Source organism: Lathamus discolor, chromosome Z (assembly GCF_037157495.1).
Source record: "Lathamus discolor isolate bLatDis1 chromosome Z, bLatDis1.hap1, whole genome shotgun sequence".
In the NCBI taxonomy this organism is placed as follows: Eukaryota; Metazoa; Chordata; class Aves; order Psittaciformes; family Psittacidae; genus Lathamus; species Lathamus discolor.
In genome coordinates this window covers 86,285,492-86,496,859 of record NC_088909.1, presented here as the reverse complement: position 1 = coordinate 86,496,859, position 211,368 = coordinate 86,285,492, and the positions used below count along the sequence as shown (strand labels likewise).

General features: G+C 39.4%; 2 protein-coding genes and 1 pseudogene across 13 annotated transcripts; 2 read left to right on the top strand and 1 right to left on the bottom strand.

Annotated features, from left to right (window-relative positions):
• The first annotated feature begins 26,064 nt into the window (after nucleotides 1-26,064).
• LHFPL2 (LHFPL tetraspan subfamily member 2) lies at nucleotides 26,065-152,790 on the top strand. 12 transcript variants are annotated; one of them, XM_065662303.1, is made up of 7 exons: nucleotides 26,065-26,255; nucleotides 32,751-32,828; nucleotides 40,023-40,139; nucleotides 93,755-93,807; nucleotides 125,957-126,072; nucleotides 136,063-136,847; nucleotides 151,180-152,790. In XM_065662303.1, the coding sequence occupies exons 6-7, from the start codon at nucleotides 136,418-136,420 to the stop codon at nucleotides 151,434-151,436; spliced, it is 687 nt and encodes a 228-aa protein (XP_065518375.1). In that variant the 5' UTR covers nucleotides 26,065-26,255; nucleotides 32,751-32,828; nucleotides 40,023-40,139; nucleotides 93,755-93,807; nucleotides 125,957-126,072; nucleotides 136,063-136,417; the 3' UTR covers nucleotides 151,437-152,790. The 12 variants fall into 12 exon arrangements, 11 of the variants coding, with proteins under 11 accessions (XP_065518375.1, XP_065518377.1, XP_065518373.1 ...); XM_065662305.1 differs by lacking the exon at nucleotides 125,957-126,072 and having other exon boundaries at nucleotides 32,756-32,828; XM_065662301.1 differs by lacking the exon at nucleotides 125,957-126,072.
• On the top strand, nucleotides 151,492-154,051 carry LOC136005977 (uncharacterized; annotated as a pseudogene).
• A 3,828-nt stretch (nucleotides 154,052-157,879) lies between these two features.
• SCAMP1 (secretory carrier membrane protein 1) lies at nucleotides 157,880-200,615 on the bottom strand. The gene is made up of 9 exons (XM_065661925.1): nucleotides 200,443-200,615; nucleotides 185,405-185,482; nucleotides 178,198-178,296; nucleotides 177,851-177,962; nucleotides 173,408-173,536; nucleotides 167,419-167,578; nucleotides 165,681-165,782; nucleotides 162,760-162,877; nucleotides 157,880-160,909 (listed from the first exon to the last, which is right to left on the bottom strand). Exons 1-9 carry the CDS (start codon nucleotides 200,497-200,499, stop codon nucleotides 160,745-160,747), a joined length of 1,020 nt encoding a protein of 339 aa, XP_065517997.1. The 5' UTR covers nucleotides 200,500-200,615; the 3' UTR covers nucleotides 157,880-160,744.
• Between the last annotated feature and the right edge of the window lie 10,753 nt (nucleotides 200,616-211,368).

Genomic DNA, 211,368 nt, shown 5'->3' with positions numbered 1-211,368 from the left:
GGCAGAGTCCTGCACTTGGGGTGAAGTGCCCCCATGCAGGAGTACATACTGGTCTATGACATGATAAAAAGCTTTTTTTGCAGGGAAAAAAATCTAAGTGTCTTGCTGGACAATAAATACAACAAGATTTTCCATGCGCTCTCTGGGTGAGGAAGGCCAACCACATGCTGTTCTGTATAAGCAGGAAAGCAGCCAGCACATTAGTGTTTATTCCTCTCTAGCAGCATAGCATCACATTTTGGGCTTCCCTGTACAAGAGAAGTATTGACAAATTGGAGTGAGTCTAGTGGAGCACCATGAAGATGCTGAAGGGGAGAAGAGCAAATGAGGGGAGGATAAAAAGATTGGTTAGTTTATGCTGGAGAAGAAAGAGAAATGGGAAACTGCTATCCTCATCTATGTAATGGGAGAGCATAAAGATTAAGCCAAACTCTTCTCAGAGATGCACTAAGATGAAAAGCACACAGGGAACACGTGGAGTTCTGGTTCAATATAAGAAAAAAAGAAAAATCACATCATGAAGGGAATAAGGGAAATAACAGAACTGCAAGGTTGTGGCATCCCTATTCTTGTAGATGTCCACTCCTTGGCTGGAGAAGACCCTGAGCAATGTGATCTATCCCTGTAGTTGAATCGAATTTAAAGTTAGCCCTCCTTTGAAGGTAGTGATGAGGAACAACCAAGTGACCTCCAAAGGGCCCTTTCTGCATGAATTATTCAGTGGTTTTATGATGAACAAAGCCTTACTTTTATTGCCTGCCTAGTGAGTACCCTTTCTCCTCAGATTTTGTTTCTTTAATACCGTAACAGAGACTGTTTTCATCCTGAAGTGCATTCTGAGCCATGAAGAAACCAGGCCAAGCAACATTTCTCAATTGCTCACCAAACTGATGCAAGATCAACCCACCAGCTCTCTTAATGTCTCAAATCTTGAGTCTGGCAGGAGTTCTGATACTGCTTCTCAGTGTCCTTAGCCAAGTTTTCAGGCTGCAGAGCTCTAGCTGTCATCCTCTCCAGAAAGCAGGGATCTAATTCCCTATTTTCTGGCTCCAGGACCAATTCCTATAAACTGTGCTAAAATTTAGTACACCTTTTCCCAGTATTTCTTCAGAAGACCTGTGATAATTGATAACAAACAGATTCATGAAGAAACAGGCTTCGCAGAATTTTTTTTTTATTTTTTTAATACAAAGATAAAACATGGAAAATATGAAACTTAAGAAAATTGAAAATACATATAGAAAATGAACAGAAATTCTTGCTTTCTGGCACAGCTGATTATCCATTACACTGTCTTAAACCTAGCTTGCCTTTTCCACCTTTAATGTTTTCCTACAAGAAGTGAAGCCAAAGCTCTCCAGAAACTTGTTCAGCTGTTCATCTCTTTCCTGAAGAATCTCATGGTTTTTTCTCTCCTTTGTCACTTCCACTCATTTATTTCAGTATTTTTTCTATTCTGTTTCATTCACTTTCTTCAGCTTTGGAGGTGAGGATAGAAGAAAAACAGTTGGGAGGAAATAATTCTCCTATATAGTGGGTAAACATGTATTCTCCATGGTTTGGCTGGATATGTTTTGGAACCCTGTTTCAGACCAAGGGTCAATATCCTTCTCCATTCATTCATCAAAAAAACAGTTGGTTGCAGCAGAATATGACCAAGACAAGCATATCTAAGAAGCTGTTCAGATTGTCCCTCATCTTCTACAATGACCACTCAGAATCCCAGAGATTTCACCTTTACATATTAAGTCGCCTTCAGTTTTCTCTTCTATGAGGTTGCACAACTTCTCCATTGGGGTCTTTGGGCGTAGTGCATTACCTTACGATACCTTCTAAACTGTTGATAGTCACAAAATTGCACATTTCCACAGCTTAACTAGACATCGTGTGAAGAATCATCTGTTTGTTGTGTGTCAAATCACCTTGTACAAATTTTAGAGTTACTGGTTTTGTACATTATGTGTTAATGATACTGGTTGCCCTTCAAATCACAGAATCACAGAATCCCAAGGGTTGGAAGGGACCTCAAAAGATCATCTAGTCCAACCCCCCCACAAGAGCAGAGTAACCTACAGTACATCACACAGGAACTTGTCCAGGCGGGCCTTGAATATCTCCAGTGTAGGAGACTCCACAACCCCCCTGGGCAACCTGTTCCAGTGCTCTGTCACTCTTACAGTAAAGAAGTTCTTCCTGATGTTAACGTGGAACTTCCTATGCTCCAGTTTACACCCATTGCCCCTTGTCCTATCACTGGATATCACTGAAAAAAGCCTAGCTCCATCATCCTGACACCTACCCTTCACATATTTGTAAACATTGATGAGGTCACCCCTCAGCCTCCTCTTCTCCAAGCTAAAGAGACCCAGCTCCCTCAGCCTCTCCTCATAAGGGAGATGTTCCACTCCCTTAATCATCTTTGTGGCTCTGCGCTTGACTCCTTCAAGCAATTCCCGGTCCTTCTTGAACAGAGGGGCCCAGAACTGGACGCAATATTCCAGATGCGGCCTCACCAAGGCTGAGTAGAGGGGGAGGAGAACCTCTCTTGACCTACTAACCACTCCCTTTCTAATGCACCCTAAGATGCCATTTGCCTTCTTGGCCACAAGAGCACATTGCTGGCTCATGGTCATCCTCCTATCCACCAGGACCCCCAGGTCCCTTTCCCCTTCACTACTTTCCAGCAGGTCAACCCCCAACCTGTACTGGTACATGGGGTTGTTCTTCCCCAGATGCAAGACTCTACACTTGCCCTTGTTAAATTTCATCAAGTTTCTCCCCGCCCAACTCTCCAGCCTGTCCAGGTCTCGCTGAATGGCAGCACAGTCCTCTGGTGTGTCAGCCACTCCTCCCAGTTTTGTGTCATGAGCAAACTTGCTGAGGGTGCACTCAGTTCCCTCATCCAGGTCATTGATGAATGCCTTTTTGAAATGAATCATCCGAACATCAGAAGTTCCATCTCTTTAGTACCCCATTCCTCAGTTGTTCAGAATGTGTTGGTTAATTTACTCTTGCAATCAAAATGCAGATGGAGAAGTTAACAGCCATTTCCCAGTACATAAGGCAAGTAGATACAGTGAATTTACATTATTCTCACTCTAGAAAGAGTTGTCTGTTTTTTTTCGTAGTGCATATTTATTTAGTACTCTGTCTATGCAAGCAGGCATGTACGACTAGAAAGCTAAGGGTTTTCAGTCAATATCCACATGTAACATTTTAGTTTGTAGCAGCAATTACAGGATGTGGTTGCCATAATAACGAGGGACTGGACTTGGGGGTGGGGGGAAATTTCTGCACTACATTCTTGTGTGTCCTTCATCATTTGGCACTCATATTACATGAGGAAAAATGTTTGCTTACCTACAGAAGTGGAAACTTTCGTTAATGATATTTTTAATGCAGGTACTATTTTTTTTAATGTTAATATCTTATTTCAGGGAAAAAAAAAAAGAAACATCAGCTAACTTGCACAAGCTCAAGTAACTGATGTGTTTGATGCTCTCATCAATGTCAGCTTCTTGGCTAAAGTTAGACAAATTAAAGAATGTCTAATTTTAATTTCCGAGGTAAGCAGAGGTTTTGTATGTTCTCTTTTTTCTGTGTCCCACAGTCTGCATTTTAATATCTTGCTGATATTCTAGTTCATATAATTTATCTATGAGGAAGAGACTGTGGCATGTCATTGTCTTGTGAAGGTATCAAATTCACCCTCTATTTCGTCTTGTTTTACTTTTAAATCCAAGGATTCATTATTTTCTCAGCTACAGTAGTTGTTTATTTTCTTAGCTACACATAATTGTTTATTTCCTTTTTTTTTCCCCCATGGGTGGTCCTTCATAAAGTATTTTAATCGAACTGGGTTAGGGAAAAAAACCATCTGGCTGACACGTTTAGGTTGGCATCTGCAAAGAGTTGTATACTGTTCAGTTGTTTCAAATTGGGAAATAAAGAATTCTTATAAGTTTTGTGGTTACTTGAGTAACATAAAAAAGTGCAAGTGTTTTGAACTCTCTAAATAAAACTTCATTTCATCCCTTTCCAAGTTGAGATTTATACTTAATCTAGCAGACATCTGAGAATTTTGAATTCAAAAGTCTTTATTTTTATATTATGAAATTATTTAAGCTTTAGAAAAGTAAAGAAGTTTAGGAAGAATGATGACACTGGCTACTCATTTTGCACTGCTTATTTACAAAAAGATATACACAAACAAGGAAGGGGCAATTTTATAAGCAAACCAGAACATCTGGACCTGTTCTTGAGCCAAAGGCCCTATATTCAGTCTGGAAAGAATTTGTTCACCTTTCCTAAAGCTGATAAATGGTCTTGGATGAAACTCTGAGTTTTATTCCGTTCAGAATCTCTGAATAGGAGAACCCAGAGTTTAAACATTTGTGATCTGTGTGAATTTGAAGCTCTACTGGCAAGTCCCTCTTGCCATTCATCTCACTTTCTGACAAAGTGGTTTAATGGTAGTAAGGCTACTATGGATATTCCCAAGGCTCTTCCATGTTTTCTCTAAGAAGCAGCAAACGAGCTTAAGGTTAACACAGCGAATCCTATCAGACCTATGCCACCCTGTTGCAGACTTACCAAAGAGTCTTGATGGAAGGGGTGATAGTGACAGAGTCACTGATACAGCATTTGTGATGGAGTCTGGCACACAATGGCATGCAATCTCTATGTGTATCCACATTTGTAGCCCTAAGGGCAGGGAAACCCAAATGAGAAATAGGCAAGTGAATGACAAGACACAGAATTCTGAAAGTCTAACTGAAAGAAAATTTGTCAAAGAAAAAATACATACAGTCAACCAATATGTGGCGATCTAGAATGTAACCATAAGAGTAGGCTGTGCTTAGACTAGGAACACCAAACCATTTTCGAGGTGTGACAGTTGTCAAGGGAGAATTTGTTTTCCTGCCTACCTGCTCCTTTGGCGTCTTACTGCAGGCCCCCCTCTAACTGGACCCTGAGACTGTGTCTCTCTCATAGCTTTAACGTTAGCTCTGATGTGTGAAGGGGTCAGAGGATCCTTTCTACAGTCCAGGCCTTCTCTTGGCAGCCTGTTTGCAGCCCCACCCTAAGAGGACCCATAGGTTTCATGTCTCTCTAGTCTCTCTAGCTATAAATACGCTGAGGTTTGTAATAGGGAAGTAGTGCTTTTGCTAAAAGAAGGAAAAAAGCCTACCAATTCTAAGTCTGAGAAGGTTTTAAAGCACTTTTTTTTTTCTTTTCCAGCAGGTTTTCAATTGAGTATTTTAACTCTTTCAGCTTAAAGTCTTCGTCAGCTGCTGGCAGTTGTCTTGAATAGATTTCAGGTTTGGTTATTTGGGAAGGTCCTGGTAAAATATACAGTAAAGAGAATTCTCTGGGGTCCCAAGCTGTTTTTTCTGATTCCAGTGCTCTCACATGTCTTCTTCCAGTGCTGTACAGTTCATGTATGACCTCATCTACATCAAGCAGACCTGCTGCAAGGCACAGTAAAAACATTTGGGCAACAGAGCAGGCAAAATGAGTCAGCCGTCCAACCATGGATGGGTTCAGTGACGGCTCTTGTGATAATTGCATACTGTGGTTAGCAGAGGCAAAGAGGATGATGCATTAAGCTGTTGTTGCATTTGTGATCTCCCCTGAGAGAGTTATTTTTGCAGGGTGACATGGAGAGAGATTGGAAAGGTTGCTGATATATCTGCTGCCAAGTTTCAAAAGAGTGACTACCGGCTGCCATCATCAAAGCAGCTACCGGATGTTGATCCCCTAATTCCGGCCTAACTTAGTAGCTACAAAGGCAGCTATACTTTGTCTGCAGGACTATAGTTAGAAGAAAGTACAGTGAGTATCTCTAGATTTGGATCTAAGGAATGCAGTGCTTATTTGGATGAGTCTTCAAAAGCCACAACAAGGTACTACACCAAAAGCCACAGTTTCAGCCTGCCAGATTCTGGCATTCAGGACAATATAAAAATAAAAGAGCTCTGTCTTATTTTGTGGCATGGATCTTATGATTTCTTCAAGCAAACAAGGAGTTAGAATGCAGTGAATACACATACAAACAAAGTAAGCTGTGTTTGGTATTCAGCAATGTTTGTTGAGTAGTTTTGGGCATAGAGCCTATGGTAAAGAATGGGAGACTTTGATCAGGACATCTGTGGCCTGTCCAAATCATTTCATGGTATCTACAGTTCTGCCGGGAACATCACTTGATGGCCCTGTTAACTGAGGATGCTGGAGCTTTTCTTCATTCTGTATATTCTCCCAGCACAGTTGTGAAGTAGGAGTCATCAATTTTTATCAGATACAAAGCTACGAAATGGCTTATTCAAGGACATCTGAGCCTTAAGTTACACTTATATTTGTCCTGTTTCACTGGGAAAAAAATTTAACAGGTCTCTTTGAATGATGAGAAGATGAATCTTGAGAGCATTAAGTCAAGAGGTTTTACTTCATATCTAGCAGACATACTGTCAGTTCCAGCTTGACTCTACTTAACTTTCTATACTGTCAGTTCCAGCTATTTTTTTCCTGTTGCCCTGTGTATTAGTGATGAGGAGCGTTTTTAAAAGGCTGTGAAAATCATGATAACTGCCATCCCAAGAATACTGCTGCCCTATAGGTGGCCCTAAGAGATGTACCGAATTTTAATTTTAATTCTTGTCCCCTTTGCTTTGTTTTCATATTTTTTTTTAAGTCATACCTGATTGATACAGCATGCTCTGTAATAATCCCAAGATGGCTGTTAGTCTGATCTGGTCTCTACCACCATAACACCTCTCTTCCTCCCCCAGTCCAGCAATGACATGTTGTAGAAACAAAGTCATTCTCCTGCCTTTCCAGTTCTGTTTTTGCTTTACTCCATAATGAAGACAGCATGGTCATGGTATATTAAACAACTGGATAAGGGCAACATATACATTGCCATTATTCTGCTGCTAGCTGAAGCTCCAAGTCTAATTCAGTGGAGAAGTCTGGCTAAGAATTTACTAATACTTTTCTTTTGCCATAAATTCAGCCTAAAAAAATAAAAATCCAGAACTAAACAGCACAGTCATTGGCTGAATAAAAATAGGCACATTTATAATATCAAGGAAGACTTAAGAAAATATCCCAGATGGATTTTGAAAAATGTAGGAGGGAGTAGGGTAGAACAATTGCATTTCTGTTTACATTTGCCCCAGAAAGTAGCCCACTCTGAAGAAACATTTAGAGAAGTGAGTGACTGAGAAATTTTCTCTTAAAGGCAGCAGGTATAAGGTGTCTAAAATTCCTCTGATTTATAATCACTTCTTAACAACAGGATTTTTTGGTAGTTATTTCTGCCAACAATTATCCACCACAAGGATTTAATATACATTATTTTATGTGGAGAAGTTTTTAGGATTCACCCTTTTTCCATATTTATTTTATAAGAAAGAGCCACAGTATAGTAAAAAAATGGCTAAAAGTAAATTTTCTTTAATTAGTTTTCTACCACTAGAATATAGAGAACATTTTCTTACAAAAAGGAAGATTTTCTTTGCAAAAGTTTACTCTATTTATAGCATTAAATAAACTTGCAAAAACCCCATCTTTCTGGCTGTAAAGACTGAGTGTATTGTTTAGAAGCAAGCCTAATTAGTAAACCACAAATGTTTCTGAGGATTTTTGTACTATTCAATGAATTACTCATTTTATGTGTAAATTGTGACATAAAATATATATGAACCAAATCCAGACCCCAAATCCAAACAAAGCAAGCTTCTATTTTACCTAAGTTTGTGGTACTTCTAAATTTCACATTTTGGGACTCTGGTTCTAAATATGAAGGTAAGATTACTCAGTGCATTAGCACCTATTTTTCTCAAAAGCAGTGATGATGCTGAGACCTTGCTATAACAACATTCTTTAAGAGCCATTCTTCTTACGTCCTATAGAAGTGTATTTATAAGTACTACGAGCTGCTAGCTGAAGCTGATTTTTTACTAGCAGCCACAATCCATCCTTTTACTTAATGTGATTTAATAATATTTGTTTGATGGCTTGTTCAAATTAAGTAATGGCCTGTTTTTATAGGTTAGTACTGGTTTTATCCATAGCTTGTTTTCATTATGCTTTGCCTAAGTGTACTGCTCACTTGCACTAAAAAAAAAAAAAAAAATTAAAAAAAATTGAAGAATACTTGTTTTCATCATGAACAGTAGCCGGGCCATAAGTGACTATAATACATTGATAATCATTGAAACTCTAACTGCAGCACAGATCTGGCATTGTATAACCACATAACTCTCAGCTCAAAAACCTCTTTGATTCTTGTTTGCAGATAGAGTTGGATTTGTTGTGGAATTATGGGTTTATTTTGAGCAGTAATCCAAAAACATACCAACAACTGTTACCCTGTGACAGTGTTTGAAAATGAGAAACTTACTCTGTCAGTTAATAATGCTTCAAGTTTTTAAATCTATGCATATTGCAAACACTTTATTCTTGTTTCAATGTTATTGTAGTTTTTTTCATTTTTCAATATTCAATGTTAGCTAGATATGACTGCAGAGAAAGATATCAAACATACATTTATTCATAGAACTTCAGGTTTCAAAAAAGACTCTCTAAATTAGGAACCATCACTAATAAAGTTTACTGCCTTGAAAATGTTATAATCTCAATTTGCTCATCCTTCTGCTCAAAGATCTGGAAATTAAAGAAGTTATTTCATAATGATCAAATGATAGCTACAAACCCTAGAAAGAAATATATGCTTAAGAAAGAATTTTCTTTTTGGTAGACTCATAATAAAGCCTATCCAGACAAAGCCCAGTAAATCTGGTAGGTTTCTATAGTTCTATAATGGGCTTAATTTAGCTTTATGTTGCTGCTTAGAAATCACGTTCTAAAAAGCCGTAACAGTGGCTACTGTTATTTCCCTTAGGGTCCGAACAAGGAAACCCAATGTTTTCTGGTCAGCAGTAGGAATTCCACTTTGTAATCTGACACTCTTCATTCCTCTCCTCTCAAAGGCAGTAAACCAAAAAATTAAAGGCAGAACAGATTTTCAAATCGTGTAGCATTTGCAAATCCTCACGCACCTTTAATGATTTGTTGACATGTACAAACTGAAAACTTCATGACCTGGTCTTTCTCTTGCTAGTTCCTGCTCTTGTCACATCATCCAGTTATGCACGTTTCACTGAGGATTCATGCTTTCATGTTTCTCTGATTACAGCCCTAGTGTTCCAAACTCTTGACAAATAATAAGAATCATAGGACTATTTTTTTTCACTTCTGGTTTCCAGCAGGTGTCTGGTGCTAGCATGCGTCTGCATATTTATGTAGCAGAAACAGTTGGATTTTTTCATGCTTAAAGTGAGTAACACAATTGTAGTCAGTCTGTAATTTCTGTCTGAAAGACTTATTTCTCCGCCATTTACAGGATCATGGTTAAGGCCAGCTATACAGTTTAAAACCAGTAGTTTGTGAGCACGGTATGTCTATCCAAGCACACTTCTGTCCTAGCAGTGTATGAGCCTGCTCATCCAGTGATAACTGGATGTAGAACATGGTTGTAGCACACTGGATAGAGCAAGCACATTGCCACACAATTTTGCTTTGTAAAATCATAGAATCATAGAATGGTTTGGGTTGGAAGCGACCTTAAAGATCATCTAGTTCCAACTCCACTGCCATAGTTAGGGACACCTTCCACTAGACTAAGCTGCTCAGAGCCCCATACTGCTGTCATTTCTCTTTACTCACCTTTCTGTGAAGCTATAAATGATGGATATATATTTTTACAATGGTCATTGCAAAATCCATGGACTTTGGACTAAGTTGTCTACTTGCTTTGGCTGCTAGCTGTCATTTAGGATTTGTTCAAGTTCATTTTGATGTCCATACGCCCTCTGACTTCATTGGAAGACCTCAGTGCTATTTGAAATAGTCTGATTATTTATAGCGAAAAACTTATCAAGCATGACACAAGCTACAAACTCAGCTGGAACTGTATAAACTTCCATAAGACTTGTTTGTAGTAGGAACAAGTGTAGTAAGGAGAGATGTATTAGGAAATCTCTGGTTGCTGTTCTCTGTGCTTTCAATATAAGTGCTGGACTCTATCCATGAATTTATGCATCCTTAGTCCCTTCTGTGACAAACCTGTTAAAGATGCTTTTGAAGAGATACTGATTTTGAAACATTTCTTAAAACTGTATTATTTGCTGGACTTACATAAGAGGTTCTGGAAAGTCCAATCCTGCAGCTAGTAGAAATTTCTCAGAAAATTATAGTAAGGTTTTGGTGAATTCCTATACCTTGAGTTTGAGTACATCCCCATAGCTGACACCTTTGGTATATGACATTTAGCTTGGATCCATACCCCAACAGTCACAGAAACTGTTCATGTAAATTAGAGAAATAAAAGCCTACACATTTCTATATGTTTACTCTAAAGATGTTGCCACAGTAAATTCCAGCATAATTACTTTATGCTCATAGGAAATGATGTGGGTATTGTTTATTGTCACTTTTATCAGTGAATATTATATAGCTGAAATTTACGCATTGCCTACAAAGATGGAAGGGATTTAGAAGATAATACATTGGTAATTACTACACCCTGTTCTTAACGGGTCTGCCACCATAGACTTTCTGCACCACCTTCTAAAATCAGCTGCTGGGAGGAAGGAACATGCGCAAGAGCAGTTCCTCTATATCTTGCTAGCTTCTTCCTTGTGGGAAAAGATCACATAAAGCTGAAGTACTTTCAAGTAACTATTGATATTCACTAATAATTTTTTTTAATTATTTCTAAATTTGTCACAGACAAGAATAAAACTCTGGTCAGAGAGTGTCACTTAACTACATCAGATGAATATAACTGCACCTAATTGTTGCAACTGCTTCTTTTTCCCACACTGTTGTTTGATTTTTTTAAACTTCAAAGTCTCCAAACTCCTCCTGATTGATACACTGATATTTTAACAATGTCTTTGTTGTGTACTGCAATCAGACAAGCGCTAATCCCCTTGAGGAATCTGGCAGAGCTGTGGGAATCTTCCAGCCACAATTGTATCTGTATTGCAAATGTGATGATATTGGCAACTTCAGCTGAGTTGACAGATGTGCTGGTATTGTTGAAGGTGGATTATAGCAACTTTCTCAATTGACTCACAAGTCTAAGGGTCACTCATTTGTGCATTCTTCACTGTCTCAGGTAGGGGTTTCTCTGGTACAGTTCTGGAAGATGTTATGGATATAAATGGCTGCTGTATTTAAACAAAGAAAGACTAAACAGAAAAACAGAAAGGAAAAGCCAACAGGAAATCCTAATTATATAGTTAAAACAAAATTACTAGAGAAAAGAAAAAAGTGGATGGTGAATTGTAATCACTGAAACAATTTTAATGGTACACTAACGGCATAAAAAATTTTTCTTTTTTTTAGCTTGAACATTAAGAGAAAAGCAAAGCAATGTAAAGGTGCTGAATATAATTCCACTTACTGCACAACCATGATACCCCAAGCCTTCTATTTACTTTTTAAATTGTTTACAAGTTATTTCAGCTGAATACTTTAATATGTTTTGTTTCACAGAATCACAGAATCCCAAGGGTTGGAAGGGACCTCAAAAGATCATCTAGTCCAACCCCCCTGCAAGAGCAGGGTAACCTACAGTACATCACACAGGAACTTGTCCAGGCGGGCCTTGAATATCTCCAGTATAGGAGACTCCACAACCCCCCTGGGCAACCTGTTCCAGTGCTCTGTCACTCTTACAGTAAAGAAGTTCTTCCTGATGTTAACGTGGAACTTCCTATGCTCCAGTTTACACCCATTGCCCCTTGTCCTATCACTGGATATCACTGAAAAAAGCCTAGCTCCATCATCCTGACACCTACCCTTTACATATTTGTAAACATTGATGAGGTCACCCCTCAGTCTCCTCTTCTCCAAGCTAAAGAGACCCAGCTCCCTCAGCCTCTCCTCATAAGGGAGATGTTCCACTCCCTTAATCATCTTTGTGGCTCTGCGCTGGACTCCTTCAAGCAATTCCCTGTCCTTCTTGAACAGAGGGGCCCAGAACTGGACGCAATATTCCAGATGCGGCCTCACCAAGGCTGAGTAGAGGGGGAGGAGAACCTCTCTTGACCTACTAACCACTCCCTTTCTAATGCACCCTAAGATGCCATTTGCCTTCTTGGCCACAAGAGCACATTGCTGGCTCATGGTCATCCTCCTATCCACCAGGACCCCCAGGTCCCTTTCCCGTTCACTACTTTCCAGCAGGTCAACCCCCAACCTGTACTGGTACATGGGGTTGTTCTTCCCCAGATGCAAGACTCTACACTTGCCCTTGTTAAATTTCATCAAGTTTCTCCCCGCCCAACTCTCCAGCCTGTCCAGGTCTCGCTGAATGGCAGCACAGTCCTCTGGTGTGTCAGCCACTCCTCCCAGTTTTGTGTCATCAGCAAACTTGCTGAGGGTGCACTCAGTTCCCTCATCCAGGTCATTGATGAATATATTAAACAGCACCGGTCCCAGCACCGACCCCTGAGGAACTCCACTAGTCACAGACCTCCAGCTAGATTCTGCGCCATTGACCACAACTCTCTGCCTTCTTCCTTTCAACCAGTTCTCGATCCACCTCACTACTTGATCGTCAAGCCCACACTTCCTTAGCTTATCTATGAGGATGCTGTGGGAGACAGTATCAAATGCCTTACTGAAATCAAGAAAAACTACATCTACCGCTCTACCATCATCCCTCCACCTAGTCACTTCCTCATAGAAGGCTATAAGGTTGGTCATACATGACTTCCCCCTCATAAAACCATGTTGGCTGTTCTTAATGACCCCCTCATCCTTGATATGCCTAGTGATGGAGTCAAGAATAAGTTGTTCCATCACCTTTCCAGGGATGGAGGTAAGGCTGACCGGTCTATAATTACCCGGGTCCTCCTTCTTGCCCTTCTTATAGATTGGTGTGACCTTTGCCATCCGCCAATCCTCAGGCACCTCGCCCGTTTCCCACGACTTACCAAAGATGATGGAAAGTGGCCTAGCAATGACCTCCGCCAGCTCCCTCAGCACCCGTGGGTGCATTCCATCCGGACCCATCGATTTACAGATGTCCAGATTGCATAGCTGATCCCTAACCCAATCCTCATCTACCAAAGCAAACTCCTCCTTTGTCCTGACTCCTTCTGGGGCTATAGAAATCCGGGGCCCTCGGGGAGAGTCTGCAGGAGTAAAGACAGAGGCAAAGAAGGCATTCAGCACCTCTGCCTTCTTTATATCCTCTGTCTCCAGGGTACCCACTTCGTTCAGCAGTGGGCCTATATTGCCTCTTGTGTTAGTTTTATTTGCTATGTATTTGAAGAAGCCCTTTCTATTGTCTTTAACCCGACTAGCAAGATTGAGTTCCAAGGAGGCCTTAGCTGTCCTAATTGCCTCCCTACATCCTCTAACAACTGTCCTATATTCCTCCCAAGCGGCCAGCCCCTCCTTCCATAATCCATAGATTCTCCTTTTCCACTTGAGTTTGCCCAGCAGCTCCTTGTTTAACCACGCCGGTCTCCTAGATCCCTTACTTGACTTCCTACTTATTGGGACGCTCCGATCCTGAGCTTGGAAGAAGCGGTCCTTGAATGCTAACCAACTATCTTGAGCCCCTTTACCGCCTAGTACACTTTCCCATGAGACTTCCCTTAGCAGTTGACTGAAGAGGCCAAAGTTGGCCCTTCGGAAATCCAGAACTGTGGCTTTGCTTCCTTTCACAGTTTCTAAGCACAGAATAATTCTATTATAAATTAATTTGGGGGCCACAGGACATAGCAGATGATTCATTAAATGCCTAAACCTCCTTATATTTATTCAGTTTTTGGATATCTGCCCCAAGCCATGATTATAATTTGTTCGAATTCTGGCATGTACCTTCTATTTCTCAGGTAATAGTTTCCCCAAGTCCAGGCTAAAAAATTCTGATTTTTACAGTTCTTCTTCTTGCTCTGGATTTATGTAAGAAAAATTGAAGATACTGTCATTCAGTTGGCCTAGCAGACCTGTGATATGCAGAATATTTGCTGAATTTTACTTTATATGACTGGACTACAAATAAGTAAATCCTGTTTGGTGTTGTTTAGTTGGCTGGTTTGGTTTTTTTTAAAGGGAGTGGTTGACATATTCTGGTTACAATAGTACTAATGGAGGTTCAGGGCCATAAGAGTTCTTTTATTTATTTGAAAGACAAGAGAAAAGAAAGACCCTCATTTGTTTTACTGTTTATACTCTATCTGGACTCCCTGAAGTCCACTTAGTACAGTTTCGTAAAGACCGTGATTTGGCTGTGAATCAGATGTTTCAATAAAATCAGACAGCCAAAACCACAAGAATCTAACTTGTCAGAAATGGCGACCGCTCCAAAATATGAATCCACAAGGATGGCATACACACAGTGAGCAGAGGACATACATAAAAGCTTCTGCTGTACCCTTAGACTAGGGTTGTATTAATTTTGCTATTGTTACATCATTGGAAAATATGTGGTTTGCCATAGAAGATGGGGTTGCTTTGTTTGCTGTTCCAAAGCCAGAATATATACTTTGTATATTAATAGTGGCTTTAATTCTAACTTTCACTGTGTAGTACTCGGTCTTACACTGCTGCATGGAATCACGTATTAATGACCTTGCACCATCTTCTGTCTTCCCACAGCACTCAGAATGGCCATGCATACTGAGTGCGTCCCTGCCCTGCTGTGAATTCCCAGACAAAACATGATGTTTCCTTTTATTAAAGCAGAAAGGTCTAATTCTTCTTAGTTTACTAAATTATACCTCGAATTTTCTTGTTCAGCAATTTCTCCAAGGGCTGTCTCAGCAATTTGTAACCAAATGTGACTCCCAGGAAAGATTACCGACTGAATTAATTAGTTTACATGTTGAAATATGACTTTTGCTTACTCGTCATTCAGTAAGCAAATGTGCCTACAACTTTCTTGTGTAACCGTCCGCCAAATACAAAACAAGAAAAGGCTGGAAAAAGACTCTTAAAAGAAACAGTACTAAATAAAATTTTCCATTTTCTTAAAACTAACTCACCTAGCAAAAACATCTATTTTGAAAGTTTTAGTGGCATAGTTAGCCAAGTTCATTATTGTGCAGTGACAAGCACCATGTTATTTTGTGAACTATAGCTGATGTACTGTATAATTATTGAATTTAGCTATGATGCCAAGACCTATGGTGTATGTAATAGCTAAGTAAGAGAGTTATACAATGAAACTGCAGTTTCTATTATTTTGTCTTTGTATGTCATAATTATCTTCATTCACTACTGCTCTTTTCATATGTTTTGGTATTGCAGGAAAAATGTCACTAATGACTATGCAACCTACTCTTGGTCAATATGTGCTTAATTTTTCTCTAATTAGTTTCTTCCTTTCTCCTTTATTTTGAGTGTATTAGCCCTATAATTATAATAATTAACAAGATTTACTCAGTTGTATTTTAATTCTAATTTCTTATTCCTTTTTCCTTATTATTCTCAATAATTACAGTGTTCTTGCAATATCAGTACCATCTGCAGCTCAATGGAAATACTGGGTTTCCAAGCAATGATTCTGATTCTATCATCTTATCAGTTCAAATAAGGAAAACACAAATTTCTGGAACTAATCACTATAGTGGTTCATTAATATTATCTCCAGTTAAGCATTTTCCTGTTTCAATGTAGATCATTCATCACTTCTTGAAAAGCTAATATAATTTTTACAGAGGCGAAAAACATAAAAACGCAATTTAAGTTTTCTACTTATACACAAAATAGTTAAAAATCCAGCATGGCTTGCCAACACTCAGCACATGAGAGAATCTTTGAGAAATTAAAGTCTACTTTAGTGCTTGTAAGTGTGTGATCCAAGAGATCATGAATTAACTGTCTTTAACAAGGATAGCTATTTTGGAAACAAGTTTGATGCTGCAGTCAGAACTGACCATAAGACGGAAATAAGATGATTTGATTATTTTACAGACACAAGGCAACTGACTCATTAGAACACAGGGTTACCACTGAACATACACAAATTCAACCTAAAGGCCTAGAATAGAAATATGCATCCCTTGTAGTGAGGTAGCAATAATATTTACAGAGTAGATAATTTTAAGAGCTGTTTAAAAAAAGGCCTTTTTCTATGAGAGCTATCAACCTAATTTAAAATGAGGATTCAAATACTGAGGTTTTTATAATGCGGTAAAGAGAAGCCTAAGTTAAAACTCCCAACAGATCTCTCATTCTAACAATACACAGATATGCACCTGAAGGGTAAATAAGCAATAAGGTGAGAGGAAGTGTTACAAAATTGCTAGTCTTTATTTTAAAGGAAAGCCAAGGGTAGTAAGAAATATTTATATTAGCATAGGGCTGGATCTCTAAAAATTTTACCAGATGGTGGTCCAGAATCCTCAATCTCTAGACAAGCAAAAGCTCCAATTTAGTTGTCATCTATTTATATTGAGTCTGATTTTCACATTCTTTTAGAGCTGATATAGAGATAGTATATAAAAAAAAGTGATGGATTCAATTTTCAGTGAATAATTGGAGGAGGACAAAACTCTCTACAGGGAAATGTCATAAATGTAATTATCAGGCTCCTTCAGCATTTCTCAGTCATTAAATTTGTTTTTGAAGTTTGTTCTACCCAGCATTCTGGTCAACACAACACTTTATTGCTAAAAACCAATAAGCTCAACTACATGGAATTTAACCCCAAAATTCTCAATTAATATTTTAAACGTGGATAAATAATAAATGCAAGCTATTAGTGAGTTGAAATACAAAGTTAGAATTTTACAGAAATGCCATTTTTTTTAATGAAAAAAGCACAATATTTTCAAAGCAGCTTCATGCAGCATTATGCTCGATGTGAGGACAAACACTTTAATGTGTTATATAAAAAATAAGAGTTCATTGCATTTACTTGACTTTATATTATTATAAAAAAAAAGGAATTCCGTTGCTTTGTCATTAACAGCTTCAGGTACCAGAACAACTGTAAGTGGGCTGACACAAATTTTGTTGCTGCTTTTTTGTTTGTTTTTTTATTTGGTTTGGCTTTTTTTTCCTTAGGTTCCTGTTCAAGCTCTCTGAACAACTTCCGAGGTCATTTCACATTCTTCAATGTGAAATTAGCAACTTTGCTGTTTTTAAGCAAATGGTTTCTCACTCTTCCAAGTTTATTCAGTGTATGCTCCTTGATTGTACCTAGTGTTTAGGCCAACAGTCTTAAACGTAATGTTATGTGCTGCTCTGCACAATGAAATCTGATTTTAAAAGCTTTTGAAATTTTAAAGTATCAAGCGTTCTTTGTACATCTTACGTTATTTTTTTCTGTTAAAATTGAGAACGCATGGCCATGTCCCAAGGAAGCTAGTATAATAACTCTGTAGTTTGCCTAAATACAAGGAAATTGCCACACTGTAACTCTTAGTACTTAATTGCGATTAGCAATTGACAGAGAAAAGCTTCCTGGTGTGATTTGATGCTGGAGTCAGTAAACAGGCTATATCAGAAACATAGGACTCAAGATTAAAAGGCATTTTCCTGACTAGTTTAGAAATCTTTTCTTTTAGCAATACCAGGTTCGTCCTAGTCATAGAGGCAATATTTGTTCTCCACATTAAAAGGTCGTTTCTAAATTAATGTCTGTATGTACTGTGCGTATCATTTGTTTTTTGGAAGAGACATGCTGCTGCATGCCCCCAGGCTGCTTAGGACATCTGAATCTCTTTAATTTGACACATGTCAGATTAGGACTCTAGTGAGGCCATAAACATGAACATGGTGTAGCCCCACAGGATGTGAAGCGTGCAGTAATGCCGTTGCAGGCTTTTATTTTTTTAAAATAGTTGCTCTAACCTGTAATGTTATTAATCCATATTTGGGGGGTGTTGCAGGTATTTTACAGCTAAAACTGTCTCAAGATTACTTTTTAAATTACATACTACGTGCTAACTACCTTCTGGAAAAATTAAATACATTCTCTTGAAGATAGCTTGTACAGTATGTTCTCCAAAAGTTGGTTTGGTTTTTCTTTAAATCTTGAGTGTATTGGAATAGTTTATGGCAAGGTCCAACCAGATGGAAAAAGAGTTACTTGTCAGGAAGCTTGAATTCAACCACAGAACAACATAAATGCTTCTGAGGGAGCAACAAGGATCAAGCTGAAAGTGTGATTCAAGATAGTATAGCTAACCTTACACATGTAAATGAGATTTCCATCCTTCTTTTACAGTCCCCCCAAAAAAAGCCCTTTGAGTTTTTTAAGCAATTTCTTTCTGGAGATGGATGTGATCATTTTATATTATCCATATTAATGGGCAAAGAAGAGATTCAGAGCAGAGAAGGACTTGGCGGTGCTGGTCGATGAGAAAATGAACATGAGCCAGCTGCAGTGTGCCCAGAAAGCCAACCGTATCCCAGGCTGCATCAAAAGGAGAGTGACCAGCAGGTCGAAGGAGGTGATCCTGCCCCTCTACTCTGCTTTCGTGAGACCTCACCTGGAGTATTGTGTGCAGTTCTGGTGTCCTCAACATAAAAAGGACATGGAACTGTTGGAACAAGTCCAGAGGAGGGCCACGAGGATGATTGAGGGGCTGGAGCACCTCCCGTATGAAGATAGGCTGAGAAAGTTGTGTCTTTTCAGCCTGGAGAAGAGAAGGCTGCATGGAGACCTCATAGCAGCCTTCCAGTACCTGAAGGGGTCCTATAGGGATGCTGGGGAGGGACTCTTCATCAGGGACTGTAGTGACAGGACAAGGGGTTAAAACTTAAACAGGGGAAGTTTAGATTGGATATAAGGAGGAAATTCTTTCCTGTTAGGGTGGTGAGACACTGGAATGGGTTGCCCAGGGAGGTTGTGAGTGCTCCATCCCTGGCAGTGTTCAAGGCCAGGTTGGATGAAGCCTTGGGTGGGATGGTTTAGTGTGAGGTGTCCCTGCCCATGGCAGGGGGGTTGGAACTAGATGATCTTGAGGTCCTTTCCAACCCTAACTATTCTATGATTCTATATTCAGAAGTAGGTATTGTTCCAATGCATTTGTGATAAAAGCAGGAAAGGAAAACGAAAATGGAATAAAGCTAAAGCCATACGAGACAAGAAAGTGAAAGAATTTCAAAAACATCCTAAAGTACTGTATTACAGATGGTTAACAAGTAAAGAAGACAAGAATAAACTCCTAATTTGGACTTCTGGGCTACAAGACATCATTATATCTTCTGTGCAAGGTGTGGAAATGCAATAGTCTACAGGGCAAACAAAACAAAGAAGGGGAATCCAACAAAAAACAATCTGCATTATAATTTTTTCCTGTTTTTCCATCCTGGCAACACCATGGTCAGTGTGCACAATCCTGAGCATCCAGATTATCATAAAGTATGCTAGGAATCCACCTCCCATCTTTGAACGTGTGGCATGTGTGGAAATCAGCTCAAAAGCAGCACAAACTGACAGTGGGAGTAGTTGATGTCTGTAACCGTTATAATTCGTGCTGCTCTGGGTCTCAGACAATCCACGTGGAGTTTAGGAAGCCTAAGTGTAGTCATGGTTGAATTATTCCATAGGAAGGACAGTTCACTTGGGCTCCCATTTTAATTCTGAAAAGTATTTCAAGCAGTTATTCTAGATCTGGAGTTACAGAGTAAGAATCCTGTTTCACTGAATTTCTTTAATCAGCTTGGGTGAATCATCCCAATTCTTAAGCAATTTCTCCAAATTCTAAATTGCTTTAAAAAACTTAGCTGTGTTACAATCTTTGAGATTTTCCTATCTCTAATGTTAGCACTGATGAATGAAAAATATAAAGTAATTTTGAGATATATTATTCCTAGAAATAGTACTAGACTATTTCCTTTTGTAATTTGTAACACAGCCAGTAGAACCGTAGGATATTTTGGACAAAGTCCTAGAAAATGACTCATTTGTGATACATAAGGTAGTAGTTGAAGAACATATCAGAATTGCTTTTTTCAACTGGATATATGAGTTGATAGAGTAATTTCAAATACTATATGCATTATGTATCATATTATTATATTATATATCCGCTGAAGATCATTAAATCATTTGGCTGTATATGTTTTCTTTTAGCACTCCTTTGGACATGAAAAGATAATTCTAATGCATTAGAAAAGAAACAGATTAGCATAGCTGGGTATTAATGTGGGAATTTCAATAGATGAATGTCATATTTAAAACCTGAACTCTTTAATTATGTATTCCTAATGGATGCCTTAGTGTGTTCAGAAGAAATTGTATTGCTAATTTAAATTCCCATGAATTAATGCCTGAAAGTGCACTTAAAAATATTTGCTGTCCTAGAGACCCAAATTATGGGAAAGAAGATAAAACAGCTGTTACTGCTGTTGTGTCAGGCAACATTTATTTGGCTAGACAGCTTTTTTTCATAATACTTACAATAATATGAGTTTCAAAAATACAGATTAGACACAGCGATAAATCTGGATCCCTTCAGTGAACTTGAGTGTCTGCACTCAATTACAGCCTTCTTAAAATACAGTGAATTCCTGCTTGTACCAGACTGGCTGAGTCCCAAATTAGTTTAACAATTACTGTCCCCAAAACACTGAGTTTGGTTCAGAGCTGGAATGTGAGACCTCAGAATACTCAACCAGAGTGAACAGATATCTCTTGACACCCACCAAGAGCCATAGCCTCTTCGTGTGTTTCCTTCTCTTTGAAGGTCTCCCTTTTTATAAGATACTCTGTTTTAACTGAACTTACTTCTTCAATTTGTTTTTATTTACTGCTTTGCATTGATTTGCATGTCTAGAAAAGTGTTTTCTTCATCAGTTTCCCATGGAAGCTCTAAGAGCTCTGTCCTTGCTCCCTTTTACTTGTTCCTAATATCAAAATCACCTGCATGCTCCTAAATTAACTTTTCTGAGTCACCCTACACTTCTTTCTCCTGTAGAGATGAAAATATCAAGATATCTATCTGAATATTTTGGAAACAAGCCATTAAATAAAATTTAGTATGGTTAAAAACAGTTCCCAGCCTTTCCTTCCAAACCTTCCTCCCATTTCCTTTCAATACAGGCACCATTTCCATGCTTTCTGCCACTCAGCACTGATCTCTCCCTAAGTCATCACATGCAGATAGTCTAGATATTATACACTGATTCTGTACATGACAATTTTGAGGTGGTATGTTTTCTGTCCATCCATGGCTAAAACACTCACCTAAACTTTATTTTGGATCTGAACTATAAAATTCCTTTTCTCTGAACTTGGTAGAATGAATATGATACTGCTATTATCCACTTAGGATGCTGTTGCACTCTTCATTTTATGATTGTCTACAACATAAGGTGTTAATTTTGAATGTCCTTTACAGCTTAACCAGAGCCTCTTCTTGTCTGTCATTTGTTACTAGTGTCCATTATATTACAAACAATCCATTATGATAAATTTTTTTTTTTTTTTTTTAATTAAGAATACTTTTTCCAAAAATGCTGGTCAATAGTTCTTACTGTTACTCTAGTTCCCAGCATCCTTCCTCTTGTCTATGCCTAGGGATTGGGGATTTTATCTGATTTGCTTACAGTATAAGATGTTTCTGGTCATGATGCCCTCATTTTACTCTATGGTTATAGTAGAGTGTGAGTATGATTTGCAACCAGGGCTCCTACAGACTATGGTAAAAGTTGTAGCAGATGGGTTTTCCCAGTCTTAAGTGTCCCCACCATCACTGGCTACAGAGTAGAAAGATCATATTCCTTTTCCTTTCTGTAACATCATCTGCTAGTTGACACTAGAGGAATGAACTACTGAAAATTAAATGTCATAACTAACTGCTTACAGGAACTGAGATTTCTGAAGCTGAAAACAAAAACAAGCATTACATGAGAAAGATACATTTCCTTGGAGATTTATCTCAGCTGATGTTTTACATCTTACTTTTCTTTGGGGTAGAAGAACAAACCACAATAAAATAACTCTCATCTGTTCACTCAGTTCCCCCTGACTCTGAGCTGAGTACTCTTTTTTGTGTATTTCCCACCATCTTCTGTATTCTTAACTCCTCTCTTTCCATTTTCATTGGAGTTCATAGAACAAGTTCCAATTTTTGTATTGTTATTCCAACATTATTTTTCTCCAATAAAATTCTTCCCCATGTGTTTCTATACTCAGATCATTCATCTCATACTGAAATTTATTCCAGTATTTCACAGAGAGAAGGTTTTGGAACAGCAGCCACCTACAACAACAACAAAAAAAAAAACAAACAAACAAACAAAAAAAAAAAAACCAAAAAAAAAAAGCAAACCCCAAAACCACAAAAGGAAAGTAAATACAATCAGGGAACAAATCTAGTATGAATGTATCTGAAGCTTATAAAGCTGAGACTGATTTGCTGTTTAGTCTAACTAGTTCTTAATTGCATTATGCGTACATGATATTCCCTTTGTTCATTTATAGCTTTTTGTAAGCTCCATATAGACATTTTTGTATCTTCTCCAACATTTTTAATGGATTCCAGTGACTATTCACAGACTAAGTGAGAGCTTCATTTTGAGACAAACAGTATCTGTTTTGCTTTCCAACCTATATGTTATTTGCTAGTTACTTGGATGTGGTAGCCTCTTTGGTTGTACCTCCCGCTGTCCTGTTTTGTCTGCCCTGTCTATATTCTATTCTTCTAACCTTTAGAGAATGTTTTCTGGGCCACATCCAAGACTGTATTTGTTCAGGTGAACTTCAGGAAATTTCAGGGTAAAATAATCCTTCATTCTAACAGTCTGCAGTCTGTGGGCAATTTAAATTGATCAATCAAAGTGATGTCTGGTATCACTGTATGGGGTTACGAGTAAACCAATGTTTAGGGGGGAAAACTGTCTAAACAAATGAATGCCTATGAAGTTAATACTTGGGAAGATCTATGAGCAAGAGGAAAAACTATTATATCATCTTTTCCATCTCATGTATCACTAAATCCAAAGTGTGCTTGTTTGACGTCTCCGTTTCCTGTTTGTATAATGCATATGTGCTAAGTTCTGGTGATGAGTTATTTGTTTGTGCAGTGGGACTTCATATAATCAAAATGAAAATGTTTAGAGCTGCACATCAAAGCCAATATCATAATTAGCTAGAATTAAAACCTCACTACTTCAATAGAAGGAAATACCAAGTTCCTCACACCAATTCCAAATAAATAAGCATTTCAAATTAAGAAAACGATATGCTATGCTTAGATCTGTCTGGGTCCCAAGCCCTGGCCTTCAGGGCCAAATTAGGGGATTTCAGAGTGCCGCCTCCTACCTCCTAGTAAAACTGCCTGCTCATTACTGGTTTTCTAACCTGCAAACTCATTCAGCCCCACAACTTGATGCACAAAGCTTGCCACACAAGTTTCTGGATCCAGGATAGTATGATAAAAAGTACCTGTAACAAGCTGCGCTGAGGACCAGTTAGCACCTGATGGGGTTGGACTACCCTATGGCCCAAATTGCATGTTCAAAGCCATGGTTGTTGTGAGTCTATAACCAGCTTCTTAAAAACTTTATCATAGCATTCTGTAGGTTATCATTTTCTTATTACCTGGTGTCATTATTCTCATTAATAATTACTTTATCCAATGGCTAAGCTGCACAGAAGTGCTAATTGATAGCAGGACTATGTAACTCTTCTTGTGTAACTGTTTCTGCTGTGTATTTTTAAATAGCAAACATTTCCAAACAGTCAGTAGAAGAGGAGGAAGAGGCTGCTACTGCCACTGTATCCCCTACCTCAGCAACCATCACAAGATTACTCTTTAACCTATCTGTTAAGGGCAGCAAAACTTCCATGTAATTCAGACACACATGGGTGTCTACGTTTAGAAGCAAACTTCATAATTAATATAGCAGGAATGCATTAATAATAATTTCCTTTCATTCTAGGTAAGTTTTATTAAATCAATAGGCACTTTGCTCATCTTTTCAGGACTTAATAGATGATCAGTGAGAAAACTGATCTTTGCTACAACAGTATTTCCAATGCAGGTTTTATGCTTTTTGGTTTCATATTATTGATAGACTATCATGGTTCTAACACGTCCTTTTGAAACAGCATGAAACATTTAGCTGTTTCAGAAAACACTGATGCAAAAGCGGTAGAGTCATCTGTTATGAACACTAGCTCAAAAACTGGAATTCAAAAAGTCTCATAGCTTTTTGAAAATTAATATATCTGTTATGTTAATTTTGTATTATCAAGTAAAATTGTGACTACTCTATTCGTGCAAAGTCTCCAGGGTTAAAATATTCTTTAAAGAGATGTTTATTTTTGGACAGGCTCATTGAGTTGTCTCCTATTGTATGTTAAAGTCGCTGCTCTTGAAAGCCACAGAGAGTTCAGCTTTAGAAAGACACCCTTATTTTTTAGAAAATTAATTTTCAGAGTCTAATGGAAACAAACAAAAATGTCTCTAATAAAGCCCTTTTAGAATGTTTAATTTATTGACTTATCCAGAGAAAAGGGGGGAAAGTAACAAAAAGATAGAAGTTTGTACAATAATCAGCCATGAAAGTATATGCTTTATTTTCAGTAGCTGTAGATAGCTGTGCATGTTTCTAATGCTTTCCGCCACAGGAACATAATTCTTGCTTTTTGTGCTTGTTCCTTCCCCTTAAACCTACATACCTAGGAAAACATTAACTGATTTTAGGTCTTCTGAGTAGCAGACACTAATTATAAAGGCACAAATCCAGCAACTGGACCAGTTCAGATAGAGCATGCCCTTGCGCAGCTGAAGACCTCAGAGTCCCAAGCTGTCGGAAGGACCAGCCTGCATTGATCTGTCTGTATCATCAGAGCGTAATAATAATAGAGTCCGAAACCATAGATTCAAGGAAACACAGTGCTCATGAAAGACACCATTGTGATAGCTGTCAAAAGACAGCTCCTTATTTTTTCCCATGAGTAGGACAGCTTTAGCTGCAGCAAATCAAGTTTTGCATTGGTGTAACACTTCATTTATGTCCCTGAGATACCCTGAGTGATTTATTTTATTGACCCACTTAGTGTTTGGTTTTATCTACTGCAACAGCCAGTTCCCATCTAGCAAGTGAAGCTGACACTGAGAAGAGATGTATGAAGTTAGACACCTGTCATCCACTTGCAACAATCAGCGTATTACACAAGGGCTCAACTGCAGAGAATAGCGGAGGCATGTGGAGACATGTCTGAGCTTAAACCGTAATTTTCTCTGTGGATGCTTTAAATGGGTATTGATACTAGTAGGTACATATGTGCTTAGCATTAGATATCTTAAAACACTAAAAATTACAAAGTTCTTGAAAAGCCCAGCTCATCAGAGTGCTGCTTTTAAACTGGAAGAGTGTTAACTGGGATTTTAAAGGGAGATTGGTGGGAAATCATATAGTCTCAGATGAAAAGATTTGAAAACAGAAGCTTTACAGACAATTTTGGAGACATTTTCTTGCAAAGTAAATTGTGTTGGGTTTGGTTTTTTTTTTTGTTTGTTTGTTTGTTTGTTTTGGTTTTGTTTGGTTTTTTTTTTTCCCCCAGAAGGTCTAGACTGAGAGGAATGTTTGCAAATCGGGTGGGTTGATGTTTACCGCTCTTGCTTTCATTCAGTGCACCCTCCACAACAAGGTCACAGGTGCTGGAATGGGGGTGGTTAATACCGGGCCTGATAACGCCGGTTCTTAGCGGGTCCGTGGCGCGAGGCCGAGGAAGGACCGCTGGTTATTTAAACCTCCAGGATGGGGGGGCCCTGCAATTATCCGGGCTGTTTGCTGGAGCTCTCCCTTGGGCCAGCCGCTGCGACGGCTGTGGTGCTGACCGGGAGCACACCAGCCCGACCCTGCGAGGAGCCGGTGCCCGCTGCGGCTGCCGGCGGGGCCAAGAGCGGCGCGGACGGGGCCTCCCCAGTCCCGCCTGGCTCCTGCCGGGCCCCGGGCGCAGGCACCCCGCCGCGGCCGTCGGTGTGAGCGCGGGGGACGTCAGTATGAGGGGGCCGGACCTGGGCAGGGCAGGGCGGCCGCGTCCCATCCCTCCCCGCCCCTCGCCGCGTCTCCCTGCTTCGCTCACTCCCTTCCTCCGGCTGGGGGCGGCCGGGTCGGCGCTCGCCGGGATCCTGTTCCTCCTCCCTCGGTGCATGGTCGTGGCGGGAGCGCGGGAGGGTGAGCCCGGCGGGGCGCGGGCCGGAGGCTGCGACGGGAGCAAAGCCCCAGCGAGGAGGAGCCGCCACTGCCAGGCCGAGGTGAGGGGGCGGCGGCCCCACCGAAGTTGTGAGGGGGAGGGAGGGAGGGAGGACAAGGAGGGCTGGACGCGTTTCCATTCATTGCCCGTGCGGCGGCCGGGCTGTAGTTCTCCTCGGGTAGGGGCTTTTAGCCGCAGGACGGGCCGGGGGGCGAGGAGGGTACGGGGCACGCCGCGGAGGTAACGGCGCAGACGGGGCCGTGGCGCTTCGAGAGCCGCCCAGCGTCCGCCAGCGAAGCGGGGAGGCGGGAGGCACCCGCTGGCCCCTTCCCCGCGGGGCGCCCGGAGCCGCCGGGCTGCCTCCCCGCGCTTCCCCTCACTCCCTCCGGTGCGGAGATTCCGCCAGCCGCGGTGTGCTGTCCCCGGCGGGACGCGGCTCCTCCGCCCGCGGGGAGGGGTGCCCCAGGCACACGTACGCAGCACTGAGCGGCCGCGGCTGCCGTCGGGGCGTCCGCTGCTGGCCGCGGGGAGGCGGCGGGGGGCTGCCAACGCTTTCTCCCATTCCGTTTGTGCGGCGAGCGCCGCGAGGAGTGGGGCGGGGACCCGGGCCCGAGGCGGGCGGAACGGCGGGGGCGCCGCCCGCCGGGAGCGGTCCCGGGGCGGCTTCGTGCGGGAGGCGAGGCGTGGTGAGAGGAGGGAGCCGGGGGCGAGGTGGCCCCGGCCCGGCCTGCAGCCGCGGCCTCGGCACCTGCAGCCCAGTCCGTGGGGTCGGGGACGCTCGCGTCCTCGGCGAGCTGACCGGGGGAGCGAGGGTTCAGAGCTCACCTTGGCGCATTCTCTCTCCGACGTGTTCTTCCTTCCTCTCGCTTTTCTGCGCTAAGTTTTTGACTTGTGTGTGTGTGTGAGGGTATTTTGTTTCTTAGGGTCCTTACAGAAAGGGGCGAGAAGTAGACGGCACAAGTTACCTGTGAAGGTTTGTTGGTAGTTCAGGCGTCACTCCAAATGAACTCGGTAACACTCCGCTGAGATTGGATCCCACAATTCAGAAGTTGCGGGTGCGTTGGAGCAACATCAAGTAAAACAGCACTGCTGGCAGTGCTGTGTCCGGACAAGTGCGAGCGCTGCCAGTACCTGGTGGCAGGGCAGCTGGGTTGCTCCATCGTTTACACTGAGCCAGAAGCAGGCAGACGAGACAGTGTGTGTGCATCCTGAAAACAGATGTGTTATTAGGAATAACTAAAAACAATTAAAAAGCTTTAGCTGACCTCATCTAGAAAAAAACGTATGTGTTAATTGAAAGGTTTGGCTTTTGTAGAGAAGCATTCCTAGGCACCATTACAGATACCTTAATGAAAATGCCTGCCTGCTCAGTCCCAGTTCTGCAGCGGGTTCTGGCTGCACAAGCTTACATCTGCAGGGAGCCCCCTTGTTTTCAGGGGGTTTGCTTTGGTCACGGAAACCTTACAGAGCTGTAACTCGCTGAGGCCTAAATACATGCTGTGCCCAAAGTGGCTTATTACAAAGTGTCAGTGACACTAAAGTCAGTGTTCCACTTAATTTTTCTGAATAAAGCATTTTACAAATATACAATCCCAATTAATCTCTGTCACTTTCTTCTCCTTTCCACCCATTGTTAGTTGCAGGACACAGACAGACCAACAGTCTGCTCTGTTAGGGCAGTTGTTATTGAGAGGGTTTTATCTCAGACACAGTTTTCATGGAAGCATTCCTCAATTTTCACTGCATACGCTAGTTTCAGCCACTCCAGCTTTAATCACATCACAGCCTTCTTCACAGGTTTCCTCTGTCTGGGTCATGGCATGGGTTTAATCAGTATCTGAGAAATTGCCCACTTTATCTTTTTTTAGTTAATCTGCTGTTTTTATTAAGCATTCTGGGAAATGCTTGCGAGATGATGTACCCACATGTCAGGCAACTAATAGTAATGTCATTTGCTTTTAAGAGTATAAATCACTGGGACTGGGTACAGCATTTCTGTATAAGAGTGTCGTAGGTCTTTTTATTTTTTTTACCTTTTTAATCAAACCATATTCTTCCACATTTTCTCAGTCACTCTTGAGTGTGCTTTGCTGGTAAATTTGGAACGGGAACACTGCTGGCTAAGGCTGAAAGGAAGCCAGTAATTTTTCATGTTCTAGCTTGTAGCTGTGAAAATTGCTTGTGGTGTTCCGTAATACAGTAGGACAATGACATATTAAGTGCTATATGCTATTGCATCAGCAGAACCAAGTTGGACTGCAGGTGACTATATAGCTGGCACCAGGCAAGAAACCCAGTGTTTTGTTTTGTGTATGGTGTAGACATTACTGTTTAAATAATCATTACATGAAAAGAAAACCACATCACTATTTTCCTGAGTGATACGAAGTACACAGTTCTTTATCAGAATTTGTATTTCCAGAAGCTTCTCGTTTGTTACACAGTTGGAGTACCAGTTGAAGGGCTCCCCAGTAAAAGAGTAGTTCTGAAAATAAGGGGACATCTTGAACACCGAATGGCAGCTCCTAACTGGAGTGAGAGTCCTGGTTATTCACTGAAGGCAACAACCAGCTTCTAGGAATTTCACCCTCAGCCTCTTAAAAGATAACTTGTTACAAGATGAAAAGGAAGCAGTTTCTTCACATAGGAACACCCCGACTGAGGGGACATCCAGCAACCCAGAGCTGTTTGGTGAAGCTTGTAGGGCAGTGAGGATGGCTGCTCTGCTGTCCCTAACTGTCCTTGCTTCCTACACACACGTGTGTTTATGCACAGGCACAAGCACAAACGGTTCCTCTTGTTGGCTGACCCTTTGCACCATCCCATCTGCAGGGAGAAGAGCAAAGATCAACTTCTGAACTGCTGGTGGCTTTTGGCAATGAGAGAAGCCGTTTTGTGCCCTCGTTCCTTATTTTCCCATGAACAGCGGCCTTCTGTATCTCTCCATTTGCCTCTTCCCTCTGTTTTCAGGGCCTCCCTTCCCCCACGGTAGTTCCCATTTCTCTGCTTTCTGCCTAGGGGATGAATCATTTGTGGTGTCAACATTCTGAACTCACTTGGGAAAAAGGGCAGAGGTGGTGAGTGGCTGGAAGGTGTTACTGGCTCTCAGAGTCCTTTCTTTGATGCAGAGACAATTGCTGATGTGATTGTATCTGACAAGTCTGTTAAAATGATGCCAAAGACTTTTGCTTGCATTGTATTTCCCTCCTGGTTTTATAGCTTTCACAAAAATTGACAGGATTCTTCCAGGTCATGGTGCCTAAAATCTGCTCTGGAAAGGTGGAACTAACAGGGTGTGTTCTTCTAAAATCACCTTCCTACATACAGATAAACTGGAATTAAGCTGAATGTATTGCCTTTTTAAGGACCAGATAAAAAATAACGTTATCACTTGTCTTTCAAAATTCCTGAGGAGGTATGGTCAGATACTCTGAAAGGTGTGTAAAAGTTTTATTATTTTATTTTTGAACAGTCTTTTAAGTAAAGCAAATAGTTTGAGTCATTTTTCTGTTATATTATTGAAAGTAGTTAATGCATTTTGGAAAATATTTTAGTGCTGATTTGAGATATTAAATTTTTATAATTGCTTTTGTTTCTCCGTATGCTTAGATTTTAGGAGATCAGACATAAACCACAGATAAGCATTTCAACACCAGTTAATCAGAGAATTTTCCTAGAAATATTTTCCTAGAAGATAGTTTTGTGGAAAGTAATTCCAAAAAAAACAAAACCCACAATGAGAAAATAATTCAATTATAAATTTGCTGCAAAAGCAAGCAAATGACTGCATATGTGCCTGATCTACATGGTGGATCAGGAATATATCTGAAATTGTGAACTCAGGGAATGCATGTGACAACTAGGCAATTATATTTTCCATGGCTGAGCACATATATATCACAGCAGAAAATATTCAGACTGTTGTGTTCGCACATTCAATAGCATTCAGTTTCTGACTGAGTATATATAACTAAAAAAATACATCAGTCTGTTGGTGAAGGTTAATTTCTGCAGTTTTCCTTGTCTTTTGCTTCTCATAATCATACTGCCTCAGCTTGGAGCTGTATAGTAAAGTTGGATGTGAGCACTTCACAGGAGGATCCAGAATGTTTAAGACATAGCTGCGTGAGCAGAATGCTGCAGCAGTATTTATTCCTGAAAACATTTCTTATTTTGGCTTAAATGTTGCTGGCTGGTGTTTCCTGGGGCCCATAGTGAAAGCATGGAAGCTAAATGATAAACCATGAAAATGAAACACTGTAAAAAGAGAAAAAATATCTTTGTGAAAACATCATACTGTGTTCCACCCAGTGAGAAGACTATAATAAATGCACCCAGATGCAAAGAAAGTCTGACTTTCAGCTGATTTTCAGATCTTTTCATTTTTACCTTTATAGCGTTTCTAGTGCTCAGAAAGGATTAACGAAACAATATTGCTGAAGCAGCTGCACAGCCTCGTTTGTCACTGGTGTCTCCATTTCAAATTACTTTTAGTACTGTCTTAATATCTTGAAGACTGTGGAGGTATCGTTAGATTCATGTTTTATACGTGGTATCTAACGGCTTACCAGTGAAAATGACTTGAGTTTGAATTGGCTTTAGAGTTCACTAATTGATTTTCATGTTTGTTAACACCTGACATTGCATACATTGTATGTATTCTCATACATAGTTTATGACAATTTACCAGTTATTAATAATAAGCATTATTAATGCTGTCACTGTTTCAGATGAATAACAGTAAGTTTTGTAGAGAAAGTCATATAAAAAGCCTTAATAGTAAAACTGATACGTATTTTAGGGTTTGATTGTAGATTGTTGGCCTTTTCATCTTGCAGGATTCTTTTTCATCCTGAGTGGGTTCTTCTGTTATAGTGCTTTAGAAAAAATCTTGTAAGTTTACTTCTAATAGAAATGGCTAACAGGGTAGTTGTAGTAATTACACTTTGGGCCTGGTCTGAATTGAATGTTGCATTGTCTTATTAAAAGCTATGCAGTTTTTGAACCAGCTTAGTTCAAGCAGTGTGGCTTCTCAGGTTGCTGAGACTTTGGGTAGCTGTGGCAGAACTTTCTTGGTTCAGCTTCCAGGCATAATCCCTTAAACGTCTTTGGAAAGAATCACCTGTGATGTGGGAGGATAAATTCAGTCTCTATTTGATCTTATACTGAGATTGCAGATAGGGTGCCAGTTGGTGCCATCTGTGTTTATAGATTTTGCAATAGTATTCAGTAGGAGATTATCTGAAAGCCAAATCAGTTTACATAGGTCAGTGAATTGCAGCTTGCAAAGGCTTATGTCTGGGATCATTGTAAACAGGTTTTTTAGAGTTTTCATTGAACTTTCCTTTGTCAAAACCTGACCTCATCGCTAAAGTGCATGGTGGTGCTAATGCGCCAAGTTTTATATTCTGGTGAATGCATTTGAGAGAAGCTTTATTTTAATGGTTACATACTCTTGTTTTGTCTTTCAGTGTGTGTGTATTGCTTTGATATGTCCTGTGCAAAAAGGAATTTTGTGGAGGAAAAGGTGTAACAAAAAATATTTTCAGATTTAGGGTGGTGGACTGTTTTCATGAAATGTTAAGTAGGTGGTGTGTATGTGGTGCTGTAAATACAACTACTGTTCCTGCAATAAAGTACCTGTAAAAGAGAAGGTGCTGCAGTTAAGGGTACAGTTTGTCAGATATCTAGATTTTAATAATGTCCTTGTGTCAGCTGGGATAGAGTTAATTTTCATCCTAGTAGCTGGTACAGTGCTGTGTTTTGGATTTAGGATGAGACTAATGTTGATAACGCAGTGATGTTTCTGTTGTTGCTGAGCAGTGCTTACTCTAAGTCAAGGACTTTTCAGCTTTTACTTGTGCTGCCTTGCCAGTAAGGTTGGAGGTGCACAGGAAGTTGGAGGGAACACAGCCAGTACAGCTGACTCTAACTGGCCACAGGGGTATCCCATGCCATATGACATTATTCTGTGCATATAAAGCTAGGGGAAGAAGGAGGTCTGGGGGCATTTTGAGTGATGGTGTTTGTTTTCCCAAGTAACCATTATACCTGATGGAGCCCTGCTTTCTTGACGATGGCCCTAAACACCTTCCTGCCAATGGGAAGTAGTGAATGAATTCCTTGTTTTTCTTTGCTTGCATGTGTGGCTTTTGCTTTACCTATTAAACTGCCTATATCCTAACCCACGAGTTTTCTCACTTTTGCCCTTCTGTAAGATTCTCCTCCACATCCCACAAAGGGGGAGAGTAAGTAAGCAGCTGTGTGGTGCTGAGTTGCTAGCTGGGATTAAAACACAACAACTAAAGTCAGATTTGTACAGAATTTCTCAAAAGAGTTCTTTGTGTGCAAAGAATGGCAGCATCTTTCTACGTAACTATTTAGTACTGATGAATAGTATGTATTGAATTGTGCTTGTAATATGAATAGTGGAGGGTAACTCATACAAATACTACTGCTTTCTTAGCCTTGTATGGAACTCACTATATTTCACGAAATGGGGCAGGAAGTGTAAGTGGCCATAGTGACAATTTTAGCAATTGTAACTCTGTTTCAGAACAGACACCTGGTAGAACCTGAACATCATTCTGCACAGGCAAGTCTGAGTAATTCAGTTTATAAGAAAATTTCAAAGGTAAGTTGTAGTCAAATATGGTCACATATCCCTTTATAGCTTTTACATGTTGAGATTAGTTGCATGTATGTTAATTTTAAATTCATAACTTGTGGATTTGTTTCTGTGCTTTTAGAAAAATGTTCTAACTTACTAGATCAACATTAAGCGGTGGGCCAAGTTGGGAATAGAATGAAATTACAGTTTTATGCTTAACAGAAAGTTTCATGCAGTGTTATGTCTTCTCTCTGCGTTGATTTTTCTCAGGACAGTGTTGCTCTGGTGTGGTTTACCTTTCAGGAGTTAACAAAGGTCTAATTTTTCTCCCTGTTTAGGTTTTCTTTTAACTTACTAATAGACATAGAACAAGACAGCTGGCGTGCAAGACTTTCCACAGACTGCCCAGCTGATTGCTTTGCTGAGATAATTTAGCAGAGATATCCAGTTTGCAGAAATGTGCATGAAGTTTGTGTTGTGCATACATGTTTATTCAGTCATTAGTCATGATCATGACTGCATAAAATCAATGTAATTACCTTCAACCAACCTTTATATCTAAGTGACCCAGACCGCATTCCATGACAGCCCTGACAGTTTGAATTAGAGCTTGCCTTTCATCGCAGCCAAATTTGGAGTACAGAAATATCCATCTTTTCTTGAGTTTGCTTAGTGCAAGAATGGTACATGTTAATGTGAAAGACTGAAAGTCCATTCAAAAACAGAGCCTAAGGAGAGTTCTCATTCATTTGGTGCTTGAGCAGCCCATGTAAACAGTTTACCTAGCTTTTTTGTTGCACATTACATACATTGCACAGAAGATGTGCAATCTCTTGCTTTCAATGTGCATCAGGAGTGTTGTGCATGCATGCATGCACTGTGCTCTCCATAGTATGCATCTGCTTCCAAGCCACATTTAAGGAGAGTCTTAAAGGGAAGGTCAGAGAATAGAATTCCATGCTTTCAGCGCTATTTCTTCAGCTCTTGGCAGCTAGTCTTCCTCTCTTTCCGCAGGCTTCTTGGAGTTGGACAGGGAAAAGGTCTGAATGAATAGTTTATGTGTGAGCACGTTGTTTGTAGCCTTACTTTTTTTCCAAGCAGCCCTGTAACAGCCTCTTTCCCCCCACTTTTTTTATTAATCACTGAAAAGTTTCTGCCTCAGGTCCCCAGGAAAAGAACATAAAAAGCTGGGACTAGAAGAGGCTTTATGAAGTCACCCAGTCCATTCATTTGCCACAGAATAGGATCATTCATATTTGTCATCTGTGACTTGTTCTAAAGAACTCAATAGTCTCCCATACATCGTCATGTTACGCAATTCACACCTTCTTTGTTGCTGTTTAACACTGTAACTGCCCATGCTGCATCTGTCTTGGACAAAGCAAATAATTGTTTTTCTTCTTATGATGTGTTTTATTATGTTTCTTTTAAGCTATCATTGCTTCTGTTTCTTCAAGTTCAGTTCTTTTACCTCACAGGTACTGTCTTCTGTACACCAGTTATTTTTGTTGGTTTTCTTTGGGTTATCTTCCATTACTTCACATCTATTTTATTCTGTCCAAGTTAAGACTGTATTTAACATGAGTTTTTAATGATATTGAGTAAGATGGAATAGTATCTTCTTCATACTTACTGACACAACACGTCTTTTTTGCAGCACAGTGATTTTTTTTTTTTTTTTTTCATGGTCAGGCAGTGATCCACCAGATCCTCATGTAAGGATGTGTGTTCTAAGACATTTATCACACTGATCATTACAGAGCTGGTTATTTCTGCCTAACTGTATCATCTTGCACATGTTCTTACTGAAGATGACATTGTTTTTTCAGGTCATTCTTCTAAGTCTTCATTTTGAATTCCTATCTTTTCCTCCAATAAACATTCTACCTTTTCTAAATTAACATTGACTGGTAATAAAATAGCTTACTTTATTACGTAACACAAATCCTGAAAATACTGGAACAAATTTCTTTGGAAACCTTAGCTAAAAAAAGGCAAAAAAAAATTAACTAAGTCTCTTTTTTATGCTTGTAAAGACCCTTTTCAGTGAAGGAAAGGTAGAAGAGAGAAAAAATTTTAGGATAAAGTGTTTTCCTTGTAGTGCAAGTTATTTAAATCAGATCTGCGTATTGAAGAAACTGTGGAAAGAAAAATTCACCAGACTCCTGATAGTCCTGTGGACTGGGAAAAGCAATTCATGCCAATTGTAATGCTGAGAAACCTCCTTTCCCCACACATTTTTCCATTAATTTACAGGTGATGGAGGAAAATATTTTCACAAGAAACTGTTGGCCTGCATCCTTGTCTATTTTTGTAATATTAATTCTAGTTAATTGTGTAATCAAAGGCTGTTGAAAAAATGCACTTTCAGGGATAGTAGCTGTAGTTAAAGAAGTCAAGCATGTGGAAGAGGAAAATATAAAGGTTAAACTCAAGTCAGAATTAAATGTCTGTAAGAAGGCAGGTTAGCAAAGAATTTGAGGAACAAGTTGAGGAGCAGGAAGTCTGGTGCAGAGAGTCTGTAGGGCCCAGATTATTGGGGAATAAAAAGAACATTCAGGGAAAGTAGAGCCATAGAAGAAAGGCTAAGTGCATGTTTTGCTTTTTCAGTTCACTGCAGGGACAATCAGAGATGTTTAACACCTTCCATACAAAGCACAATTAGTGAGGAGAAGAGACAACTAGGATTGTGATGATAGTTTTATAAAAACATGAACAACATGGTGAGGGTGATAAGGATCATTTGTTCATTGACTGTCCCAGTACAAGAGCTAATGAGCGTGGAAATGAAACTAGCAGGTGTTGGGTTCAGAACAGCAAAAAAGAGTTTTGTTTCATGCACATATCATTAAGTTGTGTAACCACAGGATGTGGTAGATACTGAAAATTTATACCAATTCAAAGGGAGACTGGACAAAATGAATGGAAGAAAAGTCTGTAGGGAATTATGAAATACATAAGCTTGACCTCTGGCTTTGAAAGTTCCTGAGCTGCAAATTATTGGAGACTAGAGCGTATTTGAGGAAAGTATGACTAAACGCTTATACTATTCTTATCTTCTTCCCCAGACATCTGCTTTTGGCTGCTCTTGGAGACAGGGGTACCAAGTAGAAGATTCAACCTGGCAAAATTTTAGATTTGTCTTTTTAAATTGTAAAACTCAAGACACATCTTTCTGTGAGTTAGCAGCTGAGGGTAGCATCTGCAAATCTTATACTTTGTAGACCTAAAGCATTCTATTTGTTTTCCTTACAATTTAAGGCATAAGTACATTTTTAATAAAGCACAAAAATTACCATGAACGTTTGTTTGTCTTCTGCCAGTTGGCGTCAGCTGCAAATTACGTTTCATTTCAGTCATGCTAAACTGCCAGATGAGATAATACTCATTGTCTCATTTGGGCAATCTAAGCAGCTATGTCTGTAATCCTAACTTGATTTATTTTGTCCTCTGTGTGTGAAATTGTCTTGAATACAGAAGTTTTTAATTCTCTCTGCCCTTCTCCCTTCTACTATAGATAATTTAAACTGCTGACATGAACACAGAGTATGTGACATTCCCTGCAGTTAGATAAAAGACTGAACGCTCTTAGATCTCTGACAGGACAGAGCAGTATAGAGGGAGGAGGATGCTGTGTTTGTTCTACAGACACTGATTTAATGGATTGATTTAGAGTGCTGATTCAATGGTATGTCTTTAACACACTCGCCAGCAGATCAGAACCCCATAACCATACAATCTCATGTAAACATACCTTGTTATCCCCAATTTTAACGTTAACCTTGTACTAGTACGTTTTCTGCTCTGTCAGGTATTGTTCATCTCTCTGTGACTGTCATAATGCCAGATCAGGTATTGTTTGTCTCCTTCAGCTGGCATGAAGTCAGCAAGAATGCAGCATCCTGAACTCTGGCAGATTTGACAGAAATGTGATTGTGTCTGCACCTGCTCAGGGAGTAAATTTTTATTGCATGGTGATCATACCAGATGGTAATGTACCAGATGGTAATCTGGCATTATTGAAGACACAGCCGTGTGTTACACATGCATTCTTTACTTTTCTGTCATGTATTAATGTATTTAACACACTTTTACTGAGTTTTCCAAAGTGACTGTGGTGGCTAAATGAACAGTGCTTTTACCACTAGACTCTGTCTACAGGCTTCTTCATGTCTTACCACCTAAGTGTTTCCTCTGTTCTTGTAATGCCAAATAAACAATTTTATCCTTCTTTTCTCTGTGGTCTGAGGCATGAGGGAAAATAACTGGCTGGAGGTAGAAAGCCTGTGCAGTGATTATACTGCCACAGAGAGTTTTTAGTGCCAGGTGTTAGACTGTCACATGTTACTGATGGTAGAGTTCCCAGGTTATCCTGTGCTGCTGTAATGGAGGCTGGGTTAAAGAAGCAAGGATTTTGTAGGTTTTAGGAAGCTCCTTCCTGAGCCTTTGTAGTCAGTTCCTATGTCTGTTGCTGAAAACAGGTTGATCAGACTGAAACTGCTTACAGTTTACTTCACATACCAAAGTGGGCGTTACTGAGTTATGTCGCTTTGGAGCTGGTGAAGGAAAGGCAACATTTGAGTTTGTGTAGGTGAGACTATTGAAGTTTATTGTAAATAACTGTGTGTTGTTTTGTTCTTTTTGGCATGTTTGTGTATAGTAGCTACTTTGATCCCTACACATTGAGTGAAGGTTTATTGATGTGTTACTACAGTAGAGTTGTTTTGTGACTACCTTAAGAATAAACTGTAGGAAAATTCAAAAGTATTCTCATGTTCAAATATCATCATCTGCTACCTGAAAATATTTGCACTGATGATGCATTTGCATATAAAAAATAGAATTCTCTTCTCTGAAGGTTTATTAACCTATGCCAAATACAATTAATCACAGTCAACAGCATCACAGTTAGGAATTTTGGAATTGATAAAGGAAGGTAAGTTCTCTGTTTAGACAGGGAAGCTGTCCAGCTATTCTGTTGGACAAAATCACCTCTTCTGTATGGACAGGAGAAGGTTCAGCCATGCCATTAACTGATTATACAGAGAAGTATGTCAGGTAACATGAAGCTACTGTTTAGATACCTAACAGTCTGCCTTTAAGTTGAAGAACAATGAAAAGTTCTTTGCTAGACAACCAGGGAATACACTCAGGGGTTCATGCTTTAAATACAAACTGTGAAAACAGTTTAAAGAAAATATTTTCAAATTTTTTTCTCCATTTAGCCTTTTGCTATTGATTTATACTCCAAAAGAAAGAAAAGAAAAATGACCTTGTATCTAGCTATTAATCAGTTTACTGATTGATAATGACCTAAGATGTAGCACCTAAGAGAGTGATTATTCATCTGACTTTTAATGTAATCACAAAACTGGGAGGAGTGGCTGACATACCAGAGGACTGTGCTGCCATTCAGCGAGACCTGGACAGGCTGGAGAGTTGGGCGGGGAGAAACTTGATGAAATTTAACAAGGGCAAGTGTAGAGTCTTGCATCTGGGGAAGAACAACCCCATGTACCAGTACAGGTTGGGGGGTGACCTGCTGGAAAGTAGTGAAGGGGAAAGGGACCTGGGGGTCCTGGTGGATAGGAGGATGACCATGAGCCAGCAATGTGCTCTTGTGGCCAAGAAGGCAAATGGCATCTTAGGGTGCATTAGAAAGGGAGTGGTTAGTAGGTCAAGAGAGGTTCTCCTCCCCCTCTACTCAGCCTTGGTGAGGCCGCATCTGGAATATTGCGTCCAGTTCTGGGCCCCTCTGTTCAAGAAGGACAGGGAATTGCTTGAAGGAGTCCAGCGCAGAGCCACAAAGATGATTAAGGGAGTGGAACATCTCCCTTATGAGGAGAGGCTGAGGGAGCTGGGTCTCTTTAGCTTGGAGAAGAGGACACTGAGGGGTGACCTCATCAATGTTTACAAATATGTAAATGGTAGGTGTCAGGATGATGGAGCTAGGCTTTTTTCAGTGATATCCAGTGATAGGACAAGGGGCAATGGGTGTAAACTGGAGCATAGGAAGTTCCACGTTAACATCAGGAAGAACTTCTTTACTGTAAGAGTGACAGAGCACTGGAACAGGTTGCCCAGGGGGGTTGTGGAGTCTCCTACACTGGAGATATTCAAGGCCCGCCTGGACAAGTTCCTGTGTGATGTACTGTAGGTTACCCTGCTCTTGCAGGGGGGTTGGACTAGATGATCTTTTGAGGTCCCTTCCAACCCTTGGGATTCTGTGATTCTGTGATTCTGTAATCAGACCATACTGTTTAGGAGAAAACTGTTAAACACTCCTTTTGGAATTCAAAGAAGCCTTTACTAGCATCCTTGCCTCCTGCAATAATCATGATTAAGATTTTAATACTCATACTACTGCTATAAGTAATAACAACACATATATGTCAAGTTGCCAGACATTTTATGCTTCATTCTATATTATATGATTCCTAAAGATGTCAGAAAAATTCTCAAATGAAAAAGTTATAGCGTTGTCTTAAAGATTAATTTAATAACCAATTAACAAATCTTCCCTTTGAAGTTCTTCGTTCCAAATCCTCATCTGTGGTCATAGAGTTCTCTGCTAAGGGACAGTCTGTATTTGTAAGCACTGATGTTTATTGTTTCACTTTCTATTCATGCTTGCTTTTGTGACTAAGTAGAAATATTATTTTATTGACTACATTTTTTTTTCAGTGATAATGAAGGGTTCATATTTGCATCAAACAAGCCAGATAATTTGGAAAACAGATGTGTTATCTTTCCAGTGTGCTTTCCTTTATTGGAAAGACTGAACAAAGACAAATACTGATGAAAATCAATGCTGTCATTACTCAGTTGTGTTTTTCTGTGTCTGATAATGAGAAAGGTTATTTATAGACATTGGTTAATTAAAATCCAGTGCATCAGACCTGTTTCTGTCCGTCTGGGCCAAGGCATCATTCATCAGCTGAGGGGAGCCATGTATGTGTAGCCATCTTTGCAACCACATGTAATATACTCCATATTACCTCTAAAATCAGACATTATGGCTCATTTCAGGAAGATGTTGGTCTGATAAATGAAGAATGGGCAGTTACAGTCCCATTGTATGATGCAGTTTGCAGTCTAGGGGAAACAAAACTAACCGATACTTGGTTTTTGTGGGCTTAGACCATTATGTTCCTCACCTCAATCTCAAAAACATAAATTCTCAAAATTTATAAAGCTTATTTCCCATTTCTTTTTTAGAATCATGGAATCATAGAATGAACAGCAGTTTTGTTTTTAACCTTAGTTTCCCATGGTTTTCTGCAAAGCCTGAGAAGCTCAAAACATCATTGTGAATCTTATTCAGAGAGGAAGCAGGTATGGTCAAGTGTTTATTTTTCCTCAAGGACTGCATTTGGTAAAAATATCTAAAAACCTTACATGAAATAGTAACAAATAAGCATTAGCTTCATATTCACAGATGTCCAGAAGAGTCCTGTGTGCAGGCCGCTGTCCTCATAAAGAGAGGAGCAGGCAGAAAGTCTAAGTGACGATGCAGGAGTGGGTGCAAGGGTTCAACAGATTCCAAAATGTGGGCTCAGGGGAGGAGTGCTCTGTTGTCTTTGGATTGCCATGGACATCTTGATTTTGATTGTGAGAAGCAAAAAGCATACTTCTTAATCTGTGTTTATCTCATTACCAGATGATAGAAATAGTCTGTCTGCTGGTCTTGTTTAAAAAATAACAAATATGTTCACCTACCAGTTCTACCTGCTGTGTGCAACTGGCAACTTCCTAAAGTCTTTTTGCTGCACGCTGCTGTTCTGGCTTTGCATATCATTCTGAATTATTTGATCTTGGATGAGTTACATGTCCTAGTAGCTCTGGATTTAACTAGTTCAAATTAAATGTGGTGGTTTTTTTTTTCTTTAACATGAGCATGCTGTTACTCCATTAATGGTTGAATAATGATGTAATAGCTCTGTTTATGAACCAGAAGAGGAATGAAAATTGCTACTCAGCATTGTCCTTAGTGAGTAGACGCTGATGCACATTTTAAGCTTTAAATCTTAATTTTTCCATGCATACTTTTTGTGCATGTGTGTGTGTATGTGTGTCTTCATTTGACCAAGATAAAGATTTAAAGGGGAAAATTACTATATATGGCTGTAGTCAGCCTAAACCTGTCTATGCAGCAGAAGCTTCATCTCTTTTTTTCTTTTTTTTTTTTTTTTTACTTTTTTTTCTATGAAGTTTGCATGTTCTCACAGTGGAATAAATGATTCAGTAGTTGGTCCTTCCCCCCTAGATTATAGAGCTGCTGAGAGACAAGTTTTTTAATTGCTCTGATTTAATCTATCTTATTTTGAAGATAGGGTACATTTGGTTTGTAAAAAGGGCAGACATTCTTTACCTGGAAGAGAAGCAACTTTTGAATGAAAAAAATAATATTCCTTCTATTGTAATGTAATATGATCAAGAAGTAGTTGGTTTTCCTTTTCCTTTTGCATGCAGGTTTGAGTGGTTGTAACTTGAAGGCTGGCACAAGATGATTCATAACCAGATCTGTGATTGCTGACCATGGTTCAGAGAGCTCTGCAGTTCTGCAGGCTTTTGTATCTTGAAGTTTAAAAAAATAAATGAAGCAATCAACTGAAGACTTTTGTCTAAAATTAATGTGTTTCTTTGTTCATGTTGGAATTACTTGGGTGTGCAAGCCTGTGCAGGGGCCTGAATCCTCAAACGTTAAATGCCACTGGGATGCTTGGTGTTCAGTCTAGCAATGGTAGTAGTTCTTGAGGTGCTAGTAACTATTTGGTCAATGTCTCTCCCTACTTTTCTAGCCCTATGTAAGTGATCTGAGCATTGCTCTGAGTGGGTTAGTTGCTTCGTCATTACTATGTGTGACTTTTTGGAGGGAGTGTGTGGTCCAAGAGACCTCACAGATTTCCTGGACATGGCCCACACTGTAGCTGTGTCTGTTGTTTATTATGTCCTTTCAGAACAGAAGATAAATCCATTTCCCTAATGATTATGTTCTTTTTTTTTTTTTTTTTCATATGCTTAAATGAGTTTCTGCCTTATTTTGGCTGCCTTTCACTTGTCTGTATACTCATGTTTTTGCTCAGTTCAGCTGGAAGATTCACCACCTACACATTGGTTTGTTCCACCACAAGGTAGATAGTTCTTTAAATATGTGGACAGTTGAATTTTTAAACACTTAACACTGTTTAGAAAATCTTATAAAAGTAAGCAGCTGTGTGCTGCAGGTTTTATGATATTTAATGTTTATAATACTATGATTGCTTATTACATAGTTAATTTTGAGATGTATTTTGAGTCTTGTGTACACACAAAGTCTAAATTTTGTTTGATTTGACGTGTAAAAAAGACCTTATGTTTAACCATATTTGGCATGATTTAATAAATGATTTTTTAGAACTCAAAATTTATTCCTGTGAAGAACTAATATATAATTCCTAAGGACAGGAATCTGTTAAGAAAATACCAGGAGAGATAGACAGAATAATAGAATCATAGAAGAGTTAGCATTGGAAAGGACCTTAAGATCATCACGTTCCAATCTCCCTTCGATGGGCAGGGACACCTCACGCTAGACCATATCACTGAAGGCTCTGTCCAGCCTGGCCTTAAACACTGCCAGGGATGGAGCATTCACAACTTCCCTGGGCAGCCCATTTCAGTGCCTCACCACCCTAACAGGAAAGAACTTCTTCCTTATATCTAACCTGATCTTCCCCTGTTGAAGTTTGAGCCTGTTACCCCTTGTCCTGTCACTACAGTCCCTGATGAAGAGTCCCTCCCCAGCATCCCTATAGGACCCCTTCAGGTACTGGAAGGCTGCTATGAGGTCTCCACGCAGCCTTCTCTTCTCCAGTCCCAACTTTCTCAGCCTGTCTTCATACGGGAGGTGCTCCAGTCCCCTGATCATCCTCGTGGCCCTCCTCTGGACTTGTTCCAACAGTTCCATTTCCTTTTTATGTTGAGGATGCCAGAACTGCACACAATACTCCAGGTGAGGCCTCACGAGAGCAGAGTAGAGGGGCAGGATCACCTCCTTCGACCTGCTGGTCACACTCCTTTTGATGCAGCCCAGGATACAGTTGGTTTCTGGCCTGCAAGTGTACACTGAAGCTGGCTCATGTTAAGTTTCTCATCAACCGAGACCCCCAAGTCCTTCTCTGCAGGGCTGCTCTGAATCTCTTCTTTGCCCAACCTGTAGCTGTGCCTGGGATTACCCCAGCCCAGGTGTAGGACCTTGAACTTGGCTTTGTTGAACTTCATAAGGCTGGCATTGGCCACTTCTCAAACATGTCAAGGTCCCTCTGGATGTCATTCCTTCCTTCCAGGGTATCAACCAAACCACTTAGCTGGTATCATTGGCAAACTTGCTGAGGGTGCACTCAATCCCACTGTCCATGTTGCTGACAAAGATGTTGAACAGGATAGTATCTACCTTCATTCAGCATCAAGCCTCCCAAATTAAAAATCAGTAGGAAAAGCACTACGTTGAGTTTTGTCCTGAAAAATATTAGATACTGTGCAGCTATGCAGTTTAAACTAAAAAGCAAATTTGTCTAAGAAACCTAAAAGATGATAGTATTTAAAGAAATACGAAAATACATAAGATCTGAATTTGAGATAGTAATGAAAGAAGATCAGTTCCAGCTGTGTGTAGAAATATCCTATGGACCTTTCTTGGTGGGAAAAAGAAGTGCTTTTTCCCTGTTTTATAATATGCCTCTTTGTCCTGGAGTATATTTACATTTCTTTGAATTGCAGACAGTTTAAGATAACTATTATGAAAAGATGTTGACAAAATCAAAGGAATTAAGAAGAAGGTGTCAAAGCATCAGAGGGTTGATGGGATGGTTTATGAGGAAAACAAAACTACTCTTAATGGCTTTATTAAATTGGGGTGAAATGAGGTCAAAGAAGGTGATAATGCAGTGAACTGAAGAAAAACGGGCTGTCAGTGTTACTTAGAGTAATGAAATGTTTTTTTCTGGAACTGTGTCCTGTCAAATACCAAAAATTGGTATTAAATTGGCTGCTTTGTTCAGAAAGCAGTGATGTAACGAGCAGTCTTGCATTGACCTACACTGAGCAGACTGTTGCCTCTGTCTAGTTTCTAAGAAAAGTTAGTGGAGTTTTTGTGTTTAAATGAACTTCAGCTTAATTTGTGATCAAGTTCACCAGTTCTTGAACTTGTGTTAGAAGTTGTGATGAAAATACTCATTGGATATTGACTCTAATATACAGAAAGAACCTGGAGGGTCACTGCAATACTGTAGTTAACTCTTTCACTCTCCATTTCTGGACAATTTTTCAATTTCATGCATTTAAACTGGCGTATTTTGCACTATTTTAACTCTCCTATGATTTCCTTTTTTATTTCCTGTGATAATGTAGTTGTGCTTGTTGTTTCTGCCTCTTATTGTTCTTGAGGCCCATCAGTCATAAGCAGAGACTCAGGGTACTGAGCTGGATGAATTGCAACCTGTATCCTGCCCTTATCTGTCCTCATTGTGACCACCGCACATTCCCACCAGGCAGCAGGACTGTGTACTTGTCCACTGTGGGTACATGGCCATGTCACTGAGGGAACGTGCTGATCAGGAAGCCAGAGAACCTGTCACCCTAGCTGGGATTTATGCATTTTGGTTGTACAAATGTATATGCATATAATTAGTTACAGCTGAATATCTGAGAAGCTACGTCTTGCAGTAACCAAAAGGTTGGATGCTCCATTCAGTTGAACAGCTACCAGACATAGCCATGCAATTCCTTTTTCTTAGATTAAGCTCAGTTGAAGTTGTTATTATTATCTTAAAAGTATGGATGAATACTAGGGACTCATATAGTTTTGATAGAGATAGTATAACTGGTAGAAAAGACCTCAGTCTTTCGTGTGTGAGGATGTGAAGAGGTGGTTCATAAAAACCATTCATTGAAAGCTTTAAATGTAACCAAAAGACAATGAATGACACTGAACAAAATGATCAAATGGGACCTCCTCCTTAAAAAATGGTGAAATGTTAATGCAGATTTTTTTGAGCAGGAGGAACATCTGAGCTATTTCCATCCCCTTTTCAAAACCTCATAAGTAGATCTCCTATTATGAATTAACATGTATAGCTCACAATGTACGTTTCAGGTAACTCAGGGACCAACCACATCGTAGTCATACATTCTTCTGGTGTCTCCTGAAGAGGTGGGTTGTGGCACACTGCCAGCAAATGTGGTTATTAAATTAATTATTGATGGTCAATGCAGATTTTGAAGTTATGAGTCACTTGCATACTTCTCAATTTTAGACAGCTTTCTGTGATTCTGTCTTTTATTTTTAGCTTGTGCATTTACAGTTGATACTTTAAAAAAGATAAATGTTACCAAAACCCAAACAAAATTAGTTCCTAAAAGCAAAGTTAACATCCTTTTTACAGTTATGTTTTCATTGAATTGTTGACTTATTAGGATTTTTAAATGCATGAATGGTTTGAGTTGGTTAAGAGTAAGAAACTTAAGATTCTAAGTTTCTAAGAAAGTTGGGGCTGTTCAGCATGGAGAAGAGAAGGCTGCGTGGAGACCTCATAGCAGCCTTCCAGCATCTGAAGGGAGCCTACAAGGATGCTGAATGGGGGTTCTTCATCAGGAAGTGTAGTGACATGACAAGGGGTGATGGGCTTAAACAAGGGCAAGAAGTTATTTTCTGTTAGGGTGGTGAGGCACCTGAACAGGTTGCCCAAAGAAGTGGTAGATGGTGGTAAATGCTCCATCCCTGTCAGTGTTCAAGCCCAGGCTGGACAGAGCCTTATGCAATATGGTCTAGTGTGAGGTGTCCCTGCCCATGGAAGGGGGTGTTGAACTAAATGATCCTAATGTCCTTTCCAACCCTAACTATTCAATGATTCTATGACTTCTAAAGAAGCAGCCAGATTCTCAGCCATCAATATTCTGGCGTAGCTACTGTTGGAAAAAAGTGTTTTGAAGAAACCTTTGTGTTCTGAAACATAACCCAGGAATATTGTCATGTGATTACTGCAACATCTTTGGTATCAATTGGTCTTTCATTTATAGCTAAGGATTTATTTTTTTTAAGATCATTTAAAGCAATTTCTGTAAATTTGTAACACTTAAATTGATTTTATTTTAAACTAGCTCCAATAGTATTTTTGTTTTCCTTCTATAAACAGATAAAGATGCAAAATTAGATTAGAAATTGGAGTTTTCTTTGGTTTGATATGCAGCAGGAATTTGAACCATCGTGGTTGGTTTGTTGTACATTTTTAGATAAAATTTCCAGTATTGATTTTTTTATTGAAAACACATTTGTTAATGGAAGCCTGTTGGTCTTGTTTCAGCTGAAATGAAGATGCTTGCTTGAAAAGAAAACATGTTTACTTTAGCACCTTGAATTATTTGATCTCCTGCTTCTGGCAGTTCCTTAGGGCCAGTATTTATGATTTCTTAGGCAATTAATAAAGCTTATGTTGAGCACTTGAGAAAGAATTAAATGCAGATAATAGATGTTATTTATTTAATAAATCTATTGCTGTTATCAAGGAAGCGCACACTGACTTTTGTGCTGTGTACGCTAATGCGTTTTCCATGTGTTCTTTGTGTGTGGTGTACATTCATGTACTTTGGCTTTATGGTCCCATTTTATGGCACTTTTGGCATCCAGATCTCATCAGTCTCCCATACCTGATGGAGAACTTTTGAAATTTTATTCTTTCCACATCATTACAAATTTGCCTTTAGGAATGTGGTTGGCGAGCAAGAAATTGTCATGTTTACATTAGTACTTCTTGTGGATACATCACCATGTTGTTATCCTTTTTTTTGTGGTTGGTCCAACTTTGACAGGAGAAGGTTCTGAGACTGCCTGTCAGCAGCTTTGACGAGGGTGTCCCATACAGGGAGGTCATGTGGTAACTAAATGAAGAGGGCATGAAAGCCTCCAAATATTTAATGGCCCTTACCATATTGAACCTGGGAGTTGTGTTGCGTATGTTTTTAGTTGGTTTTTAATCTCAGAATGGCCAAGGGAAAAGCTAACGTTCATCTTTTGTCTGTTGCATTAAACCATTTTGCAGAGCTACTCTGCCTTTCAGCTTAAGAGGGCTGGAAGAAAACCACCCGGCACAGTTGGGAAATGTTTGATTTTGCTCAGAAAAGGCTAGAATAGATCATAGTGACCAGAAAGACTGACTGAGATCAGTTAGCACTTGGTGAATAGGAATTTTCCTCTGTAAAACTTTGTTGAAAAAGAAATTTTCAGTCACTTACATAAGCCTACTTATATTTATTTATTTATTATTCATTATTTATTTGTTATAGCATTTAAGACACAAATTCCAGTTCTTAAAATGTGGTAAGCCTAGATAACAATTGCACCATGAATTGTCAGTGATATTCTTTCAGGTGCTTTCAGCAGAGCTGCAGTTGTTACTGTGTCAGAACAATTTCCATTTAGGGTTTTGAAAACAAACAAACAAACAAAAAGAACCAGAGTATGTTAAATAATGGCATAAACATTGTATCTACTCTTTTTCTTCAAGAGTGATTACTGATTAATGTTGTCTGTAGCTTCTCTTTTTAAGGTAATTACACAGTTAAGAGTTTGCGATCTTTTTGAAGTTCTCAGAAGCTGACTGGGATTTAAGTGATGTAATCATTCCTTCATAAAACTGCTTATTAACTTTATAGGAGAATATCAGCATCAATTATAACAGGAACTGATGCTGGAAACTTTAATAACTAGGAATAGATATAAACAGCCCTTAGCTAAATGTTTGTATTTTAAATTTATATGAATCTGTTGATCTAAAATGAAAGAAAGTTCCTTTTCTTAAAAGTGTTGAAAGACAGAATACCCATTTGGCAGTGATAATGTTGCAGTGCCAGAAGAGATCTGACTTAAATTTATAGAGGTATTATGAAGGAAAAGAGGAAATGAATTTAAATACATGGTTTCCACCCATCAAGATTATACATGATATATATATACTTAGGATCACATAGATGAGAAGAAATTAGTTCTGCATGTGCAGAAATATAAAATGTAAGATGGAAATTTAATTAAAAACCCCAATCCAGCATCATTGACGTACATACTCTTAAAGCTCTTTTTCAGCAGCAGCAGCCCCATGCCCATTTTAAGTTGTCTTAACATTCTGAAGGAACATTCAGGCACTTTAATTGTGAATTATTTGAGAACGCAGAATTGCCAGGGGCCTTTGGGTCCCAGAGTCTGGTCTCTGTCTCTTTACAGTAGATTACTGGTTTTAAGAGATTCATAGAATATCTCTTTGCCCACAACAACACACAACTCAGAATACTTCCCAGTGCCACCTATTTCTAGGACACACAGCATACCTGTATTAGCTTCCAAATATACAAAAATAAGAGGTTTTTAATTTGGTTGGTTGGGGGTTTTTTTGTTTGTTGTTTTGGGATTTTTTTACACCTATCCTTTATGGTTTAATTTGTTAGGCTGAAATACTAATTCGTGTTCTCAGAACTTAAGTCTCCTCCTGTTTCACCTCACAAGTGACTTCAGTCTTTGAACACTGAAGATGAGCCAGCTACAAATCTTGTTTAAAAGAAGCCAAGACTCTGAACCATGGATGTGATTGTCCTGGTCACTGTGTTCGGTGCTGTTAATTCTATGAGGAGCAAAGTGAACTGTAGCATTACAGTTGGTGCATTACTCAATAGGAATGGTATAACTACAAATGAGAGTACGAAACTGGCAAGGATTTTATTAGATAGTGTTGTGCAGTATTTGGAAAAGACACTGTAGCTGTTTTCAAAGGTTTATAACAAAACAGATTTCAGTCCAGTAATGCCAGCCGTTAAACAGCATCCTTTAAAATCACCAGAACCAAAGAAAGTGCATCCAGAAAATCTGGAAAAGCTGAGTAGGGAGTTTTGTGCTCTGTTAATGCTATTTACACCCCCATCCTCACCACCTCTTGCCCCAGTTTATTACTTTTTTTTTTTTTTTACTTCTGGAGATGTTTCAGAGACTAAGAATATGACATAAGTGTTTTGTCTGTAGTTTATTAGATTACATGTGATGATTTAATGTTGTACAACACAGACTTGTGGGATGGATCTGGGTTTTATTATGGGCTGCTGAGGGGGGAAGAGATTAGGAAGACAGCTGGATGTACAGATGTGAGGGTGGACTGTGCTCTCAGCCCTCAACAGTTGGACTGCTGTTGCTGCCTGAGGAAATAAAATCAGATTGATGGTGGTGGTCAATGTTACATCAGAAATGGTTGCTGGCTCCCACAGTCAGCTGCTTTAGCCTGATCCTCTGTATCAGGTTGTGGTAGGCAGCAATATTTTGCTTTTCAAGCAGTGATGCTATATGAAATCCACGCTCTGCCTTCTCCAGGGAAAAGGTGCTGGGTGGCTATGCAGAAGCACTGGAAAAGCCTGGCTTTAGGGTAGGACATTGTGCTGTGTCCTATGATGGGACTGAATTAATAGGTACTGGAAGAAGTGTATAAAACTTTAACTATTATGGGTTTGTGGAAAATTTATTTGATAAAATTAACTTGACAAAATATTCATGACGTGACAATTTGATGGATAAAGATGTAATAGGCTGAGGTCAAGTATTTAACCTTTCAACACCCATTATTGCTCATGAAGTAGAACAAAGCAAAACGGAAGGATCAGCTTTGACCTGACTAAATGACAGATGTCTAATGTAACTGTAATATATGGAGTTGTCATTGTTTAGCTGGGTTTGCAGATAAGCTGCTGGCTCTTCACTGATAATTCATTAGTGACTGAAAATCCATGCCAACCTCTGAAAAGACACAAAACAAAAACTCGTAAGGCCTGAAAGGACTCCTGTGATGAGGCAGCCTGACTTCCTGGACAATTAAGGCATTAGGACACTTCTGAATTAATTGTTGCTTGAGCTGCAATGTAAAAAGAGCATTCTATATGAATTTAAAAGTCACTGGTGATGGAAAAATTGCTCCTTTCTCTGCCAGTGACATACAGCAATTTGTGGAATGAAAAATAACAGAAAGAGACAGTGATGTGGATAGGTTGATAAGCTGAATGTGGTTAGTGGCAATTCTGAAGTCAAAGTCATCCTGAGAGGAAATATGAATAACTCTCATGGGCATATACTGCATGAAATGGTTGGCAGGAATAGAGGGGAGCAGCAGATAATCTGTGGAACATGAGTTCTTCAGTATGCCCAGAAAGGATTAGTGCAATTGTTGGGTATTGAAAATGAGGTGCTCTGCCTAGGAGTAGAGGCATGTAGTATCGTGTAATTAGCACTGGTACAACTAACTGCTGCTGGAATTCCCTGCTAAAGTCCATGAATGAAAGTTTATGTTGCCTGTGATCAGGTAAGAGGCAGAGAAATATATAGTGGTCTGAGAATTATGCCCTATAGTGTATTTATATGGTTTATTTATATAGTGTATTTATATGGTCAGTTAGAAAGTTATGGGTAATTCTAGAATCAAGATTATGGTGACCTTGAATGTTTCCAGGTGTGGGACATTTACCACCTCTCTGGACAACCTGTTCCAGTGTTTCACCACCATCATCATGAAGAAACTCTTACCTCATATCTAGTGTGCATCTAACAACCTCTCTTAGTTTAAAAGCATTACCCTTTGTCCTCTTGCTACAAGCTCTATTAGATAGTCTGTCCCCATCTCTCTTATTAGCCCCCTTTTGATGTTGGAAGACCACAATAAGGTTCTCCCTTGAGCATTCTACAGGCTGAGCAACTTCAACTGTCATAGCCTGTTGTCACAGCTACCAGTCTATCCCTCTGATTCTTTTTGTGTCCTTCCTCTGGACCTCCGCTAACAGGTCTGTATCTTTCCTGTGCTGAGGAATCCAGAGCTGGGTGCAGTACTGACGGTAGGGCCTCACAAGGGCAGAGTAGAGGGGCAGGATCACCTCCTTCAAGCTGATGGTCATACTTCTCTTGATTCAGCCTGGGACAGGGTTGGCTTTCTGGCCTGTGAGTGTACACTGCTTGCTTGCGTCCAGTTTTTCATCTGCCGGTGCCCTCAAATCACAGGGCTGCTCTCAGTCCACTCATCCCCCAGCCTGTACTGATACCAGAGGTTGCCCAGACCCAGGTGCAGAACCCATTTTACTTACTGGTCAGAAGATTAGCTATATTTCTAGCTGTGTGTTTTGCACAGAGGCCATCTGATAAAACTGTGGCTTTTCTTGTATGTTAGATTCTGGGCTAATCCATGTACCATACAGTACTTGTGAACACTGAAGTCCCTTAAGGTGTTATACTTTGAGAACTCTAGAAAAAGTTCCAACCAAAACCAAAAAGAGGTTCGTGGTTGTAGAATGATGAAATTGGATGAAGTGCAGCGCTGCTGTCATGTCAGTTGGGATCATGGCACTGCTTTCTACTCTGGTTAGCTTGTTTTTGGATAGACCCTCATGCAGCACAGTAACCTACATGTCAGTGCAGTATTTTCACATTTAGCTGCCCAGATGGTGCCCACTAGTGCTTAACTTGGCAGCAGCCTGTGGCCTTAAGTTTTACCCCTTCATAATCTTGAATGCTTTTTTGGAGACTTCTCTTGTGTGATATGATACGTTCTTGAAGACCGGAATATAATTGAGAACATCTGTAAATCCAAATAATTTCTCTAGATATATTACTCTTCAATAATAAACTGTGGCAGCTGGGGGACTGCTTTATTTACAGCTGCCATGTCTTATTTCCAGGCTGAAATACCAACATGTGTATTTGATTTCTTTAAAAAAGAGGTGTCTTCCCTGTTGCAATACACAACTCCTTCAGGCCAAAAGGAAAGATACCCGTTTTGGAGCTTTTCTCATTGTCATTCCATTGTACGTCTATTATAGGTGCTGGTTTTGGCATGATTTCATTAGCTGAGCACTTGCCATGTCACCAAGGTTCTATTTGAACTTTAAGTCTTTTCTTTCAATCATGACTTCTGCTGTTTCACAAACCTCCAAAACTAAAAACCCAACCTCCCCAAAAAACCCATTTCAAATTCTTGTCCTTTTTGCCCTTCCCTGACAAATTAGCTTTGTTTGATATCCCTTATGGTATAGTAAAATAAAAGCAAACCTTGATCTGGTGTAGTGCTTTGAAGAAAATTTTGTACACTGAATTAGGCTGTGAAATAAAGCCTTCGTAACATATTGATTTCTGGATACTTAGCTTGAAAACTACACAGTGCTTTATTAGCTGATGCAACTGATTTCAGATGTCAAAAAAGCAAATGAAAACATGCCTAGGCAATGAAGACTTACCATTACTTTGCAAAAACAATAGTTTGAAAAAAAGTAGTTTGACAAAATGAAGTCAAACTGCTAGAAATGTCAAGCAAGGTCTGTTTTTAATTCATGTTGTGATTTTTAGTCTGAGTGCACAGTGACTTTTACCTAAGAAGAAAAGGAGTGAATAATCAATTGTTTTTAGCAATTAACTGAACTGCCTGCAGATAGTAATTAAAATGAGTTATGCATGTAGAAGGAAACTGAATATTTCTCTCTCTTAGCAGATTTTTCTTCCATAAGTTTGTTTGCAGAATGGCTTGCTTTAAAATCCTGACAGAAATTGTTATACCAGTATATGAAGTCATAAAAATGCTGGGTGCAACTTCAAAGCAACTCCACATACAAATCCCATGTAGAGCTGAAAAATTCAGCATCTGATTCACATAAGCCGAGCTTAGAGCCTGCAGTGTTTGTTGAGTCAGTAGAGAGAACCAGAGATCCCCAAGGGAATGGCAAGGCTTGCAGAATTAGGCCATGAAAAGTGTTGCTGCTCCTCTTCTGCCAATGTTTGGAGTTGAGGTACCTGGCTAGTGGGTGCTGGTCATCTCAGCCACGTGGGATCCTCTCCTGAGGACATGTAGTTGAAAGATCTGTGCCCTGCTCTGTAGTCCCACAGCATACTGGTTGAACAGCTAATGCTGTCACTTCTCCTTGCCTGCCAGTTGGGGTGCTTGTGCTGAAAATGGATGACTTGTATTCACATCATTGCAGGCTGGGGGACCCACGTGTGGTTACCACATCTGAGTGGTGTGTCCTCACCATCAGGATATAGAACTGTCTGAGGGAGAGGAGTTGGAGGTTTGCCCACTCTTACTGAAGCTGTCCCACTCATGTTGAGAGTAGAGTGGATGGAGGACAGAGAAGATGGTTGAGGGAACCTGATTCTGTGCATCTTTTTAGCTGGTGCCTGCAGTTGGGAGTGGGTAGTTATCGTTTCTGGTCCCCATGCTTAGGAGAATGATTGGTTTTAGGTGACTTCTTAAATATATGAAGAGTATAAAATGTCCGAAGAGTATGGGGAGTATAAAGCATCATGTCCATCTCATGATTTAATCAGAATTTTGGGTTGTTACCTGTGATTGGTGATGAAGGCAGGTATTGGTCTTCTGGTGCAGTTCTGTGTGTGAGGAGTAACCACGTTTTGGCAACAGTGAAGGAAATTCTCAAGCCCAACAAAGAGCTGTCTGTTGAGCTGTCAGTGGCGTGGGGTGGGTGGGTAGGCTGGCTGCTGCCCTGGTGTCTCATTAGGCTTGTATTTCAGAAGGTAACTTCCTCCCCATTCTCATTTTAGGTGCTAGCATAAGTAACTTGATGTTAACTTTACACACCTAGTTACTGTCTGTGTTTGAAAATTTCACTCACAATATCACCAGAAAAAGGGAATTACATGGTATTTGCTAGTATGTTTTGGAAGTATGTGATGTGATGTATCCTTTATTTATCACCATGACACAACCCTCACATTCAAGTCTTGATTATGTCCAAGGAGCTGAAAACCAATGGCTCCAAAATCAGTAGAAGATATACTGCTTGCTATCCTTGACTGCTTTTTATCATAGATCAAAGGGATGTAATCTTGGTTGTCTTAAACGTGCTAGGATTAAAGGTCAAATTCATCTATTCTCTAGCTCTTGCTTTTGGTGCTTGCTTAGGTATGTTTACTTGGAGCTGTGCTAATATATATTAGATTTTCCAAAGAGATTGTCAGAAAAGGATTTTTTTTTAAGGGTTTGTTTTCTAAAATTGGTAATCCTCTCTTGAAGAAATGCAAGAAAGGACTCTGCTGCTTGATATCTGGGAAAGATGAGATTCATCCATGCGTTGACTCCAAATGTTTCACCAAGTACATTTTTCAGAGGTGGGGTTTTTTGTTTGTGGGTTGTTTGTGGGTTTTTTTTTTTTTTGTTTGTTTGTGTGGGGTTTTTTTTTTGGGGGGGGGTGTTAGTGTGGGTTTTTTTTGTTTTGTTTTTTAAGATCATAAAGACTTTAATTAAGAAAATTGGTTTAAATTAGTTTCTCCAGTCATAAAGGATCAGAAATAGCATTCACACCACCAGGTTCCTAATTACAAATAAAGTAAACCTTAAAAAAAACTTATTTCATGTGTAAATGTTACCATTTGCTGGTGTCTATTGTATATATTTCCACATCAAAAGAAATGGTCTGCAAACAGTTTTTAAGACTAACTGGTTTATACTTTCTGCAGACTGAAAATGTTAATGTTCAAACACATGGATTCAATGGATTAACACCTTTTAAAGTGATTATCTGGATTAGTTCAATATTTTGCTAGTTAAGAAGCAATAGATTTTATCTGACCCCTCCCAGAGTAGGGTGGGGGAAAGGGGTTGTCATCCCCCCAACATTGAAAATACTTTAAGTTACTGATGCAGGTAACTAAAGGTCCATGGAGCTTTGCTTGCCAGCGATTCAGCTGACAGATGCACAGACACAGAAATATGTATGTATTGGAAGTGCAGTAGTTTGATTTAAAACCAACTCTTTTGTAGATTTTGGAAACAGGTTTGGATTTACCCTGCATTTATAGAGAACTGAGCTTCACTGTATTTAGTGTATGTATGTAGTATAAGTAGTATACTGGTCACATGAGGATTAATTAAAACTATGGCCCTGTCAGATGTTCCCTGCAACACCTGTAACAGGAGTCTGAAGTCGAGAGGAGAGCTAGAAAGAAAAGCATCAGGTTAATTTGGCATATGATCAGGAAAAGGAAAGGGGTTTTGTTTGTTAGTTGTGTTTTCTTTTCTTTTGTAAGGAGACTGGTTGTATCCTGGCAAAAATGAAAACAAAACAAACAAAAAAAAAAAAAAACCTACAAAAAAAAAAAAAACAACAAAACAAAACAAAAAAAAAACCCAAACTCACACATTTTCCTTGGAAACTATGCCTTGCTGTAGTTGGGTAGGAGCAAAGAAGTGGGGCTCTGCTAAGGCATACAGAATGGCCTTTTCATGATTTTTTTTTCCCTTTTATTTGGGATATTGATAATTTCGAAGGGATGCCTTCTGACCCAGTGAACTAAGCCATTCTGCTGTTTCCACTAGAATCCAGTGCAGGTAACTTTCAGGAAACTTGGTATAGTCAACATAGTGCCACCAACCTGCACCTTGGTGAGTTGTATTCAGTGATTTGCTTGTGCTGTCTGCATTTCTGGACTATTGCCATTGTCCTATTACATCCTATGCCATTATCCTATTTATACCATTTTTGTTAATATGCCTGTTTTTCTGTACAGCATGACTTCTTACATTTCTGTTACTCCAAGAATTACAGGAATCTTTGGGTCTTTATCTCATCTATTACAAGAATCATTGTATTTATATTACCAACTTGTGGTAAATTTATGATAACTAGGTGTTGATCTTCAAAGCTTAGAAATTCTTTATAAAAGGGTGGAGGTTTTTTTCTTTGGTTGGCTTGTTTTTCTGTAGGTTTTTTTTGTTTTTGTAAAGTCTCAGCCCTCTTGAGAGCTGAGCTTGCCAATTCTCTTGCTTGTGAAGAAGGATGCAAAGGAAATCTTATCTGAAAAAATATTTCTTTATCTAGATTAGGACAGGAGGTTCCTCCAGTGTCACAGTTTACTTTGCTATCACTTACAAGGATAAAGGTCTGTTTTCCATAATGGCCAGTTCTTGATGTTTCTTATCAGGAGACAATTTTGCTGTAAAGTGTATTCACCCTTGCAATAGGGAAGCTTGGGTATCAAGTTTACCCTGACATCATTTTGGCACTTACTTTTAAGTAGAATTATTCAGATAGTATGAGTCAAATAATTTGTTGTTTGCTTTTTTTGTCATTTGACTGTTGAAGAGCATCTGCTGATGTTCAAAACAGCAGTAAATGAGCAGATTTTTTAAAGACTTGTCTCTCTAGATCTAAAAATCACATGACAAAAGTTTTTTATCACTTGGAGAATATTTGAAGTGATCAGAGATGTGTTTAGATATGGATAAATAAATTAGTTTGTTAACTGATGGATAAGTTTAGGCCACTTAAATTCCTGTTCTTTAATTAAGATTGTAATTCTAAACCATTATTTAAAATACATGTGGTATTCTTCCAGGAGATCCAGGAGATTCTTCCAGGAAGTAAAAGATGCAGGTTTGTGTTTTGTTGTAACATTAAGTATCCTAAAAAAGGTAGGTCAGTAAATCATTAGTTATTATTGTATACTTTAAACTTAGTTTTTGCAAACAAATTAAGAGAAATTGCGGGCACTAGGTATAATATTCCATGGAAGCATTATATTTTGTAACTAAATTGTGAAATGCGCATTTGTCCCTGAAATGTGATAATTTCATGCACACATTTGTATACTACATCCATTTGTTGGTTACTGCACAAAATACTGTGAATATGTCTGTATTAAAATCCTTAGGACACATAATGCTAGGATGTCCTGATCACTTAATTTACGGATGTTTTAATGAAATAGCATGCTACAAACTTAACTGTGTTAATAAGAAAATGGTTTTGAGTAAGTTAAATTATTGTACCCTTCAGTCAGTTAAAACAAACAAGCAAGCTAATAACATTTTTAGGTAGGTCCCTCCTAAATATGGAAGAGTTTGTGTTTATCTTGTGCCATGTCTCCTTGCCCATGGCTGGGGGGTTGGAGCGAGATGATCTTAAGGTCCTTCGCAACCCTAACTAGTCTGTGATTCTATGACTGCAGAAAGCCTTAGATGAGCTATTACCAGTGCCAGGCATTTGTTCACTACTGCAGGCAGTCCTAATAGAAAGCAGAAATGTCTGAAGTCATCAGAAAAAAATAATATAGGGGCCTGACTCCTGTCAAATTATACAAGAAAGATATTACTCATGGGTCAAATTAGAGATGTTAAAAAACCATAGATAGAGTAACCTTTTCTAATGGTGCTTGAAGAGGGCAGTCTTGAGAACAGCCTGGTGTCTAGAGCCCCCAGAATTGAGTGAGGGCATACCCTGGCTCTGCTCCTGACCAGCCTTGCTCTCCCCCTCTCCCAGACTAACACAAGAATAAAAATATCCAGGCTTTTGAATGCAGTGTCTTGTTACGGGGTTCTGTCATGTGTTGGCATAACGGAGGGAAGGAGATGGGAGTGAGTGGGCAGGCGCAGAGCTATTGGAAGGAGGGGTGGGAAGGGGAAGGCCTCTGTCATATTCCTCTTCAGGTGGGAAGAAACCTTCAAACTAGTCTGACTGCTCCTGAAACCAAAGCCTTGGGGTTTCATGCAGGCCTATTTCTTCTACAAGATGCTTTCCTTTTGGGTGCAAATGGGTTACTCATCATTTTAATCAAAGGAGGTCAGTGGATACAGGAGACTGTAACATGTATGCGAGTTTTGCAAACAGATCTCAGCCTTTGCTGCCTGTAAAGGCCAGGACATGACTGATACTCTGAAACCAGCCTTGCTTCGCTTCAGATCAAAGCTTTACAATCTGTTCCCCATCTACTTCTCCTTCCAGATAACTGGGGACAATCACAGCAGGACACGGTCTGTCTGACACATCTAAACAAATTGTTAATGTGGAGATTCCTCTTCAAAGCATTCTCCCTTTACCCTCTTCAGCAGATACATTTCGCAGATGGAAGGAAGCCATTTTGTTTTCACAAGTTCTGTCATTACTGTTTGATTCTCCCCCAGGTACCTCTATTTTCAGGATCATAGTAGCAATATTGTTAGTTTTGGAAAGAGGAAAATAAGCTGGTCTGGTCCTGGAAATCAAAGTAGTGCTTTATGTATCAAGGAGAGCCATTGTGCTGTGACCCCTGTACATAATACTTTGGATTGAGGAGTGACTGGGGGATGTGGCACTGGGCATGCTAAGATAAGCATTTCCAGATACAAGGCTATGCCCTAGAAAAACATTAATGGAAGATGCAGTTGTCGGCTGCAAGGATTAAGTGATATTGCAGAAACAAAGCCTAGCTCCTACTGAGGCCTATCAAAATATTTGCTGTCTTGCAGAGACATACTCAGTGTTTGAGTTACTTATCTGGTGACTGTGAATGTCTCCCTCCTGCATCCTCATCTGCTGTGAGGATCATCCACTTCTGCATTGGTCGGTGTTAGAGAGCAACTTCTGTTTGAAGGGATATTCCTGATGTAGTTCAGGCATAGGGCTTTTGGGGGTCTGCTCCATTTATGTGCCACTTCCTGGGGTGTTACACTGCACAAACAGCAGGCATATGCTGGTGAGTATCAATACTTGTTATGAAGGCTGCAGTTACTCCTGACCTGCGGAGCGATTCATCTGTGCCAAGGGAATCAGTATCCTGTTACATTGTGAACAGTCCACACACTTCTTGTATATACCTGAAGGAAGATGGACTGGTGCTTGTGTGAAGGTGCCAACACGCAGAGTGGCTCTTGAAGCCGGGTGCACATCATGTAGCTGTAGCACATCGTGAGTCCTGCCAATGAGTCTGTGATCAGTCTCTTTGCATCTGGAAACTCCTAGTGATAATCTCTTTCAGCCAGCCAGTGTGTGAGGGCACAGTGAGAATTGGTGAGGATGTTTTGCCCTCTCTTTTGTTTGGTTTTTGTTTTGTTTTGTTTTGGGGTTTTTTTAAAGGCTGTATTTGAATAAGATTTTTAAAAATGTACTCTTCAGTAGTTATGTGTAATGGAACAAGAGATAGACTGAGAGAATGGCCTTGACACTTTTTATACATTTTTGGCTGGAAAACTTGTTGCTCTTTGGCTTGTTTAACAAAACACAGAGGCTTTGCAAATTCACTCTGCTAGAGGGAGTTTCCTGGTGAATAGCAGGCTTCCATTCAGGTTCGTGTGAATTTAAAAGGAGTGTTTGGATGGTGTGGTACATTGCTGTGCTAGGCTTCAGAAAGACACCAATAAATGTTGTACTGGTTTATGTAAAGTCCAGCAGTTAAATACCATGTTAAACATGTGAAACATAACTTTAATGAATTTTCATGAGAGTTTTGGGCAGAGGGATGATGGTACTATACTGATGATATTAACACATGCAAGAAAAGTATTCTTTGCAAGGATTCCAGCATTAAATGGTTCCTTAAGGCACAAATTATATCCCAGCTCTGCAGTTTATAGATTGTGACTTCATTTCTCACATACTATATTAAAATATCTTGCTGTATCTTGAGATCTACTGCATTTCCACTGGGAGATTTTATTTAAATTAGAGAACTTTCCTTGGAAAAATGAATGTTTCTAAATCATGAAACCATTCCTTGTAACTGTCATGGCCATTCACTCTCTTGCATTAATTTGAAAACTGTTCCTTCTTCATTTTAATATCAATACTGAGTCATATAGGAACTTTCTGCCCTTAACAGTTGTACAGTTTGGGTAAGGATCTAATTGTCTGTCAAGTGCTAGTTTAGTATTGTGCACTTTTCTTTTTCAGTCTTGGTCCTCATTTACTGCAGATGTTTTCCATATACCTAATTCCTGAGGGAGCAAGCACAGGGGAGGGAGAAAAGCAAAAGGGAAAAGAGCAGACAAAGGAGGGGGATTCTTAGTGTGTTGTATGTCTGGACTGGAAGATATTTCTCTGCTCTGCTTCCAGGAGGCACAGGTCCCATTCTAATGGATCTGTGGATTTTGATGTAAGGAAAAAAGGAAAACACTAATGTTTACCTGAAAGTTTATTTTCTTTCTTTATTACTTTCTGGTAAGTTTGCATCAACTAGGTCAGGTTACTTAATCTTTCTAAAAAGTGGAAATTGACCTTTTAGAGTTTGAATTTGTTACTGGGTAGAACATAGCCTGTTTTGCAGAATAGGAAATTAATTGAAATATGCTTAGAATAATCTGCTACTTAGAAAAGCACCTCTTACTGGAAAATAACAGGGGTTATGTAGTATGATATGACTTCATGAAAAGCAGTGATGTACAAGGGAAATGACCATATTAATAGATTTGGACACAAGTGAAAAGCCGGTATTCTGGATTTAATTTTTGTTTGTGGCAGGTTTAGCTCATGTTCCATTGCTCGCTGGTGAGAAATTTGATTCACTGTTACCTTTTGACTTTTCCAGCTGCAGTCGTACTCCTGCTCAATCTGTGCTATCTGTGGCTTCAGGGTATTCCGGGCTTCAACACAGATGATTAAGCAAACAACCCTTGCCATCCAAAACCAAACTAAAACAAAAACCCTCTGAAAGAGTTTTCCTTGCCTTTTTTCCCCCTGCTGTGACATACATACTCTGTCTTGGGATTTGCAATATTCTAATTCAGGTTTTATATACTATTCCTACACAGCAAACTTTAAAGGACTAAGAGGTAATACATAATTGATTGTTTTTGCTAGGTAGGTGGGACTGATCTGCATCTTTGTGAAATGTCAAAAAACCCCTAAGTTTGCTTTATAGTCTCAGAAAGGGGAGTGATTGTGGTAAGGAGAACTTTGTATCTAGTGCTGGGAAATTTTCCAGAAATATTTGAGAGACACAGATAAATTTTTGAAGTGAAACCTTGGAATTCTAATGTTGTATAAAGCATACTTTCTATGAGTAATATTCATATACTTCCATCTTTGTCTTTTGAGCATTTTATTCTTCCTGCATTCGTAAGCTTCTTTATGTTCTTTCCTTTCCTTGCCCATTGCCATTCTCTGTCTTCGTGGTCCTTGAAAAAAGGAAATACAGATGATAGGGTTCTTGAACACTATCTGGTTTTGAACAAAAAACGGTGAGGTTTTTACACAATAAAGTGTCAGCCTTCATCATGTAGAGTTATGTCATTTTTTAGATTCTTTCACTTAATTTGGGGTTTGCTTAGTTTTATATGCCAACACTGATTTCTGAAGGTACTCCAAGGAATACATTACTAGCAGTTTTAGAAGCTTACTCTCAATGAGGCAATCATTTTAGTAGAGTACAGGACACTGTTGTTTAAAAGGAGCTATTTGTTTACTTCTGGAAAACATGAGAATTGTAAGTGAAGGGAGCCAGTGTTGTAAATTTGCTATAATCAAAACCCAGTAAGACATTGTAATGAAAAAACCTCCAACATATACTACTGAACCAAAAGTTTTACAGATGGGCCTGGTGAGATTATTAGACATGTAAATTGGTTGAGTGTTATCAGTAAGACTTTCTTTTCATTGAACTGCAACCAATGTTTTGCCAATTTTTCTGCTTAGAGATTTAAAGATTAAATTAGAATGTTATAAAAATAATTCTCTGTCCATCTAGAATTTTTGTTTTCAAAATCTATAGATATGAAATAAATAATGAAAAATAATCAAATTTAATTTTTTCTACAGTAGAGAAACAATTCAGTGTGCTGTCTGTTAAACAGATTTATGGAGATCATTTAACACTGCTGAGCATAGCTCTAGAAAATCATTATATAAATACAAGCACAGCCTTTGTCAAGCTTTACGGATCACCTACTTTATAAATAGGCCCCAAGAGCAGAAAAATCGCACATTAAAGAATAGTGTCCTCTATGCTTCTATGTCTTGAGTTCTGTTGTTTCTGAAATCTGATTTTCCCAAAGTTCTGTAGAGATTACAGGCAGTAAACTGACTGTATTTTGGTTGCAGTGCGCAAATAAGGCATCTGAAAATGCAGAAACAAGAAAGCAGCAGTTGATCCTGGTGTTACACAGGAACATCTGTCCAGAGTTTCAAAGGCAGCTAGCTATCAGCTAAGTCAGATTTTCTGTCTGGCTGTGTGAGGACTGTGTGAGCTTGTTGTGTCTATATTGAAGCTGCTATTGTTCTCCTGCTGTGAAATGACAGATGGACATGTCCATCCTGAGAGATCTACGACTTTTGGCTAACTTGTACTTTCTGAATCCATGCATAATAGAGCTTCATCTAGTCCTTCAAGAGGGAAGAAAAAAATGTTAAAGAACCCAATATAAGTGAAACATATGGTGCCAGGTTGTATTGTGAAATCATCAAAACTATATTCTTTTCTTCTTTTTGAAGAAAGTGAAGCATGAAATCAGACTCTACAACTCAGAGAGAGTTATAAAGCAGGTATGTTTATTACGGCACAGGGTGCTCCTCCTAACTTGCACACTGAGGGGTAAAGCAAGCAGATTTTTATTACACACAAACGTGTGTATTCATTAGGTTCCCAAGAGTTCGGCAGGGATATTACAATTAGTTTAGGTACTCATTATCAGAAAGTCTCCTCACTTTTGGCGCTTGCACACTGCCCTCCTATGGTCGTGGGCAGGGGTCTTCAAGATGAAGTAAGTAGTCTTCCTCATGTGGGCAGGGGTCTTCAAGATGAAGTAAGCAGTCTTCCTCAGGGTGCACTTTTCACCTTTGGTACAGTTGGATGCCCCAGTAATCACAAATTAGCTGAAACCAGCCGTGTCTGCAAGTTTCTGATAGCTGGCAAAGATTTAAAACAGTGTGACTTTCGTCTACAAAATTTATTGCCTCCCAAGCTAGCAGATGTTTGGGAGTCACTATCTCCAAACTAACTGATAATTAGAAGGATGGTAAGAAATACTTCACTTATTAGAAGGATGAAAGAAGTAATTCACTCCTGTTAGTAAGACTACTAAATTCTGTTATCACACCACAGACTTACAACACAAACATTGTTCTCTATCTTAGACCTAAGTTAAGTTAAAAGTATCTTAACCCTATGTTTTCCAGACACTTGCTTTCCTTATATCGGAAAGATAGGTTATTTTTCTGAATGGAGCTTTTGGTTTATCTTTGTAAGAATATTAGGTATCCACTGTATATGTATGTATATAGTTTCCTTTGCCTTAGATAAAACAAGTTACAGTGCTATACTGCAGCACTCACATAGACAAGTAGTACTAAAACTTGGAAGTCTGAAAAAAATAATGATGAAGGAGACTGAATTTATTGGTCGGGAGGGGAAGGCGTATAATTCAGAAATGTGTGTTGTTTTCTAATAACATTGATTGACATATCATTAGAAACATGTTCAGTTTTCTAATAACATGAGTTCACTTTACTTCATATGTAGTATTAAAGTATGTTAGTTGGGGTAATAAATATATTTTATGCATCTGAAAACAAGGTTTGTCTGGCAAAGTCTTATTAAAAACACACATCTTTATTCAGCTCAGATAAATGAGTTTTTGTCGTAAGTGGTCCTAGCATTAAAAAAGGAGAAGAAATTAGAACTGGTTTTGGAACATCTATAGCAAAAGTACTACTGATTTCATTGGGATCACTCTTACGAAGTAGAGCTAGACGCTGCTGCCAAATCTTCAATTTGCTGTTGTTTAGTTCAAACACTGAGCATTTTTGCTTCTGTGATGTTTCTTCTGCAAGTTAATGAATTGTTAAGGTCTGCTAAGGCAATCCATTAGTCAAGTATGCACCACTGTAATCTTTTAAACTGGGAGCTATAAACGATCCTTCTAGACTGAAGGAGCTGTTTAAACAAAGTGTTTATTTAAGTCCTATGCAAACAAATACATAATGAGGAGCTATATATAGTAGAAGGGGAAAACATGGAATGGGTTGTGTGTCAAGGCACCATTTTTCTTTTCTGGGATGTTTTGTTGTTATGTGAATAGTAGGTGCATATGTTGAACTTACTAGAAAGCTATTAATCCAGTTAACTATTTGGTTTGCCTTTCCTCATGCTATGCTTTAGAAAGGTATGTTACAGCTCATCCCTGTGTTACCTTTAGTTCCGTACAGAATGACTGAAGGAACCTGGTGAAGCAATGTGGTGTGTATCTATTGCACGAACATGTGGTGACATATCAGTGGAAGCACACTGCTCCCAAACAAAGGATCAAAGTCAGCCAGGTGTCTTTCTTAAACTTGTAAGAAGCTGTCCAATCTAATTCCTTCAACTGCCATAATCTGTGAGAAGTGATTTCTTTCTGCTAATACAGAACTTCATAAATAAAAAATTTTTTCAATTTAATGTAATGTATTTGCAGTCTACTATAAGTATTATAACCTTGATCCTGTTCAGTAAAATTTTGGTCTAAATCTCAATGGAAGGATTCCTGCTTACCTAAATTGATGTTTCCCGATGTGGATCAGGAGTCCTTACCAGCTGTGTTTCTGAGTGACTCTTAAGACGTTATGGTAAAAGCATGGTTGATTTCAGCCAAATGTTTATTGAATGATCAGGTATAAATAGTTACTGATGGGAAAATACTTCATATTCTGAATTTAATTAATGAAATATGGCATCATATTTCAGGAGTAAGGTATGAGAAATGTGCTGATCCAGTTCTCCTTCATCCATGTATGTTATGGTGGTTCTTTCTAGTATGCTAGTGTTCAGTTCAGTTCTTCTAACTGGGTTTTGGGTGAGTCTTTTAACTGCTCTAGTGCTCTACTGTCTGATGAGATACATCACTGTATTGCCAGAATACAGGAGATGTGAGGCGTTGTACTTTCTGAGTCGATATAAGCGTGCAGCACAGCAAACTAAAATTGTTCAGTAACTGTGCAAGTAATGTAATAGGCCGCAAGCTGAAAGACTAAGTATGGATCGTTTACTGATGAATGGATACTGGTAAAGGGAGTGATTTTACTGTTATACTTTCTGGGCTACAGTAGGTTTGAAGCCACAATGGATGTGTTAAGCTAACTTAGCATCTGTAGTGATAGGTAGCGTTGATGGAGAATGGAACCAGAGTGCACAAATGCCAGAAATTATCTGTGTTGAGTAAACTGGGGACATAGTTTTTGATCACTGTCTCTTTAAAAACTTCTTTCTCTTTACCTTTTCTTCTATTAAAAAAAGAAAAAAAGAAAAAAGAGAGAGATGCACTTTTAATACGCTTTGAAGACTAAACAGTTAGTGTGACCAATATTTAAATTAATGCACAGATTAATGAACAGGTTGTTCCTGGCAGTACTGGCAAACAGCTTTAACTGATTAGTTCATAATTATATGTATTAGTGGAGCAGTATTTTCTTTATGTGGTGAATCCAGTGTTCAGCCTGTCTTCTAGGTAACCTGACATTTCCATTTCAAGGCATGTACAGAAAAAAGTTTGCCTCCTTGCTATTCCTGCTGTGTTCTCCGTGTCCTGACAGGCTGTCAGAATGGCTTGTATTTCTCCTGTCCCTGACAGGGTGAGCTGCCTGCAAGTCTCATGGAGAATTTCTTAACTATAGGCTTTTTTAGGCAGTCACATTTTGAGGAAACTTGGCAGGAAAGAGACAGTGCTGACTGCAATTGAGAAGTAACAGGGGATTTCCATTAGCACAATAGCCTCCTGCTATAGCAATAAGGAGTGCCTCAGGCCAGAACAATTGAGACACTGGCTTCCTGACTTTCCTAGCAGTGCAGCTGAAGGCAATACCTGGGCAGGCCCTTGCTCACCAAGTCTGGCTAAAGGGGTTTACTAAGTTGTTCAGAAGTGCATTGTTAAACATCTGTCTAACCAGTCTGTTTTATTGTCCCTTAACAGGCTTTTGAAGGTAAGCAACAAGGTTAATGGTTAGACAGGGGCAGTGAGGAAGGGCAAATGTAAAACCACACTCTCTCTCTTCCTTTCCCTTCATTTAAGAGGTGCTGTGGAAAACGAAGGGAATTTTAAGCTAGTCAATAAAACCTTAAAGAGGAAAGAAATTATAGGCTGGTCAACAAAACCTTAATCCCCACACATTTTTTTTTACAAGTTATTAAAGATGTTTTGTAAGCACCTCTGGGATAGTAAGACTGACAAGCAGCCTGTAGATATATCAAGATCAAACTATCAGACAATTTTAGTTTCTTTCCTTGGTAGTATAGCTAGCCTAGTAGAATAAAATGTGAGTGGTAGACGGATAAGGTATCTTGACTTTATTATTTTTTTCATGCAGTGACTGCATGTGATATTTTTATTCTGTCTCACACATCATTCAAGAAAAATGGCTAGTGAAGGGCGCATGAAGTTGTTGTAAAGTGAACATGCAAGTTACTGAGAAAAGGTCTCCAAGTGTCATGAATGGCTCACTGACAACTGGGAAGGCATTTCAGACAGGTCCAGTGTATCTTCTAATTTTGTTTTGCTCTGTATTTTTATTAGGCGCCTAGCTAGCAGAAAACAGAGCGTATTTGTGGACAGCAGGAAGATGGGATGTTGCATTAGCATGAGTTCAGAGTGATGATGATAAATGATTTTCAGGCTATGGTCTGCACACCCTGTGAATCAGCTAGTTGCTTACAAGGAGTCATGAAGGGTAACTGGCCTAATTCACTAGACAAGGTTCTGTGCCTCGACTGGAAAATTTAAAGGGGTTCCCATATGGGGAAAAGGTTGCTTGGAAAACAGTTGTTTGAAAATTTGGAGAGACAGTCCAAACACAGTGAGTTGAAATTCCAAAAGGTGAGCACAACTTGCTATGTTTTGCATATGTGTTGAAAGAGAAATAAAAACTTAAAGTAGTTTAGTCAAGGAAAACCTGGGGTCAAAACCTAGATGAAGGACAAATATAATCTGAGATATATGAACAAGGAATGTTACATGTAAGGGGACACAGCTGTTGCTCTCTTTTTAGTGCAGATGAAGTCTCAGATAGAGGACTGTATACAGCAGCTGCAATAAAGTGATAGTATGACCTGCAAGAAATTTTTTAAGGAATAGGCAGTTTCATCTTGTAAGAAAAAATCCAAGGGTTGTGGGAAAGACATCTCATGAGTAGTGAAAACCTTTACTGGAGAGACTGTCTTCCCTTAGGGGAGGGCAGGAAAATAGTAGTATTACTCGCAGTAACAGTAGATAGTACTATAGTGGGTAGGTTAGTAGAGAAATAAGAACTGTATTAGGGATGCTGGTTTCTGTGGCAGCTGCCTAATACCATGTGTCTGTTACCTGGTTTAACCCTCTACATATTCTGAGTAACTTATTTGTGAGCATAGTTAGGCACTGGAATAGGTGATTGTAGATGTTGTGGAGTAGCTTTTGAGATTAGAGTTTTCCAGAAAGTTTATACACAGAGTCTAAAGGAGGATCGAACTATCCTTCCTTGTATCTCACAGAGATAAGATGATACTTCAAAGTCGCTTCTAGCTCCTCCTATGGTTCTGCTAGTATACAAACAACTTGAATTAAGGGAAACTAACTGAGTCTTAAAGTGTAGCTCCACAAGAATGAGCATTCATGCAGAAAATCTAAGGCCAGCAAGCAGTAAGGTGTTACATTTTTGAGTGATTTGCTTATGATCAGAACCAACCAGAAGATACTTGAAATTATATAGAATTAACATTACATTAGTAATCAGATTACAGTTAACTGGCTAAAAATACAGAGCTGTTTGGGCCAATCTGTAAAGTTTGTTGCCCCTTAACTCTTCTGAATAACTTAAGTAGTTGTGCCAAAACTGCTGTCTTCTTGATTTCGTTTCGGTTTGCTAGAAGGAATAGTTTCTTACATGTCACCTAACTGGGAATTGGGGAATCTCGGTTGCTGCAGGCATCCGAGTTATGCTGTTTCCCAGGCTGAAATGTTATTGTCATTCCTGATGGCTAGTGAGCATAGCAGCAAATAGAATTTGGGCATGAAATTCTGTCCAAAAGAACTAAGTCCTATTTCACGACAAACAGGTGATGACAAAATTAATCTTGGTTGGTTTGGTTTTTTTCCCATAGTAAGGACATTAGATTTAATATTACCCTGCTTTTTAGAAAAAGTTGTGCAAAAAGTCTTCTTGTGTTATTACCTATGCCATCAGTACTGCACCACCAACCCCCCCCCCCCCCCCCCCCAAAATCCCACCACCCCCCCATTTCTGTGTCCTGGACTTGATTGGCCAGTTTACAGGCTTCCAGATCAGTCTGAAGGAACTATAGATACTGATGGAAATCTAGTGGTTAACAAAAAGAAAAGTAACATATAAGACACAAAAGGAACAGAAACTTGGTCTAAATGACTTCTCACTCCTTATACTGTGCCCAATCTATTGATTTCCACAGAATTAGAAAAGCTTTCTAAAAGTGAACCAACATTTAACCTCTCTGCAGAATACAGCCTTGGCTTTTAAATCTGGCTGTACCTCATTTGTTTGCCTGTTTGAGAGTTGGCTATGGATCATGGCTTGTTTCCCAGTAGTGAATGAAATCACACACATGAGAAAGACAAAATAATTTTTCTTATTTGTAATTTTTGTTTCTCACAATAATTATACATGACTGTCCAAATCTGTTGTGTTTTTTCATTATGTCATGCTGTGTGCAGAAATGGTGATTAATGCTGTTTGTGAACAGGGAGAAGAATAAGACACTAATGTCTGCATACATTCTGTGCCTGTGAGTTTGTCTCTTTTCACTGGTATTTGGCATGTCTTCCAGTATTTCATGAGAACAGAACAGCCAGGTTCTGTTCAGGCCAAGTGTCCATTTATTCCATACTCTCTCTAAAGGCAGCTAAAAAAGATGCTTGCAGAGAAAAATTTAAGAAATGCATGAAGTATATCTGGTAGTTCTTTCCTATGGTTAAGTCGCTTAATTAGTCGTTTAGGAACCTCCTTAGCTAAAGGTTGCACTGAAGCATTTGTGTTTTAGCTAATCAGCAGGGGGTCTGTCATTCAAGAATATAGTTCTTTTTTGAGTTCATGTATATTTTGTATGTGTCCAACACAGTGATTCCATAACTCAGGTATGTATTGTGAAGAAAAAGGTTTCCTAAATTGTTACAGATTTACCACTTAGTGATCTGCCCACTAGTTTTCATTGTGAGAAATGCTTCCTTGTTGACTTTTCCACCCATCAGTCATCCTGCCAGTCTCTGTGCTCTTCTCCTTAGTGATTTTTCTTCTTCGCTGAAGACTTCCAGTCATTTTGGTCTTGGAAGGTTTGACAGTGCTTTGATGGAAGAGTCAGTCTCACAGAACTGTGAAAGCTCTACCCATCCACTTCTCCAATGCACTGGTTTGTTGTTTTTTTTTTTACTTTGCTACTGGTAAAACTAAGTTAAGATTTCTTTAATTAGCCAAGGTTCTGTGAAGACTGGTTAACATCCGTGTTCATATATTGTGAGTTAGATGACATGTATAAATTAAGGAGGAATCGGACTGTAGTTGTGAAAATGGTAACTTCCACAAGTAGTGTATCACTGAAGTTCCTCCCTTTGTGTGCTGTACATAGCCATTAATGGTGGCCATTGCTATTTGATGAAAAATACTTCCACAGGCATTTTTGTTGCTAAAACACCTGTAATAAATCTATTTTTATGGTTTCCCTTTTATTTTTGTGTTAAAGATTGAGAATAATGAAGGCAATATTATTATGTCCTCTTACATTTTTTGAGAAACATGTTGATTAGGCTGAGTAACAAGATGTTATGTAAGATGTCAGTTAAATAGGAACAAAATTACTTTAGAATTTAAAATAACAAACCACTTGGTTTTGGTTCTAAAGAAAATCATCTGTTTACCTGTACCTGTCTATGGTTTACCAAACAGTCTGTTACTCACCTTCTGGCTCTGCTGTACCTTTATGGCCTGGCGCAAAGGAGCGAGGGTATATTTGGCATACACTAGTGGAAAGGACAGTATGGCTGTAGCATTGTGGAAGTTCTGGTAGGTATGGTAATGCTATGTGGTGCAAAGTATTAGGGAGCAGCGAGTAGTGGGAAGGGCTGGGGCATTGCGGTATTGCTAAATGGGAGTCTGTTGACCATGAAGTGATAGGTGGTGGTAGAAGCTCAGCAGAGGGGCTAGTGGCATGATATCTGTGTGGCCCGACAAAGAAAATTATGAAGTCCTCTTCAGCTGTTCACGCCAGTATTAGGACAAAACTGTGTCATTCTGTGGTGTGTGTTAGGAAGCATGCATAGCACGTAGCCATTCCTGTCAGCAGCTGTCTTTTCTTCAGCCTTGTAGCCAGGTGGTGTCCTCCCATAGCTGTTAGGTTTCTGGACTAGGATCTGTAGGTCCTTCTTTTTCTATGTAATTTTTTTGTTGTTCAGCTAATTGGTTTCAGACATCAAGAGAAAGACAGACTTCTCAAAGATGGCAGGGTACCTTAATTTTACAAAAACAGGTAACCAGCTGAAGGAGGGACTGTAAAACATCTTGTCAGAAGTCTTGATCAACTGTGAAGCATGATTCTGACAAAAATAAGATTGATTAATAGCACAGCTCATGGAACTACTTGCTTTAATTAGTGTTCCATAGCTGAGTTCTTTGCCATATAAGGGTTTATTTCAGATGCAAGTTTTCCATTAGCAGACAAACACTATAAGTTTTAATTAAAATAATTTAGACTTTGCTCCTCCAAAGGTTGATGAAGTATCTCCATTTGTTTTGTGTGATTTCTTCTCATACTGTATTAGGAGCCTTAGTGGTGAGAAGATTGGGATGGATGACTTGTCTGTCTTTCCTGTTTGCTGTGTTTCATGGAGGATACTATAGGTATGCAATTGGCAGCTCTGCACTAGAAGCTGCAAGTTTGTGCTAGACCATGTCATTGGCTACTAAGTGTTATTTAGAGCTGTGTTAGACTTGAACTGGGGAAAAAAAAGACTCTGGTGGAGAGCAAAACCCAGGCTGGCAGATGACAGGTGGGGCCAATATGTGGTGTGCTGTGAAATACCAACCTTAAAATTAAGAAAAAAATATGGATCTTTCCTCTGCACATTTGTCAATGTTGTTTGAGTTACAGTTGTCAAAAGCAAACCACAGGTTTTGGGGCAGGTCGGATAATGCTTTCTAGCCCAGTTTGGTTTGTGGGTTTTTGGTTATTTTTTTTAATTTTTTGGGGTTTTATTTTTTTTTGTATTTTTTTTTTTCTTGGGGGGGGTGTTTTTTTGTTGTTGTTGCGTTTGTTCGTTTTGGGGTTTTTTGCAGGTTTTTTTGTTTGCTTGTTTTAAATCACCTATTATCTAATAACTCGCACTGTGTTTAAGTTAGATTATTATAATCCTTTGGCTCTTCTCTATTTTAAATTGGAAAACGTCCCTTTTCTTTAGAAAGAGAGAATTCTGACTGGCGAGGTTTATAAGCCCAGTAAATCAAATCTAGTGTAGTATTAAAACTGTATGTAAGTATTTTTAGTGTTTCAAAATCAGATTGTTCTATAGTAGCCAGTAATAGCTTAGTTATTCCCACTGACACAAGTAGAGCGCTTGAATTAAACCAGTGTTTAGCAATTTTTTGAAGTTCACTTGGAATATATAAAGTTTTTGTTATTTCTTTAGTGATTTTTTTCCTTTTGTAGACAATTTAATTTTATAATTTTATACTTGCTTTGCTTATAAATACCAGTCAGAGAGCAGAGTTTTGGGTGGAGGGTTCTATGTAGCCTTATTTCTAGGCCTTGTTCCAAAGTACACAGCTAAAACACTTCATAGGTTTTGTTTAGAGCAGGGCTTTTAATGCAAAGATAACCACTGAGTCTTTTTGATGCAATTTTGCAAATACTTGATTCTAGTTCTTTCCTTAAAGCTCAACATGACATTTCATATTGGAGTATGGCTGTTAAAAATGCATGTCATTGTTGTGCATACTGTGCTTTAAAGGGGATCAGAGAACTTCTCTATTTTGTCTGAACATGTGACACTTTTGAAGAAGTCTGCTGATGAAAGAAAAGGAAAAGACACGAGAATTAGTGGTGTAGAAGGCTCAAGAGATCATCTTTCTGCAATCAGCGTGAAGCAGAGAGCTTCCTTTGGACTATTTGGGTAAGGCTGTACCCTGATCTGCTCCTCAGTGCCCATGACTGGAGTTTATGATGCGTGGTACATGCCTTTAGGCAGAAAATGAGCAGCCAGCTTTTCATTAATTTGTAACAGAGAGACTGGTGGGAATGTTGTTCCATGCGACAGAGAGCTTGTAGGGAATTCCTTCAATGTTAAGCAAGCTAAAAATAATACTCCAGAAAATGTATGTTTTAGTCAAACCCTTTGCTTTCTGTACATCTATTTGAACAGGGGTTAAAACTATGCTATGAAAATAAAGAGTGAAGTATCCTCCCTCTTGCTATTGTAAACTTGAAACTATTAAGCTCTTGAATACATTTAAGTAAGGATTTAAAATTGGTCAGTAATGCTTATATAGGAATGATTTAGAGAATTTGTCTATGTGCAATTTAAAGATTATGTTAGAAAACTCATATGTTTTTTAAAGCTCTGTGTATCTTTTTTACCATTTTTATGCGCTCTTCCCTCATGCTGATTCTGCAAGGCAACTGAAGTGGATGAGCTAGCCCGTCTGTGAATAGATGAGTTGCTGAATCTAGTGGCTCACATTAGGCAAAGCTTCTGGAGAATTGCACACTAGATGAAGCCAGTTTCCTTAGCTGCTCTTTGGAGACATAAAGTTTCAAGAAATTTTAAGTTCCACAGGAAATGGGAACAAAGACAATAGCTGCTGGTGCAGCCCTTTAAAAATCATGGTGGACTGGGTCAGGGAGAGAGAGTTGACAGCGTGGGGAGAGAGAACGGAAGGAGGGAGCAGAGCTGTTGTAGCTGAGGGGCCAAACACAGGAGGCTGGTTGCAAGGCAAAAGGAAAACTTCCAAAAAGTAAGCAGTGACTTGCAAGAGGGGCATCTTAGCATGGTTTTTTTAATCCAATCGCCAGGTACATTCAAACTATAAGAAGAGCCAGACCCAGCAAACTGTCTTTATAGGCTTTTATTTTTCTCCAAAGGAGAGGGGGGAAAATAAAAAGGAATTACTGGAGTATTAAAATACTATTTTAATCCCCATCTATGTGATAATCAAATCATTAGAGCACTTGGCTGCGAAGGTGCATTTCTCTCCTTGCTGCAATGTGGTTCAAATTGTCCATCTATCTTGGCCACAGGGGCTGGAGTTGGTGGGTCACCAGTGTGGGGCCACCCTGTCTGGTCCTACCAAAGCCGTACTACTGCACAGCTGGGAATGCAGGCCTCTTGCTGTGGGGAAGAGAGGTGGAGAAAGGGACTTTGGCCATGACCTCATTATTTAGCTCATAGCGCTTAAGGAGAAGAGTGTGGAGATCTCATCTTCATCTCTGTTCCAAACACTGTTCTTATGGCCTTAAACAGTAAGTTTCAAACCTCTCTGTAGTTCTCATCTCAATTTAAACATTTGGTTTTTGTATTTGTATGGGGAGGAGGATGGGGGACAGGAAATAGCTGCAAGCTGACCTAGTATCACTGATTTAACCTGGTATGTGTGTGTCCCTGAAAGGGTATATATTAGCTGGAAATATTCTCTTTTTAAACCAGTTTTACTTTGCAAACCTTTTTTTTCAGGGCAAAGCATGCTTTTGAAATCACTGTGGTGGCTCGTTGTGATTGGTTTTGGGGGCTACGATATAGTTTGTGTATCTCTGAATTAATGAAGTAAGAAAAAGAAAATACTGGGTGTGAGGTTAAACTGCATAACCCAGAAAAAGAACTATATGCACATCAGAACATATTAGCTAGATGAGTATTCGTGGTGTGGAGATACGTGACTAGAGCAGCTGTCACTCACATGGATAAGGGTCTAACAAACAGAACTCCTTAACTTTTTGGACGGTAATTCTCAAAAGTAACAAAGTTGCATTTATCGGAAAAACCCTTCCTTAAAATTCAAACAGGAAACAAATGGAAATCTCATTAACATTGTGTTGAACCAGGAAAATACTCTTAATTTACAGATATCCTTTTGACTGAATACAGGAATGTATTTGTTTTTTGAAAGGGGGTAGAATTAATAAACTTAAAAGCTGTTTGGGGTAATGTAAACATATTTCTTACCCAAAACACTTAAAGCAAAGGAAATGTGCTCTTCATGCTTTCCCTTAGGAATTAACGCTTTGCTTTAAGTGGCAGTAATTTAGACATCCTATAAATACAAAAAAGTAATGTAAATTATAAGGGACTAAAGGTATTTTATTTATTCCTTCCTCTTTTAAGGAGTGTCTTTCATCTCTTAACTGTTCAGAGCTTCATTAAGAAAGAGACCTGTATTCTACTACATTCCAGAAGTACTAGTAGGAATTTCATGTTTTCTTACACTTAGACAATAGTCTATCAGTTCCTACTGTTTATTATTTATGTTAATGTTGGCTTTAAATTTACACTTGATTGCTGCATAAATATGACATACAAGGTTGCCATGAACACTTTTTTTTTTTTCCTTTGGTTTTGTTTTGTAGGAATATTAAAAATGTATTTTGGACTCATGGTTGGCTTCTCGGCGTTCCTGTGCAAATCTCAAAGTTGTTCTGTTTTTCTGCTGAAAGCATTAAGCATAATTACCATCTTACGATGAGTCTTATAACAAGGACTTTTATTTTATAACCTAGACAAAAGCATTAGATTTTTTTATACAGACACTCACAAAATGAAGATGATTGTCTCTCCACTTTATAAGTAATTGAAGTGTCTTCTCCTACCTCCACTGTTTGTTTTTTATTTCCTTCTGATTTTCTAAATACTAACTTAGAGCATTTCCACTTTTGCTCATCTGTGCCACAAATGGAAAAGTATTAGTCCTAAGTTGATATTTAAAAGGAGTGGTAACAAGCTTGTCCTTCCATACAGGAAGAAAAGTGGGAGTTGCATCCCTAGGAGGCTAAGGCAAGATTCCCAAAGAAATGGACCTTTTTCATAAAGGTGAAAGCAAAAAAACCCAGAATTGCTGTCTGTGGGCACACTGTTGATGTGAAGAGTTGTTTGGGCACAGGCTCTTTAGTACTGAAACTTAGATTTTGCCTGGCTGAAAGGCATCTTTGCCTTCACATCCAGCCAGTTCATGGCTATCGAAAAGTTCTTCAGCTTGTGCATTTGGTAGTGTTGGATCACTGTTCAGGTGTGAAGATCCAGAGTAGCTTCCAGGTTAAATGTGTTCTGCAGTTACGGAAGCTACACTTTTCCCTCATCTTCAAATGGTGCCTACTGGGCTCTTAATTTTTTTCACTTTTCAGTGTTTTCTTCTCTTGGCATTCAGTTCTTTGAATGTGAAAAGGCATTAAACAAAACTGTAAAAAGTTCTTAATAACCAGGACTTTGCCTCTCAGCCAGTAAGACCCTGGTGCCGGAATAAAGTCACTGACCAAAAAAGGCAGACCCAGAGTAACAGAGTTCTTGAATGTTAATCATTTAATTGTTTAGTGGTAGGTAGTTGAAAAGAGTAAGTTAAAGCTTTAAATGAACTTAAAGAAATCCACTACGAAGAATTTTGACTGCAATGCTATGATAAACCTGAAAGTCATAAATGCATATTTTAACAAAGAACCTCCTTTCTGTTAAAAACTTTGTTTTTAAATATAGGTAAGTTTTCCAAGAGATCCACAGAGCTTCTGATTTTGAAGATGCAGAAAAGTTTCTGTTTTCTTTGATAGCAGCAGCTGCCTCTGTATTTCATTCTTTCTGGCTGAAAATTGTAGGCAACACATTTAGCAAACAAAATGTGATATGCATCCTAATATTACTCAGTGTGAAAAAAACCCACCTAGTATGACTAAAGGCTATGTATGTGTAACTAAGTCCCTGGCCTTACAGGTTCCTGATCACCAGTCCAGTTAACCCTTAGTATTGTCAAAAAGAATCATTCAGGCAACTAAGCTGACCAGGAAGAAGCTTCCCTGATTGGGCTTTTAGAACCACACATAAATATTTTGGGTTTTTTTCTGTACTGTGATCATGGAAATATTACATATTATTTAGGAAGAAAATTATGATTAGAGAAAATGAAGTAGCATCTAGTTAATTGATTCTAGTCATTAAAAAAAAATTGTTTCAGGAGCAAGATGCTTTTGATTGACTTTGTGGGAAGTTCTAATGTTAGACACAAAGGTTTGAGAGCCAAGCTTAATAGTGATGTATGCTGACAAACCTGGTTGTCCTTCATTAAAAACAAACTGGTTAGGCTGTAGGAATAAAAAACAAAGGAAACAAAACTCCCCTCCCCCCAAAAATACCACCACCAACAAAAAAACAAAACAAAAAACAGAACTCTTGTCATAAACATATAGGCTTTTAAAAGTGTTTTTAAACTTGAGAACATGCTTTACAAATGACTATGCATTTATGATCGCATTACCTGTTACCTGACATAAGATATATTTGCTCACATTAATATCTGACAGGAATGTTGCAAATGCCTGCAATATAGACTCAGAAATTAATAGCATTTTGTATTAGTTTCTGTCATTCTTTTTTAGTTCAATCAGATTTTGAGTTAATCATTGTAGTCTTTCATTGCTATACTTCGGAGGATACTCTGCCTAAAACCATTGTTAGCCTGTGAAGTATTTTTAACAAGAACATACATTATTCAGAAGACAAAGGACAGATACTGTTAACTGACTGAATTTTTAAAGGAGCATTTCTTCTAGATAACTTGTCATATGCTGAAATGGGAACACTACCGGGATGCGTAATCCTGAATAGCGTTTGGTGGGTGAACTTTGCTTCCAGAAAGCCAGAAAAAGTTGCAGAAACTTCAGTGTTTGTTCTAGTGTACTGGTATCCTTGCTGAGCATTTTTTCATTGAGAAATAATCTATCCCGCCTTTGACCTGTGAAGATACATACTTTCTGTTACTGATAGAGGAAGCTGTCTCCTGTTACGTACAGGTTACATTTCTGATGTCCATCCTCAATTCATGATTGTATGTAAGTCAAGGGTTTTTCATATGATGAATTTTTTAGTGCTGTGCTTTTGGGTTACTATCTATAACTTGTTTCTTGCTTATATCAAGTATTTTTGATGGATCAAAACCGAAATTTATAAATCCCAACTCTCTGAGAGATGTTTTTTTGACCTTGACTCAAAAGTTGGAGGATAAAAACAGATTTTAGGATCTTAACAGTGGGTGTCTTGGAAATTAAAATGATGTTTAAGATTATTTAAGACTTGAAGAATAGCAGTTCTGTCTGTTATCTGGCAGCTAAGAAAAGCCCTAAAGAAATAAGAGAAATGCCTTTATTTAATCTTGGGTTTTACTCATCTATTACTTCTTTTCATCTTTGATAGCTATCTTTTTCTCTCACTGTGAATTGTTACATAACTGGGAGAAAAATCACTACAAACTTCTGATCTGTTTCAGCAAGGCTGGGATGAGGATTTTAAATTTAAATAAATTGCATGTTTTGCACACTTGGATGCTTGGCTGATGCGTTTTAATGGAGGACATTTCAGGTTCCAAAGAAATCAGAGATGCCATTTTGCACAAGCCAGCCATTTTTAAAAGTCAGAGTAGTATCAAGCACAAAATAGCCTGTTCTCAAAAAGACAAACTTAGAATAACTAGCCTTACTAATGCTTATTTTACTGGATGGCCTACTAGAAGTGTTGTTGAAGGCTTGGCACATTCTTCAGTATGTGTGGTAGAATAGAATTTCCTTCCATGTTAAGTACCTGTCTTCTTACTTAGGTAGGAAAAGGGGGAATCAGTTCAGCTTTGCACATGAATACTCCCTTGATCCAAATATTCTCCTGATTTTTTTTTTTTTAGCTTGTTTTCCAGGGAATTGGTATAGAGTAAGATTAAGTTCCAAGCCGCTGTCCTCCCTCTTGTAAAGTGAAAACTGGTTATCTTCTTTTTCCTTGGTTCGCATTTATTTTCTTTGATTTGCTGTTCTGGTATCCGTGCCTCCTTATTTCATAGTAGACATTAAATAGCTGCTGTGATATTTTAAGAAGGTATGAAGGGACTAATAGGGATTTTTTTTTCTGTCTCAGTGGCTGCATGTTATGGTGCTCTTCCTCCTCCCCTGCTGCTGGAAACATGATTGGATTAATCTAGCCCCAAACTGCTGTACAGAAACCCTCTGCTCTTCAGTCAAAAAAGTCAGTACAATTCTGTGAATCGTTTTATGAAAATATTGGATTGAGTTTCAAGCTTTGAGTCCCTGCTGATACATGAAACTCTTTATGGTATTGGCAGGGAAGAGGCAGGGGACCTTTCTTTAGCTAGATAAGCAAGAGAAGTTTCAACTCCAGATGCCTTGAGAGAGAGACTTCAGACAAGCTTTTAGTTCAGTTGCAGAAGGACAAACTGGAAGAGAGCCGTGGGACTTCTGTGTGTATTGAATTGCATTTAGCCTTTTGGTCACCCAGAAAAAAACCTACAGAGGTCTCTGAAACGTATGTATTTGTAGTCTTTTGGTATAAATATGGGGGTGTTGCCCTTTTTTTAAGTATTTACATATGAGTATATGCATGTATATATGAGTATAAGCTATAGTATTTCAGGAAATGGTATTGGCATAGGGCACTCAAGATAAAAAAAAATGAGAAATACCTGTCTTCCAGGGTTGGATATGCAGGAGGCAATTTTGTTCGTTTACTTATCTTTCTCTGCAGACAGTTAATGACTTGTCTAATCGCTTTCTGGCAGGGAGCATTCAGTGATTCTTTGCATTAAATAATTTCAAAGGGAAGAATAAAACGCAAAGCCATTATTATTTACAGTTTGATGATAGGTATAGTACACGTGTCTGCCTAACCTGCCTGCTTTTTTGTGTAAAAAAGGTATTTATTATATCTTAATCCTTAGCCAAGCAATATTACTCATCTTTTTAATGTTTCAGTGGCTTTATGGTTTGATAGAAACATTTCTTCCAAAGCACAGCACTGTCTGATCACATGCGCTACATTATAAATCTTCCATTTGTGATATCCTTTAAGTTACATAATGAAATTGAAAATATATAATTGTTATACACAGCAGGTCATCTTTGTGCCTTCTGACTTACAGAACTAGTTATCGACGCATTTGAAGTGGTGCCCTCATTAGTAATGTCAGGTAGAAATTTTGCTGAGCAGAATATTTTTAGAACCCACCTTTGTCCATTGCTGTAAAAGGCAGATTTTTTTTTTATGCCCTTATCTGTATAGTCTCTTTTTACATGAATTGCAAGCATTCTGTTATTTGAGCTTGTTTCTTCTGCACCTTCCCCCCCCTGTTTCTCTCTCAGAAGTCTCTCTGGTTCTCATTCATGTTCTTCATCTCTTTCATGCAGGGTGATGCAGTGTTTCAGCACTGGCTACATATGGGACTACTCCAGTTTAACCTGGTTTGCACTGATTTCAGTACCAGTGCAGTGATGGGGAAACAGAACCGAAAATAATGATGCTTCGTATTTTACAAATAAAGTGGTTCGGTTAGGAAGGGATGAGTTATTTTTTTCGTTGGTTTGGGGTTTTTTTTCAGTGTTGAGCTTCTGGTTTTGTCCACATTTCTAGTCCTAATGACTGTGGAAAAAAGTTTAAAGACACCTATCATAATATCAGACATAATCTTGGCCATCCGCAGTTTTAAGAAAACACCAAGTATTGTGAAGGTCACAGTAACATGGTAGGAGTTGGCAGCAGTATCTGATTTCTTTGACTGAGTCATTGGTTTGGTGTGACTGAACTGAAATTTTCGCCTTTCCTTGACAGGTCCATATAGATGACTAATTGTTACTTAAAGCCCAGAATTAATGTATATATATTATAATTTATATATATATAATTTATATATATATATTATTTATTTTTTTAAAAGGGTCTTTCGTCTACCCTGAATTACTCCCTGTGTAGTAATTATACCTGTGTAATAAAATACCCTCACATCTCCCTGTGAATTTCCTTCCCAGTCACTGTATATAATGTCACTCTTGCACTGATTATATGTGTAGGTCAAAGAAAGGTCCATGGTAATGTCATAAAGCCATAAATAACGTAATTAACCGGAGGTTCTTTTAGAAGTGGCCTAATAGACAGTGGCCTAAACTACAGAGGAAACTTGCACTGATGGTTTCCTAGTCTCCACTGCTCTGCATCTTGAGGACTCACTGAGTCAAAGGAGACAGTTGCTGTGTTTAAGGCTATCAGTGGATCTTTCCGTCCTTAACTTGTCTCACTATTTCTTGAGCAAATTTGGAACTTAGCATCTACAGCAAACCGTGGCAGATTTGTTAAGCATAACTGAGTATTCTGTGGAAAAAGCACTTCCCTGAACCTTATGTTTCTCCATATGCTTTAATGCTGTCAGCATTTGCATTAGCAAATGCAGTGGAGAGTTTTTATCTGTTCTTCCTTTCTGTGCTTATCAGCATTTTACAGAGATCAAAAGAAAATACATCTTTCTGTGTGATCTGTCCAAAAGATGGTGACTGTCATACTGTCACTGCCTGGAACGTTCTGTCACAACTGTGGAGCCCTGTGATAAAACCATGTATTTTCTGTGCTGTAGTTCTGCAGAATTTTGCCAGTTTTGCAAAATTTACCTGACAGGACATAAAATAGATTTTGGCAGTCTTGGTAAAGTACAGGGACACAAAATAATGATCTTTAGGAAGAAAAGCTGGATTTTGCTTTGCCTTTTTAGTTATAGTGGATGACTTCTCAAGCATTTATTAATGATTTCCATCTGACAGCATCTTATTTTTTTATCTTACTTAGAAAAGAAACAAAAACATTCAGAAAAAAGCTTTTTAGATTCATGGTGTTTTCCCTTTGCACTTTGGGATACTATTACACATGCTTGTGATTATCCACTCTGCAAACAATTGTCAGAAAAATTCATCTGTTTTCCAAGTCCCACAGAAGAACAGATGTGGAATTAAGTTTCAAACAATGTACACTTAATCACTTACATGTGGACACAAAATGAACTGGAGCTCAGTGGGAACTGATTGGGTGCTTTGTTAGTTGAGCATAGAGTGGAGAATTTGCCTTTTTCTTAGGCTTCATTCTCTGAACAGTCCTTTGAAAACAGGACTAATAAATGAACAAGAAAAGGGTCTGTTTCAGATATTTAACTCTATCTAGAGAGCCAAAACCTCAGGGGACCACCTGAATTGAGCTGGGATATATTATGTGTATGAATATGAAAGAGAGATTGTGTATATATGTGTAATTTTCTTCCTTTATTTGAGAGCTCTTTTGATGCTGTAAAAGATATTGAGGAGTAAAGTAGCTGCATATAATCTGTGTGCTTTCAAAAGCAATGATTTAAACCAGCCAGCTCTGCCTGTAAGAAATTTCAAGTCAATGCTCAGTTGCTGGAATACCATAAGAAAGCAATTATGTTAGAAAACTTACTCATGTTTTGTTCTAAACCTCAGCCTTCATTGGAAAATCACTTAAAAAGATAGTCCATACAGCTACTTCAGAAATCTAGTCTTGAGGAAGAAAAGGTTAGTAGTTAGGTTCTCTAGAACTCTACAGCTTCAAACTTTACAGAACTATGATTTTGAACCAAGGCATTGGACAGTCACCAGGCAGTCACCAAAAGTTAAGGAATTGTCAGATTCTCATTCTTGGAATTAATTTCATTGTAATTGATAGGAAATCTCATGGAAATGGGGCTACTGATGATTGTTCCTGGTGTGATTGCTCTCTCTCTCTCATATATGTATGGGTCTTGGAAAAAGAGTGTCTACTAATAGGAATCTGCAACCGAACAAATTTATTGCTTCTTAAATTTTGACAAACTTGATTAAGCAAACAAGGTTATGTATTGTTTCTGTGTTTATAGTGGTTCCTTGGAAGCTTTTATATACCCTTGGAAGTTTTAAAATTGGTCTTACATATTATATTGGCAAGTAAAGAGGGCTGTGAACTCAGTTGCAGATAGTTTGTCTCTGGAAAATAGAGCTACCCCTCAAATTTGAACTGGGGAATGAGGAGATTAGTAGTGATGCATTTTCCAGCCTTCCGTGGAGGAGGAATGGGAGTCCTCCATCTCACTGCCTTGTTGGCTGTTCTTTAACTTCTCACCTTGCATGTTCATCAAATGGCCAATGCCAATTAAAATCTTCATTGCTAATATAATAGCAAAATATAATGTTTTGAGAGATGGAGAGAACAGAAGGAACTTTCAGAAATGTTTGTTATGTTCCAGAGAGGTGTTGTCTCTTAGCTGAACTGCTGGAGGGAAAGGTTATAGCAGAGGTTATGTATTCTTAAAAAAATAAAATCTTTCATATGGATTTCCTGAGGCTGTTTTGCTCGTGCTCTGTGATCAATTTCTTTCTTTTGTTTTTGGGGAGGTCTGCTTGACCTTAGTTTTTCATGTTTTGTTTAAAAATAATCTTCTTTCATGGATATTAATTTGTTTATACACTTTTTGAAAGAAAGAAAGAGATAATAACTTTCAAAATAAACATCTTTGTACTCCCATGTCTTCTTTTTCAGCCTTTGTCTAGAATGACATAAATGGCTAAGTACTTCATGTTCTTTAAACATGACTTCATGAATGTAGTTGATGTAGATATTTTGTGAGTGACCAAGACTTTTAATAAATGCAGTTGTCTGTTGCCTTTACTAATTAAAAGTATGGGATGCAGCCAGTAGTTGTGCTTGTGGCTGGTAAATCTCAAATGAGAAACTTAATTTTTAATGTGTAATATTTGAGAGTATTTTAAATGGACTTAGAATGCATGCTGTGGTTTTAACAGTGGGGTTTGGAGAGGTCTTAAGCTATTAAATACATACTTCTTAGAGGTGACTGGAAGATATCCTAGTGTATTCAAAAATATACAGACCTTTGGATGAGAAGACCCTTGTAAAGGAGTCTGTTCCCTTATTGCTATGGGCAATCAGTTGTACGTAAGTTGTTCCATGTCATCAGCCTCCAGTGTAAACCTAAAAAGGGTTCTTGCCTCTGCATTTGTTGTTGAAAGGCAGTTGCAGAATCTTGCTCTTTCAGATGGTTTAGAACCTGCATCTTAAGTGTATTCAGAGTCTATTTACAATTATTTTGTTCCTGCTGCAGTGTTGGCTTTTAATTTAAATATCTTCTTTATCCTTGCTTATTAGCTGCCTACAGTAACTGTAAGAAACAGTAATAATTTTGTGACCATTTTATTAGTCTAAAGAAGGCAGGACCTCATATTTTTTCTTCTCTCTTTTCCTTTGATCAGTACAGTATTCCTTCCATGTTCCTTATCCAGCTTGAATGACTTCCCCTGCCACTTGCTTATGGATAATAAGAATTCTATGTAGTGCTCAATGTAAGATCTCACTTCACTGGATTCTTCAGCAATTGGTAGCTCTCCTGTGAGCTAATAAATTTTTTGGTATATTTTAAGATTATACTGGCATTCATCACCCTCATTTCTAGTTAAAGGTATTTCCTGAAAGGCTGTAGATCAGTTATGACATGCTTCTAAAGGTCTTCCTCTTCTCAAAATTATAGGTACATACTAAAATAACCTTTCTTTAGGATTTCAAGCTATTAGTAAATTTTAAAACTGTGAATCTGGTGGAGATTGGCAGCAGAACTGTAAGTAAGAGTTTTTTTCTTTATTTTTTCAAAATTCATTGCTTTAATTTAGAAAATAATCATTTAATGAGAAAGTGCATTGGTTGGTTTGGGTTTTTTTAGTTATAAACCAAACTCAAATTAAGTGAACCAATTTGTATCAACATCTTGCTTTCTCAGTTGGAGACGTGAGGAAAGCAAGGAGTCTTCCTTCACTTCCATGGTTGAGAAAAGCTAAAGGAGAAGACATCAAATAATTTTAAAAGTTTTTGCATCAAACTTAAAAGTTTGGGTCAGGTAAATACCCTCTTGTGAGTTTCAGTAAAGCATTTTAGGGGGGCATTTTATCATGTTACCATAAACAAGCTTGCACATTGAGTAACTGCCTTTGGGAATGTAAAGGTTAGTGACAGAAGATAAGCAAGCAGGAAGCTAAAAATGCATATTCAAGGAAAACATGTCTGACTGAAATTTATATTCAGTTATTTGTAGCTGAAGTTTTACAGGTTAGAAAGGACTGACAAAGGTCAGTTTTAGCCTCAGCTGGGGAAGAGGGATAAAAAAAGTGGGATAGCCTTCTCCGTCTGCTCCCACCCCTCCCACACTCTTCCACCCTCCACCATTCCTATTTGAATTGAATCCTTCATGGATTATTGTGCAAACCCATTATTTGGGTCTGAAACTGGCATGTGGCACTCCAGTTCAGCTTTGCAAGTGCATTTGTATAAGAAATGGTAAAGGGAACAATTAGTGTGTCTTTTTAAAGAATTACCTTATAATAATCTTGAAATGAAAAAGAAAAGCAGAAACTGAGATCTGTTTTTGCCCTGTTTTTTTACATGTTTAGATATGTTTCTCCTCTTTCTTTTTACATCTGTACATGGATACAATCTTTCACAGTCTTGTATTACTAGGACATACTCTGAAAAGATTGTCTCTATAGCAGTGTTTGAGCAAAACGGCTCCAGAGAAAGCTTAAAATGACAAAAATTACAAAGGCAAAGGAAAGCTATTTGTGGTAAACAAAACCACAGTTAATACATTTCTTAGTTGCTGTTCAGTTCCCACCATCCCTGGGGCTAACTAATTCTTCCAACTGCAAACTGAATATAATTTTTAACTCTTACCAAGCAGCAGCTAGCTCATTTCCCCTTTGTTGGGTTAGCATCAGAGAAGACTGCCTCTTTGTAAGCTTGAAAGCTCTTGCTGGAAATGTGGGCTGGATAGAGGTGGCTCAGAACTCTCAGATATCTGTAGAAACTGCAGGATGTTCTCCAGAATGGGAAAACTGGGCAGATAAGACTTGAGTAAAGATTTTAATTTCTGTAACACGCTTTTACTGAAACACTCAAGAAAGTCACATGAAATGTTGCTGAAGGTCTCCTTTTCATATAATTTTTCTTTATCTTGGGTTTGGGGTTTGGTTTTTGGTTTTTTTACAAGACTGAAAATCAGTTCTGAGACACAAACTGGAGAAGAACTGAAAATAAACAAATTGATGTGCTCTAAGCAGTAATTTTAGCTTTGAATTAAGGTCCTGAATGCATGATAGACCTAATGGTTGGATAATATGCAGACAGACTATTTTCTGTAGAAGGAACTTCGCTTTGAGGTCAAATTGAATGGCCTATGCTCTAGATTTTGTCATTCAGCAAAATCATTACATGAATCACTGAAATGTTTCATTATTAAAAAGCACCTCTTCACTTGTGGAAGGTCATAGGTAGTACCTGTGGGTGCTTTAATTTGATAAGCTACTTTTTATCTATTTTTAAATTGCATTTATGAAAATGAAAGCTGTAAGGAAGTCAAGAAAACTAGGCTGATATAGAATATGTGCTCAAGGTAAACAATGTTGTTTTCCTGACACCACAGAGGAGTTTGAAATTGTGTTTTGAGGACTCTTTAATAGCTTGTTTGTGTTTTAGTAAGACAGCCCCTAGTTCTGTGTTTGGTTGCTTTGTTAGATATCTTGTTGTAAATGTAAAGCAAGTTGATGTTAAAACAAGTCTGCTTTTCTTGGGGTGGAGGGGAGGTCTGCGCTTCAGGCATTTTTTTATTTAGGTTGAAACCACAAAACAAACAGATTCACAATTCAGTCCTGATGCAGGAGTACTGGAAAACTCAGTAATTTTATATGGCAGTTGGGACATCTTAATGATTCTTTCACTGATTTGTAATAATCACATCTTGGGTCACCAGGATGATCTTCTGGCTATATCTTTGGCCTGAGCAGGAGGTGTTGGATTGAAAACAAAACAAACAATGCAGCTGCTCATTTAAAAAGCGTGTGTGAGTCTGTGAGATAACAGGTCTTTTTTTCCAGACTGTTACAATGAGATAGCTCTGCAACCTTTTGCAACAGGCTCAAGCTGTCTACTGATCAAATAAACACTGCATTAATTGGTTGTGTCTTAACAAAACTCCACATTTGCCATCTCAAGCCCTTTGGGAGAAGATAATGAGCTCTCCCTTGGAGTCTTTCTGTTCCACTTCTGCCAGCAGACAGCTTTATTTGTAAACTTAGCGTTTTGCAGGCCACAGTGTGTGGTAATCTGGGGGCAGATCACCCCCAGAGTAATGTAGCATTACTCCTAGTAATACTCATCAGAAGTTGTTATTTATTAAGCCAGCTGACATTTAGGAAGAATAGCCTGAGCTGGTCGAGTGATTCTCCTGCATTGCTGAGGAGGATGCTACCAGTTAGAGCATTTAATTAGCAAGCCAACCTCAGGGCCCCTGGGGCACGAAGGGGCCTCAGTCTCCCCTGAGAGTCCTGCCCACACTCTTGCCTGATGGCCCAGGAGCCTGTTTCAGCCCAGCCTGGGACCGTCAGTCTGTGTTGGAGCTGTGTTACCAGTGTGCGTGTTACAGTCCCTGCTTCTGTGGGGTTGACCTGGAGCCTGCCTTTGCCCAGTGACTGCTGGGCTGTCCATGGGACCTGTTTCTCTCACCACCCATATCCAGGCAGCAGGTAGCTGAGCAGTGCTGGCCCCAGGGTGAAGCTGCTTTCTAAGCCACCTTTTTTCTGGTCCCTCTCTGTGGTGGCCAAACTGCAGCCACCTAGAGCAGCTTTATGGATAAAAATGAGACACGAATTTTTATAGTGACTGTGGATGTTCTTGCTGGATATGCTGCAAAGCTGCTGGATTTGGCAGCTGCTTGGGCTGGCAGAGGTGATGGGTTGTAGGGAGCAACACTAAAGTGCTGGCTGTGGTGTGACTCATGGTGCTGCTGTGAGAGGGTGACTTGCCTTTTTGTGTTATTATCCCTGTGACACAGAGATTTGACTCAAGAAGCATGTTGTAAAGTGAACTTGCTAAGTGCTTTTACACCTTTAAAGTAAACAGTTCATGTCCTTTTATCCTCATGGGTAAAGTAAAGATAAGAGTTCCTATTGATTTCAGTGAACATTGCATTGGTCTCCTGGCTGATAGTCTGTATTACTAACTTCATATAAAATTTTATTCTTAGGTAGAACTAACTGTAGAAGACAAAACTAATTTTAGTGAATAACTTTACTAAAAATAAATCTGCATAGATTTTGCTTCAGTTAGTAATGCCTGACTTGTTAAGAAATGCAGTAATTTGATTCACTTATCACTCAGGTGCTTATTGTGTTAGGTAACAGGCTAAGAGGGATCTTTTATTCACAGTGCAGGTCTCTTAAATACTTTTGTATTTATTCTGTTTAGTTTTGTGGGAAATACTAGGATTATAAAAATGTAATATTTGATTTAAACATTTTAATGATGTGTAAAACTGTGCTGTACCACTTTCTTGGTTAAGGTGGTGCAGTGGGAAAACAGGCATTAAGAGCAGGGATCAGCAGTGTATTAGAAGTACATCTGGCTTTTATTAGGTGTAAACTTCAGGGCAGGTGCATGTGAGAGAAGTATTTCTTGTAGTTTAAAAAAGTGAGAATTTTTTTGTTCTTAGAATCATAGAATACTTAGGGTTGGAAAGAACTGGCTGGATGGCCGCACACAAAGAGTTGTGGTCAATGGCTCGATGTCCGGCTGGAGACTAGTAACGAGTGGTGTCCCTCAGGGATCGGTGTTGGGACCGGTCTTGTTTAACATCTTCATCACTGACATGGACAGTGGGATTGAGTGAACCCTCAGCAAGTCTGCCGATGACACCAGGCTGTGTGGTTCAGTTGATATGCTGGAGGGAAGGGATGCCATCCAGAGGGACCTCGACACGCTTGTGAGGTGGGCTGATGCCAACCTTGTGAAGTTCAACCACAACAAGTGCAAGGTCCTACACCTGGGTCGGAGCAATCCCAGGCACAGCTACAGACTGGGCAAAGAAGAGATTCAGAGCAGCCCTGCAGAGAAGGACTTGGGGGTGCTGGTCGATGAGAAAATGAACATGAGCCGGCTGCAGTGTGTGCTCGCAGCCCAGAAAGCCAACCGTATCCTGGGCTGCATCAAAAGGAGCGTGACCAGCAGGTCGAAGGAGGTGATCCTGCCCCTCTATTCTGCTCTTGTGAGATCTCACCTGGAGTATTGTGTGCAATTCTGGTGTCCTCAACATAAAAAGGACATGGAACTGTTGGAACAAGTCCAGAGGAGGGCCACGAGGATGATCAGGGGACTGGAGCACGTCCTGTATGAAGACAGGCTGAGGAAGTTGGGGCTGTTCAGCCTGGAGAAGAGAAGGCTGCATGGAGACCACATAGCAGCCTTCCAGTACCTGTACGGGGGCCTATAGGGATGCTGGGGAGGGACTCTTCATCAGGGTTAAAACTTAAACAGGGGAAGTTTAGATTGGATATAAGGAGGAAATTGTTTCCTGTTAGGGTGGTGAGGCACTGGAATTGGTTGCCCAGGGAGGTTGTGAGTGCTCCATCTGTGGCAGTGTTCAAGGCCAGGTTGGATGAAGCCTTGTGTGGGATGGTTTAGTGTGAGGTGTCCCTGCCCATGGCACGGGGGTTGGAACTAGATGATCTTGAGGTCCTTTCCAACCCTAACTATTCTATGATTCTACGATTCTGTGATCATCTAGTTGGTTGAACTTAATAAGGTTGGCATTAGCCCACCTCACAAGCGTGTCAAGGTCCCTCTGGATGGCATTCTTTCCCTCCGGTGTATCAACTGAACCACACAGCTTGATGTCATCGGCTAACTTGCTGAGGGCGCACTCAGTCCCACTGTCCATGTTAGCGATGAAGATGTTAAACAAGACTGGTCCCAACACCAATCCCTGAAGGCCACCACTCGTTAATAGTCTCCAGCCGGACATCGAGCCATTGACCACAACTCTTTGTGTGCGGCCATCCAGCCAGTTCTTTATCCACCGAGTGGTCCATCCATCAAATTGATGTCTCTCCAACTTAGAGACAAGGATGTTGTGTGGGACAGAGTTGAATGCTTTGCACATGTCCAGGTAGATGACATCAACTGCTCTACCCCTGTCCATCAGTTCCATAGCCGCATCATAGAAGGCCACCAAATTGGTCAGGCAGGACTTCCCCTTAGCGAAGCCATGCTGGCTGACACCAAGCACCTTGTTGTTTTTCATGTGCCTTAGCATGCCTTCCCGGAGAATGTGCTCCAAGATTTTGCCGGGCACAGATGTGAGACTGACTGGTCTGTAGTTCCTTGGATCATCCATTTTCCCCTTCTTAAAAATGGGGGTTATATTTCCCTTTTTCCAGTCATCGGGAACTTCACCTGACTGCCATGATGTTTCAAATACAATGGCCAGTGGCTTAGCAACTTCATTCGCCAGCTCCTTCAGGACCTGCGGATGGATTTCATCGGGTCCCATGGACTTGTGCACGTTCAGATTTTTAAGATGGTCTCGAACCAGATCCTCTCCTACAGTGGGCCCAAGGTCTTCATTCTCACAGTCCCTGTGTCTACCTTCCAAGACTTGGGTGGTGTGGTCAGAGCCTTTGCCAGTGAAGACCGAGGCAAAGAAGTCATTCAGAACCTCAGCCTTCTCCAAATCCAGGGTAGTCAGTTCTCCTGACAGCTTCCTGAGGGGGCCTACTTTGTCCCTAGTCTGTTTTTTATTTCCTATGTACCTGTAGAATCCCTTCCTGTTATCCTTAACATCCCTAGCCAAGTTTAATTCTAACTGGGCCTTAGCCTTCCTAACCTGGTCCCTAGCTTCCTGGACAACATCCCTGTACTCTACCGAGGCCGTCTGTCCTTGGTTCCATTTTTTATAAGCCTCTTTTTTCCTTTGAATTTTCCTCAGCAGCTCCTTATCCATCCAAGGAGGTCTCCTGGCCCTCCTGCCGCACTTCCTTCTAGCTGGGATACAACACTCCTGAGCTTGTAGCAGGTGATCCTTGAATATCAACCAAGATCAGCCGAGAGTCTTGGCCCCCCCTGCCCTCCAGGGCTATATCCCATGGAACCTTACTAAGCAGATTCCTGAAGAGGCCAAAGTCTGCTCTTTTGAAGTCCAGGGCAGTGAGCTTGCTGCGTGCTCTTCTCACTGTCCTGAGGATCTCAAACTCGACCATCTCGTGATCACTGCATCCAAGGCTGCCCTGGAGCACCACATTCTCAACGAGCCCTTCCCTGTTGGTGAGCACAAGGTCAATCATGGCACCTCTCCTTGTCGGCTCCTCTATTACTTGCAGAAGGAAGTTGTCTTCCACACAACTGAGGAGCCTCCTGGATTGCTTGTGCCGTGCAGTGCCATCGTTCCAACAGATGTCAGGGTGGTTGAAATCCCCCATGAGAACAAGGGCCTGCGAGCGTGAGGCTTTTCCTATCTGTCTGTAGAGTGCTTCATCCACAGGTTCTCCTTGATCAGGCGGCCTGTAACAGATCCCTACAGTAGTGTCTCCCAAAGCTGTTTTCCCTTTAACCCTGACCCACAAACTCTGTAAACTGCTCACCTGCCCCCAGACAGAGTTCCATACTCTCCAGCCTATCCCTAACATAAAGGGCAAATCCCCCTCCCCACCTGCCGGGCCTGTCCTTTCTAAACAGCCTGTAACCTTCCATTCCAACACTCCAGTCATAGGAGCCATCCCACCACGTTTCTGTGATGCCTATTATATCATACCCCCCGTAGACGAGCACACATCTCCAATTCCTCTTATTGAAATATCTTGCCAATTATGTTGGTCTCCATGGTATGCACTTTTGAATTTGCTTTAAATGACATACATACAGATATGTAGCATGATCTTCTGGATTGAAAAAATTAGGTAGATAATGCAAAAAGGAAAACTGGATTTTTTATTTTTTGTTAGGTTTGTGTGAAACAGCATAATCAGACTGATTAATGTTAAAAAATCTATTGTACATCTCAAGCTGTTAGTTTCCTATGATCTTTAGCATTGTAATTCCTGTAGTTTGGGGATTTTTATTTATCCTGCCAGCAGTGTATCCCTGAAGAAAATGCTTTCTCCTTCTTGTTTTGCTGTTATTTCTGAAGGTAGCCGTAATGATGCCTGTGAAATAGTTTTATTTTTTTTTTAATTTTACTTTATACTGTTTTGTTTTATACTGTTCTGCACTGATAGCAAAATACAAAGAACCCATTGAATGCATTATTTCTATTCATAGTAACATAATTGGTCATACAAACCTTCCTGAAGTGAGTATTTCTTTGATTTGGATAGTTGTGGCTCTATAATACACGGAAGTATCGCACAGTAGTGTATCTGAAGAAAAAGCGACTTGAAAGGGATATTTTAAGATACAGCGGATATATCTGTATTCTTTTTTTAATATTATTTTTGCTGGGGAGCCCAAGTATACCCAATTCCTGTTGTGTATAAAGCCAGGGTATGTGAACACGACTGTTACCAAAACAACTGTTTTCTAACAGTGTCCAGCCTATTTGCTTCTCTTGTTGACTGTAAAGAAAAAACCTTCAAATGAATGGCTTGGTATAGATACATTTTCTCACTGAATTGTACTAGAACACTTCTCTTTTGCAAGTGACAAAGGAGCTAAAAATGAAGAATGTAATGTTTTCTTCTTTGCAGGGCATGTGAAGCAGCCAAATTTGCATCTAGTTAAGTAGAAATGAAGAAATGTATTTTGATATATTTTCATCAACTGTTCTAGAAATCCATCTGAGTTACTGCAATATTTGTAAGAAAAAGCTCCAAAGAAAATGAGAGCATACATGTGTTTTTCTCATTCTTACTTGTTTGGGAGGATTTGGGTTTCATTTTGGCCAACTGCAGCATAAGGAAAGTGCATGCTGCCTGTGTGGTGATGGGGCAGTGGAAAGCATGTGGAGTTTCTTCTTGGTAGCTTTGTCACAAATGTGGTAAAAAAAAAGAGCCTTTCTTTTTACTATAATACTTGCTATCCTTTTTGGGTGTGTGGTATTTCTGTGTGGGTGAGGATGATTGTTGCTCTGCCTTTGGCAGGTGAATAGATCTATGAGAGAAGACTCTTCTACAACCTTCTCTATGTGGGCTGATCCTGTTTTACCCTTCCCAAACCTCTTTTCTTTCTTAGGGAGCCTAGACTCCAGGCAAGGAAATTTTTCTTAAAAGCACCAATTAATTCTAATTGTCGGAGCAGTCCATCATTTTCACATAATTAGAATTGATCATGCTTTTTTGGGTGCTTGAGTCTATAAAAACCAATTTGACCTTTCTTGTTCGGGAAAGGTAGTCTCTATCCCTGAGAATACTGCTGTATTTTCATTACTGTGTTAACTGCTTCTGAGACAGAAGAGGAGCATTGGAATAACCACAGCTACTTAGTCCAGTCGTTTGTTACTTGTTTTTTTTTGGTTTTTGGTTTGTTGTTTTGGTTTTTTTTTTTTCCTTTTTTTTTTTTTTCCCCTGAAGAAATACTCCATATGCTAGGAACTCGGAGGCCATTTTAAGCTGTGCTTGATTTTCCAGTGCTCTGAGTACATTTTCCTCTGTCCTCCACAGCACACTCTGTTATGATTTTTCTATTGTTAAACCATCTCACCAAAGCCAAATTGTGGCTCTTTGTTAGAGTCTACTGACCTTGTTCTTTTAGGTAGGGGAAGTTTCTTCATATATCCTGTCCTAATTACATATAAAAATGCACAATTTATTATTACTGTGTGGAATTCTGTAGTTCAACCTCACTGTATCAACCTTACCCTTATTGCCTTACTTGATTACTTTTGGTAGTGGGAATCCAAAGGTGAATATGCTATTCCAGATGTGTATTCCTGTAATGCTGACTGAAGGCAAATAATCATTTATTAGCAGAGCTTAATCTGAGATATACACCAGGATATTCTCAGCCTTCCTTGCTGCCAGGTCTAACTGCTGCCTGTTTAGCCCACAGTCTGTCCAGACCCCCAGCTTCAGCTCAGATAGCTGTGCCTTGGGTAGTCAGTGCCCAGCCTGTCCAGGGGACTAGCCCATCTCAGGTACAGGACTTCATGCCTGCCCTTGCTGAATTCCATAAAATCTGTGTTTGGGGCAGTGGAAGGGGTTTGGAGATGCAACATTCACCCCCCATAAACTTGTGGGGTGAATAGTCTATGTAGTTTAGGTTTTTATTCCAGCAGTTTATGAACTCTTGGTGTTTCTCCTAAGTTATATCTGGTTTTAAAATGTTGTTATAAATCAGAATAGAATATACAAATAATTTTAACTGTATTTTCAAGTCTTGGCATCCTTTATTAGTAAAATATAGCAAAAGATGCAATTTTGTGCATGCTTAGTGGTTTAGTTGTTACTCCTTCATAGAATTACAGAGTAATAGCATGGTTTGGTTTGGAAGGGATCTTACAGCTCATCTAGTTTCAACCCCCCTGCCATGGGCAGGTACATTTTCCACTAGACCAGGATGCTCAGAGCCTCATCCAGCCTGACCTTGAACACTGCCAGGGATGGGGCAACCACAGCTTCTCTTGGCAACCTGTGCTAGTGCCTCACCACCCTTGTTGTGAAGAGTTTTTTCTTAACATCTAATCTAAATCTCCCCTCTTTCAGTTTAAAGCTGTTCTCCCTTGTCCTGTAAAAAGTCGCTCTCCAGCTTCCTAGTAGGGCCCTTGTAGGTACTGGAAGGCTGCTCTAATGCCTTCCCAGAGCTTTCTCCAGGCTGAACAACCCCAACTCTCTCAGCCTGTCTTTGCAGGAGAGCTCCAGCCCTTTTATCATCTTCATATCCCTTCTCAGGATTTGCTCCAACAGGTCTACATCTTTCTTATGGGTGGGGCCCTGGAGCTGATGTAGTACTCCAGGTGGGGTCTCAGGAGAGCAGAGTGGAGTTTCTGCCTGACTTCCTTGTTGTCAGGATCTGTCACTCCTGAGCTTGGAGGAGGTGATCCTTAAATATTATCCCTCTTTCTTGGGCTCCTCTTCCCTCCAGGGCTTTATGCCATGATACTCTACCTAGCAGATCCCTGAAAAAGCCAAATTCTAATCTCCTGAAGTCCAGGGTATGTTCTTATTTTTGTTTGCTCCTTAGTGGTTGGAGTGATGCCTAGAATGCTGCATTTCTAGCAAAGCAGAAGTGCCCTGGTAGTGGAATATTACTCATGTGCACCAGCAGAGTTGTACCATTCCTCCCACCAATATTGATCATAAATATCGCTTTAATTATTTTATACTCTGTACTTCTTACATTTTATGTCAATTATTTCTCTAGGTATTGCCAAGCATCTGAATTAGTTGACCAACACCTAAGGACTTGGAACAGTGGTGAGTATATGAAATTCAGATGATAATATCTGGTATTTTCACATGCTGTCTGAAGTTTGACTGCTGCTTGAGTTGATGGAAGGTGTGGAGTAGATTGTAACTTTTCAATATTTTCATCTAGGTGCCAGTTTCCTCTTAGAGCATTTGTATGAGTTTTTTAAGCGAAGATTTTAAGGTGAAGAGGAGGTTGTCTTAGTGACTGCTTTTGATAAGGGAAACCTTCTCCCACCAGCTTGACTTAGAAAAATACAGAACTTTTAAGTATTTGAAGCAGAACAGTTGAATCTATACTTGTTGAAGCAATAGCATACAAAAATAAGAACTAAATGCAACACAGTGAGAAACTCCTGTCTTGTCTTTTTTGCTTTAATGACCTTTGAAAATTACGTTTGTATAGTTCTGAATTTCTAGAAATACTGTTCAGTTAAAACTGTGAAGGAATTTATCAGTTTAGAACATATACCTTCATGTAGTTCTATATTTACTATCTCCTTTCTATTTCTGTTTGTATGCTACAAAAAAAAAGTGAATAAGTGAATTTAAAGTGAGCTTGTCAGTTAATTTTGGATAGTTTCTTTTTGCCTACTGTTTATCTACCAGCATGCCCCCATGCTCCACCCTCTGACAATTCTCAAGATTAAACTGCTTATTCGTGTGTCATCAGAGCACAAGTGGAATGAATTGATAGTTCCTTTGCACTTACCATCCGCCTTATTCCTTCTCCTTGGTAAGAATGAAACTTGTTCTTTCCAACTTCTGTGTTTGCCAGGGCATTCAAGAGTCCTCAGAAATAAGAGGTACATTTTCTGGTATTTATGTTGATTCATCTAGTACTCTAGAATAAACATTACAGGTCCTTGCCCACTTTGAGTGTGTTCAGTTATTTAGGATATTTTTGGTCACAGTGGATACCAAAAAACCCAAACAACATTCAGGTTCCCATTGAAAAAATCTATGTTTTGCCCTTGCCCTTAACTGTGGACTTAATAGGAGCCAGGTTAAATGTCAGGATCATGAAGAACTGTGCAGGAAGGAATCCAAATTACATTGAGCCTCATTAACCAGTTTTGTCCTTGCTGAAATACCTACATGTATATGGATTTATGTTGTTTAATTTACCTACGTACCAACGTGACACATGTATTCGTGCTCTGTGTAAATTAAATTTTCCACAATGCACAAGTGTGTCACCTTGTTGAAACAGATGTGTTAACCCAACGGCTACCACTGTAGTGCATGCATTATGTGATCCCACAAAACCCAAAGCTATTTCTTGTAAAATTTCTTTGCAAGTGATAATGGACAAGTCTTCTCTGTACATCTTCATGTGTAGGGTCTGATAAAACCATATGCCTGGTGTCGTTTGTCCCAAATATTCTCAAAATAAAAGCTGTCCTTCTGTCAAGTTAAATATACCCATTTTTTTAAAGGAAATTTAATTTTTTTTTCTTATTCTAAAAAGTTTTTTTAAAAGTAGCTCTAAAACTTGCTATGGTTTCTGCTTGTTGGTGACTCATATGTGTTTAATAGTAGTCTTATAAACAACTTAGTAATTCATGAGAAGCAGCTTCTAGTTTTTTTTTACTGACATTTAACTGCATGACTTCAAAATGAAATAATTTCCTTCTTTACAGAGTGGTGACACTTGTTATTCTATGATTAGTATGGTGGCTAGTTGGGTGTTCTGATCCGAGGCTGTGATTCACCAGAGAATCATAAGATATGCATAACAGCTGTTGAAATGCAGTTAAAATGCTATTTGTTTAGAAACTAAGGAGGTGTCTAAGGGTTTTCTTGATCAGGGAAAAATCTGATGTACCAGCTTTTGCTAAACCGGAACCTTGCTCCTCATAGTATGGATTATAGTGAGATATCTTACCAAACTGACAGCAGTTGCTAGGGCTGATAACTGAACTGTGGGGTGCATGGTACTTTGTCTGGCACTGGTGCATCATAGAGAGTTTATAAACTTTATCTAACAATGAATATAGGAATTCATTCTTTCAAGTCTGATGCTCTTTAAGAAGCTGTGAGTTAAGAATTAAAGAGACTTCTTATTGATTAAAAATTGGTTTTCAGATAGAGACCTCTTTTATAGTGATGTGCCTTGGACCAGTTAAGAGGGGAGCCCTATAAAGATCAGCAACATAACAAAAACACTAGCAAATGCCTTAAGAATGTGAAGCTAATGTAAACAGTGACTTAAGCAACTGTCAGCAGCAGTAGGTGGGAAACCAACGTAGAGGACTGAGTGCAGTGGTAATGGTAAAATTGCACGGTTAATAAGGTTAGCTATGTGTAGATACAATATGTAGAAAGAAAATTGAAATTATAACTTTGCTGGCATAATAAAGTTTGAAAATAATATAGTTTGTCTCCAGATGTTCTAATGAGCACAGCAAAGGCCTAGTTGCCTGTTTTTCATTCATAGGCATTGCAAAAGTTGTCTTGGGGAAATATTTGAAAATAGTTAAGCACTTTATTCCATAAAAATATTCACTTCAGTTGCAATGAAATAATAAAATTTTAACTGAAAGCAAAAAATAAACAACTGAGGGAAAAACATAAAGGTAAAATTATCTCCTGATTTACTCCTAACGAATCTTTGGTATTTTGCTCACTCATTTTTTTTATTTTTTTTTTTCTTCCTAAGGTTTCAATTTAATTGTAAGGGCATTCACGTACTTCCTGACTTGCAGGTATGCTCCTTTTGTTGCAATATGAGTAGGATGCAGGCTTATAATGCCTTTCTAATAAACATGATAGATAGACTCCAAGATTATATTAGGCAACAAAGCACCAGTTATTATATGTAAAAATAAAATAATATTAATCAAGAATTAACTGTTTAGTGCAGGGGTGCTAAGCTCGTTCCTGAATCTGCACATCACAGCTGACGGTGATCCATGTACCAGTGAGATGCCCCAGTAAAGGTCAGATGCTGCACTAGGGGTTGATATTGGACATCTCTGGAAGTCAGCAGGTTTTAATGTGACTGGAGAATGTTAGCCTGGGGAAGCTGGTATTGATAATGAGGCTAGTCCGTGAAGATCTGGAGGTTTGATCCCCTTTTGCAAAATATTAGCCACTTGCTAGTTTTTTGCCAGAGTTCGGTATATAAGGTGCAGTCCTTGGACCATGGACTTTTGGTATCACAGCTTACTCTGGAACCTGCCAGCTGATGTGACAAATATTGTGTTACGTGAAAATAAATGTTTTGACCAGCCAGTCTGGTTCCACTTCAGGTAATAATACTTACCTAGCTTTCGTGTGTAGGGTCGTGGTTGGCACTGGAGGATGAGGGTTGTGCTTCTGCCCTTAGGAACTACTGGGACAAACCAAGGTGAGGAAAAACAAGCAGAGTGTCTTTCTGCAGGTCTTTTTTCATGGCGTGACAACCCATAGAGAAAGGAAGGCTGTTGTTTGCTCAGGGTGTTCTAGCTGTCATCTTATCTATGTGCTGAACTTTGTCTGCCTCGTGACAGTACTTTGTGACTTCAGGAACTATGTTTTATGTTCCTGAAAAAGCCCGGACATATCTTAACCCAAAATAGAAAAATTGGTAATAGTTTTAACTCCATGTAGTTAGTGTTAACTAGTGTAATAGTGTTAACTCTATGTAGTTCACAGCAGACTATAGATGGGGACGGGGAGCTGATTTTTGGAGTTTTATGTTTCTTTCGGGTGTATGGTTTTGTTTATATCAGCACATAACAACACATAGACAGGGAGGGTTTTTTACTTCTGGAAGCCAAAATAGAGCTGTAGCCAGTGTTGCTGGTTTTACTAGTTTTTGTTAACAGCCAGAGTAAATAGGAAGTTATATATTTGTAATGCTTTTCCTCTATGAGCAATCTCTTTTCTGTTTCTGGTTTGGTTTGTGCTTTTTTTTTTTTTTTTTTTATTTTCCATATAATTTATCTTTGTTTACTACTTCTATGGAGAACTGTAAGATGATTTTAAAGCATTAATCCAAAATTGCACTCCACTTACATTTAATAGAAACAAAAATAGCAGTGGACATTTTTTCACTTTCTTTCCTTTTGTCTGGTATCAGAGGGAAAACAGAATGAGTTACCAAGTCAGGAAAATACAAAGGGTTAGAGTTCTTTGCTTTGGAAGGCACTGGGAACTTTCAGATGCTGTAAACCACACTGAACTGTTAATTTGCTTATGGAGCAACAAATACAATGGCTAATTTTAATTTTGTTATTTCTGGAACCAAGTGCAGTTCTTGACATGGAGATGCCATGCCACAAACAGAAAGTAAATAGCATCTGCAGCCACAGGAAGGAGTGGTTTAATGGATAGAGCTGCCTGTACTGACTCTTGCATTTTATTTCTGCCTCTGTTATTAATATGCTAAGATATTAGGAAAGTTAATTAATTTCTCACTATTTTTGTCTGTTTAGATTGCAAGGCCTTTTGTCCAGATACTGCTTCTCAGTTCAGCTCACTGCGCTTTGGTGGTTGTGGAGTCCTTCTGTTGCTGTAGTATTACTATTTTTACTTGCAGAGTTTCTCTCATATTGTGACATTAACTCCCAGGGACTCACTGTTTGACTTGAAGGCACTTCAATATTCATTCTGCAAGAAGAAAACTAGTAATACTATTCAGAGCAGGGCTTAATACTGCATTTGGTCTGATGCAACTGAAGATGATGCTAAAAGGGACAGTCCTGCTTTGACTTACTCGCTTCTCTTACATTAGCCCCCAGCCCCAAGATGAGTTTAAGATAAGCAGCTGATTCAATAAAAAAGCTGACTGCCTGGGAAGGAAAACTACATCAGAAAAATACACTGGCCTGGCTTGTCCCATGGCTGAGGAATTACTAGTTGTAACATAAGGGACAAAGAAGGAATAAGCACCTGGAAACAGGTGGGGAGAGTGGTATTGTTTTCTTTCAGCAACAGATAATAAATACACCAGATGAGATATAGCATGAAAACCTAGGCTTAGTAAGAGCTGCATTTTACAACCAGATTTTGAACGTAGCAGAAGAATGTCTTGCAATGGATGTGCCAGCCCAACTTTAATTCTGCTAATGTTAGTTGCTGATGTTAAATATTCTTCACTGGGAGTATTTTTTTCTAATATAGCTTATAATTTGTTTTTCTCAAGTAGCAATCATTTTCGTGATCCACATTACAATTTCAAGACATATTTCTAATGCCTAAATATAACTTTGATTTTATTTAATTTTAATTTACATTGAAGTCCAGTTAATCTTGCAAATTGAGCTGACAGAAATAACTCTTGATGTGATATATTCTACAGACATTGTATTCATAATTTCCCCTTTAAACTCTCTCAGGAATTTTATTCCTCTTTGAAAATTATTTCTGTAATTGGAGTTGGCTCTTTGAAGGGTATTTTCACCCACTGCCCTTTATTTTATAAATGTATACACCAGATTAGATTGGTTTCTTTGATCTTACTTTCATTGTGAGCCTCATGTGATAAGATCTAGTGTTGAAGAACCTCTCTTCTTCCCCACTTGCCCTGAGTGTCCAAGAAATAGAGGGGTGAGCAGAATGGAGGAAGAAAGAAGTGAAATGTTAAAATGATATTGGAAAATGTAGTGACTAATTTTAATTGAGGAGTTTTTACACACAGCCTACATGCTTGTGGGGATGTGAATATTTCTGTTGATTACATTCATGGGTGAGGTTGCTGAGTGAGTTCAGCTAAGCAACGGGCAGCTCAAAATGCAAGCATTCCTCTGAGAGCACTGCAGCCTAATGGGGATCCCAGCCCTGAAACCGTCCATACAACTGACCTAGTCAGTGATGTTGCTGAAATTTAGCATCTGTTATTTCTTACTGCCCACTTTTCTGGCAACAGCCAATCTTTATTTTTTCCATTATAAGCAGCTGTTGGAACTAGAAAGAGATGGAGCTCATTTTCAGATGTGCTAAATAGACTATGTTTTACCTTTGTTTTTTCCCCCTTCTTTCTGCTACATACAGCACACTAACTTATTTCAGAATTGCAAGATCTGAGAGATGCAGGATCTGTCAATATTGTATTCTAGATATTTCTGAAGATAAGCAGATGTGTTAGCCTGTGCATATAAATAATTTCTTAAAAATGGCCATGATAAACTCTAGAAAATATATATTCTTAAAAATAAACTGGCAGTGAAAGAAGAAATCTATGTATAGATTGAGAGGGACTTATTGTCAGGAATCAGGAATATTATTGTTGAAGCCTGCCTTCTACCCTGCCTGTGATTAGGGTTACCTTATGCATAAAATAGGGAAGTGCGCAGAACTCAATAGTAGAGCCAAGTACTTTGTGTCCAAATAGAACAGAACTGCTTGAAAGAAATAGCTCCTCTTTCATTTCTTGAGACTGACTTACCCTTTTTCTGTCCCACAGAGGATTTCTTCTCTTACATTATTCTGGCCCTCTCTAGCTTAAGCTATTAAAGCTGTTAGGTTACTTTTCCAAAGAGGTATTAGGGCCTCTAAGCAAGCTTGCAAGTAGCCAGTTGATGGCTGCTCAAACACATGTGTCTGAATACATTGTGGAATTGAAGCATAAGAAAACCATATTGATTTTTATTTATTAATAGTTTATGCAGAAAGGGTAGTCAATGAGAGTTACGAACTGAGAACTGGGTAGCTTGGTGAGCAAATGTTAAGCTGAACTTCTTATGAATACCAGGGAATCACCAAAATTCCTACTTCACTGAATTTTTTAAACAGCATGAGGTCAATAGAGATGTAATTTAATAAAGGTCATCTTCTGATACATGAAGTCAGGAATGCTTGACACCTAAGTCCTTTAGTCTGCTCCTGTTGCTGCCATTCTCCATAGAAGCAGTGCTTCCCTCAGTCCAGTAATCACAGCTGCCTGCAAGGTAACGCAGGAGGGCTTAGGACAAAGAGTAAACAACAGTAAGAGAACATTACTGACTTTCAGTGCAGTAGAATAAATGGGAGGAATGGATGGGAGAAGGTAAGATAACATATCTGACACAAAGGTAAATGTCGCCTTGTGCTATACATAACTCCTAAAATACGTAAGGATGCCCATGGAAAATATATTGAAAATTAATATCTTATTGTTCTGAAGTATTAGAATGGTAATCTGGTGAAACAGTTAAATTTCCTGACAAAATGAAATAGTGCTGTAATTAAAAAAAAAATCACTATATCAAATGTAGGCTGATTATTTTCTTTTGTTCCGCACTTTATATATCACACTTTTCTGTCTAGTTGATAGAAAGTTGCAGTAGTCCTTTATTGGATCATTTTTAAATCTATCTCTTAAATAATAAAGATTAATATTTTCATTAAAATTCTTTGGGGAGTAAAATCTAATGCAGTAGAAAAATAAAAAAAAAAATTATAGTCTCTAAAGATTTGCAGATTTTATTAAATGAACACAAAATCCTTCCCCGCAGATAATTCTTTTTTGTGTGTGTATTGGAAAAATTGAGAAGAACAGAAAGAAATTCTGTATCAGGGAGGTTGAAAACATCCCTTGAAATTCAAGTAGTTTTCCAGATTGTATTGACCATATTTCTCTCTGGCGATGGGATACCATTCATATCTCTTCCTGAATCTGTCACATCCATTAGGAGTATGATAATAAAGTACTCTTGCATGCACGTATGTCAAGACAACTTATTTAATGCAATTGAAGATTTTCTAGTTCTGCCTCCCTGGCATTCGCACCAGTCTGTCCTCCGATAGCTGGTTATCAAGTTGTTTTTTTTGTTACAGATTTGGGGGTTTTGATGATTGTTTTTCAGGTACGTGGAGGGACACTACCTCAGAGATTCTGCTAGCATACTAATGCTTGTGTGTATAGACAGATGCTGCTTAGTCTACATGTGTAATATGTGAGTTAATAAAAAAGAGATCAACCAAATGCCATTACTCTGCTTGAAAAGTCCTTATCCCTTTTAGTTTTACTTCTTTTAATCATCAATCTGTGTGTATGTTCCTTCTTTTTAAAGGGAATCAGTGAACAGTAATAGCACACTTTAATTTTAGCTACCTTTCAGCAAATGATTAAAAAAAAAAAAAAATCACTGCTGTTCTAGGAGGGTATTCAACTAACAACAGTTAGATAGGAATTACGACTAGCAGCGCAAAATCATAATTTTTAACGTTTTGTGACAGTCTGAAAGATTGCTGTGTTGTTCTAGGTCTAAATGTAGCTTGTTTGCATTCATGTCTAGCCTATATTCCGACACTCTCACAGTGGTCTGCATTAACTGCTGTGCCTATAGGAGCTCACCTATCATTTTTATGAGCTACTGCAGATGTATATATTGTGCTAGTGGGGAAGAAGGTGTTCAGGGTGAATGAAGATCTTTGTTCCATCTTGGCTGCGTTATGGAGGAGTTCACTCTAGGATGAGCAGAATGAAAATGAACTACATAAAAGCTTAGAGGAAAGTAAATAAAAGCTTAGAGGAAACAGACTTCTTAAAACCTTGAAGGTACTAGAGATCATAGGCTTTATAAACCTGAAATGACGTGAAATGACATTTTATGAGATGATGGTCTAGCAAGGCTGTAACTTAAAGCTATTTCTGAGCCCAAAGATGGGAATAACTCCTTAGAGCTGTTTTCAGATGTGCCTGGAGATGCAGCTCAGAATTTCATACCTACAGAAAGCCTGCTGGGAGTCTTGTATGTTTCTAGGTGTTTGAGTAACCTTTAAAAAACCCTGGTTACACTGGCACACTTGCAATAATTTTACCTGTTTTATTTTAATAAATTTACATGTTTAGAGCATCAAATAGCTCTACATACCATGAGTAACCTTCTAATGCTGACTGAGTTTGATTCAGAATGTTTATAAAATGTAATTAACATGTTTGAATTGTTTTAGAGACATCAGAGAAATTACCTAACTGATGAATTTTTGGCAGACATTATGGAATGTAGCAATAGGTGTCTGTAATTGTGATGGTCTAAGGAAACATCCAGGAAGGGGAAGAATAGCAATTTCAGATACATAGGCCTTCTTCAATGATACTCTGGAAGAGTGAAAAGTTTCTGCATTCACTTAGGGGTACCAAAGTCTCAATCTATCTGCTTGTTAGAAACATTTCTGTTTCAAAAGCTGACTTTGTGGAATTTTACAAAGGTTGGTGAAAATTAGAGGAGCAGATTAAGAAAGATATGAATAGCAAAAAAAAAAAAAAAAAAGGAGTTTAAAAAAATAAAAAACAGTGGCTAGAGCATTCTTAAAAACCCTTAAGTATTGAAAGTTTATTCCCTGGCTCCCTTAAGGTAAATGAATCTTGTTCTTCCCACACCCTAAGATGGGAGCTAGTAAACTCTCAGGTGTCCAAGTGTGAGGCACATACTCTACTAGAGTATTGCGAGAGCTTCTTAGGAGCTTCCAAGGGTCACGGTGCTGACCAGTATAGTACTGACCTCAGTACAGCCTTGTGTCCAGCTGCTAAGGTAGCACAATGTTGGGGTAGAAAGCATAAAAGAGACCACAGAGGAAAAATACTTCCAAAAGTGTTTCATTAAATTGTTGTAAAACTAAGCTGTAGAAAGGACAAGAAATTAGCTGTATGAGAGATTGATGTGGTGCACTGGAACAAAACTGCAGGGTCCACTTGCTTTCTTAGGCTATGAGATGTTCAGGCTTAAGAGATCTATAAAACTTTTGACGAAGTGTTAGTTCCTTGTGCTAGATGCTGATGAGCTAGAGCTCCTCCTGCAAACACTTACACACATTGCTTAAATATATGAGAATTCCTCCTGAAGGTGAGAATCTCATTGGGTACACAGAAAGAGAGACGTCAGTGTCTGTGGAAATGGGACCAGGACCGATACTGGGCTGGGTATCACTTTGTTCCATTTTCAGTTTTCCTTTTTTGAGGGAAAAAGTACTACTTATAATTTAAATCCACTGAAGTATTTTGCATAAGTAAAGGCCTGAGTTTGCTCAGCTGTTGCAATACTTCCCCTTTTGTAAAAATATTTTGAATCTAAACAGCGACTTTGATTCCAGCTTTTTCCTTCTTAATACATGCCAACTAAAAATTGCCGACTTCGAAATGCATCATGCAGAAATTCCATTTTCACTTTGTATGAGTGAGTCACTCCACATTTGCCATGATAGTAGTCATACCTTCTCTCAGGATTGTTTAATTTACTGGCTAGAGAAATCATGAAGCCTTTGGCCCTCATTATGATCATGGTTGTGACGACGCAGCTGATGAGTGCTTTGAGCTCAGCCCAGTTGCTGAGACCACCAGCTTCATTTACGGCTTGTTCTCACAGCTTAATAAGTGGATTTTGGTGAAAGCCATTGAGCCAGATGCAGTCCATTTGTTCTGCTAACAGGCCAGCTGAGGAGATGTAAAATCCCCTTTCCTTGTTGCTCCTTGCAACAACAGGTTTAATTGTTACAGGCTCATAGGAACCAATTAGATTAACAGATGTTAAAAGGAGCCAGTTACAGATCTTGGTGGGAAGCAGTAATTTGAGAAAACTTGTGTAAGGGCTTGCTGACACCTAGGTGATGAGTGTCTGGCTTTGAGGGTGTGGGTGTCATTAAAATAGCATCACTTTTCTCCCATTTGCTGCGGCCAGATGGGGATGTTTGTAAGAACAGCAACCAGAGCACAATCTTATTTATTTTAGCAAATCACAGCATACTGTAGATGCTCATCCTTTGTTTTTCGTTTCCCTTACTGCATTCAATTCTGTTGAACCCTTAAATTCGTGCTTGCTTAAATCTGCCTTGTGGAAAGAATCTACTTTGGGGCCTTTTTGTTTGCCTTAATAAGTTACAAGCTACTTAACATGTGGAACATCATTAAAATTTGATGTGACAGAGACCTGTTAGTTCACCTACTTAATCCATTGCTGCAGTGGAATTTCTTCCTAGTGGGTGCTATCTGAGAGAAACTTGTAACACTTTCAGTGTTAGACAGGAGAAAGTTTTTTCTTTTCTTTTCTTGTTCCTTTACTGATACAAATTGTTTTAGTCATTGCCAGAATAGCACTATATACTTCAGACGATGGTTAGGATTTACATAAGTTTGTGTGAACATTGAAAGGCAATTTATTTGTTGGAGTTGCTTTTAAAAAATTAAGGAACGATTTTGAGGATATTCAAAAAAGGTGAATTGTAAAATGTGTGTGTTTGTATTGCCTTCCCTCTGTTTCTGATTTAAATAATGTTTGTACTTATATCTTGAATAGTATTTAAATGGTGTTGAAATAATCCAACAGAATAACGGTTATTAACAACAGCCTGGCCAATGCTGTTTTCTAACTGATACTACTTTTCCAATTTATTTGGAAGGGGGGTTAGGGTAGAAAGGCAAAAAATTTAGCTTCGTCTACAGTTCTGTAGTTTTTCACTTGTTCCAGTTCGTTGTGGGTGGAATGTCATACCAATGCAATTGTAATTTGTCCAAGAAATAAATAAATACCTATTTTTCTCTGAAAGGAAAAGAAATGGGAGTTTTCTCATTAGTGGAAATACACAACAAAGAAGACATGTTGGAATTCAAGTATGTGGATCTTAGTGCACTGGCACAAAGAAATAACATTAAGAGATGAAAAGCACTTTTGTAACAATCTCTTGCTTTTCATTCCACAAAATTTGATACACAGTAGTCTGGCATGCGACCAAGGGTGTCACCTGCCCATTTTATGTCTGGATGCATATATGTAAAAAGGCAGATTTCTTTCTCACTGCTGTAATGAAATCGTAAAATGTAATTATGGGCACCACTGCTGAGGTTTCTAAATGTATGACTCAAGGAAAACAGCAGATATGACTCATGATAAAATCACAAGAGCTGGAAATCATCTGAGCTCACTTAGTTTCGATTGGTATTGGCTATAGTTGTACATTTCTTTACAGGATCATGCTTGTAGATTCACCTAGCAACATATTTTTGTGGTGCTATCCATACTAATAAAAAGGAAATTAATAACACTAGGAACTGTGCAGTTCTATTTTGATAATGAAATTTTGTTTTCTGCACCAGGGGATGAAATTATAAGTATTGATTTAAGTAATTATATCCATCCTTCACCAAGGGACAATATAAGTTTGACTTCATATTGGTTAAACATAAGCTATTAAATAAAATGACACAGACCTATACAGTCAGATTGGTTGGAAGCTAGTGCATTGTAAAATAGCATGTATTTAATAAAAGGATCACTTTTCAAAATAGGTCCATAAAACCGGGCTTTTGATATTCATATGATTATTTCCATTCTTGTCCACAAGAAATGAGTCAGAATATCAGGCTCTTAGATGAAGGGAAAATTAGTCTATTTTCCACTTAAGTTCAGTCTATAGATCCATTCCATATTCTTACCTGTTTGTGTGTGTTAGCCCTGTTTCCTAACAGAATGCAATGATTCAGTGTCCAGTAAGGGTTCAGTAATTTGCAGCATGCCTAAATCAGTGAGAATTATATGAAATTATGTCTTTTGTCAGATTTTCCAACCAGGGTGGCCTAATCCACCCAGGGTTTTTAGGCATTTTTAAAATGTTGGCTGTGTTCAACCTTGGAATAATAAGCACAACTGTAAGAGTTGTTACATGACCCACCTGGATTTAATGCTTAAAGTGAGAAACAGCTGTGGCTTTTTCAAGAGCTGTTCCTATGACGTTTGTGTTCATGCAATTAAGTTTCAGTGAAAGGAGGGTATCTCTGTATCTGTGGTAACGCTGATATACCCTGTCCAGAGTCCACTGCAGGTAGGTGAAAAAATCCAGTTGGCTTCAGTGAGCATTCACTATAACTTGAACAATGGAGTATATGTTAAAACACACCTCATCCTAAAAGGATCTTCCAGAACTTCACAGAATTTGGCATGTTGTTTGAAAAAGCCTGCAAAAAGGTTGTTACTAGAACACTATTAAGTTGTTTTATTTCTTTCACCTCATTATATCTGAGGTGTTTTTTTCACCTCTAGAGTCTATAAATCACAGGGTTAAAAGAGGCCCAGAGAGAAATGTAACAAATATTAGCCTCATATGTTCCAGAAGTCTTGAATAAGAAGAGAGCAGATATAGAAAACAGTTGCTAAAACACTGGACCTTTTGTCGTTGCCCTAATTATTTTCAGAACAAAAGAAGTGTTCTTCTTGTGACATAAGTGTATTTAGATGGAAGAATCTGTTGAATTGTAAACTGCTCCAATTCTCCTGCTTTTTAATTTCGAAATATCTTTGGTAGCTTACAGCTTACAACTTTATTTGTTTAAATTCTGCAATTTAAGGAAGAAAACAAAGAGCTAGTCAGACTCAAATATATTTCTCAAAGCCTTAACAGTCTGGGTTTCTGTGGCATAGTCTAGAACAGAGTCTGAGTAAAATGTTTATCATCTGACTTAAACTTATGATAACAAAATAGATATTTTTGCCATGGAAAAGTTATTCAAACAGTGATGGAATGGAGTTGATGTGTGCTGAAGTGCATACTGTAGGGAAGAATACGTTATTTTAATTAAAAGGATGCACAAGACCTTATGATCTTATTATTCTCATCATCTTTTGATAAAGATCTACACTGAGCTTTCCAGTTGCTAAAGCATTTTGCTGACTTGTGCATGATGACTTACAGTTGCACAATAAGGGCTGATGGCAGCTATGCTGATTAACATGCTGCCTTTATACTTTTCAGAAAAAAAAAAAAAAAAAGAGGCATTGTCCAGGAACATTACCATCATCTTTAATTCTCTAATGTTAGCATTATTGTTATCTAGCACTACTGTTAGCTGTAGTCAGACTGACTTGCTTGCATACTCCTTTTAAAATATAAATTCAATTGTGCTGCTTTGTTCCATGGGGGAGCTCAGGTTTTGTTACAGAATAATTCATGGTAGGTAACTTGTTCTTTCTAAAGCGAAAAAGCTATAAGGAATTTCGGTTTTGCAGAAGGCAAAAAGAAGAGCTTGGGACTCTGAATTACACTGACATTTTAGACTTTGTGCACAGCATATTGAATACTAGTGAATCGAGCGGATTCCAGCTTTTTCTTTTCTGAGTGGGAAGCCTTCCTGCAGTGATATTAAAAGAAAAGCAGTGTTGCTTAGTTTCTGCTTCTTTTCAGCCTTAATAGGAATATCCTCTGGAGTTTGTAGTGTTGTAGAAACTATAAATTATGCAGCTTCTGTCAGTTCAGTATTCTAGCAAAGTGTTTTATTTACCCATAGCTGCCACCTTTGAAATGCAGACTTACCTCATGCAGTTCTTTGTTGTTCTGTTATAAGCTGACATTTATAGGTTACAAAAAATAATTAGTACCCATACCTTAGTTTTAGGTCTGAGGAACAATATGTGATTCTTTCTCTAAAAAGAGGGTACTATAGTGAATTTAGTGAGAGCAACTGCTTTTATTCTGTGGCGGAGTAGGACTGGAGAGGGGACAGTGAAGCTAGATCTGTACGTTAAAAGAGGTTCTTCCTGAAAGTGAGTGATGGGTTTGTTATTTTTCTTATCCCAAGATTAATAAGAAAACAATAGTTCTTGGAAGAGCTGTTGTCTCAAGTTTTAAGTCTTACTGCTATCCTCCTCACATTTTAGAGGTGACTTTTAGGTCAAAAGGGAAGGAAAATAGGTGTTGAGAAGATGGGAGGCTGATGGATAAGCTCCTATAGCAACAGTTTGAATTTTGGTCAATAGCAAGTACATGATTCTTGTTTGGAGGATATTGGGCCAAAACTGTTTTGAAATGTGCTTTCATCTAGTCTCTTTCTAACGTGCATGAAGTGTCCTGCAGAGTAAATTTTAAGTGTTTCAACTTGCTGTTTACCAGCGGACAGTGCCTGCTATCAAGCTGATGAAGAATTTTCCATAAACTTTCTTAAAACCTGAAGCTTTATAAAATCAATATTTTTCATAGGTATGTACTATAGACTTTGACAAGAATGGTATTGCTGGTGCAAGCAAGAGTCAGATTTGTTTGCTCTTAAGCAGCCAACAGGCAAGTAGCTGGTCCCTATTTCATCCAAAAGCTCTGAGTTGTGCCCTTGTTCTCAGGTATTAGGTCAAGATCTTGGAAGTCTTGTCTGTGTTTGAATTGGTTGTTCTTAACTCTTGTGATGCTGTCTCTTGAAGGAAAGCTTGAATGATTTCTGTTTCCTGTATAGACTATGGCTTTTAGTTGTAGTGTACAGGGGGGAGTTGTTTTGTTTAATCTTACGTATTTTTCGGTTGTGGGTTGGAGGTTTTTGTTGGGTTGTTTTGATGGGGCCTTTTTGTTTGTTTTACAAGGCAGAATTCAAGAGTTTGGGTTTTTTTTTTTTTTTTTTTTTAGAAAAGGAGAATTGCTGACTGACAGACAAAAATATACTGTATGCTAATGCTAAAAATTGCTAGAAATACTTCCAAAAAACTTTCCTGCTATGTTGGTTAGAAAACTGGGTCATCTGTGTGCTTCATTACTGTGGCTTGATTTATATTGCTTAATTGCAGCTAGATTTCCGGGGCTTTAGAAATGTTGATTCCATTAGGAAAGGCAGTAGTTCTTTGTTTAAAGAAGAAAAAATTCAGGCAGGAGACAAGGAAGGCTGTAAATACTGACTGCATGGGACCTGCTTTGTGTGCGTACATCTTCGTAAAATTCCCACTGAAAAATAAATTCCTGTATGCATACTAAGAGACCATTGTTGTGGGTTGCTGGCAGAAAGCAATTTCAGCCCTTGAATAAAATACAGCAATTACTGAAGCTGGGTTCCTCAGTACAATGTGTTTCGTTTGCTATCTTTTTCCCCTCCCCAGTAAGAGTAGAGTGGCTGTATTCATTCTTCAATAGAAACAGGAAAATATTTGATGAATTTGATAACGGGACTTGGCAGGTTTTCATTTTATAATAAAACATGATTTGAAAGTTTGGCTGTGTGAATTGCGTATCTTAGTTTCTCTTCTGTGTTCTAATGACTTCTTTGGAAAATAAAGTAAACGGCTTTGCTCCAAGTACAGTGTAGGATAGGATGGCCAGACAAACATTGGTGAAGTCTACACTGGGGAGAATTTTCATTTAAATTTTGGGGAGTTGAGTTCTGTATCTCATTTTGTGCTGTCAGACCTTGTGGATAATGTCTCCTGTGAGTGATGGGTATTAATGTCAGACCAAGCCTTGGCTCCCTGTTTTGTCATTTTGATAGCGTATGAACAGAATGCCTAAGCGGAAGCAGTGCAGTCAAGTGGGTTGACCACTGCTGGTGAGCATCAAGGGCTGTCTCTGGTATGTGAAAGTGGTGATTTATGATAGGGGGTCTTCTGTGACACTTTTACTGGGTATGCTGTTGTTGGGCATGTTTACATTAGGGCAGCAAATCTGTGTTGCTGTGTACAATTCTGCTGTGGATATCAGAGTCTGCAGGGAAAAAAGATGTGAGGAAAGAGAAATTTTTAATCATCTCACTTCTGTAAACTTCCCCGTGGTTTGTGTTAATTTTGGAGGAGACATCTGGAAACCCTGGCTCCAAGAATGTTAAAACTCAGCAGGCAGCTATTAGTAAATGTACAGAGAGGAACATCTGCAAGCAACCACAGAATGGCTTTTGGTGCCTTTCCTGGAGACCTAGCTTCTATGACAACTTCACTTACAAGCTATCTGTTAAGACTTTGATGTGGAAGAGAAGAGAAGCAGATGTAAGATATGATCCTTCTGAGTTATTAGTCAGTATTACAAAGCAACAGAGATACAAGTGGCTTAGCAGCTGTTTCCCATTAGCCATGACTTCTTGTATAACTTGGTGGTGATGCTTTAATCCATGGAGGGAAGAGTATGGGTTACTCTTCCCCTGATACAGTGTAAATATTTGTGCAGAAAAACGATTATGCAGAGCATTATTCTGTGAAATTGTAGTTCCCAAACATAAAATCACAACTATTACCTAGTTTAAAAAAATTAGAAAATTTGTAAGGTTAGGCGGTTGTGTGTCATGAATACATGAAGTTTCTGCATGATCTTTTGCAGGCCACTAATATCTTCATATTTTATTATTTCATCCACTTGCATGCTTTCTGTTTTCACCATGCTTTCTCCCATCTTCAGTTAAGCATAGCGTGTTTTCTCGATTTGTCTTTCTTTGTCCACTAATTTATCATAATTTTCCTTTGTTCTTACAATGCCAGATAAACTGGAGACGTTTGCTTATTTTATCCATAGCTAAATGTTATGGATCTCAACAATGAAATAGAGGCCAATAGGACAGGCAGGCAGAATGACAAGGTGAGCTTTGGCAGTTGCTACTGAGAGAATTCATATGATTCGTCAGCCAGCAGCAGCAGGGCTTTTCTTTGGCGGGAAAGGTACATGATTACAAAGAACTGACACCTTTGCTTAGAGACTGAAAAGTTTTATTGCTGGTCTTCCAAAAGTTAATGCAGCATCTTTTTGAGAGAAGAATTCTTGCAGTGGAATTTTATTTGTTCCTAAGGATATGTTACAAAGACATGTCGGTCAGCAGGTGAGTATCTGTGAGATAAAGTGTTAAGAGCATCCACTGGCAAAACATCAATTACTTGTCTTGTCTTGCTGACGTTGTGGTTCAGTGGTCCATGTTATGATTATACTGGCTGGCCAGGGTTAAATACATTCCTACAGAAGCATATAATGACTTGTGTAGTCTATTTTTTGAGTACCTGTGAAGGGGATCTGCTTTTTTCTCCTTTATTTATCTGTGAAAATGTTATCATATTAGCTATTGAAAGAGACGGTTTAAAGTTTTGATGAACAAAGTTTGTCCTGTTCTCAGAACGCAGTTCCTGGGTTTAAATGCAATTTTCATTAACTCATGCAACAGCATAAGGAAAATCTAACATTGCATCCTTCCTACTTAAAAGAGAAATATGACTTCAGGCATCAGATTTCTGTGTAAGAAAGTATCTTTGGCTTGCCAAAAGATTACCTTGAAAGATAGAGCTTTCCCTTGCTCTTAGGATAATGCCAACAGCATTCATAAATGAAGAGCCTGTAGCTTACACTTTCTGGGGAAGAGGTCAATGACAGGGTAGGTAGGTAGCTAGGAGTATCCCTATTTTTCTCCTCCCCAAATATTATAATTCTGTAGAAAGAAGCTGATTAGGCAGAAATTGAAAAGTATCAGTTAAAATGGCAATGAAACAGAATAGTAAAATCAATTCAACCCTTACATAATAAGCTATGGGGGGTTTTTTGATTGGTTTTTTTGTTGTTTGTTTGTTTGTTTATTTTTTGTTATTTGTTTGGTTTTTGTTTTTTAGAAAGACAGCTACCAACAAATAAGTGAATTAATGTTGAGCTGCAAAGGCCACTAACCTGCATCTTTTGGCATTAAATGGCAGCTTAAACACTCCAGAGCAATTCCCGTGTTGTCATATACTATATACGAAGATCACTTCTTGCCAGTTAGCACTATTCTGCACAGGCCCATTTACTGCTTTCAAGATTTTTTTTTGCAAATTTAATCCTTCAGCCTGTGCTAAATTGTGAAAGGCCCTGAAGGGCTTCTGTCTTTTGCCTGGGTGACTGAAGCAGGATTTGTTTTAGAGGACTTCTTAACACGGCGTGAGTAAGGGAATATTCCATCAATAATAAATTTTTTTTTTCCCTTTTTTTTTTTTTTTTTCTCCAATCTCTGTGACTAAGTCAGTGCTAAAAGCTTTACAAAATCTTCCTGGCAGTATAATTTATTATTAGACCTGAGGGGTAAAGTCTAGCTCAGCAGTGTATTTCACATAAACAAGCGCTCAGAGTTGTGAGTTGGAAAGGCAACTTCTCTGGCACAGAGGCAATTTATGACATTTTAAAAGCCTAGAGAAACTGAGACAGTAAAAAAAAAAAAAAAATCAAAGGCTGGAATATTTCATGCTCTGACTTGTAATTTTAATTGTTTTGGGGCTTTTGTTGTTCTTGCATGCCAAGTTAGCAGCAAACGCTGCAGCCCTTCTTTTAGCTACATTTCGAGTTAATTTGATGATCTTTTGTAATGCCTCTAAATCCAACTTCCTGAAAAGAAATTCTTGCTTTTGGACTGTCTGAACTCTTCTAGGAACAGAAGCAACTTTTTTATCTCGATGGCGTGGTGCAATAAGGCGGTCAAACCCAAGTTCACCTCAGATACTTGTCTTTCAGCTTTGAAATCTAAAAAATGGCTGAATGTGCTCCTCCCTATAAAGTATTCTGGGAAGTGGGTTGAACAGGTTAAATCCTGCCTCTGCTGGAATTGAGAGTAAACTCTTACACATCTTTTAAGTCTATATGCAGTATTGCTATATTAAGGTTGAAACCTGTTTTGTCAGTAATGGGTACATTCAGGTGCCCCATGAAGAACAGGAATACAGCTGGTTGTCTGATGGTCCTGTGGTGTCCTGAGTTAAAAGTGGACTACAAGGAATAATCTGATGAGTTTCTATGTTCTTCCCTTTCTGACCTCCAGTTTCTTTGTTGAAAGACATTATTGGGGGTGGTAATTTCTTAGGGTTTCAGTTTTTGAATTAATCTTCTGGGTGCCTGGTTTAGACTATGGCAGAGCTTCCAGACTATCCAGAAAACATTTTTGTGTTAGCAAAATCTTATCATGACAAAATGCATGTGCTAGTGAGTAACTGGTTCTCAAAATAAATGGCAGTTGAGTTGAATAGGGCATTACATGAGTTAGAACCATGTGACAATCACATCTGAACCGTGTCTTTTGGCCAGATAGGCAGTGAAATCTCTACTTCAGACTATTAGACTCAAATAATTTTGCATGTTCCCTTTCCTTCCCTCTCTGACGCTTTCAGCAGGCTTCATTTATTTCTCAGCTGGCATTAAAATAATGGGGTTTGGGTTGGAAATAATTGGAAACTGACTGCAGATATTTTACCAAAAGATTAAAGGGTATTAGCTACGTTTAGATAGATTTTTATTCTCTGTTTCACAGCTGAGTCCGTAAATAAACTTGCACAATCTGCAATTTAATCAAGCTTAATCTTTACCCCATCACCCACAGGAACTACTAGTGATGCAAACATTTGGGAATTCCAGTTGTATATACAGTGTTACCTAAATCCTTTCATCTCTTTCAGAGAAATTCTTTCCTGTCTGTTATCTGGAAAGCAAACTGCTTAACTCAGTACCAGCTCTTCCTGAAGGGAAAAAGGAAAAGGTTATTTTCTAAATTTTTATTTTATTTTTTTTATTTTAATTTTTTTAAACACAAAGTTACTAATGCTGTTATTATTTGCTGGAAACTGAGTCTTGTTGCTTTCTTTGCTATGTGTACTTACAGACATCTATAAAAGTACTTCATTTTTCTTGTTATTTATTAATATTTATTGCAGAATGGAACTTTCAGATGTAGGTATTCACACTGATGCTTTGAAACTCTGAGGGGACACATTTTGCATTTAGCATTAGTGTACACAACTCACATGACTGAGAGTAAAGGTATTTTCAGTTATGTATATAATAATAAAAGCACTCAGCACTTGACAGTCTAGAAAGAGATTCAGGTTCTCAACAATTATATTTTTTTACTTTCCAAGACCACAGAGAAGGCTCCAAAGAAGGCCTTCTCTCACTAATCCCATATCAGGATTTAGTTAGCATCTGATGTTCTGATTTCAAAATTGCTCTGTCCCCGGAAACCATCCTGCAATAAAATTAATGTCTTGAAGATAAGAACAGGATGAAGCAAAGTAGATTGCTGGAACTAGGTGACTAAACTAACTGGAAGCTCATTCTTTGAGAACTTGCTTGGACAGCCTGTGCATTTTTAGTTTTTTTAATGTGCATGAGTAGCTGCAGTTTCTAACTGTTGAGCTCCCCTGAGGAAATTAGCTTTGAGACAGGACTTGGAGGATAGTCATGGTAGATGAGGTCAGGAAGAGAGTTTGGGCCAATAAGGTCCTGAATGCAGCATATGAAGAATGTGATGCAAGAATCTTTCATTCTTGCTGCAGACCGCTCAGTGTGTGGTGTGTTTTTGTTGTTTTTCCTTTCCCCCCCAGCACACAAGTCTAATCTGTCAGATGGTGTGATGAATGATCCTAGTCTGTAGCTGGAGAGCCATGTGGCAATCTCTTCCTTTCTCCATCACTTCATGCTGAATTTCTATGCTGCAGACCCAGCTCTGTCTGGGAGGATCATGGAGAGGAAAGAGGCCACAGCTGTGTTGGTATGCCTGTGACCTAAGGACTGAACTACAGGGAGCCATATAGGAAGCTAAGTTGTGAATGTGTTTCTGTATGGTCCAAGGTGGTCAGTAACTTCACGTTTGCAATTAGCATCCTTGCACCGAGCCCATGGGAGGGGGGATTCGCCCTCCCCAGGTCTCTCTGAAACGTTGAGGGGTCTCACCCAGGACAAGAGGAGATCTTGCTGTCCTGCCTACCCAAGGTTTTGCAGTGCTTGTCTTCGTGCTGGTGAGACCAGGAGGCTTCTGGTGTGCCAGCATTAGGGTCACTGGCTCTGGTCACAGCAACCCTCCTGCTAAAAGTTGAAGCCAAATGAAGGCTTGGGCTGCTTCATCCAGAGCCAGAAGCACTGCTTCTCTGGCTGAGCACCTTGCTGCTGTTATTTTCAAATGCAAGTATTACAACTGGGCATTGAATCACTGATCACTTTTTAAGATGGATTTAAAGTAGTATTTTAGAATTGTCAGGGATTGGGATGGGGTCAGCAGGCTGTTTAGAAAAAAAATGGTAGAAAACTTTTCAAAACTTTAGAACTGTATAACAAGTTCAGTTGTAACATGGCTAAAGGAGGAAGAACTTTTTAATGAAAACAGGATTATTTTTCTAGTTTTAATCTTGAAGTGGGTGGGGTGCCACTGGGTACAATTGGACCAGTGTGACTGAGCTACAGAAAAATAAGAGAGTGAATAAAACTCTTGTTTTTAAACAGCATAGATATGAGGTAAAGAAAACTGAGTTTTTTGCAGGGAATATACTGCACACCAGCATGTGAGTCACTGAAACATTGCTGAAGTAATCTCAGCGCATGACTCCAGAGTTGTGACTGAATGAAGAAATATCAATAGTTTTGTCATGTTTTCTGGAAGAAGCTTCTGCTTCTAGGGGCCATGATCAGTCAGGAGGTTTGAAGAATGGTTGTCAAACATTGTTTGTCTATAAACAGAGATAATGGCTTAGCTTTAGGTAAGCCAACAATGTCCTTACTTCTAAAACTTTTGTATGTCACACTGTAATTTTTGTAATATCTTTCAACTTGTGATGCTGAAGGCCATTATCTGAAAGGAAGGAGGAGATCTTGCTCTCCTGCTCATTCACTCCCTGCTTTGCAGTCCTGTCCCCTTTCTACTGCCTGCAGGAGTGTTTCTCATCTTTGCTGGGAGCCAGCTCAGCTTTCTCACTGAGAAGACGCCTGTGTGGTTGCTTCCTGGGTTTCCTTTATTCCCCTTCTCTCCTGGTCTAAACTTTTGCTGGGTTAGGGGATTGGTGGTCCCACATGGGACTGTGGAGGGATCCAGTGGCCACCGGAATGGTAGAGGGAAGCAGAAGGAAAATGTATCTGTGAATGGGAAGGAAAAGGTCAGGTTTAGCCTCTAAGGAGTCCCTGCTAGGCTGGCTCAGCTATAGCACTTATGTTAACTCTTCACAATAGTGAGTATGGGCATTTTAAAGTAGAATTTCAGAAGCAGAATGGGGGAGGCTTAAGAATGCTGTCATGCAGTTTTAAAAGGTAAAGAAATGCCAGATTTGAGGTTGCTTGTCCAAAATAAATTCTGTACTCTTCTAGGTGCTTTTCACCTCTTAGCATTAACATCCGGTTGCTTTCCCTGCGTTAAGTTGTCTGGGGTGCCCCTGGACAGGCCTTTTCTGTTTCTTCATCAGTGATTCCTGTCTCCCTGATCCAGACTCTCCATGTGCTTCCAGCTCACTTAATTCCCTCCAGCCCACCCAGTCTCTAGCCATGGTGTGGTTGTTATTGTTTGTGTGGATTTGTTTGGTGGGTTGTTTTTCAGGATTTAGTTTTTAAAGCTCTTTCACTGTTTCCTTCCAAAGCAGCCTCCCAGCCTGGCCTTCTGCATATCCCGGTCACTGGCAAGAGAAAGAAAAGCACACCCTGTCTTCAGCTCTGATTCCAGCTCTAGTCTGTCATGGTACACAGCGGATTGAAATCACATGTTGTCCTCCAGGAATGGTGACTGCTCTGCTGTTCTGGTCAGGGCTTCAGCTTGAGGAAAGGTGTGCAAAGTGAGAGTTCAGTCTGTGGAGGTTTGAGTCTCTAGATAAACTTAGGAAAGGCTTACTACTGTCAAATCAGGGTAAAGGTGTACCCCTCAATGTCACATGTCATCTAATGGAATAGGAAATTTTATCCCCTATTGCAAAGATTTCCTTTTGAAGAAAAGGTCACAAGAAGCTTTTAATGCTGAAAAAAATTAACTTCAGTTTCTAAAACATCTGAACCATTTGGCTGAAACTTATGAAAAAAAAAATAAAAAAATCAGCCTCAGGCAGGCAGCTGGTGTGGAAAGTTTCAGCCCAAACTGCTATTTTGGCAAAGTTTTTAGCAATGAAAATGTGTTTAAGAGTGGAAAGTGTTGAACAATCTCTGCACTAAAGCAGAACTTACATTTTGGTGGATAAAGGGAACCTATGCTGGAGTTTTAAGCTGAACTGCAAAAACTTGCATTCCTCTTTCCTGAAAGGGGAAGCCTTTAACCAACTTGAAATTCTCAAAACAACTGTCAGCTGAACATTTTTCTAACACTTATTGTAGATACTTTCTGCACTACCAAATGAAATGTGGAGAAGTTCTGTGCTAGCATAACTAAAACTTCAGGAAGAAAATCTTTTGGGTTGTGATAGCATACAAAGCTTTTCTTGTGAGTTCCCAAAGCACACTGCTAATGCTGCCAGGAAGCCAAGCAGCGGATAGTGTTATGAGATTCTGTTTTATAATTAGTTCTGGACCATTCTGAGCATGTGCATCACCTGGGCTGGAAGTTAATGCAAAGCCCCTTGGGTGTCTTGCTTCTGTATCCCAGAGGAGGTGTTCTAGAAACACAGTGACTGCCCTGTACATCCTGTTTTGATTTTCTTGATTTATTGTCCTGCGGTTTATAGACTGGCCATATGAAGGGCATGAATCTCAAGTTTTACTAATTGCACAGCAAAATAAAGCTCTTTTCAGATCACCCTTAAATTCTTACTGCACTTCTGCCCAGCCATTTGAACTTACCCCAGCCACAGCTGCTTTTGTAACTCTTGATGAAACTTGAGACTAGGAGAAAGGTAGAGAAAGTAAGTGTGCAGCTTTCTGAATGTTAACGCCACACAAGATTTTTTTCAGTTCCATTCTGTTTTCTTATGACTGTTCAGCAGTGCAGTTGTTCTTGCAAGTACCCTAGTTTGCTTGTGTCTCATATTTAAGGACAAATTAGTTGGATAAAACATCCATCTGTTAACAGTTTATGTGCTGTTTGTGAGCTTTGTTTCTAGAGTCCTAGTTGTATGACTTACCTCAGTTAATAACATATTATAGAATCATTCTTTCATATGAATTAAAGCTCTTCAAATCTTCCCTCATTAAGATCTCTGCCCATTATTGTTGCTGTTCTCTGGTCTCTATTGTTTTGTCTGCATCTTTTGATGTGTAAAGCAAAAAGCTGGATGCATTGAAAATGCATGGAATCACTTCCTTCTGTGTCCTGGTCAGAGTACCAATACATCTGTGAATTAAAAGTTTTTAGTTTTGCTTCTGTCATTTTGTCATGCTTTTGACTCCTACTCATTTGTGACCCATTTTACAGTGTGATCCTTTTCTGTAGTACTACTAGCTGTTTTTCACTCTGTATTTATAGATTTGATTTCTCTTTCTTGCTACTTGCCCTCATTCAATGTTTTCTTTTTTATTTCATGCTATTTTATGTTGTACTTTCAAGAAATAACTGAGTAATGCTCTGTGTTACCACTATGATCCAGGATATTCTTGAATGCTTCAGCTGTGTTTTAAAAGTAAAAACAAAACTTCATTCATCATCTGATTGACAGGGGGAGAATGGAACAATTTTGAAGTAAGGCTTATTCTGGTGTGTTTGTCTGTCCCACCTTTTTTTTCCCCGTTTACCAGAAACATTCCATATCTGTCTGTCTGCAGTTCTCTGGACATATGAGCAAATGCATGCATTCTTGAGATACAGCAAAACATTATCTCCTTTTATGTACCATGAAAGCAGCAAAGCTGCTGCTAAACAAATCAGTATTCTATTATTGCACTTTTTCTTTTCCTCCTTTAATCTCATTGGTTTCAATTAATTCATAGTCCCTAGTATGTACCAAAACCTGAAGTTCATTGTGCTTATGATATGTAATTGTTATAGGCAGGTCCAATTACTGACTTTTATTTCAGTGACATGCCTCTTGAATTCCTCTATCATGTCTGCCTTACAGTCGTAAGGTTTACCTTTGATTTAATCAATTTTAGCTTACTGTATTTTTTCATTGTCTTTTCATATGTGTCTGTCTCTTTGAAGTGCAATCTTGGAAAGCCTGTAACTGTTTGTACCTTCCGATAGCTGCTTTGTGGACTTAGTACAAACCACTGTCTGAGCTCACAGTATTGCAGCACAACAGAAGAAATTTTTTGACATAGGTAGTCTTCTACTGTTACAGCATATACGGGCAATTTGAATATAATGTAAGCATTGCTTGTAATTGTGAAGAGGAAAAACCAAGCATCACTGTTTTTTTGGAAAGGGATGGTGTTCAGCCTCGTCATACTCAAAGCATTAAAGTCAGGATGTGACAGACATGCAGTGATACGTTCAACCTCAACTAAGTTTCTCCATTATCTGTTTTCTTTAAGAAGCTGTTTCCCAGTGATTTCGTGATACGTGTTTATTCTTCTGAACTTTTAAAAGGTCACTCATCGTTTCAAGGGCTCTCTCAGATGATTAGTAATCAGTCTCACTTCCTGAATACCAGCCGATCTAAGTGAAAACATAGTAACTGAGTCAGTTTGTTGTTTTGTTTCCAAGATTACAGTTGTAGATGCATGTTAATGCTCAAAAGAAGCTTGTATTCCTGTGATCACATAGCAAGGCAAGCCTCATGGAAACAATGAGTTCATAAATTGTTGGCAGTGAAGCTAGAATTTTTAAATGATACTGAGCATTTCTAAATATATCCTATGAAATCTTTCTGCTCAGAAAAGAAAAAAAAAAAAGAAAGAATCCATGCAAACGTATTTACCGTTTCAAGAATTTTGCTGTAGTTGAAAAATCTGATATATCTGCAGCCTTGATACTGTGTTTTAGTATCTTCTGGGAACTGAATTCAACAAATGTCACTAACCAAAGAGATTTGTGTTCTTAGTATTTTGGTGGATACATGAAAGCATTTTACCAGCTGAAAGATCAGTATTCTTACGTGTTTGTGCCTTTTTTTTTTTTTAAGCCACAATTTTACTTTAACTAATGAGTAAATTATATTATGCTTGACAAGTTACTGCAGAATATATCTAGCAAACCTTCTCAAAATAAAACAAAATGTGCGCCTCCATTGCTCCTCCGCACTGAGCATTGCCTGGATTTGATGGAATCATATGGGTTTCAGTTTCTGGCTTTCATTGCTGGGGTAACAAAAGTGGGTGGGATGTGTTCGCTATTTTCCGTCTGTCTGGATTTTACAGTGCATGTCTGACAGCATGCATAACAGCTTATCAGTACTGGAATAACACTTGCCTCCCTGAGATAACTGTGGCGGAGCATGAATTTGAATTAGTTTAGATGTAGGTGTAGTCAGACTTAAAAATCTGCGCTGTGCTAATGCTTAATTTTATCAAGTTAAATAATCTAAAAAAATAAAAATAAAAAAGACACACTTTTTATATGCTACCGTACTTAATCAGCTGAGTTTATAGTGTATTTTTTAAAATCAGCATAGGTGTTTTTAAGAAAGGTGCAATAATGGAAGTGTTGCGGTATACGTTCTTTTTCGCTAGGCCAATACAGCTTATGTCTACCAAAGCAAGGAGGGGGAAAAAGACAAATAGAGGTTTTCGCTGTGAACTGTTTCCATGCTTCATTTGTCTTACAAAGGAGTTGCTTGTTCTTGAGTGATTAAGTACTGTACAGGTACAGTATCAACAAACCTAAATGAATGCTTTTTTCCTCTGCTGTCTCAGAAAGAAGAAAAAAAAATAGACAAGTCGTCCTTGTTTTTCTCAGTATGGTGCTGCTAAACAGTTATTTTTGAATGGTTTCAAAACCAAGCTTTGGATAATTCTTGCCTTCTAAGCAATATTCGTATTCACTCATCATGATCATAAAGGCGTGATTCTGCTGGGTGGTATAAAACTTCTATGAATTCTAGCAGCTGTATTGAACTCTTGAATGCTTTGCTCCCTCACTTACAAAAGTTTCAATGGAAGCCTGCATGTAGGAAACTGTGTTGTTTGAGGTTTGATAGAGGGATGTATCCAGGTTTTACTTAACTCAAGTTGTCTTCAGACACATTCTTCTGTGCATGTCTTCCTACTATTTTCAGCAGACAAAAATGATTTGAATTGCATAGAGGGATAACTGCCTGCTTGTCCCAAGATCCTTCTTGATCTTTTTCTCCCAAAGAAATAATAGTTTAAGCTTTGGATTTTAGCCTGTCATTCTTAAGGAGCGCACTGCAGAAGAGTTAGGCTTATTTCTATAATCTCATGCTCTTCATGGGTTTAAGGGAATTTCTTACAAGAGTTCATAGGTATCCTGTTTCTTGGTCTTAGTTGAGGCTGGGTTGATCCCTTCCCCGCCCAGCACTACATTCTTTACTTTTGCACATACTTCAATTATCTGCCATTCTTCTGCAGCTTCTTACAAAATTCAGTTATCAGTTTTCCTAGCTCATCATTAAACATTTGTATTATAAGACCTGGCTATGTCATTTTTTGTACTGTTAAGTGGTACAAAGCATCTGCAGCTCAGAGGCACCTGGAGCCAAAACACTTCGTGTGAAACCTGCCCCCAGACAGGCAGAGCTTATTTTTCTCCAGTATTGTCAGAAAGCAGTGGTGTTACTGAGCTGCCCTGCTGGGTTTCTGTGAAGAGTGGTGCAGGCTTTCCAAGTTGACTGTCTGCAGCGAGGCTCTTGGAACATGAATGAGTGCATCAATCTCTACACAGGTGCAACTGAATGTCCATAATTTCTACTGTTCCTCCTCATATTTTCACACACTCTCATTGTCTTTGAGTTTAGTAGTAGTGCATTGACCTTCTCTTAATACATGCAGCTTTCCTGCGCAGGTTATTGTAACAGCCTGTTTTGCATTCCCATAGCGTGCTTTGTTCCACCGTGTTCTTCCTCTCACCAGCTGACTCCTATTTCTTTATTTTCTTTTTAACCGTATTTGCATGAAGATATGGATGTTTTACTGTTATTTTCCTTCCTCACCAACTTGCAACTGCTCCAGATTTATTTTTAGAATTTCACCTTATCTCTTCCTTGCATTTGCTTGTGGTTTAAGAACTTTCTGCTTATTGTTTCTTTTTATAGCTTCCTGTAAAGAAAAAATCCTTAAACATAGATACGGGTTTGAAAACAAGGGAGACGATTGTTTTACTAAGTGTAGCTGACCAGCATGTTAGTTTCACATTTCAGACACAGACACCTAATCTAAAGTAACCTGTCATGTTTGTTTGGGTGGTTTTTTTTTTCTACAAACTAACCAACTTGCCAAGAACCATTTTATACATTCTTATAGTAACAGCTCATAAAGAACCCAAAATCTGGTATGCAAAAGTTTTTCCGCATTTTGGGGAAGGAGCTATATTATTCTTGTTTTTCTTGCAATGTATTTCATTGCAGTTTGAACTGCTTTTAAGCTCTCACGTGTACAAGACAGTGTCTGTGGAATAGCAAAGAAAATCGGGTGTGCGCATATGCTACAAGCAGTATTTGGCTCTAGCATATGGCAAACGAGTGCAGTGTTACTGCACAGCCACATTGCTGCATAGTTCCTGCAGTTTCTTATTTCAGCCTGCAGTTGGGAAACAAGATACTGTGTGTGTCACAGGTAGACTCATAGTCCTCAGAATGCTTTAGAGTTTTTCTGGTAGTCATATGTTAATCCCCTGAAGCAACTACTGATGTTCCTCCTTTTTAACTCTGTATTTTGAAACAGCATTCAAGAGTTCAATACAATGCTAGACTGGATTCACAGAACTCTTACACCACACAGCAGATTCATACCCTTATGATCATGATGAGCAATTTCAAAAATTGCTTAGCATGGAGGAATTATCTTAAGCTTGGTTTTGAAACCATTCAAATGTAACTGTTCAGCAGCACCATACTGAGAAAACAAGGATGAATTGTCCATCTAGTATCTTCTGCAGTTTATATTTACTTCTTCAAATAGGATAGCAGATTTTGATTGTAGTGAAAAAGGAACCAAAGTACTTCTCTCTTTTCTTGGAAAAAAAACGTGCAGTAAACAAATGGGAATGCTCTTGGAATCAGTGACATACTCCTTGAACATGAAAGAGCATAACTGCTGTTCATCTCCTGCAGAAATTTGTGTAGGTGTCTTCCAGTCCAGAGAAGATAAGCTTGTGTATTTTGGTGAAAATTGTGTTTTCTAGTGCTCTATTCAGAACTGCTCATACAGCATCTTAAAATACTGATGCAAGAAGACTCAGTGGCAAAGCAGGCATCACCAGCAGTGAAGATGCCACCAACAATGAAGCCAGTGGCAACACTTCCTCTATTAAAGTGTTACATGATAAGTTTTTCCAAATATGAAAGTGAGCAACTGAGGTGGATCTTGGCCCTACAAGGGCAGAACCAGCAAGGACACAGGGCACGAGTTACATTTTGGAGAGGACAGCCTGCTGCCAAGAGGTTGCCACAGCACTGCCTCAGCTCTGATGTAGCTGCACATATGTACCAACAGGCCTCTGGGCACAACCCCAGGAGAGTCTGCTTTAAGAGTCTCTCATTTCTGTGCCGGAGGACAGAATGGATCAAAACCATCCTTCTCGGAGAGCTACAGAAGAATCTAGAATTTGCAACAGAAATTTTGTCATCTCAAGTCGCTTGGTATTTTCACAGCTTCAGTCCAGATGAGATCATTATCCAAATGATGAGTCAGTCCAGTTAAATCTGTTGGTATGTTCTGTCTGTGCTGCAAGTGGACTGGACTCCACCAAAAACCTTTGAGAGCTTTTTGAGTGTCTGTTACTCCTGTGCCATCTTGACAGCTCAGAGAATACACAGACAAAAGATATTCAGGAGCAAGGACTGTTCAACCTGTTCGTGATTTGTTTTCTGCCATGGAAAGCTCTGGTTTACCCTAGTGCAGAAACTGTAGTATATACCAACCAGTGTAATTTTGGAATTTGTCCTGCACAAAACATTAAACTGATCTGTCAGCTGTTAGTGTATACAATGAATTAAACTTTAAAAGAAAAACAATACCACAAAAGAAATACCCCTTACTTTTTTTAAGATGTATTCACTGAACACAGAGTAATGAATTTTATGTCCAGTTTCGTGTAGAATTGTATTCCCTGTCAGATAGATAAGAAATGGGAGCCTGCTGTGCCAATTTGCAGTAGGTGCTAAATTGATGATCTCATACATCTCATACATGTGTTTCAGACACTACTCATCCAGCAGTGCCTGGAGAATGTCAGGGTACTAGATGTGCATTGAAGCTGATTTGATTCCACTTTGATTTGTTCAGTGGATTGCTGAATTTGTAGCAGACTTTTTTTTTTTTCTAACTTAGTGCTTTGAGATGATGATAATTTTTGAAGTTCAGCTTTTTATATAGATATCTTTACTGGTTAACTCTAAATAAAAAGAATTCTAGGCTCCCTTAATCTTTTCTCTGATATAATGAAAAATAGATAAATCTCCTGATTCAACTTTTATTTGGGAAGAATGGAAAGTTATTTTGTAAGGAGAGAATGTTTCCAACTGTTGTGTATTTTATATATATATATATGTGTATATATATATGTATACACAAGATAAAATTTTAACTGTGTCAAATAGCAAGATTTTAGTGCATTATCAGAGGTCTGAAGCTTAGAAATGGGTAGTGGGAGTCATTGGAAAGCATCAAGAAGTGCTTCATTAACAAAACTCTGTGGGCAAAGGAAACTAGCTGAAAAGATTCTAGCATTGGTGTTTTGCTCTCTACCTGCATGTTTTTGTCTTCTCCACATTTAGGTAGTCTGGTTTGATGTTTCTCATTCTTTCTTTTCTCTCCCTTGATGCTTTGGACCAGTCTCATCACGACTCAACAGTGAGAGCATTTTGAAAAAGGAAAAAAAAAAAAAAAAGCAAACCAGAAAACCCCCAAACAAGCAAACAAAACAGAACAGAATAGAACAAAACAAAACAGAACAAAATAAAACAAACAAAAAAAATCACCAAAACCAAACAAAAAACCCAACCCCACAATGCCCCCCAAAACCAACCAACCAAAAACCTCACCACCACACCCCTCCCCCCAGAAAAAAAAACAAAACCCAAACAAGCAAACAAAAAAACCACCCACAAAAAACCCAAACAAACAAACAGACAGAAGATACTGGTTTGCTCAGTATATTCCATTTTAGGCTGAGATGGTTTTGAGTATTTGATTACTTTGCTGACTTACTAATTCTGTAGTCTTCACATTACCCAATAACCAGAGACCAGCAGAAGAACAAGTTCTGCCCACTTGAGGTAGAGATAAGTGTGCAGCTACATAAACTAGGAAGTTTGTTCCTATTCTGTCTTTTCCAACCTCGTTGACTCTATGATTCTATGTTTGAGGAAAGTACTGTAAACAGGAGTTCATGTGAATGGTGGCACTGTGCACAGCTTAAGCTGTTAAACTAGAAGACCTTTTTTGGAATTCATGAGATTCTGAGTAAAATTCTGATAAATGTTTGAATAAATGTCTGGTCTGCATGACCATATTTTCATTTAAATTGCTGCTGATGATTTATGCAGATCTGTTTAATTTTGAGATGAGTTGGGTGTTTAGGGTAGCATTTATTAAGGAATGGAAGATAAAATTTATAATATGAAATCACGTCTGTTAAAGAACCAACTAATGCTAACAATTGCCATTATCAATTTACAAATTGCAGTGCACTGTTTAGAATTGTTTTGAAACAATTCCAGGGGAGGGCCATGAGGATGATCGAGGGGCTGGAGCACCCCCTGTATGCAGATAGGCTGAGAAAGTTGTGTCTTTTCAGCCTGGAGAAGAGAAGGCTGCATGGAGACCTCGTAGCAGTGTTCCAGTATCTGAAGAGGGCCTATAGGGATGCCGGAGAGGGACTCTTCATCAGGGACTGCAGCAACAGGATAAGGGGTAATGGGCTTAAGCTTAAACAGGGGAAGTTTAGATTGGATATAAAGACGAAGTTCTTTACTGTTAGGGTGGTGAGGCACTGGAATGGGTTTCCCAAGGAAGTTGTGAATGCTCCATTCCTGGCAGTGTTCAAGGCGAGGGACTTGAGCAACCTGGTCTAGTGGGAGGTGTCCTTGCCCATGGCAGGAGAATTGGAGCTCGATGATTAAGATCCTTTCCAACCCTAACCATTCTGTAATTCTGTGAAACAGCAAGCTGCATGATAGACAGTTAATGAAACTGTTTCTTGCACTGTGTATGTACACTGTATTTTTAATTCTGCACTGAAGTACTATTATAAAGAATTTCTATTTATATAGAGCTTGAAATGTGACAAGGAGATGTAATAGGTAATCATATATTTAAAAATCATATTTAAAATCCAATTATGTTTGGAGCCTGCAAGGCAGATAGATTTTCTTAAAGCTAGTAGTATGCAGTGACTTTTTCTTAGTAAAAGATTTCTATCTAGCTATTGTGAGATCTTCAGGTACATAGGTTTGATTTTGATTTATTTGTATTTCCCAATGGGGAAAACATAATCAGGAACTTTCTACATCTTGGCAATAGTACAATGAAATGCCACGTATCGCTAGTTGTAGACTGTGTTTGCTTTCAAAAGATTAATGTCAGTGAAAGCTTAAAAGAAAATGTACCAACCCAAGACCTGAAAAGGCTGTCTATCTGTCCTGAAGTAAGTCCACTCCCTATAGCTTTGTGGGACCAGCTGAATATCTATTATTGTCTTAATGCTTCATTCTTTTCAATAAGGTGTGCATGTGGGCAGAATTGTCCCCTATAGGTGTCATGACTGAAGTTATGTTCTTCTCTGAAGTACAAGTAGAGAAGACTAGTTCTAGAGATGGCTTTGTTTCTTTGCAGGTGAATTTTTATTTCCTGATACAATGGACAAGCTGCTGTAGCATGCTGTTACGGGAATTACCATTTTCAACAGTGAATATTGTAGGAAAAAATTACAGTTTAATAACAATTTTTTCCACAATGACCAGGAAAATCAAAGTTATTTTTGGAGATGTGATCATTTCATTTGGTATCATTTGTCTATGGTCATACTTGGTAGAGAAGTACTTTTGCAGGCAGTGTGTTAGGGCTGGAGAGTGAAAGTGACAGAGGAATAGCTGAGGTTTGTGTTTGAAGGATGACAAGAAAAGCAGCTGGCACAGGTCCAGTTTTAGTTTGCACCATTAAGTGCTGCTGTGACACAAACTGCAGGACATTAGTAGCAGAAAGGTGATAGAGCGTTTTCAGAGAAAGTGAAGCTGAGAAAACTACAGATGGTTTTTGCCTCTAGCTCTTTTCAGCTTTTAAAAATTTGTATTAGTTATTCATTTTCACAGTTGTATGCATTTTAAGAATAGAAAAGAACTGCTATCAATACCTAGTCTAGCAAGTCAAAATGTGTAAAACAAGACAGAATTATGTATGCGGCTCAGCTTGTAGATGTCCAATCCTGTCTTTAGAATTTAATCCAGTTGCTAAAATTAATTATCTGTCTCTTTTTGTTTCTTGCTCTAAATGGGGTTTCCAGAATTTGAATTACTAGTCTGGATTTTTCCAAGCTCTTTGCAGTGAGCTTCCGTTTTAAAGTTTAGGGATCCTGACTGAACACAGCATACCTGTGCTTACAATGAATGAAATATGCAATATACGAAACATCTCAGTTCAGTTCTTTTCTCGTGGCCATGATTAGATGGTTAGCCATTAACAGCATTTAAAGCTCATGTTCATTAGATGTTCACAGAGATATTGCCCTTTTTTTCAAATTTACTGTTGAACATTGTGCCCAGATATTTCCAGTATCTACACACCTTTCCAGTATGGGAACATGGCAGCTCTGATCCATCACAACCATTTTCAGTTACCTTGAGTCACTATTGGTTCTCCTTAGCTCCAATACAATGAAAAGTCAGTGTTTGTTCAATAAAGGTATTCCTGTCAAGCACATGTTTGTGTGTGTTACTGTCCTGAGCTGCTCATCTGTATTGATTTTTTTTTTGAAGGATGTTTCAGTTTCAATTAAGAGGAGCAGAAATGAATACATATGTTCTGAAATATGATAGGTTCTCTATTTTATCTGTCACTGATCTCGTAGCTGGGTAGTTTCTTGAGCTTTCTGGCCTGGATCCAAAGTGCATCCTGTTCTCCCCTTGCTGAGGGAACATTACAAATCATGAAGCTGGGGAGCAGTCAATACTTGTGAGGTGACTTGCTAACTGGTGGCTCTCTGAAGGGAATGAGTGATGTAGGAGGTTGTTTACAGACATATGCAGTGAGCAACAGTGCAAATACCACTGGGTCCTTCCTGCTCACAAAGGGCAGTCCTCAGGTGCACAGCCTTAGGTCTTGCCTCAGGAGATAAATGAACACCGGGGTGTTCAGACAGGCTGCGGGTCCATAAACTTTGTGGTTGCTCTGCTAATGCAGATATGGCACAATTTCCTTCTGAGAATTAACTAAGCAGTGTTTTCTTCGTACAAGGAACCAAGGCTGTTTGCCAGGGTGTCAGAGTGGGATGTCCTATGTTGACCTAGCTTCAACAGGCACCTTCAATAGGTGCCTTTTTCTTAAGCTTGTTTGTCCAAAACAGCTTCTCTTCCCTTCAGTTTGAGAGACTGCTCCTTCCTAACAGTCCTTGCATCTTTGATCGGCTGTGTTTGTGAGGCTTTTCCTCTCTTAGCATTGTCTTTTTAGTAAGCAATTCTCCAGAGTTTGCTGAGATGTGGCATAACTGAGTCATTCTTTCCTTTCCTGCCTATTTTTCTCACCAGCCTCATATTAAACAATAACCAATATATTAGTATAATAAATATCTTAACACAATATTCATAAATTATTAAAAGCAGTTCCAGATCTGTCATGATGAACTCATGGGAGTGAATTGCTTTTTACAGCAAGATCAGATTCCAAGTTTTTCTGGGCTGATGCTTCAGCTCAAGCACACACTATTAACTGTTTAAACAGCTAAAGTTGAGCTTCCTTTTAAAGTAAAAAGCCTTTGTATAAAAATAGCAGGGATTTGTTTGCTACCAAATATTAGTAGTACTTTCCTTCTGACTTCCCATTTTCCTCCTTCCCACTCTTTCTCTCTCACTGAAGCCCTGTAGAAGCTGTAGTTTTCAGTTGTTGGAAGTAATTGCAACACAATGAATATTTGTGTCCTCTTGACAGAGGTGATATTGTAGGTCTCCAAGAAAGGGGTCTTCAGGTGAAACTCCTGAAGATTGAGACTTCTGTGAGCTAGTGAGGAATTGAAGTAGAAAAGGAAACTCATTATTCCACTCCCAGTTGGTAAATTCCTGAGCAGTTAGGCCATCACTAATTGTAGCCAAGATTGCTCCCTTCGTGATGATTTTTGATGTGATGTGTAATTTTCTCTTGAGATAGCAACAATAGAAATACTACACATTAGATTTTTTTCTGAGCCTTGTAGGTTTTAATAAATTTTGGAATGGCAAAAGATCTCAAGTAGGTTTTCAAAACACAACATGATGGCTGTAAGTTTAAGGAATTTTGTAAGTCAGTAAATACAGAGCAATGAAACAAATCTCCAGCATGAGAATTTTTGGTTCAGAGGAGATACTGGAAATCCAAGTTAGCTTGATCTCCTCTTAGTGGGGGGGCAATAAGTAAAGTTTTGTCTGGATGAGAGAAGAGGGAAATGAATCCTGTGTTTAAACCTCCCCTGCAGTTGGTCTGAAAATTTGGAAACTCTCATTCTTCTAGTGATATTTCAGTGATGTATTGGCCCCGTTAAAGTCAGTGGGAGTTTTGCCATGGCTTTTAATGAGGTCAGATTGAGAATAGTACATTTCAACGGCTTTTTTTTTTTTTTTTTTAAACTTGGAAATAAGTTTTATATTCCTTTCATTCATGGTGATGTATTCTAGAAACAAATCCACCTGTAATTAGATGACATTTTCCATAGCGTGATAGAAAAAGCCCACTTGCAGAATAGGATGGAATAACAATCTCACACAACCTCAGGAAAACAGTGACTGTCAGCATGGGGGGGGGGGGGTGATTTTTTATTTTTTATCTGTTGGCATACATAGAAATTGGGCATTTGGACACATGAGGATAGTTTAATTTAAGATGTTACATTTAAAAGCTCTGCTTTTGGTAGGAAAAGGCTGAAGTAAACAGGACGTAATTCAAATGAATGGAAGTAAGAATGGAAATGGCAAGGAAATGGCACATGGAAATGGCAAGGGAATAGGGATCTGATTAGAATAATTCAGTGAGCTTTAACTATTTTGCAAAATGTTTCAGTTATATTTCACATTTTACATTGTGCCAACAGGAACAAGGCATGATGCACTGTAACTCTACATTCGTTTTATAAGTGAAATGCATCTGTCTATGAACAGAGTATGGCATGTTTTCGACAACTTGTCACAATAATACATGCATTAATATGCCTGTGCAGGTTTATAGTATTTAAATATTTATGAGATATGCAAATGTTTGCTCTCCTTCAATTCAAAAGTGATGACTAATCAAAGCTTTGCTTTCTGTTCTTTAAGTAAAAAGCTTTGCTCTGGAATGTTGTTTCAGTAGGAAATGATTTGATGAAAATATGAAGGTGGATGGAGGGGAGGGTGTCTTTTGCTTATTCCCTGATGTTTGTCTGAATCTGTGCAACCACTTCAGCTTTAAAGCAACTTCTCCTCTTTTGTTATCCGATCCTGAATATTTTTGATTACTTTGAAATGTGTTATGTTTAAAAAACAAAACAATGACACACTGAATTATCCAAGTGTCCACCTCAGTCCAGGTGCTTCCCGTGGTGAGTATGTACACAGAAACCAGAAACTAGTGCCAGCAGAGCACCTTGCGGTCTAAGAGAAAGCTTACTCCAGATCTTTTGGGACAACTTGTCTTTCTTTAAGTACTAATCCTTGTCCCTGTTCTCTTGTGACAGGGAAATGTGATCAACTTACCTTTTCTTACATTTGCAAGTCACCTGTAAGTGTTTGGGATAGAAATGCAGAGGTGAATCTTTAGCAAGATGGATTGGTTCCATCTCCTGAGAAATGCTGCTTAGTGTCTGGTCCACTACTTTGAAAATTGCGTGGAAGTCAGCAGTAGCCTTCCCTCTCCTTCTGGACAGCAGCTTCTGGAAGAATGCACCTCCTGTGAGGGGACCAAGTGGGAGGAGAAGTTTATTTACTCACAGTTATCACTCCCCCAGAAAATGAGTACTCTCTAATGCCCATCCCACACTGTCCAAGTGTTCTTCCTTCTGCCTCCATGGTTTGATGGCTGCTTTACTATGATAGGCAGGGTGAGCTCACAGTTAACTTGCTTGCTTGTTCAGCAATACCTAGGGATGGAAAATGCATAAAGTGGGAGCTCATGTCAACCTGGGTGGTAGTCAGCTTGAGGTAATTGAGTCTTAGTGTGTGAGCCTCTTTCTGTTTGTTTTAAATAGTGAGTCTGCAAGGATCAACATAAATAGGAACCACTTCCACTCTCGCAGTTCAAAGCATTTTCACAGTGTTTATAACTGCTAACGAACAATATTTCAGAGAAAGCAGAACCCAGGCATCTAAGATTTGCACATTTTGGGTTATGAGATGCTCAAGCTTGTGTATTGTAAACAAGGTTTAGAAACTCCTCTGTGTAGTTGTACTTTGGACTATAGCAAGCTTTAGAAGAAGATGTCTAATTGTGCCTGGATTTATTTTACAAATTGGGACCGTTTCAGCAGTCTGTGTGGCCTTCTATTCAACTGTTTGTTTAAGACAAGCCAAAAGCCACTTATCGAAAGATGATTTATTCTCAGTCTTGAGCTGACAGAACAAGGCTGGGAAGGGTGAAAACTGAATTATAGGGTTTAGCCTGATCCCATCTTCCATCAAACCATGAGGGGAGCATGAAGGACTGGCCCTAACATTGTTCTGTAAAGTACTTACGGGTCTCTTGTACGTTTCTCGTAGGACACCTTTTTAAAACAAACAGCTGTGGTATGTGAGTGACTCAGATTTGAACTTTGCAGCTGTTCCTTCCTATCTGCCTGGTATGCCAAAGGAAAACCCTGCAGCTCAACATCTCTAATATCAAAATGTTAATTTAAATATTATAATTTTATTCAGCTTCTGACTTCCTGGGTTTGGCAGTGTAAGCAAAATGGAGGCAAGTATGTTTCTTTATCTAGTTCAGAAAAATAGATGTTATTTATTTACTTAGCATATAGCAGTGTTGTGTAGGAAAAGATAACAGCTGAATAGTATTAGCTAGAAATGTGAAAATATAACTTGAGACAGAGTACCTGGCTGTCAAAATTTCTCTGTCAAAGAGGGAGAAAATTTTGCTGATATTTTAAGATGGTTTGTTTTTTTAGAATGAACAACCAAAAGATTTTTGCATTCAGGGGCTCGGTTTTATTCTCACTGAATGCAGTGAGGATCTGATGTTCTCACTGACATCTTTTCACTGTGTTAGTCTTCACTTGAGGCAGAGCCTGCCCATGAGCATGATTCAGGGAGCAGAGTAAATAAGGCTGAATATGTAGTTTTGACCTGTCCAAAAGCTGTGCATCTAGGGAACGATGGTTGGGTGGGATGGTACCGCTGAGACCCTCACACTGGGGAGCTGCTGTGGTGTGCAGCTTCCGTGAGTGCTCGTATGCAGGGCTATTTTTCTCTTCCACTTCCACAGCACTGATGACCTTCTTCCACACCTGTACAGTTGAATGCAATAGGGGGAGGCCCAAATGACTAAGGGGCAAGCTTACTTTTTGTAGTCTGCTTTCTCAGAGAGAATTATTTTGAATGAGTTAATACCAAAGGAGTTAAAGAACCATTGTATATTTTGAGTATGGGCTGTCAAAGCAAATATTTTGTCAGTCAGTCAGAAGTGGATACTGGGTGTTGTGCTGTGAAGAACATACAGTTCTGTCATGGAAGAAATTGTTAAGGGTTTTCAAGCTTGCAAGGGCCTAGCTTGAGTTTCTCTGTTGAGAAGTAACAGGGTGAGCGGGGTGCTGGAGGGAAGCTTCATGAAGTGCAGTTATCTAGCTGGAAAGGCTTCCATGCACAAACATGCTGTCGGAGTTGCTTGAGAACTGGATAGGTTAATTTGGAAACTCAAGGTGTGGAGTGTGTTGGAAAGAAAAGTGTAACTCACAAGTGTGACTGAACTGTAAGTTATCTTCAGTACTTTACCTGCAGTCTGTCCTTGCGAAGTCTCACAAATAAGGAATGGCCCTGCTCCTCTTCTCATCCGTGTACCATACTACTTTCTCTGTTTCTGTCTGCTCATGAAAACGAATTGTATTTGTGTGGCCCCTGCCCCTCTTCTGGTCTTGCCATCCTACTTCTTATGTTTCTATCATCTACTCACAAAAAGGAGTTGTAGGTGAGTTGTACTCACATGCAAAGGCATCACTAGTGCAAGAATAAATTTAAGCAGTTCACACATGAATAAAGGTACATTGCTCTGGAGATACATTTTGTATCATAAATGACTAGTTACCTGGCAAAAGCTGAATTGTGAAGGTTTCATGGGAAAGTGAGATATAATCTGTTGAGTTGTAGTTATTGATGACATTGACTAACTTTTCAGTGCTGTGAATTTTCCCTGTGTTGCAAAACAGGGAAGTATGTGTTCCAGTGAAGTCCTGAGATTTGATATGACCTCCATATCATCTTTAGACAGGCTGTTTTGCTTATGCAGTGACTTTTCTGAAGATACTCTGTTTTAAAATGTTACTGTAATTTATTCATGGGCTTGTATTTCATATGGAAAAGAAGCCCATGGTTTGGTCTTTTCTTCTGATTCTTATATAGCACCCCGTATTTGTTATCAGTGCCATGTCTTTATGGCTGCCAGTGTTCATCTGCAGTTTCCACCTACTTAGGTAAATATAAACTTTGTTCTCATCTGTATTCAATAAACAGTGTTTTCTGTTCAGCAGGTACAGAGTAAGCACTAACAGCTATGATGTGTGTTCAAGTCCTATGTCTCTTGCACCTTAATTAAAATCCTTGAAGCACAAAGGTGAAGAGTTCGTATGGGTGCGGTACTTGCACAGAAATACAGATTCCGACTCTGCAGATTTGGAATTTCTCTTAAAAAATTTGGGACATTTTCTATTAAATTCTGTTCAATTGTGCAGATGACATTAGAAGAATGTAGGTTTGCAGTGGACATTTCCTACATTCCAGTTGTTATTTAAAGTGGAAATACTGAGAGAATTAACTTTTTTTTGGCAGGTTGATGCTTCATCTCTCTGTTATTACAAAGGGTGTATGCAAGTTATCAGTATGTCACGTTGCTTGAAATCTTCATGTTTTCCTCCCTAAAATGGAAACTGAGCTGAACTGTTATCTCAGTATGGCTAAAAGCACAACTACATATGTTTTGCCTTTTTCAAGGCAAGGCCATTATATTGAACTAAGAGTGACAAAATTCAGTTGTTTCAGAGCAGCTTAAGTCTGTGTGTTTGTAATACCAAAGGAGTCTGCATATCTAGACAAGGAAGACAAATATGGATAAAATTTTGAGGATGATTCACTACAACTACTACAGGAGGGAGTAGAAATAGCTGGATGAAATTCTGAATGTGTTGAAGTTGTGGGTGTGTGTTTTGTTTCACATTCAGTAGGACTAGGATTCAACCACTGGGCTCTAGACTCCTAAGAAATTAAATACCAAACCCATGACAAAGCTGAAAAAAAATTGGGAATGTCTGTTTACCTGGCATCTGCTGACCCGTTTGTGCGTGGCAGCAGTGCAGCAGTGAGGTCCAGATCTGGTTCTCAACTCTCTTGAATCCAGTTCAATGTTGGTATTTTGTTTTTTGTGAGGAAAACTTGGAAGTGCTACGTTCTCATCACAGAGGGAGTAACGTGAGGGCATTTCCTGCTCCCACCCTTGCTTTCAGGCAACAGAGTTTCAGTTCACAGAAGCGTGTGCAATGACCCATTTGTTATTTTGAGACCAATATTTGGGGACAAATTGGAAGTGCAGTGATCTCTGATTGCCTCTTGCAGTAAGATAAGTGTAACTCTGGGAATATCATCAGCTACTGTTCAAAGGCAGCATTAAGGCTTGGGTAAAGCCCTGGGAAGAGGGGAATTCAAAGGAGTCAGGAAGCTCCAGCCTGACTGGCAGCCCCTCTTCCTGGGGTTCTTGGCCACTTGTCAGCAGCTGGGGTGTTTTTCTGCAGATTCCTGTTTACGGTGGTGTTAGGTCTCCAGAGGCTGCCAGTGGTAGCATCAGTTCAAGATGAGTTGTGTGACATACCTGCAGGCAATATGCTTTTCTGAATCAGTGGTGCAAACCTGGATACAGAACTCAGGCTTCAAAGCGAGGGGCTGTGTCACCACATAGCAGGGTGGGCTGTTCCAGCTGTAGTCCTGTTTGCTTCCTCTTGAGGATGGCGCTGGCTCAGGTGCAGTCAGTAGAAGGCTGGAAGGTTGGAACAAGGTTCCTTCATTGCCCTTTGCACCCAGGTGCCCATGGTCCGCAGAGCTGTGCCTGGCTTCTGTCCCAAAGGCGTGACATGCTGCCTTCCCAAGCTGAAGGCAGGAGCTGTGTGTCTGTGAAACTGCTTAAACATGTACAAGTATTTTGCTGAGTGTAACTGCCAGCAATCTCAGTGATTTTACCAGAGGAAGATGATGGTGTGCTGGTAGGAGTGGGTGGGACCACTGGGTGTGACTGAGACCTTTGCTTGAGAAGTAGTGCTTGGCAAACACACGCAGTGGGATGGGGCAGAGCAGATACCGTAAGTACTGCTGGGCAGCCAGAGGTTAATCACTCTGCTGGGACAAACCCAGGAGGTTTCCAGCAGGCTCTCCTTAACTGGCCCTTGTTAGAGCTGTTGCATTTTGATGTGGATCTGCACTAGATCTTGGCTCTTTGTGGGGGTGGAAATGAAGACTTTTTCTCACTGCTGATGTGTTGTCTCTTTTTTTCCTGTAGGTGTGTGATGTCAAACAGTGGGCAGTCCTTTCAGCCTCCCCCGCCAGCCTGCAACATCATGTGCCAGTATGAATATTAAGAAAGAAGAGTGTACTTCAGAGCTCAGCATCCCGGAAGGAAAAAAAGAGGAACAGAGAGAACAAATAACTGCACTGCTTGCAAAACTTGGGGCCGTTTACTTTTTCTTCTGAGAAGTATCATCTTGGCGTCTCTGAGACAGCTGAAAAAGCAGGCAGAACAGCTACTGGGATTTTCTTAGGGTCCTTTTTTTTCTTTTTTAACTTAAATTTTTCCTCCCCTTGTGTCTGGATTTTAAGACCGTCAGCTGCACTGATCACAGGCACTGGACATCAATATGTGTCATGTCATTGTAACGTGTCGGTCAATGCTGTGGACTCTCCTGAGTATCGTGGTGGCTTTTGCGGAGCTCATAGCTTTCATGAGCGCAGAGTGGCTGATCGGCAAAGCAAAGCCTTCAAGCTCCGAGGATGTGGACAACGGAACGGGGGGATCACAGGAACCTTACCGTCCAACTCTGGGCATCTACGGGCGCTGCACAAGAATCTCCCACATGCAGTTTTCTAGACGAGACACGCTTTGTGGTCCTTACGCCGAAAACTTCAATGAGATTGCCAGTGGGTTCTGGCAGGCAACTGCTATTTTCCTAGCCGTGGGAATCATGATTCTCTGTGCCGTGGCATTTGTGTCTGTCTTTACTATGTGTGTGCAGAGTATTATGAAGAAAAGCATTTTTAATGTCTGTGGACTGCTACAAGGGATTGCAGGTACGTGTATGTTGAAAGCAACTAAAGTTTTTAATTTTGGGCCCATTCAGCTGAAGAAATGTAGTGATTCTGCCCTGCCTAAAGATAGACAGCATTAGACAGACGAAGAGCAATTCTATATGCTGGTTGTTTATTCAAACACAACTGAAATTTATAGCTACACAGCATGTAATACATCGACATTGGCAGCACAGTTGCAGCCTGATGTGTGCCAAAATGAGCTGACCAGTGTTGCTTTTGTTTGCTGCTTAGTTTTTTTCCCTCTGAATTTTTTTCAGTAACAAAAACTTCTCTCCTTTGTTACCAGCAGAGAACAAAGCTAATACACTGAGGCAGTCTGTTTCCCTCTCGCTACTTTAGTACTTTTTCTGTGACTGAAGGCAGTTCTTTCAGGGTCTCAGACGCTTTGTGGCTGTGGTCAGCACAAATAGCACCCCAGGGATAAGAACAGCCTGCAGTCACACATCCAGTTCTCCAGTATTTCCCACTAAGCAGCGTCCTTCAAGTTTGTGAGCTTGACAAGCAACACCTTAATGATAAACTCTTCCTGTAGCCAGCTTATTGTTCAGCTGCAGTTACACAGCCCAGTGAGCTTCTCTTCCCACTGTCCAAGAATCAGCTGTGCTTTGCCAGAAAAGATTAATTGGTTCTAGAGATTTGGTGTTTCTGCTTAAACCCATGGATTTAACAGAGATTAAATGACTGTTAGTAAACCAGTGCTGGACAGCCCAAGTTAGAGAAGTACTTGGCTTTCTGTACATGCCAGTGAGCCGCAGGGAGAACCTGTCCCATAGGCAGGTTTTCCCCTCTTGTGCTGTGCGTGTGTGGTCATCCGGAGGAGGAGAGTGGTCTTTCTGATCTACCTCTGGCAGCCCTCAGAGACTTACGAGGAGGAAGGGAATGGCCAGGACCGCCTTCTCTTTCCCTCTTGGTTGTGCTCTTAAGCAGATGTTTTCAATTCATGAAAATCATTTTGTTGCAACAAAAATTAGGAGATTTAACTTGTTTGCTCAAAATGTGAATCCAGCTTTTCCCCTCCTGATCTCCACTGAGGTGGTCAAACATGTCTGTGGCAGCTAGTCAGGAGGTAATGACAGGTGTTAAAACCTTTACGAAGCTGGTTGGTTTCATTTTCGTAGTTGAAACCTAAACTAATCTAAGCACACACGGGGACATATGCTAAAACTGAATTTGCTGCTTGCTGCAGCCCTCCAGAGCCAGCAGTACGGGCTAGGGACCAGCTGACACTGGCTCCTGAAACAACTAGCACAGTGGCTGTCACCATCCTCCACTTCATGCATTTTCAGTATAAAAGTGTATTGCTTATTTCATGTCACCCACAATGTAAGGTTTGTTCTTCTGTGGCAGAAGTAAATCCCTAAATTTGCTTGCATGATGGCATACAATTAGCAGATGAATATCCTTTAGATAAAAATTACCAGGTTTGCTGTAGTCATGCCTGGCTTACAGAATTTGCCAGAACCAGTGCAACAAGAAAGCAGCTAGCAGTGCAGATTTAGCCAGTGGAAGATTTTAGCTTATTGCTTTCTTTGCCCTGTACTTCAGAAATAATCCGTGAATCCTGTTTTTCAGGAGATGACGTTACTTCTTTTCTGTTGAAGGGGAGAGATTGGTTACCAGCGTCAGTATATGTTTGGGATGACAGAGTTGGGTCTGTTGAAAAGATAACTTTACTTACAAATCTGACACCGTCTCAAAATATGTAGTCTAACGTCAAGATTAGCAGAAAGTAGGTTCCTGTTTGCAACAGCATGTATTGGTGAGAATATGTATGCAAATTCTGTTTTGGTATCGAGCCAGCTGTATCTGTAATGAGGCTTGTGACCTCAAGAAGGAACAACATGGTCCATAAGGCATTTCTTATATGTCAGGTAATGGACCAGTCCTTTTTGAGCTGTACTGAGGATGGGAGTACTTGACTTCTTTCAATTCAGATAAATGACACAGCATGAAACTGGGTAATAGAAAGGTCATGTTACTGAAACTGTTGCTATGGGAAGTATGCCTGCCAGTATTTGCAGCCAGGTGTTTTGTGGCTAGCAACTCATTTTCTCAAGATGAGTTTTACAGGGTCCACTGGTACATTTGTGTCAGTAGCATTACAGCATCTGCTTACTTTGTTGAAATTATTTTCCAGCTGCTAATTATCACAGCTGTTAATTTCGACTTTCTCAGTTCCCGAGTTTTGGAAACTGCTTAAGGAAGTTGTTCAGGAAGGACAGTTCTTACAGTATGGTTAATCCATCCAGGTATTATGATAGATAGACTAATACCCTGATCAAGAGAACTAGATACAACCCTGCCTTAGTCACGTTAAGCATAAGATCATTCTTTCAAATGTGAACAATTATGGTTTTAATAAGAGTAGAGAAGAATTCACAAAATCATTTTGTCAGCCTATATCAGTACAATATTTGCAAGTATGTGAGACATCTAATTTTCAAAGATGAGATGCATCCATGGCAGAGTCATCTACAGGAACTCAGGATCTTGCAGACTTAATCTCATTTAAAATCTCTGTATCTTTGCAGTGGAGATTTAATATAATTAAAAACATACAACAAGTTAATTAATTCCAGGAATTCATAATGAAAAAGCAATAACAAACACCGGATATATCTTTTCAGTCTAGCAACACTGGTTGTGACCTGGATAATGCCTACAGTGAAATTGCAGAACAGAAAGCAACATCTCTTCTGTTATGGTCCTCTGACAAGTGTGCAAACTCTCATTTAGGTCAGCAGGAAGGAGCCATATACATATCTGGTGCATAAAGGAGTTATTTTGTGAGAGAAAATTAGAAATACAAAGCCATAAAGGAAGAAATATGGCTCGTTTAAACTCCTGTAATTCTTTTTATCACTCATTTTCAGACTGCAGTGTCATTCATTCTGAAGCTGTAGAAACAGTAATCAGTGACCCTAGTTTTTGAGGTATCTGAGGATCATTTAATCTGAAAAAGCATCTTTTCTCTGCAGTAGAGAGTGCAAAGAATGGAGCCATGTAATTAAATAGATAACTACTATCCAGCAGAAAGAAGACCAGGCAGACTTTGAGTGCCTTTTGGGGGAAGGTATTCTATTTTTACAGTCTGTGGATCACTTGAAATTCGGAGACTAGAAGAGGCAGCATGTTATTGTATGGTAACTGATAAGAACCTATTCTAAGTAAATTTTCACAGTAATCACCTAGTTATAGGTAGTAAGTAAGTGATCCTATATCGACTTATCTTGGTATTTATATATATAGGATAGTTGCATATATGTTTACAAGCCTTACTGGGCTTGGGTACTTTACTTTGGTGCTAAATAGTACAAACAAGGCCTGTTTTTAAAGCAGGAAGCTTAGGACAGGTCCAGAAACAGGTTAAGAGTCTGTTTCTGACACAGTTTACACTGTGAAGTTCATCATAAACAGCTTTTGTTGTCATCTTCTTTTAACCTGTAAGAGCATGGCTGGGCAGAGCTGGCACCTGTGTTTGTTTCCCTGTGAGGAGCTACACGGCCATGTGCCTGGAAAGGCTCTGGGGAGAGCAGAGTTGAAAGGGTGCTGGTATGGGAGGCAGCTGGGTTTGAAAGCTTCGTTTCTGTTACTTCTTCTCTGCTGTGCTGGAGTGGGGTTGCATTGCCAGGCAGGTTTGCTGGAAGGGGATAAAATAGCTCCTCTCCTCTAAAGTCTTTCCAGAATGGTGATGGCTTCATCTGGGAGGCCTCTCATGAGTCACCCATTTCTCACTACTTTCTCTGTTCACAGCCCACTGTCTCCTAACTCAAATGGGGCTCGACTAAATGGGTTTCTGACAGAAGCATAAAAAAACCCAACAGCCCAAACATATGTAAATCTGGTTGCATTAGTCAGATGGCTGTGTCCCAGTCACGTGCTGAGGGGTGTCTCTAGTTTGGCTGCATTTTGCTGTTGTGAGGCTTAGCAGCCTGCGTTGCTGGCAGTTATGCCTTTGACAGGTATACGTCCACTCAGATAAAGCAGTGGTTTCTGTCCTCAAAGGCTGCTGCATGTGGTCCTAGAACATTAGGTTCCCTGAGCCACCTTGACACAGCATCTGCTAGGGCCCAGATGCTGCAGGTTTAGGATTCCTGCTGTCACCCCAGCAGTTTCTCCTTCAGCACTTCTGGGGGATGGCTCAGCTGGCTTTTCCGCTGGCGCTTGTTGTGCTCAGCCCCAAGCAGTGGAGTCTCTCCCGCAGTGCTTTCTCTTCCCAGGTATCTCACAAGCTCCCCTGTATTCATTCCTTTGTCCTTTCCATGATTTCTTTATTGTTCGTGTCTTCTCCTGTCTGCTGCTGTGGCACTTTTGAGGGTTCCCCTATCAGAAACTACTGCAGCACCTGGATAATAGTTCAGTTCCAGTAGGGCAGCTTTACCTTCAAGTGCAAGGAAACTTCTCCACAGTTTTCTAAGATGAAGAAGTGAAACCCAGTTGGAAGGCAGCTGTGTCTACAGCAGTCTGTCTTTGCTGCTGGAAGAGTTTGGTTTACATCTTTTGCACTAAGAAACAGTTCAGCGTGCTACACTTACTGGTCATCATGTCCATTTGGGAGGCTGTGTGATTAGGAAGATGGCCTGAGCAGCGTGTGATGGGAACCATCTGCAGGGGAAGAGGATTGGAGCTGCTTGTGGGGGTGTATGAAGTAGGATCCAGCTGCTCAGGGTGGGTTCATGGTGCGGGGGCTGCATGGCTCCGGGCTGCTGGAAGTTAAGGAGGCCACTGGGAGTTGCGAAGGGGGAAGCTGAGAAGGAAGCACGAGGTCAGCCAGGCCTCTCCTTGGAGAGGAGAGAAAACGTAGAACGTGGGGCGGGGGGGAGTACACGAAGCTGCTAATGCTCTTTGATGGTCAGAGCATGATGTGATAGATTATGATAGTTGCACAGTAGTGCAGAATGTTCAGTTGTAGGTAGCAGCATGCTGTAAAAAGGCATTGTTTTGTCTGAGAAAGGGCTGAACTGGTGAGCAAGGAAGAAAGCACCTTGTAAGCTCACAATGCTGCCTATGGGCAATGGAAGCTGTTACTCAGCTGCATTGCTCAGGCAGTAGGAGGGCACAGAGAGTGGTTTTGCCCTTGAAGGCAAGGAAGCTTCTTGTTTGTCTTTCTAAAATGCAGAGCATGCATTTTTCAAAAAAGCATATTTCCTCTTGGATTCAGCTCAGAGTTTTTCTTTTCTGATGCCAGAATTCTGAATTCTTGGGGTAGAAAGAAAGGAAAAAGGAGGGTGGGGGGGATTTCTAATGGAAACCCTGACAGTCTGAACTGCTTTTGCTGTCTGCGGTATAAGTGCTTCCTGTAACCTATATGGCCAAATGCCAGCATGACATCTAATACACACTTGGCTGCTGGAAGTTCAAGCAAAGGGGATTGCTATATTGGAATATGCCAGGGAAGAAAAATTGAGTTCAAGTGCTAAGTTGCAGTTGAGCTGGAGGGGGGTATAACTTCAAAGGAATAAAGTGAAGCTTTCAGTGTTTTCTTAGATTTGGTGGTCAGCTCATCACCTGTGCTACCAAGGCTGGCACGTGGGAATAGTAGACACCTAGCAGATTACGATAGAAAAATACACAGCCCCACCAGCTTTTCAGTGGTCAAGTGGCAGCTGATTTTCCTGGAAGCATAAATCTCTTCCATTAAATGGTGCTCACTATGAGATTCTCATGCTTCCCACTGAGAAGTGTTTCACTGTGGCACAAATACACCATGATCCCTTACCTCTACTAGGGTGGGTGAGAATCCGAGAACTTCTTTACACCTCTGCCCTGGCAATGTGAGGTAAGAACATGCGGGCTCTACCCAAGAGCCCAGAGGGATAGCAGGGCTCCCTTTCTGTCAGATTTTTACTTCCAGGCCTTACAGCCAAGACTGATGCTGCTGTTCATATAGAGGATGCAAACGCTAGAAGCTTGACAAATGCTGTGTTATCACTCAAATGGAAGTAAAAAGATTAAAGCACCTCTTTCAGAATGAGGGTCTAACTTATGTTTAGCTCCAGTCCTCAGTGTGTCTGGTGTGATGGTGAAGGAAATTGGTGCGTTTAAGTTTTGCTTCCTTCCACAACACAGATGACCCACACTCTACTACTGTACAACCCATAAAGCTACCTGAAATTCACCCCTTGCTGCATCCTCCTTCACCTTTTGCTTCTTGCTCAGCCTTAGTTCCTCTGCAGCTCCTGCTGCCTGCTCTCCCAAGGGCTTGTTTGTGCAGTGGGATGTGCAGATCCCATGGTACAGTACTGAGGAAATGTAACACCATGACAAAGATGACCTACAGCCCTTTTAACTCTTCGCTTAAGTTGAGGCAGGTTGTTGGTTTAGCCTCCCTTACAGAGCTGTGATCAGGAGGTGGTGGGTTTCATTCCCTTTCTGCTGATTCAGCATAAGCAGTTGATGGTTTGGAGGTCGTGGCGCTCACTGGTTGAACAACAGTGGAAAGGATTATGGTGAATGGTGTGAAATGTATTGGGGTCTTTTCCTCTGCTTCTTTCATGGATGGAATAATTAATATTGCCTGATACTATCTTCCCTAACTCAGGAGCCTCCTGAATTTACCACCACAATTCAGTTTCTCATTTAGCAGCTTCAAGCCTTTTATTAGGAAATTAAAAACACTCAATGCTTCATTGGCTTTTAAGGTAAAATGTCAGAGGTGACCAGCTCTCACAACTGTGCCTGAGCAGTGGTGCTCTGAGTGGAGAGGTCTTTGGTTACCTCTGCACTTGTAAACATTTGGCTTTTCCCCTATAACGTGCTTTAACTTCACTTAATTTCTGGCTTCACATTCGCTGCATGGGAGCACGTGCAGTGTGGCGACATGACTCCACATGGCTGGTGGCCAGCATAGAGGCAGTGGTGTCACTGCAAGGCTTGGGGCTGATCTTACTTTGAGTTTCCACATTTCCTTCCCTCCTACCTAACAGGGACTCTGACCACATGCGTAAAAATTATTAAAAGCTAATGGCAAATTTGCCCTTCCCTCTCCTGAAAACAGGAGTCTGTAGGCTCAGGGTTTATTATAGAGAAATCCAAGCAGTTAGATCACACCAATAGCAAAAAGAAACCAAACCCCAGATCACTCATATGATGTCATCCTGCCAAGGCAACCCACATCCAGCTGATAAACTGACTTATTTTTGGATTCTTCTGTGGATAACAAAATATACTTCAGAGTTGAGACTCCCACCAGTAATCCCCCCCACTGTATTCCTGTCCCTGTTTTCACAACCCAACATCAGTAATGCCATGAGAAGTTTATATATATTTGCATAGGTTAGGTTATGAATGACCATCTTTGATTTCTTTAATAAACGGGAAAAGCTGCATGAGCAAATAGTATAGTTAATTTACTGTTGAAGAGTAGGGATCTTTTCCTCAGCTTAGGGAAAGCAGTGATTAGGGAACTGCTTTTCTTCTGGTGAATGCTTACCCTGAGACAGTTTTAAAGGGAAAAAAATGCATGTGCAGGTTTTGAGACATCACTTGGTTACACTTTTAAACAATTCATTCTTCTGCCTCAGCTTAGGGTATCCTAGGTACACTGTAATCTGTATATGACTGTAGTCCTCTGCAGTAACTGCAGGTATAGAGGTATGAATCTTGCCTCAATGCATTTCCCACTGGCAGCCCTCCCCACCCTCAACAGCCATTCTTCCAACTTCTCCCAAATCCCCCTGGCTTGTGCAAACCTTCATTGTGTGTGGAGTCCTGGAAGGCTTTTTGAAGCATTGACCTTCGTAATGTTAGGAATTTTTCTTTCGTTGTGCAGTGTTTCCAAGTGGGCCAGAGGCCATCTCCAAGGCAGTAAGGGCTTGCAGAGTCTCCCCTTTCTTTTTGGGCAAAGACCTTCTTGCCTCTGGTCAGCTGCTTGCATTCAGTGGGTCTGGCAGTCACCCAGGGGATGGAGAGCAGCTACAGAGGCACTTCTGGGGCCTGGTGCTGAATGAACCATAATTGGTGCTCACTTCAGCATCTCGACACACAGGTTTAGCTTGCCCTATTGCTAGTGTGGAGTGCTGAAACCACCACATCAGCTGGCCTGAGCCCACCTCATTAACTCTGATCTGATTAAAGCGGAATTACTGAATCATTTCTCAAGGCTAGCGGTGCGTGCTATACAGCTGCTGAGTAGGAGGCCATCACTTTGGTTGTCTGCTGGTAGATGAAGAGGTCAAAATCATGCAAAAGCACCTTGTAGTATTCCTGCTGCATAGCGGTTTGTTAGGGACAGTTTGCGTATGTGAAATCCCCCTCTAGTTAAGCTGGGGTATTACATCTGTACAAATATTTTACACATTAAATTGTTCAGGTATTCAGCCTACTGACACATTTGGAAGTACGAGGAGCAAAGGCAGGGTTATTTTGCCTTGGTGGTGCAACGCCCTTGGGGCTGAGTGTTAATCTCTTGTGGTTGTGCAGAAGATGAGAACAATCAGGATCACTGCCACTGAGGAAGCGACCCGCATGGTGTTGTGCAAGGCTGATCCCTCCCTGCCTTTAGCCTTGCTCTCTTCCTTTCTTAAACTGTTTTTGCTCAGTGGTGCTGCTCCATGGGAGCCTGTTGCAGTGCCACCTCACTGATCACAGCTGCTTAATTTCCTGTTTCTTCAGCAGCATTTACAAGCTTTTTCTGTTATTTTGCTAGGAAATGAGAAGATAGTTTCAGACTTTGCAATGGAAATTGGCTTTATTAGTATATGCTGTTGTTTAATATGGCACAACAGCAGCTGCACAGGAGACTGTCAAAACTAAATAGCATGCCTTCACTTAGCAAACAAGCATCTGCTTAACCCCTGTCTCGAGGGTTGCTTCCAAGGGTGGAATCAAAAAGCTTTTACTCAGATCTGATCCCAGCACATGATATGACATACAAATGCCCTTAACGGTAGAAGGGTCTGTTGGTTTTCTGTGATGTTAGCCTGGCAGCACTACTGCAGTGTATAAAACCCAGGAGGAACAATTGCTTGCTGCAGTTCCAGGCCCTTAAAAGGGGAGAGTTCTCAATGCACAAGTGCAAAAAGGCTTCCTATAGCAAAAGCACTGTCTTCAGAAACAGCGTTGCACTGTTGCGCAGCCTGCTGTATTTGCATTGATGTTTCCCAGTATGCTATAATGTCTTGCTTTGGTGTTTTAGAAGAAAGGAGTTACTTCTCCATCCTTTGAATATAGAACAGCTGATGTCTAATAGGTTGTCTGTTGTAGTCAGGAAATACATTTTAGTTTAATAATCCCAGTAAATTCTAAATCTCATCTAAATTCTGTATTTCTTAGGGCTTGTTTTTGAAAGCAGGTAATTAGGGACTGATAATAAAATGTTATGTGGGCAAATTGCCTTCAGTGAATGATGGGAAAATGTTCTTGGCTGACAGACTAACACCAAAGATTTTTAGGTGAGGTCTTTGGATAAAACAGTAATTTGAATAGTTTACTGTTGTCATTCTTAGGCATCTGGCAGCACTGTGTAGCAATCTTTCAGACTTGTGTTTTAAGGACTCCTAAGAGGAAAGGTAACTAACTGAGAGCTGGCAACTACTAACAATAAAGAAAACATTATGGAAAAGTTATCACACTGATTTAAAGAAATGGGACAGGGCTAATTAAGAAGTAGGAACAAGGGTATGTGTACAGCAAAACCTGCACTCCCAGTTAAATCTAGAGCAGAGAGCAAGCCCGAACTCTGTGAGCCTGTACAAAACAGTTTGTAATGTTTCCAAAATGAATTTGTTCCTCCCAGCAGGGAGAACAAACAGCAGTAATTCCACAGGTAGACTGTAAATGAAAACTCTCATTTCTTGTACATTGCCATGGAGAACTGGAAGGATCTGTTGCAGAAACTTAATTCAGACAGAGCGTATTTTTGTTCTCTGTTCTTTCTCTTGAAGATTGGCTTCTCTTCAAAGACACTGAGACAAGAACAAAACCTGATTTATTAAGTAAAAGAAATCTCTATCATTAATGTTTACTGTACTCCTGCCAGATCCGTCTCAAGGAAGACTGTTGACAGGAGATAATTGTTGCTTTATCAGACTATGCTGACATAAAATTGCACAACACGAACTCAAGCTTTCTACTTTTGTGGATAACAAAAATTTAAGTGCCTGTATCTTAATTTACAGCATTAAATATCTTAGAAAGCCACACAGTGCAGATTAAATACACAAGTAATATTTGAGTAAGTGTAAGAATAACTGAATCAAATGCACAAAACATGGGAATGATAATAGTTAATCCAGAGAGCACCTTTTATATACAAATCTAGAGTTTATCAGGAGCTGCTTTTGTGCTCTTGTGTGCAGTGAGTATAAATGAATACCAGGGATAAGGATGCTTGTCTCCCCTTTCCAGCCCCTTGAAAATAGCAGGCTGTGCTCTCCACCTTGTTTCATTCAGTGACACGATCACATCTGCTTCTGGCTCGGTGCCGCCCATCCAGCGCCCTCCTCTGCCTTCCCCGCAGGGACTCTTCAGAAACAACGTCGTGTGCCCCTGTGCTGCTTTGTGCTGTCTACAAGCAACTGCAAAAACATTTCTCTCCCTTCTACAGTTTTTTAAGACTGTTTCATTGCAGAGGCTGATAAAAGAAAAGGTAACCGGCAGGCAATGGATTGGATGAATCTATTGCCGGTGTGGTGTTTGGGGTTAGCTCACACCCCGTCTCTGCATGTCGTGTCTGAAAAGCACATTGTCAGCAACTGGAGGCCAAAATGGTGAGCAGAGATGCCAGGCTCTGTAGTAATGCAAGTAAGTGACCAAAAGTAGAGAGCTACAGGCAGGTGAGCCCCAGGGACTGAGCAGCAGCTACAGAAAGGCAGGGATTGAGGCAGTTAAAGCTTCTGCCAAAGAAGCAAAGAGATGTAAGGGACCTGGCCGGGCTCTGCCCTTTCTCATACACTGGTAAGAGAAAACCAGGGCTGAGACTTTATATGTTTTTTCCCTTTGTGGCTTGTCTTGTCACTGCCTGGCCTTTAAGTGGTTTTTGCTCAACTGCAACAGCTTGCACATGTGTTAGATGTAGATCAAGGCTACGCTGTTAGCTGTAGAAGTGCAGTCTGCCTTTTTTGTGTTGTATAAAATGGTTGTGGAGTTCTCTGTAGATTAAAGTTGGAAGAGCACAGGGACTGATGAGCTATTTGTGTTGCATTTAACCCTTTTGCCTGTTGAGAAGCGGACTGTGACTTTCCAAGCAGCAACACAACCTCTCCTACCTTGTTCTTTGCATATGGACATTTTTGCTTCCTCTCTCTTGTATTCATTTTCACAGAAACAGAGAGGGTGTTCTTCTTGGGGGTCTCTGGAAACTGCTGCTCTGGTTACGGGTAGTTGGGACAGTTAAGTGCTTTGGATTGCTGGTTTCTGCTTTAGCCCATGGTTTGCTCTGTTGGTGGGTGGGAAAGCATCTTCTATGTCGTTTAAGCTGCAGGAGCCATTGAAATGAGCTCTTTAGCCTGTGCACGCCTCTTTAGTAGTTACTGGGAAGCAGAAGGCAAAGCTCCTCTTGATGGTTTTAATTGAGCGCCCCTTTTTGGGCAGGTAGGGAGAGGCAGGAAGGAATCTGTGAAGCTCAGCCATTGCTACTGGTACTGGAGCTGTGAGCTGAAAACTTGGTGAGGAACCTGTGCCTCTCCACTTGTTGTTAGCTAGCATGATATCCAGGGAGTGCCATTTCTATGGTGGGCATGCTGATCTGGCTTATTTGAGTCATCTTTATTTACTTTTTCTAGCAAGTAGGAATCAGGTAGTCATCAAATGAGAGGTGCATGTCCTGGTAAGCTTTCTGTCTGCACTGAAATGTAGTATAAAAGGTAGGTTTGGTAGTGAAAACATGACTTTCTTTTTCTTTTTTTATGCTAGGCCTGTAGATGCTTCACAAATTTAGCTATCTGAAGGAGAAATCAGGTGAGACTCTGAGCATATTTAAGTCCATAGTTAAGACTTTTCTCCAAATTTTGTTTTCATCTGTGCGAAAGCCACTGTGATTTATCAAGTTATGGGCTGTAGTCAGTGTTTCTCCAGAAATACTCTGTACTCTTATAAAGAAAGAAATTCAGTAAACTCCTGATAACTGCACTTCACAGCAGTGCTGCAGCCTCTCTGGAGGCTGAGTTTATCAGCTTCAGGCATACACCACACAACCAGTAGCTTTCAAGAGTTGTTCTAGTTTTGGTGGAGAAGGATGTAGCTTCTTGGTGCTGGTTATGACTCAGCCATAAGGCAGGTTTGCTGTTAAACGCCAGTTCTCTAGTTTGTGAGTGATGGGGAGGTGAACTTGAAACATTTCCTTGTTGGCAGCAACTATGTTGGTATTTCACATCCGGCTTCTTAACTCAGTGATTTTTAACTATCAAAAGGTTTGTGATCATCAGAGAAAATGGTGACCACTGTACCATCAGAAAAATACATAGTGTGGTCATGCCAGTTACACAGAACAGGAAACTAGTGATGAATAGAGGAGAAGGAACTGTGGTGTTTAGTCTGAAACAGCTGTGGGGCTCAGCAGGATGAGAGCACAGCTTATCCAGGTCTGTCCAAGATAAAGCAGTATTTTATACTTAACGTAGTTTGGCCAGTCAGCCAGGAAATACTGCATAAAACTTGTCATTAGTTCTTAAATGTAGGCAGTGATGAAATCCCTTCACAGAGAATGGATATCACTCTCTAATGGATTTTGCTGCCCCAGAGAATAATGACATTAGTTCATTCATGCTCGTGATGTTGTGTCATTGTTAGAAAAATGCTGGAGGAAGGACTTTCTTTTGTGAAATGTCTGGCATTCGTAGACATTGACTTTAGACAGATGGATGACGGGGTTTTCATTTTGTGTATGTGAACTGCGTACTAGCTAGGACCCAGCTTTTCTTTCTCAAGTGAGCAAGTTTTCTTGCATCTGGCTGAATTTCTTTAAACAAGCAATTGAAGAAGCCTAACATACTCTAAAATAGGCTAGTCTAACTGAGGAAGATGCAAAAAGGTCTTTCCAGCTGTTCTTTGTAATCATTTACTATATGGAAAAAAAAGGAACTGTTTTCTGTCTTACTGCTTGGTAGAAATTTGGGGATTAGATGAAATCTAATAGATAAATCAGCACCATACATAAAAAGTACAACTTTCAGCCCACTTCTAGAAGGGCTGAAAGCACCTTTACTAGCTATTTTCATGAAAGTGCCAGGTTGAATAAAGGGCTTTACAGTGCAGGACAAACAAACCAGTAATATTTATGGGATCTGAAAGGCTGTGTTCATTTTCCGGATGAACTGGTTGTGTTTAAGAAAAAACTATTTTTCATTAATTCTTCCTGTTCTTCTGGTTAAAATTTTAAAGAAAAACAGAATGTAGCCGCTAGCATATTAGGCATTTTGATTAAATTTCTCGTCTTTGTGCAAAGACAAATCATGTGTTCAGGGACTCCAGATCAGTAAAACATCTAGTCGGAGCTTTCTCTTTCTGGGCTGATGCACAGCAGGATGTTCAAGTAGTTTAGCAGGATGGGAAGCTGTGGCTTTTGGTCCTGCATCACCAGAAATGTGTTTTCCCTCTGCAGCAGTCAGTTGCCTGCTTTGAGGATCCCACTGTTTACCTGAGCACTGGGTTGACTCCAGGATCCTTTCATTGCGATAGCAGTTTACTGAACTGGCAGTGGTACTTTTTCTGTTGTCCCAACGTGGCCAAATAAGCAGATGCATTGTGAGGGCTGTTGGTTTTTTTTTGTTGGGTTTTTTGTTTTGTTTTGGTTTGGGTTTTGTTTGGTTGGTTGGTTTGTTTGTTTGTTTTGGGGGTGGGGGTGTGTTTTGGTGTTTTTTTTTCTTTTTCCAGGCAGGAAAATCAAGGTAGGAAAACTCCAGAGGAAAAAAGGTCAGAATGTTTATGATGATGCCTAAATAAAGCTGAGTGAGGGCTAGCTAAACACAAACTCAAAACCAGATGCAGGCATTCATAAATATTTGAAAAGTACAAGTATGAACCATAGGTAGAGATGCTAGAATCTTTTGCAAGCTCTGTATGCCTAGCAGTAATGTGTGAAAGCAGAGGATGCAGCAGAAACAGTTTAAAATTAGGACTAGGCCATTATCACCTGAAATAAGCCTTTCACAAGGAAAACCACAGGATAGCTCCAAGTTTAGATAAAACACTGCATGGTGTGTACTAGGGGACAATCAGTAAAGAAATGTTGGATGGATGAAGAAGAGTAGCCTTTTGCTAATCTCCTGGTACTTAGGAGTGAGTACTGACCGTCATAACTGTTACAACATGTGTTGCATTTGGTGTTAAACTGGTCATTTGTTAAACTTCTGTCTTCTGTTTTTATTTCTAGGCCTCTTCCTTATTTTAGGCTTGATAATTTACCCTGCAGGTTGGGGATGCCAGAAAGCAATAAGCTATTGTGGACCTTATGCTTCTGCTTACAAACTAGGAGACTGCTCCGTGGGCTGGGCTTTCTACACAGCTATTGGTGGCACTATTCTGACGTTCATCTGTGCTGTCTTCTCGGCGCAAGCTGAAATAGCCACGTCCAGTGACAAAGTCCAAGAAGAAATAGAAGAAGGAAAAAACCTTATCTGCCTCCTTTAACTCCAGTGGGGAAAAGATACCAGTGCCTGGATCTTAATCTGCTTTCCATTGACTGGTCAAGCAGATCCACTTACTTTTTTCTACCATTTGTGTGATTGAGCCCCATGCATTCCAGCCCCGAACTACTGAAATGGTCTTTCTCCCTTGCTTGGCAATGAGGATCAGAGAAAGAATCCCAAGAAAGCAGAATGTAAATATTTGGGGATTTTTTTAGTTTCATTCTATGATCAGGACACAGTGGAATATAGTAGTCTGACTGGGAGGTGAGGAATCATGTATATAGCAGGAATGTTGCTGTTATAACTGACAAATTCTGATTGATCGGATTGCCTTACCCACCTTGTCCACTTTGAGGAAATTGGATTTAAAACAATAAAAGCCAGCACATTTTTTTTTCTTATACAGAAAAGAGAAGCCTATTTTAATTAGGCTTTGTTTCCAAGGGCTCCCCTCACCTGTGAATATTTCACCACCACCTTGTTTGGTACCATCCTTTTCACTGAGGTGCTTTTTGATATTAAACTCACTTAAAGTACAGTGCCTTCTCAGACAGTAAGTACATGTTGGAGAGAGGAAAGCTGATGTGACACAGTTTACAATGACCTTTAAACATTTGTAAAGTCAAGTCCCTGCCAGGTTTATTTGTCTTAAATCTTATAGTGCAAAGTGTGTGCCGCTTGTTACATAGCAGGTACATGACTGTGTTTCCATTGGCTAGACAGAGAAGCTGCTGTTATTCTGGCTTTCACCTGACTCTGATAAAATTGTTTGAAGTAACCATTGTTAGAAATATTTCTGCAGCCTTTATTAATAAACTCCTGACATCACAAGCAGATGACAACTCCCCACAGCATATCCGAGCATTCTTATGAATGCCAACAGCCTGGCCTGGGCTGTAGCCTCTCCTACAAATGCAAATCACATGCTGGACTTCGACAGTATTATTCTTTCTCTTGCCAGCGATATAACTCATTCCTAGTTTACGGATCATTGTCTCATGACTCAGAGCCACACGAGTCCTCAAGAAATATACATTTTTTCAGGAAGTCTTGCCAAATTCTATATGCCTGGAAAGATCTTTTCCCTTTTTTTTTTTTTTTTTTTTTTTTAACCTGCTTGTAGTATGGACCCTTTTCAACTCAGTCAGGAGAAATAAAAGAGACCTTGCCACAAATGACATTCCTTTCTCAAAGACAGGTGGTTGTATTACTTGTGGTGTTGCATCACTTACCTTTTAAATGTTTTCAGTAGTTCTGATATCTTAAAATACAAAGGAATGGTGTAACTGTGCAATAGGAGCATTGGGGATAATTCAGCTGAGTAGTAGTTCTAATTAAATACTTTGTGAATTTTAGACTCCTTTTCTTACTTCTTGGTATTCTAACATCATGCAATGACAGCATTGCTTTCTCTCATTTCACTGTGTAATACGGGCCCAGAGATTCTTGCTCGTGCCTGGTCAGTCCCTTACAGTCTGCCATTAGTTATTTGTAGGTATTAAGAAATCATTGTTAGTGTACAGGTAGGTAGCTGATTTCCATACGAGAGCTGTTTTGCAGTCATGACCACAGGCCCAGGGCTGGGCTCAGGCAGGGGTGCACAGCAGGAGTCATGGTGATGGAGCACCCCTCCAGCGCCTGTGTGCAGCACAGGCTTGGCCTAGCCAATCTATGGAGCAACCCCGGCCCAGCACTGGACCTGCCCGTGTCCACGCCCAGAGCACCTTCAAGCCACACAATGGGTGGGTACAGGGGTGATCTCTGAACCACTGCACAACACAGTCAACTTACGATATTAAAAAGGGATTGTTTTAATCTAATTGCTTCTTGCATTCACCTGCTCCTGCAACCCACATCTTTCTACTTTAAAATGGTTAATTATCTTTTAAGTACGTAATTTAATAAAACAAAAGTTATGGTCTGGAACCTTTTTTGTCAAGTGCCTGCACAAAGCAAGATTGTAACAAATCAAAATTACTAGCACAGAGTGGTGTGCAAGGACAGAACTCGCAGCCACACGTTTCTCCGTCCTTCTCCGGCACACAGTCACAAATATGTACGATCTGAACAGGCACTTGGCTGTCCCTTACTCCACACAGCTGCATTCCTGATGCTCCTCCTGATCCTGCTGCTGCGGCATGTGCCAGGCCATGAGCTCAGCAGTGATCCTCTGGGTTCTGCACATGGGGTCAAGGAAGTATGAGGGTAGCATGAAACTCAGCTAAAACCTGATTGTGAAAGAGATCTTCAGTTTAGCTTTTCTTAGGTGGGTAGCAATCCAACGTCCATGTTACCACAAATCTTGACACTATATAAGGGTGACAAATGCTGCTTTGGCTTAAATACTTCTTTAGTCAGAATAAGGTCAGTTCTTCCAACAGGTTTAGAGGGCGTATACTGCTTTGGCTTAGAAGTAAACAATGACCAACCTTCATTTACATTACTAGCTGACCTCTGCTGTAAGCTACAGAATGCTTGAAAATTTTAATAGTGCAGTTTTTAAGTACAAAGGTGGTATTTTTCAGTGGCTGTTTTGCTTTTGTTTGCATTTGTAACCAAGAACCAGCTTTTCTCCTTGTTGCTGGTGTACTATGAATTTGCTCTGCAATAACATAATCGACTAACTTGCAATATCCACATTCATCATGTAGCACAGATAGAAGACAGGCTGGGAAGAAATACAGAAAACAACCAATCAGAATTTCTTTTCTCAGGGTTCTGTTTTTCTAGCGAGTGTTAAGATGGTCTGTATTGCAGATTCCTTTTTCCTGGATGAGGTTTTCAGGTGCAGGGTGCACTCATTAGCTTTCACAGCTGTTTAAAGTTGTTCCTGAAGTTCACCTCAGCAGTAGCTTTCAAAAATATTAAAACAAACAAACAAACAAAAACCCAAACCAGGTATCATCTTAAAGGTAATTTAATTAATTCCATGAGAAGGCTGCAGAGTGTAACTGCTTCTTAATGTACAAGCACTGCATAGAAGCTAGAAGAATTTGCTGTGGATTCTTTAAAACCTGTGTGCCAATTCAGTTTAACTTTGTGGTATTGAAGAATTCTTCAGACATCTGTGGTTTGATAGACTTCATAAACTAAACTTGTATTCTCTGAAGTGCCATAGACCTTTTTTTAATTGTAGCATATTTAAATACATATATATATATATATATATACACAAACATGTGTGAGATGTGCAATACCAGGAATGGATTTTGTTGTGTTTTGAGTTTGGTTTTTTTCCTTAGTTTTTGATTTTAAACAACATATTTGAAAGGGAGTTCCCATGGAAGAAGTGGCTGAGGTTTTGGTGGTGTGGACAAACTGAAGCATGGCATAATGCAATAGAATCACTAATTCTGATAAGTAATATAACAGTAGTAAGAGAAGGTTAAAGATACATCAAAAATATCTTCTAGATTCATTTAAAATGCTCAGACCTATATACTACAAACAGTTCAACTGTGAACTGTGTCCATCCCTGGCATTGAAAAGGCTCAGCAAGGTTTCTTAATGTGCTTTAATTGGAACATGGCACTGCAGAAAACATTGCTACTGAGCTATTCCTGGGCTGCCTTTATCACCTTTTTATCTGTTTTACTCAATAAAGTTCTCTGGATTCTGGTATTTTTTTCCAGCCAAATCATTTCCTTTTTAGACTGTTATCCCACCCCAGAGTATCTCATGTCCTAGTGGTAAACAAAGAGGAGCTCAAGTCTTTCTCAAAAGCAGTGGGCGCTGGTGCCCACCTCAAGGAAAGGACAGAGGCCAACAGCAGCAGAGCATGGCAGCAACATATACAGCACAGCCACTCTGTACAGAACAGCGGCTGCAGCAGTCCACCACAGTCCACCTGGAGTAGGTTTTGAGCATGGTTTATTTGTGGTACTATTTTCCTGTTCTTGAGTCACCACTATGTACATTTGTTAGCATGAATGATGTACCTGATGTGTTACTTTTAATCTAAATTTCAATTAAAATGTGAGTTTTCAATCTTTAGCAGGAGTCTGACTACCTTAATTCAAACATACTGGACAAATTGAACCACAGCAAGGTAGTTTAATTGTAGCATTAATAGTATGTAAGATCCCAGCCCACCGATAGTTAGTTCAGATTTCCATCTGATTTTAACAGTTATTACCACTTACTGATCAAAAATATGTGATCTGAAATTGTAGCTATGTGTAATACAATACATTAAACAGACTATCTAATTAATTGAATGCCTGACCAGTGTTTTTCGCTTTGCAAATAAAGCACTGCAGTTCCTGTCTCATGAAACAGGGTAGCAAAGGTTGTAAACCAAATACTGCTTAATTACACAGACATTTTAAATGCTGTTTGCCACATTGTTTCTTGCCTTTCACCTGTGACTTGACAAACACTGGAGGGAGGTCACATACTGTTCTCTAAGCAAAAATAAAGCTTTCAGTATCCCACAGAAGTTCATATATGACTTTTGTGTCACAGTTGCTACAGTCCCTTTCTATTAAGTTTATATATAGTTTATTCCCACTTCTAACAGTTTCTAAACTTCCAAGAATTAGCTCCTGGTTAAAACTTGGAACATGTAGAAACCTGCAGTCTAGAAGTTAGAGGACAGGTGCCACCCAGTGCACTACCACATTAGCATTGGTCACAGGTAGCAGGTTGTTACCCAGCATACATCAGCCCTGTTCCAAACATGCTGCCAATTACTAACGTAAGCCCGAACTTCATTAACAAAAAATCAGTCTCTGAAATGTCTCATCTCGCTAGCTGAAGTTTCCCTTTCCAAATCACGGGCACAAAGAAGTAAAACCTGGTCTTTTCAATGCTTTGTACAGCAGCTCCCCTGTGCTGAAGTGTTCTCCTTCACCTCTGAGTGATGGAACAGCTATGTGTATGAACACTCACTGAAGCAGGACTGTATAGACTTACATAGATATGTCTATACACACATATTATACAGTCACTTCGCAGCACCACATGTGAGCACTGTTGTTTGCTGTAATCTCTTAACCATCCAGCAAAAAGCATATTTTAAACATGCTGTATATGCTGCCATTAAACAGCTGGACAATGAATTTCTTTTTTTTCTAGAACAAAATACAGAGCAGAGTGATCCACAAGTCATAAGTGATCCACAAGTCATACTTCCCATCAGTACTCTTCCCCCCCCCCCCCCAGTGGAGTGTGACATAGCTTTATTCTATCATAAAGTGAAACTAAAATGCTACTGCTGAAGTGAGAAATGGGCACCTTTCTGATTTTTCTGCTGACAAGCACAAAAGCTACTTGTGGACATAAAATTAATTTGTAGGGAAAAAAAGTACAAACTAATTCTTACACATTAATGTAACTGAGTGAAAACTAACACACATTTGTTTTCATTATCTGATTCACTGTGCCTTACTTCTGATTCATAACCAGAAAGCTCCAGGTGTGGGACTTTTTCCTTGAAAAAAAGGCCTTTCCAGAAGTACCTCAGAGTGGTATTAACCATAGTTCTCTTCCCTGTGCTGGTTTCTTTAGGTATGCATACCTTCCCAACTTGGTGCTTGCAACTTCTTGAGGAAGACCAGGCTCAGCAAACCAGAGTTTATCCCTCTCCACAACAGCTCTAAAATTGTGTAATATTTCTAACCATAAAACGTGACTGGATCATGCTCCACAACCGTGCTTACCAAGAAAGTACAAAACCTGGTCCTTTAGGCTGCTGCCACTGCTGTCCTACATCTGTAATTTACAAAGAAACAGACCAATCTGACAAAGAATTTCATTACTGATTCACGCATGTACAAGTGTCTTCAAAGTCACGTCTGCTATCTCCTGAAATAATCCTGACTGTATCTCAAAGCCCTGTTCTTTGTATTGTGCATTTCCAAACGTAGCTATGTCACAGTGGACTACCTAAAGTCGGTGTGCCCTTCAAAGAAAACCCAGTAATAAATTCAGTACTCGAGGCATGTGTTACAGTTGGAAAAAAAAAAAATAAAAAAAAAAATCAGCAGACTGTGACAGTGCCTAAGAAAAAAAGCGAGACACAGGAGTGATGCAGGTATGTCAGTTCATAGGCGGACACTGGGAAAATAAACAGTACCAAAGCAGTGCTGTTTTCAGCAACTTCATTTTGCTCTCAATAGGGTTTTAATCACTTAATACCTGTAGAATTTCATTCAGTAATGACAGAACATATTTGTATTTTAGTCCTTGTGAGTTTACAGCAGCAGAAAGTGGCTGCAACTGTTCAAGAATTTCCGTCTTAAAAGTCGAGAACACTGATTCTCAATAACCTAATGTATTATTTTGATAATGGACATTTTGCTTTCCCATTTTAGCAGAATTACAGCATTTATGTACTGGATTATACAACCAAATGAGACTTTAACACAGATCATCCACCCTGCACATTACCCTGACCAGTAGAAGAAAACTCCCTGAACTGGTCAAAACTATACACAGCAAACACCCAGGAAAAAACTCCTTTTTTATTCTGTGACACTGTTTTAATACAATAAATATACAAAACTTCTGAGCTACTCAGACATGCAACAGAGGGACAGAAGTGGTGCATTTGTACAGAACCATGACATTCACCAGGATGACAGAGCATTGTTAGTAATTTACAAAATATACAAACAGCCCTCAGATAAATAAAAGCAACTCCTAAATTACAGATCAATGACTACTGATATTCCAGTGTTTAAACTTAATACTTTGTACTCAAATTTGCCACAATATTACAAAATTACAACTTATGTGGGTGCCATACTCTGATAGTAAGAGACTGTAAAGTCTAGTTAAAATATTTTGTACCTAATGAAACAAGTCTCAGCCTTCTGTTGTCAAGGGCAAACTCAAACTTCTTCCCTTTTAGGCTGCAAAGTGTCAAGAGATTTCTGGTTTAAACAATTCATGTGTAACTGAACCTTAAATTTCACTTAGGACATTTAAATCTGTACATTCAACCCATGACACTACAAACCAACACTCCATACACATAGAACATTAAGTAAGTTTTCTCAAAGAGCCTTTAAACATTTGGGGAAAAGTCTATCTGCCAAATTTAATTTTTATTCCTAATGTGGGGTGTTTTTTTTTTTTCTAGAATATATTCTGATAATGCATGTTACTATGCAATCTTCCAACTAATTGCAAGAATTATGTCCCTGGAATTACTATCCAAGAGAGATTAAGAGAATTACTTAAATTTAGATTTCAAAGTAATCCATAGTAGAGGTTCTGAGACACAAGGTTCAAGTTAAATTTAAAAGACTATGAAATGAACAATCTTGAAATACAGCTGCTAGAAAGATAATGCCTGATCTCAATGGAAAATAGTGACTTTTATCTGGAAAGCTTTAAATAACATTCCACATAAATTGAAGTTCAATGCTAGCATGTCCAGTGATATGAAATTTTAGAGCCCCTATTACACAGAATATTTAAATTGCTTTTAACTTCATGATGCAGAGAACATTTAGAAGCAAGTATATTCATTAATACGAATTTCAGCATGGTGAAACTAGGATATTCATTCAAATTCAAGTAGGATTTAAAGAAATTAGAAGAAAGGAAACTAATAAGGACTTCATGCTCATAGTACAATACTGATCCAGGGATTAAGCTAGGTTTTTTATTTTTGTAATGCTCTTTTGTTATTTTGAATACAGTGCAGTGAAAAAGAATCTGTGTAAGTCAGTCCACTTTCTGGCAAGGCCTCAGAATTTTATGCCGTCTTACTAAAGGTGATTCGCCTTTAGAGCTGAATTCATTTCAGCCACAGTGGATACTTACACAGGCTGTGGGATTTGTTCCTTCCTGTTTCCATTTTCTAAGTTAGAAAAAACAGCCCAAATCTCGTGCATAATACTCATGAAGCAATGAGTACAACAAATAATCTTTAAAGGAGAGAAACGTGACATCATACTAAGACCTGGTTATATTCCAGAATAAGATCATGGCATGTACCATTATGGATTGTTCAGTTCCACAGCACCAATTTAACCTCGTAGGCCTCCACTTCAGTGAGTTAATTTAACTTTTAAATTTTAAAAGTTTAAAATTTAAAAGAAGTTTAAAGTTTAAAACTTAACTTTGTTGAAGATGAGTATTTTTTACTTTTCCAACTCAAAATACTTTAAAAGTTTTTTCCTCCCAGCTTGAATCACACCACAGAGATGGCTGAGATAATGTTAAAATGATTCAAGTATCTGTTAAATGCCATTGCTTAAAAAGCCTGGGTTTAGACACAATTCCTTTTAGAATGTTAAATACTGTATAGTTAGGTTTTTTGGACAAGCAGTAAATAAGAATGGCTGGGCTAGAGATTTAGTACCACTGTTAAACACAAATACACTTTAACAAAAACAAACCGAAAAAATCCCCAATCCAACAAAATTACAACTGCATGTAGAAGAGAGAAAAGGGGTAAGAAACTAGTGTTCTAAAAGTCAATGCTTGTTTATTTCCCAGCAAAATCATTACCCCAAGACATGAATATTGAAATTAAAGATAGCAAATATATAATCATTTAGCTCTGTGATTGAAACTATCAGTTAACTTCCTTAAACTGTACATTGCATTACACTTTCTATTACAGAGAATGTTTCTGCACCACGGTCATTTCTCACAGGTAGAGAATACTCCATGAAAATAGATACAAACAAACGCTATAAGTATAAAGTGGTGCAGATAAATTCTGGACCAAAACACTATTTAAACAAGATCAGATAAAACTCAACATTATTCATGCAAACTTACAGGTTTATATCAAAAGACTTATCCTAAAAGATCCCCAAGAATTTGTAGTATCTATCCTACTTGTATTTGTCCTCCAGCAGCTGCTGAAACTGCAAAACCAGTAGGCAAATATCACTTCCTACATCTTTCAGTCTACCTCACTTCTTAACAGTAGAAATAGAGCAAACAGTTCTGACAAAGTAAAATAATTGATCCAAAGTGCTTTCCTGAAGGTTAAAAAAAAAAAAAAAACCCACTTGAGTGAGCCATTAAAAAACCTTCCAAATTCTTAATAGTTATTTGATAGTTATTCATTCTCAGGCCAATTGTTGAAATTATTTATCCTCCAGAAAATATGGAAGGCTTTATATTCTAGAATATAACACCTTAAAGAAGGGCAAAGAATGGTTATCTTTTTCAAAGAATTAAATGTAGAATAAGATAAACCAAACATTTCCCATTTTATCCATGCACAGCTGCAAAAGAGGCAAACATGCTGTGTGAATTTTGACCTAGGCTTTTAGGGAATATATTAAGTGATTGGAAAATAAAGTACAATCAAAGAGAACTGTGTTGACTTCTTCTATTTCCCTACATCCGGTTACCCTTGAACGCGTTCTGAGCTGCACTGGTTGCTGCTGTTGATGCGGCGTTGGCTGCAGCACTCTGTACAGTTTTGTTGGACATCACTCCTGTGGCAAACTCTTGCTGCGCTTTCTCAAAACTGGCACCAGTTGTGCGGTAGAGACCATGCACCTAGGGAGGTAGAAATGGAGTGAAAACACAGTGCCCAGCCTTCCACTTCCTGGTAGACTGATAGCAAATTCTTAAACACAAAGCAGACCCATGTGTTCAGGAAAGCTGGTTTGCTCAGGTGTTTCGGAGGATCTGGAAATGAGTAAACTGACCTTTTCCTCACAAATCCTACAACAAACTGCCCCACTGCATGCACAGTTTGACTGCAGGAATACCTCTAACTTCTTGCAAGTTAAGAGCGGTCTCATAGGTATTTACCAAAATGTGTGTGGTATCTCCTGTTTGAAATAACATATTTACATACACAAACAAGCTGCATCCTTTGCGTAACACAGGGTTCACAGCTGGCAAAACTGTATTCTGTCTCAATTTGTATACAACTTGTACTCATTAAAAGAGTAAGTGTGCACATTAAAAAAACAGGAGGAATCAAAACCTTTTGAATCCATGACGTCGATATCATTTTAGTAAATATTTAAAAATCATCTTAATTTCTCTGACTGATACAGTGACAAGAACAAGCTAAGCTATGACTAAGTATCAAACTGTACAGAATATCCTAATAATGCAGACACGTATCTGCTAAGCTAGTGTGATGACCAATAGCTCTGCATAATAAGCAGAGGTATTAAATAATGATTTACAAACACTCTGAACAATATGACATATAACCTTTCGTACAACAAAAAAGCAAATCCTGAGTGATTTCCAATTACTTGAGTATTAAAATTAAAATGCTATTTCTGACTCATATTCAATCAAGTCACAATAAAGTTGTTGAACAAGACTGCAAAGACATTTTCATTCGACTGCAGCAGGAAAATTAAAGTTGTAACTTTTATCTTTGTTATAAATACGACTGTTTCACGTCCATGAAGCTATACCAGGATGCTATATACCAGAAGCTATAATGTCTGAGTATGCAGGTTTTTTAGAAGAATCCACATGCATATGTTAGGAAGCATGTAAAAAAAAAAAAAGCTCCACCATACATTTTTCTCACTTGTTTCTTTCTGCTGAACTTACTTATTTTCTGCATAAATACTCACGGAGAAAGGACATCTCCAAGCAATGCTTAAAATTTCCAGCTTGCTATAAACAGGCCAAAGAGTTTGGCTATGTGAAAATCTTTAAGTGTAACTGTTACAGAGGTTGAATAATTAGAATTGCCAGAACATCATCAGCAGAATTCTGTTATATTTTATGTAAACAACATCAAAAACTCACTAGAACTTTAGTATCTAAAGTTAAGTCTTCTGAATGCAAATTCTCAAAAAGCAACCAAGGGAAAAAAGCATCTTTGAGCTTTCACTCTACGCAATCATTAACTGGCAACAAGTTTTAAAATAATAAAAGCAGAGAAATAAAAATAATTTTCTGAGGTACCAGGCATCTCCCTCTTCTATTGATTTTAATGGGAATTAATTTGGCCAGAGCTGAAATTTAGCAATCACTGGAGTCACACTTCACTCAGTGTAATGAATTACCACAGATTTGGAAATCACAACTTGACCTCTACAGGTACAACTGGAGTGCCAAGTGCATTCATCTACCCTTCATTGTGGGCCTCCCACACAAAGGGAGGCTCAAAACTCCCTCTGAGTTTCTCTTACTTAGAGCTACCCTTCCCCATTTTAGATTGCAGAAAATACATTGTACTGTATTGTACGAACAGTATTTCATAACTCCACAACATAAGCAAAAAAATGCAGCTTGTAATAGGTAAGGTGCACCCCGAGAATACAATTTCACCCCCATTACTTTGTGACAGAGAAGCTCTCAAGATTTGCAGGATAACAAAATTCAGATCAAACACAGGAAACAGAAGAGGGGAATAATATGTAACTCACCTTTTTAAACATAACTAATGAGATAACAGCAGATGCTGTGAAAAGTGCAGCTATGATTATCATCATAATGCCAACAGGAATACTCTTATTCAGACCAGTAAGAGATGAAATCCACCCACTGAAGAAAAAAAAGGACAAACTTTACTAGTACAGCACATGAACTACTCAGCCACAGTTATCCACATCAAGGGAAGCTTTATAACCTCCTGGTTCTGATCAACTTTGAGTATTTGTGATGAAAAAATCATGGGGGATTTTACATAACCGTATTTCAGTTCTGTAATATGCTTTTAAGGCTTAGTTTCCATTTTTCCCAACTAAATGAAACATTATAGTAAAGATGATTATCCTTGAGCAGAATTACAAAGAAACTAAGAGCCATTTATCAACATTTAAGCATTTTTTTGTCATACCGTCATTTCACTCATTTAAGACTACAAGAATTTGTGGAAGTGAAAATGTCCCTAAAGAGATAGCTTCTAAGTTCTTTAAATATAAAAAAAAAAAAAAAAAAAAAATACCACACAGAGCTTCTATGTGGGAAGACTCATTTAATTGTACCCACACAGTGATGCTCTCTCAGCTGAGGTTAATATGATAATTTTCTGAAGTAGATAGCAGTGGCTTAACTAATAGAAAAGATTCCTCTATCAGTATCTACTTCAAACATTCCCCCATTCTTCAAAACAAACCCCAACAGAAGAAATACAGTATCAAACTTGAAACCCCAACAAGCAGGCTGTCTTGAGAAAAATAAAAACATTAATATGGAAAAGATTCTTACACACACACACAAAGAAATAAAAAAGACACATTTCCGTAAACCCAAAATAACCTTAAAACTTCCCTCTACCTGTTTGAAACTGCTTTGATATCCCCTGTGTCCAATGGTCTCTACCACAAAACTCCAAATCCAAACTGCAGCTAGCATTTTTGGATGATACGGCTACTTTTCACCCCCCTTCCCCAAGTATCCTTAAAAACACAATCCAAAAAACACAATCCAAATACACGGACAGCTGGTCCTCTAAAATGCCTTCTTGTTTTGTTTATGTCAATCAATGCATCCATAAAAAACAAAATAGTGGATTTGAGAGCAAAAATAATAAACCACTATCTTTCCTTACAGTACAGTTCTAAAGCAATACTATTTTTCTGCCTTATGTACGTTTGGAGTTTAGCAGAGAAGTATTACCCTGTGACACTACTGCCAGTCATAGTTCTCCATGCTACCAGCTGGCTACTACAACCATGCATTTAGTTAATACAAGTGTTGTTTGATTCTTTTTTTCCCCCCAGGGACTGTGACCAATTCCCAACAGCTTTCCCTTGTAAGATCTAAACAGCACACCTTGAAGACTCATATAGAAGATAAATACATAGACAGGTAATATATATAAAATCATCATATAAAAGCTTATACACTTACGAGCACCAAGAAGAAAAATCAACTATTTCAGAATAAGGTGCTGACTCAAACAAATGAGCTTTTCAGTAACTATCAAAGATACACCACTGCATTCAACCAGGTACACTGTTGTCTCATTCTTCAAATTTTAGCAACAAATTTCCTTAGTAAATAGTAAGTATATTAATATAACTAGAAATATTTAAAGATACAAAATAATGATATGCAAACAGTATATTGTCTAAATGATTTTAATTTTCTAAGTTTTGCTTATGTTTTTATAGAATCATAGAATAGTTAGGGTTGGAAAGGACCTCAAGATCATCTAGTTCCACCCCCTCCGCCATGGGCAGGGACACCTCACACTAAACCATGCCACCCAAGGCTTTGTCTAACCTGGCCTTGAACACTGCCAGGGATGGAGCACTCACAACCTCCCTGGACAACCGATTCCAGTGTCTCACCACCCTAACAGGAAAGAATTTCCTCCATATTTCCAATCTAAACTTCCCCTGTTTAAGTTTTAACCTATTACCCCTTGTCCTGTCACTACAGTCCCTGATGAAGAGTCCCCTCCTAGCATCCCTATAGGCCCCCTTCAGATACTGGAACACTGCTATGAGGTCTCCACGCAGCCTTCTATTCTCCAGGCTGAACAGCCCCAACTTCCTCAGCCTGTCTTCATACGGGAGGTGCTCCAGTCCCCTGATCATCCCTGGGGCCCTCCTCTGGACTTGTTCCAGCAGTTCCATGTCCTTTTTATGTTGAGGACACCAGAACTGCACACAATACTCCAGGTGAGGTCTCACAAGAGCAGAGTAGAGGGGCAGGATCACCTCCTTCGACCTGCTGGTCACGCTCCTTTTGATGCAGCCCAGGATACGGTTGGCTTTCTGGGCTGCGAGCACACACTGCAGCCGGCTCATGTTCATTTTCTCTTCAACCAAAACCCCCAAGTCCTTCTCTGCGGGGCTGCTCTGAATCTCTTCTCTGCCCAACCTGTAGCTGTGCCCTGACAATGGTCCAAGCAGCAAATTGACGTCTCTCCAATTCAGAGACAAGGACGTCGTGTGGGACAGTGTCAAACATTTTGCACAAGTCCAGGTAGATGACATCAACTGCTCTACCCCTGTCCATCAGTTTTGTAGCCCCATCATTATCTTTAATACAGAGTAGTTGTATCTCCACACACCACCAAAACAGGGGAAGAAATATATAAATTTATTACATTGAAGGATAAAATTTTGACCAGCCTATTAATAGAAGTACCTCACTCACTTAGAATATGTTTCACTACTTCTCCCAGTTAAGGAAACTCCAAAAATGCTTTTTGTCAGTGCTAAATGTAGCAAGTCCAGTAAGCACAAGATTTAAAAAAAACCCAAAAAACAACAATAAAACAAACAAAAAAAAAAACCCCAACAAACCCACAGAGACTCTACTGCAGTTGCTGTATCAATTATGAGCATTTGTCTTACAGGCAATACTACAATTCAGCATGCACAATACTCACCAGTTTCCCCATCTTTGAAATCCTGCAGCTTGAAGTACATGTACAGCAAACTGACAGATATATACAAAGAAGAACACAAAGAACCTGAATGAACTGTCACTCCTGAAAGAGGGGGGGGAAAGATTAAACCAGCCAGTAAATCAATGACCTTTTGCAAATACTGTTGTACAAATCTAAAATTTTCTTCTGTATTAACTACAGGAAAAGTGCTTTCATTTATTGGCAGTGACTTGCAGTATGAGTAATTCTGTGGTTTTGCAGTGTTTATTTACAAGAGATACTCCTTTAAGATAGTATTTTTGCCATCTGCACCTCTAACAGAGATGAAAATAGCCTCTTGTACTAGACATAGAAATTTTGCCACAGTGCATGAAGAACAGAATCCTCCTCCACTTCTGAACTAAAGTTCACAGTGCTGGCAGGATGAGAAGAAAATATTTTTCTTGTAAAAGGAAATTAAATCTAATATGGAATTACTGCAACATAGTGCAGACCACAATACTGAAGTAGCTGCTGCTTAAAAGCAAAATATACAAAATAGATTCGCTGTTAAAATTATCAGAAGTGCAGCCTGACAAGGACTGGAAGTAAACATATGTATATATGGGCGTGTGTGTACAGGCAAAAGTCTCAAAGACTTCAACTTATTACTATCAAAACTAATGATTGTATGATATGCTTGCTACTAGAATTCTAAGAAATCACTCAGTTAAGTCACAGAATCAAGTTTTGCCATTAACAGCTCTTCCTGTTAATTTCTATTTATTCAACCAGTTAATAACTATTTCAATTTTCATCTGAGCAACCGACTGAAGCTGAATATGCAAGTTACTGTTTTCCTTTTCCCAACAATCAATATTCACTAAGAAAAGCTATGTATTTACTGGAGAGCAAATGCAAGTTAAACTATATGACTCCTCAAAGATGTATGGGTACCTCCTGGGTTAGCAAAAAGAAACATCTCATTTAGTCTCAAGGTCACACCTAACTTAGATTGATGACCATCAATCTTTCTTTACAAGAACAAGTGCATTTTAACTGAGGATATCCTGAATCAGTTCAATGTGGAAAAATAAAAAAATCCAAAAGAAATATAACAGTATAGGATTTAGAATCTCTACACGCTTATATTCAAAGTAAAAAAAAAAAAAAAAAGGAAAAAAAAAAGATTAATTTTGTATGCAAAACCACCATTCTTTTCTTAAAGCTACAAAACCTCATGCTTGTGAAGCCTGTAAAGACTGCTAAAAGCTAGGAAAAATAGTATTAGTAGTATGATTATACCTGCTCTACTCATTCTTAGGAATCTCAGTCTACTTCAGTTAGACACTGTAGGTCACTTAATGTAAGATTTTTAAGTGTAAAGTTTTATGAAATTTGCTCAGGAAGCCAAAAATTTACAACCCTCTTAACTATTAACCTACTCAAATTCTTGGTGTGAAGTGGTAAGAGATTTAATGAGGATTTCCCTTAAAACCGTTATCACCCCAATACAAAGTTAAATATTTCCTACAAATATTTTGTCAATGGTAGAAGCTATAAATACTTTAACAGATATTCCCTTATATTCTTAACTATCACCATCTATGTTTCAAATAGAACAACTGAATTAATGGCAACCACACTACTTGCTTCTAATGAAAGCATATTAAAGTATTATCATAATAACCATCAAACAAATTCTACTAACGCATGTTGACAAGTTTTTAAGTATTCTAAGTCAAGCTAAAGTTGTTACCTGAAAGCTCCATAAAGTGGTCTGTACCAGCAGACAAAAGAACAAGGGGTAAAAAGCAAGAACCAGAGAATACTCAATCCAAAATCAACTCCTCGCGTAGAATCAACATAAAACCAGGCCAAACATCCAAAGATATTAAGAAACAGTGTCACTGTATGGACTGTAGAAGCAAAAGCAAATTAATCTCAATTTAGTTATGTATATACAATAAACTTTTGCAACTGTTAAAGTAATACCTAAACGGAGCATTTTTAAACAAATCATCATCAGATTTAAACAATAAATCTATACCCTCTCCATACCCCCATCAATAAGCTGACTTTTATATAGTTTGTAACTTGCAGGTAAACCCTGTATTCACAAGTGAAAGTACTGAACATGAAAATTCAAGTACTAACAGGTATACGGCAAAGGAAGAAATCATGTCATAAAAATAAAACGTTTTCAGAGTCAGAATTAACACAGCTGCAGCAATTGGTACTGTTTCTATAGCAATAACAGGATACAGATAAAAACAGACTACTAACAGTTTTTGAAAGAAAGCTTATAAATTATATAAAATGCATCATGTATTTACCACTGCATGCATTCTAATTTGAAAATAAAAATTAAAAAAAAAAAAATAATAATCTTTAAGTGGAAAGCTCTTTTGTCTTCCATGTAATAAAGCAAAAATAAAACCCCACCCAGTAAAAGTGTTTCCCAGTAAAAATAAAATCTGCAAGAAGCTGCCGTAGATGCTTTCATACATATTGCACATTCAAATATTCATTAATATGGGTATTGTCAGATGTCTTAAATATCTGCCATTTTGGTGCTCCATTCTTAGCTCAATACTAGCATCTTCTCATTGGCAGACTTCGTTACAGGTTAACTGCTGAATTTCTACCAAAAAAAAAATGCATTGGCATTACAAGTTCACAGTTTACTTGAAATGTATTTGGTCCTAGATCAGCGAAAGATGTAGTAGTATTAAGAAACATTACACCTACTACCTTCATGCTATCTGGCACAGAAGTTAGCTCTGCCAGGCTTAAAAAATTACCATAAATTTCTGCCTTTTTTCAGCAATAACCAGTAGTTCAGCAGTGATTCTGCCACCTCAGAGGACATTTTCTGTCCTTGTGGACCACAATAAAGTATGACTATGTATAACAGGGTGCACAAGCTGCTCCCTGCAGCAATGTTTTTTTTATTAATGTTCAGGGAAACATCTTATTCTACTAGAAGGTAAGTTTAACGGAAGAACTGGAAGATGATAAAGATTCTAAATAAAAGACTCCTCTAACTCGTTGCTGCCCTCTTAACTAGTACTTAAATAAGCCCTAAATCAACTTAAGCAGGAAAACTCTTAGAGCAGAATACCCACATCATTGCATGAAAGGCCGATGAAACTCAAAACATTTCCCTCAGACAAATCATATTTTCTTCTAAGAATCACCAGGAACATAAAACTGTACTTTTAAGTAAAAGGCATTTAATGCATCTACATATCTTAGCACTATTACACGAGGTCAGCAAACCCACTCATTTCAGAACTTGTGTGTATGCCCCATAAAGCACAACAAAGGATACAAATCCAAATTCCTGCCTTCCTTTGATAAACATGAGAAAGCTTCCTAAGGGGTAATTTTTCATTTTCTAGTCAGTAGTGGAAAACAGGGAGACCCCTGAGATTACCAGAAACATCCACACTCTGATAGAGTTTGAACTTTCCTAAATTAATACCTGGTGGTTTGGTTTTTTTGGTTTTTTTTTGGGGTTTTTTTGTAATTGCAATTGTGGTAACGGGAGAAGTTTAAAAAAAACAACCATTGTTGCAGAGGGGTTGAAATGTCACACCCGCTATTGATACCTCTTAGCACAATAAAGCCAGCAACACAGGGGTCTAGTTCACTTCTGTCACAGAGAATCTCAGCTGTGAAAAAACAAGTATTAGCAAGCTGCATATGAAGACATGGGACTTCACTTGCAATTCTCTCTTCGCTCCACTTGCCCTCTCTCTGCCTGCTGCAAAATACAGAAATGCATTTGTTCTTTGAGCCAGCACCTTCACTAAGTGACCTAGAAAAGCTCTGCTGTTTTTATGTTCAGGATAATGGTTTTAAGTACCTTCCACCTACCTCTATCATTAAATTATGACACAGGTTATTTTAAGACAATGACCACCTGGGCGCTGAAATGACCTAAGGCTTTGGCAGAAGTCTGCAACATGGGATGTCTGTATGACAAAAACTTCACAGCTATACCAACACAGTACTTAGTGTGAAGTGACCTAAGAAATCCTTTTCCTGTTTAGCTGTTGAAGCAGCTGAGGTTAAAAATGAGAAAAGGGCATTCATCATGCCAGAGTAAGAGTCAACAATGGCAAATTACATTATTTTAATACATACTGAGATTCAACTCCACTTTCATTAAACTGTTCTACTTAGATATACATTCCCTGTCTTATTAACTACACTTTATCAAATATTAATGCCTGCAAGTGAGTTGTAGATAAAGACCATGTATGGTCTTTATGTATGTAGATGCTATACAGCATCTATGTTCTTGAGATTATTATTTTGCAGTCCCATTTGGGACTCTATGGAGATAGATTTCTGTTAATAGGTTTCATTTCTGTAATGTTTTACTGATCGTATTCCAGGGAAACCAAAGTCCTCACTATGACACATGACGAAAGAATGTGCTTCTTCGCAGGAATCAGCTGGACTGTCCCTCTGTAATGGACTGCAGTAAGGCGAACGTGATGCCTACAAAATGAAGGGTTTTGAAGCCACAAGGCAACCAGCAAGTGCAGACAAAGCTGGTGAAGTCTGATTACATACAAACTTGGAGCACAGAATGCCTTCAAATGTAGCTCATCTGTTGTGCTCTTTTTAGAGTTGGGGTGAGCAAAACACATGCAAACAAACCTTACAAACAACCTAAGAATTTTCCATAAGAAAAAAAAATAATTCAAAAACCTTTGGCTTAGCTCAACCCATAACATAAACACATGCTATCAAAAATATGAAGGTGTTTTTTCTTCTCTACACAGTGCATTAGGATTTCAGCTAAAATACTGTACAAGGTCCACATTTCTTGACGCTACACACTAAAAGATCCATAGTAACACGGAATGAATCTCTTAGGACATCAACCAAGCAATCAGACCTCTAGAAAACAACCTACAAAGAAAGGCTGAGTAAACTATGCTAATTTAGCCAAAATGAGATGACTAATGGGGATGCATGCATTCTCTGTGACAACAGTGGACACTACAGGAAAGATCAAACACAGGAAGGAGAATTAAATTATTTATTGTTAAAAGCTGTTTCCCAGTATAAGACAGCAACACAGTAGAACGGGCTTGGAGGGAAAGTGTCCATCCTTGGAAGTTCTCAAGAACAGGCAGAACAAACATCAGCACAGACTGATACATGTGCTATTGATCCTATCCTCAGTCAGAAGGATAGATGAGATGAAAGTGTCCTAAACAGAAAAAAATACCACAGAAGCTGGCACTTTATGGTATTGGTTTTCTACCAGAATCCACAATTTTATGTCACTGGTCTTTGAAAACTTTTAAAAAGCTTTTCTCACAGAAAATCAAAACATTCATAACCTATATAAAGTGACAAACCCAAATACCACAAAGCTCTCATGAGATAAAGCAGCTCTTCAGTTTGTAACTTCAAGTAAGAAATACTCTTCAAGAACCAGTACCAGTCATTTTACACACACTATCAACCTGCAGGCAGAGTAGCTAGAAAACACAAGCTTTTGAGGAAAAAAAAAAAATCTGGTATTAGATACAGGTCAAGAGACACTATTAACAGCACAGGAACATCTAAAAAGTAGTGCTCAGTGCTAAAGAGCCACGAAAACAGTCATTCTATCTGAAAGCCACTTAAACAGCAAGGGTCACTAAAGACAGAATGAAAAGGCAGTTCTCCCAGGGGAACAAACAACAGTGGTGAAGTGCAAAGATAAAACTACATCAAGGAATCGGAAAACTCCTCTGATTTCTGATACAAGTAGATAAAAGATGGATGAACTCATGGAATACTGACACATAAATTGTCTTCTCATGAGATGAAGAGCATATGGAACAGAAACAGGCAAAAAAGTTTCCTCAGAGACACAAAGACCAATAATAAAAATACAAAAACTGCTGCGAATACAAAAACACACAATACTGAAACAGAGAGGTTTGCTCCTTTGATTGCTAAAAAGAAAGAGGAAACTAACCTACTTTACAAAGTGCTGAGCACTCAGTACTAGATTTAAGCAAATGTGTTTATGTTCACAGAACCCCTAGGCTTTACAAGACTCATGAAGTTCTTGGGGAGGAAATAAAATACAGGACAGAGCAGCAAGCAGAAACAGGCTGGCAGTTAAGTGCCTCCACTGACGAAGCATAGCCACTCTAATGAAATATGAGGCAAACCAAATAGGTACAATCCTGGAAAAGTTAACTCACAAGGAACAATTTAACAGCCAGCCCTAACACATGGAATCCCATACTGAATTTTTTTAGCCCGAATATTTTGTCTTTTCCATCATTATGCCCTTCTCCTTCATTCCTGAGTAATCCCCAAGTCAAGGAGTAGTAGAGCTAAAGAAGGAAAAGACCAAGAGGACTCAGTTAAAAAATCTCAGGCTATCTAGAAGAAAATGTGTTACATTATTATAAATGCACAACCCCTACATATTTTGAAATACTATAATGTTGCTGCTTCCTCTATTTATTGCCAAAAGAAGGAGAAAGAAAGACAGTAGTAATATTCCAATTCTCACCACCCAACTTCACCTTCTATTTGAAGCATACAGCACTTTCAGAACTCAATCCTGCAAATGACCAGAATTCATAACTATTTCACAACTTTGGAGTATCTGATCTTAGATTTCATGTAAGTCTTCCATGTCTGTCAGATTTATGAGAGTGACTACTCATATATTCTACAGTGGATTTAGTTGCTTATTTCAAGATTAATGACCCAGCAATGAATATAGACAGCTATGAATTATGATGAAGTGGAATTAACTTGATTTGGTGCTGACTGCTCATTTATGTGTATTAATTATGCGGTTCAATCATGGTAATAAGATTACCAGATTCCCAGTTAAATTTATGGAAATTTAACTAAATCTGAAACCTTGAAAAAATACAGAAAAGCTCTTAAATTCATATTCCCTTAGCACTATAATAATAGATAAAACACATCAAAGCACCTAAATCTTCAGAATTTCCTCAGTCTCAGAGTAATTATTAGGCTCTCATCACAGTGGACAAGGCAAAAGAAACAAATATTGTGGTATTTGTACGTTTGGTTCATCCAGCATTTCTCCCGTCAAAACACAGCACCTGAATGACAAAATTAACCCCGCAAAGATGATGTACAGCATTCTTGGTGTACAAAGGATAGTTTTAACATGGACTGATTCCTCAGCTGATTTATTTTGCACTATTTTTTTTAATAGACTAAAATAATACTAAGTGTCCAATACAGATTAAAAAGTGTATTAAATGATATGCAACTATATATATTAAAGCAAAGGGATATTACAATACTTAAAGTCACAAATCTGTTAACACTGATAGTGAATTATATTTCTTAATATGTAAGCTGATTTTAAAAACTTAGAACTGTTAGAATTAGTAGAATTATTTCAAAGCTAATAAATGGTCAAAGCTCATTTTACAATAACAGAGACACTTAAACCAGAAAACTGCAATATACTGGAACCAAAATGCCTTAGGATAATCTCCTCCTTTTTTTCTGTGGAACTTTCTATGAAATAATTCAATAATTGTAAAATTGAAATTAACAAAAGTATTTTATTTCAACATTTGACTTCTGAATTTAAAATAACTTATCACTACAGACGTTACAAAAGCCAAAGCAACAGGCAGGTATCATCAAGTTTGAATAGGCACTTTTGTTTTTCTGAAAAAAATAAAAATTATAAATTAAAAAAAAAAAAAAAATTAGAAAATACTTACACATCCACAAATAGTACATAACCTTTACTGTCTTCTGGAATTCTACAGGAATGTCTACAGAAAAGTCCTGGTAGAAACAAGGACCTACTGGAAAATTCTCAGGAAGAGGTGGCCAGTTATTTTTTCTACCTGCAAAACGGAAAAAAAACCCAAACAGCCTTATTATACACAGTTTTAATTTCGTATACTAGAGATACGCATTTGAACTTGTTCAAATTGTTTCACACACAAGTTCACAAGCATTTGGATAACTTGAGCTACCAAAACCCTCCTTGTCTCAATACACATTTCCCTCCAGTTCCACAATACCCACAATTCCTTGTTGAATACAAAGACTGAGGACTGAAAAGCATTCTTCTTTCTCAGAATCTTTGTGTTTTTAACACCAGGCTCTTTAGAATCATAGAACAGTTTAGGTTGGAAAGGGCCTTAAGATCAACTAGTTCCAACCCCCCTGCCATGTGCAGGGACACCTCACACTAAACCATGTCACCCAAGACTCCATCCAACCTGGCCCTGAACACTGCCAGCGATGGAGCATTCACAACTCCCTTGGGCAACCCATTCCACTGCCTCACAGTAAAGAATTTCTTCCTCATATCTAACCTTATTTATGTTTGAACCCATTACCTCGTCCTATCACTACAGTCCCCTTCTAACACTTTGAACTAGGTCTCAATATAGCTTACAGTCAAAACTTCATCTAAAAGCCCAAAAAGCCTCAAGAAAGGCAGCTACTGAAATGGTCTAAATGACTCTTCATTTCAAGAAGATGCCCTACAGCATCACTGTATTTATGACAACTGTACACATACAGTTGTGTGACAGAGTAAGGACACCATAAAGGACATGGCATCAGACACTTAAATTTCCTGTATGCTGATCTGCTCACAGGCTGGAGTATGCACTCTGCCAAATAGAAGCAGACTCAGAGATTCAACTGAGATAACTGCAACATACCTTTACCCTAGCATTTCAAATGCTGGATGCAAGAAATACATTAATCACCATGTCAAAAAATGGAGCTGAACTAGAGACTAACCTAAAGGCTAACCTTTACATTAAATTCTTACAAGTTTTGCTTGCAACTGCTGTCTTCAACCTTACCTTTATTAGCAGCTCACCTGATAAGAACAGAAAACTTGCAAAGTTTACATATGTTTTGTTTCCCTACTCAGAGAAGATGAAGCTGGTAGTTCTGTCCAAACAGGTCCAAAGTACTACATATCTGTTAACTTTTCTGCCTCTTCTACTGAAATTTTTACCAGGCTCTTCAGAGCAGGGGACTGGGAGAGGGAACATAATGAAGGTAATCAAGTAATATTTCCATTCATATTACAAACAACTTTGGGACTTCTTATGCGAAAAATACCTGATAATAATTCATATCTTCATTCCTACAGTATATGGTTCTGTCAGTACTAATAGTTCAAAGACAGAGTTATGGAAAAATTCAGGTATCTTGTAATAAAATAAAATTCTTAAATAACACATTGAATTAAGTTCTTTCCCACTGCTGTGGCACAGGTTTCAAAATTTTCAACTAAGACAACTTGGTGAGACAGTCTGAGATCAAAAACCAAGAGCTTTTTTTCTAAATACGTTCTGGATATTCATATTTGAAGACCACACCTTGATGAGCAAAAAGCCAGCTCGGAGTTACTTTATTCAACACACATTACCACTGGAAGGCGTATTAACATAACTTTAATGGCATGTCTACACTATACATGCAGACAACCCCACACAGGCTTCGTGCAAGCACAGAAAGGGATTTTCAGGGTCCTGAAGGAGCTGGCAAATGAAGTTGCTAAGCCACTGGCCATCGTATTTGAAAAATCATGGCAGTCAGGTGAAGTTCCCAATGACTGGAAAAAGGGAAATATAACCCCCATTTTCAAGAAGGTAAAATGGAAGACCCGGGGAACTACAGACCAGTCAGTCTCACCTCTGAGCCTGGCAAAATCTTGGAGCACATTCTCCGGGAAGGCATGCTAAGGCACATGAAAAACAACAAGGTGCTTGGTGACAGCCAGCATGGCTTCACTAAGGGGAAGTCCTGCCTGACCAATTTGGTGGCCTTCTATGATGGGGCTACAGAACTGATGGACAGGGTAGGAGCAATTGATGTCATCTACCTGGACTTGTGCAAAGCGTTTGACACTGTCCCATGTGACCTCCTTGTCTCTAAAATTGCAGAGAGATCAATTTAATAGGTGGACCACTTGGTGGATAAAGAACTGGCTGGATGGCCACAAGCAAAGAGTTGTGGTCAGTGGCTCAATGTCCAGCTGGAAACCAGTAACGAGTGGTGTCCCTCAGGGATTGGTGTTGGGACTGCTCTTGTTCAACATCTTCGTCGCTGACATGGACAGTGGGACTGAGTGAACCCTCAGCAAGTCTGCCGATGACACCAAGCTGTGTGGTTCAGTTGATACACTGGAGGGAAGGGATGCCATCCAGAGGGACCTCGACACAATTGTGAGGTGGGCTGATGCCAACCTCATGAAGTTCAACCATGACAAGTGCAAGGTCCTACACCTGGGTTGGAGCAATCTCAGGTACAGCTACAGGTTGGGCAGAGAAGAGAGTCAGAGCAGCCCTGCAGAGAAGGACTTGGGGGTGCTGGTTGATGAGAAAATGAACATGAGCTGGCTGCAGTGTGCACTTGCAGGCCAGAAAGCCAACCGCATCCTGGGCTGCATCAAAAGGAGAGTGACCAGCAGGTCGAAGGAGGTGATCCTGTCCATCTACTCTGCTCTTGTGAGACCTCACCTGGAGTATTGTGTACGGTTCTGTTGTCCTCAACGTACAAAGGGCATGGAGCTGTTGGAACAAGTCCAGAGGAGGGCCACGAGGATGATCAGAGGGCTGGAGCACCTCCCGTATGAAGATAGGCTGGAGAAGAGAAGGCTGCGTGGAGACCTCATAGCAGTATTCCAGTACCTGAAGGGGGCCTATAGGATGCTGGGGAGGGACTCTTCGTCAGGGACTGTAGTGACAGGACAAGGGGTAACGGGTTAAAACTTTAACAGGGGAAGTTTAGATTGGATATAAGGAGGAAATTATTTCCTGTTAGGGTTGTGAGGCACTGGAATAGGTTGCCCAAGGAGGTTGTGAATGCTCCATCCGTGGCAGTGTTCAATGTCAGGTTGGACGAAGCCTTGGGTGGCATGGTTTAGTGTGAGGTGTCCCTGCACATGGCAGGGGGGTTGGAACTAGATGATCATAAAGGTCCTTTCTAGCCCTAACTATTCTATGATTCTATTCTATATATGACTGTTCGCTACAGCTTCCTGAGGAGGTGAAGTGGAGAGGGAGGTGCTGAGCTTTTCTTCCATGTATCCAGTGATCGGATGCGTGGAAATGGTTCAGTGCTGCACTATGGGAGGTTTAGATGGAACTACGAGAAGCATTTATTTACTGATAGGGTGGTCAAACCCTTGAACAGGCTTCCTAGAGAGGTGGTCAATGACCCAAGCCTGCTGGTGTTTAAGAGGCATTTGGACAATACCCTTAATAATATGCTGTAACTTTTGGTCAGCCTTGAAGTGGTCAGGCAGATGGGCTAGATGATCACTGTAGGCCCCTTCCAACAGAAACACTCTACTTATAAAATTCACAAGACTTTGAATTACTAAGCAATTATCTGGAATTGCACCAATGCATATTTAAAAAACACCAGCACATGTGGAAATAAAAGTCAGTATTCTAGATACAAGTGGAAAGACCACACAAAGTCGGCCTTGCACACAGTGTTTTGTTTTAACTTTTTTCCTAATTTTAGACTGAAGTTCTTCCTTTTGAAAAGGAATATTCTCACAGATCTACTTTTAGCAAAGTATCTTCAGTTAAGGAGATGCAAGTCTTCTCTTTTGTGAAACTCCTGTACAAAACCTGATGGCTTTGTGCAGCAGACAATTTGCAGCAAAGTGAGATTACTGATCTTGACTACAGGTTCCAAAGTGTCTTGAAAAACAGAAAATTAATAATAGATCTTTCTGTTATTTGCATAGAATATTGTCTATAACATAGCAAGAGATGATAAAAAGAAAATGTTTTAAAACAGGTAAGTTCTCCCACATCTATAAATACTTACAGAAATAAAAGAGATTTTTTTTATGAAGTTACTTTTACTACTTCTCTAAATGCTCCATTTTCTATTTAATTGTATACTTAGATATTAATCTAGAATAAAAATAGCTGATAGCAAGAGAACACCACCTTAAGGCCAAACTTAAAATTTTAACAGTGAAAATCTACACAGGACAGGACAATTTTTATTCACTGTATGCACTGTCTCAAGGGAGATAAACTTCCTTTTCCTGAAAAATTATAAACCCTCCTCTTTGACCTGTTTCAAAATGTCAGTGTAATACTAACACAGTTTCTAAGAAAATGTTAAGTATCTGCAATTTAAAGAAGTATTTTTTTCATGCATACCCCCCTGCTGATTGAGACTCTGCATTTCCCTTTCTCTGCGATCTAATTCAGCTGCTTTTCTTTCCAGTTCTTCTTGACGCTTTAGCAGTTCTGCCTGGGCCAAGGCATGCTCCTGAACAAAACAAACACAAAATAAAAATGGCAAGTCTGTTTTCTATAATTAAGCATCTCCAGCTATGGATGAAAAGTGGCCTAATATTGCACAAACTTATGCATTAACTGATTACTTAAAGGCAGTATTAATTTTCATAAATCATTAGGAATACCTTATTCCAGAAAAAAATACATTATTTCACAAGTGTATTTAAATACTTAAATGGAACCTATAGTGCCTAGTGCAGACAAACCTTTGCAATTTGTGTGTAAGCAGGTGGTTCTTCTGTTGGTTTCATTATTGCTGGCTGGGTACTGGGTACATTAGGCATTTTCACACTTCCTGGAGGAGGCTAAGAAAACAAGAGACAATTATAAGGAGGCAGTTTCCTAGTCTAATAAGCATCTTTTCATTAACTCTGTAAGAACCAATATAACTGTTTTAAAGGAAGCATTACTGACAAACTAAAATTCTGGTTTGCTGCCTGCAATATAATAAACTTTAGGAAAAAGAAGATAACTGTATTCTCTGGTGCAGTGTTCTACTTACTTGGTTTTACACTGCACGACTTGCTATAAACACACATGGAATCTTACGGGTCAGTAGAAAGCAAACAGAATATTGACTTTGTTCAGATGTGAATATGAAAGGGCAGTTACTGTTAAAGAGAATTGCAGGATTTAACAGTGATTTATTCATATTCTGAAACATGATGCCATTTATTAGTAATGTCTTCCAGAGCTTTCTACTAGTGTCTTCCAGGGCTGTCTACTTAACAAAGGCATATTATCACCTAGCTAACTAGAGAAACAATGTACCATATTAAACGTTTCAATTCAAGATCAATAACCTACTGCTCAACTACTCTGCCAGCATGTACCCTCATATTTAGTTTCAAGTACTACTGGCAATTCATTCACTTGGTTACCACTTATAAGTATACAGCTTACAAGAAGCTTTTAGTAGCTTGGGTTCTTCCTCTTCCCCCCACCCCTTTTTTAAAAAAAATAAAAAATTCTCTTCTTATTCCCATCCCTTATTGTCATCATCTCTGACTTTCCCCACATCTATCATATGCAATGCTAACCAGTAGCTACCAATCAAGAAAAAAATATTACCTGGATTGAAGTTATCAACTGAACTTTACCAAAGCAGATCTGTACAGCACTACTATGATGTTATTTTATTCTTAAATACATTTGGGGAAACTACAATTCTTTCTCTGTGTAGAACTTGCAACATGCAAGACTTTCCCACTCTGTGATTTTTTAAGGCAGAGACATTTGTTCCCAGTAAGACTGAAATTAAGAACAAAAATACAGTGAGAAATGTGATGTTTTCAATACTAAAGCCCCTTAAAACAAAGCAGGAATAACTAAATACCACTCACTTGGCAAACTATGACTTGGTGCAGGTTATCTGCACATTTTCTAATCATCTTTTGAAATGCACGAATGCAGTACACTGAGGAGAAAACCTGTGCTTGAGTAAACTCCATCTGTGTGTGATACTGCAGTACATCTCAGCAACATCAGCTGATTCAGACAACTGAAGGTTAAATGCCAAGTCCTGGTTTTGGGTCACAACAACCTCATTGCAACATTACAGGCTTGAGGAAGAGTGGACAGAAAAGGACCTGTATGTGTTGGTCAACAGCCAGTTGAACATGAGCCAGTTTATGCCCAGGTGGCCAAGAACGCCAACAGCATCCTGGTCTGCATCAGCAGTAGTGTGGCCAGCAGGGCCAGTGCAGCAATCATCCCCCTGTACTCGGCACAGTGAAGCTGCATGTCAAATCCTGCGTGCAGTTCTGGGTCCCTCAGAACAAGACAGCCATTGAGGAGCTTGTGAAGGGCCTGGAGCACAAGTCTGATAAGGAAAGGCTGAGGGAAAATGGGGTGGCTTAGCATGGAAAAAAGGAGGCTCAGAAGGGACCTTATCACTCTCTACAAGTACTTCAGAGAAAGTTGTAACGGGGTGGTGGTAAGTCTCTTTAAGTGATAGGGCCAGAGGAGTTATGCCAGGGGAGGTTTTGATTGCTTGTTAGGAAAAGTTTCTTCACCAAAAGGGTGGTCAAGCACTGAAACAGGTTGCCCAGGGAAGAAGTTGAGTCACCACCCCTGAGGTATTTAAAAGACCTGTAGATATGGCGCTTACAAACATTATTTAGTGGTGGACTTGACACTGCTAGGTTAACCCTTAAGTGGACTTCATAATTCTTAAGGTCTTTTCAACCTAAATGATTCTATGATTCTCTGAAGCTGGCAGACAGTTAATAAAGACAGTTAATTCCTTATGTTGGAGTATACTGTGGTGATGAAAAAGGCCTGTACAAGAACTCCTACAAAAACTAGACAACCATTTTCTACTTCAAACATAAGACAGAAAACCTGCACCACAATAACAAAAAGCTACTGAATAAAAACTCTAATGCATTGTGCATTGTAGACCATGGCAATGCTAAAAAAGCCAAAAAGAAAAAGCTAACAGTAGCTTTGAAAGCATAACTGATAAGCAGCTGCCTGCCAGACTAATAACCAGGACTGTTCATAGTTTCCCACAAGTACTACAGCAGCCCTCCATAATACTGTAAAAAAAGTAATAGTAATACTACCTATAATAGTGTAAAAAGATGGATTATCAGACTAGAATATATCTGAACAATGAATTCAAAGTATATTTGAAAGATGCTTTTTCCGAACAACCTACAGTGCTGCTAATGACTCATACATGTATATATGCTAATGAATAAAGAAACCAATCAGAAAGCTCATGAGCTACAGAAATGAAGATGTCAACCAACAGCACACATGACATTAATATAAGGTACTAATTAGGTACAAGATTCTTCTGATTCAGATTTCTACATTATGTTCCATTATATGATAACTGATCATCTATAAGGTGTTAAAACTTGCTGTCTATTGTGCACATAATGATAGTTGTGTGAAAGACCTGCTGCCTACACAGAAGCCTGTGCCCCTGGAAGAATTTGTAGCAGAGGCTGTGAATTCTGGAATCTTAAGAAAGAGGGGCTGGGGGACAAAAGCTGTTAAGGGATATTACAAAGCCTACCACTTCTGGGATGCTCTGAGACCTGGGGACTCCTCCCTTCTGACTGCTGGAGCCCAGTCCAGCTCTCCTGAGACTCTTTCAAGGCTATCCATTTCAGGTTGCGGAAGACAGCTACAGCTTTCCTGTTTCCAGGTTCAGCTAGTAGCATGTTTAGTGTGTATACCAGGGATGCACACAAACACACACACACACCTACATACACAAGGGCACTAGAATGGCCAGCTACACAAGCTGCCACAGACAGGGCATTGCCTTTAACAACACCCCAACGTAAAACTATCAGATTTACACAGAACACCGATACACAGAGTCATACCCCACTGCTCCCTTCCAGTGAGTGCGAGAGCTGTCACTTCTCCTTCCTCTGTTATGAAGCCAGCTGAGGTACGTTCCAGTTCATGCTTTAATAATTTTCCATCTTACTTTTCTTAACACTCAGCTGACTACCTATTTCCATCAAGAAGCCAGGTGTGGGTTATCGATCTGGTTTCTCATAAACACTTCACTGTGTTTGGATGCAAGACAGAAAGAGAGGAGCTACCCAGGAATTTAATAGGAAAAAAAGAAAAAAAGAAAAAAAAAATCCCACAAAAAAAAATTTAAATGTCTCTTAAAACCACCTCCAGTCTACTAATAATTTTTCCAATTTTTTAATGCAGCAATTTGAAAACAACTGCTATTTGCATTATTGTATCTATTCATTACACATAAATACACACTGCTCAAAGGAGTTCAACATGCATTAGCAAAACTTGCAGAACCAGGGAGAGAGTAAAAGCCTTCTTTAAATGTATTTTCATTAAATGATGAAGCAGAAATACTAATTGTCTAATCTCATCTGTTCCTTCTTAATTTCAGAAACATGAAAAAAGACACAAAGTAATCTCCATAGTGACTGTTAGAGCTGGAGACAAAACCACTGAAGATGCAGGCAGTGATATTTAATCTGACATTTATACCAAGAATACATTTCTCTTGTTAGATGTCGAGGTAGTAATGCTTGACACCTATCATCTCCTACATCCATTCACTTTCCCCATTACATCTTACATGTTATTTTTCTATCAAATTTCCCAGTGCAGATGTGAAGGATATAATTTGACTAATAAAAAGTGAACACACTGAAATATTTTCTCAGTACTCAAATAAGGAGTGCTGAGAAAAAGTAAAATCATTATTTTTTTTCCCTTGTCCTATCTAACTAAGAACTGGTAGGAAGCATCTCTCTTGGCAAAAGTAAAACACAACTAAGCTAAAATAACAAATGTCAGTGTTTAGAGTTTGAAGTCACTTTTAGTTGAACATGAGCCAGCTTATGCCCAGGTGGCCAAGAATGCCAATAGCATCCTGGTCAGTATCAGCAGTAGTGTGGCCAGAAGGGCCAGTGCAGCGATTGCTGCACTGCTAAAGCAGTCCTGCACGCTTTAGCAACTTGAATTTGAAAGGAAGGCAGAAAGAAGGTTATTGCTGCATTAATGCTATAGAATGCAACATACCATCTTACCACTACTAGAAATTTGGATTTCCAATTGAAGCATACCATTCTCAGCTTCCTTAAGAACTACAACTACATGTCTATTACTTGTAGTGAAGCAAATATAATTTGAAGTCTTACAGACCAGTAATTCTCAAACTAAAGAGCATAAAAGTCTTCAGGACATATTTTGCTGCTACCAGCTTGCATCCTTTCTGCTCACTCACATCACTGTAGTTTCCAAATATTTGAAGTGGGATTACCTGCAAAAAATTGTTCCAGATGACTCAGCTTCCCAGCAAATATAGAAAAAGGAACAGCAGCAAATCAAAGCCCCCAGAAACTATTTGGATGCCTTTGGTCTGAGCAGGACACAAAATGCAGAGTAATTTCTATCCCTACACTGACAGACATTGCAATCCTCCTAGTCTAAAATTCACAGACCCTGCTTCTATCTCTGCTTATCCAGCCCTTAAAGACATTCACTTCCACTGTCTCTTCCCTTAGTCCTGTCACATACATTTATTTCTATGTGCATAGTATGCCCTTCTCTTGCACACAAACCTGGCAGGAAAAAGAAGAGCAGATTACACAGAGTTGTGAGCATATCCTCAGGTTCCTCAGGCACACTGCTGCAAATACATATTACAGAATAAATACTCACGTATTCAGCATCCACAAGAAACAGAGGAAGAAGAATATCATCTAACAGTTAGATGATTATTGCACTCTTAACTGAATATATACTTTACTCTTTCAGTCTTGCCTTCTGCAGGAAAACCTGTGGAAGCTCTTTTCCTCCAAAGAGAACTCATTCAGTAGACAGTTTTTATTAATTCAGTAACCTCTCATAGATTATTAATTGAATCACAGTGCATGAATATAGCACATATACAACAGATCTGAACACTGACTTAAAAGACTTTCCCCATCTTCCCAATTTTTCTATATGAGTGACATTTGTAATGAGCAATTAGAATGTTTTATACATGCACAGCTGACTGTTCAAAGCCAGTACTCAATTTTCCCCTTTCCACAGAGCTGCATGTTAAAATAAGTGCATAAGTAATTAAAAAATGTCAGAATAGCTCTAGATTGTTGTGTTGGGTTTTTTTTTAATCAAAACCTACTGTCTTTCTAACTTAGGTCAATACAAAGCATTTTTAAACTCTTCAAGCTTCAGGAATATAATTTCTGATATTGGGAGTTCAGAGAAAAAAAATATTGAAGACTTATTTAATATTCTTGCTAGCTGAAAATACTCTGCCTTAAACAGCTAATCCACGACTCATCAAAACCAAGCTTGTTCCAGTGTAGCATTTTAACACTGTATGAACCCCTACTGTTGCACTGCTGTGACTGTGTGCTCTACACCTGCTGCCCCAACCTGACCTTTGTTTCCTGTGATCCAGCTTAAGTGATAACCTCCAGTGGCAGTCTAACAGATCGTTCTGGTTGTGACAGCTGCATAACTCAAATTGGATCTGGGGGAGAGAGATAACACAATAGCCTAGGTCTAATTTAAGCAGTGCACCCACCTAACCACAGTGGTGGTTTAGGTCCAGCTCAAGTTTGGAAGAAACTAACTTCGATAGCTGGCATGCAAATGTGTATGAATCAGTTAGCTCACTCCATTAATAGCGGACAGCCCAGGGCCTGTTGAGCCTTCCTGCATGGCAGCTGGTTGCAGGCCAGGACCTCCCTTTGAGCAGAGACACATCTCAAGGTTACTCCTCTGGGTTGAGAGATTCCTTGCTGCAACAGATTTGCGCTGAGTAATCAACAGCATGCTAAACTTTGAAATCTTAGCTAAGTGATATTAAGGATTGATTGTGCATATATAATCCTTTAGATAAAACTCACTGATGACATCTGGGACTAAGTCCGGATGCATCTGCACCTAAATGCTCCTCCGGAAGAAACACAGAAAGCAAGGGGGTCCCTTCTGAACCTCAGGACTCAACAGAAGGGACTCTCTGACAGTTTTGTCTAATCCTGACCTCTATGCAGTAAATAATCACATTTACCTTGCTATTGTATTTTGTTAAATCACTGTCAGATTTACTATCAAACTCTTAGATCACTATATATAAATGCACTGCTGCTTCTCTCTTTAGAGTGAAGTGCGCCATGCCATCTGCAACAATTGCAAAGTTTCAAATACCAACATTTTTTACCAGCTCTATCAGATTTGCCATAGGAAATAAGCCTACATTTGAAAAAACTGTATTTGAACGTTTATAAATTATACCGAGAGACACAAATCATCCTTACACTTGCAAAAGATCTTTACTAACAAAAGTAACCACTGAAAAATGCTGTTATACCCTATTCCCTATGTCCCTCCCACACCCTGCCCCCAACCCCCCTCTCCTGTAGAGGAAAATAAGCACAAGGTAAACTAAATCTATACAAATACGAGCCAAAACCCAACTATGTTGCTTGAACATAAATTACTCCTTTTTCTACAGCACAACTGCACATAGCTTGTGGACTGTTATTTAAATGCATTTTTTTTCTCATTCTGAACACCACCTTCTTTCATTAAATGAAAAGGAAATCAAAAGCAAGACACTGAGGAAGTGCGCTACACTCATGAGCTTTAAAGTAAGAATTCAGAAAAGCATAAGGACAGATTATCAGAAGTTTTACTCAACAGAGTAAAAAAAATCAGTTCTGTTTTGCCCCCCTTTCTGAGAGTCAGTGTTCCTCAACCAGCCAAAGCTCACTTAAATCAACTTACCCATTTAATCCTCCAAATATTTAACGGGACTATCTATCCTTACACATCTTCCATCACCTCTAGCTAGCCCCACATGTTTCACAATGTCAGTCCAAAACTCTGAAAACAATACTACATGAATCTTACCTAAAAGTGTTAACAGCTTGATTAATAAATAAATGTGCTTACTGTTCTTGAGTCAGAAAAAGGATTGTACTCATCTAGCCCTGGAGGAACATTTCTTGTCACTTGTGTAACAGAAGGATCCTAGAAGAGAAAACAGTTATGTAAATGTATGCACGGGTACATAAGCAACAAGTCAACACTTGCATCATTATATCATATAAAACTCAGCATTTGTTTCACCCTAAAAAAAGGTTTGTTTTCAGTGAAGAGGCCTGTAAACATCCACCTCTTTCTCTGTCTTCAAGATGACATCGGTTTACTCCAAGTTTCTTATAAACCTAGATTAACACCATCTGAAAGAAACTACCTGTGATACATTTGATTTATAAGGAAAAAAGCTCTCAATAGAGAAGGGAAGAAAATTATCCTATGTTTAACACTGGACGCCACAACTATACATCCAAAAAGCACAACAGAAGAAAAGAGCTTTCTGTAGCTCTTGGCTTCCCCTGCCCAGAAAAACCTCCAACACCTTCAGGCACAGGAAAAGCATTTCAGAAAAATGAAGTTGAGGAAACAGTGTCCCACAGTACCAAAAGGACCTATAGTTCAGCTTTTACTAAATTGGTAAAATGAAGAAAATAGCATAATTTTTTTCCTCCAGTGAACTACGCATGCTGTTATGTATAGATATACATATATTCTTAATTTCAACAGTCTAGTTCAATATTGAAAAGAAACTGGGGTTGATAAAGACTGGGAAGCAAATAAATATTTACATTTATATACATTTACATTCATATTTCCTTTAAAACTTCTACGTGAAATATTTGTCTGTCCTGGGTTCAGCAGTAGCAGTTACTTTTCTCCTTCTTAGTAGCTAGTGCAGTGCTGTGTTTTGATTTTTTGGCCAGGGAACAGTGCTGATAACGCGGATGTTTTTAGTTGCTGCTCAAATGTTTGGTCTGGCCAAGGACTTTCTGAGCCTCATGCTCTGCCAGGGAGAAGGGGAGGCTGGGAGGAAGCAGAGACAGGACACCTGACCCAAACTGACCAAAGGGGTATTCCATACCATAGCACGTCATGCCCAGGATATAACGGAGAGTTACCTGGAAGGGCTAGAGGACTGGAGGGTTGGACAAGGTATCGGTCGGTGCTCGGCTGGGGGGAGTGGGGCAAGTTATTGGTCGGCTGGTGTTGAGGTGTTGTATTCTTTCCTCTTGTTATTTCCTTTATCATTATTATTATTGGTGGTAGCAGTAGTGATTTGTGTTATACCTTAGTTACTAAACTGTTCTTAACCCGTGGGAGTTGCATTCTTTTAGATTCTCCTCTCCGTCCCTCCAGGAGCAGGGGGAGGGCAAAAAGGGGGTGGGGGGAGTGAGTGAACGAGCTTTTGTGGTTGGGTTTAAACCACGACATTGTCTAATAGAAGAAAGTGATTTAATCTATACTTAAGCAAATACACAAATTAAGATACTGAAAATTAAAATCTAGATCCTTAGAATCTATTACAGTATTAGCTTCCTCTTGAAAGCAGTAACTCAACCTACAGGTACAGGAATAGGATTTCTTAATGTTTGCCTTTTTCACTACACTCTCCAGTGGAACAGGGGAGAGAATCGTAAGTCAGCTGTCCTGCCTGTGTCCCCTCCCTGCCTCTTGCCCAACCCCAGCCTACTCGCAGGGGGAAGCAGAGTGAGAAAAAGAGAAGGCCTTGATGCTGTGCAAGCACAGTTCAGTAACAGCTGAAACACTCTGCCTTAGCAGCAGTGTTTTGATCACAAAGCTGAAACACAGAGCCACACGGACTGCTATATAAAAAAAAAAATTAACTCTATTCTTGCCAGACCCAGTACAGTTATTCTAGCCTTTACATATTAGTGTGAATTGGCAGTGTACAAAATAGTCCAATTTTTTGTTCATGCTTTCAGTGCGGTACCCATTTCACAAATGCTGCCATATCATTCATTCTTCCGCACAAAAATCCTCAAGCATACACACATATGAAATTAGTGATAGCTAACCATGAGCCACTTAGTGGAACAACATGCCTACATTACTGAAACTCAAATAGCACTTCAAAGAGCAACTACTTTAAGTTAAATTAGCTCCTTTAAAAGTACATTTCAACAATAAACTTCTGTTTGTAGAGTGCTGTACTAACCAAATAACTCAGCTCAACTGTGGCCATGAAGGACAATAAATGCAACTATTTGAATAACCAGAATATAAGACTCATGGGACAGCCACTGAACAGCAGCAGATTTCCAAAAAGCAGGAAAGAGTGGTGAAGTCAAATTCAGAAGCACAATCTATATTTAGAAATACAATATGCAAACAACAATAAATACCTGACAAAAGAAAGCCTTTTTTCTCTAAATGTTTTAGAGAAGAATGAGAGGAGAGAGGCAGAAGGGGAGGGAAAGTTTCTCAGATCTCTTCACACAGCTATTGTGATATTCTAACACTGACAAGTAACAGGAAACATATGCTGAGCCAAACAAGCTGACTACATCAAAAGTCTTAGTACTAGAAATAAGTTGTATGCTTGAATACATACAGCAAGTAGAGTGAGAAGCCCTCTACCAGAGGTCCATCCTATTTTGAATTACAATTACTATACTTCTGCCAAATATTGGTATTGTTTGCCAAAGCTCTGAAAGAAACCCAAAAACTGAATGACTCAGAGTACATTCAACACCAGCTCTATTTAAGAAAAAATTCATTACCTAAAAAACACTAAAACATCCATTACCCCAAACACTAAAATACACAAACTGAACCCCACCATGGCAAGCAGCATTCAAATTCTGCTCTAAGGAAACCTCAGTTACACAGCCTGCACTTAACAGAAGTTCATGGCCTGATTTCTTCCACATTCAGAGAGACTCATGGAAAAGTAAATCAGAGATCCCAAGAAAAGAAGTGTACTCTCACAGCTGAAGGAGGCATGTATTAGTCTGGAGATAAGTCTCTTATACTCACTCACTGTGATCTTCTCTAACGCTAGAACTACCCTCAGCATAGCAAGAAACAAGCTCCTCATAGGCTGGATACCCAGGAGTAGGCTGCTAGACTTCAAACTGTACTGAATACCTACAGAGCACTGAACAACTGACACCAACAGGAGCTGCAATTCATATTTCAAAACACTTCTTACAGTATTTCTGAAGAGATTAGACCTGACATCCGAAGGAATACAAAGAATTACTTCGAATCATTTACCTTACACTGACTGTATCTCATTTTAAAAATAGGGCAAATGCCAACTAACCTAAATACAGTGAAGCAAAACTGTGCAGCACTCATACTCACTGCTGAATAATAAACCATTGAATTCAGAGTTAATCAGGGTTTGAATAAAGAACACATACAGTAAATGTTGTGCAGGACCACATACCCAGAGAAAAAGTGGCATTTAAATGAGTGCTATCAAATTTCTATGTTGCATGACCAGGTATATTTTAGTGAGTAAAACCTTCAATATTCTACAAGAATAATTAAATCTAGGCTGGCATAACTTATTTTTCCATATTTGATATTCCAATCAGATAATAAAATTAAAATGCACATTTTTTAATTTGAGGATGCAGGGGAGGTTAATACTAAGTAGCAGGTTAAAAAAAAGAAAAACCACAAAAACAGGTTCTAATACACGGACACCAGCACAAAGCACCAGCATGGCTGGAACTGTCAAATATCCAGAGACCTCAACTTGCTGCATGATTTCCATGATTAAAAATCGGGTTATCCTCTGCAAATACTGAAGATTGGGAATTTCTGGGACATGCTTTAAACACTCTAAAGGCAGTCACCAAATGTAGCAACTGCAAAATGTTCAGTCCCCCCTTCAGGCTGAAGAAAGCTATGTTCTGGTGGACCAATACTTCTGCCCAAACCGGAGCTGTCCTTGTACTAACTGCTTGCCACAACCTGAATTTCCTCAGCCACCCAGCCAGTTCCAGTTCTTGCTACTTTAAGTGCTGATCCCTGCAATTCCCATATTGTCCAGCTCCTTGTTCTCTCCCTCCACATTTCCTTCTCCATCTTGATCTCACCCAAACTCCTGCCACTTCAGCCCCCTGAGTTTTTATTTAATACTATTAGTGATAGCAACCTCAGAACAGAGTTTAAAAACAGGCCATTATTCATGCCCAGCTACTGTAGCTATTGACATATTTTAGGCACACACATTCACTTCAGATGACATTTTCAAGATATGAATTAGTTCAGGAAACTGGAGTTTTAAGAAACCAGCAAAACTTAATTAACTGATTTCCTTCTAAACTATCATTTTAACTGTTTCTTGTAGTCTCTCTCCTATAAAGGCAATTTGAAAAGCAAAGATTAACATCACACTCAAAATCACTAGGAGTCAGGTTCAAGAAGCACCCCCGTATTAACATCAAGAACAGAAAAAAGTCAGTTGGAAAAAAAAAAACACCAAAACCATACACAAACAAAACAAAACCAGAAAACACAATACATTTTATCTCACATTGCCAAGAACATCTACAGAACTATTAAAAATGTCTCCTGTGCCAAGTTAACAATTTATGCTCACATCACTCAGATACAGATAAAATTAACTGAATACCCAGTCATCATCACAGAGGGTGCTCAAACAATTAATTACAAGTGCGAATGTTTAAAATGGAGCAGAAGAATCCGTTCTATGCAAGTTTTTACAGCTTTTCGAACACAAATTAAAGAGAACAGGGACCTCTGTTGTCTAGGAGACCAAAATTAGTCATAAGCTACCAGGTTCATTAATACACAAGAGATTAGCAAGTTAAAGACTGAAGAAGTAGATACATCCATAGTGATTCTTTTTATTACTGTTCACCAGGAATAGGTCCAGGATTGTTCCACCAAGACTGAGATGCTTTGATAGCATACAGAACCCAGGAATATTCTTTAAAAACACCTTCGGCTACCTTTATGTTGTTAGTTCTGACTGATATAAGCAAAGAGAAAGTAGTGAACTAGGACTCGCTCCCTCCAAATTGTTGTCCAAGTTGCTGAAAAGTTTTCACTTTTGAGGTACACCCTTTCTTCTATCAAAAAGGCAAAAGCATTTATCATTTGCACATATTACATGTAATGAAAGAGAGAAAAAAAAAAGGCTAAAAATATAACAATGATAATATGTGCTTGTGTTTTTTCCCCTAAGTGGAACTAAGTGACATCAGTGCTCTGCACAGAACATTTAATCTACTTCAGTATTTCTGTTTGCTCCCAATGACTAGTAGGGAAATAAAAGCAACATCTTATTGCAGAGCTCAAGAAACAGAGTTTATAAACACTCTAAACACTGATTTGTATAGAGATTATAATGGTTTTACAAAACATTAGCAATTGAAAACAAGAATTTCAAATAAAAATCACACGACCTAAATAGAACAAAACCAACCTGGTGGAAAAAGGAACGGGAAAATTCATAAGATACTTTTACAATTAAAAGAAGATGGAAAACAAAGGTAACTATAAGGAAATAGGATAATAAGGTAAATTTTTAACACTGGTTGACAGAGTAAGTTAGAACAACAACTAAGTATCTTCTAAGACTTGCGTACCCAGAGTATGGCACATTAAAAAAATACAACAATCTTCGTGTTTGGAAAAAGCAGAAAAGTGAAATGCTGCACTTAGAAGCGATTTTTTTTTTTTTTTTTTTTTGAGTAAGCTGACAGGTACACCTGGTTAGTCCTAAGAAAAAGAGACTAAGGAGAAATAATATACTATGAATGCAAAAAAGGATTTAAAAAAAAAGACGTTTAATCATTTGTAGTGAATGAAATCAGAAAAATAAAACATGGAAATACTGCATTAATTATGTGGCTCCGTAAGATTAAGCTACTAAAGATGACTGTAGAAATCTCTGTTTGTTACCTTAGTTCTGTATTAAGTTCTATGTTAAGAACTCTTAATGAGTGGAGTACTTGAAATCCAAACTGAGAAAACAGTTCTCCTCATCACACAGCACCTTAGCAGATGAAGTCTCTTTATATTGTCAATTCACTGTACCAATCCTACCACCTCCTTCATCAGTCATTGGCTTACCTCCCTTCAGCTCTGCCACCATACAATCCTTTTTTATTTCAAGATTCCCACAAATAAGTTTATCTGCCCTAACTGCTTTACCAGTCACTGACATCAATCAGCCTCACATTGCAAATATTATCAGCATTTACTGTTCCATAAACACCTAGCTATGCATTTTCCCTGTTGCTTTTTCTGCTTGGAGGGAACTTCCCAGAAAGCAAGAGAAGCACAACCCCAACCTTATCCTCCTAACTTCCTTAAAATAACTCTTACTGTATACAGAATAGAAGAAGAAGCCAGAGGTCTGCCAGGAGTGAATCCAGACTGGTGTATCCACCCTGAGGAAGTCAGGAGATTAGATCCACAAATCTAGCAAAGTCAGTCTTAACCAACTAGGATTTCTTATCCCTACTGCTCCTACTAAAAGGCTGTGTTTTCTTTTCTGAAAAGGATAAACTTTTCATCTCAAGTTAAGCTCTCTATTGATTATAACAACTTATTCCCAATACCCACTTCATATTAGCCTTTTCTATGTATAAGTAACAACAAATGTACACTTTTCAGTAAGAATTCATCCTGACATGTGGGGTTGTTTTGTTTGCTTGGTTGGTTTTATTTTGTTCTTTGGTTTTGGTTTGTTTTGTTTGGGTTTTTTTAATGGTAAGAGTTGTACTTCCTACTCACTGTTGAGTATTTCCCAAGATCACACAACTGGCTCAGAAAATTAAGCAAAAATGCACAATAAAAAAAAAACGCCCAAAAGTATGTTTGTTGATCTGAGTTTTTTGATTTCTTGATCAAACTATCCACTCCACTTTCCATAAATGAGTTCTGGAGAGGAATTAAAGCTATTGCTGTTTCAACTGAAACTCCACATAATATATTTTGCTTTCAATATGTCCTCATGAGCATTTCTGGGGACAGATTTCTGACAAGGCCTACCTTTTGAGAACAAAACTGGGAGGGGAAAGAAAAAAGTATTTGGCCAGCAATGAGTATCTTCTAAAAAACAGCTTTTTTTTTCCTCACTGTTCACTGTTAGGTTTCAGGTTTTTTAGATCAGGACCTGACACTTCAAAAAGACAAAAGCCTGTGCACGAAGGATGTATTTTCCAGTATCATAACACACTACATCCCACCAGATTAAACCTCTGAAACTGCAATTTGCACATGTTCAGTAAACTCTTCATATAAATCAAACAGCTAAATTCCCCAAAGACTTCCTCCTCTTTCATGCCACAGCAAGCTGCACATGGAAAAGTTAAGTTTCAAGAAACTACTGATGTTTTAATGCAGTGTCAAACCTTGCCGCTTCTTCGTGCTTTGTTTCTTTCTTCATCACCCCATGCCTAAGAGCAAGTCAAGGTACAGAAACTTCACAAAAGCAAATAAATCGAGATTTCATGTTTCACTATCCTAATAGTATGCTAGCAGTATAAAGTTTACATTTAATAGTGTGAAGGAAACCTTATAATACATTCTAAACTATTGCTAAAAAACACTACTACTACGAAAAAAAAAAAATTGTCCTCAAAGCTTACACCTACGGGAATTAGTAACTTACAGGCAAAATAAATACTATTTAGTACTTCTAATAACAAAAAATTAAAATCTTGAGTAACCACTACAATAGTTCTTTCACATTTTCAAGTTTAATATCTCATTCGCTGATCAGCCATTTCCCACTCCCCTCACAGAATGATGCTCAAAAAGTTTTCACTTTAGCACTGACCAAATAGAATTGTTAAATTCTGTTAAACAGTGTAAAAGTAGCCAGCTGGGCTTTCTTATACTTGGCTGTCAATTAGTGCCTGTTATACGCCACAGTATCTCACAATAGCAGAGCTAAAAGCGTTCTGAGCCACTGAGCAAGACAATTCCAATTCCCCACCTCTGAAATCAGAAAGAACTTCAGAGGCTCTCAAGGCCAAATTTGTCCTAAAGCTTTTAAAGCCTATGGCCACACAAACCCAGAACTCCCTAGAGATATAGTCTTGTGTTTTTCATTATGTTATTTCCCATCGAGAGATAGTTCATGCAGTAGTCCTTGGACCAGTCCAGACCAGGCCAGATGTAAAAAAGGTACTCTACACCGCAGCTGGGCAGAATGGTCCTACCTGGAGCCTCTGGCAGAAAGCTCCAGGGGAGACACAAGCTCGATGCCTCAGCTTTTGAAGGCAGGGATACAGAGGATCTGAGGCCAGCTATACCCCACTGAAAAAGAAATACTGGCAGCCTATGAAGGGGTTTGAACTGCTTCAGAAAAGACTGGCACTGAAGCACAGCTCCTCCTGGCATCCCGGTTGCCCACGCTGAGCTGGATGTTCAAAGGCAGGGTCTCCCCTACACATCATGCAATCGATGCTACATGGAGTAAGTGGGCTGCACTAATTACACAGCAAGCTTGAACAGGAAATCCCAGTCATCCAGGAATTCTAGAAGTCATCATGGACTGGTCAGAGAGCAAAGATTTTGGAATGTTACCAGAGGAGGAGGTGAGGCATGCTGAAGAGGCCCCACCATTTAATAAACCATCAGAAAATGAAAAGCAATATGCCTTGTTTACTGATGGGTCCTGTCGTATTGTGGGAAAGCATCGGAGATGGAAGGCAGCTGTATGGAGTCCCCAGCGACAAGTTGCTGAAACTGCTGAAAAGAGAGGTTGAATCAAGTCAGTCTGCTGCACAGCTGCACCAGTTTCTAAGAAGGAGAAAAATGACTGCTACTGCTGAACCTAGGACAACCAACAAATGGATAAAGCTGCTAAGATTGAAGTGGCTCAGATGGACTTAGATTGGCAACATAAGTGTGAATTATTTTTGGCCCGGTGGGCCCATGACACTTCAGGCCATCAGGGCAAAAATGCAACATATAGATGGGCTCATGATTGAGGGGTGGACTTAACAATGGACACCATTGCCCAGGTTATTCACGAGTGTGAAACGTGTCCTGCAATTAAGCAAGCTAAACAGTTAAAGCCTCTTTGGTACAGAGGATGATGGCTGAAGTACAAATATAGGGAGGCCTGGCAGATTGACTATATCACATTCCCATCAACCCGCCAAGGCAAGCGCCATGTGCTTACCATGATGGTAGCAACCACCGGACAGCTGGAAACATACGCTGTGCCCCACGCCACTGTCCGGAACACTTTTCTGGGCCTTGAGAAACAGATTTTGTGGCAATACGGCACCCCAGAGAGAACTGAATCAGACAATGGGACTCATTTCTGGAATGACTTTATAGACACTTGGGCCAAAGGGTATGGCACTGAGTGGGTATATCACATCTCCTACCATGCACCAGCCTCTGGGAAAATCGAACAGTACAATGGATTCTTAAAAACTACACTGAGAGCAATGGGTGGTGGGACTTTCAAACACTGGGATACACATTTACCAAAAGCCAACAATAAAACATGCCAGGCAGAGGTGACGCTTGGCAGCGCTGCTGCTGATGTCCGTGAAGCCAAGGCTAAAGCAGATGATGCTGAGAAAATCACTGGCACTGTTCAGAAGAATGCTGCTGCTACCAAAGCTAAAGCTGACAAGATTTTTGCTGATGTGACAGGGCTGGCCAGGGAAGTGGATGACATGATGAAGCAACTACAGAAAGCAGAAAAAGAGCTGAAGTAGGATGATGCTGAGCAGGATATGATGATGGCAGGCATGGCCTCACAGGCTGCCCAGGAGGCAGAAGACAATGCAAGAAAAGCAAAAAACTCTGTGAACAGTTTGCTTTCTGTCATTAACGACCTGCTGGACCAGTTAGGGCAACTGGAGACGGTGGACTTGAACAAACTGAATGAAACTGAGCGTACCCTGAACAGTGCCAAAGACCAGATGAAAGATAGTGACCTGGACCAGAAAGTGTCTTTTCTTGAGAGAGAAGCTAGGAAGCAATATGATGCAATACAGGCTTACAACAGGGATATTGAAGAGATCCTGAAGGACATTAACAACCTGGAAGACATCAAGAAGACTTTGCCATCTGGCTGTTTTTACACCCCATCAACTGAAAAACCCTAAGGGTGCACTGGGGGTGGGGGTATTTCCCTGGTGAGTAGTGGAGTGGTGGTTTGGCTATGGAGTGCCTTAACACACATGCCCTCTTCCTTCCCCAGATCCAGCTCTCCAACTACCTCAACACTGGGATGATAGTTGGAGAGAAGTCAGAGCTAGTCAGCCCCACCGTGCAATGGAGAGCTCAATGTCTAAAAACGTATCATCTCCATCTCATAGCTATTCTCAAATCTTTCTCCTTCCTCTGCTGTGAAACACGTTGTGTTCCTCTTTGTAATGCTGAACCTCAGCATATAGTGCAGTAATACTACAAATGGCTGTATGTGCTCACACTTCAACAAAAATCTGGAAAGAAAATGCAACTATAACTGATACTGAGTATCTATTAAAACACCTCAGTTTTAATAGATTGCAGGGCAGGTTACAGCACTGATGAAGTGTACTCTTGAAGCTAATATACCATGATGTGCACCATTAAATTATGCAAGATTTAGAGAAATTTATAAATTTTGAAGACATGAAGGGAAACCAGGTAATAAAGTCAGAAAAGTAGTTTATGTCCTTGGCTAATTTAAAGCCAGACAACTTCACTGGGTACATTTCATAGTCATATAAAAGAACGAAAACTCAGTTACAGATATAGGCACACTACCAAACTTTTTAATGCTAAAGTACAAATACTGCAGAAACACTTGATCCTTCAAAAATAATTAACACTTCTCTTTCTTCCTGTAAGTTTCTATCTTTTTAACTTCACTTGAGGAAGCAATGTGTTAACCGTATAGATTCTGCTGCCAAACAAGGTAGCAGTCATCTGAATCATTAGCTTCAGCATAAAACCTCCAGCCTGCACTTCCTGCCAAACCAGCTAGATTAATTTGTGCTCACGTGAGTCAGATTAAGCATAATATTCAATTTATAGCTGGAATTACCTCTGCAGTAAATTTAAACTCTTAACATATATTTAGCTCTACTGACTCAAGTAATCCTGTGACCTCAGTGGGAGCAAGTTGGGTGCCTAACGCCATTTTAGGTATCTTAGAGCATCTCTGACATCCACACAAGAATGGCAGTCATGACAGAACTACAAACAATCCATGTCTTTTGGGAGCAACGACTTGAAACTAACCACAGTTTGGATACATAATCCCACCCAAAGAAACTACTCATATAATTAACATTACATGGTTTCATGTAATTTCATGATTGTGTCCTTCCACACTAAAACTGAGTAAGATATAGGCCACTCTGTTTAAATCCTCATGCATATCACGTAGAGGTTCGGCTTTTACCTGAAGGTCACCATTCACATTTAAACAAAAATATATATTAGTTTTCAGTCCTATCATTAATTTCTATAGTATCAAATATCTGCACCTGCTCAGAGCTCTGAACACATCAGATGAACCAACACAACAGAATTCATCACAAAACTCAGTTTCTACAGTCACTTATAAGTAACTGTTTCATATGTTTGAATGACTAACCAGCCCTCAAACCTTTTACAGTCTGTCAGCCAAGCCACAAAGGCCTGTAAAAATTCATAGCTCTACTTTAAAAAAAAACATTTTTTTTCTCTTAGTAGCAGTATTATTCACTTATACTAAAAAATAATTTAAAAAAAATAACAACCAAAACCAGAACCAACATATTTTTACTGTAGAAGAATTGTTGAATTTTTTCAGATTATATGAAACTTAAGCTGGATTTCAAGAGACTGCTGTTTCAGAATCTTTGTATCACCCCCCAAGATTACAACTATTCCAGATCTTATGACATTTAAAAAAGAAGAAAAAAGCACAAGGAGACAGCTACATTAGAAATTTGCCTTTGTCATGCAAAATTTATTTCTGCTGGTTTAGTCTATTAAAAAAATAACCTGTCAGCACCTTGAGGATGCCCAAACTGCTCCAAGCTGGTCAGACTCAGCTCATCGCTAAGGACTTGTGCGGTCATCATGGGACTGTTGGCTGACCCTGGCTACTTTCATTGGGCCTCATCCTGACCCTGAGCTGACTTTCAAGCTTGAGCTAAGATCTGATTCCCCTCTATGGACTTGTCTAGCACTCTAGACTCTTGGATGGATGCAGTTACCATCACCCAATCTGCTCTGTTTACCCTGTGTCGGTGCTGTAGAACTGTTTCTCAGTAATAGCTTGACCAAGTGTGAATTCATACTCACAAGTTATGACAACCGCTTGTCAGTGAAAGAAATTAAATAGCTTTCATTATTAGTCTGCTTTCACTTATGATACCTGAGGTCACACCAAATGGGCATTTTTTCACAACGCTGCTACATCATATTATAGCAGGATTATCGGAACTTCATTTGTATGGCACATGGATGCACTTTCTTCTGCACAACTTTACTATGATCAAAAGCTTTCTAATGTTATGTTACTTATCTTTCTTTCATTACCTTTTGTCTTTCAAACCAAACCATCTCTTGGTTTTGTTGGTACAGCATGTGAAGGACAGCTATTTACAGAGGGATACTATGACTTCAAAAGCGTATCGGCCTTTGGGTTCAGTTCAACTTTTGTTTTTTCTTTTTTTAAGAGTTAAGTAGCCACCATCTCAAAATCAACAATATTATACAATCAAGCTAAGTAAGCTAATATTTGAAACAAGAAATTATATTTTACAAATTTCATTACTTCTAGTAGAACCAAAAGAGAAACATAATTTAATTTTAGGTTTCCAAAACAATTAACTACCTAAAATACTAAGCAAACTATATGTTCCCACTTTACTTTTATCTTCCCAGGGAACATATTTATTTGATTCAACATCAAGCAAGAATCTCAGCTGAAATCTTTTTCTTAAAATGCATGTGAATAGTTACAGGAAATCTCACAAGCAGATCACAGACAACTAGTAAAACGAAAATATTTATGAAGGATCTGTCTTTAGACCCTTGCAACAACTCTTCCATGTGACATGTTCAGTCCCCCCTCTTCTCTGCCATACTACTTTGTGATACTACATTAGCACACAAAGTGACTTCAAAAGTAAGGAAAAGAACTAATCACACCTAACATCAAATTATCAAGCAAAGGCAAATAAAAATATGAGTACATTGAAATGAGGTGTTCAGTCAACATAACTTAAGTTGTCAGGGTCCATCCGGAAATACTGGTTCTGTGTATAAGGTATGTTAAAACACATAGTCAGACAAAACTTAAATGCAGACATGCATTCGTACTCACTAATTTCAAAGCTGAAAGGAGAGGGCAGTCAAGGTTTGGCTTATATGAGGCCTCTGCCCTTCAAGTTAAATGTGTGGATGAGTAAAGGTATGCAAGATCACTTTTTGTGGGCAATGAATGTGACAGAAGTTAGCAAAGACTGAAGGAAATGAAAAAAGCCTCTGAAAAAGGAAAAGTGTGTAACATTCCTAAACCAATTTCTGCAAATAAAAGAAATCCAGACGCATGTCTGACAGTGAGCTTCAAGTTACAGAGAAGTTCTTATACATTCCTTTCATCATGACACATTCTAGATGAGTAGAGCATGGATTCTGCCCAACAAAAGTCTTTCCCTGAAAAGAAACTGGAATAAACTATCTCACTTTAAGCCGTGTCTTCAAACTGGAGGTATGGTTACTGTAGGTCCATAGCTTGGGTCTTAGAAACACTACACAGGAAAAGTTACCTGGGCCGATGAGTAATTCAGGAGCAACCATACTTCTTCCAATACCCCTAATCACTCTGTGTATCTATACACAATAGATTTTGCTAGATGTTATTTTTGTAACAATTACAAAAAGTGAAGAAAAGCATCATGTGTTTTTTTGCTGAAGACACATTCTAGAACAATAACGCTTTTTCAGTGCTTGGTGCCAAAAGGTATTTAAAAAAAACAGCTGGCAGCAACCTCAATGCCAGGGCTGCTGTTCACCCAGAAGGTCACTGCAATGTGTACAATACTGTGCAAAAACACAGTGTCTAGCTTAAGGAATACAATCGACTGAATTTTATGACCATAAAAACTAAACTAATGATTCAGACAATGCTCCAATTAATAAATGTCAGTAACACTACGCTTCCAGCAGCTAACTGCACAGAAGTATCCTTGAAAGGTGACAGCTCAATTTTTGAAAAGCTTAATTATTCTAGCTGACATCCTAAACAGCCGTACACTATCGGCGCACTTTCAAAGTGTCGACATGAAATAAAATGCGGCAAAAAAAAAAAGCTCAGTGAGATTATTAAAGCAAGTAGCTCAATAAATTAATTGACCTGGCATCAAATAACAAGTAAAGAATAGAGGGGAAGCATCCAAGGAGGTTAGCTCATTTTGACAGCCAAAGCCAGAACAGTGGGTGAAGAAACAATTCTCAGCTGTATGACAAATCAATACTGCAAAACCTAAAAGCTTTAGTGTACATTACAACGCAGTATCCTGAGATGCAAGGTGGAACTTACAGCTGGCCATCAGTACCCTGCATGCTTCTGAAATAATGCAAAACCGCAAGTAAGCTTCCTAGGGGCTTGGAGGAGGCTAGACAGGAAAACCGGGGCAAATTCAGTAAGCTTAACTATTTGGGTCAGCCAAAACGGAGAAAACAGACCGCATTAGTATCACATATACAAAATTAACGCCGAAATTAAGAAACCTGTATTTTTTTCCGCCAAAATAATGCATCTGAAACGCGATTTGTGTTAATCTTATCAACAGCAGGAAACGTGCAAACCTGAACTAGTGAAACGGCTGTGCCGGTTTCTAGGGCTTCCGAAGCCGCTTCTACACTACGAGCTCTCCACACCACCCTGCTCCAAACCCGAGGGGTCAGCCCCTCGTCACCGCTGCCGGCCAGCGCCCGCCAGTCCCCCGAGACCACAGCACGACCGCCGCCGGCCCTTCCCCACTTCCCGCAGCGGGAGCCGCCCCCCCGGGACGCCGCGAAGAAGGGCCGAGGCCTCTCCCTCCCCTACCCCCCGAGCTGCCCGCTGCTCGGCGCAGCCCGCTCTCCCCCCGCCGCGACACCTAGGAAGGCTCACGTCGTCCGCTCCTCGCCCGCAGCCTCACCTTGAAGGGGTTGTTGAGGTCCGGGTCGGCGAAGGGGTTGCTGTCGAAGTCCGACATGGCCGGGGCAGACGGGCGCTGTTATCACTGGGTGGCTCTAGCCCTGCAGCGCCCCCAACACTCGCCAACTCGCGGGCTGCCCCCCGCCACCGCTGCCGCTACAGCCCAAGACCCAGCCCGCCCCCCACTACCGACCAGCCACGGCCAGAAGACCTCCCAAAATGGCCGCCCCGGAAGTGAGGTGCGGGGTGGGACGGCCCTACAGGAGAGGAGAGCTTGCACTCACGGAGCCGAGGGGGCCGGACTGAGGCAGGTCACGGGAAAGCCGGCTCCTGGAGCCGAGCCGGGCGGAGCGGAGCAGGGCGGGGCGGAGCGGAGCAGGGCGAGGCGGGGCGGGGCAAGGCAAAGCGAAGCAAAGCAAAGCAATATCATATCATATCATATCATATCATATCATATATCATATCATATCATATATCATATCATATCATATATCATATTATGTCATATCAATCATATCATATCATATCATATATCATATCATGTCATATATCATATCATATTATGTCATATAAATCATATCATATATCATATCATAAATACAACGCAATGCAAGCAAGGTGGCAGGAGGCTTGGGAGGGGCCATACCCAGGGTGGACGAAGGTTAGTTGGTTGCTGCGGTAGGGGCTGTTGGCCGCTCGTCGCCGCTCCACCTGGGCTGACGGGGAATGATGGGGGCTTTGTTCCACCGCCCTGTGTTGTCAGCACCAGGCGCTGGGAAAGGAGGCCCGGGAGCGCAACAGGGGGGCAGGCCAGGCTCGGCGCGGCCTGGCCTGGCCTGGTGAAACCGCTGGCAGGGGCGTGCAGACGTTACCCGCGGCCATGGCGGGGAGGGATGCCTCACCTCAGAGAGCAGTGCCCTGGCAGGCAGTGCTGTGGTGGCGGTTCGGCCGGTGTGCCCTGACTTGGTGACCTTGTCTCGGTGCCATGTGGACGGTAGCCAACGGAGGAGGTGCGAGCACTCTGCTCCCAGACTCAGCCTGTCTCGTATGGACAGTGAAATGACAGCAGAAAGGAAGCCTTCAAACTTGAGGCTTATTTGGTAAAACACAGACTTACTCTCTTGTTCTCTTCTGTTGGCATGATAAATAGCTTGCCAAGCATATGGCTTAAGGAGGGCTGTAGGTAGGCTTTGAACCGCGGTCACAAAATCCTGCTTCCATGAGTGGGCACATCAACAGGGCTTCTTGGAAGTGTTCAACTTTTTCAAATGCTTACTCAGAAATACTGACACTGCAGTTTGAAGAACCAGGTCCGAATGATGCAAATGAATGAGAGCAGCTGTTTGAAGCACTGAATAACCTTTAGCTGAAATCTGAAATGCCATCTACTTGATACCAAACAGGCTGTTTTGACGCAACCCTATTAAAACCAGAGAATCCTGACTTGCTTTACATGCTTTTTACATAAATATTTAAATTTTTGTTTAATTTTTTTTTTTTTTTAATATTTTCTTAGGCAGGTCTGACAAACAGAAATTGCTGTCAGAGTGAAACTGGCCTTTTAACTTTCTGGTATTCAAATTTGGTTTTTTGGGTTTTTTTTCCCATGAAATAATCATAGCCTAACACACTGTCCAGGGCTTTTTGAAGGCTGACTCAGTACGTTAGCACTTTCATGTACTTAACTGGCTCTGCATATATCAGTACTCTTACCCTGACACTGGCAGTCGTTATAATGGTAGCATTCTGTCAACAAGTCAGGAAAAAGTGTATGTGTACACAAGAATTGATTTTGCACAGATCAGTAAAGAAAGCAGTACTTGCTTCAAGGCTTGTTCTAATTTATGCACAAGTTTCTCAATTGTTCCTGAAGGACTGTCAGATATAAGATGGCATGAAAATGGGACAAATCATAAAAGTGTAGCTTCTAAATAACAAAACACTTTAAACTTTTTTGTTTCTATGAAGTATTAAACACTTCACACTTCAAAAAACACCAAGGCAGCTGTTTTATGATCAACAAAAGAATGTTACACTGTCACAATAATTCCAATAGCTCACAGTGACAGCACATCATTTTGTTTTCCAATATTCACCCATGACTCAATATATCATAGCTCAATCATATCAACACATGTTGATAGTTCAAAAGCTGTGTGCATTGGCCACTGTACTTGCTCCTCTTTCAACTGAACAGGAATGAATGATTGCATGCATGAATTAAGCTTTGGCTGAAAAGAGTATCTTTTCCTGCGTGTTTCTGATGCTTCAAAACATCAACATCAGAATGTTTCTTTGATAAAAATTTGTGCACCTTTAAAGGGGAATAATCTGTCATCTCATCTGAGTTTCAAGGCAATAATGACACTGCATTAGGATGTTTTTGTAAAGGGTAATAAATATTTTCTATTAAATGGTAGCACTTTGGTAGTGCATTTTTGCTTGCTACTGAAAGTGCTAAGTTTGGGAGGTACCAATTGACTGCAAGCTAATAGAAAATGAGAATTTATTATTTCAACTAATTGAGTAGTTTGTGCTATACATAAACAATGTGGGCAATATAAATGGTCATCATTTGATGCTGAGGGTTGACATTGTCAGTTATTTTCTCCATCTTCCGAAGGAGTTTCAGAACTAGAAAAGAGACATGATTAGGCGAGGATGCCCCTCAGCAAGTGCTCTCTACACTGTGTTTTCAAAATAGTAGACTTTTTTTTTTTTTTTGTAAGAATTACCTACTTGCAATGAACTGTTTCTAATTCAGCTACAAGATACAGCTCAAAAATGCATCAATCTGATTTTTAATATGCTAGTAAATTAATTGAAAAATAAGGTCTAGTAGACAATCGCTGACATTGTTTAGATAAAACTATATCTCTGAACTAAAAATCCCCTAGCCTCCTGGGACTGGTTTTATTCAGTGGTTTTTCAATAATACCAGAATAGTTGCTTTCTTTGCAAACAAAATGACCCTAGATTGAAGTGCCCATTTCCTCAGAAAGAAGAGTTTAAACATCAAGAAACAGTACATTTGAACTGCTTATGTGAGTATTGTACTTGTATTCTGCATTTAAGAGATCTTATGTAAAGGACTGATGATATTACTGCTTCAAATTGTGGTTCTCTTAACTTTCTGTCACTTGTAGAATTTGCAATGTTTATGCCAACCACAGATGGTGGTGAGGAGCACTCAGATCAGCTGAGATGAAAATCCGACAGTTTTCTTTAAATCCAAAATGTTCAGATGCTGAGTAGAGAACCAAGTGATCTGTTTTGAACAGCTCTCTCTCCCAGTGAAGATCGCAGTTTTACAGAGGATGGACCTTCAAAAAATGAAACAAAGCTGTAACAAGTAAGCTCTAGTAGCGTCAAATTAGGTCATATGCAGATATCAATTTTAAAGTTGATGAATGTTGAGGCAGACTACAGCTGGTCTGTTAGGTAAAACCTAACCTGAAGTGCTATTCAATAACAGCTCTTGGAACGATTTAAAATAGCAAGAGCCTTTTCCTAGGTTTCACAGCAGAGAGATTGACTTGCAAAACATCGGATAGATTTTAACTTGGGAGAGGGAGAAATGTGATAAACAGGTATTTCAGTATAATACTTGAAGGTCAAGAGCTGCAATATTCCCCAAAATATTCTGCCTCAAATGAAAAGAAATGAAGCCCAGTTTCCCCAAGATAATGCAGTTTTAGTGTGCTGATTGCTGGGTCAAAATCTGTTTCCATCAAGCAAAGTGTTGAGCTAATATAAACTTGTTTTAATAGTCTGAAGAGAAGTCTTCAGTCTTTTTCAGGGAGTGGGGCAGCTTTGCCAGTTCTACTACCAGAAGGTACACTTGCCCCCTTTTCTGAGTAGCATCAGCATAGCCAGATTACAGGAGGCAGTAAAAAGGTGTGACCTTTTGATGAGAACTCTGACTACATTCTGAAGCTCCACACTTTCCATCATGTTCCAGAACTGTAGGAGGATATTTGAAATTCTTCTCTGTGGATAGCTCACCTCTTCAGTGGTAGGAGAAGGATTCCCACAGCTGAATTACAGCAGGGAATAGGTAACTGGTGCATAGCCAAGTTGTGGTCATTTTGCCAAAGGCTGTCTGGTACTGCCACTGATCTCATTACCCTGCATGCCCATGCTCTACCCAGCTTTCTTGCTGTGACTGACCCTGATCTGTATGCTCTACCACAGACCCACACTGAAGTAAGGACATGCACATCCAGCCACTGTTCTTTGTGCCCCTCAAGAATCAGAACTGAACTTGAGTTCACAGCAGAGAACAAACATCTCATTTTGCTACTTTGAGTAACAGATTTCTCTTAATGTCCAGGTGTTCAATGGGCATGCTGTGTAATAACAAAATTAGGTCATTCTTGGCTTGAGCAAAGAATCATTTTGCTGACTTAGAATGACATTGCTCAATGTCATGTCATTCAAAATGAAGGTTAGATGCAAAAAGTAAAAGCTGATCCCAATGGGATCATTAATTTCTGCTGCTCTTCATATTCCCCTTAGTCCTATTCTGCTCCATCTGTTCTAAGACTCTACAAAGAGTAGATCACCAGCAAACCTGGAGCTGGCAAATGAAGTTACTAAGCCAGTGGCCGCCATATTTGAAAAATCATGGCAGTCAGGTGAAGTTCCTGATGACTGGAAAAAGTGAAATATAACCCCCATTTTCAAGAAGGCAAAATGGAAGAGCTGGGGAATTACAGACCAGTCAGTCTCATCTCTGTGCTTGCCAAAAACTTGGAGCACATTCTCCTGGAAGGCATGCTAAGGCACATGAAAAACAACAAGGTGCTTGGTGCCAGCCAGCATGGCTTCTCTAAGGGGAAATCCTGCCTGACCAATTTGGTGGCCTTCTATGATGGGGCTACAGAACTGATGGACAGGGTTAGAACAGTTGATGTCATCTACCATGACTTGTGCAAAGCATTCAACACTGTCCCATGTGACCTCCTTGTCTCTAAAATTGCAGAGAGATCAATTTAATAGGTGGACCACTTGGTGGATAAAGAACTGGCTGGATGGCCACAAGCAAAGAGTTGTGGTCAGTGGCTCAATGTCCAGCTGGAAACCAGTAACGAGTGGTGTCCCTCAGGGATCTGTGTTGAGACTGGTCTTGTTCAACATCTTCACCGCTGACATGGACAGTGGGATTGAGTGAACCCTCAGCAAGTTTGCTGATGACAGCAAGCTGTGTGGTTCGGTTGATACACTGGAGGGAAGGAATGCCATCCAGAGGGACCTCAACACACTTGTGAAGTGCGCTGGTGCCAACCTTACGAAGTTCAACCATGACAAGTGCAAGGTCCTACACCTGCGTCGGGGCAATCTCAGGCACAGCTACAGGTCGGGCAGAGAAGAGATTCAGAGCAGCCCTCTGGAGAAGGACTTGGCGGTGTTGGTCAATGAGAAACTTAACATGAGCCAGCTGCAGTGTGCGCTTGCAGCCCAGAAAGCCAACCATATCCTGGGCTGCATCAAAAAGAGTGTGACCAGCAGGTTGAAGGAGGTGATTCTGTCCATCTACTCTGCTCTTGTGAGACCTCACCTGGAGTACTGTGTAGAGTTCTGGTATCCTCAACATCAAAAGGACATGGAACTGTTGGAACAAGTCCAGAGGAGGGCCACGAGGATGATCAGGGGACTGTAGCACCTCCCGTATGAAGACAGGCTGAGAAAGTTGGGGCTGTTCAGCCTGGAGAAGAGAAGGCTGCATGGAGACCTTATAGCAGCCTTCCAGTACCTGAACAGGGCTTATAAGGATGCTAGGAAAGGACTCTTCATCAGGGACTGTAGTGATAAGGGGTAATGTGTTAAAACTTAAACAGGGGAAGTTTAGATCGGATATAAAGAGGAAATTCTTTTCTGTTAGGTTGGTGACACACTGGAATGGGTTGCCCAGGGAAGTTGTGAATGCTCCACCCCTGGTGGTGTTCAAGGCCAGGTTGGACAGAGCCTTGGGTGACATGGTTTAGTGTGAGGTGTCGCTGCCCATGGCAGGGGGGTTGGAACTAGATGATCTTGAGGTCCTTTCCAACCCTAACTATCCTATGATTCTATGATTATTTTATAAAGGGATGCCATATAATAGAACATATATGCTCTGCTTTAAGTCATGTGCCTACTATGCGTGATAGGCCACTGTTTCTTGTTCTGTCATTGCCCTAGGAAAATTGTCAGGAGTAAAGTTTGAGCAGAGAAAAACAGGAAAAATCCTGCATGCCATTAAACAAAGATAATCCAAACTGGGATATCTGGTTACCTAACTTACAATTTACTGTCATCTCCGTTCCTTCCACTTGCTGACTTATCTGGTAATCACTCCTTTTTCATCTTTATATAAAAAGGAGACTAACACAGAAGAATCATGCCTATCCAAATTAAACCAAAATCTGCCTTTTTTTCTTTCAGCACCATATCTTTCCTGTATAATGTCTCAATTAAACAGATATAATCCTTCTGTCAGCTTTACTTCATGTGTTATTGCAGCCTTCAGAATACCTCCACCACACCATATCTCCCAGCAGTGTGATAATCTGCAAAGCTAATTTCACCAGCCAATCCTTATGTTTACTATTGGAATTACCTTTACTTATATCTGAGATTTAGCTTCAGACTGCGACTGCCTTAAATTTCCCTTGTTGTCTTCCAGCTGTGGTCCATGTGTGTGGCTGTGCACTGTCATATTACCTTGGAGTACAGGCTTCAGTAAGTTCAGACAGAAGGGCACTTTTCCAACATGGCTGTTCATTTAGCAAAACCTAATGGCAGAGTTTTCTGGACAGTGAGAAGCCTGATGCTCTGAAGCCTGCAGCCATTCACTTGCCCAACTTCTTTCCCTGTGGGACTCCCTGTGGATTGGCCTCTTTGAAAGAGCTGGCATTCTGTTTGTAATATCAGACTTCCTTTACATTGCTTGCCAGAAAAAAACTGTCCTTAAAGCACTGCTTCACTGCCAGAACACTAGTCAGCACTGCAAAAGCAATACGTATTTTTTTTAATCTCAACTGAACAGTGACTACAGCAGCAGACACATGGATTCTTGTCTTATGACAGCTGCACGTATCCTGATGCAGCTGTATTGAGACCCTCTGTGCCAGACATGAGCTTTCTTGTCCACCAGTGGTCACATACAGGGAGAAAGGTATATCTAGAGGTGGAATAACACCAGGCCAGGCTTCCCCAAGCCTAAAAATTTCCTAATATATTTTTTGGCTTTGTGTGAAGATTAGTAACTACTTGCACCTGCACATCTGAATGAGGACAGTCAAATTGTAAAGGATCTGCTCTGAGCTATTTTATGCAAAATCCCACATTTGCTTTGCAAAGCTGTGTATAGTTGAATTGAAACCAAGAATCTATCATTCCCCACACCTTTTGTTCTCAGTATTTTTTCCTTACTTGTTGCAGAACAGAACTCCCGACATTTGAGGACCACAGTTTTGAAACACTCACTCCTTACATGTATACAGATTCCTCCCTGAATCATTTTCTAGATCCCAGAACTGCAGTTCAATTGGTTTCCAATTGGAATTTAATTGCTTAATAATTACTACTATATAATCACTTGATGAAGAAAATATAAGTGATTAAAAAGCAATGCAAAACAAAAAACAATCAAAATGCAGACAACTATTTATGTTCAATTATTCACATTTTTTAATTGGAAAGGATGAGAAACACCCTGAAAAATTATTTACCAGAATTTGGCTGGAAGGGATCACAGGACAAGTCCTGTCTAAACTATTCTCACTGAAAACAACCAGTGTACCTCTTCTTGAGGAGTACAGATATGAGAAGACACTGGGGAGCTAAGGGCTGCAGAAGCCAAACATCTGTGTTATAATACAGCAAGTGATAATACAGTGGGAGGAGGAGGCAGGTGCATCTGAGGTCTGCTTATTGCCTGAACCAGCTCTTTTATCACCTGCCTTAGATTCTGCTCTTCCTCGCACTCTGGAGTTGGTACAGGAACAAATGCAAGCAGCACAGACTGCAAGTGCCACTTGGCTTCACTCCACAGCTGCCTAGAATACTCTCCCCACTCCCAAATAGCATGTGTTCATTTTGCGGTATCTTCCCTCATGACTGTAGCTTACTATGCATTGCTCCCACGCACTGGCTTCCACAGTAGGTTAGCCATCCTCTTAAAGGCAGCGTTTATGGCAGTGACTTCATTCACAGGCGTCATGACTCTTTAGACAAGAGGAGGAAAATTGCTACTGTTCTGTCCCCAGCTAGAAGGATACACAAGTCTTCTTCCAGCAGGAAGAATACATGATTACATCCTGCTGTCTTGGCCAGTGCTAATGATTGCTGGCCTTGATAAAGTGCTTAGGCTAACCTTTGCTGCCTGTGGGATGAGAAACAGGCAGACAAGTTCAGTTTGGGAGAAAAATGAAGACACCTTGCTTGTGATAGCTATGCTGTGCCTGCACATTCCTAAAATCCCCTGCTATGGTGGAAGGGCTCTGCTCCTTGGACAAAGACCAGCAACTAGTCCAGAGTTCAAAGAAGCACAGGGAAGGATGGTTTCATAGAATCATAGAATCATAGAATAGTTAACGTTGGAAAGGACCTCAAAATCATCTAGTTCCAGCCCCCCGGCCATGGGCAGGAACACCTCACACTAAACCATGCCACCCAAGGCTTCATCCAACCTGGCCTTGAACACCGCCGGGAATGGAGCATTCACAATCTCCCTGGGCAACCCATTCCAGTGCCTCACCACCCTAACAGGAAAGAATTTCCTCCTTATATCCAATCTAAACTTCCTGTTTAAGTTTTAACCCGTTACCCCTTGTCCTGTCACTACAGTCCCTGATGAAGAGTCCCTTCCTAGCATCCTTATAAGCCCCCTTCAGGTACTGGAAGACTGCTATGAGGTCTCCATGCAGCCTTCTCTTCTCCAGGCTGAACAGCCCCAACTTTCTCAGCCTGTCTTCATACGGGAGGTACTCCAGTCCCCTGATCATCCTCGTGGCCCTCCTCTGGACTTGTTCCAAAAGTTCCATGTTCTTTTGATGTTGAGGACACCAGAACTGCACACAATACTCCAGGTGGGGTCTCACAAGAGCAGAGTAGGATAGGATCACCTCCTTCGACCTGCTGATCACGCTCCTTTTGATGCAGCCCAGGTTACGGTTGGCTTTCTGGGCTGCAAGCACACACTGCAGCTGGCTCATGTTAAGTTTCTCATTGACCAACACCGCCAAGTCCTTCTCCAGAGGGCTGCTCTGAATCTCTTCTCTGCCCGACCTGTAGCTGTGCCTGAGATTGCTCCGACGCAGGTGTAGGACCTTGCACTTGTCATGGTTGAACTTCGTAAGGTTGGTATCAGCCCACCCCACAAGCGTGTCAAGGTCCCTCTGGATGGCATCCCTTCCCTCCAGCGTATCAACCAGACCACACAGCTTGGTGTCATCAGCAAACTTGCTGAGGGTTCACTCAATCCCACTGTCCATGTCAGCGGTGAAAATGTTAAACAAGACCGGTCGCAACACCGACCCCTGAGGGACACCACTCGTTACTGGTCACCAGCCAGACATCGAGCCATTGACCACAACTCTTTGTGTGCGGCCATCCAGCCAGTTCTTTATCCACCAAGTGGTCTATCCATCAAATCGATCTCTCTCCAATTTAGAGACAAGGATTTCACATGGGACAGTGTCGAATGCTTTGCACAAGTCCAGGTAGATGACATCAACTGCTCTACCCTTGTCCATCAGTTCTGTAGCCCCATCATAGAAGGCCACCAAATTGGTCAGGCAGGACTTCCCCTTAGTGAAGCCATGCTGGCTTTCACCAAGCACCTTGTTGTTTTTCATGTGCCTTAGCATGCCTTCCAGGAGAATGTGCTCCAAGATTTTGCCAGGCACAGAGGTGAGACTGACTGGTCTGTAGTTCCCTGGGTCATCTGTTTTCCTCTTGATCCTAATCCATAGTAACAACAGCTTTCAGGAATCTCTGTAAATCTTCCTTTTGTGAAGAAAATGACAGCAAAACAGATGGTTGTCTGTTGCTGATTGTGTATATAATGTGGAATTTGTGTTCTCCTTTTCAGGCGTTTACATTCTCATGGGAATTGTATGTAGGGTTTAGGAAAGCACATCCATTTAAGGGCTGATATTTTAAATGTCTTTTGCATTTTACTTGCATACCTGAAAAGATGTGCAGAAAAGGGGAGGGAACTGAGTAAGCCATGTGGATGGACACAATAAAAAAGCTCTGGAAGTTTCTCATGGCTACTCATGCACACAGCTGTAGAGACGGCCTAGTTTGAAATGAGAACCACTTATTGCACAACAGTTAATATTAAAAAATACATTCACTTTTTAAAATAAATTTTTCCTTTTAATTTGCCCTTTGACAATCATAACAGGTTATTAATCAGATCCTTAAAAGGAACAACGTCTTGGGAGAACTAAAAAAAAACTACCCACTCATTATTTTGAAAGGCTTATTTTTAGAAAGGAAAAATTACGGATATGAAAAATCACAGATTTCAGTGTGCAGATTAGGCTTCCTCTGAAGAAGAAGAAATAAACTTGTGTTTATTTCTTTACAGTTTTTAAACTTGTGTCTCTTCATATTTGAAGGCAATTCAAAAAGAATGATTTTGTCTTAAAAATGCGGTAATTGATCTCTCTTTTCTAGTAACACTGCATGCTTTCAATTCAAAAAACATTGTTTCTTAAATCAATACAGATCTCTGGAGGAAAGGATTTCAGCATTGATTCCATTTTGTATTGTTTCCTTATTAGGACAGATATGTTTTTACAAAGTGTGGTAGTGGGAGAACAGAAAGCAGTCATATCATTAAACTTGATTGCTGGAAAGATATACAAGAAGAGAACCAGATTACTCATTTTATGGTGACCCTGATCTGTTGTTTACAAAGGTATTGTAATTATAA

Excerpts from the sequence above, each read along its gene's own strand:
- SCAMP1 (XM_065661925.1), bottom strand. The coding sequence starts at position 200,499 with ATGTCGGACTTCGACAGCAACCCCTTCGCCGACCCGGACCTCAACAAC. Across the intron at positions 185,483-200,442 it reads ACCTCAACAACCCCTTCAAG|GATCCTTCTGTTACACAAGT; the intron begins GTGAGGCTGCGG and ends TTTCTCTTCTAG. Across the intron at positions 178,297-185,404 it reads CTTTTTCTGACTCAAGAACA|CCTCCTCCAGGAAGTGTGAA; the intron begins GTAAGCACATTT and ends TTGTTTTCTTAG.
- LHFPL2 (XM_065662307.1), top strand. The coding sequence starts at position 136,418 with ATGTGTCATGTCATTGTAACGTGTCGGTCAATGCTGTGGACTCTCCTG. Across the intron at positions 136,848-151,179 it reads ACTGCTACAAGGGATTGCAG|GCCTCTTCCTTATTTTAGGC; the intron begins GTACGTGTATGT and ends TTTTATTTCTAG.